This window comes from Eptesicus fuscus, chromosome 15 (assembly GCF_027574615.1).
Source record: "Eptesicus fuscus isolate TK198812 chromosome 15, DD_ASM_mEF_20220401, whole genome shotgun sequence".
In the NCBI taxonomy this organism is placed as follows: Eukaryota; Metazoa; Chordata; class Mammalia; order Chiroptera; family Vespertilionidae; genus Eptesicus; species Eptesicus fuscus.
The window spans coordinates 5,337,064-5,625,421 of record NC_072487.1 but is presented as its reverse complement, the minus strand read 5'-3'; the positions used below and the strand labels follow the sequence as shown (position 1 = coordinate 5,625,421).

At 45.5% G+C, this 288,358-nt stretch overlaps 4 protein-coding genes, 3 long non-coding RNA genes, 2 other non-coding genes and 3 pseudogenes across 9 annotated transcripts in view; 5 read left to right on the top strand and 7 right to left on the bottom strand.

Moving 5' to 3' along the window:
• Positions 1 to 12,077: 12,077 nt before the first annotated feature.
• On the bottom strand, positions 12,078 to 18,521 carry LOC129151728 (NUT family member 2G-like). Its single transcript, XM_054727622.1, has 7 exons — positions 18,506 to 18,521; positions 15,807 to 16,524; positions 15,332 to 15,460; positions 14,731 to 14,870; positions 14,017 to 14,261; positions 13,511 to 13,627; positions 12,078 to 12,990 (listed from the first exon to the last, which is right to left on the bottom strand). The coding sequence occupies exons 1-7, from the start codon at positions 18,519 to 18,521 to the stop codon at positions 12,097 to 12,099; spliced, it is 2,259 nt and encodes a 752-aa protein (XP_054583597.1). The 3' UTR covers positions 12,078 to 12,096.
• Positions 18,522 to 24,903: 6,382 nt separating this feature from the next.
• On the top strand, positions 24,904 to 47,837 carry LOC129151712 (uncharacterized). The gene is made up of 3 exons (XR_008558382.1): positions 24,904 to 24,947; positions 47,443 to 47,548; positions 47,780 to 47,837. It is a non-coding gene; the product is annotated as an uncharacterized LOC129151712 (long non-coding RNA).
• A 30,271-nt stretch (positions 47,838 to 78,108) lies between these two features.
• MIRLET7D (microRNA let-7d) lies at positions 78,109 to 78,204 on the bottom strand. Its single transcript, NR_129086.2, has one exon. It is a non-coding gene; the product is annotated as a microRNA let-7d (primary transcript).
• A 2,168-nt stretch (positions 78,205 to 80,372) lies between these two features.
• Positions 80,373 to 80,470, bottom strand: MIRLET7F (microRNA let-7f). Its single transcript, NR_129087.2, has one exon. It is a non-coding gene; the product is annotated as a microRNA let-7f (primary transcript).
• Positions 80,471 to 122,764: 42,294 nt separating this feature from the next.
• PTPDC1 (protein tyrosine phosphatase domain containing 1) lies at positions 122,765 to 209,718 on the bottom strand. The gene is made up of 10 exons (XM_008154614.3): positions 209,523 to 209,718; positions 177,791 to 177,878; positions 145,668 to 145,839; positions 143,425 to 143,505; positions 143,073 to 143,191; positions 141,682 to 141,819; positions 139,005 to 140,218; positions 128,629 to 128,814; positions 125,777 to 125,887; positions 122,765 to 123,073 (listed from the first exon to the last, which is right to left on the bottom strand). Exons 2-10 carry the CDS (start codon positions 177,870 to 177,872, stop codon positions 122,957 to 122,959), a joined length of 2,220 nt encoding a protein of 739 aa, XP_008152836.2. The 5' UTR covers positions 177,873 to 177,878; positions 209,523 to 209,718; the 3' UTR covers positions 122,765 to 122,956.
• On the bottom strand, positions 132,407 to 132,885 carry LOC129151622 (U6 snRNA-associated Sm-like protein LSm5; annotated as a pseudogene).
• LOC103297897 (diphthine--ammonia ligase-like) lies at positions 134,846 to 135,631 on the bottom strand (annotated as a pseudogene).
• Positions 209,719 to 216,180: 6,462 nt separating the features above from the next.
• Positions 216,181 to 221,730, top strand: LOC103297908 (mortality factor 4-like protein 1; annotated as a pseudogene).
• A 1,336-nt stretch (positions 221,731 to 223,066) lies between these two features.
• On the bottom strand, positions 223,067 to 230,499 carry LOC129151727 (NUT family member 2G-like). The gene is given in 9 exon segments (XM_054727621.1): positions 223,067 to 223,942; positions 224,440 to 224,556; positions 224,976 to 225,220; positions 225,679 to 225,818; positions 226,283 to 226,411; positions 226,760 to 227,477; positions 229,461 to 229,671; positions 229,673 to 229,725; positions 230,493 to 230,499. Coding segments are annotated over 9 exon segments (2,496 nt in total).
• A 648-nt stretch (positions 230,500 to 231,147) lies between these two features.
• LOC129151623 (uncharacterized) lies at positions 231,148 to 256,904 on the top strand. The gene is made up of 3 exons (XR_008558258.1): positions 231,148 to 231,159; positions 231,412 to 231,604; positions 256,764 to 256,904. It is a non-coding gene; the product is annotated as an uncharacterized LOC129151623 (long non-coding RNA).
• Positions 241,855 to 249,526, top strand: LOC114227418 (uncharacterized). The gene is made up of 3 exons (XR_003613454.2): positions 241,855 to 242,046; positions 247,037 to 247,154; positions 249,122 to 249,526. It is a non-coding gene; the product is annotated as an uncharacterized LOC114227418 (long non-coding RNA).
• Positions 256,905 to 286,008: 29,104 nt separating the features above from the next.
• Positions 286,009 to 288,358, top strand: part of BARX1 (BARX homeobox 1) — a 2,767-nt gene continuing 417 nt past the window's right edge. The window contains exons 1-3 of the mRNA XM_054727097.1: positions 286,009 to 286,234; positions 287,912 to 288,203; positions 288,287 to 288,358. The exon at positions 288,287 to 288,358 is cut by the window's right edge and continues 13 nt beyond it. Coding sequence (XP_054583072.1) covers positions 286,009 to 286,234; positions 287,912 to 288,203; positions 288,287 to 288,358 — 590 coding nt within the window. The remainder of the gene's footprint in view (positions 286,235 to 287,911; positions 288,204 to 288,286) is intronic.

Below are 288,358 nucleotides of genomic sequence, written 5' to 3'. Positions count from 1 at the left end.
AGAGGGTTCATAAATGTGCAGTGACCGAGGAGCCTTGAGGTCCCACCGCCATCTACCAGCCTGGGAGGGGGAAGGGCTGCACCCCAGGTCTTCACCTGCTCCAGCTCCCAGACCGCAGATCTAAAGAAGCCACCTCTAGGGCCAAACTCGTAAAAGTGAAACGGAGGGTTAATGTCCTCACAATTGTTAATAAGCTCACACACCCTCAAGCTAGGACGAAGGAATTCGGATGTCACTCCCAGGATGGTAACCACAGAAACACATGAACCAAGCCTGCTCTGTGGGAGAGATGGGGACTCAGAAGGCTGAGACTAGCTGCCATCACATAAGTCTAACCTGGCTCCAGTCTTGCTCACCCCCAGAGCCAGGCAGAGAGGCCATCAGACAGGACTTGGCACACGGGAAGGTGGAAGTGACGTGCCCAGAATGGGGGCTGCTGCCCAGGAGGGGTGGGGTCCCTTTATGTTCTGCTCCTAGGGCAGCTGCCCCTCCCCGCCCCCAGCCATACCTGAAGCAGGAAGACAGCAATTTCTCTGCAGTGACTGTGAGGATGGGCGCATCAGTGACAGCTCAGCCAGGCCCTGTGGGAAGGGTGAGACCCAGGGCAGAGTGCGCCTTGCACCCTCAGAAGCTCAGGACCTTGAGCCTGGCTGATGCTGGGTGCTCCCAGGAGCACAAAGCGGTGAGTTCTTGGGGTGGGGGAAGCTGGACGTGGACCCCACGTTCCTGTCAGAAGTGCCACAGACTGGGACGCTGGTGAAATGAGAAACAGGAAGGAGCAAGTCCCTCTGCCCATCTGCTGCTGCTCAGTCTTCCATAAGGTGCAGGAGGCCAACTATGGAGAGGCCCACACAGGGACCCCTCACACAGAGACACCTCCCAGCAGAGAGAGACAGAGACCTCACAGAGAGACCTCTCCACAGAGACCTCTCTCACGGAGATGACATGCAGAGACACCTCCCAACAGAAAGACACACAGAGACCTCAGAGACACTGTCCAACAGAGAATCATCACAGAGACCTCTCTCACAAGATATTACAGAGATTCTCTCCAGAGACACTGCCCAACAGAAACCAACAAAGACTTCACAGACACCCCCCAAAGGCCACACACAGAGACCTCAGAGATACCGCCCAACAGAGACCTCCCCACAAGATGACTGGCAGATAGTCTCCACAGAGACCTAACAGAGATATCTCCCAACAGACACCTCTCTCAGACACCCTCCACAGAGACCTCATACTAAAACCCCACACAAATGTCTCAGACTTCCCAAAGATCCCTCCAACACAGACCTCACCCAGAGACAATACACAGGGGCCACATGTGGCCTCAGAGATACCTCGCAGAGAGACCTCACAGAGAGACTTCCTGTGGAGACAGGAAGCAGACTCCCACTGCCCCACAGACTTGGCACAGACCTCACATCCATGTGCCAGGATCCTGAGCATCACCGTGAAGACACTGTTAGTATTACACTAAGTGGGGGTGTCTGCTTGGGGGAATGCTTGGGAATTTTTGTTCTTTTGTAGTATTATCACCTCTGAACATGAAATTACAAATTCCCTGTGTAGATTTGTAAAATTAATTGTTCCACGGGTTGTCATTAGAATCGCAAATTTTAAAAACAACTAAAACATTGTCAGTCTCCAATGAGAGAAAATATCTTTCGTCCAGTTTCAGTTACTGTCCAGCCAGATGCTGTCACTGTCACATTTTTACTTTGTTAGGGACAAGACCTGAACTTGACATGACTTGTTTACTTTGGGGCATCACAACAGCGCACAACAGATAGACTCTAGGAATGAAAGAAACCAGGAACGAGTCCTCTGGACGTCACACTCGCCTCCCAGGAGGCTAGCTTGCTAGCACAGCGTCTTGCACGTTAACAGCTAGCACCAGATTGGTGGTGGTGGTTTTATTTTTTAACAAACTTTAACAGTCATGAGCATTTTTCACAAATAAGTCATATTCCTGGTAATGTTCTTATATCATCTGGCAAAATTATACTTGTTGTGCATGTTATTCCTTAAAATGTAGTAATGCCCTGAAATGCGTATTTTCTAAGACAGCATGCATTGTGTAACAATTACAGAGCTGAAAAGGACGCATGCTTAAAACGATGTTGAAATATTACAAAACGTATCACTGAGGCCACGCTGAGACACCTACAGCCTCATGCAGGTGCTGAGGAAGGGCTGCTTACCCTCTGAACGGAAGGCAGTGTCATTCCATCAACCCTGGTGATGTAAGAAATAATAACAGGCCTCACATATGTATCCAGCACTTTCCAAAGGGTGCACTCTGAGGACACTCCATATTTCTCACTGCTAACAGGCAGCCCGGTGCCCTTGCCTTGGTCAAATCTCCCTTAATGACAGTTGTCAAGTGTGTGTCACTGGGTAAGTCTCCCCGGGGCTCCATCGGTAGGAAAGCCTCAGGCCTTTCTCTAAGGGGAAAAGACCCATAAAAAAAAATCAGAAATGAGAGAGAAGTCACCACAGACATCACAGATACACAAAGGATCATACTAGAATATTATGAAAGATTTTATGCCACCAAATTTAATAACCTAGAAAATATGAATAAGTTCCTAGAAATATATAACCTTTCTAGACTAAATCATGAAGAATTGGAAAATCTAGATACTAGTATGCTTGCTGCTCCATCAAGTCTCGAGCATTAGTGAGGTAAGTTAGACATTGCCCTGCCTTTAGGGAGAAAGAAAGTTCACAGACAATTTGAGCATATGACAACTATGGGTGGTATGGGAGCCTGTGAGAAGGGCATCCAACCTGGAGGGGAAGCAAGGGAGGAAGAATGTTGTCAGAAAAGACTTTTTAAAGAGATGATAACTGAACAGGGTCTTGAAAGTTGAACTGGAGGGGACCAAGCGAAGTGTAGGGAATGATAGTACAAAAGTAAGTAAATGGCATAGAGGGTGGCATGTGCATCTGCCAGGCGGGTCTAAAGAGAGAGGAGGTAGGAGAGGACTCAGTTATGCGGTGCCTTGTTATGACGGGTCATTTATGCCAAGCCAAAGAGTTTGCATCCTTTGGCCACTGGTACCCATTCCTTCCTGGCTTTGGGAGGAGTTATCTTACCTTGTATGCAGTCTTGGTTGCATTCTTTTTAAAAATTTTTTTTATTTTATTGTTTAAAATTACAAATAGTAGTACATATGTCTCTTTTTTTCCCCCATTGAACTTCCCCCGACCTCCCCAACCCCCAGGCACATACCCTCACCTTACCCCCGCTCCAGTGTCTTGTGTCCATTGGTGTACCTATATGCATGCATACAAGTCCTTCAGTTGATCTCTTACAGCGCCCCCGCAACACTCCCCAGCCTTCCCATTGAATTTGACAGTCTGTTTGATGCTTTACTGCCTCTGTATCTATCTTTTTGTTCATCAGATTATAATGTTCTTTATTATCCATAAATGAGTGAGATCATGTGGTATTTTTCTACCTGGCTTATTTCATTTATCATAATGCTCTCCAGTTCCATCCATGCTGCTGCAAATGGCAAGAATCCCTTCTTTTATACAGCAGCGTAGTATTCCATTGTGTAGATGTACCATAGTTTTCTAATCCAGTCATCTGCTGATGGGCATTTAGGCTGTTTTCAAATTTTAGCTATTATAAATTGTGCTGCTATGAACACAGGGGTGCATATATCCTTTCTGATTGGTATTTCTGTTTTCTTGGGATATATTCTTAGAAGTGGTATTACTGGGTCAAATGGCAGTTCCATTTTTAAATTTTTGAGGAAACACCATACTGTTTTCCACAATGGCTGCACCAGTCTGCATTCCCACCAGCAATTTTTGGAGAGTTTATTCTAGCTCTTTGAAATATGCCATTGGTATTTTAATAGGTATTGCATTGAATCTATAGATTGCTTTTTCTCCACATCCTCTCCAGCACTTGTCATTTATTGATTTGTTGATGATAGCCATTCTGACAGGTGTGAGGTGGTACCTCATTGTTGTTTTGATTTACATCTCTCGGATGATTAATGACTTTGAGCATGTTTTCATGTGTCTCTTGGCTTTCTGGATGTCCTATTTCGAAAAGTGTCTATTTAGGTCCTTTGCCCATTTTTTGATTGGATTTTTTATCTTCCTCTTGTTAAGTTGTATGAGTTCCCTGTAAATGTTGGAGATTAAACCTTTATTGGAGATAACATTGGCAGATATGTTTTCCCATGCAGTGGGCTTTCTTGTTGTTTTGTTGATGGTTTCTTTTGCTGTGCAGAAGCTTTTTATTTTGATGTAATCCCATTTTTTTTTTTAATTTTCTCCTTAGTCTCTCTTGCCCTAGGAGCTGTGTCTGTAAAGATATTGCTACAACCAAATATATCTGTAATTTTGCTGCCTATGGAGTCTTGTAGGATTTTTATAGTTTCCCGTTTTACATTCCAATCCTTTAACCATTTTGAGTTTGTTTTTGTGTATGGTGTAAGTTGGTGATCTGGTTTCATTTTTTTGCATGTATCTGACCAAATTTCCCAGCACCATTTATTAAAGAGGCTGTTATGACTCCATTGTATGCTCTTGCCTCCTTTGTCAAATATTAATTGAGTATAATGGCTTGGGTCAATTTCTGAGTCCTCTATTCTGTTCCATTGATCTATATGTCTGTTCTTGTGACAGTACAAGGCAGTTTTGAGAACCGTGGCTTGGTAATATAGTTGATGTCTGGTACTGTGATCCCTCTAACTTTGTTCTTCTTTCTCAGGATTGCTGTGGCTATTTGGGGTCTTATTTTATTCCAGATGAATTTTTGGAGAGTTTATTCTAGCTCTTTGAAATATGCCATTGGTATTTTAATAGGTATTGTATTGAATCTATAGATTGCTTTAGGTCGTATGGACATTTTAATGATGTTGATTCTACCAAACCATGAACATGGTATGTTCTTCCATTTGTTTATGTCTTCCTCTATCTCTTTTTTCAAAGTCCTGTAGTTTTCCAAGTACAGGTCTTTTATGTCCTTGGTTAAGTTTATTCCTATGTATCTTAATTTTTTTTGGTGCAGTGGTAAATGGGATTTTTTTTTTTTTTCATTTCTCTGTGAGTTCATTTTTGGTGTATAAGAAAGCTATAGATTTCTGGGTGTTAATTTTGTGTCCTGCTACATTGCCAAATTCATTTATTAGGTCTAGTAGTTTTTTGATGGAGTCTTTGGGGTTTTCTATGTATAGTCATCTGCAAATAAGGACAGTTTTACTTCTTTTTCGATATGGATGCCTTTTATTTCTTCTTCTTGTCTGATTGCTATGGCTAGTACTTCCAGTACTATGTCAAACAGGAGTGGTGAAAGTGAGCATCCTTATCTTGTTCCTGTTCTTAGGAGAAATGGGTTCAGTTTTTGCCTATTGAGTATAATGTTGGCTGTAGGTTTGTCATATAGTGCTTATATTATGTTGAGGTATGATCCCTCTATTCCGACTTTGCTGAGAGTTTTTATGAAGAAAGGGTGTTGGATTTTGTTAAATGCTTTTTCTGCATCAATTGATATGAGTATGTGATTTTGTCTCTCAGTTTGTTTATGTGATGTATCACATTTATTGATTTGCATATATTGTACCATCCTTGGATCCCTGGAATAAATTCCACTTGGTCATGGTGTATGATCTATCTAATGTATTGCTGAATCTGACTTGCTAGAATTTTGTTGAGGATTTTAGCATCTATGTTCATCAAGGATATTGGCCTGTAGTTCTCTTTTTTTGTGGTGTCTTTATCTGGTTTTGGGATTAGGGTAATGCTCGCTTCATAGAAAGAGCTTGGAAGTATGCCTTCCTCTTAAATTTTTTGGAAGTCTGGGGAGGACAGGTTTTAGTTCTTCTTTGAATGCTTGGTAGAACTCCCCTGTAAAGCCGTCCAGACCAGGGCTTTTGTTTGTTGGAAGATTTTTTATCACTGTTTCAATTCCTTCGGTAGTTATCGACCTATTCAGGTTTTTTTATTCTTCTTGGTTGAGTTTTGGGAGCTTGCATTTTTCTAAGAATATGTCCATTTCATCTAGGTTGTCTTTTTGTTGGAATAGAGTTGTTCATAGTATTTTGTTCTTAGTATTTTTTCATAATCATTTGTATTTCTGTGGGATCGGTTATTTCATCTCTTTCATTTCTGATTTTGTTTATTTGGGTCCTCTCTCTTTGCTTCTTGGTGAGCCTGGCTAGAGGTTCATCAATCTTGTTTATCCTTTCAAAGAACCAGCTCTTGGTTTTGTTGATCTTTTGTATTGTTTTTTTTGTTGTTGTTGTTGTTGTTGTTGTTCTCTATTTTGTTTATCTCTGCTCTGATCTTTATTATTTCCTTCCTTCTGCTTACGCTGGGCTTTTCTTGTTGCTCTCTTTCTAACTCTTTGAGTTGTTGGGTTCGGTAATTTATTACCATTGTTTCTTGTTTTTTTGCAGTAGGCTTGTAGAGCTATGAACTTCCCTCTCAAGACTGCTTTCACTGTGCCCCGTAGGTTTGGGATTGTTGTCTTTTTAATTGTCATTTGTTGCCACGATGCTTTTTATTTCTTCTTTGATCTCTCTGGTAACCCAGTCATTGTTTAAGAGCATGCTATTTAGCTCCCAGGTGTTTGATTTTTTTATTGTTTTTATTGTAGTTGATTTCTGATTTTATGCCATTGTGATCTGAGAAGATGCTTGATATGATTTCTATCTTCTTGAATTTGAAGAGACTTTGCCTGTGACCCAATATATGGTCTATCTTTGAAAATGACCAATGTAAACTTGAGAAGAATGTATATTCCGTGGCTTTAGGGTGAAATGTTCTGAAGCACCTCTATGCTATGAAAGTAATATAATATTGAATGTCAACTGTAATCGCATATTTAAAAATTGAATTTTTGGTAGATCTAGGGAGACTCACCGGCTATACAAAGCACTAAGTGAGGAAAACAAAACATAACATCCAAACCCAGTGGCTCAAGTCCGACGTATGATAGCAGAAGTTCTCCAACCTGGCTACATGTTAAAAGTATCTGGGCAGCTTTAAAAAATGAGCAATGCCTGCGTTCCACCTCATACCAATTGAATTGAAATCTGTGGGTTGGTGCTCAGACTTGCCACAATTCCATCCTGGTCTTTCTACACAAAGATATTTTTGGAGCTTTGGAAATGTAAGAAAGGTGGATTTCCATTTTTGTAAGTTATTAAGTTTTCACCATTTCATGGTTGCCTGTTTTTCTGTTCCAGGTATGGCAGCCATGAATATGTGCCACTCAGATCTCCTGTGGTGGGGACTTAATTGATGGAAGGTGGTAAATGCACCACCTGCTTTGCACAGAGACTTCCCACAGGTCTCAGCAGGGATATGAAATAAGTCCATTCTGTGAGGAATGGATTTCCTCTATGGGTGACTTTAGCTCAGACACCCCAACAGCTTTGCAGATACTCTCTTAGAAACACACTGCAACTTAAAATTTTCTTCTCTTTCTCCTTCACAGTAATTAGATCTGCATCCTAGTCTGAGAAATCTCCTAGGCTTTTCCCACTTCCATCCAACTTTTTTAACAGTCATTTTTTTCCAATAAATATTTGTATATCTAATCCCATCTTGGCTGTATCTCAGGGGATGAAACTGAACAAACTAAGCTTGAAACTTTGTATTCAACTTCTTTTAATTATTTTCTTTTATTTAGTCAGTAATCATGTCCAATGATTTTTGTGAGTCATGTCCCCCTAACTCCCAAATATAAATAAATTTGCATCTATATCTTCAAAAAATAAAAATAAGCCCTAACCGGTTTGGCTCAGTTGATAGAGCATTGGCCTGCGGACTGAAGGGTCCCAGGTTCGATTTCCGGTCAAGGGCACAGTTAAAAAATAATAATAATTAAAAATAAATAAATAAATAAAATAAAAATTGAATTTTTAATAAAGAACAAAATAAATAATGTTGTATAAATCATCTAGTCTATGGTATTTTGTATAGCAGCCTGAGCAGATGAAGACATAGAGAATACATAAGAAGTACATATCTTTGCGGTTGTATGAGTAGAGACAAGACAACATTGAAAAGATAATACTATGTCCTTGAATTGATGAAGAATGTATATTATCAATTAATGAATCAAAAGTGATCACAAGGAGGATGGAGAATTTTTTAACCCGAACCTAGTTGCACCTCTTGAAATGGTAGAACTCAAAAGAATAAAAACAATCTTAAAATCAGTTAGCAAAGAAGATGATCGCCTACAAAGAAAGCGCTATTAAAATGATGGTGTAATTTTCAATAGCAACTACATAAAGTATATTAGATGGAAGAACTTTCAAAGCCCTTGAATGGAAAAACTTTAAATAGGGATGAGTTCTATTTTGCTAATGATAAATTGCTCAGACTCTTAGAAATAACATTTTAATTGTTATTTAACTTATCAATAGAAAAAAACCAGAAGCCTTATCTTTAGATAAACAGGAGCAGCGAGACTATATTAGTCAGGGCTTCTTCCAGGGGATTTATTCCTCCTGGAGGAGCAGGAAGTCTCTGCAGCCAAACCTGCCTGGTGCCTCCCAGGCTGTCCCACTTTCTGGAGTGTGACCTGCCCTCAGTCCCCTGACCTCCCCAACCCCACTTTCCCCACAGAAAAAATGGGAGAAAGGAACTTGCTCCCAGGCTCTGTGTGCGCCCGCCCCCTCAGCCCTACCCTCACCCCACCCCCCCGCCCCCCAGAGCTACACGGAAGTGGAGCAGCAGGGAGCACTGAGCACACAGGGACACAGGGAGCCCCTTCTCCGGTTGAGCATCGTGATTTCCCTGGAGGAGTGAAGGGAGGGCATTGCCCTTCCCACAGATTCCACTTCAGTCACTAGGAGCCCGTCCTGCTTCCCGCCTGACGCACTGCCCTCCAGGGTGTCCTGTCAAGTTTATTTTCCGGTGATAAAGAGGGTTGGCTGCAAGGAAATAGGAAACACTTCTTCCCATTGCACCCAGCTTAGTATTTTACAGACGCTAATGTGCCAATCTCTCCAGGATTCCATGTAGCCATGGTCATGGCCTCGCCCACGATTGAAGCAGCGATGGGCCTCCCGTCAGCCCCACTGTACAGGTTCCAGGGAGATTTCGGGGTTCCCAGGGCTCCGAGGTGGGGGCAGCCCAGGCTCTGCCTCCCCCTGGGACCTGTTCATCCAAACAATGACTCAAAGGCAGACACAGCAGGCGAGTGAGGACGGGCGCAGAGACACCCGGGGCCAGGTGTGGACCTGATGATGGGGAAGGCACTCAGGGCGGAGCAAGTGTGTTCCCTTCAAACACACTCAGTGTTCCTGACAACCTGGGAAGGGGGTTGGTAACCTGTTTCATCACCGAGACCCTGAAAGCAGAGAAGTCGCAGGACTAATTCGCACCAGTGAACGAGGGTCCAGGCTCTGTCCCTCAGCCACACATTGGCATCCAGGGCCGGCCACCCCAGCACATCGGGTGCACATGGGGAGGATGCTGACCCGGGAGGGCTGGCAGCTTCTGGACCAGCCCACGACACACACACAGTCTGGCACAACCGCCGAGCCCGTTTCTCTGTGTTGAGGCCCAGCTGGACAGGGAGGGGGCAGCGGCCGGGAAAGACGGGCCCAGGTGAGAAGTCTCCTTCACAAAGTGCCCAGGAGGCCGGGAGAGTGGGTGCTGCCCGCCACACGGGACAAGGGAAGGCAGCGGAGGAGGAGCTGAGGGCTGACCTGCGATTTTGTGGGAGGGGGAGGCCCTGACATGAGTCCATTCCCACCCAAGCTCTGTGTGGGGGCAGCAGAGGGCCAGGCCTCCTTTGGAACTGCACGGCCTCAGCCCTCCCATCGCTGCTGCGGGGCCACCGCCCAGGCCACAGCTCTGCATGCTGGGTGGGCTGGGGCCCTGCTCGGGAGCCTCAGCCTTCCCACCCAACCTGAGCCCGGGACGGAATCAGAACTTTAACATGGGCAAGAGGCATTGGCCGGAGGCAGGGGGTGAGGGCCAGGGCATGGCCACGTGGGAGCAGAGCTGGGACAGGCTGTAGAGGGCCGCCTGGGAAGACACATGGGCAATTTTCCTTAATTATCATCAGCTGAACTCAGGGCGTAGGCCGAGTCATGCCCTGGGAACATGCTTCCCCAATGAGGCTGGACATGTTAATCAGTTCTGACTTCATAGCAGCCCAGGTGTAGGCAGGGGCAGGACTAGATATGTAAATCTAGGCCTTTAAATTAAACGCGCTGCGTGGCTTGGGTCCTCGTTGCAACCTCTCCATCAGAGAGGAAAGATGGCGTCCCACCCAGCCCCAGCTTCATGAATCTATTTCTGTCTCTTGGTCTCTTCCTCTCTTTAATTTCTTAATCCCCAGCTCCTCCACTCAGCAACCGGACCAATACCTTTTCCGTGATGACGCGGAAAAGAGAGAAATACCACTACACAGGCAGTTCTGCAGGCAGGGGTCTCCTCCTGGCTCTGCTCCTTCCCTCACTGCTGCCTCATCTCACTCTTACATCCGGGGTTCGGGTCCCCGCTTTGTCTGTGGGGTCTGTAGCAGTGCCCACAGCAGGTGACTGGGGCCCCTCCCTCAGCCTGGATCTCAGCTCCCACCAGCCCTGCACCCACACACACCTGGGCCCCTGCCGCCCCTGCTGTTGGTGCAGGTGAAAGGGCCCCACAGGTGTGAGGAGGACCTGTTTCCACACGGATGTAAATCTGCGTCAGCATCTGTCACACAAGAGACCAGCCATGGCTGGAGGGAAGGGACAGCAGGCATGGGTGTCCTTGAAACCCCGTTGTCCCTGAGCCCAGTCCCCCAACCACAGCAGCTGGGTCCTGCTCCCCCAGCTGGACAAGATTGTCCCACACAGAAATCCCGCAAGGGACTTGGTATCCTCCCCACCCACTGTCATTCCCCATGTACCCACCTTTAATAGGCGTGTCGCCATTACTCCCTGTCACCCCCTTGTCCCAGCCTCTCCCCCACCCCCCTCCACTGTCAGTCACCCACTGAGACAGAGGATGCTCCTCCTGCAGGAGGCCCAGAGGGGACAGCCTGCCCCTGAGGCCCAGCCTTTCCCTCTCGGGTCAGCCCAGAGTCTGGCCTTGGGAGCAGAAGTGAGGGGAGGGGTCCCTGGGGATTAGAGAGCTGTGTGCTCCCAGGAGCAGTGGGAAGAGGTCCCTGTCAGTCGGGAAGGAGGGACTGAGGGTCCCTGTGGATGCAGAGGGCCCAGGACCTCCCGCTTCTCCCTTCCTCTGAGGTCCCCTCTCCAAGGAGCAGCGCAGACCGAGTATGGACACAGCAGCCCCAGAGCATTTTCAAACAAAATTATCTTTATTCATAACAGACCCACAATGCCCCAAAGGTGCTAGTCCTAACCCCCCAGGCCCACCCCCACCCTAAGGGTCCTGCCCTCCCTCCTACCCCACCCCAGGCCCACCCTCACCCTAAGGGTCCTGCCCTCCCTCCTACCCCACCCCAGGCCCACCCCCTCCCTAAGGGTCCTGCCCTCCCTCCTACCCCACCCCAGGCCCACCCCCTCCCTAAGGGTCCTGCCCTCCCTCCTCCCCCACCCCAGGCCCACCCCCTCCCTAAGGGTCCTGCCCTCCCTCCTACCCCACCCCAGGCCCACCCCCACCCTAAGGGTCCTGCCCTCCCTCCTACCCCACCCCAGGCCCACCCCCACCCTAAGGGTCCTGCCCTCCCTCCTACCCCACCCCAGGCCCACCCCTACCCTAAGGGTCCTGCCCTCCCTCTTACCCCACCCCAGGCCCACCCCCTCCCTAAGGGTCCTGCCCTCCCTCCTACCCCACCCCAGGCCCACCCCCTCCCTAAGGGTCCTGCCCTCCCTCCTACCCCACCCCAGGCCCACCCCTACCCTAAGGGTCCTGCCCTCCCTCTTACCCCACCCCAGGCCCACCCCCACCCTAACGGTCCTGCCCTCCCTCCTACCCCACACCAGGCCCACCCCCACCCTAAGGGTCCTGCCCTCCCTCCTACCCCCACCCCAGGCCCACCCCCACCCTAAAGGTTCTGCCCTCCCTCCTACCCCACCCCAAGCCCACCCCCGCCCTAAGGGTCGTGCCCTCCCTCCCTGCCTCCCATCCTCCCATGTCAGTGGAACAGCAGGATCAGCCCTGCGATGAGAAGGAGCCCTTGGCTCCTCTGGGGGACAGCCAGGTCCCATGGAGTCTGGGCCCCTCGGGGCGCTGGCAGTGGGGGGCACACCCCTCTGCTCCATACTGGCTGCAGTGCCGCTTCCTCCAGCTCCCTGGGTCAGACGGGTCACACTTTCTCTTGTGAGGCTGTGAGGAGGGAACCAGCCCCGGAGCCAGTGCTGGGCTCCCCCAGACCCCGAACTCGGCCCCTAGGCGGGGGGTCTTCTCCGCATGGGCGGGGCCTCCCCCCAGAGCGCGCTTCCCAGACTGGCCAGCTGCAGGGGGAGCGCGGCTGAGGCCTCGTCTCTGCAGGGACCGGGACCGGGCAGCGCCCCGGGGCCCCCGACCTCCAGGGCGGGCCAGGCCCGAGGCAGGGACAGGACTCAGAGAGAGCGCGCAGGGCAGCAGGCGGCCGGGAGAGGCCCAGAGGAAGGCCAGGCTGGCGAGGTCCTCCTCGGCCTCACGGGGCCTGTCCGCTGGCCCGAGCGGCTCCCTGACCAGAGAGGCCTCTCTGGGGACGCAGGCGCCCCTGGGTCCCCGTGCACAGTCAGCAGGCCCGTGGCCCTGGGGAGCAGCGGGGGGGCACCGAGCCCGGAGCGGTGGGTGCTCCTCACGCCCCGAAGAGACAGCAGCAGCCGGGGGCCTGGAGCGGGGGGCGTGTGCTGGGCCGCGCCTCTGCCGGGCCTGGAAGCCAGTCTCTGGCGGGCAGGCTGTGTCACTGACCCCCAGCTGGGGGCCGTGCTCACGCCTCCGGGCATCTGGGCTGCTCGCAGACTCAGAAGGACTGGAGTCCCACAGGGGAGCACCGTGACTCGGGGGGGCCTGCACGCCGCCCTCCTCGGAGGCCAGGAGTCGCTCCTCTGCCAGCTGGAGGAAGAAGAGGACAGTGACTGGTGCTGCACACGTGTGAGAGGAGGAGGAGGTGGGTGATGGGACAGTGGCACTGGGGGGAGGAGGGGAGGAGGGGACACCGTGATTCGAATCCACGACAGTCATGAGGCCCTGCTCCGTCCCCTGTGCCATATTCCCAGCTTTGTGCCCTGCCCTTCTGGGCTCCCATCCCCTCCTCCTCTCTGTTGTCCTCTCCTTCTTGTCCCGAGCTGCTCCCACCCAGGGCCGGCCCCTCGGCATGTGCTGCCTGCAGGCAGGGGTGGCGTGGACACAGGCATGTGTGTCCTGGTTCTGGGTTGCTCCCTGCCCTGGTTTACCTGGGTGCTCCCTCTCCTGGCTCTCTGAGGCCCCTCCCCCTGCCCCCATCTACCTGGATCCCTTCCTCCCTGACTCACTAGGGCCAGTCCCTCCTCTAACTCCCCTGGGGTCCCTGGTCCTATGGCTCACTTGGGGTCCCCCTCCCATCTCCCTAAGGTCCCACCCTCCCCTGGCTCACCTGGGCAGCAGTGAGCCCTTCTTCCTGCTCCAACTTCTCAGCCAGGGCCAAGGGGTCCTGCTGTGCGTCTGGGGAATTCATTTGCTTCAGGAACTGGGGGTCAATGACCTCCTCCACCTGGGACAGAAGGAAGCGGCCATGAGCCCCTTGGCAGGGAGTGAACTGGGAGTCAGCGGGGCCTGGAGGACAAGTGGGAAAGCCAAGACCCACCCCGTCCTCCTGCACAGGTGGGTGTTTCACTCCATCACGGTCATCAGGTGCACACACACACACACACACACACACACACAGAAAAACACACACACACACAGAAACACACACACACACGCGCACACACGCACACACATACACAAGCGCACACATGCATGCACAGACACACATTCTCACGCGCCCAGCTCAGCAGCAAAGAGCAGAGCCCAATCCCATCAGCCTGGGGGAACCCGGGTCTGGGTGCAGCAGTGCCACCCTCTGGGACCTTGTAGGCCCCGAGCTGTGAGCCAGCCCACCTGGGTGACAAAGTCTTCCTGGGAGCACAGCTGGTCCAGGTAGCTCAGGAGACCCTCATCCTGCAGCCACTCCTTCACTTCATCTTCCCATCCTCCACCGGGCGCCCCCATGGGAAGCTCCTCCGTGATGTCCATGTCTTCTTGCTCGGCCTCAGGGGGGATCCCATCACGTGACTCGGTCTCCCAGGGCGGCTGGGGTGTGTGGGCGCACTGGGCGCTGGGTACAGCCTTCCTGGGGGTGGGCGCTGGGCAGAGAGGGAAGAGGAGGGAGCGTGAGGGGATAAAGCTTCCACCTCCAGGGCATGCGATGCTGAGGGCAGTGTTGGGGCATTAATAGGGATGCGGCTGGGTTGGGGCCACTGACGCCTTGTGACTGTGTGAGGGGAGGCCAGAGGGGAGCACCAAAGAGAGTCAGGTGTGAGGACGTGTGGAGCCACCGACTCTCCAAGGGGCCCCGCAGCCAGCCTGCTTCTTAGCAGACTTCATGTGGGGCCTTGACAGGGAGCGGGGTGAGGGGATGAGAGGGTGGACCCGGTCCAGACCCCATGGGGACACAGGGCCGCTGAGGCCCGGCTCTCAGGGCTGTTTCCCTTGAAAGACCAAAGCCCCCCCTGAGGAGAAGGCCCATGTGGGGGGGGGGGGGGCGGTGACAGTGGCCTGCGCTAGGCCTTGTTGCCTTTGGCCATGGGCTCTCGTGGGAACGTGCTGGCTTACCTGGCTGCATGCCCACCACTGGGGCTGGGGGCCCCCGAGGATCAGGTCTCGGTGGGACAGGAGGAGGCTGGGTCTGCGCCCCCTTCTTCAACTGCAACTTCTGAACCTGCATCTGCTCCTCCGCCTCAAACTCCATGAACCTGGGGGTGAGGGGCACAGGCTGTGCTGAGAAGGAGGCCTCCCGGAGCCCCGCAAAGGCAGCAGCGGAAGGAGGGGTGGAGAGCAAGGGCCTTGGGGCTGCCAGGGCCCGGACACTGGGGAGGCAGGAGGCTGGCTGAGCACATTGCTGCACAGCCCCTCTGGCTGGAGTCTGGCCCACTGGGCGGGCACCTCCTCCCCAGCCTGTCCTGAGCCTTCATGTCCCGCCCAGGACGGGTCAGCATCAGAGGAGGGGGAGCTCCCGGGGAGGTGGAACAGGAGCACCCACGCTCTGAAGCCCAGGGAGAGACTCCCCCAGGACAAAGTGCCTCTGGGCTGGGGGGACCCCGTGCTGAGTGACACCCTCCCACCCCCCTCCTCTCTGATGAGCCCTCACAGCTGGACCCTGCCCCGCAGGCAGCCCCCCTGCCCCCCAGGTTGGGGACCCAGGACCCTGACTCACTTTTCTGCCATCTCGAAATAGACCCTCCGGTCACAGGTGCTCTTGCGCTGCCATTCCTGCATGGCCCGCCCTATTCCCTCCTCCAGCGTCATGGTGGGCTTCAGGCGGGACAGGGGCCGGAGCGCTGGCCTGTAATGCCTCAGGGTCAGTCACGGTCCAGCCTGGCCTCCACCCGCCTGGCCACCCCAGCTCAGTGGAGCCAGTCCCACCCCCACCCGGCAGGACTGAGCGCCCACAGGTGAGGGAGGAGGCGTCTGTGTGCAAAGACACACGTTCCAGCTGCTGCTGTCACAGCCTCACATCCACACCAGCCCGGGAACCAGGACTGGAGGTGACCCCACACTTGCACCCATAGCTGGGACCCCACCCTCAGGCCTTCCCGCCAGCGTCCCAGGATCAGCCAGCCTGCAGGCCCTCCCACCTCCTCTGTGATGGGAGAGCTCCGGGCGCCCCCTGCCCTGCCCAGTGCACTCACATGAGGAAGCAGCAAAGAGCTTCCGCATCAGGACTCTGGGGAAGGTGCCCCCGGGCCAGGGCCTTGAAGCGCTGCCAACGATGGAAGTCCTCGTACACACTCTTGGGGTTAGAGGCGTCCTCCAGCGAGGCCCTGGATTGGGAGGCGGCCAGGCCACCCTCCCTGGAAGCCCCGTGTGGCCGTGTTCCAGGGTCCACTCGGGGGACGATGGGGGCCAGCTGGGCAGCTGGTGGTGGAGCTTGAGGAGGAAGACCGGGACACCAACCTCCATTGCTGGCCTGGGTGCCCCCAAAAGCCGAGGCAGGCATAATCGTCTCCACAGCAGTGGCTTCCAAGAAGAGGGGTGCAGGACACACAGCACCCCCACAGATGGCACCTGGAGCACTGCCGTAGAGGGGGGCCTGAGTCAGGACAATGGTCTGAGTCTGGGAGGGCTGTGGTCGTCTCCCTTCTGACCTGACCTGGTCCATGATGTTGTCAGCCCCAGTCCCAACGGGGCCTTGACCAGCATCTCCTGCCACCAGAGGTGTCCTGGGCCAAGCCGGCAGCACCAGGGGGTGACCAGGGGGGAAGGACGGGGTCCCGGGGGGCTGCAGGTGCTGCTCCCCAGGGGGCCGGTGTGCGGGGCCAGAAGAGGGCGGGGGACAGGGCTGGGCCATGAAAGGAGTCATGGAGGCACCGGGCTTCAGGCTCACATCCGCTCCCCGCGCTGCAGATGCTGTTGAGACAAAGGAAAGGGGGGATGGAGGAGGGGAACCAGCACACAGCACTGAGGCGCTCTGGGCCCTTCAGCCGCTGGGGAACCAGGGCCGTGAGTCTCACCAGGGAGGGCCATTTGGATGGGCAAACTGCGGAGGTGGCAAATGTCCTCAGGTCATTGTCACGCTCTGAGCTCCAGTTGGGAATTATTCCACTGGAGAGCTTGCTCCCCGTTCACCAAGGCTCCCTGACCACTGTCTGCGAGAAGCAACAGCCCCAGCCAGCGCTGACCCTGAGAGCCTCCCTAAGGGTTCCCCGGCACCGACCCTGCCAGCCTCAGAGGCATGGCCCTGGGCAGAAGTCTGCTCTGGGGCCACGACCCTAGGCAGACCCACTAGCGGTAGTGACCTTGGAACTTACATCTCCGAGGTAAGTTCTAGGCACCAAAGGGCCTCTGAAAACAGGCCGTGTCTAACATATTAGGGCCCCTCTGCTCCTCAGTCTTCCTCCTCCTCAGTACAAGTCACCCCCTTTCTGTCCTGGGCTTGCACAACAACAAAGAAACACTGAAGTAATGTCTCTCCACAAGAAGGCACAGGAGCCCTGATCTAACCCTTCAACACACCGCCCAGCATGCACATGTGTGTTGGAACCAACAGTGAACACTTAACACGGGCCAGGTCCTGCCACTCGGCCCCAGCGCTCAGACTGATGGCCACCCTCAGGAGCTCTGTCATTTCACAGCCAGCAATGGCTGCAGAGAGTTAGAGGAGGGCCACGGAATGGGGCAAAGTGGGGCTGGCGATAGGGGTTTCCAGAAACTTCCAGAGCTGCTGTCCTGTTAGATGGGTCGTGGGACTGCAGACTGGGTGAGGTCCTTCCCCCTCCAGCTCCCAACAGGGGGAAGTGAAGGCACAGTAGGAAGCAGGTGTGAGCGGTGACAGTGGGACACAGTTGTCTGAACACACCCCCGCTCAGAGGAGCTGGAGCAGACCTCGTCCAGGAGAGCACGCTGCACACCGCGCCCCTCATTACCCAGGACAGGCGGCCTTGGCCGTTTACTACTGACACAGACCATGGTCTTCCTGCCCCTGTGCTCCCTCCCCCTTAAAAAGGAATCCGCCTTCGCACACGTTCCACGGAGCACCACCCACGCTCCACGTCTGTTTTCTGTCCCTGAAGCAGGGACGTGGACTCTCAGCAAAACCCTCATCTCAAAGGTAAAGGGCGGGGCAGAGGGTGCGCCATGAGATGCAGGACAAGAGGGAGTCGGTCTGAAGACCTGGGTGGCACGGGGGGACAATTCGGGACAGCTCAGGGAACGGGGCCCGATCTTGGTGGAAGTTTCCGGGCCGCCCTGCCCGTGTGGATCCCAAGCCAACGAACAGCTCCCTGGGCTGAGGAGCAGTGAGCTCTGGGCTGGCAGCAGGGGAGAAGCTCTGGGCTGCAGCAGGCGGAAGACCTTCCAGCCCAGCCCTCGGGCGGACATTTCATTGTGGACGTGGCCACACACAGCCCCACTGGACAGCTTTCTGGCTGAGACCACCCTCCCACTGCCCCCCTTCGCTCTAGTGCACTCAGCTCAATCCCTTAGAAAGATGCTGCGGGGCCAGCTCCAGGTGCCCGAAGAGCAGCCCACAGGACTGGGCTTTCCCGTGACCACCCTGTGCCACCCCCACGACATCGCCCACTACTCCCCCCACACACGTGGAAGCGGCTCGTCTCCCCTCTGGGAAGAACCCACGTGCCTGCTGCCGTCCTTTCTCCACACCCAGGCATGTCCCTGAGCCACCCTGACCCCCCTCTGAGGAGCCCTCCTGGCCAGTGCCGTCACAGGTTCCCACTGGCTCCCAGCCGCCCCGGGGGACAGGTCCTTGGAGTCCAGTGCTCTCACCCCCCTACTTCACTCAAACCGAGTTTCCCCAGTGTCACATTTCAACCCCAAGTTTTGAGGGACAGCTCAGTGTTTAAACCATCCCCCCTCCAATCTATAGGCTTACCTCCTACTGAAGCCATCCCCGCAGGCTCATTCACTGACCACCGCTGCCTAGTAGCCTCCACAACCAGAAAAGTCAAGTCGAGGATCCAGAGAGTGACCTGCTCCAACAGCTGCTCAGCATCCAGTGGAGGGAAGGTTTGGATTTGAACGGTAGAATGTAGGACTCCTGACATTCTGCAGCGGGGGAGGGGCAGAGGACCTGGGCTGGGGTTGGGTGGGGGGCATTCCATGGAGGGCTCTGATAGGTAGGCAAGAACCAGCAGTTCCTTTCAAATTTAAAGTCACAAATTTAAAGACACACTAGGCACCCAGTCATTGATGTGTCCTTTATCTCCGTTCTTGATCCATCACCCTAGTTCTGGGTCCCTCAGCCTGCTTCCTATCTGGTCTTGGTTTTCTTCAACGCAGGCTACATTTTCTGAACAAAATTCAGAACATGCGGCCTGAAGAAATAATGGGAACTTATGGCTCACGGATCCCAGTGTTTGAAATTAGGATTGACCCAGCCGAGGCGGCATGCTCGGTGGCTGTGTGCACCTCATTCCTTAGGAAGCAGTCCTGTGACCCCAAGTCCCACCCAGTGCTGGGAGCCCTGCAGATGCAGCCGGCCCAGCCTTTCAAACCATCCCCTTTGCTCCAGTCCATCAGGGCAAGGCCCTGCAGCCTACAGGGCAAGGCCAGAAATCACCACTTTTTGTTTCTCAGAGTATTATGTTGTTCAATGTCTAATTTTTTACCTTTTGTAATATTTTTAAAAAGTAATGCCTTTGTGTACTTCAGAGTCAAATTGTGCAAAATGGAAAATGCAGTGATGCGTCTTTCTCCTGCCTCTTTCCCCTCTTGCAAATGATCAGAAAGGGGATCAGATGATTTCAGTTTCTTTGGAAAGTATGACAAACTCAAGTACGTTTACTCTGCTACTATAAATATTGACGACTGGAGTAATTCATTCGTTTTATTGACGACTGAAATTCTGCAATATAATACAAAAATGCAGGGTGGGCAGGGTGACATTGTTCCCATGCTACCTGCCATGTCAACGGAAACTGGCCCAGACAGCCACGTTTTGATCAATGTTTGAACAACCACCTTGCAACGGAAACATCTGTGAAGCAACATTTATTGAAAAGCCTCCACGTAATAAATAAATACAGGAGGAACGGGGTCAGGGGCAAGTGTCTCTTAGGGTGTGTCCGAGGTCTAAAATTCTTGGCCAGAATTGTGCGATGGAACGCCCAGACTTCTAGGAGGAAGGACTGCTCTTCAGAAACCACGGAAATGCACTCCAAGGGCATGGAGGCATTGCCCCTCCGAGGAAAGTGCTTCAGGCCCGCCTCTCCCAACCTCTGTCCCAGGGGCAGCTAAGTGCATGGCCTGCACGTTTGCAGCTTTAAAACCCAAGTGCTCCCTGCACACGCGCTGGGAGGTTCTGAGGAGGAGGACCTGCAGGAGGCTTCCCAGGGGCCCCCTCCCTCCACCTCCTTCCTCTGCTGCAGGGACAGCCTGGGCCTCCTCCCAGGGGGCCTCGCGCCAGGACGCAGGAGCACGCCCACTGGGGGCGGGGCTCTGTCCTGCAACTGCTCCCAGCGTCCGTTGCGGCCTTTGGCTCCCAGAGGCACGCATGCGCTAACGGCAGGGAGGGTCCCCAACTGCTGCCCAGGCTGCGCGTGGGGCCTGGCATGGCGGCCTCCAGAGTCCGTTAGGTAAACAGGGAGGTAAGGGGCGCGCGGCCTCCTCACCCCTCAGGGGTCCCCCTCTTCTCCGCTGTTCACCATGTGGGCTGTTTGCCCCAAGTCTGTGTTCACCCCCACACCGCTCACTTCCGGTGGTGTGTCCCCTGGGAATGGGTTCTAACTGGCTGTGCTGGGCGGGGCGGTCAGGGATGCGGGGCCCCCACTGGGTCCAGGAATGCCTGTGAGCTGTCCCCTCGGGGCCCCTTCCGTGTCCCCCGCTTTCTGAACACGCAGCTCCCGGCAGTTCTTCCGAATTGGAAAGCGTCCTCCGGTTCAGCAGGAAGCCGCCGCCTCATTGAAATGAGAGGACAGGGCGAAGCCTCCCCCCTCCGCACAGTTCACAGGCCTGCCTTCCCCATGGAGCCTCTCAGCCCGCGGTTTCCTTCACCCGCACCCGCCACTGAGGGAGCGGCCTTGCTGACCGACAGTAATGCCTCTGCCCCGAAGCCTGGGGTGGCGGGCAGGCCTGGGGTCTGTGAAGCCTGGGGTGGCGGGCAGGCCTGGGGTGTGTGAAGCCTGGGGTGGCGGGCAGGCCTGGGGTGTGTGAAGCCTGGGGTGGCGGGCAGGCCTGGGGTGTGTGAGGCCTGGGGTGGCGGGCAGGCCTGGGGTGTGTGAGGCCCGGGGTGGCGGGCAGGCCTGGGGTGTGTGAAGCCTGGGGTGGGGGGCAGGCCTGGGGTCTGTGAAGCCTGGGATGGTGGGCAGGCCTGGGGTGCGTGAAGCCTGGGGTGGCGGGCAGGCCTGGGGTGTGTGAGGCCTGGGGTGGAGGGCAGGCCTGGGGTGTGTGAGGCCTGGGGTGGAGGGCAGGCCTGGGGTCTGTGAAGCCCGGGGTGGAGGGCAGGCCTGGGGTGTGTGAGGCCCGGGGTGGCGGGCAGGCCTGGGGTGTGTGAAGCCTGGGGTGGGGGGCAGGCCTGGGGTGTGTGAAGCCTGGGATGGTGGGCAGGTCTGGGGTGTGTGAAGCCTGGGATGGCGGGCAGGCCTGGGGTGTGTGAGGCCTGGGGTGGCGGGCAGGCCTGGGGTGTGTGAGGCCTGGGGTGGGGGGCAGGCCTGGGGTGTGTGAAGCCTGGGATGGTGGGCAGGCCTGGGGTGGCGGGCAGGCCTGGGGTGTGTGAAGCCTGGGGTGGGGGGCAGGCCTGGGGTGTGTGAAGCCTGGGATGGGGGGCAGGCCTGGGGTGTGTGAAGCCTGGGATGGCGGGCAGGCCTGGGGTGTGTGAAGCCTGGGGTGGCGGGCAGGCCTGGGGTGTGTGAAGCCTGGGGTGGCGGGCAGGCCTGGGGTGTGTGAAGCCTGGGGTGGCGGGCAGGCCTGGGGTGTGTGAAGTCTGGGGTGGAGGGCAGGCCCGGGGTCTGTGAATCCTAGGGTGGCGGGCAGGCCTGGGGTCTCTGCCTGTTCACTCGGTGGCGGGAATCTGAGGTGTGGATTCAAATGTGTGCGCTCGCTTTGTCTGCGGATGTCTGTGATCACGGGGAGGTCATGCCTGTTTTTGTGAGTGTGTAGGGTTGAGTGCTGTATTTGGAGGGTGTTGAGATGTAGTGCGTGATACTCAAGCAGTTGGTAGTAATGTGTTTGTCATTTGGTGTTTGCTGAAATTTACTCGTTTTGTTTTTCCCCCTTTGAATTCTGGGTTTTTTCTAATGGCCGATTTGGAAGGATTATCTGCATACACATAGGGCAATGTTAGGACAAGTGCAGGCGTTCATTTGCTTGAGTGTATGATCTGTGTTTTGTACTTGGGGAATGTAGACGGGTCATTGTGTATTCGGGGCATGTTGTAATGTGTGTATTTCTTTTTGTGATTTACGCCTGTTTCAGTGCGCAGAGAGCAGGACTGTGACTAGTTTTAGGACTGGTAGGTCTTGTATATGCAGGTGTGCAGTAGTGTTAGTACGATTTGGTGTGGTGTGTGTGTGTGGCTGTATTCTGCAAGATGGAAGAGTTAATTCTGCGTGGGAATTTGGGAGTGTGGGGTTATGTATACGCAGGTAGTGTGGCATGAAGTGTACTTGGGACATAAGTATAGGGAGATGGGTTTGCATATTTGCAGTGTACTGGGTGTTTGTGGGTATATTTGGGGCTTGTGGAGAGTGTGTGTGTGGAGTTTACGTGTGTATTCCAGGGCCATGGCCATTGGGAAGGATATTTGCTGGAGCTACGTGTTTGTATTTTTCAGTAGGGGCTCTAAGGCTTACATATTTCAGGTACCAAGTATGTGTATATTTGACGGAGAGAGGGGTTTCTGTGCTTATACAGGGGAGTGGAAGGATTGTATCTATGTATCGGAGGTGTGTGATAAGGTTATTTGTTAGTATTTGTGGATGTGAGAACTGACTCATTAGCTAGAGGTAATTTGGAAGTTGTTTCATATGTGGTTTGCTGGAGATATTTCTGCATGTCTTGCCCATGTTTACTGGTATGTGCTTATATCTATCACCAGGTACTTGAATTATCAGTTTGTTCAGGGGTTCTTAGGTGTACTTAAAGTGTATTTCTTTGGAGAATACTAAAGTGTTTCTACAGGTATTTGGTAGTAGTTAGCAAGCAGTGGTCTGTATATTCAGAGTGATGCTAGAGAAAAAATGTGTATAGTGTGCTTTTGTTACATACTGCAGAGGAGAGGTGATGAGGTTGTATTCTGGAGAGGTGGCATAATGTATAGTGTTTAAGGGGTGTATATATTCAGGGATTGGGAATATTTTCGTGTGTGTGTGTGTTTCCATAGGTGTGTGAGAATTGTGTATGCACATTAGTGAGAGTTAAGCGATTGTCAGTGCTTTTGTGTTTTGCATGTATCTATGTGAGCGTGTGGGGTGGATATTCATGAGTGGTTTGAGGTCTGTGTATTTGGGATTTGTGAGTGTGTCTGGAGGCTTAGGGTCCTCTTTGCATCTGTTCCCGAATGTAATGCTTGCAGAATTTGGTGGTGTTGCTTGTATGTGTCCTCTCAGTGTGTGTGAGGTGGACTTATATGTATTTGATAAGTAGTAGTTTGTGACTGTGTATGTATTTGAGTTCCTAGAGCTTATGGATGGGAATGTGAGAGTTCACTTTGCGTGTTTGGAAACAAAGACTCTGTAGGTTGTGTGTGTGTTCAGGAATCATGGAATATGTGCATTTTAGGGCTTGTGGGATTGCATATGGATCTTTATTTGGGTGACATATGAGACAATTGTATACATGATGGTTTTAGAGGGCCTGTGTGTGTAGGTATTCAGTGTGTATATCTGGGTGGTATGTTGGTTTCCCATGTTTGTATACAGGCCCATGTTGTGTGTGTGTGTGTGTATAATTGTAGGTTTAGAATGTGAATATTCAGGATGATTAGAGTTTCGTTGGTAACAATTTAGGTACTAAGAGGTGGCCTATCTGTATATTCAGGGAGAGTGAGGGTAGAAATGTACATGTGAGTTCATATATGTAAATTAATTTTTGTTTATATATCTGGGTGGGAGTGGAGGTTCCTACTCAGGGTGTAAGTGCATTGTACACACAAAATCGTATGACGGGATGGGGTGCGCTGGAACTGGCTCATACTAGTTTTGGGTAGTCAATGGTGCATGTCTCTTCTGGGATCTATGTTCAGTGACATCAGGTGGGTAGCTTGAAATTAGTCATGCTGGGAATATTTGTACCAGGTACGCACCACAAATGAAGTCTTTCCTGCATCCTCCTGAGAGTGCTCTGCATTCACCAGCACCCCACTTGTGTGTCTGGATGCATGTGTGTGTGGAGCAAGAATATTCAGGTATCAGTGGGCATATGCATGGGAGGCTCTCTGTGAATGCAAGTGAGGCATCTGGGCCTGTGGGCCCTCCTATGTGTGCATGAACCCTGGTCATTCTGAATCATCGCATTGCTCTTAATCAGGTTGGTCCATTCTTTAGGGCCAAAGAACCCCATAGGTGTTGGTGATTTCTGGCCCCTCTTCCTACAGATGCATTGGGGGTGTCTGTCCTTTAGGCAGGTGGTCATTTCTTTATTCTTTAGCATTTGTATGGTCCTGGCATCGGGGGCCCTAGATGGGTGGACATGGTAGACAGATAGCCGTGCAGAACAGAACCGTCACAGGTGTACTGCTGGCCTGACAGGCCGCAGTCAGAAAGATGCGGGGAGGGGGCTTCCTGGACAGGAGGTCAGATGGTGAAGTGTTACCGTTGGCAAACTCCCTAAGAGTCAGCTGGGCAGGTACTGGTGTTACTGACTCTTCTGGGCTAAGGTGGGTGGGCAGGGAAAACTTTCACATGGGGTCCAGGTGGTGAGTTTTGTTGCGTATCAGGCTGGTCAGTGATGTCACTAGTTCTTAACCCACTTATCTCCATGGAAAGCTCAATCCTTTTGGATAAGAAGGACTTTAGGAGTCAGTGATGTGACAGGGATGGAGGTGAAAGGCTTTGTCCCTGAGGATGGCTAGGGGCTGACACCTGGAGAGACAGGGGAGTCCCACTCTGTGGACATATATGACTCTGACATTTCCGAACACTTTAGACATGCTCTCTTTTGTTTTCTGAAGGCCCAGGATGATTCTGGCACTGAGATGAATCTCATGTCAGCCTCATGTTTCACAGATAGGATGACATGACCCTCTTTTCTCTATTCCATGTTGATCTGCAAACTGCCAGAGGGAACCACATGATGAGTGTAGCTACCAGCTGACCCCACAGCTGCCTCCTACCTCTCTTAATCCCTCCCAAGAATTTATTGGGTCTTCCTTCCTTATGGTGAGTCTCCCTCTGGTCTTTTCTCTCCCATGGTGAATCCTCCTGCCAACAGAATGTACTCCTCACTTGTTTGAATGTCCCAATAACTGCTTGTGTGAGTATAAGCAGATTCCTAGTAGCTCTCACTGCCCTCTTCATAACCTAGCCCAAATAAAATGACAGTGTTTTGTACTGATCATATTGTGGGTTGTTGCCAGAAAGGAGCCAGGCCTAGTTTTATATTTTAAAATATTATATCTATACATATAAAAGCCTAAGTGTTCGTCTGTTGGACCAGTAGCTATGACATGCACTGACCACCAGGGGGCAGACACTCAATGTACAGGCATGGAAACATGGAACAGACTGATGAATTTCAGAAGGAAGGGAGGGAGGGGATTCGTGCACCGGTGGGGTCCATTGGCTTGGCCTGCACTGGGCCTCCAACATCCTCGGAAGGATCCCGGATTGCGAGAGAGCACAGGCAAAGGGACCCCACCAGTGCACAAATCCGTGCACTGGGTCTTTAGTATTTAAATACACATGCAGTATAATGTATACTAGTTACAAGGTAGATGTTCTTGGGGTTGTTTGTTGAAAATTTTTCTTTTTTGGCTTTGGTTCTGAAATGGGAAGGCACAGCTCTGAGTTTTATGGGTGAGGAACAAGAGTACCTTGGTATCTCGAATCAGCACTGAAAATCCCCCACCTGGTGCAATTAATGCAAAATGCTAGAATGGCTGGGATTGGACAGAGCTGGTCTAGGGTGCAAGATCTGAAGAAGGGGCCACGCACAAATGAAAACACTAGACATGAAATATGAATTTAGAAGGCATGGGGGGCCAGGTGGAAACCTCTCTCTAGTGGAGAAGCTCACCGAAACCCCGGACTTGTCAGCTTTTATTCACTTGAATACACATTTGCCCTTTAGGAATGCATACAGGCATATCAAAGGTAAAGTTTGGTAAACAGTGAAAGCATTATCAGGTTAGGGAATTGCCTTCAGCCATTGAGCCCACAGCAGGCAATATTATGCTGATTTTCAGCCCTGCTAAATATCAAAGTCCATTGGCCTTCCAATGGGTCTTTTCGCAATTATATGCTAACTCATGTTGGTTTTAGCCTCAGGGATTTCCCCCTTTTTGTTTTCTTAACCCTACTAGACCTGAGGCCCTGAACCTACCTGTCCTCTATACCTGGGCTCCTGAGCATTAATAACCTTTTGCACTCGGATGTCGAGTGTGACTCGACACAGTTAGCATTAGAATAAAGGAATCGAAAAAAAGCAAGCGAGTGCAAAGGGTTAAAGAGAAAAAACCAACATGATATAGAAAAATGTTGGTTACATGCAAACAAGTGGTTAGAATAAGATGGAACTTGGAGACATTGTAGAAAATAGGTCTACCTTTCATCTAGCACCAATATTCCACCTTTGTGTGCCAGTCCACCCAGATTACTGAAAAATCGGTACAGCGGTCTGGTAGGGTTAATACTTCTAGAAAGTGTATGCCATCTGCAGGGCTCAAGTTCTTTTAAGACTGCATCTGCATCTGCAAACTAGAAATAAACATATAAGAACAAGAATGGAAAAGCAAATGTAGGGAGAACCAATGAAAAGAATTGAGTTCTTTCATGTCCTTTTAAATTGCTGTCAGGCATTTAAGGAATTAGTTTGTAGTAGTCTCCTTTCCGGGCCATCAGTTCTTTGAGTTCCCCTTCCCAATCACTGTCCCCTGTGACATGACAGCAATGATATTCAAGTTCTTGATGGTGGACAAACGTTGGGCTAAATTCCCAACTTGAAAAACAAAATGAAAAACATAATGAGAATGCAAGTCCGACCTTTGGCTTTGTCCAGGACAACCTGCACCATTGCACAACTGATGACTGCTGGCATGGCAAGGCTTCTTCACCATCCCCCAGGTCATCTCTGGACTATTTCTCCTCTGTCTTGTTCTCCTCCCATTCCTTATCTTCAGCGTGTTGCTTGGGGCTACTGCTATCTGTGGCTGGAGTAGTCGATTGTCTGCAGCCATAGGTACAGGTTGAGGCCTTGCAGAAATCCACATGGGCTTGGAGGAGTTTTCTGGAAATACACAAGCATATCCTCGACCAAAGGTTAACAAGGGGTCTGGGCCCTTCCATAAGCCAGACACGGATCTTTCCATTTAACCAGACAATTTTCCTTTGGCTTATTCTGACACCAGTGTAATTCTATGGGTGTCTTGCCATCAGCATTACAAGTGAAAAATTTAAAGTAATTAAGGCTTGGTGTAGTTTATTAACAGGAGGTTTCTATTCTATTCCCCTTTTTGTTTTTCAAGTTGGGAATTTAGCCACTGATATTGGCGTTCTATGATTGCCTGTCCTTGGGAAGTGTATGGTATTCCCGTAATGTGCTGAATTTTCCACTTTTTACAAAATTGCTGGAAATGACACCTGCTTAAATAGTATAAATAGACTTTGGTCACTGAGCCATTTTATTTTTATTTTTATTTTTTAAATATATTTTATTGATTTTTCACAGAGAGGAAGGGAGAGTGATAGAGAGTTAGAAACATCAATGGGAGAGAAACATCGATCAGCTGCCTCCTACACACCTCCTACAGGGGATGTGCCTGCAACCAAGGTACATGCCCTTGACCGGAATCGAACCTGGGACCTTTCAGTCCACAGGCCGACACTCTATCCACTGAGCCAAAACGGTTAGGGCCACTGAGCCATTTTAATCGAGCAGTCTCAATTCTGTTTACCAGGCCAGAAGCATAGGCAGAATCAGAAATAATATTAAGAGGCTTTTGGAAATTCTGTAGTGCAGCCTTGATAGCTTCCAATTTAATTATTTGCATAGAAGTATGACTGGCCTGGATGACTCGGTCTGAATTCATTGCATGATAAGCAGCTTTACCATTAGATGAACCATCAGTAAAAACAGTTAATGCTTCAGGAATAGGTTCCTGCCTAGATTTTTTGGTATAATAGTAGGGGTGTAATATAAAAATTTTAATAATTTGTTGCTCTTTTTGTGTTGTTTTTTGTTTTGTTTTTTGTAGGTGAAAACTAAGTTTCCCTGAATATCTACTTAGTCCAATTTGCCAATTCAAATCAGTCTGAAATTACATTTCTAATTGCTTCCCAGTGAGGGGAAGATAGATGCATTTGGGTTCTCCTCCTCTAAGCAGTCTGCAGTGCTTTCTGAGTTGAGATATTAACTGAGCCATGAGTTCTATATATATAACCACAGTTTTAGAGAATTCATGCCCTAGGTCAGTGATGGGCAACCTTTTGAGCTTGGTGTGTCAAACTTCACCAAAAAACTGAGCATAACTCGGGTAGTGTGTCACTTTGAGGAAAAAACATTATTTCGCAAATGTTTCATCCTCAGGAGCAGCAAATGTTTCATCCTCGTCATGCGGCCGCCTCAGCGGCAGCGTGTCATCAGAAATGGTTACGCGTGTCAGTGCTGACATGCGTGTCATAGGTTCGCCATCACTGCCCTAGGTGGACCCACTCAATAATAGTAGGAGAGTTTTTATTTTATAAGGTGACTCCAGTGGGACTATTTGCTGTAGGATTAATCTGTCCTAATAAAGGCAATTCAGGCTGTACCCATGCTACTTGGGTTGAGGAGATTGCTATTAAGTTTATCTCTTTACCGCATCCAGCGCAGCTATAGAGCAGACAGTAGTCTTGAGTAGGGGTGGCTGCGGATTGAGAAAATGAAAGCAAGAGGGGGAAAGCTGGGACCAGGTGAGACAGCTGGCCCTCTGATGGAGAGACAGTGACCCAGAGCCGGTGCAGCGTGTTTATTATATACAGCATGATTCCAGGAAGTTTAACTAAAGTTTAAAACAAAGGAAATTATGTGAAATCATGGTTAAAGATCAAGCTGTAATTTTTCATTCTTGTGTCCTCTTTGTAATAGTCACCTGGATAAGCCCAGATAATTGTGTCTGTTCCTTGCGCTTGGATGAACTTAGATAATGAAACCCACCCCCTGGCACCTGAGCTAAGGGTCAGGCTGACAACGTACCTGCCTCTGGCATGGTACCTCTCCAGGATGCTCTGCCAACGCCTCTGGATTCAGCTGATAATAATTAAGAAATGCTCATGTGCCTTCCCAGACACTCTACAGATTACCTGCTCAATTCTTAGTAACTCCTTCCTACCTTCATCTGTTAATGTTCGGGGCAAGGAAAGATTAGAGTCACCCCTAAGTGTATTGAATAAATTTGTCATTTCTCCTGTATAGGTTTTTAGATAAGGTCTTAACCAATTAATGTCCTCTAATAGTTTTTTAAAATCATTGAAGGTTTTAAGGCAATCTTTTCATATTTGTACCTTTTGAGGCCTAATACATTGGTTTGTATTATTTTTTATTATTTTTTAATCTATCCTCTTTCACAAAAGCATTTTTAATGAATATTACTTTACTAATACATGATCAAAGGTAAGGATAAACTCAGTCTTGCTGATATGGAGATGTGAAAAATGAATTCTTGCTTCACTTTGTTTTTTTCATTATACAATGAAAATTTTATTAAGAGGGTAGATTTTTACATTTATTTTTACATTTATTTTTACCACAATTAAATAAAATTAAAAAAGAGAAAGCCTTTGGATAAAATATGGGTATTGGTTCCTCATTTTCAACCAGTTTTTAATAACTTCCTGTGATGGTATAGATGGTACAATTTTATTTTATTAATTAATTAATTTATTTATTTATTTAAAGTTTTCTGATTTTTTAGATTGATTATTTAAAGTATTACATATATTAGTGCATATATATATATATATCCTTTTTTTTCTCCATTGACCTTCCCCCAGCCTCCCCTAACCCCTGTCCCATGCCCTCATCTTACCTCCCACCCCCAGTGTCTTGTGTCCATTGGTGTGCTTATATGCATGCATACAAGTCCTTTGGTTGATCTATTTCCCTCCCTCCCCAACACTCCCCAACCTTCCCGCTGTAATTTGACTGTCTGTTCGGTGCTTTACTGCCCCTCCATCTATCTTTTTACTCATGAGGTTTAATGTTCTATATTTTCCATAAATGAGTGAGATCATGTGGTATTTTTCTTTCAATGCCTGACTTATTTCACTTAACATAATGCTCTCCAGGTCCATCCATGCTGCTGCAAATGGTAAGAATTCCTTCTTTTTATAGCAGCGTAGTATTCCATTGTGTAGATGTACCATAGTTTCCTAATCCACTCATCTGCTGATGGGCATTTAGGCTGTTTTCAAATTTTAGCTATGGTGAAGTGTGCTGCTATAAACATAGGGGAACATATATCCTTTCTGATTGGTGTTTCTAGTTTCTTGGGATATATTCCTAGAAGTGGGATTACTGGTCAAATGGGAATTCCATTTTTAGTTTTTTGAGGAAACTCCATACTGTTCTCCACAGTGGCTGCACCAGTCTGCATTCCCACCAGCAGTGCACGAAGGTTCCTTTTTCTATGCATCCTCGCTAACACTTGTCGTTTGCTGATTTGTTGATGATTGCCATTCTGACAGGGGTGAGATGGTACCGCATTGTCATTTTGATTTGCATCTCTAGGATAATTAGTGACTTTGAGCATGTTTTCATATGTCTCTTGGCCTTCCTTCTGTCTTCATTTGAAAAGATTCTATTTTGATCCGTTGCCCATTTTATTATTGAATCATTTATCTTCCTTTTATTAAGTTAAGTTCCCTGTAGATGTTGGAGATTAAACCTTTATCAGTGATAACATTTGTTCTCCCATCAGTGGGCTTTCTTGTTGTTTTGTTGATTGTTTCTTTTGCTGTAAAAAAGCATTTTATTTTGATGTAGTCCCATTTATTAATTTTCTCTTTAGCTTCCATTGCCCTAGGAGTGGTATCAGTGAAGAAATTGCTTCGGCATATGTCTGAGATTTCTCTGCCTGTGGATTGCTCTAGTATTTTTATGGTTTCCCATCTTATGTTTAAGTCCTGTATCCATTTTGAGTTTATTTTTGTATATGGTGTAAATTGGTGGTCTAGTTTCATTTTTTTTGCATATATCTGTCCAATTTTCCTAACACCATTTATTGAAGAGACTGTCTTGGCTCCATTGTATGTTCATTCTTCCTTTGTCAAATATTAATTGAGCATAGTGGTTTGGGTCGATATCTGGATTCTCTGTTCTATTCCATTGGTTTATATGTCTGTTCTTGTGCCAGTACCAGGCTGTTTTGAGAACAGTGGCTTTGTAATACAGCTTGAAATCTGGTATTGAGATCCCACCTACTTTGTTCTTCTTTCTCAGGATTTCTAGGGCTATACAGGGTCTTTTTTTATTCCAGATGAATTTTTGGAGAGTTCTTTCTAGGTCTGTGAAAAATGCCGTTGGTATTTTAATGGGGTGTGCATTGAATCTATAGATTGCTTTGGGTAGTATGGACATTTTAATGATGTTGATTCTACCAGTCCATGAACATGTTCTTCCATCTGTTTACACCTTCTTCTATCTCTTTTTTCAGTGTTCTGTAGTTTTCTGTGTTTAGGTCTTTTGTCTCCTTAGTTAAGTTTATTCCTAGGTATCTTAATTTTTTTGGTGCAATGATAAATGGAATTGCTTTTTTATTCTCTCTTTCTGTAAGCTCGCTATTGGTGTATAGAAATGCCATAGATTTATTGGCATTAATTTTGTATCCTGCTATCTTGCCAATTCATTTATTAAGTCTGTTAGTTTTTTGATGGAGTATTTTGGGATTTTTATGTACAATATCATGTCATCTATACAGAAGGACAGCTTTACTTCTTTTCCAATTTTTATGCCTTTTATTTCTTCTTCTTGTCTAATTGCAATGGTTAATACTTCCAGTACTATGTTAAACAGGAGTAGTGAGAGTGGGCATCCCTGTCTTGTTCCTGTTCTTAGGGGAAATGGTTTTAGTTTTTGCCCATTGAGTATGATGTTAGCTGTGGGTTTATCATATATGGCTTTTATTATGTTGAGGTATGATCTTTCTATTCCCACCTTGTTGAGAGTTTTTATGAAGAAAGGGTTTTGAATTTTAACAAATGCTTTTTCAGCATCAATTGATATGACTATGTGATTTTTATCTCTCAATTTGTTTATGTGGTGTGTCACGTTTATTGATTTGCGGATATTGTACCATCCTTGCATTCCTTGCAAATCCTACTTGGTCATGGTGTATGATCTTTCCAATGTACTGCTGGATCTGATTTGCTAGAATTTTGTTGTGGATTTTTGGATCTATGTTCATGAGGGATATTGGCCTATAATTCTCTTCATTGTGTTGTCTTTATCTGGTTTTGGTATTAGGGTGATACTGACTTCATAGAAGGAGTTTGGAAGTGTTACTTCCTCTTGAATTTTTTCGAATAGTCTGAGGAGGATAGGTTTTAGTTCTTCCTTAAATGTTTTGTAAAACTCCCCTGTGAAGCCATCTGGCCCTGAGCTTTTGTTTGCTGGAAGATTTTTGATGACTGCTCCAATTTCTCCCATGGTTATTGGCCTATTGAGATGTTTAGATTCTTCCTTATTGAGTTTTTGAAGGTTATATTTTTCTAGGAATATATCCATTTCCTCCAGGTTGTCCAGTTTGTCGGAATAGAGTTGTTCATATTATTTTTTGACAATCCTTTGTATTTTGGTGGGGTCTGTTGTTATTTCATTTCTGATTTTGTTTATTTGGGTCCTCTCTCTACTTCTTGGTGAGCCTGGCTAGAGGTTCATCAGTCTTGTTTATCCTTTCAAAGTACCAGCTCTTGGTTTTGTTTATCTTTTGTATTATTTTTTTGGACTCAATGTCATTTATCTCTGCTCTGATCTTTATTATTTCCTTCCTTCTGCTTACGCTGGGCTTTTCTTGTTGCTCTCTTTCTAACTCTTTGAGTTGTAGGGTTAGGTAATTTATTACCATTGTTTCTTGTTTTTTTGTTTGTTTGTTTGTTTTTGCAGTAGGCTTGTAGAGCTATGAACTTCCCTCTCAAGATTGCTTTCGCTGTGTCCCTTAGATTTTGGATTGTTGTGTTTTCATTGTCATTTGTTGCCATGATGCTTTTTATTTCTTCTTTGATCTCTCTGGTAACCCAGTCATTGTTTAATAGCATGCTGTTAATTCTCCATGTGTTTGATTTGAGGCGTTGCCAGAAAAGGAAGTAAATGAAATGGAGGCAAGCTATATGTCAGAGAGAGAATTCAGAAGAATGGTCATAAGGTGGCTGAAAAGAATGGGAGACAATTCAACAACATCTGTAAGAACCAAAAGGAAGTGAAATGAAAATGACATCGCTGAAATGAAATGAAAGAAGAAATGAAAATGACATCGCTGCTGTAAAGAACTCAATAGAAAGCATCAAGAGTAGACTAGAAGGAGCAGAGGACCGCATCAGTGAGCTAGAAGACAAGGTGGGGAAAAATACCCAAGTAGAGCATCTTCTAGAAAAATAACTCAAAAAGCAGGAGGAGAGCCTAAGGGAACTTTGGGACAACATGAAACAAAAACAACATCTGCATAATAAGGGTTCCAGAAGGAGAGGAAACTGAGCAAGGAATAGAAAATCTGTCTGAAGAAATAATGACAGAAAACTTCCCTGATATAGGGAAGAAAAAGCCCACACAAATCCAAGAAGCTCACAGAGTCCCAAGCAAAATGAACCCCAAAAGACTGACGCCAAGGCACATTATAATTAAATTTGCAAACACCAACGACAAAGTAAAAATCTTAAAAGCGGCCAGAGACAGTTATCTACAAAGGAACCCCCATCAGACTAGCAACTGATTTTTCAACAAAAACTCATCAGGCCAGAAGGGGATGGAATGAAATATACAAAGTCATGCAAAGGAAGGGTTTGAATTCAAGAATACTGTACCCAGCAAGGCTATCAATCAAAATTGAAGGTGAAATCAGGAGCTTCACAGACAAAAAAGGACAAAGGGAATTTATTACCACCAAACCAGCAATGCAAGAAAATGCTAAAGGGTCTGCTTTAAAAAAAAGAAATAGGAAGTGAAGAAGGAACACAGGGGTAAAGAATAAATATGACAAGTACCTATCAATAATAACTTTAAATGTAAATGGTTTAAATGCCCCAATCAAAAGACATAGGGTAAGGGATTGAATAAGAAAACACGACTCATATATCTGCTGTCTATAAGAAACCCACCTCAGAAAAAAAGATGCACACAAACTGAGGGTGAAGGAATGGAAAAAATTTTTTCAGGCTAATGGAAATGAAAAAAAAAAAAGCGGGGGTAGCAATACTTATATCTGACAAAGAAGATCTGAAAGTGAAGGACATAAAAAGAGATAAGGAAGGCCACTTCATAATACTAAAGGAAACAATCCAACAAGAAGAAATAACTCTGGTAAACATATACACACCTAATACAGGAGGACCCAAGTACATTAAAAACTCCTGGAAGATAATACATTGGTTTTTAATTACAGTTCCTAGATATTTCAAGAGCATCTACCTCTGTATTTTTTCACAGAGCAATCTCTAAGCCACATATAAGGAGTTTCTTTTAAAAACTTTTACTTTCTTTTAAACAGAGCAACAAACTTAGTTGCTTTTCAGAAAAACCAGTAGGAGAGATGTATGCTGGCCAATACTGCAATGCATACATTTCAAGTAAAAGGAACTCTTTTTACTTATGGTGTCTCATTAATGGTGAGATTTAATACTTGAATAATAATAACTTTTAGTTTACTTTGTAAATAGTAACGGAAGAGATTTTTAAAATTTCTCATTTTTATTAAGCGTAAATCTTATTTTTAAACAGCATTCTTTTTGACTAGTGCTCATTTGCATATGTATGCAAATTTTACTTTGGACTTTACTAGAACCAATTGCTCATAAAATATTAGCTTCTCATATAACTGAGTTTATATGAGACCTTGATTATATTGTGAAAAGCTAATGAAGTATTCAGAATCCTTGTCCTGCTAAGCTTAGAGGTTGAAACCTTTATAACATTTAAAATATCCTATCTAATAAAAGAGTAATATACAAATTGACCATCACTCCAACACACAAGATGGCTGCCCCCATGTGGACACAAGATGGCTGCCACAAGATGGCCAGCAGGGTAGGAGGGCAGTTGGGAGGGACCAGGCCTGCAAGGGAAGGCAGTTGGGGGCAATCAAGCCTGAAGGGGAGGGCAGTTAGGGGTGACCAGGCCAGCAGAGGAGGGAAGTTGGGGATGACCGGGCCTGCAGGGAAGGGCAGTTGGGGGGACCCAGGCCTGCAGGGGAGAGCAGTTGGGGAGAACCAGGCCTGCAGGGGAGGGCAGTTAGGGGTGACCAGGCCTGCAGGGGAGGGCAGTTAGGGGCAATCAGGCTGGCAGGGGAGTGGTTAGGGGGTAATCAAGCTGGCAGGCAGAAGCGGTTAGGGGCAATCAGGAAGGCAGGCAGGCGAGCAGTTGGGAGCCAGCAGTCCTGGATTGTGAGAGGGATGTCCAACTGCCTGTTTAGGCCCGATCCTATCGGGATCAGACCTAAAGGGCAGTCGGACATCCCTCGAGGGGTCCCAGATTGGAGAGGGTGCAGGCTTGGCTGAGGGACACACACACCCGCATGCATGAATTTCATGCACTGGGCCTCTAGTATTTATATAAATAGAATACAGTTATTAATGTTTATTTAATAAAGCTTCCCACATGATTTCATGTATATTAGATTGGCCTAATTTAGTTCAAAAATATTTCTTTTAAGAAGAGAGAATAAATCCTTGAATCATTCCAGGGCCCTTGAAATGTCCCAAAGCTAACTCTTGGTTAAAGTCTTGAAATTTAACTTGGAAAAACTATCAAATATACATAACCCAATGATTATATTATACACTTTTTGTAATTATTCTAAAAGATATCAATTAAATTTAAACTGGTTTTAATATTAAATATTTGGATCAGACCATAGAATTCTCTTTTTAATGAGGCGAATAAAGTAGTATATCCTAGGTTGAAATTTTACCACACATAGTACACATAAGGACTACAGTATATTTTGAGCTACTAATTTATCCAGAGAAAATATAAGAATTATTTTTCTCAAAAATGAATTTCTATACTTTATGCATTTTGTTATTACAACCATATAATTTCTCCCAACTTAATTTGAACTTTTAACTCTTAGAAGCCTCAAATTGTAGGTGGTAAGTTAAATACTTAGCATTTTCAGATTAGTAATATATTTTTACTAGTAAGGATAAATTTCAAATAAAATATAAGACATATTTAATAGATTCAAATCTATCCTCTAGATTTTTCATATCAGGCAAACTCAGATTAATATTTCAGTATTTTGTCATTTTAAAATACCTAGATATTTAATAATTTTTGTTAGTTAATTCAGCAATGTTCTAAAGTTTTGTTACCAAAGACTTGGGAAAACTATGTTTAGGCACATTAGGCTGGCGAGTAGGCAGGGGGAGGAGGGAGCAGGCCTCTAGCTATTTGCATTTAAAACTGCCACATTCTTCCTTAGAGATAACATCTAAGGTGACTGCTGAGGCTTCTTTGCTTTTACAGGGAGAAAGGCAACTGACCCTTTCCTCTAACAGAGATTGCAGTCAGTATCCTCTTGAGTGACTGGACTTTAATTATTAATATATTTATAATTATTACTGAAAAGCTTTATTACAAATCCTTCATTTTAGATACATCTATTTATTTATGTTTTAATAACTGATATTTTAAAGCTAATTATTATCTAAGTTATTTTCTTTGGCAAATTCTGTAACAGAGATAACTTACTTTCAGTGGCTTTAATGTTAACCTATCTTAGTTTATTTTACTTAATTTTATTTTATAAAAATAGGATTGCCCCCTGGACCTGTGAGGCAACCTTGGAATGCAGTCCATTATTATTCAAGAATGACCCTTAATTATGGAAGCACTAATTTTCTTTTAATATATTTTATTGATTTTTTACAGAGGAAGGGAGAGGGACAGAGAGCTAGAAACATCGATGAGAGAGAAACATCGACCAGCTGCCTCCTGCACACCCCCTACCAGGGATGTGCCCGCAACCAAGGTACATGCCCTTGACTGGAATTGAACCTGGGACCTTTCGGTCAGCAGGCCGATGCTCTATCCACTGAGCCAAACCGGTTTCGGCTGGAAGCACTAATTTTGTTTCCCAAACCCAGTCTGTATATTTTCCTTAGGTCATCTTTCCATCTTTTATTTTTACATTTTTTTATTGAGGTATTATATGTGTACATATCTTACCATTGCCCCCCCCCACCCCACACCCATACATGCCCTCACCCCCCAGAGTTTTGCGTCCATTGTTTATGCTTATATGCATGCATACAAGTCCTTCGTTTGATTTTTTATCTCTCCCACCTCTCCCTAACTTTCCCCCTGTAATTTGAAAGTCTGTTTGATGCTTTACTGTCTCTGTATCTACCTTTTTGTTCATCAGTTTATAATGTTCTTTATTATCCATAAATGAGTGAGATCATGTGGTATTTTTCTTTCATTGTCTGGCTTATTTCACTTAGCATAATGTTCTCCAATTCCATCCAGGTTGCTGCAAATGATAGGAATTCCTTCTTTTTATGGCAGCATAGTATTCCATTGTGTAGATGTACCACAGTTTTCTGATCCAATCATCTGCTGACGGGCACCTAGACTGTTTCTTAAATCTTAGCTATTGTAAATTGTGCTGCTATGAACATAGTGGTGCATATATCCTTTCTGATTGGTGTTTCTAGTTTCTTCGGATATATTCCTAGGAGTGGGATTACTGGTCAAATGGGAGTTCCATTTTCAGTTTTTTGAGGAAACTCCATACTGTCTAAGTGGCTGCACCAGTCTGCATTCCCACCAGCAGTACACGAGGGTTCCTTTTTCTCCGCATCCTCGCGAACACTTGTCGTTTGTTGATTTGTTGATGATAGCCATTCTGACAGGTGTGAGATGGTACCGCATTGTTGTTTTGATTTGCATCTCTCGGATAATTAGTGACGTTGAGCATGTTTTCATGTGTCTCTTGGCCTTCCTTCTGTCTTCTTTTGAAAAGATTCTATTTAGGTCCATTGCCCATTTTTTTATTGGATCATTTACCTTCCTTTTATTAAGTTGCATAAGCTGCCTGTAGATGTTGGAGATTAAACCTTTATCAGTGATAGCATTTGCAAATATGTTCTCCCATGCAGTGGGCTTTCTTGTTGTTTTGTTGATGGTTTCTTTTGCTGTAAAAAAGCTTTCTATTTTGATGTAGTCCCATTTGTTAATTTTCTCTTTAGCTTCCATTGCCCTAGGGGCAGTGTCAGTAAAGAAGTTCTTTTGGCATATGTCTGAGATTTTGTTGCCTGTGGATTCCTCTAGTATTTTTATGGTTTCCCGTCTTATGTTTAAGTCCTGTATCCATTTTGAGTTTATTTTTGTGTATGGTGTAAGTTGGTGATCTAGTTTCATTTTTTTGCATGTATCTGTCCAATTTTCCCAACACCATTTATTGAAGAGACTGTCTTGACTCCATTGTATGTTCATGCCTCCTTTGTCAAATATTAATTGAGCATAGTGGTTTGGGTCGATATCTGGATTCTCTATTCTGTTCCATTGATCTATATGTCTGTTCTTGTGCCAGTACCAGGCTGTTTTGAGAACAGTGGCTTTGTAATACAGCTTGAGGTCTGGTATTGAGATCCCTCCTACTTTATTCTTCTTTCTCAGGATTGCTGTGGCTATTCAGGGTCTTTTTTTATTCCAGATGAATTTTTGGAGAGTTCTTTCTAGGTCTGTGAAATATGCTGTTGGTATTTTGATGGGGAGTGCATTGAATCTGTAGATTGCTTTGGGTAGTATGGACATTTTAATGATGTTGATTCTACCAATCCATGAACATGGCATGTTCTTCCATCTGTTTACGTCTTCCTCTATCTCTTTTTTCAGTGTCCTGTAGTTTTCCACGTATAGGTCTTTTACCTCCTTAGTTAAGTTTATTCCTAGGTATCTTAATTTTTTTGGTGCGATGTTAAATGGGTTTGTTTTTTAGTCTCTCTTTCTGTAAGTTCATTATTGGTGTATAGAAATGCCATAGATTTCTTGGCGTTAATTTTGTATCCCGCTACATTGCCGAATTCATTTGTTAAGTCTATTAGTTTTTTGATGGAATCTTTTGGGTTTTTTATGTACAATATCATGTCATCTGCAAATAAGGACAGCTTCACTTCTTCTTTTCCAATTTGGATGCCTCTTATTTCTTCTTCTTGCCTAATTGTGATAGCTAATACTTCCAGTACTGTGTCAAACAGGAGTGGTGAGAGTGGGCATCCCTGTCTTGTTCCTATTCTTAGGGGAAATGGTTTTAGTTTTTGCCCATTGAGTATGATGTTTGCTGTGGGTTTATCATATATAGCTTTTATTATGTTGAGGTATGATCCTTCTATTCCCACCTTGTTGAGAGTTTTTATCAAGAAACGGTGTTGGATTTTGTCAAATGCTTTTTCTGCATCTATTGATATGACCATGTGATTTTTATCTCTCAGTTTGTTTATGTGATTTGCAGATATTGTACCATCCTTGCATTCCTGGTATAAATCCTACTTGGTCATGATGTATGATCTTTCTGATGTATTGCTGGAGCCGATTTGCTAGGATTTTGTTGAGGATTTTGGCATCTATGTTCATGAGGGATATTGGTCTGTAATTCTCTTTCATTGTGTTGTCTTTATCTGGTATTGGTATTAGGGTGATGCTGGCTTCCCAGAAGGAGCCTGGAAGTGTTCCTTCCTCTTGAATTTTTTGGAATAGTCTGAGGAGGATAGGTTTTAGTTCTTCCTTGAAAGATTGGTAAAACTCTCCTGTGAAGCCGTCTGGCCCCGGGCTTTTGTTTGCCAGAAGCTTTTTGATGACTGCTTCAATTTCTTCCATAGTTACTGGCCTGTTGAGCTGTTTAGATTCTTCCTGATTGAGTTTTGGAAGGTTGTATTTTTCTAGGAATATGTCCATTTCCTCCAGGTTGTCCAGTTTGTTGGAATAGAGTTGTTCGTAGTATTTTGTAACAATCCTTTGTATTTCGTCGAGGTCTGTTGTTCTTTCACCTCTTTCATTTCTGATTTTGTTTATTTGGGTCCTCTCTCTTTGCTTCTTGGTGAGCCTGGCTAGAGGTTCATCAGTCTTGTTTATCCTTTCAAAGAACCAGCTCTTGGTTTTGTTGATCTTTTGTATTGTTTCTTTGGGCTCTATGTCGTTTATCTCCACTCTGATCTTTATTATTTCTTTCCTTCTGCTTACACTGGGCTTTTCTTGTTGCTCTCTTTCTAACTCTTTGAGTTGTTGGGTTAGGTAATTTATTACCATTGTTTCTTGGTTTTTGCAGTAGGCTTGTAGAGCTATGAACTTCCCTCTCAGGACTGCTTTCGCTGTGTCCCGTAGATTTTGGAATGTTGTGTTTTCATTGTCATTTGTTGCCATTATGTTTTTTATTTCTTTCTTGATTTCTTTGGTAACCTAGTCATTGTTTAATAGCATACTGTTTAGTCTCCATGTGTTTGATTTCTTTGGGTTGTTTTTATTGTAGTTGATTTCCAGTTTTATGCCACTGTGATCTGAGAAGATACTTGATATGATTTCTATCTTCTTGAATTTGGAGAGACTTTGCCTATGTCCTAACATATGGTCTATCTTTGAAAATAACCCATGTGCACTTGAGAATAATGTATATTCTGTGGCTGTGGGGTGCAATGTTCTGAAGATGTCAATTAATTGCATCTGGTCTAGTGAGTCATTTAGGATTGAAGTTTCTTTGCTGAATTTTTGTTTAGAGGATTTGTCCAATGGTAATAGTGGGGTATTGAAGTCTCCTACTATGTTTCTATTGCTGTCAATCTCTCCGTTGACATCTTCCAGGAGTTTTTTAATGTATCTTGGTGCTCCTGTATTGGGTGCATATATGTTTACCAGAGTTACTTCTTCTTTTTAGATTTCTCCCTTTAGTATTATGAAGTGGCCTTCATTATCTCTTGTTATGTCCTTCACTTTGAGATCTAATTTGTCAGATATTAGTATTGCTACCCCAGCTTTTTTTTCATTTCCATTCGCCTGGAAAACCGTTTTCCATCCCTTTACTCTCAATCTGTATGCGTCCTTTTTTTTGAGGTGGGTTTCCTGTAGACAGCAGATATATGGGTTTTGTTTTCTTATCCAATCTGTTACCCTGTGTCTTTTGATTGGGGCATTCAATCCATTTACATTTAAAGTTATTATTGATAGGTACTTATTTGTCGCCATTTTTATGCTGTACCCCTGTGTTCCTTCTTTGCTTCCTCTTTCTTTCTTTCTTTCTTTCTTTCTTTCTTTCTTCTTTCTTTCTTTCCTTTTTTTTTTTTTTTACATCAGACCCTTTAGCATTTCTTTCATTGCTGGTTTGCTGGTGATAAACTCCCTTAGTCCTTTTTTGTCTGTGAAGCTCCTGATTTCACCTTCAATTTTGATTGATAGCCTTGCCGGGTACAGTATTCTTGGATTTAGACCCTTCCTTTGCATGACTTTGTATATTTCATTCCATTCCCTTCTGGCCTGATGAGTTTCTGTTGAGAAATCAGTTGCTAGTCTGATGGGGGTCCCTTTGTATGTAACTGTCTGTCTCTCTCTGGCCGCTTTTAAGATTCTTACTTTGTCGTTGGTGTTTGCCAACTTAATTATAATGTGCCTTGGCGTCGGTCTTTTGGGGTTCATTTTGCTTGGGACTCTGTGAGCTTCTTGGATTTGTGTGGGTTTTTTCTTCCCTATATCGGGGAAGTTTTCTGTTGTTATTTCTTCAAACAGATTTTCTATTCCTTGCTCAGTATCCTTTCCTTCTGGTACCCCTATTATCCTGATGTTGTTTTGTTTTGTGTTGTCCCGAAGTTCCCTTAGGCTCTCCTCATGCTTTCTAATTTTTGTTTCTAGAAGCTGTTGTACTTGGGTATTTTTCCCCACCTTGTCTTCTAGCTCACTTATGCGGTCCTCTGCTTCGTCTAGTCTACTCTTGATGCTTTCTATGGAGTTCTTTACAGCAGCGATGTCATTTTTCATTTCTTCTTGGTTCTTCTTCATTTCCTCTTGGTTCTTACTCCTATTGTCAAATTTGTCTTCCATCCTTTTCATTCACCTTATCACCATTTCTCTGAATTCTTTCTCTGATAGGTTGTTTGCCTCTAATTCGTTTACTTCCTTTTCTGGTGATGCCTGCTTTTCTTTCCTATGGGGGCTATTTCTTTGTATCCCCATGGTCTCTCTTCTCCGGATTTCTGGTTATGTAGTTCTCTCTCTCCGGCATTGATTTAAAGGTACAAAATACAACACAACCAGGCACAACACACAAGGCACTGAACAGAATTGTATTCACGATATTAAGAACCTCCAATAAAGGTAACCACCAGAGAAAAACAAATTAGGGAATAGGAGTGGAAGAGGGAGAGTAAAAAGAAAGAAAAAAAAAAAGAGTGTGAATCTGAACTTGGGAAAAGAGCAGAAAAAAAAGAAAAGAAAAAAAAGTAAGAGAGAAAAGGGGAACAAACTATATATATGGGGATTAAACTCCACTAGGACAACCACTAATCAAAGCAAATTCCAGCAACACGAGCCTGGAGATTAATACAAACTGCAACACCAACTAATATCAAGTGAGGGAAGGGAAAACAAAAGTAAAAAACAAAAACAAAGCAAACCAAAGAACCAAACAAACAAAAAGCATAATCAAAATAACTCATAAAAAAGCATAAAAATTCAATCTAATCAACATTCAAGCAAACAACAACAAAAGGCCAGAGAGAAAAATAATTTTTTTAAGGCAGTGTAGAGAGAGGTATGTATGGATTTGGAGCAGGGGGTTGGGAATTAGATATATAAGTAGGGTGAAATTTTAGCAGAGGGTAAACTGAAAAAGTAGGGAAAATCTAAAGCCAGAAAGGGTTAAGATAAATAGGAGACCAAAAGGGGAAAGGTTAGGAGGAGAGTGATGGCATAATGTTAGCGTTGAGGTAGGGTAAAGCAATTGTAAGGGAAAGATGCAAATAGAATGTAGGACACTAATCCCAAAATAAAAGAAAGAGAAAATTGAATGAAAAAAAAAGTAAAATAATAGTAATAATAATGCTGATTGAAAATAAAAATGTAATAATTAATAAGGTGAAAATCGAGTGAGGAAAAAGAAAAAAAATTAGTTTCTTAAGTAAAAGATGCAAAAAATGAAAATAAAAAATTAAAAAATTTGAAAAAAGAATTTAAAATAAAAAATAGGAAGACTAAAATGTGCAGTAGAGGCTGTCATTCACTTCCTCTATTATTCTGTTTGGTATGCCTGTTTCCCAGTCTGGGTGGTATTTCAGTTCAGCTTCGTTCCACTGCTCCTCAGTGTTGTAAGCCAGTCCTGCTTTTTAAGCCGGCCATGTCTTAATTTCTCGTTTTTATTTTTTATTACACCAGAGACAATTAGCGTTTCAGCCCCTGGGTGGCAGTGTTTCTGAATTGACTTCCGGACCTCTCTAGTTTTTTTTTTCCCCCCTCTATGGCACTCACTACCGGTTTGTGGAGGTGTGCGCCTCAGAGCTGCCTCTCCGATGGTCACACCCAGCTCTGCTCCCCAGGTTCTGGAAAAACAACTTCCCCCTGCAGTCTTTCAGGGTTTTTCCCACCTGGGTTTTCCTATGTATTGGGCTTAGTAATCAGAGTCGGAAAGAGCCCAAGTGTGCGGACAGTGGGTCTGTGCACCAGACTAAGGAGCCTGAACTCCTTTGAAAATTCTTAGTCTGACCCTCCTCATCAGATTAAAATGAGTTGCTTTTAAGAGATCACTTCTGTTAGCAGCTCAGAGAACCCCCTTCCACATTCACGGATCACGGCAGCTCCAACTGCCGCCGATTTTTCTAGGCACAGACCTCCCGGGTCCTGCCAGTCCTGCGGCTCGCACGCTTCCCTCTCCCACTGCGGGGATTAGAAACCACACCTTATTTCAGGCGAAATCTGACCTTTCCATGGTGCAGTGAAGAGTTCCTTTGAATCCGAATGTTTGCGCTGATAGGGGACCGGTGTTCTGGTGCTCACAGCTGTTCAGTGTTTGCAGTTGTCGTGGAAAGTCAGGTTTCCAATTAAATCCTTTCCTTGCAAGATGGCGAGGCACCCGGTGAGCCCGCAGCTCCGGGAGGGGACCCAGTTCCTGTGGGTGCTGCACAGTCAGGGGAACCCTGCCCAGCACTCCCCCGCCTTCTCCTGGAGTTTAGCTGACCCTTGACTTGCCAACATACACTCCCCCTGCAAACCTCTGCTGCTCCTACTCTCCGCCCCAGGACCAGACTCCAAACACGACTCTATTCAGCCACCATTTTTTCTCCCCCCTCTCATCTTTCCATCTTTTAAAGAAAAACAGTCTTGAGTTTATTCTATAGCTTCCTCAGGCCAAGAGACCACCCAAAGTCAGGCAGGCCTTCTCTTAAGCTAGCCTTTTTTTCTCTTCATGGGTATAGAAATCCCAGACACATTCCTAAATTGTGAGAAATGTCTCATCTATCCAAATTTCAAATGATGGACTGGGAAATAAAAACATGGTGAAAATGAGACTTTTAATAGCACTCCCAAGAGTGGGAGTCCATTTTACATGATCACCAAGAGACCTAGTAATTAATGGGCTGGGGCCTTTTTTAGTTACCTCCCTTTGTCTAGGGAATTTTCCTAGAACCTGTGTTATTGGCCATGTGTACCGCTCATATTCTTTCTCCCTACCCCCACATTGTTTGCTCTGGGGAAATTTAGTAATGGCTTGTCCATCTACTGTTTCATTTCTATTAAATTAAAGGCATGCTTAATGGACTAACAATAAACAAATTAAACCAAATGACAAAGACATAAAACAACAATCAATAGGCAAGTGCCCATAACACATAGACAAGAATTAATAAATCAGAGTTCTTTTCATGGATCTTTCAGATGTTTTACATTGCCTGGGACTTACACCCTGAATGCAGCCTAGATCTCAGCCTGTTATTCACAGATCTTATCATATTCTGCTCTCCATAGCATTGACTGGCCTCTAAAGTTATTTTAGCTAAAATCTGCCTGTCCCAAGGCATCATATGGTAATTTTCAGACAAAGCTTTAAGGAGTCCTTTGTAAAAGGACTATTAGCCCCATTTTCTCTAGCTGTTGAGCCTTCCCACATTAGAGGCAGAGGATCCAGGGCCTTAGGTGTTACAGACTTTTGGTCCTCAATACGAAGTGGGCATAATGCAATTGGAACAAGAGCCCACTTAAAGATGACAAGGGCACTTGTTTTCCTTGAGCCTTATTTAAGAGACTACCTTCTGACACCTTAATTCCTTTATCCTTGAGCATGCAAGCTAAAAAACTTACAATGATGTTTTTGCCTTTTACTCAAATTCTTCCCCATTGTAACCTGACTGAAATAAAAAATGTTCCTCATCCACTTATGGTTCATGACTCAAAAGCTGGTATGGGCTTTGTGCATGGTGAACTTCCCCATCTTTCCAGTTAATTTCCTTTTTTCTTTGTTTTGTACTCAGACGAATCTTCTTCTCCAGATCCCTATTCGGGTGTCAGAAGCCGCATATATTTACAGCTAGGGTTCAGGATCTGAAGAAGGGGCTGTGCACAAATGAAAACACTAGTCATGAAATATGAATTTAGAAGGCATTGGCGAAGGGGTGGGCAGGCGAAAACCTCTCTCTAGTGGAGAAGCTCACTGAAACCCCGGACCTGTCAGCTTTTATTCACTTGAATACACATTTGCCCTTTAGGAATGCATACAGGCATATCAAAGGTAAAGTTTGGTAAACAGTGAAAGGATTATCAGGCTAGGGAATTGCCTTCAGCCATTGAGCCCACAGCAGGGCAATATTATGCTGATTTTCAGCCCTGCTGAATGTCAAAGTCCATTGGCCTTCCAATGGGTCTTTTTGCATTTATATGCTAACTGTTGGTTTTAGCCTCCAGCATGTAATATTGTGGGTTGTTGCCAGAATGGAGCCAGGCCTAGTTTTATATATTAAAGTGTTACATATTTAAATAAACATGCAGTATAATGTATACAAGGTAGATTTTCTTGGGCTTGTTTGTTGAATTTTTTTTTTTTTTTTTGCTTTGGTTCTGAAATGGAAAGGCACAGTTCTGATTTTTATGAGTGAGGAACAGGAGTACCTTTGTATCTTGAATCAGCACTGAAAATCTCACACCAGGTGCAATTAATGCAAAATGCTAGAATGGCTGGGCTTGGACAGAGCTGGTTTTTCTGGGGCTGATATTTTTTGGAGTGTAGTATTTTCCTGTCTCTTCATGGACAGAGGGAATCTTCTGTTCTTTTTTAAAAAATAATTTAAGAAAATGTTTTATTACAATTGCCATACAATTATTATATTAGTTTCAGGTGTGCAACATGGTGATGAAACATTAATATAACTTACAAATTGATTACCTCGATAAGTCTAGTACCTATTTGACACCATAAGTAGTTTACAATATTATTGACTTTACTAGTATATCCCTGTGGCTGTTTTTATAATTGGCAATTTGTATATATTAATCCCTTCCACTTTTTCAGTCATCCCTCCAGCCTCCCTTCAATTTGACAACCACCAAAATGTTCCCAGCACCTATGAATTTATTCCTGTTTTGTTTGTTGGTTAATTTTGTTCTTTACATTCCACATGTAAATTACATGATACTTGTCCTTCTCCATCTGACATATTTGACTTAGCATAATGCCCTCTCGTTCTACCTATGTTGTTGCAAATGGCAAGATTTCATTCTCTCTTTTGGTTGAGTAAAATTCCATTGTTTGCAGTACCACACCTTCTTTATCCATTCATTTATTGACGGATACTTAGGTTTCTTCCATGTCTTGGCTATCCTATATAACAAAAGCCTAATAAGCTAAGGGTCCAGTTGGCCGTTCAACCAATCTAAGCATAATATGCTAATGATATGCTAAGGCCACTCAACTGCTCCCTATGACGTGCACTGACCACCAGGGGGAAGACAGTCGACCAGTAGCTATGATGTACACTGACCACCAGGGGGCAGATGCTCTGACCTATAGGTTAGCTTGCTGCTGGGGTCTGGCTGATTGGGACTGAGCAAGATGGGCCGGACATGCCCTGGAGCCCTCCCATGGTCCTTCCCCATCTGGCCAACCTCTCATGTCCCTCCCAGGCCCTGATCATGCACCGGTGGGGTCTCTCGGCCTGGCCTGCACCCTCTCGCCATCTGGGACCCCATGGGGGATGGTTGAGAGCTGGTTTTTTGCCCAATTCCACAGGTCAGGCTGAGGGACCCCACTGGTGCATGAATTTGTGCACTGGGCCTCTAGTTGTAAATAATGCTGCAATGGACATAGAGATGCATATATCTTTTAGAATTAGTGTTTTGTGTTTCTTTGAATAAATACTGAGAAGTGGAATTGCTGGATCCTCCTTGTTTCTTGTTATGGCCTTTGATTTAAAGTGTATTTTGTGTGATGTAAGTATTGTGATCCCACTTTTTTAAAATTTCCATTTGCATGAAATAACATTTTCCATCCCTTTATTTTAGATCGGAAGGAGGTCTTTTGTAAGCAACATATGTATGGGTCTTGCTGTCTTACCACTTAGCCATCCTGTGTCTTTTGATTGGAGCATTTAACCCATTTACATTTAAGGTAATTATTGATAGGTACGTAGTTATTGCCATTTTATTATTCATACGTTCACTTCCACCTCTACCTCCAACCACACCCACACCCACACCTATTTCTTCTTTTTCTTGAGTCTTTTTAACATTATTGTAATACTGTTGGGTGGTGATTAATCCTGTTTTTTCTTTTCTGAAAAGCTAATATCTCTTCTATTCTAAGTGATAGCCCTGCTGAGTAGAGTAATCTTGATTATAGGCCCTTGCTGTTCATCACTTTGAATATTTGGTGCCAGTCCCTTCCACCTTGAAAAGTTTCTGCTAAGAAATCAGGATTATGGGAGCTCTGTTGCAGGTTAGTAGTTGTTTTTACTTGTTTGCCTTTGTTTTGTTGAGTTTTTTCTCTGGATTTTTTTCCCCTGCTTTTTATTTTCATTTGGGGCATGTTTCTTTGTTTCCTCATTTCGGCTGCTTCTCTGTGTGTGTTTCTATGTATTTGGTAGATCTGTTCCATCTCCTGATCTTGGTAAAGTGGCATTAGGGTGTAGGTGTTCTCTTGGGCCCAGTGGTGCAGTCTTCCAGGTCACCTGTGCCAGGTACTCCAGAGGTGTCTCTTGTGTGGATTGTGTGTGCCATCCTGTTGCAGATGAGCCTTGATTGCTGTTGGTATGTCAAGTGGAGGTATTGGCTCTTGGGCTGATTAGCTGTGAGGAATGGCTGTGAGTACAGCAGACAAACTGTTGTATAGGGGTTGATGCCACGGAGCAGGATTTGGATAAAGAAGAGGGGGTACAAATATATTATGGAATATTACTCAGCCTTGAGAAAGAATGAAATCTTACTATTTGTGACAACATGGATGGACCTAGATGGTATTATGCAAAATGAAATAAGTTTGAGAAAGTCAAATACCATATAATTTTACTTAAATGTGGAATCCAGAAAACAAAATAAACAAACAAACAAACTTATAGATACAGAGAACAAACTGATGTTTGTCAGGTGGGTGTGGGGCTAGGGTGAAGGGATTAAGAAGTACACCTTGGTCAGGCCGGCATGACTCAGTGGTTGAGCATTGTTCAAGGAACCAAGAGGTCACGGTTCAATTGCTGGTCAGGGCACGTGCTTGGGCTGTGGGCTTGATCTCCATTGGGGGGTATGCAGGAGGCAAACGATCAATGATTCTCTCTCATCATTGATGTTTCTATCTTTTCATCTCCTTTCCCCTCTGAAACCAATAAAAATATATTTGAAAAAAAAGTACAAAATAGGCACAGGGATATAAAGTACAGCATAAGGAATATAGTCAGTAATATTGTAAAAACCATGTACAATGTCAGGGGGGTACTATACCTATGGGAGGGTCACTTCATATGCTATATAAATGTTTAACCACTATGCTCTACACTTGAAACTAACCTAATATTGAATGTCAACTATAAATTGAAAAATAAAAAGATTACCTCCAGAGAGATATCTGAGTTTATATTCTCCTGATAGGGTTATTGCTTGGAAAACACAGGTCATCATGATTTATAAACCAATGTTTGATAGAACATTCCCATAAATCCTTTAGATTGAGAATAAGAAGAGAGAAGAATAAAAGAAAAACACCCCCACCCCCATAGCTGTTGTCATGCAGTAGAGGAACCACAAAATCAGTGGTTGTTCCAAAATAATACACAGCACAGAAGTGTTTCAAGTCACTAAAAATATCCCACTGTAAGGCATGTGGCTTCAACTTGTTCTGGTTCAAGCTACTGCTAAACTTGCTTCTCCTTTAACCAATTGCACAGAAAGTAATGGATTAAGTGTACTTTAACCCAAAACATTTGGGACTTATTTATAGGACATAGCTGTGCCCTGGGTACTATTAGGCTCAAGGACCTACATACACTTACCTAAGTGACTAAAGAAATTTAATGGACATTACTGGTTTTCTTATTAATATCTGAGGTGAGTACTATTGGGATAATCAGTCATACCCTGAATTTTTATTTCAATACTGGATTAAAGACTTAGATTTAAGACTAGAAATCAGAAAACTCTTAGAAGAAAAAATAGGCAGTAAACTCTTTTGACATTTCTTAGAAATAACATTTTGGATATGTCTCCTAAAGCAAAGGCAACAAAAGCAAAAATAAACAAATGGGATTACAAAAAATTAAAAAGAATTTGCGCAGTGAAGGAAACCATTAACAAAACTAAAAGATGACTTGCTGGATGGGAGAAAATATTTGAAAATGACATATCCAATAGGGGGTTAATATCCAAAATACATAAGGAACTCATACAACTCAATATAAAAAATATAAACAAACAATCTAATTAAAAAAATGGATAGAGCATCTGAGTAGATATTTTTCCAAAGTAAACATGCAGATGGCCAAGAGACACATGAAAAGATGCTCAACACCACTAATTATCAGGGAAATGCAAATCAAAACCGCCTCACACCTGTCAGATTGGCTAGTTTCAAAAGGACAATAAACAAATATTGGCAAGAATTTGTAGAAAAGGGAACCTCATGCACTGTTGGTGGGATTACAAACTGGTACAGCCATTACGGAAGCCAATATAGAGGTTCCTTAAAAAGTTTAAAAATAGAACTACCTTATGACCCAGCAATTCCTCTTCTGGGTATCTATCAGATGAAAACTAAAACACTAATTTGGAAAGATATTTGCACACTTATGTTCATTGCAACATCATTTACAATAGCCAAGATATGGAAGCAACCTAAATGTTCATCAATAGATGGATATACAATGGAATATTACTCAGCCATAAAAAAGAATGAAGTGAAATCTTGCCATTGTGACAATATGGATGGACCTAGAAGAGTATTATGCTAAGTAAAATAAGTCATACGGAGAAGGACAAGTACCAGATAATTTCACTTATATGTGGAATCTATAAGATAAATCAACAACAACAAAAAACAGACTCATAGACATGGAGAACAAACTGGTGGTTGACAGAGAGGAAGAAACTAGGGGGAAGGGGGGAAAATGAAGGGGAATACATGGAACACCTTTCCAGTTATTAAACAAGTTATGGTAATATAATGTATAGTATAGGAAATATAGTCAGTAATATCACAGTAACCTTGTATGGTGCCATATGGTTACTAGACTTACTGTGATGATCTCTTCCATGGATATACCAATGTTGAATAACTATGTTATATACCCAAAACTAAAGTAATATTGTATATTAACTATATTTAGATAAAAATGGGAATATATTTATCTTCAATTATATGATAAATGTTCATTAAAAAATAAATTTTAAGAAAGGCAAGCAAGTATGAGGAATATACATAGTGGTTTATATTGTCTAAGACATTTTTATGAATATTTATTTATACATAAGTGTAATTTTAGATAACAAAATTACAACTAAGTCACAGAATAACCATCATTCAGAACCACCTGAAATCTGGCTGAATGGAAGCCCTATAACTAGAGAATTAAAGAAGCCACATTGAGACTGGTAGGAGGGCCAGAGGTAGGGGCCAGCTTTCTCCCAGACAAAAGTGCTGGCAGAGGTCATTGTTTCTCATCAGAGACCTCCCCCACCACAGAATCAACAGACAGGAGCCATATCTGAGCTTCCACCAACCTGCCCCACACTATTCACCCCACCTCCCTGGTGATACCCTGAGACCCTCCCCCACCAATTGGTAGCCCCACCCAAGCTGTTTGCAGTGGGTTTTCCATATGGCTGTCCTGGCTTAGGCTTCAAACTTTACTAAACTCTGAATAAGCAGCAGCTGGCCTCAGCTTCCATACCTCTCAATAAGTGGCCCTAGGCCCTGTAGTAGCAGCTGCCTGCCAAGGTTCATAGCTTGGCCTCTCCTGGACAGCACCAAGCCCAACATAAGTAGCAGCCATCTGCAAGTCACTCTGTAGCTCATTCCAGGTGGCCTCAGGCTGGGCACAAGCAGTGGCTGACATTGCACCCCCTGGGAGGCCCCAGAGCCAGTGCACCTCGTTGTCAGCTTCAGACCAGATTACAACCTTAATACATCCACCAGTGACACACTCAAAGGGTGGACTTGGTGAGCACCAGAGCCCCACTGAAGCAAGTCTTGCTCCATAGGGGCATCTCCTGCATAACAGTTCTTCGACTGTAGTTGCAGCTTGTCCTCACAGCTGATTTGCCTGGGAGTCGATTCCTCCCAGTAACGCCAACAGCAATCAAAGTTCAACTACAACCAGACAGTGCACACAGCCCACATAAGGGAATACCCAGAATGCCCAGCTCAGGTGACTGGGGAGTCTGAGGCGCTGGGCCCTACAGGACACCTACTACACAAGGCTACTCTACCAATTCCAGGAGACATAGTAGTTCTACCTAATACATAGAAACCAACACAGGTAAACAGCCAAAATGCAGAGATAAAAAAACATGTTGCAAATGAAAGAACAGAAGAAATCTCAAGAAAATGAACTAAATGAAATAGAAGGAAGCAAACTACCAGATAGAGTTTAAAACAATGGTTAAAAGGATGCTCAAGGAACTTAATGAGAACTTCAAGGAACTTAGGAAGTACTTTTAAGGAACTTAGAACTTTAAGGAACTTAGTAAAAACATCAATGACATAAAAGAGGATCAGTTATTAAGGATACACTAACTGAAATGAATAATTTAGAGGGTATCAACAATACAGTAGAGGATGCCAAGAATCAAATCAGTGATTTGGAATATGAGGAAGCAGAAACATCCAACCAGAACAGCTAAAAGAAAAACAGAATCCAAAAATATGAAGATAGTCCAGCTGGTTTTGCTCAATGGTTGAGAGTCTACCTATGAACCAAGATGTCCCCAGTTCGATTCCCAGAGTTAGGGCACATGCCTGAATTAAAGAAGCCACATTGAGACTCAGTGTCCAGTAGGGGCATGCAGGAGGCAAATGATTGATGTCTTTTTCACTGATGTTTTGATCTCTCTATTCCTCTTCTTTCCTCTCTAAAATCAATAAACTATGTCTTTAAAACTCAAATAAAACAAAGAAATATGAAGATAGTGTAAGGAGCCTCTGGGACAACTTCAAGCATACCAACATTTGCATTATGGGGATGATGGAAGGAGAAGAGATGGAGCAAGAAATTGAAAACCTATTTGAAAAAATAGTGACAGAAAACTTCCCCTAACTAGTGAAAGAAATATGTAAGTCCAGGAATCGCAGAGAGTCCCAAACAAGAAGAGCCCAAAGTTGCCCACACCAAGACATATTATAATTAAAACGTCAAAATTTAAAGAATTCTAAAAGCAGTTAGTTACCTACAAGAGAGTGCCCATACAACTGTCAGCTGATTTCTCAACAGAAACTTTGCAGGCAAGAAGGGAGTGGCAAGAAATATTCAAAGTGATGAAAAGCAAGGACCTGCAACTAAGACTAGCCTACACAGGAAAGCTATTAGTTAGAATTGAATGTTAGGTAAAGAGCTTCACAGACAAGAAAAACATAAAGGACTTCATTACCATCAAACTAGTGTTACATGAAATGTTGAAGAGTCTTTAAGAAGAAGAAAAAAAATTAAAAATATGAACAATAAAGTGGCAATAAATACATATCTATCCACAATTGAATCTTTAAAAAATATATATATAGAACCAGAGGCATGGAAACATGGAACAGACTGACAAATCTGAGTGAAGGGGGTTGGAGGATGGGAAGAAATTAGCCAAAGAACTTACATGTATACTAGAGGCCCGGTGCATGAAATTCATGCAAGAGTAGGCCTTTCTTCCAGCCACCAGCAGGCACCCAGGACCTGGGCTTCCCTCACAGCCCTTCCTTCATCCAGAAGGACAGAAGGACTTCTGGTCTAATTAGCATATTACACTTTTATTATTATAGACTAGAGGCCCGGTGCACGAAATTCGTGCACAGAGGGGGGGGGGTGTCCCTCAGCCCAGCCTGCACCCTCTCCAATCTGGGACCCCTCGAGGGATGTCCGACTGCCTGGTGGGATCGGGCCTAAACGGGCAGTTGGACACAGTCGGACATCCCTCTCACAATCCAGGACTGCTGGCTCCCAACTGCTCGCCTGCTTGCATTCCTGATTTCCCCTAACCGCTTCTGCCTGCCAGCCTGATTACCCCCTAACCACTCCACTGCCAGCCTGTTTGCCCCTAACTTCCTTCCCCTTCAGGCCTGGTCACTCCTAACTGCCCTCCCCTGCAGGCCTGGTCCCCCCCCCCCCCAACTGCTCTCCCCTTGCAGGCCTGGGTCCCACCCAACTGCCCTTCCCTGCAGGCCCGGTCACCCCCAGCTTCCCTCCTCTGCCAGCCTGGTCACCCCTAACTGCCCCCCCCCACGGGCTTGATTGTCCCCAACTGCCCTCCTTGCAGGCCTGGTCCCTCCCAACTGCCCTCCCCTGCTGGCCTGATCGCCCACAACTGCCCTCCCTTGCAGGCCTGGTCCCTCCCAACTGCCCTCCCCTGCTGGCCATCTTGTGGTGGCCATCTTGTGTCCACATGGGGGCAGGATCTTTGACCACATGGGGCAGCCATCTTGTGTGTTGGAGTGATGGTCAATCTCCATATTACTCTTTTATTAGATAGGATAGAGGCCTGCTGCATGGGTGGGGGCCAGCTGGTTTGCCCTGAAGGGTGTCCCAGATCAGGGTGGAGGTTCCCTTGGGGTATGGGGTGGCCTGGGCTAAGGGCCTGTGGTGGTTTGCAGGTCGGCCACACACCCTGGCGACCCAAGCGGAGGCCCTGGTATCTGGGATTTATGTATCTTCTACAATTGAAACTTTGTAGCCTGGAGTGGAGCCAAGCCTCCTGCTTGCTCGTGGCTGCAGCCATTTCTGTTGGAATTTATTTACCTTCTATAATTTAAACTTTGTAGCATTGAGTGGAGGCCTAGGCTGGCAAGGGCAGGCAGAAAGCTTGGCTTCCTCCATTGTGGGGGAAACCCAAGCCTCCCTCCTCTCTGTGGCCGTAGCCATCTTGGTTGGGTTTATTTGCATAGTTGCTCCTGATTGGCTGGTGGGCGTGGCTGGTGGGTGTAGCGGAGGTATGGTCAATTTGCATTATTACTCTTTTATTAGATAGGATATGCATTACCCATGGACACAGATAATAGGGTATTGAAGGCCTGGGGTGTGGTGCAGGATCCGAGTACATGGGGGCAATGAAGGGGGTTGGGTGGTTAAGAGGGGGCATCTGTAACACTCTCAACAATATCTTTAAAAAAGGAGTAAAATTTTAAACAAGATCATAATTTCATAAACTACTTTTTATTTTAACATAGAGAATTCTGCAATATAAATTACCACAAACTTAGCAGCTTAAAACAACACATATTTATTTCCTAAGCATTTTTGTTGCCAGACTGAAATCCAGTGTTGGCCAGGTTGCAGTCTCATCAGAGTGTTGACTGGGGAAACATTGGCTTTCAAGTTTCCTCAGCTTATTGGCAGGATTCATTTCCTTGCAGCCATAAACTGAGGTTCCTGTGTTCTAGCTGTCAGCAGTGGATTGCTCTCAGCTTTTAGAGGTCCCTTTCATTCCTTGGCATAAATGGGGTCCTCTCGATAGCCCCTCTCACACCATGGCAGTTTCTTCAAAGCTGTCAGTTGGACATCCCCCAAGGGCTCCCAGACTGCAAGAGGGTGCAGGCTGGGCTGAGGGAACCACCCCCCACGAGGGCACAAATTTTCATGAACCGGCCTCTAGTATATGATAAACCCTCAGCCAATATCATACTGTTACTAAGTTTGCTGCTGGTGGGGTAGTCACTATAACAGTTTTGCCAATTAATTTCTTCCTCAGTGAGGTGCCATTCATAAGGCTTTTTACATGATGGCTTAGTGGGGGGGGGGTGTCTTAATAAAGTTACATTTTTGCACCTCTCCCCGGAGCAAGTAGTGATAGTAGATGTATTTGGGCTTTTGCTTCCCCCTCCTTTGGTGTCCATGCTAACCATAAGCCTCTCTTTAATTCTACACACAAAGGAGCAGCGGTATGATTCTGTGTCATGCAAAAGGGAAGCTGGGTGGTGACACCTGTGTAATTATACTTTGCCCAAATGTTTGGTATTATTGGTGATTACATTAGGCGGGGGATCAGCCCATGTAAGGGTTCTTACCCATGGTGGGTCAGGAAATTAAGTCCAAAATACTTCTCCATTTGCCCCTGGTAGTATTACCACACAGCTGATTACTGCTAGCAGGGCAAGAAAGACATTCTCAGACGTTCTTGGGGTGTTGGTCTCCTCACAAATTCACTCAACTTCCTGGACCGTCTTCTTCACCATCCCCCAGGTGACCTCTGGGCTGTTTGTCATCCGCTTTGTCCTCCTCCCACTCCTTATCTTCAGTGGGTTGCTTGGGGCTGCTGCTATCTTCGGCTGGGGTAGTCGACTATTTGCAGCTGCAAGGAACGGCTCCAGTGCCAGGTCCTCATTAGCCTGGCCAGTTCCCCCCTCAGATCCATGTTGAAGTTTAACATTTCTTGGGGGAATCCACATGGGCTTCTAGAAATTTTCTGGAAATATACAAGCGTACCCTCAACCAAATGTTAACAGGGGATCGGGGCCCTTCCATAAACCAGACTCAAGATCTTTCCATTTAACCAGACCATTTTCCTTTGGCTTGTTCTGACACCAGTGTATTTCCATGGATGTCTTGCCATCCGCATCACAAGTGAAAAAAATTTAATTAAGGCTTGGTGTGGTCTACTTATAGGTGATTTCTCCATAATCCCCCTTTTTTGTTTTAAATAATATTAAGAGGTTTTGGAAATCCTGCAGTGTGCTGAATTTTCCACTTTTTACAAAATTGCTGGGAATTATAGCTTATGTCACTGAGACATCTTAATTGAGTAACAAATTTGTCATTTCTTCCATAGAGATTTTTAGATGAAGTCTTAACTAATTAATGTTCCTTAATAACTTCTAAAAAGTCATTTAAGGTTTCAAGGCAATTCTTTTTGTATTTCTACTTTTTAAGGCCTAATATATTGACTTTTAATTACAGTTTCTAAGTATCTTTATTTCCTCCCAGAATGATCTTTAAGCTACTAGGTGTACCAGTTAATAACGCGGATTTTGTAATCAAAGAAAACACAATAATTTCAAGAGAAACATCAAAAATGCTTTATTCAAAGTAATGTTCATCGCTAGCTACACATTTCCCCCATCTTCAGATAATTTGTGGATACCAACCCAATAGAACTTTCCTTTGAGGCAAACCATTCAGAGACCCAATTTTCCACTTCTTCCTACATTTTTTTTTTTAGATTAGACAGGTGGTTTAATTTTAGTATACTTTATAACTTTCAAGTTGAAAGCTTAAAAATGTTGGCTTCATCATTTCTTGCCATCAGAAAGAAAACACACTTTAAACTTATGTATAAAATTTGATGTTTTTTTCCTTTTTTTGGATTTAATTTTTTTTTAATTTAATGAATCTTTATTGTTCAGATTATTATAATTGTTCCTCTTTTTCCCCCAAAAGCTCCCCTCCACCCGGTTCCCACCCCACCCTCTGCCCTTACCGCCCCTCTCCCACATTGTCCTCATCCATAGGTGTACGATTTTTGTCCAGTCTCTTCCCGCACCTCCCTCACCCCTTTCCCCCCAAGAATTGTCAGTCCACTCCCTTTCTATGTCCCTGATTCTATTATATTCACCAGTTTATTCTGTTCATCAGGTTTTTTATTCACTTGATTTTTAGATTCACTTGTTGATAGATATGTATTTGTTGTTCATAATTTCTCTTTACCTTTTTCTTCTTCCTCTTCTTAAAGAATACTTTTCAGCATTTCATATAATACTGGATTGGTGGTGATGAACTCATTTAGCTTTTGCTTATCTGTGAAGCTCTTTATCTGGCCTTCAATTCTGAATGATAGCTTTGCTGGGTAGAGTAATCTTGGTTGTATTTTCTTGCTGTTTATTACTTTGAATATTTCTTGCCACTCCCGTCTGGCCTGCATAGTTTCTGTTGAGAAAACAGTTGACAATTGTATGGGTGCTCCCTTGTAGGTAACTAATTGTTTTTCTCTTGCTTTTAATATTCTCTCTTTGTCTTTTGCTCTTAGCATTTTAATTATGATGTGTCTTGATGTGGTCCTCTTTAGAATCCTCTTCTTTGGGGTTCTCTGCTCTTCTTGGACTTGTAAGTCTATTTCTTTCACCAGGTGGGGGAAGTTTTGAGTCATTATTTCTTCAAATAGGTTTTCATTATCTTGCTCTCTCTCTCTTCTTCTGGCACCTTCATAATTCTGAAATCTGTGCGCTTGAAGTTGTCCCAGAGGCTCCTTACACTATCTTCAATTTTTGGATTCTTTTTTCTTTTCCCATTGAGTGTTTTTTGCTTCTTTGTATTTCAAATCTTTGACTTGATTCTTGCGATCCTCTAGTCTGCTGTTAGATCTCTGCATAATATTTTTTATTTCAATCAGTGTATGTTTAATTTCTAGTTAGTCCTTTTTCATATCCTTGAGGTTCTCGCTAAATTTATCGGCCTTTTCTAGAAAATTCTTGAAAAACCTTATAACCTTGGTTTTGAACTCTATATCCAGTCGTTTTCTTTCCTCCATTTTTTTTTTTCATTTGTGATCTGTTTCTTTGTCTCCGCATTTTGGCTGCTTCCCTGAGTTGATAGAGTGGCTTTGTGTGCTGAGTGTCCTATAGGGCCCAGTGGCTCAGCCTCCCCAGTTAACTGAGGTGGACACTCTTGGTGCACCCATTTGTGGACTGTGTGCACAGACTTGTTGCAGTTAAGTCTTGATTGTTGTTGGTATCACTGGGAGGAATTGACCTCCAGGCCAATTGGCTGTGAGGATCAGCTGTGTCTACGCTGGGAGAATTTCTGTGCTGAAGACACCCTTATGAGATAAGACTTGTAAAAGCCTCTGTGCTCAGCTTTGATGGGGCGGAGTCTCAGGGTGGAGCAGACAACATTGGCTTCCCATCAGTCCTGCCCTAATAGACCCCTGGATCTCAGAGTCCCACGGTAATCGATGCACACACCTCTGAGAGAAAGCCGCCCTCGAGTTTCGTCCACTGTCAGACAGTCCAGTTTCTCCCCGAATGAGTCTGGGTCCCCACAGTCTCGCCTGGAACTGGAGTTCAGTGCAGTCAGGAGCTTTTGTCTCCCTACCCAGTTGAGAAAGCCATCTGCGTACTCAGTTACCAGTCCTCTCCATGCGCTCCCCTCAGTACCTCTGCCTCCTGCAGCTCCTCTGATTCTCAGTGTGCTTTTCTCTTTCCTGACAGTTCAGTTTCTCTCCATATGAGTCTGGGTCCCCAGAGTCTCACCCGGAACTGGAGTTCAGTGCAGTTGGGAGCTTTTGTCTCCCTCCTGCTTGAGAAAGCCAGCCGCGCACTCAGTTATCAGTCCACTGCGCGCACATGCGTGTGTGCGTCTCCATACCTCAGCATTTTGCAGCTCCTCTGAGTCTCACTGTGCTTTTCTCCTTCCTTCTAGTTGTAGAATTTCCACTCAGCCAGCCTTGCTGTGGTTCTGGATGATGTCCATTTTGTCTTTTAGTTGTAGTTTTGAGATTGTTGTGCAAGGCAGTAGTTTAGGTGTTTACCTATGCCACCATCTTGGTTTCTCTTCTTCCTATATTTTGAAGTGATGCTCAGAAAGTGTGTGTGCCATCGATTGGAAGAAGTGGTAATCTGAAGGAGCAAGGTCTGGTGAATACAGCAGGTGTGTTAATACTTCCCAGGCAAGATCTTCTAACATGTCTTTAACTGGTTTTGAAGTGTGTGATGGTGCATTATCATGAAGCAAAAATTACTTTTCCGTGTCTTCTGGCACATTCTGGTTGTTTCACGATCAAAGCATGGTTCAAATTGATTATCTGAAATCAGTAGCGATCAGTATTAACAGTTTCACCTGGTTTGAGAAGCTCATAATATACCACACATTCCTGATCCCACCAAACGCATAGCATTGTCTTCTTTCCAAAGCGATTTGGCCTTGCAGTTGATGTTGATGGTTGACCTGGATCAACCCATGATTTTGTGCATTTGAGATTCTCAAAATAAATCCACTTTTCATAGCCAGTCACAATTCGATGCAAAAAAAGACTTTCTTTCGAATCAACTTTTACTGATGACTTTTCGGTTTTCCATTTGTCTTTCATTCAGTTGATGTGGCACCCATTTTCATTCCTTTAAAATTGTTCCCATTGCTTGTAAAAGATTGGAAATTGTTTGTTGAGCAATGTTTAACCTTTCTGCAAGTTGTTTTTGAGTTTGACACGCATCTTCATCCAATAATGCTTGTAATTGTTCATCTTCAAACTTTTTCAGTTGACCTGGACATTCTTTGTCTTTCACATCAAAACCATCACTTTTAAAGCATTTAAACCAGCGTTCACAAGTATCTTGAGATGAGCATGTTCACCATAAGCTTCTCAAAGTATTCACCAGCATTTTTCTTCAAAATAATGAATTAAAACGTCCCACAAATGCTTTTTTTGGCATGAAATTCAACATTATTAAGCATAAAAATATCTATCATGTTAACACCTTCAAAAAATTTGACATATGAAGTTTTGAAGCAAAACAAAATAGCATACATATCAAATTGCATATATATCAACATATGTGTAACTCCATCTATTGAAAAAAATCCACATTATTAACCATTACACCTAGTACATTTAGAGAGTTTCTTTTAAAACTTTTTTTCATCCTTTTAAACCAAGCAACAAACTTGGTTGCTTCTTGGATCCTTGCCAATGCTGCCATGCATACCATTCCAAGTAAAAGTAACTCTTTTTACTTATGGTGTCTCATTAATGATGAGATTTAATGCTTGAACAATAATTTTTAGTTTACTTTGTAAATAGTAGTGGAAGAGATTTTTAAATTTCTTTTTATTAAGCTTAAAATTTACTTTTAAGCAGCATTCTTTTTTGCTAGTGCTTATTTGCATATGTAACTTGATAAGGGTAGTGATCTAGTCTTTGTTTAAACTTTGCTGAGATTTTATGGCCCTTTTACAATTTTTGCAAATAGTTAACTTTAGAATTTATTTCTCTCTTTCAAGATTCTTTTTTTTCCTTCTCATCATATAAATAACCTTCATAAATGTTATACTTTCAAATTAGTCTTTAAACCTTCTTTTTATGTCCTTCAAAAATGCATTTTTACTCTAATAGTTTTTCTTTCTGTTATTTACTTGTATATACCTTTAGCTCTTTGTATAGAACTTTTTCCTCCTTTTCCTTTAAAATGTATGTCCTACCTTCTATTATTAAAACAATACAATATTTAAACCTTAATTTTCCAATGATAATTAAATGTAAATAGCCAGCATTTCTTTTTTTAAAAGATATATTTTATCGACTTCTTACAGAGAGGAAGGGAGAGGGATAGAGAGCCAGAAACATCAATGAGAGAGAAACATCGACCACCTGCCTCCTGAACACCCCCCACCGGGGATGTGCCCACAACCAAGGTACAAGCCCTTGACCGGAATCGAACGTGGGACCTTTCAGTCCACAGGCCGATGCTCTATCCACTGAGCCAAACCGGTTTCGGCAATAGCCAGCATTTCTTAGATTGACATTAATCAATACACCTTTTGTATTATTCTAAAAGACATTAATTAAATTTAAACTGGTTTTTATACTAAAAAGTTGGTTCAGACTATAGAATTAATCCTCTTTTTTAATTAGACCATATTAAATATTATATCAGAGTTTGAAATTTTACCACACGGAATACAATATATTTTGAACTACTAATTTCTCTAGAGAAAATATAAGAATTATTTTTCTTAAAAATGAATTTCTTAACTTTATGCATTCCATATAATTTCTTCTAACTTAATTTGAACTTTAAACTTTAGAAGTCTCAGATTTTAGGTGGCAAGTTAAATACTTAGCATTTCTCAAATTAGAAATATTTTTATATTTTTAAGGATAATATTTCAAATAAAATACAAGGCATATTTAATTAGTAGATTCAATTCTATACTCTGGATTTTTTATATGAGGTAAACTCAGGTTAATATTTCAGTATTTTTGTCATTTTAAAATACCTATATATTTAGCCTAGCCTAGCCGTTTGAATTTTAAAACTGCCACATTCTTTCTAAGACATAATCATCTAAGGTTACTGCTGCCACCAGCTTCCCTGCTTTTACAGGGAGAAGAGCAACTGGCCCTTTATCATTAATATATTTATGATTATTACTGAAAAGCTTCATAAATTCTTCATTTTAGTTACATTTATTATTTATGTTTTAACAACTTTGAGATTTTAAAGCCAATTACTACCCAAGGCATTTTCTTTTGGCAACTTTGTAACAGATAACTTATTGACTTTCAGTGGCTTTAATGTTAAAGTATTATTTTATTTTAATTTTTAAAAACAGGAGTGCCTCCATGATTTGGGAGGCAACTTTGGAATGCAATACATTTTTATTCAAAAATTACCATTATTATGGAAACATTAATCCTATTGCCTAAATACAGCCTGTATATTTTTCTTCTGTCATTTTTGCCATCTTTTTTTATTCTGTTTGTTCATTTACTTCACTCTTTTATTTTCCACATACAAATGAAATCATATGCTATTTATCTTTTTCTGTCTGACTTATTTCACTTAGCATACCCTCTAAGTCCATCTGTGCTGTTGCAAATAGCAAGGTTTTATTCTTTTTATGGCCAAGTAATATTCCATAGTTTCTCTGTACCACTGCTTTTTTATCCACTCATCTATTTTATTAATTTATTTTTTTATTGATTTCAGAGATGAAGGAAGAGGGAGAGATATAGAAACATCAGTGATGAGAGAGAATCATTGATCAGCTGCCTTCTGCATGCCCCCCACTGGGGATTGAGCCTGCAACCTGGAATCAGACTATGATCTTCTGGTTCATAGGTCGATACTCAACCACTGATCACACCAGCTTGGCAATCCACTCATCTACTTTTTTTTCTTTTGATTTTTCTTTATTATTGTTTAAAGTATTACAAATAGTAGTACATATGTTCATTTTTGCCATATCTTAAAGAAAAAAACTTTCTTGGTTTTATTCTGTAGCATCCATGAATAGATTGGGGCTCCCAAGAGCCACCCAAAATTGGGCGGGGTGCCTTTCTTTTAAGATATCCTTTCTCTTCATGGGTACAGAAATTCCAGACATATCCCCAAATTCTGACAAATGTCTTATTTGTCTAAATTTCAAATGATGGACTTGTAAATAAAAACATGGCAAAATGAGACTTTTAATAACACTCTCGAGAGTGGGCATCCATTTTACAGGATTACCAAAAGACCTAGTAATTTTCTAGTTACTTCCCTTTGTCTAGGGCATTTTCTTAAAACCTGTATTATTGGCCACATGTACCACTCATATTCTCTCTCTCCCCATCCCCACATTTTGTTTGCTCTGAGGAAATCTAGTAATTGCCTGGCCATCTACTGTTTCTTTTCTATTAAATTAAATTAAAGGCATGCTTAATAGACTAACAATAAACAACAAAGACAGATAAAACAATAATTCATAGATAAGCGCCCAATAATTTTCTAATATCTAGGACATAAAAGAGGTTGAATCTGCATTGATTGAATCAGGAGGCAGAATGCTCATGCTTTTTCTTTGAGTGCCACCTTGTGTACTTTTTGGTTGCCTACATTTTTTTTTAATGCCCTGTTTTTTCACAAAGTCTAATTTGTTTATAAACTTTTTGCACATAATTTAACTGATTCTGCACATCACTGCTTATTATTTGATTTGGGAAATATGGGTCAGCTACCTGTATAATAGGAAAAGTAAGTCTCCCCTCCACCATCATGTCCTTTAATCCTTCTCAGATAGCTCTTTGCACAGGTGATTCCATTAATGGCAAATTAAATGTTTTAGGATTAGGACATGGAGGTGGAGGGGCCATGAAGTCCATTCCTCCAATTTTCCTTTTTGCTCCTCTTTAGGAGCAGAGGGTGCAAGGGGAGGAGGTTTATCCTCTTTTGTCTCTCTAAAAGAGTCTAGCAAATGCAATACTGTGTTCCACAAAGAGAAACAATTTGGAGGCCAATTTTTTCCCTGCTACTGATTTTTTGTCAAGTTCTGACCCACTCTTTCCCAACATTCAACATCTAATGTACCCTCTTCAGGAAACCAAGGATTATGTTCCATAATAATATGCAAAAACTGGAAGAGAATACCTTCTGACACTTTAATTCCTTTATCCTTGAGCATGCAAGCCAAAAGTCTACAATAAAGATTCTACCCTTTTGATGAATTCTGCCCCATTAGCCACCCTACTTACAGATCGCAATTTCTGCAGCCGGCCATGAGCTTTGCACACAGTGAATTTCCCCACCTATCCAGTGAATTCTTTTTTCCCACCTTGCTGGTGAAACTTTGTTTTTCCACTCTAGAAAAATCTTCTTCTCAAGATGTCCCTTGTTGAGGCACCAGATGTGAGAAGCCATGTCCTGCATGGCTTAGGGTTCAGGATCTGGAGAAGGGCCACGGGAAAATGAGACAAGACAAGAAATAATAATTTGGAAATTGGGGGCCAGGTGGAAAGTCCAACACTTTGCTGGTGGCCAAGCCCTGACAACCTTTTATTCAATTTTGGATACACATACTGCCCTTCTTCAGGCAGGCAATTCTGGTAGCAGACTATCTTAAAGGTCAGTAAATATTAGTAAAGACTTACTTTGAGACTATTTGGTCATGAAATTGCTTGAGCCACCATTGTCTCAACTAAATAATTGGTGCATAGCTTTGGCCCTTGCCAGAGCTCAAGGTTCACCAGCATTCCAGGCTCCTTGTTTATACTTTTCTGATAGTGAAGACAATGGGTAGCTTCCAACAACAAAAGACCTTAATAGCCAAAGCAATCCTGAGAAAAAAGAACAAATCTGGAAGTATCACACTGCCTGACTTCAATTATACTACAGAGCTATGATAATCAAAACAGCATGGTACTGACAGAGATACAGACACACAGATCAATGAAACAGAAAGCCCAGCTATGAAACCACATGTACATGGACAAAGAATCCAGAAATGCACAATGATATTGGAAAACTGGAAAGCCTCATGCAAACAAATGAAACTGGATTACAGTTTATCTCCATGTACAAAAATTAATTCAAAATATATCAAAGACCTACTAGTAAATATAAGACCCAAAACAGTAAGTTACATAAAAGAAAATATAGGTACCAAACTTATGGACCTGGGTTATAGAGAACATTTTATGAAGTTGATCCCAAAGGCAAGGATTAAAGGTAAAAAAAATGAATGGGACTATATCAAACTAAATAGCTTCCACACAGCAAAAGAAACTGACAATAAAACAAAGAGGCAACCAACCAGATGGGAGGTGATATTTGCAAACAGTAGCTTCAACAAAGGTTTAATTTCCAAAATATATAGAGAACTTGTAAAACTCAACACCAAACAAACAACCCAATCAAAAAGTGGGCAGAGGTCCGAAAATACACCTCTCCCAAGAAGACTTACAAACAGCCGATAGACATATGAAAAGATGTTCAACCTCACTGGCAATTAGGGAACTACAAATCAAAACTACGAGATACCACCCTACATCTGTTAGAGTGGCCATTAGCAACAAGAGAAGCATTAAGTGTTGGAGAGGTTGTGTGGGGAAAGGGAACCCACATTCTTTTTTATTTTTTTTAGGCTGAAAATTGTCAGAGGGTTTATGTTATATCAGATGGATATATGTGTCATAATACAGGGTGGACATGGGAGAAACAGAATTAGGAAAACGTGCCTTCTGTCCATTACAACTTAGAGTCCCACTGCTTCAAAGAACAAATTTTCAGTTAGTGCCTCCTTTGTGTAAGACCGTAATACTGGTACATTTTCATGATACACTAATAGTAGAAAAGAAACATGTACTAAATATGGTACTTGAATGGTTGTGAGACATTTAAAATTTCCCAGAAAACAATTCTTGCTCTTTATGGTTATAAGGAAAAAACGTGTAGATAATTTGGGGCTAGATAAAGAACATTCATGAAGTGATATATCTAACTTGAGAAAGTAGAAAAGAACTCAGTACACATCCTCTTGGCATTTCTCTAACAGAAAATATTGTCGAGGTTCTTTGCAATGTGCACTGACCCCCGTCCTGTGTGGGTCTCCTCTCTCTCTCTCTCTCTCTCACTCACTCACACACACACACACACACACACACACACACACACACACTTCCACACACACAAAAAAACACACTGAAGAAAGGAAATGCTATGTGGCAGGCACTATGCTAGGACCGGGAATACAATGGTGAGTTAAAAGAGAAATAACTTACCCTGACTGGTATGGCTCAATGGATAGAGCATGGGCCCACACAGGGAAGGGTCACCAGTTAGATTCTTGGTTAAGGGCACATACCTGGGTTTCAGGTTAGATGCTCCTTCAGGGTGCAGCGTGAGTGAGGCAACCAATCGATGCGCCTCTTTCACATTAAGGTTTCTCCCTTTCTCTCTCTTACCCCCTTTCCTCCCCCCACCACACCTCCTTTCCACTCTTTCTGAAAATCAATAGAAAAAATAACCTTAGGTGAGAATTAAATAAATAAATACATAAATAAATGAGAAATAATTTTCCTATTCTGGTGAAGATTATAGCCCAAAATGGAAAAAGAGAACACTAAGAGCCATATAAACAGCCATAATAGTTCAACTACAACTAACAACCGTAACCACTGGGCTCAGCTAAGTGAGCCACCAGTGTCAGCCCTCTCTCAACCCTAAGTAAACTGTGTTCCAGGTAAAGCCTCCAGGGGGTCATATTTTGTTGATAATATCAAGGAATCAGTCTCATCTGAAATTATGCAGTTTGGAATGTCAAGAACAAAAAAGGGGAGAAACCATTCAGAAGTGCAACTAACTACCCAGTCTCTCTCCTCGACTGCTGCAATAACTTCTAGTCAATCCAGTTTTCACTCCACTTCCCCGCCCGTTCACAGAGCTGCCAAAATGGTCCCTTAAATGTAAGCCTGATTTGAAACTCCCCACTCAAAATCATCCAGGGATGCTCAGTGCTCACGGCAGATGGACTTTCCGAATAGCCTCTTCTCTTAGGAAGCCTCATGAGTCCCGTGTGACAGGGACCATCTGACAGGAACCTTGGGAGTGTATTGATGCTGTTATGCCCAGTAAAGACAGAAAAGCATTGTCATTTTTTAAAAGAAAAATACTTGTATACAAAGGTTTATACTCTTCTTATCCCCAAATTGACTTTCTTGTGTAATTCCTGGGGCACACTGTACCTCATTGGAGGCCTCTGCATTGGAGGAGTAATCTCACTGTTTATATTTGTTGGGGCAGTAAACAAACAACTCTTGTGCACCAGAATTAAGTTCATGCTTTTCTCTGTCTCCTTTTCTTTCTTTTTTGTGTTTTTTTCAAATGAATGTTTAAAAAGCTCTATCATGATTTCTATTCTTTCAAAAAATTTTTAATATGGTTATTCAAAGAACATTTAAAACATGCATAATTTCAAAATCAAACACAGTGCTTTGTAACTGTATAAAGTTTAAGAGAAACTTAACATGTCACCTTATTGTTTCATTATCCTATGGACCTGGATCTCTGCTGGGCCTTAGGCAAACATTGTGGAACTATCTTACCTAATAATAGACAAACATGTAAAGTGACCGTACCTCTGATACACCCACAGCCAATCAGGAGTGAGTATGCAAATTAATCCACTGGTGGTTGGTTAATTTGCATATGCAGGCACAGAGTGCTGGGAGGTTCAGGACACCTGCTATGAGGGGGAGGGGGCAGTGGAGGAAGCTACAGGAGTGGTGCTCTGGCTGGGAGCGAGGACTTGCAGGCTCCCGGGTGGCTGGGAGCAAGGACTTAACAGCTCCTGGGTGGCCAGGAGCAAAGCCAGGGGAAGGAAGGCCTATTCTTGCATGAATATAGTGCAACGGGCCTCTAGTTGTATAGATAGAACACAGCAAACATAGCCAGGAGCCAGCTGCAAAATTCATCCATGTTGTAGCATGCGACAGAATTGTATTCCTTTTTAAGGCTGAATAATATTCTATTGTAACATATACTAGTACCAGTTTCTTGTCCATTTACCCATCAACTAGAGGCCCAATGCATGAAGATTTGTGCAAGAATAGGCCTTCCTTCCCCTGGCTGCCGGCACTGGCTTCCCTCTGGTACCCAGTACACGGGCCTTCGCTCTGGCCACCACCTTCTGCCTTCACTCCAGCCGGAGCTGCCTTCAGCCTTCACTCTGGCCCTGCTGCCCTCCTGTAGCTCCCTCCACCCCCTGCAGCCCCCCTCATAGCAGGCATCCTGCCCTGCCCCACCCCGCACCTGCATACGTGTGCTGCCCAGAGGCCCAGAGTGGCCAGGGTGGGGTGGAACGCCTGTGTCGTCACCATGGCCATGACGCAAGCATCCTGGCCATCACCATCTTTGTTGGGTCAATTTGCATATTCCTTCCTTATTGGCTGTGGGTGCCGCCATATTTTGTCACAGAGTGATGGTCAATTTGCATATTCCATCTTTTGGAATTTTCCATCTCATCACTATTATAATCCTGCAAATAATAGGAGTATATAAACATCTCTTTAAGATCCTGCTTTAAATTAATTATATTAAGAAGTTGAATTTCGCCGAAACCGGTTTGGCTCAGTGGATAGAGCGTTGGCCTGCGGACTGAGGGGTCCCGGGTTCGATTCCGGTCAAGGGCATGTACCTTGGTTGCGGGCACATCCCCAGTGGGGAGTGTGCAGGAGGCAGCTGAATCAGTGTTTCTCTCTCATCAATGTTTCTAACTATCCCTCTTCCTCTCCCTTCCTCTCTGTAAAAAAATCAATAAAATATATTTAAAAAAAAAAAAAAAAAAAGAAGTTGAATTTGTAATCAGATGGTATTTCTATTTTTAAGTTTTTGAAGAAACTTTATACTGTTTTTATAGCAGTTGCATTCCCACCAACAGTGAACAAGGCCTTCTCTTTCTATACCAATGTCTATTCAAGTCCTTTACCTATTTTTCAATTGGGTTATTTGGTTTTTTGTTGACTTGTATGAGTCCTTTATATATTTTAGATATTAACCCCTTATCAGGTATACAACTTACATATGTTTTCTCCCATTTAATAGGTGCTTTTACACTGCTGTTTTTTTGATGTGCAGACATTTTTCAATTGGATGTGGCCTTACCTATAATAATAAAAGCATAATATGCTAATTAGACTGGACATCCTTCTGTCCTTCCAGACAAAGCCAGGGCTGCAAGGGAAGCCCAGGTCCCGGAAGGAAGCCAGTGCCAGCAGCCGGGGGAAGGAAAGCTACTCTTGCACGAATTTCATGCATCGGGCCTCTAGCTTATCTGAATTTGCTCTTGTTGCCTGTGCTTTTAGTGTCATATTTAGCAAATCACTGCTAAACACAATGTCATGAAGCTTTTCTCCTGTTACCTTTTAGGAGTTATATCATACTAGAGGCCCAGTGCATGATTGAATCATGCACGTGTAGGGTCCCCTACACGCTTTTGCTTTCGATCATGGGGGAGCTGGGTGCCTGTCCGCTAGTGCACCAGGACTTTCACAAGCCTCTGTCGCGGCAGAGGCTTCTGAAAGGCCTGGTGCCTGAGCGGACAGGCACCCAGCTCCCATGCTTTTGCTTTCGATCACAGGGGAGCTGGGTGCTTGTCCGCTGGTGCACCAGGCCTTTCAGAAGCCTCTGGCACGGCGAAGGCTTCTGAAAGGCCGGGTGCCTATCCGCTGGAGGCTTCTAAAAGGCCTGGTGCACCAGCGGATAGGCACCCAGCTCCCCCGCTTTTGGTCCGCGGTGGGACGTGAGCTCGCTGCCCCAGAGGCCCCTTCTGTGCCGCAGCACAGCCATGGCGCAGACGCTGAGCTCGCGCCGCTGCTGGTGACGCCAGCTGAGTGTCCCGCTGGCCCAATTGGCTACCCGACCACCCGGAGTCCCGCCCCCCCCCGCGCCTCCTGGCCAATCGCGGGCATAGCGAAGGTACGGTCAATTTGCATATTTGTCTATTATTAGGAAGGATTAGGTCTTACGATAGATTTTTAATTTATTTTGAGTTCATTTTTGTATATGGTTTAATATAAGAGTCCAAATTCATTCTTTTGCATGTGGATATACAGTTTTCCCATTGCCATTTGTTGAAGAGACTGTCCTTTCCCATTCAGTGGTCTTGACAACCTTGTGGAAGAACATTTGACCATAGAGTCAAGGGTGTATTTGGGGGCTGTTTCAATCTGTCTGTCTTTATGTCAGTACAACACTGTAGTTTACACTGTAGTTTTACACATATCATACAATTCTGTGAAATTGATGTTAACTTTTATTTATACTATATCTTAGATAAAGGTCACCAAATGCTCAATGGATGTAGCTCTTGGATGGTGTTTCAAAATATATTGATTATATTTTCTAATATTGAGAAAAGTGCATCAATGTTTCAAACAACAGAATCCCTTGAAGCATTACTCTTTTACTAATCAATGAATTTGTCTGGATTGGAAATATTATCACAAACATAATTGACTTGGGGAATATAATAAACATGTTGCCTTTTCAGGTAAGATACAAGAGGACAACATCTTTTTATTTTTATTTTTTTTAAATGTATTTTATTGATTTTTTACAGAGAGGAAGGGAGAGGAATAGAGAGCTAGAAACATTGATGAGAGAGAAACATCGATCAGCTGCCTCCTGCACACCCCCTATGGGGATGTGCCCGCAACCAAGGTATATGCCCTTGACCGGAATCGAACCTGGGACCTTTCAGTCCACAGGCCGACGCTCTATCCACTGAGCCAAACTGGTTTTAGCGGACATCTTTTTAAAAAGTCTCACATACTTCTCCAGCCTAAAGGAACAGTTTTCCATCCTTCGTTGCCCAGGACAGTTCACAGGTAGTGTGACAGCACCTAAGATGGTGTGGGATTGATTAAATGGCCATTCTCAAATCTAAAGATGTATACACTCCCAAGGTATATATTATTTTTAACCTTCTTTACTCTCTTTTAAAATAACATTTGCATTTTTCTTTTTATAAACTTTTGCAGTGCTTTTTGAGATAAATGTTATTAGCACTAGATACTGATAATTTTTCTCACATCTTTACCAAAAGATAAAAGTCACATCTTTTTTTATTTTTTATTAAATCTTTATTGTTGAAAATATTACATATGTCCCTCCTTTTCCCATTAACTTCTTCTAGCCCACCCCCGCCCCTCACCCCAGGCCTTCACTATCCTATTGTCTGGGTCCATGGGTTATGCATACAGGGGGGGAAAACTCAGAGTCATTTCAATTGATGCAGGAAAACAATTTCACAAAATACCTGAATACAATACCCTTTTATAATAACTTAAAAATATACCCTTGTATAATCATTAAAACACACACACACACACTCAGAAACCTAGAAATAGTTCCTCAACATGACAAAGGCATTTATGAAATACTGACACTTACCATCATACTAAACCATAAAATATTGAAAGCATTATGTTGCTTGCTAACACCACTGTTATTCATCATTATACTGGGGCTTCTAGCCAGAGCTTTTAGACAAGAAAAGGAAGTAAAAAGTCGTGAAAATTGGAAAAGAAGTAGTAAAGCTAGCTATCTCTATTAACAAATGACATGATCCTTTATATTTAAAAACTAAAGGCCTAATGCATGAAATTCGTGCAAGAGTAGGCCTTTGCAGCCCCGGCTGCCTTGGCCCTCGCAGCCGCGGCTTCGTCCGGAAGGTCATCTGGACTGTTGTTCCGCTGTTCAGTCAATTTGCATATTATGCTTTTATTATTATAGATAACCTATAAGAATACATTTAAACACTACTAGATCTAGGTGTTCACAGCTGTGCCATGGCACAGCTATCACTCTCTAATGCCTGTACTGCCTCTAGCTTGCAGAGCTCCAACTGAAAGAGAAGGGGGTAAGTAAAGAGGTGTTAATGTTGGTGCTGCCAGGGTTCAGGAAGCCCCACATTGGGCACCATTAATGCTGGAGTTCTTGTCCCAGCATTACAATCTGGAGAAAGGTTGTGCGTAGATTAAGTAAGAGTCCAAAGATGAAAGATAATTTTGAAAGGCACTGGAGGTCAGAGGAGCTTCAGCTAAAGGAGTAAAGTTCTAAGTTCTTAGTTGTTCTTCATTCTTACTCCTTCGTTTCCCTTGTCTCAGGACCCCTGCTTTTTATCAACACAATTTGTCCTAAGGCAAGGTGGAGATAATACACTTCAAAGGGTAGGGTTTACAGAAGCATTATCAGATTGGGGAATAGCCTACAGCTGTTCAGGTGTTTGGCCAACAGGAGGCAATAACATGTAGATTAAGATGCCCTGAGCTGTCTGGCAGTAAACAATCATCCTATTCAGGTTTGGGGGAAGTGCCTTCCAGCCGTTCCAATAGGTAATTACATATGAGACTCAGCCCTTGTTGAGCCCCCAAGTTTCATCAACCTTTTGATGAAACTCTTGTAATTATGACATGCTGGAATTGGCTTCCAGCAAGGTGTCTATACCCTGGCTCATACAAAGTTTGACTGCCCCAAAATCAGCTAGTGGTAAAACCCTGTGGAAGCAACTGGCTATCAAAGCTGCTTGCAAGAGTGTACCCTCTACTGGAGGGGTGAAGAAGCCTCATCATCACAGGCCTGGTACTGTGGCACTTCCTAAAATTAGATGTTATCAAAAGTCCACTGAACTTCAGATTTGCAAACTTCCCTTTCAGCACCTGGGTTTGATTTTCATCCATTTCTTCTGCCATCCTAAGTGGCTCCTCAAGATGGGATCTCAAGCTGACTTTGATTCTATTATTTGAAAGGTATCTGACAGGCCATCTAGGCTACCCCTGCAATTTTATACCTGAAGCAGCAAAATCCTAGGGAAACAGGACTGTGTCCACCTGCACACTGCAAAATGGGGACTACTCACATCTCCCCTTCCATGTAGGTGACCACCAAAAACCAGCCTGGCGCTCTGAGGCATGCAGTGAAGGTAATGGCTGGTCATGTTGATAAGACATTTTGATAATATTTCTGTGTAATTTGATGGACATCATAGTTTTATTTTGAGAAGAATCATTTAAAAACCCATTTGTGTGAATTACTGTGTGTTTTTTTTTTAATTAAATAGCTATTACATGTCTTAAAAATTCTTGAGGCACACTCATGTGCCTGCTATGGCACACCAGTTGAAATTCGCTGCCTTAGAAGGTTAAACATCAGCATACCATACAACCCAGGAATTCCACTCCAGGTATTTCTCCTAGAGACATGAAAATGGATATCCACAGAAAAATTTATATGCAAATGTTTATAGCAATATCAAATATAAAAGCCAAATCTAGAAACAATCCAGATGCCCATCAGCCAGTGAAAGAATAAAATGTGATATATCCATAGAACACTATTCAGCAATAAGAGAACAAACTATTCATATATAACATATATGAACTTTTAAAAAGCTGAGTGAAAGAAGCCATGTTCAAAGGATTGCATATTGCATGATTCTCTTAGGGACTAGGTCACCATTCCTTCAATCACAAAATAACTCCATATCAACCAGATACTCTTTTTCAATGGAGTTTTCCCAGTAACTAGAATATATTTTTCCATCATCCAGACATCTGCTCTGCCATTCACCACACTGTCCCCATTGGGGGATGATTTATAAAATCATAAGACTTCTCATTTATAATCTAGGAAGTTGTTAGACCTCAAATATTGTGTATCTTTTCAGATTCTCTCAATCATCTCTTTTCTCATTTTGATTAGTACCCTTCCTCTGATGGTCACTCCTCGACTTTCAGACTTGGTTGAAATACATCTCAGGATTTAGTATTTGGCTTCCTATGCAGCTAACAATGGGCTGGATGATGATGCAACCTAGAGGACTTAGTTCCCCATCAGCACCTGTGACCAATGGGTTCTAGACTAATGGCGGGGGGGAGGGGGGGAGGACGGGCGGAGGGAGAAGGCATGGAAGAGAGCTGGGCACACTTTAAGAAACAAAGGGTCATGTGCTCGCTTCAGCAGCACATATACTAAAGAAACTAAGTGTCCATATATATGTAGGCAGTTTTTGCTTTGCCCAGTACATTCACACTGGAACCTTGTTCTCACTTTGCATGGTTCTCTACCAGGCAAGGCAAAGGAAGAAAACAATTTCATACATTTCTATCAAAAAGGTACCACAAAAAGCAAGAACTGTATAAACATACACCAAATTTATCGAGAGACTCTTTTGTGAAACAGGCTAATACTAAGTACTCTGAATAACATACCTAGGTGTATAAAATGAGATATTACAAGAAACTTAGTCTACATTACCTGTGAGAAATAGATCCACTATACAGTTTGCTTTAAAAAGGTTTCTATATCAGTATTTCATTGCAAACCATCAAATAAGCCCTCTACCTATGAATAAGTTGATTAGGGCAACTGTAGAGGTTCAAAATTTGCAGTTGCACAGAAATGTAACTTCAAAAAAATTTTAATTTCTGAGTATCTTGAGCCACATTTCTGTTAATGGCAGAAAACTGAAATCTCATACATTTTAGGTAATTGTTTTGATTTAAAGCAGTTTTAGCTTTTCAAATTTAGGGTTTTCCACCTACCCTTTTCCTCCCTGAGAGTGATCTAAGTTTCCAAAGGCTAACACAGCACCAGGTAAACGTGTGTGGTTCACACGTCGTCTGAGCTTGGTCCTTGCTGGCTGACTTCTAAGATCCAGGTTTCACAAATGTCCCCACCACAGCCTCCATATGCCAGAGAACCAGTCCCTATGGTTCTTATCCCAACCACTAGCGGATAGCCTCCGCACCTTCACTTCTCCCTCACACTTCAGCACACTTGGGGGAGGGGGGCTTTCCCTGAGCTATATGGAATCTAGTGAGGGGAGCTTTTCTTTGCAAGTAACACACCCTCTCACTGTGGGGTAGTTCATCTTCTGGTCACAGGATGGCGGCTCTGATTATCACACAACCAAATTCAAAGCAGCGTAAGGCTGATTCTCCTCCTGAACCTTCCTCTTCTGAAACCCCGCCCCCTCCACTCCTTAACATCATTGGTCAGATCTGGTCACAATCTACGTCCTAGACCAAGAGCCAGGGCACCTTACCTAAGCCTCCACACCTCAATGAAATCATGGTTCCCTAGCAGGAAGTCTTTGGGGGGGGGGCTCTTCCAGTGTTTCCCATGCCTCCAGGCCTCACTGCTGAGGTACCATGCTGTATGCAGGCTTCACTAGGTTTGTGGTCTTCCCAAATCCAACACCCTGTCCCTGGGCCCCCCCGGGAGTTCACTATGCCCATCCCAGAGCTCAGGAGCACAGGGACCACGTCTCCGGTACTCGGGTAAGTCTACAGGTTTCTTTCCCTATCACTACGGTACTTGCTGGTGTAAGTCTTCAGTAGAGAACACTCACCGTGCATTTCTTATACTCTGCTGGTCTAAAGCAACTCTCTTCAGTCCTCCAGATTTGGCTCTTGACAAGTTTATGCAAAATTCCAAAAAACTTGAAGTACCTGCTTCTGCCACTAATTTTCCAGTCAACGTTGGCACTCAGAACCAAGAAATTATCCTTTGGTCATTGCTGCTGAGTTGTCCTTCCTTCCATGGGACAATAAATCTCTCAGCCTAATTGTAATGGTGAAAGAACTTCAAAGGATAAAACAAAAAATACTTTATTAAAATGTACCACTGTCATCAGGTGGTCCATAGTGGGGAAGCTGGGGGTGGGGGCTAGACACAGAATATGTCAACTATGTACTTTCTGCTGTGAACCTAAACCTGTTCTAAACAATAGTTTAAGGGAAAAAATGCTCCACCAGTTCCAATTATGTACCAGTCTGTGCCAGAGGCAATATACATTATAAATGTCCTGTCAGCTCTCTGCTGTGTCAAGTCCCATACAACCTTCTGACTGTGTGAACCTCTAGTCTCAGCTGAGAATTTCTCACCAAGCCCAGAGGGTTTGGGAAGGGTCCTGCCCAACTGAGGCTGCCCAGGAATTAATGGCCGAGGTAGAACAGAACCTGTCAAAATCTTCATACCTTTTCTCCTAATGCCTGCTGCTGTAATCCCTGTGCAGTTCCCCTTCTGTCTCTTACTAGTAAAGTTGATTATGTCCAGCCTGGCAACTGGCCTAAGCTACTTCCCAGCTTTCCTTTCAGCTAGTGTGTGAAAGATCGTACCAACTGTTGAGACAAAGAAGTCATCAGGTGGCCTTGCTAAGAAAATTCTTTAAAACTGTTTGCTAGTGGCTCAGTGGTTGAGTGTAGACCTATTTATGAACCAGGAGGTCATGATTCAATTCCTGGTCAGGGCACATGCTTGGGTTGCAGTCTCAACCCCTAGGTTGGGGCATGCAGGAAGCAGCCAGTCAATAATTCTGATCATTGATGTTTCTCTCCCTCTCTGAAATCAATCTCTATCTCTATATCTGTATCTATCTATCTATCTATCTATCTATCCATCCATCCTATATATATAAAAGGCTAATATGTAAAGTGTCCCCTCGGGAGTTTGACTAGGAGTACGATCACTCGCTATGCTGTGTGCTGACCACCAGGGGGTGGCGCAGAATGAAGGCAAGCCCTGGCCAGTAGCCGGAAGGCCCAAATTGGCCCTGATCGCCAGCCAGGCCTAGGGACCCTACCCATGCACAAATTTTGTGCACTGGGCCTCTAGTAAACGTATAAAAAGAGGGTGATGTGCAGCCAATTAATAATAACGTTGACACAAAGGTCACCTTGAGAATGGAAACTATGTACTAGCTATGGCATAATAGCTACAAAGAACCTAGGACCATTATTGGTCAGGCTTCCATACTAACATTGGGTAGCCTTCACATTCCTTTGAAACACTAATTTGCCTATCCTATAGTTCTAATATTAATAGTTGATATAATTACTCCACCCCAACACTTTCTCACTTAGGGAAAAAATAGCTTTTAAGTCAAACTAAAGTTTTAAGTTATGAGTTTCAAGCCAGATTTCAGAATCCCAAGGAGTCAGATTATAGATGCTTTCTTTGGGTGGGCCATTCACAACCACCAAACATTGCTGAAGGAATTATGTCCACTTCCCAGAGGATCCCTCAAACCTCCTCTCAATAAGAGTCCAAGTGGGAGGGAAACTAGGAAACACAAAATGGGATGGAGTAAGGAACCTGACTAGTTCAATGAAATGGGGGGTAAAAAAATGCTGGCTAGTATGGTCCAAATACTTAAATAAGAAAAATGATTAGAGAAAATTAGAACATTTTTATAAGAAAAAATCTGAATTAAAATTCCTTAATCCTACTATAGCCATTTTAATTTTCAGTGCACATGAAACTGATTCAATTTTGCCCCTTAGCAATTGAAATTTTTATTTTAAAATCTTTTAAAGGACTACACAGTGTACAAGAATGTCTTAGAAGCCATACCCAACTATCTCAATTTAAGAGGAAATTTAAAGCTGCCATGGGTCAGAGGTGAACATGCCTAGAACCCATCTCAACCTTCCATGGGAACGTTCTCTGAGGCGGGGGACAGGACAGGAAGCCTCACTTAATTTCCTCAACCTTTTCTACCCTTGAGCCTTTAAAATATTACTGTTCAAGTTAGTTTGAAATAAATTGAATCTGCCCTGGGATGCTAATGGGGACACATACCCCAGGTTAAGTATTTTTAAGTTTTTGCAAGGTAGTCTGTGTGTGCAGACTCAAAGAATGAGAATTAAAGAAAGTAGGGTGTCCTCAGCATATGTACTTGTGTGTACAAAGGCATACAAGTGTTTGTAAAAATGGAAGAGTTGGCTATGGCTCAAATTAACTTAATATGCATCTGAAAGTGACAGTACAATCAACAAATCACGGAGAACAAAAATAATGAAATCATTTTCTTTTAAATGTTAAAAAAATGAAATCAAGTAGATCAGCATCATAATAGAAGTCTAAATACTTACAAATAAAAGAATGCATCTAATTCTGCAAGGTTGGAGGTGAAACAATATAAAAAAACAGAGTTTTAAAGAAAGTGTTTTTATTGAAAAGGTGTTTAACAAATTATAGCAACTCCACTGTCCAGCCGTTACACACATTAACAGATTCAATCACAGAGTTACATACCATAATGTTCACTCAACGCAATGATAAATTTCCATAATACACAATACCACCCTAAGAACTGTGCCAAATTTTAAGATCAGAAGACAAATCCAGGAACTTATTAGCAAGATAAATATTTACAAATACAGTGTAGGAAACAAATATTTCAATAGTTTTACCAAATGTCTTTCTTTTAGGTGGAATAGACTAGGGGGAAACATCTGGCACTCTAGATCAGATGGGAACTTGCCCCAAAACAAAAAAGCGAATGCTTTCCAAAATATTCCGGCGACCCCAAAGTGAGACAAATAAGCAGAAGTCTTAAATTCTCATTAGTTGGCTTTTACTAATTGATGTTGATACCATGCTGTTGTTTATAAATTATGAAAGCAGGCTTTGTTTCCTTTGGTATTCCTGCAATATTTTATTTGTAAGAAAACCTGCACAAAGAACTCGGTTTAAACCAAAACAAGGTGGCAAGGAAACAGGTTACCGTGGAATAATAAGGCCCTAAGAAAGGCAGCAGGTCGTATAGTTACCTCCTTGTGGGCAAAATCCCTGCCCTAAAACTATGCAACCTACTACCTCTTCCTAGGAACCCCCCCTTTTTTTTCTTGCCAGTCTTCTACTTGGCAGAGGCACTTCAAAATCACCTGTTAAATTAGGCTTTGGTTTTTTACCCCCAAAGTTAAACCAATTAGAACTTTCATTGATGCTTTAAAAATGTTACTGGTCGGTCATATGATCTTATATGCTTAAAATCAAACCTCTTGTTACAAATAAACAAAAATTCAATTATATCTGAGGAATGCAAACCAGAAGCCTAATATCTAGTCCACCTTATATTGTTGGAGCCACCAACTTTTAAAAACATTTAATATATTACCAAAATTTAAATATAAAATTTCATAAAACTTACCTCTTGATAAGGTGAAAAATTAGGTGACACTATGTATAAATCCTTCCTGTAGCCAACTGGAACAATTTAACTTACTGCCAGTCCTCTTTAGAAGCTACGTTTCCTAGGTTACAGCCAGCCCTGAACCCAGTTATTTTGAGTTTTTAATCTTTTAATTATAATAAACAGAAGCGAATTATGATCACTTTTGTTGCTATCAAAAACAAGCTTTTAGAGACAATCACACTTTACACAAAGATACTTTTAAATGCTTTTACAAAATATAGCAGTTCTCCGTAATTTGATTCACTTACTGGGTAGTAGGTATATGAAATGGGTCCTTATATAATTTAATAAAAGATAGAAATTCATTTTTCTTTAGACCTTAGTTTAAGATAAGGATGAGTTTTCGAAGGCAGAGTGAAGATGATAGCCACAGTGGAGGCAGCACGTGCCAGAAAAGTACAAAACTTCATGACTTTACTTGCCACACAAGCAGGTGTCAAGATTTAAGTCTAAGAGAACTTCTCAAACTTTCCCACTTTTCTTTGGCACCTTTTGGTTCCCCATCCCCTCTATTGCAAAACAAAGAAACACAATATATCCACAATTCTGGACCATGCACTTGCCCATCTATGCTAGGGATGAAACAAAAAGCATTAATTTGGCCCAGATAAATCTCCTGGGTTGGAACCATCAAAGAGAGAATTTGATGTTTTCTCTCATTCGAAGTTCCTGCTGGGAATGGCACAGCACTGTCATCTTAGATCAGCAATTGTCAACCTTTTCACCTCATGGCACACATAAATTAGTTACTAAAATTCTGCGGCACAGCAAAATATATATTTTTTGCTGATCTGACAAAAAAAAAAAAAAAAGAGGTACTGTTTGGCTGTTGTCATTTCTTTATTTGACAAGTTAGGGGAAAAGAAGTCAGTGCCCTGACTAAATAGTCAGATGTTGCATGTTTTAAAAATTCTTGCAGCACACCAGTTGAAAATTGCTGTCTTAGACACCATGATTTAGGATAAATGTAAATATTTGGGAAGAGGTGACCTCTCACTCACCTCCACATTTTCCTTTTTCTTCTCTGAAAACAAAAATAAAAACAGCAAGTACTTAAAACAGGGAGCTTTTAGCCTTGCTTGATTATAAAAGCCCAAGGAAACATAGTTTGGCCATTGGAAAAAAACTAAAACGTGAGCCTCTATGGGTGTTAAAAATCAAGTAGCCCTTTCTAGCATTACCCTCACATTTTCTTTAAAACAACACTATGTATTTCCTTATGTGATGATCCTCAGGGGATCAGGGGACCACCCCCATTGTGAATAAAGGACCATTTCAGATTTGGGGGGCAAAGCTCAGGTCTTTGTGACTTACCAGGGAACAACCCAACTCTCCTCCTCCAGGCTGGAGAGATGAAGCCCTCCAAATCATCACACCAATGGAGCAGTGGTTAACAACATTGCCCAAGGCCACCCCAAACCAAGGAGAATGAATCATAAAAAACCTAACTCCATTTTAGCTCAAACAGTGCCTTTCGATTCTGTATTTACCCTTATCACCCAGGACCTCCCACAGACATGTAAAGCAGTGTGTAGTGTGACAAGCCTATTCATAATTCCTTTGGATAGGTCTGCTCTCCTATTAAGATAGCCTGAAATTTTCTCCACAACTTTCAGATTTTTTATTAGTTTCAAATTTCTGAAACACATATGTGATAAATGTTAAATAAATGTCTATTGTAGGTACACTATAACCAAACAAAGAAAATTAGCAACTGGCATAAAAAAACTGTAAATACAAAACACTGTCAAAATTAATCCTTTTCAGTTTCAATATCATCTACATACAAAAAATGCAGCAAGTCTACTCCGCAGGGAAGGCAATAGATTGTATAGTTATCTCCTGAACAGGGTAAAATAACTACCCCACAACTATACAATCTACTACCTCACTCTGATAGAGCAATCTTTTCTTCTGGAATGGAGAGCACAATCTTTTTCAAAATAAAATGCAACATAAAATTATCAACATCAATCTAAATAAAGCATACAGTTATTCTGATATACAGAAATTAGCAAAAATATCTCCCTCTATACAGTCTACTGGCAAAAGTTTCTAGTCTCTAAAAGAATAAGCAATTTGTACGCCATAAAGAAATGGTGCACTACAGCAATTTTACACAAGTTAATCTTAAATATATTGTACAATTAGCTTTCAACTTTCTATGACGCCGCAAGGATGCAGACTTTTCTATCACGTTAGGAAAGACAGTAGATTGTATAGTTATCTCCCAGTGGTGGGTGTGACCCTAAAACTATACAACCTACTACCTCATCCCACAGTGAAGAGAACAGCCAGGGTGACTGATGAAAAGTGGAGCACCGCAGGAAGGCTTTCTACTCAGTAATCCCGGTTCTCCTGTGATTGAAGGAGGGCAGAAAAAAAGAAGTATTAGATCACTTTCTTTCACTTAATTTGAATATAAATTTAACAAAAAAAAACCTTGCACAAATCAGCTATTTAAATTGTAGCTATGGATGATCTACGTATTACTTTAAGTTCCTGAATTCAGTTAATATTTTTTCTTTTAAAGAAAGAAACATCGATTTGTTGTCCCACTTATTTATGCATTCATTGGCTGCTTTTTGTATGTGCCCTGACCGGGGATTGAATCTGCAACCTTGGCATATCTGAACGATACGCTAACCAACTCACCTACCCAGCCAGGGATTGGTTAATATCATTTTAAATGCTTGGTTATCTAAATCCACTCCTAATACAATATATTTACAAGATCCAGAAATCACCTTTTTACATCACTTATTACCAACTTGTGATCTTATTACCTCTCTAACAAAATCTAATGACTTCAAAACCCAAAAGTCCTATACTTCATGTGTACTCCACGATTAAAACATAATGAACAAAGGGAAATAAAAATATACATACAAAGAGAGCCTAATTCTTAAGTTCTTTTTTTTCAGGTTTGTTTTTTATTTTGTTAATCCTCACCCGAGGATATTTTTCCATTGATTTTTAGGGAGAGTGGAAGACTTAGGGAAAGACAGAAAGAAACATCAATGAGAGAAACACATCAATAGGTTGCCTCCTGCATGAGCCCGACCATGGCCTGGGCCAGGGAGGAGCCTGCAACTAAGCTACGTGCCCTTGACCAGGAAGGAACCCAGGAGCCTTCGGTCCGCAGGCTGACACTATTTTTAATGAGCCAAACTAGGGCATTAAGTTCTTATTTAATATGTTTTTATTGATTTCAGAGAGAGGAAGGGAGGGAGAGAGAGGGGTATGTGCCCTGAACAGGGATCCAAACCACGATCTCTTGGTTTATGGGTGGATGCTCAACCACAGAGCCACAACGGCCAAGAGAGATCCTAATTTTTAAACTAGCCTAACTCATGTTTTCCATACCACCAAAGGTGCTTTGAGGATCAAAGTTAGGGACATCTTGGTCCAATAACCTCTGAACTAAAGCAATATGATCAGTTTGGTTTTGTAATAAAAATCGTAATATCCAAATTAATCTAAACCATATTAGTCTTTAATTTATAGACTTTATATTTAAGAACTGACTACTGTAGATTACTTACTTTATAAGGTATGCACTAAATTTAATACCAAAGAGAGTTACTAAGTAGTAACTTAGTAACCAAAACCTGTAATCAAAAATACTCATGGTTTTCAGTTCAATGCAACAAAATCCAAAGTCCAGAAATAAACTCCATACTTTGGGTTGATTTTCAACAAGGGTGCCAAGACAACTGAATAAGATTTTTCTTATTCAGGGAAAATAAGATTTTTCAACTAATAGTGCTGGACAACTGGATACCCACATGCAAAAGAATGAATTTGGAACACTACCTCACACCATATATAAGAGTAACTTATGACAAATAACCTATTTTAAAAGAAGGGCAAAGGATCTGAATAGACATTTTTTTAAAAATATGGCTCACAAGTACACATGGCCACTGAGCAAATAGGACACTCAATATCATTTATTAGTCATCAGAGGAAAAAAAAACCACAATAGGATACCACTTTCAGGCCTACTAGCATGGCTACAATTAAAAACATAGGCAAAAAGGCAAGTTAAGTACCGGCAGGTAGGAGGTGAAAACAGATCCCTCATATTCTGACAGAAATGTAAAATGGTGCAGGTGTTTTAGACTTCATAAAAAAGTCAAATAGTTTTACCACATGACCAAGAAATTCCACTCATAGGCATACTCCCAAGAGAATTAAACATAAAAATTTATTCAGGAACATTCATAGCAACAATACTCATTTGGAGTCAATAAAAACAAAGGTTCAAATCACTATAATTTAGCTTTTCCAAGCCCCTCAGCTTTCCTAGCTGAAACATCAATACTCTAAACTAAATAATCTGTAAGAATAAGGGGGAAAACTTAACAGGCATCCAACATACAAAAGGGCCCATGTCAAGTCCTTCACTTGAGCCATGTTATTTAATAGCCATCATCTCTTATTTTACAAGTTTAATAAATTGCCCAAATTATAGGAGATATCATTGGATCTCCAAACTTACTATACTTGAGCCAATTTCTATTCTATAAGACCAGATGACTCAAAGTAAGAACATGTAGACAACTGTCCCTAAAAAAAATAAAATAAAAATCAAGCCTTTCTTATTCTAGTATATGGGTTGTATTCTAAACCAACACAGTTCTTTCAGCCAACAGTAAAACTAGCTGGTACCCCTATCCTAGCTCTCAACCCTGACCAATTTTCTTATTTAAAATGTTTGAATCCTCAGCAAATGTAGGTGTCTAAAATTAAATGTAGAATCTAAGAGGTAGTCATTTTTCAATCTTGGCAAGTGTGACATGCTTTACTTTATACTATTTTTCTTGACCCAGCAATATAAATAGGTACCATATTAGTGGTAAGCAATCTGGCAATTTACCTACCAAGGGCTATTAAAATGATCTTCCATTTGGGAGAAATATATACAAATATAATCCAAAAGTTGGGTGCTGATGGGTGAGGAGCAAGAGGAAGATATTATGCAGCATCACTATTCATTAGAGCAGTGGTTTCTACCTTTCCACAATCCACAGCAAGAAAAGTCTTTTCTAAGTAGTACATGTCTATAAATATATACTAATAAAACATTAATTCTGTTAAAAAATCATCACTAATCCTTACTCTTATATTTTATTATATACAATAAACTGATTTTGTGATCCACTGATGGTCTCAGCCTGCAGTTTTTGTTTTTGTAATATATTTTATTGATTTTATTACAGAGAGAAAGGGAGAGGGATAAAGAGCTAGAAACGTCAATCAGCTGCCTCCTGCACACCTCCTACTGTGGATGTGCCCACAACCAAGGTACATCCCCTTGACCGGAATCGAACCTGGGACCCTTCAATCCACAGGCCGATGCTCTATCCACTGAGCGAAACCAGTTAGGGCAGCCTGCAGTTTTTAAGAAAATATATGATTAGAGCAAATTTTTGAAACTAATATCTAACAGCTGAGAGGAGGCACTGTTAATTAAGCAAGCTTTAAGAACCAAAGAACACAATCCTAATACTACTATTTATGGATGATCAGGATGCATGGAAATACTCATTAAGAAATAAAGTAAAAACGCTAACATGTACACTGATCACAACCATATATTTCTTGGCTACTGGGAATGAGAAAGGAGTTGGGTAGTGCATTTTTCGTTCTTGGGATATTTTCCCCTGCAGAATCAGAGAGGTGGCTTGGTGCCTGGCTTATCTACCATGTCTTCAGATCATCTCTGGGGCTTTGTTATTTTAATTTATATATATTTAAAAATCAGACAAATCTTAGAGAGCTGTTAAGAGGAAATAAAATACAAAAAGCACCAAGTACAATGCCAATTACTAGTGGATGGATTCTCAATATCCTGTAGCTGCAAACATTCTTAGACAAGATGCTATTAAGCCAAACCTACCTGAATTTTACCTTTCAGATAATTCTTTTTTAAATAAGTAACATACTTTTATAGCCATTTTCTATCCTTATTCACATAGTACCTCAATCTGTAGCTTGCCCCTCCAAAATTAAAAATTAGATTGCTCTATCCACCAGCAGGCAGGCAGGCTGGCCAACCGCCCATGTTCCCTCCCCCTGGCTGGATATCTCAGTTGATTGGAGCGTCTTACTAACACACTGAGGTTGTGGCTGAATCCCCACTCAGGGCACATACAAGAATCAACCAATGAATGAATGCATAAATAAGTGGTGTCTCTGTCTCTGTCTCTCTCTCTCTCTACACACACACACACACACACACACACACACACACACACACACACACACACTGAGCGGCCATATTATCATGATCTCTGAACGCATAATAATCTGGCCACTCAGTGTATATACATGTATATATATTAGAGGCCCAGTGCATGAATTTGTGCATGGGTGGGGTCCGTCCAGCCAGCCTGGCCAGGGGGAGGGGACATGGGCGGTTGGCCAGCCTGCCTGCTGGTCAATCTCCTGGTGGAGGGGACAATTTGCATATTAGCCTTTTATTATATAGGACAGTGGTCAGCAAACTCATTAGTCAACAGAGCCAAATATCAACAGTAAAACGATTGAAATTTCTTTTGAGAGCCAAATTTTTTAAACTTAAACTATATAGGTAGGTACATTGTTATTAACTTAATTAGGGTACTCCTAAGCTGGCCTTTGCTAAAAACTCAAGAGGCCAAAGAGCCGCATTTGGCTAGCGAGCTGCAGTTTGCTGACCACTGATATAATTTGATTGACTAAAAATCGTAATTCAAATTGGACAAAATATATAAGAAACAGATTTCAGCCCAACAAAGCAATACAAGAAAGGAGCTAAGGGTCAAGCAGCTACTTAGAGGCTGCTTTCTTGTGCAAGTTACTGAATTAGTTCTCTCATCTCCAAATGGGAAACTATAGCAGCCAGACCTCATGGGGTTGCTTTGGGTTATGGGAACACATGCAAAGCACCTTAATAATCCAGAAGTATTCAACAAATGGTTAATTATTCTTCTTAATAAGTTAAATCAGTTTGAGAAACTAAGACAATTTTATCTTCTCAGATATATGTGAGACCACCAAAAATACTTATCTTTGCCCACCTGGTGTGGCTCAGTGGTAACCAAGAGGTTACAGTTCAGATTCCTGGGTCAGGGCACGTGCCTGTGTTGTGGGCTCGATCCCCATTTACTAATACTGTAATAATAACTGTTTGGTGTCAGATGGGTACTAGGACTTATGGGGAGGGATCATTTATTTAATTATATAAATTTCTAATCACTATACTGTATACCGGAAACGAACCTATAATAACAAAAGCGTAATATGCTAATTAGACCAGACAGCCGAACAACCTTCCAGACATCCTTCCAGACGAAGCTGGGGCTGCGAGGGCTAAGGCCCTTACACCAATTTTGTGGATCGGACCTCTAGTATAAAATAATACTGAATGACAGCTGTAATTGATAAAATTTCTATAATTTAAAAGGGGGAGAGAAATCAACAACAAAAAAAGTGCTGTGAAGAAGGAAATCTACTTACAAATTATGAATAAACTTTTTGTAGTAACTGTATCAAGTAAGGTTCTCATAACATTCACATTTTTTCAAGTTTTTATTTTAGAGAGGAAGGGAGAGGGAGTAACATCAATGTGAGAGAAACTTAGATCAATTGCCTCCTGTAAGCATCCCAACCAGGGATGGAACATGCACCTTGGGGGTATGTGGCTTGACTGGGAGTGAAACCTGCTACCTTTCGATGTACTTAATACACAGAACAATGCTCCAATGGAGCCAGCCACACCAGCCAAGGCAATATTCACATTTTAAAATCACCTATATTTTAGTAAATGAAGTGTATGATATATCATAATATTTAACACACTTGTATAGTCAACACTTTAAAGTTAGGGTTCTTAACTTACATCCATAATGGGCCTCAATAAGCCCCCAAAACTGTTTATACAGTACAGGTTTTCTACAAGAATCCATAGCTTTTATCACATTTGCAAAGAAGTCTTGACCAAAAGAAGGTTAAGTGTCATGATCCTAAAATCACATTCTGAAGGCTACATATTGATAAAGTAAAATTTGCATTTACCAAAGCTGTTGTTGTTTTTTATGGGATGCTTCTTGAATTTGTGCCATACTTGCACAGGGGCCATGCTAATCTGTGTATCTAATTGTAGTACATGTGCTGCCAAAGCAAGCACCAAAGGTGGCATTTTAAGCAAACTAGATTCTAAATTCTTAAAACATGCTAAATTCACTTAGTCCAGAAGCAGGCATACTCTATTTTCCAAATACTGAATACCTACTAAGAGCTTAAGCTTCTGAGCTAAAATGTCCTTCCAGAAGTCTGAGCTGCCTACCCTTTACTTCAAGTATGTCAGACTTGCAGCCCACAACAAATATTTTTGCGCTCCAACCAATATAACGGTATGTAAGAAACATTTTATTAAAAATTTCATAACTTAATTTTTACAATATCCTGTTATACATAATTATTAATAATAAACTACAACATTCGCTTATGACTGATTACTATAATAGTGTTGCATTCATTTCCCTTATGCACAGGCCCACCATTTCTCTCCACTAATACTAACAGCGAATATTTTAGCAGCCAATTGCCACGTCATTAGTCTTGTACTGACTTGTTTGGTGTGTGCAACAGGAAATATTTCGCTTTTGGAGAACAAGAAAAATAGGTTTATTTGCGTTAGGCTTATTAATTTGTGCAGTTATTCAGAGTCTGATAAGATAATGTTGAAGAAAAATATTAACTTTTATTAAAATGGTCTATTATTTTATGTTAACGAGGACTCATTTATTTCAGCCCTTTGTATTCAGCATGTCTCTATCGAAATAAACTTTATATGAAAATTGAAGCTTTTGTTTTTTTGCAGTCCACGTAAACTTAAACCTTGTTTATTTGGCCTATGTTAGCCTTTGAATTTGACATGCTTGCTTTACATTAATTTACATACTCATAAACAAAGTAGCTCAGAAAGCTTTATTTTTAAAAGCCTTTATTCACATGCTATCTTATGGTTGTATACATTTCATTTTTGCCAAACTTCCATACAAGTAACAAGAACTATTTCCTTCAGAATCATCATTCAGTTTGACTTATCAATACAAATCAAAATTAGAATACTGGCTACTTTCTAAAGATTTACTTCACTTTCAAATACTCAGGTTCAATATTAATGCAATTAGCTGATGAAGCTGGCTGAATATTACAACATTATCATTCATCAAACTCTGATAGTATTCTGATTCATTGGACAGAGCATCTGCAGTATTTTTAGCAATGGATCGCTCCTGAAATTGACAAGATGTTTTTAGATATAACTAAAGTTAACTAATTCTAATGTAAGATCCCCGTTTTATATCCTACACAAACATTGCACCAAAATTTTATTTTTTAAAAATATATTTTATTGATTTTTTATAGAGAGGAAGGGAGAGGGATAGAGAGCTAGAAACATCGATGAGAGAGAAATATCGACCAGCTGACTCCTGCACACCCCCTACCGGGGATGTGCCCGCAACCAATGTACATGCCCTTGACCGGAATCGAACCTGGGACCGTTCAGTCCGCAGACCGATGCTCTATCCACTGAGCCAAACCAGTTTCGGCGCACCAAAATTTTAAAAAGCCAAATACTAGGCCATCCTTGGCAAAAGGACCATTTTCTTTCTCAGAGCAGGTACATATGATGCTCTTGATTAGTTGAAATTATCTAAATCCTGAATTTTTAAAAAAAGGTAATTAATGTCAAGTGAACTCCAAGTATTCCTTTGCTAAATTTTCAAATGCAAATTGTTAATTTGGGGTCAATTTCCCTGCTAAAACAAGTGCATTGTTACGCCTGTATTCCTAAGTAAACTCTGCTACAAACCCTGTAACAGAGGCAAATATTTAGGGTAAGGAAGACAATTCCACAAGGCTGACTTGTTCTGCTTAATGGTCCTTATCTATATGCCATTATTTCTTAATCCTTTAAAAATCTTCATCCTTCATTATACCAATATGTCCCCAGATTGAAAAATCACTGTATTATCTACACATACCCAAAAGCAAAAGAAAAAAGTGTGGTTTCTAGTTATTAAATCTAGATTCGTTTACTATAATTAACTATATCCTTAACAGATAACTAATAGTTTACACTGTACAAGAGTGAATTCACTAAGAAAAATTTCTTTCCTATGCATTAAACAATTACATAATTGACCAAATAAAAGGGGTAGGGAAAGCTCACAAGAGTAGCTTCCTAACACTGTCACAAAGCAAGAGAAGACCAATAGAACAAAATACTCCCAAATCAAAATCATTAATACCTGCCATTTTAAAAGATCCTCTAAAATCTCTTAAAATATTCCTAGAAAAGCAAAGTAACACTTAAAAGTATAGCTGTCTGCTGCCTCAAAATACTTAAATCTTAGACCTAGAAAAGAGCCTTAAAAAATTACCTGATGCGCCGAAACCGGTTTGGCTCAGTGGATAGAGCATCGGTCTGCGGACTGAAAGGTCCCAGGTTCGATTCCGGTCAAGGGCATGTACATGGGTTGTGGGCACAGCCCCGGTAGGGGGTGTGCAGGAGGCAGCTGGTCGATGTTTCTCTCTCATCGATGTTTCTAGCTCTCTATCCCTCTCTGTAAAAAATCAATAAAATATATTTGAAAAAAAAAAAGAAGAAAGCTCGAAAACTTCTGCTTTAAAAAAAAAAATTACCTGATGCAATTTCCTCATTCGAAAGAGATTGTGAAGGGAACATTTTTGACTAATACGAAACTGCACATACTCATCTGGAAAAAGTTAATTTTTGAGGAGAATTCCCAGTCTGTTCAGTAGCCATTAGCCCCATTAACTATTGAGCACCTGGAAATGCAACTAGCCCAAAGTGAGATGTGCTGAATTGCCAAATACACTCTAGATTTCAAAGACTTAGTATTAAAAAAAAAAAAAAAGTGGTGGTTCTCATTTATCTGGTTATTTAATGAAGTCCAACTCTTAATTACAACACACACACAGGCAAAGAGCATGCAGTTGACTAGACCGCCTTTACTCCAGTCAGGTCACATGAGGCAGTGCTGACAACTCATTACTAGAACTGGGGATCTGGACTCTTCAATTCTCATCTAGCCATGGGAAATAATAATTGGCAATTAATATTCTGGGGTGGAGAACATCCTTTACTATCTAAATAAAAGTTTCTCAGACTATTAAAATATTAAGTGATTACAAAAGCATGCTATGCTGGTCACTGATGGCAAATTTCCCCCATTCCTGAAAACGAACGTGAGGGGAACATAAACATACTCCACCAAATATAAATATAAATATACAGAACTGCTATTAATACTCCTTGAAGACCAGTTCTATGGAGAAAAATACTCTTTAGAATAACTGTTTTTCAGACTTTTTTTGACGCTGTCAGAAAAAGATATTTTGCAGAAATACACGTCTAAAGCTGAATCAACAAATATTTTATATTTTTTAAAAATTCTGATCACCACCCACTAACTTGATTTAATGACTCAATGAATTGGGATATACAGTTTGAAACATTGGTCTTTATTTCTTTCTATTAAGTCTGAACTAAGTGATTTACAAACTTTCTCTTTACTACACTTGCAAAATTCCCGAGCCGAATCTCTCAAATTCAACAGTTTCAATTTTGTGACGAGGAAAATACCCTCTAGCTGTGACTGCAAAATATCTAAAAAGGGTTCATTTCCCACATAAACTATAATTGTCTGTAAACTAGTGACACGTTTTAAAATGCTATTTAATCGTAACTGAATTTAAAAGGGGTCAGGACATTTGTCTATGATCAAAAAGCTCAAAAGTTTAAAAACAGTACTTTCAGCAACTGTGTATACATACCCTGACAAAACCACTCAGAATAACTTACAAGCTTACAAGTACTGTATTTACTTCCTTAATTATACATATTCCCTGAACCTGACATCCATACAGCAAAAAACCTGGATGTAAACAATCGTGTCCTAAAATACTTAATTTTACTATTCCAAGATTTCCAGGTCAATATAAATAAATGCAGGGGACTGCTAAATGAGGTTTTAACTTAGGAATTCAGTGCCAAGAACACAGTACTTATCAGTAAAATTTTAAAAAGTAAACTCATCCAGTCTCCTAATTACTTCAAGAATTTAACACTCACTGTGCCCAATGCTTCCTTCTCGTTTGCCAACCCTCTCGTAAATAAGAAGTTTATTAAAACACACCCTCATCTCTGACACAGAAGGCACGGGTCCAGGCCCTACTGTAAAAGTTGGACAGAAGGCCACTGCTGGCCAAGGACATAAAGGTTACATATTCCTCGCATCGGAGCCTGCCGGGGACGTGTACCAGCCAGCCTGCTTCCAGGAGTGCAGCCACGACGCAGGGCTGGGGCCGCTGGCGGTGGCCCAGGCAGCCAGGCACAAACCTCCCCCGCGATCCCATTTGCTCCTGCCCGACCCTCTCCCGCGCCAAGGACGGCGGCCCCGGCGGCACAGCTGCTCCGGGCTGAGGCTGCGCTCGGCCGAGTGGAATAGGAGCAGGGAGCCAGGGCAGGGGCAGCCGGCCCGCACGCTCGCGTCCGGGCCCCCAGCACTTCCTACCTGCCCTCCCGCATCCCAGCCCCCAAGGCCAAGGTCTCCCCGGCCCACAAACTTGATGGCGGAAGTGACGTTCGGGGACCTGGCGACTCCAGTTGCCAGTCACGCTACAGCGGGAGGAGGCGCCGGCCAATGGGCGACGACCGGGGGCCGGACTTCCCCCCCAAGCTAGACTGCAGCGGGGGAAGGGAGGATTGAAGAATGTGAAGAATGACCCCTCCCCCCGTCCGTGAGGCGCTGGGCGGGAAGCGGAGGGGGCTGGGGCCGGCCGGCCGCGCCACGCGGCGCCCATCCCCCGCCGGCACCGCCGCCACCAGCGGTCTCCCTCGAGGCCAGCGCGCCCGCCCCAGCCCCCAGGCCTCTTCCGGTCGGCCCCAACGCTCCCTTTCTCCCACCGCCCCAGGGAGTCAAGCGAAGGAAAATGGCGACGGGCCCGCGCCCGCCGTTCGTTTACCCTGCTGACCTCGGGCTCGCAGAAAAGGCCACCGCCTGCAGCTTCCCTTCGTGGAGTCGGCCCGGCTTTCGTTCCAGCCGCCACCCGCCGTGCCCCGGGAGCGGCACGCGAGGACGCGAATGGGAGCGAGGGCGGAGGGCCGCCGCGGCCTGAGGGAAAGCAGCGCGGGCGCCGGGAAGGCCGAGGCGGGCGCGGACCTGAGCTCAGCGCGCGAGCCCATTGGCTGGACTGCCTGATTGACGTCCGCCTAGCCCTTTCGCCTGGGCGGAAACGGGCGCCCGGACCCCAGTGGAGGGCGGTGGCTGGGCCCGCCCTGTGCTGGGCGGTCACCGCGGGTAGGGCGCGCGGGCCCGCCCACCCTGTCCGCTCCCGGCTTCCTATTGAACTGCCGGGGAGTGGTGGGCGGTGTTTCTCTCCCCACCCCGAGCGGGACGGGCGGTGCCGTCACGTGGCGGCCGAGAGCGCGCTGGGCGGCAGCGCTGGGGCTCCCCACGAGGGCCGCCCCGCAGCTTCCCCGGCAGTAGGTGAGCTGGGCATTTCAGCCGACTGCCTCAGGTTTTGGTGCTGCTTTTCAAGGCAGTCTTTAATCTTCCTATCTTCAGAATCAATCGAGTGGAAGAACAAATGGGTGATTGTCTCTCCTCCTCTTTCCTCCTCTCTCTTTTTCTCTCTGGAATTAATAAATACATAAAATTTCAATTAACCTAAAGCATAGTTCCTGTGTGCCCATTAGGACTTTCCCAAACTAGAGCCCCAGAGAGCGGAGAGCGCGGGGTAGGTCTGTGTCTGGGGACCCCCGCCCCCTTGGGCTCCCTGTTTTCACTCACTCACTATAACTTTGTGCACAAGATTTTTAAGAGTAAAACATTAGCGTCCTCATGGGTAACACATGTTTTTGACAGCACTTAGAGTGTAATAAATACTTGTAATAAATGCTAAAGGAGTTAGGGTGCGGAGTTACTTTGTGGCTGAAGTGAACAAAAGGAGCTTTTCTCTGAAGAAAAAAAAGGAGCTTGGCCTGAAAGGGGAGGGAGATATAAGGAGGGCTTTTAACTTTAAAAGACAGACAAATGGGAAAAACAACTTTGTAAAGTCTATTATAGCCAAAATATGAATGAAAATGTCTGGTAGTTAAGAGCAAAGATCTGAAACCAGACTGCTGAGTTTGAACCCCAGTTCTGCCTTTTCCGCACTACACAACTATACAACACCAGAAGCCTGGTACACATCACAAACAGCAGTTGAGCGGTCTAAGCATATCATTAGCATATTATGCTTTGATTGGTTGAATGGACGACCAGACACTTAGCATATTAGGTTTTTATTATATAGGATTTGGCAAATTGCTTATTCTTCCAGTGCCTCAGGTTTTCATATATAATAATGGGATTATACCAAACACTTACCTTATAGAATTGTTGCAAGGATTAAATATTGTAAGTACTTAGAACAGTGCTTAGTGCATATAAGCACTACATGAGTATTTGCTAATACTTAAATATATACAGTACATTTTTTCAAATGAGTAGGAAAAGAGTATAGACAAAGGATATAAACTGGCAATTCATAAAATAAATAAAAATGGCCAACAAATACGAAAAGATGTTGATCCTCGTAAGCAAGTAAATGCAAATCACAGCTATCTTCCAGTTTATGACAAATCATCAAACATGCCCTGAAAAAACTATGATGGTGGTGTAAACCTATAGTTGTCAATATGGGAAGATTGTCAGGGTTATATTGTTATTTGAGAAATAAGGTTACAAAGTAATGTGTGTGACATGACCCCATAAATCTTACACAAACAATAGTTAGCTATAGAATTACTCATGATGTTTGCCTTTACACATTTCTGGGTTCTTAGCAAGTATGTATTGCTTTCATAATAAAAAAAAATTATAAATACAAAAGCTATGCCAGAGATAGTTGTTCCTGTCAACCAATTGTTGCCACCTATTCGTCAACAGGAAGAAGGGAGACAGTGAAGAAAACTTGACCTGGTGCAAACAGCTCAATAGTGATACAGTATGGCTGTGAATACAGCACTGCTATGGAGCAGCACAAAAGTGCTACAGCAAAACTGCATGGCTGTGGAACTCTGCCCTAGCGAGCAGGTTTGGGTGGCTCAGCTCTACCAGCTAAACGCTGTTTTCAAGCTCTGGTGGAGAGTGTGCTCCTCCAGCTGCAGGGGAACTGTCTTATATGGACAGAAGCTCCCACCCCTGGTTCCTGATTTGTCTATCCTCATGCAAATGAGGACATCAAATCCTCACAGTTTCATTGGTCGAAAAGGCACTGTCTTGATTGGTCAGAATAGAGCTTTTCTGATTGGTCAGAATAGAGTTGCTCTGATTGGTCAGAGCTGCACAGCTCCCATTGGACGGGGAAAGCCTCAATACTATTGGTTGAAATGGGATTCCAGGAAACCTTTATAAGGACTGGCTCCACTAGCAGTAACACAGTGCAAGGCAGTTTAGCACAGAGGCTCTCTGTAAAGTATGGTCTGCGGAAGAGGCCCTTATGCAGAAATGGCTGCTAGGCTCTGGTTTGTTTATTTTTAATTTGAGCCCAGTTAGCCTTCCGGAACCCTTTTTAGCAGGTGTCCTTTATTTTTCCCCTCAGGGTTCACATTCCCCAATATCTGTTGCCTCCCTTTTCTGTAGTAAATAGAAACCCAGTTTTTAGGTGACAGCAGAACTAGAGTGCCCTCAGGTGTAGCTATGTGGCTTAGTTCTGGCTGCTGAGATGTGAGCAGAAGTATGGATTGGCTTTCTGGGTTCTGCCCTCCAAGGGGAGGGTTTGCCCTTTCTCTCCCCCTTTCTGATTTCCAGCTGCCTGGGTGGGATGGGGTGTGGTAGAAAGACACATGGAGGGGAACCCCAGTCCCCTGCTTTCATCCACTGATGCTTGTACTTTAAGTGAGATAGACATGACTTACCTCATTTTGGAAGGGGGCAGCAATAGAATCTGGGGAACCAGCTAGTATTGGGAGAAATAGGAATCTCTCTGTGAACCATGACTGTTTTATTCTGATTAAAGGAGGCACATTCTACCCTGGCTGGAGCTGACCTGGAGATGCAGCCCTTCCTCCCCATCTGGAGCTGCTGGTTATCATGGAAAGATTGACAACTTTGCTGCAGAAACCGGAATCGCCAGCCCTTTGAAGGTCCCCAGCCCTTTGCACACCTGCAGGCCTTTGCAGACCTCCAGCCTGCTCACCTGTGACCTGCCCACCTGGCACTCCCTTTGGCTATTTCCCCTGTAACCCCAGCCCTTGCCTATCACTCAGCCCTTTGAAGACCCCCAGTCCTTTCGCATATCCGTAAACTGCCCTTCTGCCTACTTTTCCTTTGTGCTTTTATTATTTAAGCACCTGGCTTATGGTGGGGGGCAGAGCAGATTCCTGTGGCTGACCTGCTGCTCTCCAACACTGCAGGCAGTACTGGAATAAACGCTCATACATGATTCAACCCAGTCTCTGCTTCATTGGCTGAGTAGTGACAGGCAGCACAGACCCACTGTTTGTCCAGTTACAATCTAAGCCCCAGAATTTAGGGATACTTCCACCGGAAGCTAGCCTGATCAGTCGGGCATGCCCACACAGTGTGCTCTCCTTTTGCATGTGGGTTCTTAGGAGATGAAGAGGGCATTCCGTGGAAAGAGCACACCGCTTTTGGAATAGAGCAAACATGGAGCAGAGCTGAAAGTCCCAGCTCCTGTTTCCCAGATGCACTCTGGGGCAGACCCTGTGTTCAATGAGATCACAGTAGGGAAGTGACTTGGAACTGCTGAGTGATGCGCAGACCTGGTGTCATTACTGATCATTATTTATAGTGATAGTAAGAGGCAGGAAGAGCATGAATTTGAATCCCTGCTCCTGACTGAGGGGGCAAACTGCTGCCCAGGCAAGCCAGCCCATGGTAATCCTTAGATTCAATCCTTAGATTCTATCCAGAAACCTACCCCTCCACTCCCCATGCTTGTGGGGGCACAGCTCCAAACACTCACTGCTCAAGCCTCCTGGAATGTTAGCCCCATCTTGGCTGGCTGGTCCTGGTCATTCAGATGGCATTTAAATTTAGCCGGCTCAGGAAGAGCTTTCCTGACCACCCAGCCAACCAACCCCCATTCCTATCTCACCACTCTGTTTTTATAACACCCTCAGCATTTCAACACTCTCAGAACCCACCTTGCTTGTTTTATTGTTTGCCCACCAAGAAAGCAAGAGCCTTGTCTGCGTTTTCACAGCCGTGCCTCCATCTCCTAGAACAGGGCTCCGATGCTTAATAAACATCTTTTGAAAGAAGTGTGGAATTAAAAGCCAAGAGACTAGGGCAGTTTGTAGAGGGGGGCTGAGCTCCAAGGATACAAACAGGTGAAGAGGACAGCAAGCAGGAGTCCACTCTTGAAGGTGGTGACCAGCAGGAAGTGTGAAAAAGCAGAGGGAATACCAGCTAGCTAGGCCAGGAAGGGAAGGAGACCCTAAACCCTGAGAAGACGCCAGCCTGCTCTGCTGAGGTTCCAAGAGTAGCCGAGCTCCAAAGGACCCCAGAGACCCAGTGTCCCTGAGGTCGTGCCATCTCAGACCACACTTTGTCCACACCTCTCTGCAGGCATCCTCAGGACAAAACCCTCCCTCCGCCTTTGTTTTCCTGCAGCCCAAATAAGTCAAATAAAGCAAACACACTCCTGGCAACCCCTACCAGGTGAGATTGGGGTTCTTTGCAAGGTTGCTCCCTGAGGTCAGCACTTTGCCCCAGGTGAGCAGTTTGCCCCCAGGCTCCCCGTTCTTCACAGCTCAGACTCCCTGCCCATAATCCTGGGTGTCCACCACGCCTTAGAGCAGAGCATGGATGGGTAAATCAGGATGATGGTGTCTGGGCAGGGACTCCTGAGGTCTCACTCTGAGGGAGGTCCCAGAAAAGGCACACATCCCTACACACCACCGAGGCTGCAAACTGGTGAGGGCCTGGAGCTCCCATCTGGCTCACAGAAGTGCTTTGTTATGTCCTTGCAATGTTGTAAGTCTATTTTTAATTAGCTGACAACTTTCAAAAGAATTAAGACATTTAATATTTTCATAATCTGGGTTTCTTGCTTTTCTAAAAAAAAACAAAAAACAAACCTGGAATCTCTGGCTACACTCAGCCTGTGTTCCAACAGGACAATATTTTCTTTATGCACAGCATGGCATCTGCTAATTGTCACAGCCTCCCTAACCTCCAGCCGGCTTCATTTTTGTTAAGAGCCTGACTCCTACGGTCATCTGAGTTTGTGTCCTCGTGGCCTCCTCGTTGCGGGCTGGGGCCGTGGTTTTGACGTAGGCCAAGCAGGGTCCTTTCGGAAACTAGGAGGAAAGGACCCCTTAGCTTCAGACTAGAAGCTGTAATGACAGGAGAGAAGAGGGCATTCTTCAGGGAAAAAGCAAAACAATCACAGAGAAATAGACAAAAGAGACAAGGGCGCTTCCGACAGGAACTAAGTTTGGGCCCTGTCACCTCTAAGGCCACCCTATCCTTTCCCCGGTGCTTTTCAACAGTCCCTTTCCTTCCTTCCCAGCTGAGCGGGGCAGAGCTGGTGTCAACTACAACCAGTCACCACTGAAAACAAGGTAGCTGGGAGGAGGGACTTGGGAATGACATTCAGAATCCATGCTGCTGACTGTGTGATTTCAGACAAACCACTAATCTTCTCAGTTCTTTCCTCTGCGCAGTGAGGAGCCCATTGTTTCCCTCCGAAGGGGAGTGAAATTCCCATAATGTCACTTACGTGAAGCATCGCATGCAATTCTACTAATTGCAGACCCAGCGGTGCAACTAAGGGTTCCATAGCCTGGACTGAACTTTATGGTCAATGTTTACTAAAAACTGGTGGCTGGAATTAAGAAGAGCGAGCTCCTTCCTGAAGAACAGCAGGCTCCTTTAAGGAAATATTTGCCGGTCAGTATTCTGGGCTAGAGGCTGGAGAAGCCAGGCCTCCAGCCAGATGGACTTGGATTTGTAACCCTTTGCACTCGCTTGCTTTTTTCTCGATTCCTTTATTCTACTCGGGATTTAATTTTTTAAATACCCCAGATTTTACAAAGCGCAGCAGTAGAATAAAAAACTGGAGTTTCTTTTCATACAAACTTATTTATTTGGATTTTTTTATATTTCAAATTATTGATACATTCAAAGAGTAATTTTAATCTCGACATCCGAGTGCAAAAGGTTAAGTCTACTCTTCCAATGTCTGCGTAATCTTGGGCTACACAAGGTTACATTTCAATTCTCGGACCAGGAGTTTCCTTCTATCAAGTGGAGATAATAATTCTTACCTCCCTCAATTATTTTAAGAATGGAATTAACTCATTAACATAAACAGTGTATACTAAGTGAAAGGTTCCGGGTTGGGCCGGGGTCACACCGAACAGACTCAAGGCCCAGTGTAATCAAAGTAATATTTATTCCAGGCACCTGGGTGCGGGTGGTCTGACTCCAGAACGAGTCAGCGAGTCAGCGGTGAGTTGGGGAGGGAGCCGGCTTTTCATGCGCTCAGGGAGCGCTGCAGACGAGCTTCGGCTTGACCCAGGTATCAGGACCGTGGTGCCCTGTCATAGTTTTATGGCCTTGTCCTTTGTCCTTCTGCTGGCACCAGACGTCCTTTCTGGGGAGGGGCGGAGGGGGGGGGCTGTGCAGGGGTGATGGTCTTCAGGGATTTCTCTAAAATAACCACTCAAGGGGAGCATGTTGTGCAAGGCTTAGGCTCACAGAACGAGCTTTCCCTTTGCATTTGTTAGATTTTGTCAGGCTCAAGCCCGTGTTCCCCAGTTAACCCTTTCCCTAAGCAAACAACAAATGTTGTTATTCTGAGAGAAAAAGAACAGCCGCAGTGAGAATGGCCGCGGGCTTCATTTCTGGGAAACCATTGCTATTGTGATTTCTAGCATCTGAAGCTCAGTTGAGCTAACAGTGCACTGTCAGTCTTCAGAGCACAAAGCTTTTCTGTTCAGTTGTGCCAAGGACTCACCTCTTGCACACCCACACCAGGGGCCAAGCCAGTGGCCCCCACCATTCAAGGCTGCCTATGTGAGCCTCAAGAAACAAGTGCTTTTTAAACAGATTCCTGTGTATTTGTTTTTTAAAAGCTTTGGATGATCAATTACCAACGTAAAACCACTTATCAAGAGAGATACCACAATGTGGAAAAATCTTTTTTAAAAGGTGAAATCTAGCAACTTGAACGTTGCAGCCAAAACGATAAAAGTTGTAGACTGCTTCCTAGACCCGACCTCACTTCCCTGTGCAGGTCTCGCTGGTGGAGGAAGGAGAGGAATGAGACGGGTTCTGGGGAAGCTTTGCCTCTTTATTTGACTTTGGCACAGAACCCGGTGCTGCCTTGCACAATATCCTCCAGTGCCTGCTGGGACAGATGGCCCTGCGGGCACGGCCGGAGCCCTGCAGAGCAGGTCAGCATGGGGCGGAGCGGGGGAAGGCAGTGATGCCCATTCTTTTAATGAGCTCTTGAAAGTAGTGCCTGATCACCTGAAACTATACGGTACCTCACCTCTAACTAAAAAATTAAATTAAAAAAAAAAGCAAGCAGTGCCTGATGGGAAGTGTTCTGGGGGGACCTGAGGCACACGCTGCCCTCCTGGAGCCTCTTCGCTCAGCTCAGGGAGGAGTGCATTCGGTGCGCTGCAGGAGCGCCCTCCTCTGCTGGGAGAGCTGTGGGGCTCCCAGTTGCTGGGCCACCAGCTCTAACTTCCCCAGCCTGGAGGCCTGCTCGCACTCCAGCTGCCTTTTCAGAGTGGCAACCGGCGTTGGATGCCACTGAGCAGGCTCTCTCCAATAGCCTGGGTCATGGCCCACGTGTCTGGGCTGGTGGCGAGGTCCCATGAGCTCGTCTGTGTCCTTGGAGGCCGTGTGAACATCTCCTTAGGAAAGATGTGCAGAGGGCAGGTCCAGGTGCCTGGTTCATGGTGTTGCCTCAGCCTCCCAGCTCCACTGAACCAGGGGCACCTTAGGTGTGGCTGGCACTACTGGTCGCCTGCCCATTACCCACTTTTCACCTCTTTCCTACCCAAAGAACCCTGACTCCTCAGGCCAGCAATGGTGGGCAGCTAAGAACACTGTTTTCTGCTTCCCGTGCAGTTAGGGGTGGGTGGCGGGTGTGCCACAGAAACAGAAGTGGGAGCTGTTGGGTGGGGCTTCTGGGGAAGCTGCTTAAAAAGAGGCAGATGCCTCTGGGCCTCGCCCTCTGTCGGTCCCCTTCCTTCCTCCAGGACTCGGGGATGCCCGCGCGGAGCAGCCTCCTCGTGACCACGTGCTGCCCAGCACACAGCCCCGCTGGAAGAAGAAGGAAGAGCATCCGCAGCCACCAAGCCAGTAGCCCTGCCTCCCCACCTCTGGACATTTCATTAAGTACAAAAGCGGAACCCCTAACCTAGCCAATTTGGCTCAATGGATAGAGCATCGTGATGCCTGCGAACTGAAGGGTCCCGGGTTTGATTCCAGTCAAGGGCACGTGTCCGGGCTGTGGGCTCCATCCCAGTGTGGGGCGTGCAGGAAGCAGCCGATCAATGATGCTCTCTCATCATTGATGTTTCTGTCTCTCTTCCCTCTCCCTTCCTCTCTGAAATCCATAAAAATATATTAAAAAAATAAATAAAAACACAGCTTTAAAAAAAAAAAAAAGCAGAGCCCCGAATTTTTTTTTTTCAAATTATAAGAGAAAGCTTATTTAGAAAGTTAATAGAGGTAGAAATGAGTCGGTAGGCCTGCATAGGCTCAGGAAACAAGTGTTAGAAGCAAAAGAAGGGACTTTGGAGCTTAGGAGAGAGAAAGGCGAAAGCAATGCCCCTCCGGAGAAGAAGAGGGGACGGGAAAGGCCCTAAAGGGAGAGCCCTCATGTTTTTAATCAACATAATCAGACATAATCCATCACAATCAAATCTAGATATTTTTTGAAAAAAGTAGCCAATTGGAAGGAATTACCTGAATAATTTTGAGGGGAATGAAATCTCAACCCACCCATTGTGATATTTCTAGGAAGTCCGGATCTTGTTCTCTCGACTGGCCACAGTCCCCAGCGCCCTTCACTGATGGGTCGACTTGTTGGTCTCAGCTCATCCTTAAATCTCAACTGTGATCAGGTCTTCCCCTGGATAGTGAGGTCAGGCAGACCTCGGGCATCATCTAGGTCTTGCATCTCATATTCCTGCCTGTGAAAGGAAGGGCGTGAGTTCTGAAGAGAACCACGGAGATGATGACTATGCGGTGGCCAGCACTGGACCAGGCACACAGGGGACACTGGCCAAACTGATCTTGCCTTTGTTGACACCTCTTCCCCCTCAGGCAATGAGAGACTCTTCCATTCCACAGGATTTCACTGGTCTCAGATATGTCACCATTGTCCACAACACACAAGAACATTCTAGCATTTGTCACCATGAGCTGCCTGCCCAGTATGTGCAAGGGTGGTTTGTTTGACCCACTAGACTAATCTTCTTGAGGATAAAACAACAACAACAACAAAAACCAACCAAACAGACATGATCAACATACAACAGAATCTCAGGTACTGGCAAGTGCTTTAAAGAAAGACAAAGGAAAAGAGAGCCAGGGTCCTGATGGTGGCTGAGGGCTGAGGGCTGAGGAGGAGGCAGCTCTTTGTTTCAGGTGGTCTGGGAAAGCATCTCAGAGAATCTGACCTCTGAGAAGAGCACTGAGTAATGGTCAAGCAAAGGTCATTTCTGAAGGTGATGAGGCCTAGAGACTGAGCCCAGCTGAGAGTGGGGGGCAAGGAGGGCAAAAAGGCAGGTGGGGCCAGGAGGTGGGTTTATTTGAAGAATAATGGACTTCCCACCAACTGGGGATTTTGAACAAGGGAATGGCATGACTTAAACATTGAACAATCACTCTGGCTATTAGTGGGGCAGAGTGGGCAAGAGGAGTCCATGTGGAAGCCACTAGAGTGTCCAGCCAGAGGTGATGAGCATGGCCAGGAGAGATGGGGTGGGGGGCTAGGGACCTGGGAGGTGCGTGGAGGGGATGCATCTGGGAAGGGAAGAGGGCACTGTCATGCCTGAGCAATCATCATGCCTTGTACTGAGACCAGGAGGACCAGGTGGGGTGGAATACTGGAATTCCTTTCCATCTAGGTTATGTTTGGAGGTGCTAGATGTGAGTTTATATAGTTTTCATCAAGTTTGGAAAACTTTTGGCCATTGTTTCTTCAAATACAGTCAAGCCTTGGTTCTTGAACATCTCCCATCTCGAACAATTTGGTTCTCAACCAAGTTGTTCACAGAAAAAAATTCAACCAAAATTTTAGCTTTCGACCTGACAACCCTTTCATGCTGACGCCTCAGCCTGACCAAAAGCGTCCCTGAGACAACAAGCAAAGGAGAGAACGCTTTTGTTGCTGGCAAAATTGATGATTAGCACAATTTTAATCATAAAGAGGCCATCAAGAGTGTTAATGTTGCTAAGGGTGTGAAAGTGCTCACAAAGCAATAGTCACAGGCAATTAAATTGGTAGAAAAATTGTTGATTGGATAAATGAAAAGCAGTTAGCTGGTGACAGCATTTCCCAGGCAGTGATATATGAAAAATTTGTATAAGGCTAGTAGAGGGTGGTTCGATAAATTTAAGAAAAGTGTTTATTTATAAATTAATCAGTACATTAGACATGTACTGTATATAATAAGAAAGGTTATGGAGTCTGGAATGAATTAATTCAACTTACATTATTTCTAATGGGAAAAAATGATTTGGTTTTTGAACAAATTGCTTCTGGAACAGCCTTCCGGAACGAATTAAGTTCGAGAAATGAGGTGCCACTGTACTTTTTCTGCCTCCCCCCCAAACCCTATCATTTCCTTCAGGGACTCCAGTTACCCATATAGCTGGGACACTTGAAGTTGTTTCACAGCTTGCTACTTCTGTTTTTTTTTAAAAATTCGTATTCCTCGGAACCAAGGTGGCAGTGCAGGTAAACGCCTGTACTTGCCCCCTCCCACAACCACATAAAAATTACAACTAAAATACAGAACAACCATCATTCAGAACCGCCTGAAAGCTGGCTGAATGGAAGTCCTACAACTAGCAAGGAAAGGAGAAAGCACATAGAGACTGGTAGGAGGGGTGGAGGTGCAGAACTGGCTGGTCCGACATCCACAGGTGCGTTTTTTTAATTGGGAGGGAGATTATCTGTGGAGGCTGCCCGTGAGGAGCAAGGGGTCCCAGCCCCACACCAGACCCCCAGCCTAGGGTCCCAAAGCTGGGAAGAAAAGTCCCCCAACTATGGGCTATAAAAACTAACAGGGATTGTAGTCGAGTGACATGGAGGCTGCTGGAGATCTAGGTGTTCCTTTTAAAGGGCCAGCGCACTTGGACTCAATACCTTTGAGCTCCAGCACCAGGTAGCTCTGGGGGACCCAGACACATACAGGGAGGAACTGGACTGTCTGACAGGGCAAGAACCCAGGGGCTGCTTTCTCCCAGACAGGTGCATTGTTCCTGTGCTGGGACCACCTCTGTCACAGGTCTGACTGGCAGCCATAGCTGAGTCTCAATCAGCCTGGAGCACACTGTTCGCTTCACTCTGGGGATTCCCTGAGACCCAGCCCCATCCAATTTGCAGCCTCACCCAAGGTGTTTGCAGCAGCTTTTCCATATGAATGGCCTGTCCTGGCTCAGGCTTCAGACTTTGCTAAAACCTCTCAAACAAGCTGCAGCTGGTGATAGCGTGCCCCAAACCTATCAATAAAAGGCCCAAGACTCAGCACTAGCACCAGCCTACTTTGCTTCACAGCTGGGCTTTGCCTCCTGCACAGTAGCTCTCCCACTGTAGTTGCAGCTGGTCCTCACAGCCAATTGGCCTGGAGGTCAACTCCTCCCAGAGACACCAACAGCAATCAAGGCTCAACTATAAGACTGTGCACAGCTCACACAGGAGTGCATATAGAGTGCCCAGCTCAGGTGACTGGGGAGGTTGAGCCACTGGGCTCTACAGGACACCTACTACACAAGGCCAGTTTACCAATTCCAGGAGACATAGCAGCTCTACCTAATACATAGGAACAAAAAACAGGGAAGCAGCCTAACTGTAAAGACAAAGAAACATATCACAAATGAAAAAAATGGAACTCTCTACTGGATAGAGAGTTCAAAACCATGGTTGTAAGGTTACTCAAAGATCTTCATGAGAGCTTCAAGGGACTTAGTGAGACTTTCAAGAAAGAACCAGTCAGAAATTAAGCATACATTAATTGAAATAAAGAACAATTTGCAAGGATTCAACAGTAGAGAAGAGGATTCTGAGAATCAAGTCAACGATTTGGAATATGAGAAAACAAAAAACACCCAATCAGAAGAGCAAAAAGAAGAAAGAATCCAAAAATATGAAGAAAGTGTAAGGAGTTCCTAGGACAACTTCAAGTGTACCAATATACACATTATGAAGGTGCCAGAAGGAGATGAGAGAAAGAAATTGAAAACATATTTGAAGAAATAATGACAGAAAACTTCCCCTACCTGGTGAAAGAAATGTACTTACAAGTCCAGGAAGCACAGAGAGTCCCAAACAAGAGGAACCCAAAGAGGCCCATACCAGGACACATCATAATTAAAATGCCAAGGGCAAAAGACAAAGAGAGAATCTTAAAAACAGCAAGAGAAAAGCAGTTAGTTACCTACAAGGGAGCGCCCATAGGACTGTCAGCTGATTTCTCAACAGAAACTATGCAGGCCAGAAGGGAGTGGCAAGAAATATTCAAAGTGATGAGCAGTAAGGACCTACAACCAAGATTACTCTACCCAGCAAAGTTATCATTCAGAATTGAGGGTCAGATAAAGAGCTTCACAGACAAGAAAAAGCTAAAGGAGTTCATTACCACCAAACCAGTATTATATGAAATGCTGAAAGGTATTATTGAAGAAGAAGAAGAAGAAGAAGAAGAAGAAGAAGAAGAGGAGAAGGAGGAGGAGGAGGTGGAGGAGGAGGAGGAGGAGGAGGGGGAGGAGGAGGAGGAGGGGGAGGAGGAGGAGGAGAAAAGAAGAAAAAGAAGAAGACATAAAAAATATGAACAATAAAACGGTAACAAATACATATCTATCAACAATCGAATCTAAAAATCAAAATAAATGAACAAGAAATCTAATAAAAAAATAAACTAGTGAATAAAACAGAACCAGAGGATGGAAGTATGGAATAGACTGAGGAATGTCGGAGGGAAGACACTTAGGTGTGGTCAGGGTAGGGGCATGGGAGGGGCCAGGGCACGTAGGGCACCAGGGGTCGGGTAAGACCTACTGAAGGAGGTGTTACATGGCATGCAAAGTGCTTTGCATTTTGTCCTAGAAGCAATGGGGAGCAAAAGAAAGGTTTAACCTGGAAAGGATCATAATAGCGTGGGCCTCGAAAGTGCCTCGAAGTGGCCTCGAAAGTGTGAGAAGTCTGCAGCCTCAGTAGTAGAAGGGCCCAAACTTTCTACACACGGGACAGCACAACTGCCCATTGACATGGGTGCAGTGCTGGCACCCCAAGATTAGCTCCAAGCACTGTTTGCAAAACAGGAGAGGAGCAGCACAGGGGTGTGAACAACTACACACACACACACACACACACACACACACACACACACACACACACAGCAGGACAGTGCAGTACTCAGTGCATCCATGGCGGCCACAGGCACCATGCAAGGACAGGCACGGGACGTGGCTACGTGACACAGACCCCAAGGGACACAGCAGGGTTTTGCCCAGAGGATGGAAGAAACACGGAAGCTCCACAGATGCCCAAGGCACCAGGCGTGCTGGGGAAGGTGGCAAGTGTGGCCAGCCGGCCACATCCAGCCCGCAGCTGCTGTTGGTACAGCTTGCAAGCCACACGTGGCTTTTTATATGTTTTGAAGGGATTGTAAGAAAAGAAAAACAAACAACAACACGAGGGAGATATGTAACAGAGACCATACATGGCCTTGCAAAGCCTAAAATACTTTCTTTCCAGCTCTTCAAGAGTTTGCTGTCTTCTTAGCAGATAAACACAGCGGAGTCCAGCCCACCTCCATGCCCGCTCCTCTCCTTTCAGCTCTCAGAGCGGGTGGGGACCGAGTGAGGGGCGGAGGCTCCAGCCTCCAGCCCACAGCCCACAGCACTGCCGCCTCTCTCCTGTTCGCCAGCCGCAATATGTTGAAATCAGTGCTTCTGAGCACCTCTAGTCTTGGAGCCCCTTTCATAAGGGGGGTGACTGCAGCAGCTGGCCCGGCCCTGGGGTTCCTCGGCAGGTCGGCTAGTCTCAATGAGGAGTGCCGATTGAGCACGTAGGCCCAGCACTTGTCACATTCTCTCTCATTTAACCTCCATACCCCTAAGAGGCTCAAGTAATTAGCTTTTGCCTGAGCCAGGGAAACTGAGGCATGGCGGGGTGAAATGACGTGTCCATGGCTGCAGGTCATGAAAACATGGCACATCCCATCCGACTCCCCCTTAGCTCCTAACAGGCTGTGCTGCCTCGTAGATGAGGGCCCTGTTGCTGGAAAAAGGGACAGTTTCCTTACGCTCCTTGATGTGCTAATAACAGGAAGAAATTAGTACAAAACCACGTGCTCTCAGCCTCCATTCACAAACACGGATTGAGAAGTCAGCTGAGACACATGATGGGCTGTGACACGTGAGGGCTGAAGAGGTGCTGGTCATTCCTGACAGCCACAGCCACTCTGCGGCCCTTGACCTCCCACAGCATCACATTCACTCACCACGCGGCTCCGGAGGGACAGGCATCACCTTGTGCAAACAGAAAAGGCAAGTGCCTGCTCGCAGACAGCTGTCAGTCCCCAGGAGAAGAGAGTCAGAAAGAGGGGTGCGAATGTCAGGTGGGCCCACCGGCCCTTCCTTTACGCGATGGAGCCAGGAACCCCAACTTTCCCAGTCAGACTATCTGACATTGGGGGTGGTCTTGTCGTGTGATGTTGGCCAATGAGTGTTGCACTGAAGTGTGCTGGGAGGTTTTGGGAAACTTACTTGCTATCTTGATGAAAGAGATGAATGCATTTCCGCCACACTGCCTTCACCTTTTGCCTTGAGGGAAGACTCAGAACTTGGGGTTGCGGGAGCCACTTTGCAGCCATGACGATCCCCCATGTCAGCTAAGGGCTGTGCCGACGCAGATACTCACCTCCCTCCAGCTCACTGTGAGCAAGCAAAGCCATCGGGGCCCGGGTTTGCAGTCTAACAGATCGAACAAGCCAGGGAGTTACACACCAGGAGAGACGGAAGCGGGAAACATTTAGAGATGACACCATTACTCACAATGGGGAGCAGACAGGACTGTGGGAGGGGGGCAGCTGCTTGCTGCTGACTCCCTAGAGCCGTGGTCGGCAAACTGCGGCTTGCGAGCCACATGCGGCTCTTTGGCCCCTTGAGTGTGGCTCTTCCACAAAATACCACGGCCTGGGCGAGTCTATTTTGAAGAAGTGGCCTTAGAAGAAGTTTAAGTTTAAAAAATTTGGCTCTCAAAAGAAATTTCAGTCGTTGTCCTGTTGATATTTGGCTCTGTGGACTGATGAGTTTGCCGACCACTGCCCTAGAGCTTGGTAACAGCAGCCTGGCTGTGCTCAGAGTTCTGTGTCCCCTCCCGAGGGGCCCCCGCGGGGACAAGACCGTAACAGCGGAGCCATTCCCCACCGGATACCGCCCCAGCACGCAGGGCTGGCGTGGCTGCCTGACCCAGTTCTCTCCCACGAGGCGTCAGGGGGACTTTGCTGGAAGGTTCCTGGGGAAGTTTGATAACAGGGGCATCCCCGCCCCCTTCCTTCCCGCCTGGAGTGCGGTGGTGTGAGGACAGTCTTGGAGCCTCAGCAGCAGCCTTGCGACCAAGAAGGAAAGCCCTGTGAGCTCCGACTCCAGGTGCAGCTGCGCGTCACTCACCCCATGGGGCCCGGAGGTGCTGCGCTCCTTGGCTGACGCGCGGGTGCCTGGAGGACGGGGTGCCTGGAGGAGGGGGTGCCTGGAGGGAGGACGGGGTGCCTGGAGGACGGGGTGCCTGGAGGACGGGGTGCCTGGAGGACGGGGTGCCTGGAGGAGGGGGTGCCTGGAGGACGGGTGCCTGGAGGACGGGGTGCCTGGAGGAGGGGGTGCCTGGAGGACGGGGTGCCTGGAGGAGGGGGTGCCTGGAGGAGGGGGTGCCTGGAGGACGGGGTGCCTGGAGGAGGGGGTGCCTGGAGGACGGGGTGCCTGGAGGAGGGGGTGCCTGGAGGACGGGGTGCCTGGAGGACGGGTGCCTGGAGGACGGGGTGCCTGGAGGACGGGTGCCTGGAGGAGGGGGTGCCTGGAGGAGGGGGTGCCTGGAGGGCGGGTGCCTGGAGGACGGGTGCCTGGAGGAGGGGGTGCCTGGAGGAGGGGGTGCCTGGAGGAGGGGGTGCCTGGAGGAGGGGGTGCCTGGAGGAGGGGGTGCCTGGAGGGCGGGTGCCTGGAGGAGGGGGTGCCGGGGCCGCCTGCGGACGCAGACACAGAACGGAGAGACGCAGTCACGCAGAGGACCCTCGGCGGCCCGTGCGCGGGGCCGGGAAAGGTGGGGTACAGGACGGAGACAGCGGGGCTCGGCTGGAGCGGGATCGCTTTTGTTACCCGTGCCCGTCCGGCGCGGACAGAACGCACGGCGGGCGCTGGGGGGGCCGAGGCGGCGAGCGGGGCGGAGGGAGAGGGAAGGACATTGCGGCCGCTTCTCGGGGACCCGCTTCGGCCGCGCAGCCGGCCTCTCCCAGGCTGTGACCGGGAGGGTCAGCACCGGGTCCGCGGCAACTCCTGCCGAGCCGGGAGCCGTGCCTGGTTCACAGCCGCCAGAACCGGAGGGCGGACGCCGTGGCCTGTCCGCCGTGGCGGTGCCAACCTCGGAGCGGAGCGGACGTTCGGGTCCGGCCCAGCCAGGGGAGAGGGCGGCCGGGCGGGGCCGGGCTGAGGTTCCGACCGTCCGCTGCGGTGGTGGTCACATGACTGTGTGTTCATGCCCAGGACGCGGAAGCGGAGGGTTTGACTACAGGTGAGGTGTAGCCAATGTGCCTGACCTTTAGGGAAGGCCACTGGGGGGCCGCCTTCCCGCTGCCGTCAGCGCTGGGGTGGGGCGGGGTGGGGGGCTGGGCGGTCGGGCGGGGGGAGGGGCTGGCTACCCGAGACCAGCCTGGTCCCTGGAGCTGGGAGGGACAGGTGCTGGAGGTCCCATGTCTTCTTGGTCACTGGGAGACAGCCTCAGCCAAGATGTGCATCTCCTGCTCCGGGGCGCGCTGAGCCCGGCCGGTTCCTTCACCGCCATCTCCGAGGGCTTGGAGAGCTCCTGCGTGAGCAAGGGCCCTAGCCAGGCCAGGACCAAGGGACAGGGACAGGGACTTCCTCACGGTCCAGAGAAGACCCCAAATTAGAAGGCGGGTCTCCGAGTCCTGCAGCCCTGTCCATCAGCATGTCTGTGGGCGCGAACAGTGCACACAGCACCCACTACTTGTCCTGCGGGGAGGGCTCTTTGAAATTTGGCATCAGACTGCCTCTTGGACTTATTTCTCCCCCAACTCTCTCCTCTCCTACAGTCCAGGGACAAGGAATGACCTGGTCTCCCCAGAACAAAAGGCCAGAAGCCCCTCCAGACATTGTTTCTTTATCCAGAATTCCCAGCCCTGTATTTTCTACCAGGAATCTGTAGGCCAAGCCCCTACTGTGGAGCCTTCCCCAGCTTCCCAAAGGAATGTGGCTGCGAGAGCCAGCTCCCTGTGTGTGTGTGTGTGTGTGGGTGGGGGGGGGGGGGGGGGAGGAGGAGCTGTCCTGCCTGGGGCTGCTGTGTGCTCCCAGGGCCACCTCACCTGCTCTTTATTGGTGAGCCAGCCGCATGTCATGTGTCCCTAAGGTAAGGTGACCAGATTTTAACATTGGTAAAGCGGGACACCATTGACCCGGGGGGAGGGGGGGGGGGTGGTGTGTTCTTGATTGAAAATGTGCTCTATATGGAGCAACAAAAATGTTCATAGAACGCAAAAATAGTATTGTAATATATTTTTTTAAATTTCAACATAAGTACAATTTACAAATATAATAAATAAAAAATTATGCATAGTATTATTTTATTCTTTGGCATATTTCTCATTTGAGTGAATTTTTTTTAGTAGATTGCTGTCGTTGTTTAAAAGGTCATGAATTTGCCGTAATGTAAGTCATAAGTGTCACTTTCAAGGCCGGCGCTGGACTTTTTGCCGCCACTATAAAATATAAATAATACGAGTACTGTCTGCTAAATTCAAGAAAATGTATGTATTTATAAAATAAATAAATAAATTACTTACCTAAATTATCTGAATAGCTGATTTGTAATGACATCACTTGTTTAACTAGCTTACTAGCACGCAGTACGATGTGTATCGTCTGAGAGACAGTTACAAAATGTTTTCATCGTTGCCAATCCCAAAAAATGCCATTGTTCATTCAGTCCAAACAATGGTGGTCAAATTCTAACAACTGATCAACAATGCGAACTTTGATAAGCAGTTCTCGGTAATCAGTTCTCAACAATTATTTGTTATTATTAAAGTTTAACATTATAAAATTAACAAAAATAATATAAAACTCATATCCTGGCTAAACAGCCACATGGCCGCCGAAAACCGTATATTCCCTTCCCGTTCTCCCGCCGTTCCCTAGCTTGTCCTGCATTCTTTCCAAAAACCGGGACTTTTTTAAAACGCCGCGGGACACGGGACAAATTGTTAAAAATCGGGACTGTCTCGCCAAAAGCGGGACGTCTGGTCACCTTACCCTAAGGCCAGGGGGCTCCGAAGGTGCCTGAGCGAGGGCTGAGTAAATGGCGCCAGAGGAAATGAATTTAGATGGTCCTCTATTTAACTCAACGTTCTGCTCTGTGGTTCGGACACAGTGCTTTCTGAAGTACCACTTCTCATTTGCCTGAGGTTGACGTTACACACAGGGTCTCTTCCCCACTCACAGTCCTGGGTGGCGGCCAGGAGGTGCTGTCTGTTAGACTTCCCCTGGTGATGACTTCGGGGACACCAGTGGTGCCGTGTGGGGAGGTGACAGGCAAAGACCTTTCTGAGGCCCTTTAATTAAATTGAGTTTTCTGTGCCTTCAAATTGGTTTGTGAACGCTGGTTGTCAACATTTTTAATTGCTGAAAAAATAATAATGCAGCTATAATGGCTAAATCTCCTCTGAAACCTTTAAATATGGAAAGCAGCAAGACGAACATCTGGTAATAGAGGTGCTCTGAATGGGCAGTGGCCCAAAAGTTCATGCGTTAGTCAGAGTCTAGAAAAATAGCATTTTACTTTTAACAGAACTGGAGACGAAATGTAAGACAGCTGTTAAAAAGCAGGTTTTTCCAAACTCAGTTCTTCAGAAATTCTCAAGGAAAGCCTTTTAAATAAGAAATAAATAGCAATTCATTGAAAGATATATTAGATTATAAAAACAAAGCTCAGGGGTTCTCTGAAGATGCAGAGTCAACAAACACCAGAGCCCAGTTATGAGCTAGCCAGTTATTTTAACTTAAAAATAGCACAGTTAATATGTGGGCACATTGTGTTATAAAAATCCAAGTAGTAAGTTACAACTCTAGTCCCCCTTGAACATAAGGGCCCATTTCAGTCCCCTCCCCAGAGGAAACCACTGTGACCATTTTTAACATTGCTTCTTCCAAAACATTTTTTATTCATTTGCAAATATAGTTTACTTTCTTTAACAGTGTTATTGAGTAAAATTAACATACAATATTTATGTATTTTTATTGATTGATTTGAGAGAGAGAGAGAGAGAGAGAGAAATTTGTGCACTCAGGGGGTGTCCCTCAGCCTGATGAGAGAGAGAGAGAGAGAGAGAGAGAGAGAGAGAGAGAGAGAGAGAGAAACATTGATTTGTTGACCACTTATTTATGTACTCATTGGTGATTCTTGTATGTGCCCTGTTTTGTGACTGAACCTGCAACCTTGGCGTATTGGGATAACACTCTGACCAACTGAGCTACCTGGCCAGGGCTAACACACAGTACTTAGTGTACACTTCGGTAAGTTCTGATGTGTAGACACCCATGAAACCAATACCACAATTAAACAGTGACAGTGTCCACCTCCCAACGTCTCCTCCAGGCCCTTTGGGATTCCTCCTCAGCCAGGCAACCACACACCTGCTTTCTGTCACTACCGATTCCTTTGCATTTTGTAGAGTTTTTCATAAATAGAATCATAGTCTGTACTTATTTTTTGGCCTGGCTTTTCCACTCGGCACCATTAGGCTGAGATTCATTCCTGTTGTTGCTAACTGTATTAATAGATCATCATTTTATTGCTGCACAGCATTCTACATTTGCACATACTACTATTAAGTTATCCATTTACCTGTCCCTGGGCATTTGGGTTTCCAGTTTTTGGCTATTCCAAGTAGAGCTGCTATGAACACGTGTGTATACATCTCTGTAGAGCCATCTACCTTTTTCATCTTAAATGCCTACGAGTGGAATGGCTGGATCAGGTGGTAGGTGTCTGTTTAAGTTAAGGTATTGCCAAACTGTTTTCCAGCTGTTCCACTTTACATCCCCACCAGCAGAGTATGAGCACTCCTGTTTCTTTGCATCCTCAGCAACTTTTGGTACAGTCAGTTTTTTTTCATTTTACCATTTTAAAGGGTGTCCAGTGATGCCTTATTGTACTTTTCATTGCATTATTGACTAATAATGCTCAGCATCTTTTCATGTGCTTACTGGTCAACTCTGTATCTCTGGTGGTGTATCAAATATTTTGCATTTTTAAAAGTGTGGGCTATTTTTCTTTTTTGTTATTGTTACATGTATATTTGAGAGACTTTCTATAGTCTGCATACAAGTCCTTTATAAGATACATGCTTTGCAAAGATTCCCTCCGACTCTTTGGCTGCCTTAATTTTCTTAACAGTGTCTTTTGAAGAGCCTATGTTTTTACTTTTGATGTTGTCCTATTTATCAGCTTGTTCTTTTATGGAGGTATTTTTGGTGTCACATCTAACAAATCTCTGACTAGCCCAAGGCCACACATATTTTCTCTTAGAAATTTTATAGTTCAGATTTTACATTTAGATCTATGATACATTTTGAGTTTATTTTGTAGATAATGCAAGCTATGAATCCAAGTTTATTTTTGTCCCATATAAACATGTTTGAACTTGGCATTATGGGTCTTGGGAGAAAGACCATGGAGGTGAAATGCCCTTCTCACACCATATCATGATTCATGCTCTGCACATTACATCACTGGTGATGTTGACCTTGATCATCTGGCTAAGGGTGTGTTTGCCAGGTTTCCCCACTTTAAACTTACTCATCTCCCCATCCCCTTTCATTCTCTACTTTCTAGAAGCCAATTACTAAATGTATCCCACACTGAAGGGGGAAAGACAGGACTATCTGCCTAAATTAATCTGGAATTCTTCTGTATAAGACATCTGTCTCATATTCCCCACTTATAGTAATACTAGAGGCCTGGTGCATGAAACTTCGTGCACTCAGGGAGGTCCCTCAGCCTGGCCTGTGCCCTCTTGTAGCCTGGGACCCCTTGGGGGATGTCCATCTACTGGCTTAGGCCCGCTCCCTGGGGGACTGGGCTTAAGCTGTCAGTCAGACATCCTTAGCACTGCTGAGGAGGTGGGAGAGGCTCCCGCCACCGCTGCTGCACTCACAGCCTTCAGCCCCGCTTGTGGCTAAGCGGAGCTCACCCTGTGGGAGCATACTGACCACCAAGTGTCAGCTCCTGCATTGAGCGTCTGCCCCTGGTGGTCAGTGTGCGTCATATCAACTGGTTGTTCCACAGTTAGGGTCAATTTGCATATTACACTTTTATTATATAGGATGGACTCATGGATGTTTTGCATTTTTTGTATGACTAATGCATTGTAAAAGAAAAAAAAAAAAGTGATGGGCTGAATTTGGCCTGACCTTGAGTCTAGAAGATTCCTCAGGAAGGACTCATGTGAACAATATTCTGAGTTATTTTATGTTCATACAAGTTTGTGGCATTTATATATTAAGGTTGCATTGGTTGGAAATAAAAATCTTTTTCCATTCCTGCAAGAAAAGGCTGTTGGAATTGCATTAAATCTGTAGATGGCTTAGATAATGTTAATATCCTAACAAGGTACTCATGTGAGTACCACTGGCATGGTGCTCCTTTTGAAAAATTTGATATCAATCTGGTTTTATTTCCCTTATAAACAACTTGGTTATTTTGTCTGATTTCCAATGAGTTTTTCTTTTGCTTTTAAAGCCCAATAATTTTACTAGAGTAGATATCATTGTGGGCCAGTCTGGGTTGATTTTCCCATGTAAATATAGGGTGTCCCCCCCCCCCCCCCCCCGCCCAAATTGTATACACACTTTGAATTATTGTCAAGTCAGTGCTTATTAACAAACAGTTCATTTTCAATATTTAAAATAATCTACAGAAATTAATATTTTTTGACAATGCCTGTTTTCAAACTGATGACCATTTTAGTCCAGGCATTGCTGATAACGTGAAGCAATGGAATTATAAACATCAAGAATCATTTCATTCAGTACTAGAGGCCTGGTGCACAAAATTCATGCATGGGGGTGGTGTCCCTCAGCCCAGCCTGCACCCTCTCCAATCTGGGACCCCTCAAGGGATGTCTGACTGCCCGTTTCGGGTCTAAACGGGCAGTTGGACATCCCTCTCACAATCCAGAACTGCTAGCTCCCAACTGCTTGCCTGCCTGCCTGCCTGATTGCCCCTAACCGCTTCTGCCTGCCAGCCTGATCACCCCCTAACCACTCCCCTGCCAGCCTGATTGATGCCTAACTGCTCCCCTGCAAGCCTGTTTGCCCCTAACTTCCTTCCCCTGCAGGCCTGGTCACCCCTAACTGCCCTCCCCTGCAGGCCTGGTCCCTCCCAACTGCTCTCCCCTGCAGGCCTGGGTCCCCCCCAACTGCCCTTCCTTGCAGGCCTGGTCACCCCCAACTTCCCTCCTCTGCTGGCCTGGTCACCCCTAACTGCCCTCCCCTGCAGGCTTGATCACCCTCAACTGCCCTCCCTTGCAGGCCTGGTCCCTCCCAACTGCCTCCCTTGCTGGCCATCTTGTGGCGGCCATCTTGTGTCCACATGGGGGCAGGATCTTTGACCACATGGGGGCAGCCATCTTGTGTGTTGGAGTGATGGTCAATCTGCATATTACTCTTTTATTAGATAGAGGCCTGGTAAATGGGTGGAGGGCAGCTGGTTTGCCCTGAAGGGTGTCCCAGATCAGGGTGGGGGTTCCCTTGGGGCATGGGGCAGCCTGGGAGAGGGGTCTGTGGTGGTTTGCAGGCCAGCTACATCCCCAGGCGACCCAAGAGGAGGCCCTGGTATCTGGGATTTACTTATCTTCTACAATTGAAACTTTGTAGCCTGGAGCAGAGCCAAGCCTCCTTCTTGCCCCATGGCGGCAGCCATTTCTATTGGGATTTATTTATCTTCTATAATTGAAAATTTGTAGCCTTGAGTGGAGGCCTGGGCCCACCAGGGTGTGTGGAAAGCTTGGCTTCCTCCATCGCCGGGGAAACCCAAGCCTCCCGCCTGCTCGCTCCATGGCCGCAGCCATCTTGGTTGGGGTTAATTTGCATACTTGCTCCTGATTGGCTGGTGGGCATGGCTTGTGGGTGTAGTGGAGTGATGGTTAATTTGCATAATACTCTTTTATTAGGTAGGATTGTGTGCCCTCAATTCGTTGATAGTTGCTAGTTTTGTACTGTAAACTTTATCATTTATGTCTCTGTGTTGCCCTAACTGGTTTGGCTCAGTGGATAGAGCATCAGCCTGTGGACTGAAGGGTGCCAGGTTTGATTCTGGTCAAGGGCATGTACCTTGGTTGCAGGCATATCCCCAGTAGGGGGTGTGCAGGAGGCAGCTGATCGATGTTTCTCTCTCATCGATGTTTCTAACTCTCTATCCCTCTCCCTTCTTCTCTGTAAAAATCAATAAATTATATATTTTTAAAAAGCCTGTGTCGCCCCCCAAAGTGTATACACACTTTGAATAATTATAAAGGTAGTGCTTGTACTTCGACTGCATTTTCAAACTTCCAGGAGCATTTTAGGATGAATTTCCTTTGTTCAAAGCTTAGTCTGGCTGAAAAGAAAGAAACATCAATTGAGCTGTCAGCGGTTAAAGTGTGTATATATGTATACATGTTTTTGGGACACCCAGTATGTAGTCATCTTACATTGGGCAATTTGTTTTTGGTGTTAGAGTTTTTTTCCCCCCTCTATGGACGCTGGCGTTATATATATATTTTTAATATTTTTTCCATCACTGTGGTTTTCTTTTTTGGATATTCCTATTATACTTATGTTGAATCTTCTTTGACTGTTCAGTATCTCTCATCTTTTCTCAAATCTTTTAAATCTGTTTCGTTTTGAAAATTGGTTTGTTTTCCTCTTTCTCACCTTTATTTTTCTCAGATTTACTTGCTCTGGTGTTACATCTAGTTTAATCTTCAAATTCTCAAAATGTTTCCTTTTCTTTCTTTCTTGAATTCATCCACTTTTTTCAGAACTTCTTTTTATTCAATCATCTCATTTCAAAGTGTTTCATATTCTAATGTTTTGCTGTTCTCTCACAGCTTCTATACTCTTAACATTTAAAGCTCATTTTGAAATACTAGGTAATAGTCTTATTTTGCAAACATATATTTCTACTACTTTCATTAGTCATAGGGATTTATTTTGCATTTAATCTGTTAGTCTCTTTTATTTTAATAGTTTTAAATGGGAGTGAGCAATGGCCCTCCACTGTTGCTCTTGCTATATGAGATGGGGCAGACCTGCTTTTCCCTCTTCATGGCTCTACAGCTTCTTTCTCGGTGTTTTTTAAAAAAATGCTTTTATTGATTTGAGAGAGAGAGAGGAAGGAAGAGGGATAGATAGAAACATCGATGAGAGACAAACATCTATTGGCTGCCTCCTACACGTCCCCCTCTCCCCCCCCCCCCCGCTCCCCCCCCCCCCCCCCGCCCCGCCGTTACTGGGAAGTCCGAAACCCTGACATGTGCCCTGTCCTGGAATTGAGCCTGTGACCTCTTGGTTCATGAGTTGATGCTCAACCATCTAGCCACACCGACTGGGCATCTCTGTTTTTTGAAAAATGATGAAAAAAATGACCTTATACTTTTTGTTTCTCTCTCTACATAATCTAGACCTGCTCTTTCTTTTTTTTTAATTTAATTTTATTTTATTGATTTTTTGTAGAGAGGAAGAGAGAGGGATAGAGAGTTAGAAACATGGATGAGAGAGAAACATCCATCAGCTGCCTCTTGCACGCCCCCTACTGGGGATGTGCCCGCAACCAAGGTACATGCCCTTGACCGGGAATCGAACCCGGGACCCTTCAGTCCGCAGGCCGACGCTCTATCCACTGAGCCACACCGGTCAGGGCTAGACCTGCTCTTTCATTTGCCCCTGATTTCTCCCTCCTCATCAAATTGAACTCTGCTTCCAGCAGCACCTTCTTCGTGGGAGGCTTTGCTGGAAAGAGCTCTGGGTGATCAGTTTTGAGTTGATAGAGGCCACATACCAACAAGGATACCTGGGGGACCTGAGACTTTTTCAGGTTTCTGCAAACTTCTCACATTTTCATAATACTAAGGTGTGAGGTGCATTTCTCCCTCATGAATGTACAGTGGGACTCTCCAGAGATTACATGATATGTGAAGCAGAGGCAGAGAAGAGCATCCAACTGTCTTTTAAGTCAGACATTAGATTTGCAAAACTTTAAACAATACCACTCTTACTTTGGTTTAGGAAAATATACTTAAGTAGTGAATAGGTTTATGTTATTTTAAAATGGATTATTTTAGAAAATTTTATTAATTTCTAATCTATAATAATAAGGGGTAATATGCTAGTTAGACCTGACATCTTCTGGACGTCATTTCCTACGTCCTTCCTGACAAAGCTGGGACCAGAGGGAAGCCAGCCCAGGTCCCGGGTGCCTGTGGGAGCCCCAAGGGAAGCCAACCCGGGGCCTGGGTGCCTGCCCTTGGCCGGAGGAGGGAAGCCCTGGTCCTGGGTGCCAGAAGGAAGCCGGTGCCGACAGCCCAGGTCCCGGGTGCCAGAGGGAAGCTGGTGCCAGCAGCTGGGGGAAGGAAGGCCTACTCTTGCATGAATTTACATGTATCGGGCCTCTAGTATAGATATAATGCACATAAGCAAAAGCTCTTTGAAGAACTTAATGGTTTTTAGGAGAGCACACATGTCCTGAGACACATCAGTCAGAACTACTGCATAGGAGCCAGTGTTGTGTGTGTCCATGTGTGTGTGTCTTGTGTAGGAGCCAGTGTCCTGTGTGCCTGTGTACAGGAGCCACTGTCATGTGTGTACATTAGTGTTACATGTGTGCAGAAGCCAGGGTCATGTGTGTGTGCATGTACGTGTGTTTCAGTCCTTCCCCTCCCTTGCTTTCTAGCAGTTCTGTTGCTGAAAATGGGGTGAAGTCCAGCCCTAACTGTCTATTTCTCCTTTCAGCTTTTCAGTTTTGCTTCATGTTATTGTGCTTAGTATGTACATATTCAGGATTGTGTTCCCAGTGTATTGATCCTTTACCATTGTGTAATGCAGACATCCTCAAACTACGGCCCGCGGGCCATATGCAGGTGTTTTTGCCGTTTTGTTTTTTAACTTCAAAATAAGATATGTGCAGTGTGCATAGGAATTTGTTCATAGTTTTTTTAAACTATAGTCCAGCCCTCCAACGGTCTGAGGGACAGTGAACTGGCCCCGTTTAAAAAGTTTGAGGACCCCTGGTATAATGTTTCCAGTAATTTTCTTTGCCCTAAACTTTACTTTACCTGATACTAATAAAATCATTCCCGCTTTAAAAATGTAATGTCTGCATATCTTTTTCTGTTTTTACTTTAACCTATCTATAACATACTTTGGCGAGTTTCTTGTAGATATCATTTATTAGTCATGTTTTTAATCCATTCTGCCAACCTAACTGTGTCTCATATTATCCTCCACTTGTATTGGAACTCTACTGTGAGCATACAAGATAGTCTCAGAAAATAATTGATCATCTAATCTAATTAACTTTGCCAAAATCATTTAGGAAACGTCATCTACTGGTCCCAGAAATACTGCATTTAGTATTCGGTTGAACCATATGAAATGGCCAATATTTGGTCTTTTTCACCTGCAGCAATGGCCATTCCACCATGCATAGACCTAATTCAATGTCTGGTTTACATTTTTCTTTTTAAGAGAAAGTAAATGACAAAGCAATCCACTAAATCAAAACCAAGTAGTATTTGCAGACTGATCAAATGGTCACGTAAGGAGGAACCTATTCCAAAATCGTAACTACTTCTCCAAATAGGCAATCTTAAGAGCAAAAGATCCTGTTTCATTATAACCAAGAAAGGTAGGCAGCAAGGGCATAAAGCCTTCTGTTGTGATAGAAGTTGCAGTGGATATATGAAACTCTTTTTAAAGATTTTTTTCAGAGAGAAAGGAAGAGAGAGAGAGAGACAAAGAGAAACATCGATGCAAAAGTGAAACATTGATCTGCCTCCTTCAGGCCCCTCACTGGGGATTGAGCCAGCAACCCAGGATTGTGCCCTGACCAGGAATTGAACTGGCAACCTTGTGCTGCACGGGATGACGCCCAACCCACCAAGCCACACCAGCCAGAGCTGAAACTTTCATTTTCAGTGCAAAAGGGCTTATGATATTAAAGTGTTATTGCGACACTAGAGGCCCAGTGCACAGATTCATGCATCGGTGGGGTCCCTCAGCCTGGCCTGTGCCCTCTTGCAATCTGGGACCCCTCAGGGGATGTCGGAGAGCCAGTTTTGGCCTGATCCCCGCAGGCCAGGCCGAGGGACCCCCATTGGTGCACGAATTCGTATGCATATAAGTATGCATATAAGGTCTTTAGTTAATCTCTTCCTGCCCTCCCCGCTTCCCTTCCCTATGAGATTCATCAGTCTGTTCCATGTTTCCATGCCTGTGCGTTGAGCGTCTGCCCCCTGGTGGTCATTGTGCATCATAGCTTCCAGCCGGTTGGCTGGTCGCTTAGGCTTTTATATATATATATATAATTTTCAGGGATTGCATGTTTTATTGGCTGGCTTGCAACGAAGGTTCCCCACAGCTCCACTAGTAAATGGCCCCATTGTGATTACTCATAAATCAGTTCTATTGTCAGTGCTGGGCTAATCAAAGATCAGCTCATGTCTAAAAGCATGGCTAAAAAATAATGCACCATTGCATAATAGGATTTGTGGAACTTTTGTCATGCCATTTTTATCCATACACAATATTCAATCATCTCACACTGAAAAGAACAACTTAAAATAAGGTGCTAATCCTGGGCCACATTTACACAAACAAAAAGCATCAAAGGGAATGCTGTTCTTGATTTATTTGCACTGAAAACACATCAATGCTCATTAACTTGGAACAAAGATCCTATGAGTAAACAGTCACTTTTAAACAAGCCCCCAAATTATTTGTAGCCCTTCAAATATCAAGAACTTGAGGCATGCACTCTGTCTATAAGACACTGTTTCTGGAACATTTTTCAGACATCTAGAGAACAGTCTGAAATAGCAGCAGGCATAGAAGCATTCTCCACTTAAGAGAAAATAGGAACTTTCTCTCTATTAACTCTGACATATTGCTATTTTCATGGAACCTAGAGTGATGAAAGCACATACTCTTTCTCAGATAATACCGGGAGGCTGGTTAAAGATATGACTAAGCTGATCAGCACAGTACTTTTGAGTTATGCAAACACACAAAGCAATCTCTGAAGCAGCATTACTTTATCTCAAAGAGCATCAGCCAATGCTATAATGTAGCAAAACCCAGAAGTGGCAGAAATCATTCACTTCCTAAGTGTGCTGTGCTAGAGATCCTATGAGAGTAGCACAGCCAGTTCAGCCTTTTCCAGAGGACCAGAGATGTGGGGTATTTTCACTGCACTTATGGACCAGATGAGGCTCTATCATGCCGTCATGGAGTTGAATGCTAAGAGGGCCTCAGGGTCCCTGATGGGGCCCTCCATGCTGGGCAGCTCTACCTGGTTCGAAGTTCCATAGGCAAGTGGTTTCAGGAGGAGAGCATGGTTCAAAGGCACTCAGACTGGGTGGGATTTTTTCCTTGGGCAAGTATGAATAACACTTCTCTCTAGGTCTGGTAAGAGAAATAAGCCAGACAATGCATGTGCTCCCTGGGGTAGGAACTTCTGAATGCCGGCTCTTGGCCCTTCCCACTTCTGCTGAGCTGAATTTTGCAACCCCGTAACTTCTTCCTAGAGGTAGATTTCTATTCTCTGGGCAACAAAGAATTCCTCGTCCATTCAAATACAGGAAGTCAGGAATCTTGTCAGCCTTATTTTCCTTGCCCATTCCTCTTAGAATTCTCCAATCCGGGTCCCCCGACACCCTTGGTCATTCTGAACCAACAGATTCGGAACTGAGGAGAGCTTGGCTAGCTGCCTGTTCAGCCTACAACTCAGTCTGCCCATCAGGATAGTCTAACCACCAACTGCATCAGGATGTGCATGACTCTCAAGCTAAAGAAGTACAAGATGAGGGTTTGGGTTGTTATTTTCACTTTTATTCAAATAAATCCAATAACTGTACGCAGCCTAATGAATTCTCCCACCAGCTCTCCTTTGCGGGTGGGTGTACTTAGATTTTAGAGGTGCCCTGGGGGTCACACTATCAGATAAGCCGCGGTGCCACTTGCCCACATGAGACTGAATGAGAAGAGAACAGACATCTTTTTGGGTACAAAACATTTTAATAATGTATCTTTGGATAAAATGCAATTGTCTTCTCCCCTAATTTCCTAGATCAGGCACTTGAAAATGAGAAATATCAGGAATGGACAACCCGGTTTATTAAAATTCATTGGATTTGCTTTCCTAAGAAAATGCAAACAGTGTGGGAGAAAATGGCATTTAGTGTTTGCCAGCAGAGTTAGGAAGACTGATAATGACTAAAATATCTTTAATGTGCTAGAGCTTGATTCACAGATGCAGAAGTTAGAGAAATTTCATTTGTTGTAAATTAGCTTTTCCTGATATTCTGTCTTTATGATTAAGTAGTATCTTTAGTTTGAAAATGGTTTGATTAATATCACCTTTATTGGGGAAAACTTCGATAGTCTCTGGCCTGGCCTAGGTACCCCACCTGTTCATTTGAATATTAGTTATGGCTTCAATAGCTGACTGATAGTTTGGTTCTACAAGGAACCAGTTTAGGTTCTTACCTAAAGCCCAGTAGGGCGAATATAACCTAAGTGGGTCAAATTCAACTTAAAAATCTTACTTGTTCTAGTCAAAAGGCAGTCAAAGGCAACTTGGTCTATAGAATGGCAGACTGGGAGGTATGGGCCAGATCTCACGCTATCACACCAATGGCATGAACAGACATGGCACTGGGGAGGGCTACAGTGCCTGGAGACAGCAGGGCTGCAGAGCCCGCCCCATGAGGCCGGCCTTTCTGTGGAGTCCTGAGCAGCTTCCCACAGTGCCCACCACTGATCCCAATTCCTCTGTAAAGATGCTATTTGACTCAGCAGCAGCCCAGGGGAGTGGGAATAAGGCGTGATGTGTAGAACCACTCCTGTCTCCTGTGACAGCAAAGGTTGGCAATATCATCTAGAAGCCTGAGCAAGTCTACTTTCTACAAGTAAAAAAACCCCAACCATCTCACAGTCATTCCTTTAACAGTAAAACTAAACTACTCTGAAAAAGAATACACTTTGAAATCCTTTGCCACATCTAAAAAAAAAAAAAAAAAAGATTTCAACAATTGAAAAAAATCCTTTAAAAACATTGTATCAACAACCTTCTTATTGAGAAATAAGAAACACTTGGTTTAAGACACTTGGTGACTTCCTTACATCATGCATCAGGGATGGATACACACTGACATTTTACTACTGACATCTACTTGATAAAAACGGTAGAAAGAGTTCTGTCAACAAGGTAATTGTTCTGGAAAGAAGAGTTACAACTTTTTCCAAAATGTCAAAAAGAATAAGGATGTAAACATACATTACTTGAAATAGTAATACAACAATATTAATTCAGTTAAATAAATAAAGTGGCAACAACTTTATGGCAATTTTTCAACACAAAAATGTAGCTCAACGATATCTTAAAATATATAATTGCTCCAAACAGAAGCAGTCATTCTTAGCACAAACCAAGAGCATGAAGCAAAGTGCTGGGAGACGAAGCAGCTCCACACCTGACCTTGTTCATCTATGAACAGGAATGCCGACTAGGTCTTCTGGTCTGAAATAGTCGCCATGAAGGGAAAGTCAGCTGCACTAAACACCAGGCTTAGGGCTGTCTTTTGTCATTTTTCTTTTTTCTTCAAGTGTGTGCTTAAATATTTTCTTTAGGGTGTTGTAAACTATTGGTCCATTTTCAGAATCAAAATTAACCTGGTGACAAAGAAAATTTATATTCAGGACACTGTAACAAGAATTTTAACCAGTCTATTTTTTGGAGAAAAGAAATGGGATGAGGAAAAAAAATAACACTTATGAGCAAAATCAAATATAAAAATTTTAAAATTAATTTTTTAAAATCCTCACCCGAAGATATTTTTCCACTGATTTTTAGAGAGAGTGGAAGAGAGAGGGAAAGACAGAGAGAAATATCAATGTGAGAGAAACACATCGATTAGTTGCCTCCTGTATGTGCCCTGACCAGGGCGTGGGCCAGGGAGGAGCCTGCAACCCAGGCATGTGGCTTTGACTGGAATTGAACCCGGGACCTTTCAGTACGCAGGCCACACACTATCCACCAAGCCAAACTGGTTAGGGAAAAATTATACATAAATTTAAAAGCATACACAATATGCCAGGCCAGTGTGGCTCAGTGGTTGAACAGCGACCTATGAACCAGGAGGTCACAGTTCAATTCCCAGTCAGGGCACATGACTAAGTTGAGGTCTCAATCCCCAGTGTGGGGCGTGCAGGTGGTAGCTGATCAATGATCTCTCTCATCATTGATGTTTCTTCTCTCTCTCCCTCTCCCTTCCCCTCTGAAATCAATAAAAAATATTTTTTAAAAGTACACACAATACATTTCACACATTAATTTTAATTACATATTAGAATTGCCAATTACATCAATGACAAATTGATCAATGAAAACCCAAAGACTTAAATCTAGTGCCTGTATATGTAGTCTACTCATACACTGAGTGTGCAGTGCGTTTTGGAACCAGAAGCTGATCAATGACATGTATAAGGGCAAGGTCTCCTCATGAAAACAACATGCACTAGCTACCAGTGTTGCACAGGGTGACCTGAACAGCAGCCTGGCCTTCCACCTGCCAGCCATGCAGCCTCGGGTCATCCCTGACCTCCTGTAAGAGGGAGGCCGCAATGCCCATCTCCTTAGGGTTTCCGTGAATACTAAATATGAGAGCCTGACATGGGTGTGACACACATAAAAACCTATGTAGCGGTTTCCTTGGTGGGAAGGTACCATGTACACATATGCAAACTGTCTGCCCAAGTTCCCTGTACTGCAGGGTTAGGAGTGATGCAGGATGGAGAACAAGAGCAATGACCATGCTTCCACCCCACCCCCAAAGAAACATGTGACTCCTGTGACAGGATCAGATCCCTTGGCCAGGGACCCCCTCCTCCTGCACCTGGAGGGAGGGAGGGCTATCCCCTTGTGAAGGGCTGGGAAGCGTCTGGGATTTCACTCTGCTCATATGCTAATATCTGCTGGCTTGGGGACACTGGAAGGAGACACTAGACTGCTGGGCCAGAGACTAACAACCTTGTAACTTGAACAACATAATCACATGTGGGTTCCTTTGCCCTCCAGGTCACATGGGGGCGATGCGGAGGGCACAGGTGGATGCTGCACAAGCAGGGCATTTGCACCATAGCCGAGGATCCCAACGCGGGGCTGCAGCAAGCCCTCTGAGCTGTGCGTGAAGGGAGACGTGGCCTTTTCTACATGGGAAGCCCAGGACAAGAGCTGCCACAGACTGCTGCTGTGATTGTGCACGGGGGGAGAGACCCAAGGACTCTCCTAACATTTTTATAGACAGATTTGGAACAACTGGTGTAGTTAACTCTTCACTAGTATCCCCCTAAAAGGCCAAAAGAAGTTGTAAAGAATTTTGGAGAGACCAATATTAAGTATTATTTTCAGTTAAGTCAGACACTTATTTTTATCTTTACCATTCATTATATTGTCTACCATATTTGCAGAAACTTACTAACATTAATAAGTCTGCACTGTTTACTTTGGTAAGCACCAAACACAACCTTCCCCACACAGCAAGTAGCTTCTTGGTCTATGAAGGCCTATGAAAATGTAATAAAACATAGACGTAAAGGACCATGTGACTGGGGTTTGCGCTGCTGACTCTGGGAACCTAGTGCCATAAAGCTCCGGATGGGGAACAAGAAAGCCTGCTGGAATAACATCACTTTGGAAAGAGCAGAGGCGGAGGAGACTGGTGAATGGTACAGATAATGACTGATATCATCATTAGTGTTTACACAGACACCATCATTGGAAAGCTGGGTTCTTTGTTTAATGACATTTTCATATCATAAGTGAGAGGTACCACAAAATTAGCTGAATGGGTAAGGGAAACCTTTTCACTTGGCCGGCACCTGACTCTTCTTCAGCCAGGAAAGACGGCTATAAGCCAGAAGGATGTGCAGAGAAAGGAACCGTTTTTTACTCTGTGAGGATTTGCCACCTAGGACATACCACCGAATAGTCAATGCTGGGCACTGAATTCTCACTAGATGATTTCTTGTTTAGACCCAAGGTAGAACTGGCTCAACAACAAGATTCTCTGACTCCTACTAGCACATCATTTAAAATACTTTCTCAATACCCAACTGTTTCTCTTTATAAAGGCTCTTTGTTTCAATGTTCTCCTACAAAAAAACCCCCATAGGTCAGCTTTTTCTAATATCACTGTTAGAAAATGGGTAATTTTAGCCAAAAGTCTGCAATTACTTTCAAGAAATGTCAAACACATTTCCCTGAAGAGGAGACATAGCTAACAGTTTTATTTTAGAGGAGGCAGCTGACCTCTGGGTTCTAACTTGCAAAGATCATGCTGCTGTGGTCTGAAGGAGAGGGAGAGCGCCACCCACCTTGGTGAAAGCTTGGATGGCATGGGCCAGGACAGCTTCCTCCACATCCACGGGAACTGGCTGCAGGCTCACTAGGCAGTGCAACACGCAAAGGATAGTCTGGTGCTGGCCCTGTTTTTTGCAGAAATTGAAATCAAACATTTTTTTTTTTTGAAAAATGCCTCAAGAAATAAACTCAAAGCAAGTGGAGAGCCAGGAACTGGCATGTGACCAAGTGCTTTTAACCTCCACCACCACACCCTCTACCAAGGGATCTACCAGTGTTTACTGCTATGTGTCTGAATGCTTTCAGAGCTGCTTCGTTATTACATGAAGCACAATTTCAAATGAAATGTTTTCCTTGAAGTGAACTGAAGGGATGATCCACTCTGTTTCTGGACACAATGGTCAGTTGGGCTGTGTATGCTGACATGTCACGATGTCACAGCAAAGAGGGACCTGCTCGCCCTGCTGCCTGCAGACACTACGGAGGACGGAGGGGTGTCAGGAGAGACGGGCAGCCCTCGGAAAGCATGGGAACTTGAGGAGAAGGTAGGTCTCTGACAAAGTGTCCAGACTTGATGCCTGGGGCTGTGCACTTAGAGAAACAGAGGAGAAGCCCCACCCTGCACAGTGAGATCCAGTGCACATGGCCCTCAGAGCCACTGACTGCACCTGGACATCTGCTCAAACACAGAAACACCCCAAGCTCACACGATCACAACAGTGACGCTGACAGAAGTAAGCCCCTGAAATGATGCCAACGCCTACCCGTGGGCATGGAGTGAGTGACGATGGAAGCACATGACATGCCAGGACCGTGAGCTTGAATCCTGCTCCGACACAGGCTGCGTGCCTGGGGCAGTTATGTCACCTTCCCTTTTCAGTAAAACGTATCCTCTGTCTTTCAAGGCCAGGGGCATGAACAAGGGTGAACACAGAATCTACATCTCAGCAAGGGCCTGGCCCGCCACCACCCAAGAAGGGTAACTGCCTCCCTCAACCCCGCTCCAGCCTCATCTCTGTAATTTCCCTGCTGAGAAACCAGCCTAAGAGGACTCCCAATACAGGAAACATCTCATCTTAAAGCCGTGCGTCACACCACTGTGTGTCTGCGTTCACCAGCAGTAGTGCAGATGTGGAAACGAGACACACGGCAGCACAATAGGTAATGCAAGGCTGACTATGAGATAGCAGTTTCCTAAAATAAAAACGAAGCCTATTTTTAAATGAAAATGTAATATTTCTCTATGGTTAAAAATATTAAATTGTAAGAAGGATCTACAATGACAAGTCAGTCTCCTTCCCTCCCTCCCTAGATCTACTCTCTCCTAGTACGTTCCCTAAGGCAATCACCATTACTCTCTATTGGGGGTCTTGTTTTCCTTCATAGTCTTCTACCTTTTATACAAGGACTACATACATATGTATGTGACACACTTCCCTTTCACAGAAAATACAAATGAGTGCATATTCCAACCTACCTCACGGCTCTTCACATTGTACACTTATGGTAAATAAGTAGAATACTTGAAAAGTGAAAATGGTTAATTATAACATATCCCCACAGTATTAGAGTATTACCTGTCCATCAAGTTAACATTTATGAAAATGTTACACTAAACATGGAAATATACCTGTTATAATTTTGAGCAAAAATAAAGCATAAAGTTGTATATGAAATTATTTTTACCAAGTTAACATATGTGGTGATAAGTCTAAAAGACGTGAAAATGTTTAAAGTGGCTCTCTTGGGATTATGGGCATTTCTCTTTTTATTTTTGTATCTTCTAAATGTTAATACTGGGTATTTCTTGGAAAAACTTAAACACAGAAACTTAAATTAGACCCACATATGGGGTTCCCTATGAATTCCCTTTATATATATATATTTTAGTGTGTGAACTTAAATATATAATTAACTAGAGGCCCGGTGCATGAAATTTGTGCACTGGGGAGGGGGGTGGTCCCTCAGCCCAGCCTGCCCCCTCTCACAGTCTGGGAGCCCTCAGGGGATGTCCTACTCACAGCTTAAGCCCACTCCCTGCGGGGAGCAGGCCTAAGCTGCAGTCTGGCCTCCCTCTGCAGGAGGCGACTGGGCTGATCAGGGGAAGGCACCACCCCCATCACCCTGCTGCTGCTGCCACTGCTGGCAGTCCCTTCACCATGAAAAAATGACAACTTTCTTTAGGCATTTTCAAGATGTCTCTTTCACAGGATATGACATTTCTTTCTTTCTTTTTTATCCTCACCTGAGGATATTTTTCCATTATTTTTAGAGAGCACGGAAGAGAGAGGGAAAGACAGAGAGAAACATCAATGTGAGAAGGACACTTCGATTGGTTGCCTCCTGCATGAGCACTGACCTGGGCCCCGGCCAGGGAGGAGCCTGCAACCTACGTACATGCCCTTAATCAGAATCGAACCCGGACCCTGCAGTCTGCAGGCTGAGGCTCTATCCACTGAGCCAAACCGGCTAGGGCAGGATATGACATTTCTTAGCTCCTCCAGCAGTGGACCTTCGCGTTTTCCTCCACAAGTGTGGTGGAAAAACCCTAGATCACCTTCTTGGATCCTTATTACCCAAGTTACCAAGAACACTGCAAGTGGTGTACTGGGAGCTTAGCCAATGAGCAGTCAGAAAAGGTGTTTCCTCTGCAGCTCATGTGCAGAGGCGGGCCCTGTCTCTGCTCTGGGCCTGCTCAGGCCGCCGCGGCATCTGTGGCTTGCCTCACCTCTCACGCAGTCCCCTCCTGCCCACCTGCGCATGCAGCCTCCTCCTGAGTGGTTGTGACATTAGGGCATCCCGGACAATTTGCATATTACCTCTTTATATAAATAGATTGCATCACCTGGTCCAGCAGCTACTTTACCTTCTCTAATAGAAACAGTGCATCTGCAGCATCCGCACATCTGTCAGCCAACATGCTCACATCCTCTTGGGTTATCACAGGCTCCTTCAGCTGCTCCACCCACGACCACATCAAACTGCACAGGATGAAAGGATCCCTCTCATGACATATTCTTTCCCAAGCTCCGTCTCGGGAATTTAACTCTTTCTAAAAAGAAAGGAAGGAAAAAAGAGAAAGAGTGAGGAGAGATAAGGAAGAGAGAAGGGAGAAAGGGAGAAAGGGAGAGGAAGCAGGCACCATTTGACATCTGATGAACCTCAAGCTATCCAGGAGAAAGTCTCTGGGGAAGGACTGGGGCCCCTCGCAGCACCCCCACTTCCAGGAGGCACATTGGGTTGAGATATTGAACCTCTCTAAGCCTCAATTTCCCTCTATGAAGTGCATCCCTGCCCCACAGGTGTTGAGCAGACGGAGGTCTGCTAACGCTCCTAGTGCAGAGAACGGCTTAGTTAACCTAAGCTTTCCACTTCACGCAGAAACCGCAGGAACAGTTCAGGAAGGGAGCCTGCCTTTTCAGGGTCTTGTCGAACAAGTCAGAAATATTTGCTGCAATGAAGTAGAATGGTAGATTAAAAATTATAAATAAGAGGACATTTGCAAATTAACCTGGGATAAGGAAAAGCTTCTGACTGAATCTCTAAAGTGTATCGCCCAAAAGTGCCTAAAAGTTGATAAATGTACTTCAAATTCTTTTTTTAGAATCCTATGTAGAACTTAACGAACAATAAGCCCTGTACCCTGAAATTTGATAGGGTGTAAACAACTAGGAAGCCTTGCCAGTACTCCACATGCCTGGAGGTAATTTAGGCAGGTGATTTTAAAACTTTGCCTCACAGAGAATAGGGGAAAAGTGAGATAAGAATTTTAATTTCTGACAGGACATTTAATTTCAGATTTATGTTTCAGTAAATGAAATATGCTTGCAATAGTATTAAGCAAGTAATTGCTACCATTCATTCATTCACCCATTCTGTAATTATAGAACACTTTCCTTATGACAGGAACTCTGATACATGACTTACCTCTGATTCTACAGCAACCCAATTCCCTCTAACGACAAATGTACTGGGGCTCAGGAAAGATAAAATAACTTGCCCAGGAGCCCAAATCGAGAAAGGTGCAAAACAGGCATTCCCACCGGGGCTGCTCCACCCAGTCTGTGATGTTTCTTCATGTCACCAGGGTCCTCTGGCATAAATAAGTCAACTTGAGAAAACAGGCTGGGCAGAAACGACAAACTCAAAGACCCTCTTATTAAATGACTGTTACATCAATATGTTTTCTGAAATCTTCAGTGGGATTAGGAAAGACATAAGAATGATGAAAAATATTAAACACATGAGCTGTATTCTGGCTCTGGGGCATTCGGACCATGTGACCGCAAGCATGTCATGTGACCCTTGGGACCCATAGTTCCCCCATCTGTGATACTTAATTCATAAGGACTGTATAGATTAACAAGGAACCTGTGAATAATATCATCTGCTTCAAAGTATTACTATGAAAATCACAAGATAAAAGACATGAAAGGGCCTAGTATAGGGACAAGGCAGCATTATGCCATTTAAATCATGTTCATTTTATTTTTTAAATGATTTATTTTTCATTATAGTTAATGTATAATATTATATTAGTTTCAAGTGTACAGTCCAGATTAGACCTTTGTATAACTTACAAAGTGATCGCCTGATAAATCTAGTACCCATCATACACCAAACAGTATTGACTATACTACCTATGCTGTACTTTACATCCCTGTGACTACTTGTAACTACCAATTTTTACTTGTTAATCCTCTCACCTTTTCCACCCAGTCCCCCAAGTCCCCCACCCTCTGGCAAGCATCAATATTCCCTGTATCAGTGAATCTGTTTCTGTTCTGCCTGTTCTCTTTTTCTGATTTCACATACAAGAAATCATCTGATATTTGTCTTTCTCTGGTTTATTTCACTCAGCACAACACCCTCTAGGTCCATCCATATTGCTGCAGACGGTAAGATTTCATTCTTTTTTATGGCTTAGTCATATTCCATTGTATGTATGCACCACTTATCCATTCATCTGTTGGACACTTACGTTGCTCCCATATCTTGGCTACTGTAAATGCTGCTGCAATGAACCTATGGATGTATACATCTTTTTGATTTAGTGCTTTGTGTTACTTTGGATAAATACCCAGAAGTGTAATTGCTGAGTTCTTCCTTGTCTCTTATTATAGCCTTTGTTTAAAGTCTATTTTGTCTGGTATAAGTTTTGCTATCCAAGCTTTTTTTCCCCTCCATTTCCATTTTCATGAACTATCTTTTCCACCCCTTTACATTCAGTCTGTGTCTGTCTTTTTATTTGAAATGAGTCTCCTGTGGACAGCATATGTATGGGTCTTGTTTTGTTATCCTTTCAGCCACCTGATGTCTTTTGATTGAAGCATTTAAACCATTTACATTTAAAGTAATGGACAGATATATGTTTATTTCCATTTTATTATTCATATTTTTTATCTTTTTCCCCCCTTCTTCTTAAAGAAGACCATTTAACATTTCTTATAATACTGGTTTGCTGGTGATGAAATTCTTTTGTTTTTTTCTTGTATGGGAAGAAGCTCTTTGTATCTGTCCTTCAATTCTAAATGATAGCTTTGCTGGGTGGAATAACCTTGGCTGCAGGTCCTTGCTCTTCATCACTTTGAACGCTTCATGCCAATCCCTTCTGATCTACAAAGATTCTGTTGAGAAATTAGCTGACAGTCTTACGGGAGCTCCTTGTAAGTAACTAATTGCTTCTCTCTCTCTCGCTCTCTCTTTTGACTACATAAAATATATTTTTTAATTTCGTCAAAAAATGTACCTCTAACAGGCAAACTACAAACTGGGGAATTTACCTGCAAAGTACATGACTAAGATGAACCTATTAAGAATTCTTACAAATTAGTAAGAAACAAGACAAGCATCTCAATGGCAAAAGCCTCATAGACATAATCCACAAAATACAAAATTAATAAAGAAAATTTTAAACATACCAAGTTTTGCCCATCACAATGACAAAGAGGAACATAGCCAATGGTGGTATGTAAAGTATGAAAAACCGATTATAAACTTTTTGTTAGCAACATGACAATATATACCTTTGGACAGTACACACTTCTGAATTTTTTCTAAGAAAAATAAAAATGTTAGACTACTGTGGCCAATAATAATAGGTTAAATAAATTATGGCAAACCCATTTAATGAAATACTGTGCACACATTAAGGTTGCTGAAATATGACAGGGAAAGACATTCACCACTTAAAGTTTCAAAAAGTCTTCAATGGAGGACACAAAACAGTGTAAGCAGGGCGAACAAGTTTTTTTAAATATAAAATGTGTACTGAGAAAGTCTAAGAGGATAGACAGCAAAGTATGATGTTTTCTTTTGTCTGCATTTCTACAATGTACACAGATTACCTGTCTATTTTGCTTGTTTGTTTTTAAGAGAAGTTACTGAAATTTGAGTGCAGTGAAAAAAATCCTAATTTCAAAGCATCACAGTTTGAACTGAATTGAATACTTTCAGGTTAAATGCACCTGTTCAAAATCCAAAGTTCACCATTTTGTTTCGAACAATTTTTGAGAATCAAATGGTCCTGTAAATAAGGAAACAGATGTAAAATGATAAGAGAGCAACTGACAAAATTACTACAAGCTTTGTTCCAATGGCTATTGTTGTATAATAAATAAAATGACAATTAACCAAAACCACCTTTATTTTAGTCTTCAATGTTCTTTTTTCCCCCAAGATAAACATGATTAACTTAAAAAATGGAATTTACAATGCCTCTTCCAAGCATTCCCCTTTAATGGGAAACGTGGCTTCACAGAATCCAGATAGTGAAAGGTTTAAAAAAATGGTATTTTGTTGTCAGTATAAGACAAAACAGAATCTAGCGTGAGTCAAGGAAATCCATTCATACTTCAGGTCCTTCTTCTCCAGGAACCAGCATTGTTACATTATTTCCATTTAGCAAAATCTGGCCTACTTTAGTGACTCTTCTTCCTTATGGTGTGATTTCAAACTCAGTGACATCTTCTAGTACCATACCGACAAAGTCATCAAATCCTAGAAGTGTGCCAACAATTTCCTTATCACTCTTCATCATGATGTGAATTCCTGATCCTATACACTTGTCCACAAGCTCTAGAGGCATCAGCTGCGACGGGTTAGTGGTAGTGTTAGCCTCCATGGCAACGCTGGAAGTGCATCCTAATTGCTTTTCTCTTGCTGCTTTTAAGATCATCTCTTTGTCTTTAATCTTTAACATTTTATTTATTTTGTTTTATAGCAGCTTTATTCATAATTGCAAAAACTTGGAAGCAACCAAGATGTCCTTCAGTAGGTGAATGCATAAATAAACTTTGGTATATCCAGTTAATGAAATATTATTTACCACTTAAACTCATGAAAAGCTATTAAGGAACTTTAAATGAGCATTACTAAGTGAAAGAAGTCAATCTAAAATGCCAACATACTATATTATCCCAAATATATGACATTCTGGAAAAGGCAAAACTATGGAGACAATAAAAAGGTCAATGGTTGCCAGAAGCAGCGGGGATAAGCAATGAATAGGTGGAGCATGGAAGATTTTTAGGGCAGTGAGAATATTCTGTATAATACATAATGATGAATATATGTCATTATGTATCTGCTCAATGTACAATAAACACCAAGAGTGAATCATAATGTAAACTATGAACAATGGGTGACCATGATATGTCAATGTACCATCATAATCCCACATAGTTCACAGTTTACACCATAATTCATCAATTGTAACAAAGGAACCACACTGGTGGGAGATGTTGATTATGAGGAAACTATATTTGTGTTGGGGGAAGTGGGTATGTGGGAACACTTTATGTTCTGCTCAACTTTTGCTATTTTAAAAAAAAAGTTGTCTGAAGTCAGCATGAGTAATACTGAAAAGTTGCTGCTCAGTGGTCGAGTGTCAATCTATGAACCAGGTCAGGGCACATGCCCCAGTTGTGGGCTCAATCCCAAGTAGAGGGTGTCCAGGAGACAGCCGATCAATGATTTTCTTTCAATCATTGATGTTTCTATCTCTCTCCCTTCCTCGCTGAAATATAGTCTAATAATGTTGAAATAATGAATGTATTGAAAACAAAAATGATAGAGCGCTTTGGCGACACGCAATAGAATAAATTTGATTGGCTAAATAAAGTGGTTGTCTTTTCATCCTTATTTTCAGATGCCTCTGCAACATGATATTACTGGCAGAGATGAGAGCAGGAAAGAGATAAAGAAGAAAATAAACCTGTGTGATGAAAGAAAAGATGTCATAGAAATGAGCATTGTATATGAAGCAAAAGTAAAAAAAATAAAAGGCACATATAAAAAAAAAAGACATGAATAGGATATATTAACAAAAGTCAGAGTGAATCCAGAGTATCTTGACAACATAATGAAGAAGGCATTCACATTTCCCCAATTAATAAATGGTTCTATTGCCCTAGCCAGCATGGTTAAGTGGTTAGAGCATTGGCCCGTGCATCAAAGGGTCGCAGGTTCGATCCCCATGTACCTCGAATGCAGGTGATCCCAGCTGGGTCAGGGTGCGCACAGGAGGAACCAATCAATGTGTCTCTTTCACATTGATGTTTCTCTCTCTCTCTCTCTCTCTCTCTCTCTCTCTCTCTCTCTCTCTCTCTCTCTCCCTCCCTCCCTCCCTCCCTCCCTCCCTCACCTCCTTCCACTCTCCCTAAAAACACAATGGAAAAAATATCCTTGGGTGAGGATTAACAATAACAAAATGGTTCTATTAACTTTTTCTGATGGGAATCCTCACCCAAGGATATCTTTCCATTGATTTTTAGAGAGAGTGGAAGGAAGGGGGAGAGAGAGAGAGAGAGGGAGAAACATCGATGTGAGAGAGCCACATCGATTGGTTGCCTCCCCATATGTGCCTGACCAGGGCTGGGGATTGAACCTGCAACCATGATATGTGCCCTTGACCAGAACTGAACCCGGGACCCTTCAGTCTGTGGGCTGATGCTCTATCCACTGAGCTAAACCAGATAGGGCTGATGATCTATATTTTTTAGAATCAAAAACTGTAATGAGGAAAAGCTGGACATAATAATTGAGAAAACGCTATGTAACTTTTTTCATATAAAAATGGCAGCTCAGTAAACTATCAGAAATGCTTTTTCAGACGTCCTATAGTTGTCAGGCACTGGGAACACCCTGTCCTCCAAGTGCAATTCTGAAAAGGGTAGTTAAGCCACAGGTGCAAATGCATCAGCTGAATGTATGACTACTTCGGATGAATCTACAATATTTTCTTCTTAAACAGAGGGCAATCCAATGTGAAATTTTCACATTCTCCACAAACATGGACTCCATATTTCTTAGAAAGCTCTGAGATAAGGCTCCATTTGATGTAGGGTTTTTCCTAAATGCTTATCTGGGTCTAAACCCAAAGCTGCTACTTTTATGATGATTGCCTGAATGTTAAGAGCCTGTCATCTCTCCGAGCAAATTTTGGTTTCTCTGCCAAAGGTAAGCTAAAGGCTGAAAATTAAGCCTTTACACATATTTTTCTACTCAAACATACTGATAACCACAAAGTATGAAACCTACTGACATTCCTTCCACTTCTTTTTCCTGAAGTTTCAAAGCTCATGGAGATCTTCAGCCTCATCACCTTCACACTTGGTGTACACTCGTCCTTACCCACACTCCTTCCTCTTATGGTACGGCAGCAGAGGGGAAAGAGCCATTGCTTCCTCATACAAACCAATGGTATGAGGACCCACTGTCTGATACATGTAGCTATCCAGTTCATCTGACCCCACTTGGTTTTCAGCTGGTTTTAGACTTTCTAAAACAATCTGATGCCCAGCAGTAATGCACTGCATCGTATTGTAACAGCTGTCCTTCCCACCACTGATCAGAGCTACAATCCTCATGCTGGGCACAGTGCACAGGCATGTAGTGGGCCTAACCTTCAGCATTTAAATTATGATGGGTCTTGGAGTGGGCCTATTTAGGTTCATCTTGCTTGGGACTCTCTGTACTTCCTGGACTTGCATGTCTTTTTCCTCTACCAGGTTAGGGACGTTTTCCATCATTATTTTCTGAAACAGATTCTTAAACCCTTGGTCTCTCTCATCTCCTTTCAGCACCCCCAGGATGTGAATGTTGGTATGCTTGAAGTTGTCCCAGAGGCTCCTTATACTATCCTCACTTTTTTGGATTCTCCTTTTTGCTGTTCTGATTGGGTGTTTTCTGCTTCCTTATCTTCCAAATTGCTGATTTGATCCTCTGCTCATACTCTACTGATTACAGATAATGTATTCTTCATTTCTGACTGGTTCTTTCACATTTTCTCTCTCCATTTTTATGCTTATCTCTTTGTTGAAGTTCTCATTGAGATCACTGAGCATCCTTATAACCAATATTTTGAACTCTGCATCTGGTGGATTGCTTGTATCCATTTGGTTTAGTTCTTTTTTCAGGCGTTTTGTTCTTTCACTTGAGATATGTTTCCTAGTCTCATTTTAACTGCTTCCCTGTGTTTGTTCCTATGTATTAGGCAGAGCTGCTATGTCTCCTAGTCTTGGTGCAGTGGCATTGTGTAATAGGTGTCCTAAAGAAGTGGCCCAGCCTCTCTGGTGTGCCCATGTGAACTGTGTGCACCCTCCTGATGTAATTTATTGCTATTGGTATGTCAATGGGAAAAATTTACCAACAGGCCATTTTGCCATGAAGACTGGCCACGACCACTATGGAGGATCTGCTGTGCAGGGGCTGACCCCATGGAGCAGGACTTGCTTCAGTGGGGCTCTGATGCCCACTGAGACCACACCTTGTGTGTGGTTGAGTGTGTCACTTATGGAGGTGGTTGGGTGGTGTTTTGGCATGTTCTGAAGCTGTCCACCAGGTGTGCTGGCTCTGGGGCCTCCAGAAGGTGCAGGACAAGGTCAGCTGCTGCCTGTGCCCTGCCCAGGGCCACGGGACATGAGCTACAAAGCGATCTGCAGATGGCTGCTACTTATGCTAGGCTTGGAGGGGATCAGGAGAGGCTAAGCTGCCTACCAAGGCTGGCTGCCAATAGTGTCAAGCTAGGGGCCACTTAGCAAGAGGTACAGGTCATTCTGAGACCAGATGCTGCTTGTTTGAGATTTTGGGAAAGTCTGCAGCATGAGCCAATACAGGCTGTTAGATGGAAAAGCCACTGGAAACAGCTTGGGTGGGCCTGAAATTTAGGTGGAGGAGGGTCTCAAGGAATCACCAGGGAAGAGCGAACAGTGTTAGCCAGGTTGATGGAGACTCAGATATGGTGCCCACCTGCAGGCTCTATGGGGGAGGACTCAGCAAAGGAAATATGGTCTTTGACAGCACTTCTGTCTGGGAGAAAGCTGCCTCTCCAGCCCTTGCTGGACAGCTTAGTTCCTCCTTGTATGTTCCTGGCACATTTCAAGCTGCTGTGAGTCTAAGTGTGTGCACAGGCCCTTTAAGTGGAATACCTGGAACTCCAGGAGCCCTCCGTCTCAGTTAGTCACCATCTATGCTGGTTTTAACAGCCAGAAGTTATGGGAACTCCTCCTCCTAGACTGGAAGATAGGACTGGTGGAATGTGGTGTGGGGCTGGGCCCTTGCTCCTCAGGGGGAACCTCTGCAGTGGAGATATCCCTCCTTATTTAAAACTGTCACACTATGGTTGTAGGACCAACCTGTTCTGAGTTCTGCCCCTGCTACCAGTCTTCACATGGCTTCTTCCTTATATCCTTAGTTATAGGAGTTCTGTTCAGCTAGGTTTCAGGCGATTTTGAATGATGGTTCTTCAGTAGTTCAGTTGTAATTTTGATGTGGTTGTGGGAGAAGGCAATTACCTTCCGCCATCTTGACCGGAAGCCCTCTTATTTTACTCTTTCCAGAATTCAATTAATTTGTTCTTATTACTGAAAGACTTATAATAAACTCTAAAAGAGAAAAAAAAAGGCAACCCTATCCAAACAAAACAGTTGTAGTTACCTCTAGAAAATGCTTTCATATATGTTACATGTTGAAACAATGTGGCCCATGTACCACACTAAGCAGTGTGGGCACAGAGGGGGCTGGCCCACGAGGGGCACGAGCTATCACACCTAAAGCTAAAGGGTCTGCTGTTAGCTACCGTGACACACAGCAACGCAGCAGCAAGACCTGCCCACTGGGTGGAAGGCTTGTTCAGGTATGAGCAGAAAATAAAGAATACGCTTCATGTTGAAAAAAAAAACCCCAAAAAAACCCCCACCACATTTAACTATTCACTGAGCAAACCAATTCTGATGGAGAAAGTGTGTGAGGTGCTCTCCTCCCGTTACAGTTATAAGCTGACATGAGGCTCCACGTCTATGTTCCTTCCTCTGCAGCAGGAAGGTTCTGGTCCTCCTAGAAAGTGCACACACTTTGCTTAATTAATGGCAGGATATAGAAGAGCAGCCATACAAATAACTTGTAGTTGATTATGGGCTAACAAGTCAAGATTTCACTAAGCCAGGCCTCCCTGGGTCAGCCCCCACTGGGCAGTTTACCTGTTTCTGAAAACTAAGCTTATAAGGCCGGCCTTTCCTCTAGATCAGCTGCTCATTCAGGGCAGAGAGTGTGGTTGATTGAAGACTGTCTTTCTAGTGAAAGTACTACTCAAAAAAGGGTTAAAATTTTAAATTTCAAGTAAAAGCCAAGAAAGGGACCCAAAAGACCTAACCTCAGAAACCAATGGCACACAGGTACTCTGTAGTTGCTTCCATTTGCTTTTCCAGATCTGACAGGTGCCTCACTGGGGCAGGACCGGGGAGTCTGCAGAGGGAATGCTGAGCAGATAGCATCTGTCATGCTCCCTCCAGACCTCACTCAACACTTGTGTGGATGACCTTTGGAAAAGAATTTGCTCTGATTTCATTTATATGTCAGTGTTCTCAAAATGTGGCTCCCTGCTAGGCCTTGGGTTGGCCTAGAGATCCTTCAGGTCAGTTTACAGCTGTCTGCTATGGCCTGTACATCTGTCTGTCAGTCTATCCCACAAACCCAGCAAGAAAGAAGGAAACTACTAATATCAGTCCTATCCATGCCTCTCTCACTCAGGCACCCTGCCAAGTGCTTCTTTCACAGGAGACTGAAGACAGTCTGTCATTTCCATGACAACGGGCTCCTATTACAGCCCAGAAACCTGAAGTTTGAAAGTATTATAACAAACATGTCTTCCTAATTCTACAAGTAAGTCTGGGAAAATATATGATGTTTTTGCTCTGACATAAGTATTTCCCAAGCACATATAATTAATTGAAATGCAAATACCTGCCACATTTCTACCTTCCTTTTCACTTCCTCCTTTTCTGCAAACTCACTTAAGTTTGCCAGGGCTTTGGCTGCCAGTATTCTCCTTTCTTCAACACTCAATTCAGACTGTAGAGCAGTGTGTGGAGTGACTTCAGGCACATCTTTGCTGCTCTGTGTTTTAGGTCCAACCGAGGACTGTGCTTTGGGGCTGGAGCCATAGTACACAGGACTGCTGTAGCCACCATGAACTTCACAATGACATGGGGTCCCTTGCTGGGGAGAACAGTGTGGTTTCTTGGGGATATCTGCAACATTGGGTGTAACTGGTTCCCCAGGGTTGGATGAACCTGAAGAGAAGGTTCTACTCCGCTGTACTTCCTTTGGAATATTCTTCCTTTGGAAAATTGGTGACCCGTCATCTTTGAGTCGTTCTAAGCCTCCCAATTTAGTTGGATTCCAGAAAGAAAATGTATTGTGGACCAGCATTTCCTTATTGAAATCCAGCTGTGGAGTCTGTGGGGTGTCACAGTGGCCTATAGGCGTCCTCTGCCTAGGGATGTGGCAGAATGAGATCTGAGCAGATGCTGTCCATGGGGACCCTGACTGCTCCAGAAGTGACTCGGCTCTCTGTAAATCTGAGTCGCTGTAGCTGAGTTGCCTTTTCAGGTGAGTCAGGGGCTGAAGGCACTCTACATTCCGTCTCTTCCAAAGAGGGTCAAACTCTTGCTCACTGGAAAGAATCCTATCCTGATTCTCAACATCCACCGCCACTGCAGTGGGAGTGAAGGAGTCCGACGCCTCACTGTCGTGCCTCAGTAACTCTCTATCCAGCTGCATTGTGACCACCTCAGAAACGGTCTTTTCAATTTCCGCTGAGAGGCCAGGTGCCTCTACTGCTTCTTCTGTCACTATGGGCCTGTTCTCAGCTAAGTCGAGCAGCAATTTGCACACAAGGTGGATAATTTTTGGCACGTGTTTCAGAAGTCGCGCCTCATAACCATGAAGTAGATGCCGCTGGCGAGTCAGATATTGTGTTAAGGTGACAGCATGTGCTTTGGGGTCACAGCAAGAGAATATGTTGCGAAGAGGAATCAGAAACTGAGTAAATTCCCTCACACACAGTAGTTGTCCTCGAGTCTGAATGGAATTCGGACGCTTTGCCCGAACAAATATAATGGCTTGATCAGCAGTCATTCTTGTTGCAAAAACTAAGTAACAAGCTATTAAAACACCTACGTAGTGAAGAAGAAAAAACTGGATGAGAAAGCTTATATATATTTTTATTTATCACTCTCAGATGATTTAAATTTTATATGTGTTAGAAACCATATAAATAGGGAAACGTTTTAAGGATAATATAACTTTGTAGCTTTTTGCAAAGGTGTTTATATATTTATTTGTCTATATGGTACCCCTTGTCTTGACTGAGAACACTCAGTACCCACTGTACCCAGAGGAAGCACAGAAACTGTGGCAGTGAAGCTAAGTGTGGAGTAAGGGGGGATGATGGAGTAATGGCGGAGTGAGTGGGGGATGACTAAGTGTGGAGTAAGGGGGATGAAGGAGTAATTGTGGAGTGAGTGGGGGATGACTAAGTGTGGAGTAAGGGGGATGACGGAGTAATGGCGGAGTGAGTGGGGGATGAGTAAGTGTGGAGTAAGGGGGATGACGGAGTAATTGTGGAGTGAGTGGGGGATGACTAAGTGTGGAGTAAGGGGGATGATGGAGTAATTGTGGAGTGAGTGGGGGATGACTAAGTGTGGAGTAAGGGGAGTCAGCATGGAGTTGGGGCGAATCACTGAGTGAAATAGGGGAATGACTGAGTAATTGGGGAGTATGGGGAGGTGATCTAGCATGTTTATCCTCTTATGCCCAACTCTAACATGGGAGAAATAAAATCCTGCTTCTATTTCCCATTTAACAGTTTCTGAAAATTTCCATCCAATGGATCCATATACTACACTTGGAAGTTCCCACTCCTGCCTTTGCATCAGTTGCTGGAATATTCCTGCCTGGCATTCTACCAACTTGGACATTTTTAAATTTGGGAAGTATTCACATTCACAATCTATTTTCCCCCGACAATTCTTCTTGTAGACTTGTCTCTACATGAATATGTGTTTTTTTCCATACCATGACATAATTCTATATTGCTATAAGCACTTTACATTAGGAAAACAGCCTTAACAGTATTCCCCTAACAAAGCATTCCCCTAACAAAGCTCCTGAGCAGGTGGGAGACTCCATGGCAGGTACACAGGTACACTATGGCCAGAGTCAAGCTCAGGTGTCTGGTTGAACCAAATGGTAATGAAGATTCCAACTCATCAGTCTTTATTTCTGCCCCAATATCAGCAAGACACTGAGATTCTGCTGCCTGTTTAAGTAAAATAACTGATTTTTATATAGAATTCCAGGCATGGATAGACTCTCCTTCACAAACAAAATTCTGACAGTCATGAATTTAAATCTTGGCCCTTCCACTAACTTGATGTAGCAAATTGCTTAGTCTGTTTCAAAACCCACTATGTTGCTAAAGATTTATTAATAAGACAGTGTAAAATGCTTAGAACAGTAGGTAAAACAATGCTTGCTGTTTTCATTACTATTTTTAAAGACATTAGATATTAAAAAATATTATTCTTTATATGTTTAAATATACTACAAGGCAATAAAACAACCTTCTAGAATTTACCTGTTCGACCAAGCCCTGCATGACAATGGATAGCTACTTTTCCTTCTTGTAAGGCAAATGTCATCACCTTCACCATATCTAAGATGGTGGTAAGCGACGCTACACCATAATCCTTCCATCCGAAATTGTAGAAATAAACTGGGCAATGAAAAAGAGAACAGGAAAAAAAACATCAACATATAGGAAAATACTTGCAAGAATATGTGAAGAAAGTGAGTGAATTCATGAAGAGTAAAAGCTGTAAGGCACGCAGATCTCACTAGATGTGTAGGCCTAGAATAATAGGCTTTTTACATTTCCAGTAAGTTTATTGTTAACAATTCTTACAAAGCACATTCCCTATTACTTAAGGCATTTCCTGCTGAAACTCGGCCAGAAAGAATTATGGAAAAGCAGGACTGCAAGTTAATAAAGTCAGTAATCTACATCCAGATACCTCAGCTCTGAAGAGAAAGCATAATCCTGGTGAAGCATAGCCTAAATGACTGATAAACAGCAGAAGATGGTGCAGATTTTTTCACCCAGTGGGGAAAAAAGAGCTAGGTAAAAGCTTCTTTAAAAAAGTTCCAAAATCGCACTGGTTGATCCTTTCTAACCTGGTGGGATCCCACTCCTAAGTTCTTGTGACTAAGGAGCTTCTGAAAGTGTCACATAAGGAATCCTAGGATCCTACCCAGGGGCAGAACTGCTGTGCAGCAGCAAAAGCATCAGCGAGTCCTGAGTTCCAATCCTGCTAACACAGTTAGGCTGTGTGACTGTGGGCAAAGCAGAACTTGCTAAGCCTGTGTGGCCTCATGTGAAGCAGAAACAACTGTTACTTGACTGCTGTAAGGGTAAAATGAGATGACAGGTCTGACATACTGTTAATGTTAATGCAATCACTAATCAAATGTTACCATTATTTCTACAGGGTCTCCTCCCAAGGTCCCTCTCACAGAAAAAGAAAGCCTGCCCTTTCAACAGCAATACCACAGAAGAATGGTAGCGTTCTTTAAAGTTAAAGTGAGCTCCTCTTCATGTTTAGGAGCTCTACTACTACACAGTTATTTCCATCGCCTTTCATCTTTTATTATTATTATTTTATTTTTTTAAATATATTTTATTGATTTTTTACAGAGAGGAAGGGAGAGGGATAGAGAGTTAGAAACATCGATGAGAGAGAAACATCGATCAGCTGCCTCTTGCACACCCCCTACTGGGGATGTGCCCACAACCAAGGTACATGCCCTTGACCGGGATCGAACCTGGGACCCTTGAGTCCGCAGGCCGACGCTCTATCCACTGAGCCACACCGTTTCGGCTCCATCGCCTTTTAAAGCTAAGAGCTGAGCAGACCAAAGTCTCTGGGTACGGTCTCGGTAACTCATGGAGAGAGGCGTGGAAGGACTTACTGCCAGCCTCCATGAAGGCCTCAGGAAGGTACGTGAAGCCACTTTCTTGTTCCAAAGGGTTCCCACAGCTGGCGTGCTCACCAGGCCGCTGCAGGTTAATGACTGTTTTTAAGCCACGGCTTAAAAGAAAAAGAAAAGAATGAGTCATACTGAGAATTAGCTAGCATTAAAAAAAAAAAAGTAATCACTTTTAGCATTAATAAACATTACCAATTATTCTCAAATATCTTATTCGAAATAGGTTCTTTACACCTATTGTTAAAATGAAAACCCTTTCCCATCGATGTCAAAAGCAATGGAAGAGAAAACATGAGCTGGCTTATTCTACTGTATGAACAATGGGACATTTTACCTACGAAACTGCTCGATGATGCAGTATTTCTCAAGGAGCTCAGTGGACGGGCGAGCCATGGCCAGGATGTTATCAGTGATCCTACAGATGGGAGAAAGGACTGGTGAAATCACAAAACCTAGAACATTCCAGCTCCATGGACTGAGAGCAGGGTATTAAGCCACTACTTTTTCTAGGATTTCAATAACTCTGTAAGATAAAAATCTCCTTATCCAAATCTGGCCTAAATTTTGCATTATGATTAGGGCCCTAAAAAAACCCTACCTAGCTGCTTAAATCTCTGGGAAAATTCCAGGGCCTAAGTATGTACTGCAATAAAACATTTTCAAGGACACTCAAGAGATTCTAGTGGACATGATGGAGAAACCTCAACTGGCAGCAAAGGTGACAGTCTAGGTTCGTTATCCAAAGGTTTTTAACCATGAGGAGGACAAGCAGGAGGCATTTTTAGTTCTTGAGCTATTTTCAGTTTAGCTACCTGTGTGTTAAATAGAATAAAAACACCTGCCTTGGACGGCTGGTGTGAGAAGTCAACATGATACAGATGTAAAGTCTTCAGCAAAAATCCCCACACGTGGTTATTAATAAATGCTGAGTTATTGCAATTTAGCAAAAAACAAAATCTTTGGAATCAGTTGGGCCTGGTTTCAAATGCTGGCTTTTCTACTTTCTAAACGCTGTGTAGCACATTACTTAAGTTTCTCTGGCCCTCAATCTCTTCATCAATAAAATGACTTTACCAATGCCTACTTCACAATACTTTGATGAAGAAGAGGTAATAACTTGAAAGTGTCTAGCACAGTGCCTGGCCTGTAGCCAAATGCATGTTTATTGACTGCACGAATGGACAGAGACCAAACAAATGGCTGCGTGAAAGGTACATCATGCAGTCTACCAAAAGATGTGGGTCATATGAACCCGAGAGGAGTTAAATAAACAGGGCAGGATCCAAAAAGATACCAATCCCTCACCTTGGGGTAATGCCTGAAATTCAACAGGGCCCCCCAAAACATTAGAAGATCCAAGATTTAACAATACTTGGTATGAGATGAGGAGAGATGTAACTTAATATCAGCAGAGGCAAAAAAAGATTCAGATGGTTCAGTAAAAAACAAATAAAAAATATTAATGTGGCCTTAAGCTGCATTATTAGAAATTTACATCAGGAATAGTGTTGGCTTTCTCACAAGATTCTTTAAGAAAGACAGTGACGCACTAGAATATGATCTGTGCAGAACAGTGACACTGGACCCCCAACATTATCCAAATCCATGTCCCCAGCAAATCCAGTATGAAAAAGTGTGGGTTGCAATTTAGAGACTCTGGTCAACAAATTATCTAATCTGTAAATGGATTCTTGCTATATAAATTGATTCATCACCAGAATTCTTTAAACAGTGATTTTCAAATAAGATTTGGTCTGATTATCAAAACTTTTCAGGTATCACTACATTGAAAAGATCTACTTAACAGTTTACTATTAATAAACCATAAAAAATGCAAGCATCTCATACTGTCCACTGAACTGACAACTTGTACCACTCTATTGAGGCAGACTGAAGATGTGTTTGTGTGAAAGTGGGTCCTTTCACACAGAGAACAGGACCAAAATTAAAGCAAGGTTAAAGCTTACCTGTATGAAATTGGAAACTACCTCATAATTTTTAAAATTTATAGCTCAGCATTTTTTAAAAAATACATTATATTGATTTTTTACAGAGAGGAAGGGAGAGGGATAGAGAGTCAGAAACATCGATGAGAGAGAAACATTGATCAGCTGCCTCCTGCACACCTCCTACTGGGGATGTGCCTGCAACCAAGGTACATGCCCTTGACCGGAATCAAACCTGGGACCTTTCAGTCCACAGGCCGATGCTCTATCCACTGAGCCAAACTGGTTAGGGCAGCATTTTTATTATTTCTAGCAAATTCCGAAATTTAAGAGCTATCTAGTTATCATTTCTTTAAGATATTTACATACATTATTTCACTTAATTAAAAAAAGACCCTATGGCATTGGTTATATTATTTCCATTTCACAGATGAGAAAACTGAGGTTCAGAGTGCCTATGTGAGCAGGCCACAGCTTGTCAGGCAGCAAGAGATGGGAGACAAGGTTCTGACTTCAAAACCCCATACATCCTCTTCCACGGCCTCCTGCCATCCAGCACCACATACATCTTCACTACCTTTTTCAACTTAGCCGCAGGGAAGAGCTACAACAGACTGACAGAATCACTCACCAGGATGAGTAGATCCCCTTAATGGCCTGCTCCTGCTCACTCCAGCGGGCTGGATTTTCATATTTGCAAGCTTTGCCCCCACAGGCCATGGAGCAGGCCATGTGTCCAGGAATGACATGCCGTAAACGCTCTCCAACTTTTGTATACTTCGGTGTTGGACGTCCTGAATTGCCTAGAACATGCAGGAAGGGATTTGAAATTCCACTCTCCAAACAGAACAGTGACTGGGAAACGGCTTCCATTTTATCTCAGGTTGCAGATGAGGAGCTGGTGCTAACCACCCTTTATTGTGTCAAGATTAAATCCATATTCATTGCATGTAAGTTCACTATCTCTTAATGTAGGAAACTCTTTTGTACACAATCTCCACATGTCATATTGGTCACAAAGAGAAGAAACCATAAAAGCAGATCTTTTATAAGGGAGTGAGGTTTGTTCAGAACTACGTTTTTAAACAAAAAACACACAACAGTCAATCATTTTATCTATTATATATCCACTGAAACTCTCAGCATAACAGACAGTAAAAAGTATAATGCAGAATGGTCAAAAATTAATAAGGTATAAGCACAGCACAGCCTTTTCACATTCCTTAAATTTAAACTCAAAGTTGAGGCAATCTTTAAGAAGAAAAGGAGTTTTACTTTTTCTCTCGGGACAAGTTGGATTTCTCTTGGCGCAGCTGAGAGAGGACACAGCTAGCATCACCTGGAGAGAGGATGAGGAGAGCATCTTGGTGGCGGAGCCGGAGCCGTGCTGCCCCTGCGGCAGCCTCAGTACTGTGTCTGAGGCCGAGTGCCGGCGGCCCTGTAAGAAGGAGCTGAGGAAGGGCATGGCCGAGAGCCGCCGGGGCGGGTCCTGCATGGCGCTGGGCCCCCAGGAGGAGAGCTGGAGGCCAGGAGATGTCAGTGCCAGCTTGCTCCCTGATGAAGTTACACTGAGATAAGAGCATCACTCTGCATGATCTAACAGCCATTCAGGATAGGCTGACTTGTTTCCATAGTGACGAACAAAGAAAGTACTGATTCCCACTCAGAGTTGCACAGGCAAAGTCCCACATGAATGAGCTGTGTTTTGGACAGATTGTTCAAATATGTGGAGGAAACATGTATTTTAAATGAATTATTCCTAAATTATGACTATTCTATTTTGTTTTTCAAACATTTAAAAGATCTGACTGCCCAAAATATTACATCTAAAATACTGTAATGATAGAAAGTTAACTGTAATGAAGTGGGACATGCTGGATATCTTATAACATTATTAAAACACCACTCCATTTTTTTAAAACCAAAAAAATCTTGTTTTCTTGGCAGAACTACTAAATACTTGGATGGAACAAATAAAGACTTCTGTAAGGTTGACATATTAATCAGAAGACATTTACTTTTATGTTTTTATTTTTAGAATGTGAAAACCCAATTCTTGGTGATGCCTTTATTGAATAGTTATAATAGTCAGGCTTCTCAAAAACTCAAAACACAATTCTGTGCCTTTTGTTGGTGACTGGGAAGAAAGAAGCTTGGGTAATGTCTTGGCAGAGGCCTACAAACAAACCTCACTAAATATCACATTTTTTAAAAAGGAACTGGGTGAGGGGGTGTTGTAACTTGACGATAAAGAATATAAAGGGAACAGAAACTCTAACAACCACCAATTGTCCTCCTCTTTCTTGGTTAATGTCAGGCTGTACCGCCCCCCACCCCAACACTCCACCCCTCATCCTTTTGTCTGTCTCCAAAATGGTATTTTAGCCATGTGCACATGGAAACAATCTACTGCCACAGATAGGACTCTTTTTTGTTTTGTCCTTTTTTATTTTAACAATTAACAATGCTTTAAGCAAGCATGTTTTAAAATGAACCCATCTCCCCAACAGGATGCACTCTGTCAAATAAGACAATTTGGTGCTCAAATTCCTACTCAAAGTGTAACACCATGCCCTTGCTATTTTGTGTACAGCAACAGAGAATAATTGTTTTTAATGTAACCAATCCAGAAGCACAGCTTCCAGAACTTTACAGGAGAGAAGAGTTGGTGCTGTGTGGAAGGCAAGTTGGAACCTGATGGCAGAAGGCCCCCGACTAAGGGGCGCACATCTGCTACCTGGGGATCAGGGAGTCAGACTCAAGTTCTGAACAAGTCTCTGTGCAGAGGTTCACGCTGCCCTGCAGAGACAGGGCCGGAATCACAAAACCAGGGACCTACGGACAGTAACTGGAGCAAAGCACGGGTGTGAGACAGTGCAGAGGCAGACAGATGGCAGCTGGAGGACGGGCTGGAGACAGTGCCGGGACTCCCTCCCTAAGTGAGCAGCAGAGAGACACTGACGCTACTGCTGAACACAGGAGCCAGTGAGGAGGTGTGTGACAACCTGGCAAGCAAGCTCCATTTGAGATACAAGGCATGCGAGGTGGCAAAGGAAGTCTCAGCCAGCGAATGGGAGATCCCTATGTCTGCAACTCTAAGGACATCTACAGAGGAGAGTCCAGGGGACTCTGCTCTCAATGGTTCTGAAGCAGAAAATAAGTTTGATGAGGGGGACTAATCTTGATGAAGCTAAGGAAGGGATAGTTAACGTATCATCTCAGGAGTAAGTTTTGCTGTGATATCTTAAGCACTGGGCTGACCTCAAATAGTAAACACGTAACCATTTAAGCATACTCAGTTACTAGACATTCAGGGACCCTGAGTAGGAATATTTAGGGAAGTGGAGCCAAAGCAGCCCTCTTTCTTGGCATGTCCTCAACATCACCCGGGGCTCCGATGGGTGCTGGCATGTGCCTGCAACTAGACTGGTGCTGAGGTGGAGCGCAGCTGACCTGTGGGCCTGGTAGGCGGGGGCAGAGGCCTGCGCTTCCCCTAGACACAACAGAACTGTCACTCCACAACTCATGCTCCAAACTATTCCTTGGCAAAACTCCCAGCCATATCCATTTTTAAAAACTAGATTTATTTATGCCAAATGGCTTTATAGGGAAGTGTACTGCCAATCACACCCTGAACATTCCAGACTCATCTCCCTCCAGTCTTTGTCCCTAGGCATGTGGATTTTCTGCATGTTTATAATCATATTGTAAATACACTTTTTGCTTTAGTTTTATCATTTGATTTTTATTAAATGGAAACACAATAATTATGACACATTTAGCTGATGCAACATAATTTACCTATTCATTCCTTAGCTCTTGGATATTTATGTTATTATCCATGATTTTATTTAAAAATAAGACAAACATTTTCAGGACTAGAACCTTTCTGATTCTATGCTTTCTTATTTAGTAAACTAGAGGCCCGTTACATGATATTCGTGCAAGAATAGGCCTTCCTTCCCCTGGCTTCTCTCCCGGCCGCCTGGGAGCCGGCGAGTTCCCGCTCTTGGGCCGCCTGGGAGCCACCAAGTCCTCGCTCCCAGCTGGAGCACCACTCCTGTAGCTCCCTCTGCCCCCCTCCCTCCCCCTCATAGCAGGCGTCTGCACCTGCATATGCAAATTAACCTTCCAGCTTTGTAAGGTTAATTTGCATACTCACTCCTGATTGGCTGTGGGCGTAGTGAAGGTACGGTCAATTTACACGTTTGTCTATTATTAGGTAAGAGATTCCTAGGGATGGTATGACTGGTGAGCAAAATTAATTTTCAAAGCTTGTATTTTTACTAGAGACCCAGTGCACGAAATTCATGCACTCGGGGGGGGGGGGGGCGGTCCCTCAGCCCGGCCTGTGCCCTCTTGCAGTCCGGGAGCCATCAGTCAGACATCCTTAGTACTGCCGTAGAAGTGGGAGAGGCTCCCGCCACCGCCGCTGTGCTTACCAGCCGTGAGCCCAGCTCAGGGCTTCTGGCTGAGCAGCACTCATCCTGTGGGAACTCACTGACCACCAGGGGGCAGCTCCTGCATTGAGCGTCTGCCCCCTGGTGGTCAGGGCACATCATAGCAACTGGTCGTTCCGCCGTTTGGTCTATTTGCATATTAGCATTTTATTATATAGGATTCACATATTTCAACAACTAAGTATGAAGATGCTGAAAGAGGGAATATGTTTAGCAACTCAACACAGGTTTTATTTCTGAGATCAGAGAGAAATACAGAACTAAAATACAGATCAAAAGATGCTGTCTCTGATAGGGTTTTGTGCCAACCTCCTGGACCCCAGAAATCTCCTATGGTTAATTTTGTGGATCAATTTCGTTATATATACCCACGTTTTTGTTTCACAAATCTATAAGAAAGCATATTTGTGCCACAACCTAAAAATCAATTAAAAATTAAATAGGGATCAGTTCTAGTTTGCTAATGATAAATCGTTCAGACTCTTAGAAATAACATTTTAATTTTTATTTAAATTATCAATAGAAAAAACCCAGAAGCCTTATCTTTAGATAAATGGAGCAGCAAGACTATACTAGTTTCTATTTCATATTTTATAGAGCATGGAATTTTTTAGTGATTTTTATTAAGGGCCATGCTTTCAGCAGACACTTAAAAGGCACAGAACCCTTTTCCTGGCAGCCACAGAGAGCTTCTGTAGAAGCTCGTTATCCTCAGCCGCATTCGCCTCTCTCTGCTTTCCTTTCCTCCATCCTGCACAATCGTTACTCATTTGTAGGCCACAAGAACCAGCACTACTGTTGTTTTCCCACATACCTCCTAACAACTGATCTATTTTTTCTCCTTTGATGCCATATTTTTCTAAATATATAAGAAAATGTCAGTTTTCTATATTTCACAAATATAAAATCATAGGGGACCCTTGCCTCATTACTGTCCCTAACCTTCTCACTTCTAAATGTGCTGTCTCTAAAAAAAAAAAAAGTCAGCCTTCAAGAAAAAGTAGGAAAACAACACAGAATATAATCGCTACAAGCAATCCTACACTCTCCTGAGCTGCTGTGATCATCTTACCTTATAATAGACAAATATGCAAATTGACCGCACCTTTGCTATGCCCAAGCCACGCCCACTAACCAAGCCACGCCCACCAACCACGCCCACCAGGAAACCGTTGCAGGGACGTTGGGGTGTGGCGGAACACAAGGCCGGGAAAGCCTCGGGTGGAGGCTTTCCCGGCCTTGGGCTCGGCTTTCCCGGCCTTGAGCACCAGCGGGGAGCCTGCACGGATCACAGGAAACCACTGGGGGCCGGCTCCTTCGATCCTTAGCAGGGATGTTGGGTGTGGCCGAGCCCAAGGCCACCGCCCGGGGCCAAGCCCCGACCCTGAAAGAAGGCAGAAGGCGGTGGCCACAGCCAAGGCCTGGGTCCCCGGTGCCAGCAGAAAACTGGTGCAGGCAGCCAGGTGAATGAAGGTCTATTGCACGAATCTTCGTGCAAACGGATACTAGTCAATGTATAAAAGACCCCTCTCCCAGCATAATGGACACGGCGCTGCCACTGGCCTGCTTGCACGTGTGTGTGTCCCACCAGATACTGTTGTAATTAGCTAGTTATTAACAACAGAAAAGGAATAAAGAGAAGGCCAGACATTACAGGCTGGTCATTTGGGCAGCTTCTCCAGGAGCTGCAATTGCAACCCCCAGGGAACCACCTGCCCATTCTCTGTAGATCACTGGGGGGAGGGGTCCAACAAAGGACAGACACATGTGCAGTGAAGCTGGGGTGACCAGGGAAAATACCTGTCAGTCAAACCTGGGGAACCACACATTTGTCAGAATGGATGGAACCAATGCAAGCCTGCAAAAATTTGGGAATACATAATCTCATAATAAAGGAGTTCTCTCTCTTGTTGCTCTTGACTCGTGGCTTCCTTGCATTCGCCGACCCCACATGCAATGGACTAATGGACTGATGCTGGTCTGGACTTGGCTCCAACATGGAAAGAAAATTCTGGACACTGGCTCTGATTTTAGCTTTGCCGAAGCCCCAGCTATACTTCTTCTATGACTGGACTAAGAGAAATGGGATCTTGGAATCTCAGGGGTATAATCCCACAGAAATAAAGCTTTCTACAATATCTCATCCTCCCTCGCAAGTCTCAGAAAATTCTTTTTCTTGGGATATTGCAAGAAATCCACCCCCACGAGCAACAGGTGGGGATGAGGACCTCTCTCCACCAGTAACACACCAACAGTTTTACTCAGAATCATCCAGAGTAATATCTAAGGAATAAAATGAGATACTGGTCACTGCAATGTGAAATTATCTACACTTGTAATAAGCACAATAAACAAAATTAAAGATGAACTTCAAAAACTGGTAATTTCCTGTTACACTCAAGATTTCAGAAAGGGCTAAGAATTCCTGCTAAAATACTTGTGCAACAATAGGCCAGAGAATGGGGTGGGAGCAGGAGGTCCATCTAACCTCATCCCTAAATCAATAAAGGAGTCACGTCCAGGAACTGGGCTAGAACACCTACTTTCCAACCTCTCGTTTTCCACTTTTTGTGATAGGAGCTCACTTTTCACATGGCAACTAATTATTCAACTGCTGGATAGCTCAAGGTTTTCTAATGTTGAGTCAAAATCCATTTTCTCTGTAAGCACTTGTTGTAAGTTCATCCCTCTAAAACAAACAAACAAAAACAACACAAAGTACCTGACTTGCAAGGTTTTCAAATATCTGAAGACAAAACTTCTACAAGATCTCCCCTATTTAGGATAACTTAATTTTTTCAGACATCCCTAGTATATCATTGCTTCCAGATCCTTCACTATGATTCTCCTTCTAAGGGCCCCTCTTCTCCCTCCACAGCTAAACTCCAAAAAAAGCTGCCCATGTCTATCATTTCCATTTGTCACCAGTCTCATCCTCACCTTCTATTTAACTTTGGTCTCTGCCTGCCCTGAAACGGCTCTGCTTAAGGTCTCCGATGGCCTCTGCTTCAAGATGGACTGGTTCTGACTGCTCAGCAGCATGCAAACTAGCTGAACAACTTAACTTTAATTTTAAAAACTCTTTGGAGAGGATTTTATTTTTAATCAATCTCAAATTTACAGAAAAGTTATAACGAAGAATATTTTCTCCAGAACCATTTGAGAAGCAGCTCCAGATATGCTGTCCCATTCCTCCAAATAACAGCATTTATTTCCCATAAATAAAGAGGTTCTTCTCTATAATTTTCCTAAAGTATGACTGACACATTACTAGTGGCCCTTTATTCCACAGACTTCACTCAAGCTTCACTGATTATATCTCAATTCTAGAGGCCCGATGCACGAAATTTGTGCAAGGGACTTGGCCCCCCGCTGTGGCTTCGTCCGGAAGGTCGTCGGTTTAATTAGCATATTACACTTTTATTATTATAGACTAGAGGCCCGGTGCATGAAATTTGTGCACGGGGGAGGGGAGGTCCCCTCAGCTCAGTCTGCATCCTCTCCAATCTGGGACCCTTTGGGGGATGTCCGACTGCCGGTTTAGGCCTGACCCCAGGGGTCGGGCCTAAACCAGCAGTCAGACATCCCTCTCACAATCCTGGACCGCTGGCTCCTAATCGCTCACCTGCCTGCTTGCCTGTTCGCCCCTAAATGCGCCCCCCGCCAGCCTGATTGCCCCTCACTGCCCCCTCCCTGCCGACCTGGTGGCCCCCAACTGCACCCCACCCCCCACGCTGGCCTGGTCACCCCTAATTGCCCCCCCTGCTGGCCTGGTCACCCCCAACTGCCCCCCCCCCCTGCTGGCCCAGTTACCCCCAACTTCCCCCTCCTCCCCCTGCTGGCATAGTTTCCCCATGCAGTCTGCTGTTCAGTCGTTTGGTTGTCCCTCACTAACTCCCTTGCCAGCCTGGTCATAGGCAGACATCTTGTAAGGGCATGAGGGTCAATTTGCATATTACCTCTTTATTATATAGGTTTCCTTATAGAACATCGGCCCATACAATATTTATACAATGCTGTACTTAGTCATCCTGTCTCTTTCATTTATTTCACTCTAGAAAAAGTTCCTCAATCTTTCCTTGACTTGGATGCCCTTGACTTTTGAAGAGTGCAGGCCAGTTATATTGTAGAACATCTCTCAATTTGGATGTGTCTGTTTCCTCATGATTATATCTAAGAAGCCCTGGTGTTTACTGGTGAAGAACAGTATTTAGAAACCAAGTCTGAGTGCTAGGCATGCTCAGTGCTACTAGTGTTGTCACCACCAGGCCCTCTCAGTTGTCAGAGCTAAGGAATAGGTGCACTACATACATGCAAACACACAAATCACACATTTACATATGTACTTGTTTCCACATGGATGCATGTATACTGAAATCCAAGAGTTCACCCTGAAATTACCAATTCCAATCAAACAACACAGACTTCCTTCCAATCTCCCCCTTTTTCTGTAACTATAACTCCCTTTTCTGAAGGTGAGAACACTGCTACCATTATCCTTAACACTAGAGGCCCGGTGCACAAAATTTGTGCCCGGGGGTGTGTGTCCCTCAGCCCAGCCTGCACCCTCTCCAATCTGGGACTCCTCGAGGGAAGCTGGACATCACTCTCACAATCCAGAACTGCTGGCTCCCAACCGCTCACCTACCTGCCTGCCTGATTGCCCCTAACCACTTCTGCCTGCCTGCCTGATCACCCCCTAACCACTCCCCTGCCAGCCTGATTGACGCCTAACTGCTCCCCTGCCGGCCCGAGTGCCCCTAACTGCCCTCCCCTGCAGGCCTGGGTTTCCCCCAACTGCCCTCCCCTGCAGGCCTGGGTTCCCCCCAAATCCCCTCCCCTGCAGGCCTGGGTTCCCCCCAACTCCCCTCCCCTGCAGGCCTGGGTTCCCCCCAACTCCCCTCCCCTGCAGGCTTGGTCCCCTCCAACTGCCCTCCCCTGCTGGCCTGATCACCCACAACTGCCCTCCCCTGCTGGCCATCTTGTGGCAGCCATCTCGTGTCCACATGGGGGCGACCATCTTTGACCGCATGGGGGCGGCCATCTTGTGTGTTGGAGTGATGATCAATTTGCATATTACCTCTTTATTAAATAGGATATTTAGTTACCTAACCAGGCTCCCTCAATTCTAATGCTCCCTCCTCAACATGGATGCCTCCCTTTCCCCATTTGGACTCTAATACCCAAAGTGAGGCTGCTGTTGCCACCTACCTGTGTGGATGACTCCTCTCACTGCCTGTGTTTTGATACTCTATGCAGGGCTACCCTGCCATGCAGGAGAGACCTCCCAACCTTACCCAAGCTCTGACACCTTGGGTGTTCTAACACAATGAGTCAGGCCAGCCTCTCACATGGACATCATCCTGCTCAGGTATCATGACTGCTAGGCTGCCGCCATATGGATCCTCCTCACCCTGCATGGCTTATAGCACTGCAGCCTGACCCACTGTCTGGTGTAGATGCTACTTTTCATGGCCTTGCCCATTGGCTTTTGGACTGAATTGTTCAGGAAGGGAAGAGAAAAGAAGAAAAAGTTCCTTACTTGTTTTCTCTAATTGTGGTAAAATATACATTAACATAAAATTCACCATTTTTAAGCATACAGCTCTAAGGCATTAAGTACACTCACATTGTTGTGCAACTATCACCACCATCCATCTCCAGATTATCTTCCCAGACTGAATGGGAAACTTTGTATCCACTAAACACCAACTCCCCACTTCACCCTCGCCCAGCCCCTGGCAACCACTATTCTACTTTCTATCTCTTTGAATTTGATTATTTTAGGTACCTCATATAAGAGGACTCATATAATTACTTTTGTCTTTTTGAGACTGGCTTATTTCATTTGGCATATCATCTTCAAGGTTCATCCATGTTGTAGCATGTGTCAGAATTTCTTTACTTTTTCTCCCTAGGGCTAAATATCCCATTGTATATACATGCTGTATTTTGTTTATCCATTCAAATGTTGATAAACATTCAGTTGTTTCTAACATTTGGTGGTGTGAATGCTGCTATGACTATGGGTATACAAACATCTGCTAGTATCACTATTTTCAATTCTTTTGGTATATACCCAGAAGTGGAATTGTTGGATCACATGGTACTTCTATTTTTAATTTTTTGAGAAACTGCCATCCTGTTTTCCCTAGTGGCTGTACCATGTACACAACAGCAATATACTAGTATTCTAATTTTTCCACATTGTCACCAACATTTGTTATTTCTGTGTTGTTTGTTTTAAATAACAGCCATACTGAAGCATCCATCTTATATAAAAACTGCTGTTTGAAATTTTAACCCTGCTATTTTGGCTTCTGTAAATGTTTGCTTAAATAATAAGGAAATAAGACTACTCCCATTCCAGAGGGGCCATAAACCTTCCCCGGACAAAATTATCAGTGCTGGTGCCAGGCCAGGCCTTTGGTTGAGGTCTCAAAGTCCCAGCAAATAGGGCTCTTTAAGAACTTGCAAAGGGGACTGGAAAACCCCATATTTGGTAGACAAAGAGGGTAAAAAGGTATAAATACAGGAAACTTCCTATGTGACTTGGCCCAGAATTTGAGAGACATTTTTCTCTGGGCCTGCGCGTAATAATAATAAATGTAACTCCATTGCTCTAAGCATTGCTTGGTTCTTCTCTGGTTTTCTGTAACATTAATGGTTCCCTGAAACACCGGGAACTCAACCGCGCTTGGCCTTTATGGCCTCTGGTGCGTGGGCCAGGTTTGGGGCCTAGAGGTGCCAGATAGGCCTCTGGGAGGTGTGCCCTGCTGATTTAGCAGAATTGAACTAGGGAACTCTGGGCGCTCCCGGACCTCAGCCCAGGACCCGGCCGGCATATGGAGAGAGTGGATGGACACTTCTGGGCCCCTATCAGGCCCACTCCGAGTGAGTGGAAGGGGGAGCTTGTTCACCTCCCTGGAAGTCAACGACTTCCTCAGGCAATTAATCAGGAATCAGGTGGACTGTTTAAACTCTGAGTAAATATCTGGTAGAAGTAAAAAACGTGGATTGTCTGGTGTATAAATGTGGGTGTGAGAGTCTGTATGAAGTAAAAGCTACTTTGTGCCGTCTGGCTGTACACATGAGAGTATTTGTTATCTCTTTCTGTTGTTTAATTTGTTTATAGGGCAAACCTCGCTTTAGGGGGAAGCCTAATTGTGTATAATAAGGCTGAACGCTGTGACAAACTGCAAAAGTCTCTAGCAGCTGCGAGATTTATTTTTCTCAGAGTCTTTTGCTCTCCATCAAGGAGGGAATCAGCTCGCTTAAATTTCTATGTTTGTGTACTAGGGGCTTAGAGTAAAGAGGAAAATCTGCGAGGGAAAGCAACTGTTACAGGAAAAAAATGTATCCTTAAATGTAAAAAGCCTAAATATACAGGATCTCAGACCATTTGCCTTGTTTCAGGACAGAGTAAATGGTTAATGCAGAAGGGGGGGGGGGGGGTTGGTGTCAGCAGTTAATTATGAAGCAGAGAGAGATAGGTTTTTGTTGATTTTTACTGGCTGCAGACTGCTCTGCTGGCGTAGGGGTCTGGTCCATAGCCTACCAGGTGTCTTATTTGAACTGCACTAGACTTAAGGTGGCAAGTTGCAAGGTGCAGTAAATCTTTCTCTGCCCCATTTTGTTCTCTTTAACCTTTCCAATACTAAATTAGACCGATACAATATCCTTGAAATTACATAAGGAAGAATATAGCAGTTTTTACTAGACAAGTTTTAATTTACCTGCTCTTAGTTTTATCACAGAAGGTATAGGTATACACTGAGTGGCCAGATTATTATGATCTCTGAATGCATAATATCTGGCCACTCAGTGTATTTTCTTGAAAGTAAAAGTACATTTAAAGTATGTTCATAAATGTCAATCTAAAAAATGCTGACTGTTCACTTTTGGTAATCATTAAAGGATTGAGGTTTCTAAGAATAAAGAATTCTAATACATTTTAAAGAAAAAAAAAATATAAGAACTCAGAACAACTCAGAGCAGCTGTGCCCTTGCTGCTCTGACACTCGGCTTTGCTGGCAGGATCTAGAAGATGTGCGGGTCCCAGCAGGAGCCAGTGCTCCCAACACTTGGTGTCAGGACAGGACGTTAGGGGTAACTCCACCCCTTGAGGACTTTGAACCAGATCCCCAAAGAGCAGCAGGGAGCAGGAGGCTTGGGAAAGACCTTCGCCAGAGAAGCAAGAGCAGGCAAAAGAAGGTAGAGGGGCCAAATATCTAAGCTGCAGCCAGGCAATCCAGAGATCCCTCAACCCCAGAAGAAACTCTTGCCTAGAGTGAGAATGGGTAGGTAAGGGGGGAGGTAAGAAAAGCGAGCGGAAGGGAAGGTCAGAAACCCAGAGCCAAACAGCAGCAACAGTGACAAGCAGGGGACAGCAGGCATTTACCTGACATTAGAGCTGCCCAGCTGCTGCCCAGTGAGTAATGAGCCTTGAGGCCTTTGGCTTGCTGGCTGCAGCAGTTAAACCAGAAGCCAGTGACTGCTACTAGCCTCCCGGCAGCCCCAGGAATGGAGCAGGGAGCCCGGGATCTGTGAAAGCAGCAGATAGAGCTAGTGAAAGCTCCCTGTTTGCAAATGTGCTGAAAGGGTTCAGGACTATAAGAACAACTGCCAATACCTGCCGCTGCTGGGAGCGGAGGGGCTGAGATCCCCTTCCAGTGCACTCCCTTGGGAGAGGCCTGGTCGCTGCTCTGCCACAAAGGGGACGACGGGTGGGAAGGCAGGGGCCTAATACCCAAGCCATTGCCACAGGAGGGCTTTGCAATATGCAAAGCTGTTTCTAACTGCAACTCTGGCTGTTTTGGACTGGCAGCTTAAAATGCAAGGGCAATAAGAGACAAGGATGGCAGGGTCCTGTAACTAGTAAACAGGGTTAACAAAAAAGGCAAAGGAAAGGCGCTTTCCCTGGACCCAGGAGCCTTCAGGACTTTGAGATTCTCCAAGAGAGGAGGAGCCTGACTGAGGGATGGCAGAGACCCTGTTGGGTTGGAAGGACCTAAAGCTGCATGTTAAGCTTATAGATTACGGCTTTCTAGGCAGAGGTCCAAGCCCAGCTATGTAGGGGTTAAGCTGCCTGTGTACAACAAAACAACCTTCTCCCGTGCCAGAATGCATTTTAGGGAAATTGGACAGACTGTGTTTGTGGCTAGAAAGAGAAACTGGCCACCATACACAGCTCTGACAGTGGCCTACAGAAAACTGTATAATAGACTTAGATAATGCCTGCGTCCTCATGGACATGACTCCAGAGAGACAAGGACAGTTTTGCTTTGTGTGGGAAGGTAAAAAATGGACTTTAGTCACCTCCCTAAAATGTTTGTATTGCCCTACCATGTGTCATGTTTGGTAGCAGAAGATTTAGCTGTCAGAAACGGCCACAGTGCCAATGCTATACTTCATTATGTAAATATGTTAACCTTTACTTCTCTTGCAGATTTGAATGCAGTTGCCAAAAGGGCAGGTGCCCAAATGGGCAAAGAAAAATACCCATCAGGTTTCGGTCTCTATTGAGAAACAGTTGGCAGCCTGTGTATTGCCTTGCAGGCCTGTGTGACCATGCCCATGTCAGGGGGAGCAAAAACCTCAACTTTAGGAAAGTGGGGGAGGCCTATATGGAACAGAGGGGAGTGGTAAACATCAGCCCTCTGTCACAGGAATTACAGGTCCTGTGAAGTTCTGTGACATGTGAGACCCTGAAAGGGATAAAGCTCATGTGGAAGAGCTGCTCCCTTAGTCCGTTCTGAGAGTGCGTGTCACCCCTCCCAGAGACTATATGTAGTTTAAGGACAAGTCAACTAGGGGGAACCCTACTACAGGGACAGCTGTAACTGTCTATTTGAATATAGCCACATTTTGAATTTCTTTTTGCCATTTGAAGACAGTTATATTACTCTGAAGAGTCCATGAAAAGGACTGACAAGGAAAATCAAAAGATCTTAAAGCTCAGAAGATCTTAAAGCAGGTCAGTATATTTTTCTCCTTATATAATTCCTCCAAAATTTGGCAACACTTAATAAATAAATCATGGCAATACATTTCTTTGCATAAATTCAATAAGACCGGTTTCCAACAGTGGTTTTATTAACTGAAAACTTTGACTGGAATATCATGTTTTAAAAAGACCTGTCTGGACTCTGAAGACTTGAAGCCAATAAGAGTGCCAAGGAAAAGCCTGGTATCCTGCTTGGGAGCCCTGAAAATAGCTGGTGCTGGAGCATCAGGCCCATACCCTACCATCACTGGTGGTTGGTCAGAGTAGAAGGGGATCAATAAGGACGCCTCTGCGTCCCTGCGGAACCCCCACGCACTCTAGGCCACAATGAGTAGGAGGGCTGCTGAAATAGGCCTTGAAGCCTATGGCCCGGGCCCGAGTGAAGTCACTGCAGGTGAGGAATTCACCCAACTCAGCAGATACTGCAGGCAGGCCTGATGGCAGCTGGATGGTTTGGCTTCCTGGCCCTTTGGGGCACATTAAGATTCAATCATGAAATTAGGGCAAAGATAGTCAGTTACCATTCTTGTTGTGTTTATGCAAACAATCAGGCCAAATTAAACATAAGGGTAATTTTAAGGAGAAAAATTTTATTTCAATAGAAGTTATTAAAACTGAAATGTTTTCTTTCCCTTCTACCAGACCATTTGTTGTAACTTTTGCTATTCTAATTGCTCTATAATACTAAATTTTATAATACAGTTTTTCTCCACCAGGTCACAAGCCCACCTCCTTCTATGCCCAGGCCTCATCATCCCTCTGACAGACAGCAAGGATCTCTTGGCTCTGAGAGAACCTCTGACACGCCCCAGCAAGAAGTAATTACAGAAGAAATTCAACGTCCATTTTCCCTAAAAGAATTCAGAGCCAGGATCCTTGAGGTAATATATTAGTCAGTAAGACAGACATGAGCAGAACAAAGACGATGGGCCAACTAGCGCTACCAGATGTAACTAAGTCTTTCCACCTCTATGTATGTGAGACAAGGGGCATAGCCAAAGAGGTACTCACCCAAAGTCTCAGACCCTAGAAAAGGCCAGTCGCCTATTTGTCCAAAAGACTTGACCCCTTTGCAGTTGGGTGACCTACTTACCTCTGGGCGATAGCAGCCACAGCTATGCTTATCAAAGAAGCAAATAAGTTAACTCTAGGGCAGGAACTAATCCTAACTGCCCCACATGTGATCGAGACTCTACTCTGGAGCACACCAGAGCGCTGGATGTCAAACACTCGAGTCACCCAGTTTCAGGCTCTTCTACTCGACCAGCCCCGCATCAGGTTCCATAAGACTCTTGTCAGCAACCCTACCAGCCTCCTCTCAGACGATGACTCTGAACAACCTCTACATGACTGTTCAGAGGTCGCTGACTTAGTACAGGCAGCCCGCCCAGACTTCACTGACACCCCACTGGCAACACATGACAAGGTACTGTTCATGGATGGGAGGAGTTTTGTCCAGGAAGAAATCAGGTATGTGGGGGCTTAGACCGAACCATCTGATCTCAGGCACTCACTCACGGGAACTCGGCACAGAAGGCCAAGTTAATTGCCCTTATTCAGGCTCTCTGGTGGGCAAAAGAAAAATCAGTAACAACTTATACTGATAGCAGGTACGCATTTGCAACGGCTCACATACATAGTGTTATTTACAAGGTAAGGGGACTCCACAGAAGCAAGAGAGAACCGGGCCACAGACGAAGTGGCCCAGGAGGCTGTCCTAAAACCAGTGGGGCCTCTACAGTTTCTAGTGACTCTTCCAGACCCTGACCTACCCACCTCACCAGCTTACACAGAACCATACTAAACTTGCAGAGCTTTTAAGAGATAAGTACTATATACCCAATCTAGAAAAGCTGAAATCCATAACCAATCTTTACTCAAGTTCTTACAGGCTTTACAGTCTACCCAGAAAGCAATCCAGAAGCATGTTCGAGATGCTCTGCCTGTACCAACTTCTGATCCGGTCCATCCCTTCCAACCTGGTGACTCTGTTTGGGTAAAGAAATTTACCACCCAAGGACTGACCCCTACCTGGAAAGGACCACCGCCACGGCAGTCAAGGTCGACAAGATCCCAACATGGCTTAAGGCAGCACAGGCAGAAGGATTCTCTAAAGATAAAACTTTCACATACACCGTATTATTAATTCTCTTTATAGGACTTAGTAAAGGAAACCTCAAAACTGAGTAGGTTAACAATGTTAAAGACTGCCAAGAGTCAATGATTTGACTCATGTACATAAAACCAGTGGGGGATGAAGCATCCATCTTATATAAAAAACTGCTGTTTGAAATTTTAACCCTGCTATTTTGGCTTCTGTAAATGCTTGCTTGCTTAAATACTAAGGAAAATAAGGACTACTCCCATTCCAGAGAGGCCATAAACCTTCCCCAGACGAAGTTATCAGTGCTAGGGCCAGGCCAAGCCTTTGAGAGCTTGTTTGGAGGTTCTAGCAGGGGAGCGCAACTACTCGTATACCCTTGACCGAAGACTGGTCCTCTCCTCTGGGGGGAGGTCGTCCTCTTCGATCGAGCGCGCAGCTTCGGGAGAAACGCACATGGATCGGTGAGGGAGGAGGAGGACACCCGCCTAGCCAACCAGATCAGCCGAATCAACCCTGGCGATCAATGGGGTGACAGATGTCGCAGCCAGATCGCCCTGACATCCCAGGCCAAGCCTTTGGTTGAGGTCTCAAAGCCTCAGCACATAGGGCTCTTTAAGAACTTGCAAAGGGGACCGGAAAACCCCTTATTTGGGAGACAAAGAAGGTAAAAAGATATAAACAGGGAAACTTCCTCCATGTTGGGGCCCAGAATTTGAAATACAGTTTCCTCTCGGCCTGCGCATAATAATAATAATAATAATGTGTAACTCCATCTCTTTAAGCGTTGCTTGGTTCTTCTCGTCTTCTGTAACAAAAGGAACCTTAGATAGGATACAAGCAAAGAAATCTATGCCAAGATGTATTCTAATAAGACTTCTGAAAACTGAAGACAAAAAAAATCTTGAAAGGAACCAAAGAGAAATGACAGTTACAGGAAAAAAGCCCAATCTGAATGACAGCCATTTCTCACCTAAAAGAATGAAGGCTAGAGGAAGTGGCATAACATTTTTCAAGTTTTTTGATAGAAAAGGACTGTCATATGCAAAAATATTCTTCAAGAATAAGAGAGAGAAGTGACACTAACAGGACAGAGGAGTAGGCATCTCCAAACACACCCATCCTACCAACAGAAACATCTAAAACAATCAGAAGCTGTCAGAACCAACTTTGCCAGAACTCTGGGAAATACTGAGAGATGTACAGCAACCAAGCAAATGCTGAATCAAGAGAAAGGCAACATTTTCACTTGTCCTTGCCCCACCCACTCCCCACCCCCTACTCCCCTGCTTGGCAGCACTCTTTGAAAATTATTTTGTGTTTGTTCTAACCTGTCTGGGGATACCTGAAGGAATCATACAAGTTACTCACTCAGGGCACACAAATAATGGTCGTTACTTGAAAATACTGAGTAATGAACAAAAAATCTGTAGCCTCTCAGGGCAAAAGACTGCTGCTGAGATATTGGAAAATGCTACCCAATATTTAAAGAATTTAACCAATTTCACACAATATCCTTAATAAAACGGAAGAGGACAGAACATTTCCAACCCTTTTTATGAGGCTAGGATCACTCTTTCACCTAAAGCAGACAAAGACAGTACAAAAAAATAATAAAACTATAATTCAATGTCTTTTTAGAACTTAAGAACAAAATTCTCATCAAAATATTAGCAAACCAAATTCAGCAATTCATAAAGATAATTATACACCATTATCAGATGGGATTTACTGTAGGCCTGTAAGAATAGATGGATATTCAAAAATCAATCAATATAATCCAATATATAGATATATCTCAATAGGCTAAAGAAAAAAAAATCATATGAGTAGATTTTTCAACTGACAGAAAAGGCATCTGATAAATTCCAACACCTATTCAAGTTAACAAGAAAGGGCAATTAATTCAACTTGTTATAGAGCATCTATTGAAAACAATATCATACTGAAAGGTATGAATCAGGATGGAGGCAGGATGTCTACTCTCATGACTCTTATTCTGCTCAGTAGAAGTTCTAGGCCACTACAATAAGGAAAGGGGAAAAATAAAAATCATGTCTGTATTTACAGACATGATTGTTTATACAGGAAATTCCAAGGACTCTCCAAAACCTCCTAGACCTAATAAGTGAGTTCAGCAGACTACAATGAGATACCACAAGAAACCTACTAGAATGCCTAAAATAAATAGTGACAACACCTAATGCTGGTGAGGCTGCAGAGAAAATTAATCACTTACATTGCTGGTAGGGATGTAAAATTGTATTACCATTCTGGAAAATAGTTTGGCAGTTTCAATATGAAACTAAATATGCAACAACCATATGACCTAGGAAGTACACTCTTGGCCATTTATCACAGAGTAATGACACAATTCATGTTAATTCACACAATAATCTGTATGTGCATGTTCTCAACAGCTTTATTCATAATAACCCAAAACTGGAAACAACCCAGATGCCTTCAATGAGCGAATAGATAAACTCCATACCAGGGAATACTACTCAGAAAAAAAAAATACACTGCAGATATGCACAACAACCTGGATGAAATTCAAGGGAATCAAGACAAGTGAAAAAGGTCAAACCTAAAAGGTTGCATGTTGTAAGATTTCATTTATATAACATTCTTTTTTGTTTGTTTGTTTGTTAGGCCTCATCCAAGGATATTTTTTCCATTGATTTTTAGAGAGAGTGGAAGGGAGAGGGAGAGACACATTGATTGGTTTCCTCCTACACACACTCCGAACAGGGCCAGGGAACCTGCAACAAAGGTACATGCCCTTGACCGGAATGGGACCTGGGACCCTTCAGTCTGTGGGCTGATGCTCTATCCATTGAGTCAAACCTGCTAGGGCTATAACATTCTTAAAATAAGTTATAGAAATGGGAAGCTGGTTAATGGTCATCAGGGGCCAGAGTCATGGATGTAAGTGGGTTTGACTATACAAGACAACAGGAGGGATTCTTGTAGTGATAGAAGTGACCTTATCTTGACTGTAACAATGTCAATATCCTGGCTGTGATATTGTATAGTTTTAGTTTAGTGTAAGATGTTACTATTGGTAGAAACTGAATAAAGGGTAAGTAGGATCTTTCTGTATTATTTCTTACATTTACATGTGACTGTATCATTATTTCAATATTTTAATTAAAAGTGTATATATAGTCAAAGAAAAAACAGCCATTAGGCCGGTCTAAGTAAAGGTCATTTAGCAGAGGTCTGGGCTAAGACAGGGAGGCAACTAGTACAGTATATGGCATGTGACCTGGCAGGGTGTGAGCCCTGTGTGGAAAAAAAGACCTGAGTTGGATGATGGCCAGGTAGGGCTTGAAGACTGGTTGTGAAAAGGAGGATTGGGTAAATAAGTAAACACCTTGGGGATAATAAAAGCCAGGTTTCTCATTTGTGGAGAAGAGAATTATAAACATAAAAAATGAGGAAAGCTAGAATGATGGTATATGATTACCAATACAACCTCATGGTTTTCAATATAAACACATAAAACAGAAATAAATATGCATGTAAAAGTGGATAGACATACATGTGCATATACTAACATATATTTCCTAGCTTTTGTCTTCTAGGGAGCTTGGGAATGATGACATTCTAGTAGTAGTGTGCACATCCATTAGTGAGCCCATCTTGATTTTTAAATTCATTTCCCACAAGGCCCTATGGAGAAATGGCTGATTTCAGAGCTGGGACAGGAAAAGTACAAGATGAGACTAAAAGAGCTTGGTGTGCCAGAAAGCAAGGAATGCAGGAATGGTGGGGAAATGTCAAAAGATATAGCTAGCAGCTTGAGGGAGCTCTTACTGGCCAAATATGGGACAACATGAGCATCAAAACAAATTGTGGTAAAGAATTACACTGAGAGAAAAAATGGCGACGGAATAGAGTCTGTTCCTTTTTGGAGTCTGTTCCTGGGGCGGAGTGAAGGAGAAGCAGAGGCTCGCAGAGGGAGTGTATGTGGGCAAGCCAAGGGACAGCTAAACTCCAGGAGAAGGCGGGGGAGTGCTGGGCAGTGTTCCCCTGACCGTGCAGCACCCACAGGGGCTGGGTCCCCTCCTGGAGCTGCGTGCTCACCGGGCGCCTCGCCATCTTGCAAGGAAAGGAGGATTTTATTGGAAATCTGACTTTCCGCGACAACTGCAAACACTGAACTGCTGCGATCACCAGACCACCGGTCCCCTATCAGCGCAAACATTCGGATTCAAAGGAACTCTTCACTGCACCACGGAAAGGTCAGATTTCGCCTGAAATAAGGTGTGGTTTCTAATCCCCGCGGTGGGTGAGGGAAGCGCGGCAGCCTCAGGACCTGCAGGAGCCGGAAGGTCTGTGCCTAGAAAAATCGGCGGCAGTTGGAACTGCCGTGATCCGTGAGTGTGGAGGGGGGTCTCCTGAGCTGCTAACAGAAGTGACCTCTTGAAAGCAACTCATTTTAATCTGACGAGGAGGGTCAGACTAAGAATTTTCAAAGGAGTGCAGGATCCTTAGTCTGGCGCACAGACCCACGGTCCGCACACTTGGGCTCTTTCCGACTCTGATTGCTAAGCCCAATACATAGAAAAACCCAGGTGGAGGGGCCCTGAAAGACTGCAGGGGGAAGGTGTTTTTTCGGAACCTGGGGACCAGAGCTGGGTGTGACCATCAGAGAGGCAGCTCTGAGGCACACACCTCCACAAGCTCTGAGGCGCACACCTCCACAAACCGGTAGTGAGTGCCATAGAGGGGGAAAAAAAAAAAGAAAAAAGCTAGAGAGGCCCGGAAGTCAATTCAGAAACACCGCCACCCAGGGGCTGAAACGCTAATTGTCTCTGGTGTAATCAAAAATAAATACGAGAAATTAAGACGTGGCCGGCTTAAAAAGCAGGACTGGCTTCCAACACTGAGGAGCCCTGGAATGAAGCTGAACTGAAATACCACCCAGACTGGGAAACAGGCGTACCAAACAGAATAATAGAGGAAGTGAATGACAGCCGCTACTGCACATTTTAGTCTTCCTATTTTTTAATTTTCAATTCTCTTTTCAATTTTTTATTCTCATATTTTTTATTTTCATTTTTTGCATCTTTTACTTAAGAAACTAAATTTTTTTTTCTTTTTCCTCACTCGATTTTCACCTTTTTAATTATTACATTTTTATTTTCAATCAGCATTATTATTACTATTATTTTACTTTTTTTTTTAATGTCATTTGATTTTCTCTTTCTTTTATTTTTGGATTAGTGTCCTACATTCGATTTGCATCTTTCCCTTACAATCGTTTTACCCTATCACAAAGCTAACATTATGCCATCACTCTCCTCCTAACCTTTCCCCTTTTAGTCCCCAGTTTATCTTAACCCTTTCTGGCTTTAGATTTTCCCTACTTTTTCAGTTTACTCTCTGCTGAAACTTCACCCTACTTATATATCTAATTCCCAACCCCCTGCTCCAAATCCATACAAACCTCTCTCTACGCTACCTTAAAAAAAATTATTTTTCTCTCTGGCCTTTTGTTGTTGTTTGCTTGAATGTTGATTAGATTGAATTTTTATGTTTTTTTATGAGATTGTTTTGATTATTCTTTTTGTTGGTTTGGTTGGTTCTTTTGTTTGCTTTGTTTTTGTTTGTTTTTTACTTTTGTTTTCCCTTGCCTCACTTGATATTAGCTGGTGTTGCAGTGTGTATTAATCTCCAGGCTCGTGTTGTTGGAATTTGCTGGGAATAGTGGTTGTTCTAGTGGAGTTTACTCCCCAAAATATAGTTTGTTCCCCTTTTCTCTCTTAGTATCGTTCTTGTCTCTCTTACTTTTTTTTCTTTTCTTTTTCTTTTCTTTTCTTTTTTTTTCTTTTTCTTTTCTTTCTTTCTGCTCTTTTCCCAAATTCAGATTCACACTCTTTGGTTTTTTTTTGTTGTTGTTCTTTCTTTTTACTCTCCCTCTTCCACTCCTATTCCCTAATTTGTCTTTCTCTGGTGGTTACCTTTATTGGAGGTTATTAATATCGTGAATACAATTCTGTTCAGTGCCTTGTCTGTTGTGCCTTGTTGTGTTGTATTTTATACCTTTAAATCAACGCCGGAGAGAGAAATCTATATAACCAGATATCCGGAGAAGAGAGACCATGAGGAGACAAAGAAATAGCCCCCATAGGAAAGAGAAGCAGGCATCACCAGAAAAGGAAGTAAACGATTTAGAGGCAAACAACCTATCAGAGAAAAAATTCAGAGAAATGGTCATAAAGTGGCTGAAAAGGATGGAAGACAAATTCGACAATATTTGAGTAAGAACCAAGAAGAAATGAAGAAGAACCAAGAAGAAATGAAAAATGACATCGCTGCTGTAAAGAACTCAATAGAAAGCATCAAGAGTAGACTAGACGAAGCAGAGGACCGCATAAGTGAGCTAGAAGACAAGATGGAAAAAAATACACAATTACAACAGCTTCTAGAAACAAAAATTATAAAGATTGAGGAGAGCCTAAGGGAACTTCGGGACAACAAAAAACAAAACAACATCAGGATAATAGGGGTACCAGAAGGAAAGGAAACTGAGCAAGGAATAGAAAACCTGTTTGAAGAAATAATAACAGAAAACTTCCCTGATATAGGGAAGAAAAAACCCACACAAATCCAAGAAGCTCACAGAGTTCCAAGCAAAATGAACCCCAAAAGACCGACGCCAAGGCACATTATAATTAAGTTGGCAAACACCAACGACAAAGTAAGAATCTTAAAAGCGGCCAGAGAGAGACAGACAGTTACATACAAAGGAACCCCCATCAGACTAGCAACTGATTTCTCAACAGAAACTCATCAGGCCAGAAGGGAATGGAATGAAATATACAAAGTCATGCAAAGGAAGGGTCTAAATCCAAGAATACTGTACCCAGCAAGGCTATCAATCAAAATTGAAGGTGAAATCAGGAGCTTCACAGACAAAAAAGGACTAAGGGAGTTTATCACCACCAAACCAGCAATGAAAGAAATGCTAAAGGGTCTACTGTAAAAAAAAAAAGAAAGAAATAGGAAGCAAAGAAGGAACACGGGTATAGAATAAAAATGGCATCAAATAAGTACCTATCAATAATAACTTTAAATGTAAGTGGATTGAATGCCCCAATCAAAAGACACAGGGTAACAGACTGGATAAGAAAACAAAACCCAGATATCTGCCATCTACAGGAAACCCACCTCAAAAAAAAGGATGCATACAGACTGAGAGTAAAGGGATAGAAAAAGGTTTTCCAGGCGAATGGAAATGAAAAAAAAGCTGGGGTAGCAATACTTATATCTGACAAATTAGATCTCAAAGTGAAGGACATAACAAGAGATAATGAAGGCCACTTCATAATACTAAAGGGAGAAATCCAACAAGAAGAAATAACTCTGGTAAACATATATGCACCCAATACAGGAGCACCAAGGTACATTAAAAAATTCCTGGAAGATATCAAAGGAGAGATTGACAGCAATACAATCATAGTAGGAGACTTCAATACCCCACTATCACCATTGGACAAATCCTCTAACCAAAAAATCAGCAAAGAAACATCAATCCTAAATGACTCACTAGAACAGATGGAATTCATCGACATCTTCAGAACATTTCACCCCAAAGCCACAGAATATACATTCTTCTCAAGTGCACATGGGTCATTTTCAAAGATAGACCATATGTTAGGACATAGGCAAAGTCTCTCCAAATTCAAGAAGATAGAAATCATATCAAGTATCTTCTCAGATCACAGTGGCATAAAACTGGAAATCAACTACAATAAAAACAACCCAAAGAAATCAAAGACTTGGAGACTAAACAGCATGCTATTAAACCATGACTGGGTTACCAAAGACATCAAGGAAGAAATAAAAAACATCATGGCAACAAATGACAATGAAAACACAACAATCCAAAATCTATGGGACACAGCGAAAGCAGTCCTGAGAGGGAAGTTCATAGCTCTACAAGCCTACTGCAAAAAACAAGAAACAATGGTAATAAATTACCTAACCCAACAACTCAAAGAGTTAGGGAGAGAGCAACAAGATAAGCCCAGTGTAAGCAGAAGGAAAGAAATAATAAAGATCAGAGCGGAGATAAACGACATTGAGACCAAAGAAACAATACAAAAGATCAACAAAACCAAGAGCTGGTTCTTTGAAAGGATAAACAAGATTGATGAACCTCTAGCCAGGCTCACCAAGAAGCAAAGAGAGAGGACCCAAATAAACAAAAACAGAAATGAAAGAGGTGAAATAACAACAGACCCCAACGAAATACAAAGGATTGTTACAAAATACTATGAACAACTCTATTCCAACAAACTGGACAACCTAGAGGAAATCGACATATTCCTAGAAAAATACAACCTTCTAAAACTCAGTCAGGAAGAATCTAAACAGCTCAACATGCCAGTAACTATGGAAGAAATAGAAGCAGTCATCAAAAAGCTTCCGGCAAACAAAAGCCCGGGGCCAGACGGCTTCACAGGAGAGTTTTACCAAACTTTCAAGGAAGAACTAAAACCTATCTTCCTCAGACTATTCCAAAAAATTCAAGAGGAAGGAACACTTCCAGGCTCCTTCTATGAAGCCAGCATCACCCTAATACCAAAACCAGATAAAGACAACTCAATGAAAGAGAATTACAGGCCAATATCCCTCATGAACATAGATGCCAAAATCCTCAACAAAATTCTAGCAAATCGGCTCCAGAAGTACATCAGAAAGATCATACACCATGACCAAGTAGGATTTATCCCAGGAATGCAAGGATGGTACAATATCCGCAAATCAATAAACGTGATACATCACATAAACAAACTGAGAGATAAAAATCACATAGTCATATCAATAGATGCAGAAAAAGCATTTGACAAAATCCAACACCCTTTCTTGATAAAAACTCTCAACAAGGTGGGAATAGAAGGATCATACCTCAACATAATAAAAGCTATATATGATAAACCCACAGCAAACATCATACTCAATGGGCAAAAACTAAAACCATTTCCCCTAAGAACAGGAACAAGACAGGGATGCCCACTCTCACCACTCCTGTTTGACATAGTACTGGAAGTATTAGCTATCGCAATTAGGAAGAAGAAATAAGAGGCATCCAAATTGGAAAAGAAGAGGTGAAGCTGTCCTTATTTGCAGATGACATGATATTGTACATAAAAAACCCAAAAGATTCCATCAAAAAACTAATAGACTTAATAAATGAATTCGGCAATGTAGCGGGATACAAAATTAACGCCAAGAAGTCTATGGCTTTTCTATACACCAATAATGAACTCACAGAAAGAGAGACTAAAAAAGCAATTCCATTTACCATCGCACCAAAAAAATTAAGATACCTAGGAATAAACTTAACTAAGGAGGTAAAAGACCTATACGCAGAAAACTACAGGACACTGAAAAAAGAGATAGAGGAAGACGTAAACAGATGGAAGAACATACCATGTTCATGGATTGGTAGAATCAACATCATTAAAATGTCTATACTACCCAAAGCAATATACAGATTCAATGCACTCCCCATCAAAATACCAACAGCATATTTCACAGACCTAGAAAGAACTCTCCAAAAATTCATCTGGAATAAAAAAAGACCCCGAATAGCCACAGCAATCCTCAGAAAGAAGAATAAAGTAGGTGGGATCTCAATACCAGATTTCAAGCTATATTACAAAGCCACTGTTCTCAAAACAGCCTGGTACTGGCACAAGAACAGACATATTGATCAATGGAACAGAATAGAGAACCCAGATATCGACGCAAACCACTATGCTCAATTAATATTTGACAAAGGAGGCATGAACATACAATGGAGTCAAGACAGTCTCTTCAATAAATGGTGTTGGGAAAATTGGACAGATACATGCAAAAAAATGAAACTAGATCACCAACTTACACCATACACAACAATAAACTCAAAATGGATACAGGACTTAAACATAAGACGGGAAACCATAAAAATACTAGAGGAATCCACAGGCAACAAAATCTCAGACATATGCCAAAAGAACTTTTTCACTGACACTGCCCCCAGGGCAATGGAAGCTAAAGAGAAAATTAACAAATGGGACTACATCAAAATAAAAAGCTTTTTTACAGCAAAAGAAACAATCAACAAAACAACAAGAAAGCCCACTGCATGGGAGAACATATTTGCAAATGCTATCACTGATAAAGGTTTAATCTCCAACATCTACAGGCAGCTTATGCAACTTAATAAAAGGAAGATAAATGATCCAATAAAAAAATGGGCAACAGACCTAAACAGAATATTTTCAAAAGAAGACAGAAGGAAGGCCAAGAGACACATGAAAACATGTTCAAAGTCACTTATTATCCGAGAGATGCAAATCAAAACAACAATGAGGTACCATCTCACACCTGTCAGAATGGCTATCATCAACAAATCAACAAACGACAAGTGTTGGTATGGATGCGGAGAAAAAGGAACCCTCGTGCACTGCTGGTGGGAATGCAGACTGGTGCAGCCACTGTGGAGAACAGTATGGAGTTTCCTCAAAAAACTGAAAATGGAACTCCCATTTGACCCAGTAATCCCACTCCTGGGAATATATCCGAAGAAACTAGAAACACCAATCAGAAAGGATATATGCACCACTATGTTCATAGCAGCACAATTTATAATAGCTAAGATTTGGAAACAGCCTAGGTGCCCATCAACAGATGACTGGATCAGAAAACTGTGGTACATCTACACAATGGAATACTATGCTGCCATAAAAAAGAAGGAATTCTCATCATTTGCAGCAACCTGGATGGAATTGGAGAACATAATGCTAAGTGAAATAAGCCAGTCAATGAAAGAAAAATACCACATGATCTCACTCATTTATGGATAGTAAAGAACATTATAAAGTGATGAACAAAAAGATAGATACAGAGACAGTAAAGCATCAAACAGACTTTCAAACTACAGGGGGAAAGTTAGGGGGAGGTGGGGGAGTTATGAAATCAAACGAAGGACTTGTATGCATGCATATAAGCATAAACAATGTACGCAAAACTCTGGGGGGTGAGGGCATGAATGGGTGTGGGGTGGGGGAGGGTAATGGTAAGATATGTACACATATAATACCTCAATAAAAAAAAAAAAGAAAAAAAGAATTACACTGAGTGGCCAGATTATTATGATCTCTAAACGCATAATAATCTGGCCACTCAGTGTGTATCCTATATAATAAAAGGCTAATATGCAAATTGTCCCCTTGAACAGGAGTTCGACCAGCAGGCAGGCTGGCCAACTGGCCATGTCCTCTCCCCCTGGCCAGGCTGGCCGGACCCCATCCATGCACAAATTCATGCACTGGGCCTCTAATATATACACTGAGTGGCCAGATTATTATGATCTCTGAATGCATAATAATCTGGCCACTCAGTGTATATTCCACTAAGCAGAATAGGAATCTACAGTGAAATAATAAAAAAAACCTAAACAAATAAATGGATAGAGTTCTTTCATATAGTAGAATGGCAATTAAGAAATGCAGAAGGAGCCCTAGCTGGTTTGGCTCAGTGGATAGAGTGTCAGCCTGTGTACTGAAGGGTCCTGGGTTCGATTCCAGTCAGGGCGCATGCCTGGATTGCAGGCTTGATCCCCAGTGGGGGGTGTGGAGGAGGCAGCCAACCAATGATTCTCTCTCATCATTGATGTTCCTATCTCTCTCTCCCTCTCCCTTCCTCTCTGAAATAAATAAAAATATATTTAAAAAACACAGAAGGAATGATATAATTAGAAAACTGCTATTTAGTTATCTATCATAGTAATAATTAATTCAGCCAAGAAACACCAATAGATGATAAAACTACTGGGTAAAAGTTGAATGAGGACCAGGGCATTTACATTAGTCTCAAAGCATCACTCCATAAAACATTAGTTATGAAGGGAGAAGGAATAATTTACAATGGATTAATCTCGGCAGGCACCACTTTGCTGACATAATCAAACTTATCATTTCCAGTGATGGGGCACAATGACATCTTCTATCCCATGATGGATGTAGTGAGAAAAGCACAGAATCACTTCTGTGATGTTTCTGCCCAAAATGCATAACCTCAATCCTATCATTACTAAATAGGAGATAAAACTGAATTGAGAAACATGCTGCAAATAATGGCCTGTCATCTTCATAAAGGTCACAAAAGAACAAACTATGGTCATTGGAAGAATCTACAAAACCATGACAAGTATCCTTTTACTATTAAATTTTGGTATATCATATACCAAAGAATATTATTGGGCCAGTTGACGAAACTTGAATGGTGATCTCTGGGTGAATAGTATACAGAATTTTTTTGTGTGCTTTTCTGTAAGTCTATAATTATTTCAAAATAAAATAACTAACATCACAAGAAAGACAACCGAACATCATGGGTATCTTGATAAAAGAGAACAGCACCATCCATGAAATATTGTTGCCAAAAAGAAACCAACCTGACTATAGACTCTACTTCCCTCTACCAATTCGGTTTATAGAAAACACCATCTGTAATAATGAAAGTGTAATATGCTAAATTAGACTGGACGCCCTTCCAGATGACCTTCAGGATGAAGCCGGGGCTGCTAGGGCCGAGCCCCTTGCAAGAATTTCGTGCATCGGACCTCCAGTGTGGATATAATCAGCAAAATATAGATCGTGGCAAACTCTATTGGGCAAAAAACCTGGTTTCTTCAACAAATAAACTATAAAGAAAAAAGAGATAGAGGGAATAGGGGGAACCCCAAGTTAAAAAAGATGTAAGATACATATCTTTACTAATAAAAGGGTAATATGCTAATTAGACTGGACATCTTCTGGACGTCCTTCCAGACAAAGCCACGGTGGCGGGGGGCCGAGCCAGAGGTGGTTCGGGGTGATCAGGCCGGCAGGCAGAGGCAGTTAGGGGCGATCAGTCTGGCAGGGGAGCAGTTAGGGGCATCAGATCGGTAGAGGCGGTTTGGGTGATCAGGTAGGCAGGCAGGCGAGCAGTTAGGAGCCAGCGGTCCTGGATGCAAGAGGGATGTCCCAGATTGGAGAGGGTGCAGGCTGGGCTGAGGGACCCGCCCCCCTGTGCACAAATTTCATGCACTGGGCCTCTAGTCTGTAATAATAAAAGCATAATATGCTAATTAGACTGGATGTCCTTCCAGACAACCTTCTGGACGAAGCTGGGGCTGCGAGGGAAGCCCAGGTCCCGAGTGCCAAAGGGAAGCCGGTGCCAGCAGCCAGGTGAAGGAAGGCCTACTCTTGCACAAATTTTGTGCATTAGGCCTCTAGTTGAATTATAAAATATTGACCTTTATTGGATCTCAATTCACACATACATCTATGCGGTAATTAGAAATTTGAGCAGTGTTTAGATATTTGCTAACATACAGCACTTATTAATTTTTTTAGTTATGGTTATGATGACATGTTTAATGAATAAAATGAAGTAAATGGAAACACAAGAAAGGAGTGGAGAAAGTGAGTGAGCTGAAGTCGTTAAAGCTGGGTGATGGTACCTCCATGGGGATAGGTGGTACCTCCATGAGTATCTTTACTGTATTCTGTATACTTTTGTAAATTTTTGAAATTTCCCAAAATAAATGTTTGATATTTTTTCCCCAAAAGTAGCAGATCTAAGATTTAAATCTGTCTGTTTCATTCCAAAGCTAGTTCTTGATAAGTCTTTATTTCTTTAATAATAAGTATTTTATGTATCCCCTAATTAATTTTTTCCATGATTCACTAACGAATATTTAAAAAAAGAGTTCCCATCCCAATGTTAACTCAATAAAGAATAACTGACTACTGTTATAGATGAGATTCACTTTGAAAAAGTTAGATGTAGCCCCAGACAGTTGCTCAATGGTTAGAGCATTGGCGCATGGACTGAAGGGTCTCAGGTTTGACCCTGGTTAAGGACATGTACCTTAGTGGCAGGGTCAATCCCGGCCCCAGTCAGGGTGCGTGCGGGAGGCAACCAATCAATGTTTCTCTCTCACATCAATGTTTCTCTTTTTTCTGTCTCAACCCCTCCCTTCAATGCTCTCTAAAATAAATAAATAAATAAATAAATAAATAAATAAAGGAAAAAATATCCTTAGGTGAAGATTAGCAACAACAAAAATATATAAATTAATTTTTCCAGGTTTTCCCCCCAAATTTAAAATGAGCTTCATTTACATAATGAAGACAATTTTAATTAAAAAGATGGTTTTGGGCCCTAGCCTGTTTGGCTTAGTGGACAGAGTGTCCGCCTATGGACTGAAGGGTCCCAGGTTCAATTTTGGTCAAGGGTATGTACCTCAATTGCAGGTTTCTCCCTGGCCCCAGCCCTGGTCAGGGCATATGCAGGAGGCAACCAATTGATGTGTCTCTCTCTCATTGATATTTCTCTTTGTCTTTCCCTCTGTCTTCCACTCTCTCTAAAAATCAATGGAAAAATATCCTTGGGTGAGGATAAATAAATAAGTAAATAAAAAGATGGTTTTGGGAAAGGTAAAAATCAGCTTACCTGTAGGGAGCGGCTATAGGGTTAAGCCTCAGACTGACCTGTGGCAGGGCCACAAACAAGTCCCAGCTTGGAGGGCAGAGCCCTCTTAGCATAATTAAGCTTGATCTTATATCCCTCCCTAGTTCCTTCCTAGGTAGCTAATGGCCTGTGGGAGGTGCAGTAAGTGCTGCCAAAACAAGTTGAAACTCACAAGAACATTGTAAACATGTTGACCACTACCCTTGTTTTGATCTCACTATAAAATGAAGCCTCGGTTTGCAGGCTGGGCCTTTCTGTGTCCCCATCCAGGCACGGGAGATCCACCGAGCCCCAGCTGTATTCTCTTGCCTGTCTTTTCTTTAATCTTTCACCACCCCTCCTCAGGCTCACTGAACTCTTGGCTGTGCTGGCACGGCACACTTACCTAGTGAATCACAATAGAAGTGTTTGGAGAAGTCTAGAGTGTTTTGATTGTCATTGTAATTTGGGGACATTGATGGACTTAGTTGGGGAGGACGCAGGGATCAGTGCTGGGGCGCTCCTGCACAATAGAAGTGCCTCACCTCTAAAGCCAACAGAATCCCCAAGGAGAAACACCAACTAAAAAGTAACACTGCAACAAAAGAAAGGACAGGGAAAAAGGTTCATCTGACTTTTACACTTGTTAGCTGAAGAGTTAATAAACAACCTATTATTCTACAATGGAAGCAGTAAGTATACACTATTGTTGCATTTGTTTTAGAAAGCATTTCTTTCTAAGTCAGTGACACTAACATACAGTAAGGGTGTCACACAGATGCTGTCCACAAATGATAGTAACCAGTAGTATTGGTCCCTCTATAGTCAGATATAATATAGACAGACCAAGAAGGATCTAAGAGGGTCATTAAGTGGGAAACACTGGTTTTCTTGGTGAAAGAGAGCTCCCCCTGGTGGAGGAGATTCCAACAAGTGCACAAACAACTGAGAACCACTCTCAGCAAGCGTTGAACTCCATCCAATAACTTAAGATCCATATTCCCTTACTTTTCCTTATATTATCTAATCCATATTTTGGGGAAAATCCTGAAAAGTTCCCTATACAGAAGAAATAAAGTGAACTTGGGTAAAACCGAGAGTGGGCACTAAAAAAATCATGCAATGGGTACTGTAAAAAAAACACACCAAATTACCCAACATCTCTTGGCTGACTGAAGTGCCAAAGAGGCACAAAATCAAGGCATGCTCCCAGCTTACAACTTGTGACAGTAAGAAAAAGTGAGGGGCAAGCGGCAGTGAGAGTCCAAGTTACAGCACCCTTCCTTCCTGGTAACACGTGAAGGCAACCAAGGAGAGCCAAAAACTGGGAGGAGCAGGGCTAGCGTGCTTCTGAATGTGCTTTACAAGTGATACTGCAAGTAACCAAAGAAGAAAAGAAATGAAAGTTTGGTTCACAAGGAGGCGTTTGCTGAGAGGAACAAACGGATAATTTCAGTCTAAGAATTATTAAGGAGACAAACATTGTTTTCAACATTTTTTCTTAACAGGCCAAGGATTTAGAAAAGGAATTTTAACAGGCAAAATAAACAAAAGGCCACAAGTAGTACCTGTAACATGGAATTTCAATATGAATGAAGAATCATGCCTTTTCTTTCATGTCCATTCATATAGTTTTATTAAACTCTAGTTTGCACAGAGACAAAAAGAGCATATTAAAGAATGATTACCTTTCATGTTTGCAGCATGCCCACTGTTATTCACCAAAGTGGAATATGGTGGTTCATTCTGAGGCAAGACTCCTGCAGCCATGGTCTTCTGTTGAGAGAAAAAAAAAATGTTATTTTTTGAAAGATTTCCCATTGGTTATTCATTTACTAATTAACTGTGATATGCTAGACCTCTACAGTAGTCATTAGCTAAGTGGCTGCTGTGTACTTGAAATGTGGCTAGTACAGATTTAAGATGTGCTGTAGGAGTCAAGTACAAGATTTTGAAGACTTAGTACAAAAACAAAGAATGTACAATATCTCACAAATGTTTTCTTACATTCATTCTACATTGAAATATTTTTATATACTGTGTCATTTTAATTTTTAATGTTGCTACTAGAAAATCTAAAACTGAACACATGGGTCACATGATAGTCTACTGGATGGTTCTGTGCTAGATACTAAGGACATTATAGAAGAAACCAGACATGTTCTCCCTTATGCATTTACTAGAGGCCCAGTGTACAAAATTCGTGCACAGGGGCGGGGGAGGGGGGTGTCCCTCAGCCCATCCTGCACCCTCTCCAATCTGGGACCCCTCGAGGAATGTCCGAATGCCCGGTGGGATCAGGCCTAAACGGGCAGTCGGACATCCTCTAAACGGGCAGTCGGACATCCCTCTCACAATCCAGGACTGCTGGCTCCCATCTGCTCTCTTGCCTGCCTTCCTGATTGCCCCTAACCACTTCTGCCTGCTAGCCTGATCACCCCCTAACCACTCCCCTGCCAGCCTGATTGATGTCTAACTGCTCCCCTGCCAGCCTGTTTGTCCCCAACTTCCCTCCTCTGCCGGACTGGTCACCCCTAACTGTCCTCCCCTTCAGGGTTGATCGCCTCCAACTGTTCTTCCTTGCAGGTCTGGTCCCTCCCAACTGCTCTCCCCTGCTGACCATCTTGTGGTGGCCATCTTGTGTTTACATAGGGGCAGGATCTTTGACCACATGGGGGCAGCCATATTGTGTGTTGGAGTGATGGTCAATCTGCATATTACTCTTTTATTAGATAGAATAGAGGCCTGGTGCATGGGTGGGGGCCAGCTGGTTTGCCCTGAAGGGTGTCCCAGATCAGGGTGGGGGTTCCCTTGGGGCGTGGGGCAGCCTGAGCGAGGGGCTTGTGGTGGTTTGCAGGCCAGCCACACCCCCTGGCGACCCAAGTGGAGGCCCTGGTATCTGGAATTTATTTACCTTCTACAATTGAAACTTCGTAGCCTGGAGCAGAGCCAAGCCTCTTGCTCGCTCCCGTGGTGGCAGCCATTTCTGTTGGGACTTATGTATCTTCTATAATTGAAACTTTGTAGCCTTGAGCGGAGGCCTGGGCAGGCCAGGATGTTCAGAAAGCTTAGCTTCCTCCATTGCCGGGGGCAACCCTAGCCCCCGCTCTTTCCAACTCCGTGGCTGCCGCCATTTCTGTTTGGATTTGTTTACCTTCTATAATTGAAACTTTGTAGCCTTGAGTGGAGGCTTAGGCCAGCAAGGGCAGGCGGAAAGCTTGGCTTCCTCCATTGCCTGGGAAACCCAAGCCTCCTTCCTGCTCTCTGTGGCTGTAGCCATCTTGGTTGGGTTTATTTGCATACTCACTCTGATTGGCTGGTGGGCGTGGCTTGTGGGTGTAGTAGAGTGATGGTATATTTGCAATCACTCTTTTATTAGGTAGGATAATCTGTCAGGAAGATGAAAAGTAGACACAAATAATGCTACTATGTGCTTAGTGTCGCAAGACAGGCTTACACAAGCATGAGGGCTGTCCACTTCAGGGTGGCTGCAAGGCATCAAGGAGAAATTAGAATGTGAACTGGGCTAAAGGAGTAACATTTATTGTGGACTTGACAGTATACTAGGCAATTGAACAGAACCATTCATTCTTTACTAATTCAGTTAAGTGAGGTTTTACAAAATTTATGTGACTTTCATCTGTAGTTAAATTTTATGACTAAGTGAATGTTGTGTCACTATAGTTTCCACTGAAAAAAGTAAAGTAAATCATTTTATATGTCTAAAAGCAAAAACCGTCACATTTCCTAAGCTCTTACCATATGTAAGACTGTGAAATGAGAAACTTACATAGTGTTCTCTTCTTCTGATTCCTGACCCAGAGCAACTACCAAACCCCTATGGCCCTAGCCGATTTGCTCAGTGGATAGAGTGTTAGACTGCGGACCAGAGGGTTCAGGGTTCAATTCCGGTAAAGGGCACATACCTCAGTTGTAGGGTCCTCCCAGGCTGGGCCCTGGTCAAGGTGCATGCAGGAGGCAACCAATGGATGTGTTTCTCTCACATCGCTGTTTCTGTCTTTCCCTCTCTCTAAAAATCAATGGAAAAATATCATCAGGTGAGGATTAAAAATAATAATAAACCCTTATAAATTCCTAAGCGAGAAGAGCACTAGGAGCATCTTTTGTTCTAATAAGGAGGTCATGATTAGAAGTCCCCTAGGGAGGTGGGAGTGGGGGGTGGGCAGATGTCCTCTAGCAGAACCCTACCCAACATGAGCATGACCTCCACAATATCTTTGAACAGGAACAGTGATGTCATCACACAGCTCTGGTAGTTAGAAAGCTCTTCATAACGCGGGTGATCTGTGATTTCTGCCCATTGATCCTACCTCTGCCCTTTGAGCCCACACAGAACAATAAACCCTTTCTTCCATGTGTCTAAAGTTGGTGATCATGCTCCCCTTACTTCCAAATTACATCTTCCCAGACTATACACCAGCAGTTCCTGTCACCACTCTTCATATGTAATGGTTCTAGACCTCACGACCCTGAATATCCCTTTCTAGTCACACTCTAGTTATTCACATTCTTGTGCTCAGAGCTGAAGTCTATCCCCCAGAAGTGGTGTGATCATCAAAAGTTAGAACAAAAACAGCTCCCTGGTCTGGACAGTATATGTGGCTTACTATCACATTAGTATTTTCAGCAGGCTCAAAACACATCAGGATACATCAGCAGTCAAAGAAAAAACTGGCTAGAAATAATTTGTAATACATTTTGAGGTTAAAATATAGACATTCAATATGGATGGTTAAAAATATATCAAATTTTAAAGTGAGATAAAAGGTAGAGAATAAACTCTCCACTCCTATCACTCTGCTCAGGTTTTACTCCTTAGAGGTAACAATGTACTGACTGGCTTATACTATTCTTCTGGGGTGTAGGAGGTCACTATACTTATACCTCTGGTTATTAATTCATCATAATTAAACTGTATTATAAAATCGTGGCATAAAAGATGAGGAAATTGGCTCAATATAATATCTAATACACACATACATAGTCTAGGTACACACATCTTTTTAGAAAAATATTTATCAAGTACTGTGCTTGGGCCCATACGAAAGAAGATAATCTTGCTAACACCATACCTGTGCTGCTCAGAGTTAAACATTCCAGGCATCAGTGTCCAATGGACTATATTTTCTTTCATTTCATTAACTGCTTTAAACAAGGGCATACTTGTGTGTTTTGCTGCAAATTTGGACTATGTGTTTCTTATAGACTCATCCCTGATTTTTAATCACCTTTTTCTTATTGACCAAAGAAATGTAAATCTTCATCATATTGCTGAGATCTTTCAAATTCTTAATCATGCTATGGTTATCTACCATTTAGCTGCTTTTTAAAGAGATTTTTCCTGAGTCCTCTAAATTACAATTCAATGTGGATGAGAATCTTCCCAGCTATCTACCTAGCTATCAACCTGGGATGTCTCTTATTATACCCTTGAGCCAAGGCCTCTGGTCCTTAGATGCTGCTTGGCTTTGATTTATTGTTAAGTAGTTTTGTTTTCTTTTAATAAAAGGTGAATGGAAGGTAAACTTTCCTTTTGTTATTGGAAAATCAAATCCCACCCTGGCTTGAGGGAGTGGGGTGGCTCTTGGGGTACCACTGAACTAAGTCTTTTCAGAAGCCCCCATGGGAGAATGAGGTGTGGCAAAAAGACTATTTGCATGGGGATATAAATAATCCTTGGGTTGGAAAGTCCCATGTCCTTTAACCCAGTTCTGAAAGAGGGGCAGCTCCAGTTCCAGTAAAGCCAAAAGCAAGGCCAGTGTCCAGAGCTTTCCTTTCCTGTTGCAGCCGGGTCCAGTCCAAACATTTAGGTTAATTAAAGTCCATTAATCCATGGTGTAAAGTCCCACAAGGCCGTGAGCCACGTGGGTGTAGAGGAGTGTGCCCCCTGCAACAGGAGAGCCAGGAACCCTGTGCATGAGAAAGAGATTACTTTATGTAGTTTATGAATTCAGGTTTCACGCCCTTGCAGTGGCCACACCTATTCTGGCCACTAATTTGTTCTCAGGTGTGACTGACAGACATCTTCCCACATTGCTCAGACCTTACTGGGCATGTGTTTAAACTGCCTTTGTCCAGTCCCTTCTCTCATTGATTAGCAGGGAACAGTCTTGGAGAGTGTTAAATTAGTAAAGCTACATAAATGGCAAGCCTATATTATCTAGTCTTCCCTTTACTCCTTTCCTGTTAAATAATAACCAGGTTATTAGAATGGTATCACCTATAATCTGAAAGTATCTTTATTTTATCCTTGTACTCAGCTAATAATCTGGCTACTTACAGAATTCTAGGTTGAAAACCATGCCAGAATTTTGAAGGTATTTTCTACTGTATTTTAGCTAACAACGCTGCTGATGACACTAACCTGAGACTTGTAACAGATCTATTGCAGTATCTGTATCTTTGGTTTCTAAAATTTCACAAGGATATGTATTGGGAACAGACCCTTGTCATTTACCTCAGTTGGTTCCTGCTGGGCCCTTATAATATGCAGCTCGATGGCTCATTCAGCAGTTAAAACTGACTGGACTCCAGGTACCATGAGGAGGTGTGTACTATCCTTATCTTCTTTTTCTCAGGTGGGAAACCTTGTCTGAGCTCACATATTTCTAGCTGCATCTTTTCTTTCTTCATTAAAGCTGGGAATTTCAAATATTTTAAACAGAATCATCGTTTTACTTTGCATAACTTTATTTAGTAAGGCAAAGTAGTTGTTCAGAGGTTTTTAAAAAATGAATTTATTTAATAATTAATTATTAATTAATTAATTTATTTTGTTGTTAATCCTCATCTGAGGATATTTTTCCATTGATTTTTAGAGTGTGGAAGGGAGAGGGAGAGAGAAACATCAATTGGTTGCCTCCAACCAGGGCAGGGCAGTGAGCCTGCAACCAAGGTACATGCCCTGGACTGGAATCAAACCTTCAATCTGTGGGCTGATGCTCTACCCACTGAGACGAACTGACTAGGGCAAAAAAATAAAATAAAATTCTTATTAATAAACTCGAGGCCCGGTGCACGAAATTCTTGCACGGGGTGTGTGTCCTTCAGCCCAGCCTGTGCCCTCTCCAATCTGGGACCCCTCGAGGGATGTCCGACTGCCTGTTTAGGCCCGATCCCTAAATGGGCAGTCGGACATCCCTCTCACAATCCAGGACTGCTGGCTCCCAACCACTCGCCTGCCTGCCTGATTGCCCCTAACCACCTCTGCCTGCCAGCCAGATCACCCCCTAATCACTCCCCTGCCAGCCTGATCGACGCCTAACTGCTCCCCTGCTGGCCCGATTGCCTCTAACTGCCCTCCCCTGCTGGCCTGGTCGCCCCTAACTATCCTCGCCTGCAGGGATGGTTGCCCTCAACTGCCCCCCCTGCTGGCCCAGTCACCCCTAACTGCCCTCCCTTGCTGGCCTGGTCACCCCTAACTGCCCTCCCCTGCTGGCCTGATTGCCCCTAATTGCCCTCCCCTGCAGGTCTGGTCACCCCTAACTGCCCTCCCCTGCAGGCCTGGTCACCCCTAACTGCCCTCCCCTGCCGGCCCAGTCACCCCTAACTGCCCTCCCTTGACAGCCTGGTTGCCCCTAACTGCCCTCCCCTGCTGGCCTGGTCGCCCCCAACAGCCCTCCCCTACAGACCTGGTCGCCTCTAACTGTCCTCCCCTGCAGGCCTGGTCACCTCCAACTGCCCCCGCCCCCCGCCAGCCTGGTCCCTCCAAACTGCCCTCCCCTGCCGGCCTGATTGTCCACAACTGCCCTCCCCTGCAGGCCATCTTGTGGCAGCCATCTTGTGTCCACATGGGGGCAGCCATCTTTGACCACATGGGGGCGGCCATCTTGTGTGTTGGAGTGATGGTTAATTTGCGTATCACTTCTATATTATATAGGATTGCCTGCTGCAGAGCTTAGCCCCATTTCCTACTGGACATTTGCCCCTTTCTTACTGACTTGCAACATGTTCTTCTATATTAAGAATATCAATTCTTCACCATATATGTGAAGTATCTTTTTAACAGATTATATGAATGGTGGGTTCTGCCTAGTATTCTCATTGTTTGTGTAGTCTGTTTCCTTGGACTTTTCTGGCTCTATGGCCCCAATAAGAAATGCTTTCTTCAATACGAGATGTCAGTTCCATTTTAATGCCTCCCATTCCGATGGCTAGATGCCATCCCTTGTTGAGGTTGACAGCACTACTGCTAAAATGCAACAGTCTACAGAATTAAAGATGGTCCATCTTCGATGAACATCATATGTATACTAATGTGACTATGAAAAAGTAAAAATTATCTTTATTTGTAAATTATCTACATTTGTAAAGCTTAAATACTATATTTTTACAAACCAACATGAAGACATGCTTTCTATGAAAAAGTAATTCTTTTAATCTAGGAAAAACAGTGGAGGAATGGAAAATTTTAAAGGTATAATTCCTGAGACTTACTACATATTACTGTCTCCATAGTTTTGCCTTCTACAGAATGTCACAGAGATGGAATCATATCGTATGTAGCCTTTTGAGATTGGCTTTTGTCACTTATTAATATACATTTAAGACTCCTCCATGTATTTTTATGGTTTGACAGCCCACTTCTTTTTAGTTCCATTGTCTGAAGATGTCACAGAAGGATAAAATGTAACCTTCAGTTTATTCATAAATTCACCTACTGAAAGATACATTTGTTGCTTCCAAGTTTTGGCAAGTATGGATAAAACTGCTATAAACATCTGTGTGCAGGTTTTTGTGTCGACATACATTTTTCAACTTTTTCAGGTAATCACCAAGGAGCATGACTACTGGGTCACATGGTATGAACACATTTGGTTTTATATATTACTAGTGGCCCAGTGCATGAAAATCATGCACAGGGGTGGAGGGATGTCCCCTCAGCCCAGCCTGCACCCTCTCCAATCTGGGACCCCTCGGAGGATGTCCAACTGCCGGTTTAGGCCCGATCCCACAGGTCTCACAATCTGGGACCTCTGGCTCCTAACTGCTCACCTGCCTGCCTGCCTGATTGCCCCTAAACACTCTGCTTGCCAGCCTGATCAACCCCAACTGCCCCCCCCCACTGGCCATCGCACCCCCAACTGCCACCCCTCACCAGCCTGTTTGCCCCCAACTGCCCCCCCCCGCCAGCCTGCTCACCCCCAACTGCCCCCCTTGCTGGCCTGCTTGCCCCCAAATGCCATCCCCTGCTGGCCTGCTCACCCCCAACTGCCCCCTGCTTGCCTGCTCGCCCCCAACTGCCATCCCCTGCTGGCCTGCTCATCCTCACCTGCCCCCCCCACCAGCCTGCTCATCCCCATCTGCCCCCCCCTGCTGGCCTGCTCACCCCCAACTGCCCCCCTGCTGGCCTGCTTGCCCCCACCTGGCCCCCCTGTCGGCCTGCTCACCCCCAACTGCCCCCCTGCTGGCCTGCTTGCCCCCACCTGGCCCCCCTGTCGGCCTGCTCACCCCCAACTGCCCTCCGCTGCTGGCCTGATCGCCCCTAACCGCCTCTGCTTCAGCCCCACCACCATGGCTTTGTCTGGAAGGTCTCCCAGTCTAATTAGCATATTACCCTTTTATTAGTATAGATTCCTATTTTACAGATTAAGAAACTAAGGCAAAGACAAGTCAAATAACTTGCCTGAAATAGTAGATCTGGGATTTGAAAACCCACAGTTCAGCTCCAGAGTTTGTGCTCTGAACCATTACACATACAGCTTCTCAACAATAAAGACCTCACACTAAACAAAAGCTTATTAATCTATGCATTCTAACTCAGCTACACTGGATTCTGCACCATTTATAATTCCTTTGCTTGCAAGAAACTTTTCAGATCTCCCACAGTGAGATTTTCAAATTTGTTTTGCTTTGTGCAGGTAATTGGCTGATCCTTCATCCAAATCTTCATTCAGTGCTATCCAAGAACACAGCTCCTTACATTTCAGTCTCCTTCCTTCCAACAGAAACACAAATACAGCTTGCCTGAACATCCTGTCTAATAAAAGAGTAATATGCAAATTGACCATCACTCTAATACACAAGATGGCCACCCCCATGTGGTCAAAGATGGCTGCCCCCATGTGGACACAAAATGGCCAGCAGGGGAGGGCAGTTGTGGGCGATCAGGCCAGCAGAGGAGGGCAGTTGGGAGGGACCAGGCCAGCAGGGGAGGACAGTTGGGGGTGACCAGGCTGCAGGCGAGGGCAGATGGGAGAGACTAGGCCTGCAGGGGAGGGCAGTTGGGGGCGACCAGGCCAGCAGGGGAGGGCAGTTGGGGGCGATCAGGCCTGCAGGGGAGGACAGTTAGGGATGACCAGGCCAGCAGGGGAGGGCAGTTAGGGGCACTCGGGCCGGCAGGGGAGCAGTTAGGCGTCAATCAGGCTGGCAGGGGAGTGGTTAGGGGGTGATCAGGCTGGCAGGCAGAAGTGGTTAGGGGCAATCAGGCAGGCAAGCAGGTGAGTGGTTGGGAGCCAGCAGTCCTGGATTGAGAGAGGGATCCCAGATTAGAGAGGGTGCAGGCTGGGCTGAGGGACACACACACACACACACACACACACACACACACACACACACCCCTCCCCCATGCACGAATTTCATGCACAGGGCCTCTAGTAAAGTCATAAAATCCAAACACATTTTCAATACACCTGCTGTCACTTACTAGCTGTGTGAACTTAGGCATATTTATTAACATCTAGACCCACTCTCTGTCCGGTAGTTGTTGAAAGATTACCTGAGAGCCTGTATACCAAGCATGTCCAACTCATGGCCTGCGGGTCGCATGCCTCATTTATTTGGCCCATGTTAGACTTTGAGTTTGACATGTTTGCTATATACAGGCTTAATTTATGGCTAATCCATATTCAGTTTGTTCTCAACACAGTAGTCAGAGTGATCTTATTAACTTCAGCTGGCTCATGTCATCCCTCTTCAAAATCCTCCTAGCTACCCTATTTGCAATTTAAATCAGCTCTCCTTCCCTGTTTCACTTTTGTCCTCAGGACTTAGGAAGAAAACCTAACACACATATTATTTACTTACTTATTTCGTGTATTGTCTGCCTCCCCCTGCTAAAATGTAAGCTCCATGAAGACACAGATTTCTGTCTGCTTTGTCAACTGTTCTGTCTCCAAAGCCTACAATAGGGCCTGACACATAGTAGGGGCACAATAAAGGTCTGTTGAATGAATAAATGAATAAAGATAAACGCTCAATAAAAGGTAGCTGCCACCACAACCATCATTTAATCTCTCTGAAACTCACTTTTTCATCTGTAAAGTAGTGTAATCATGCCTTAGCTAACTCAAGGTAATTGCTAAGAACATATCAATGACATGACAGCGCCACTATGCAAATACAAGACTTTACTTAGTTTTCCTTATCACATCTATATCTTTAACTTGTTGCTGATCTTCAACCTGACAGATTTGTGTTTCTTCTAATTCCCTGAAGATTGAATCTGTTTTCTTTTCCAACAAATATGCATGGTGACAATAACTCCAACCCTCAGTCCATTTTTTCTCTCCTTTAGGATGCCTTTGCCTGATAACAGTTACACATTTTGTTCACATCCCCTCCTCCTGAAGGACTGACTGAATGAAGATTTATTCAGTGGCTCAAATGTTAAAACATAGTTTTCTAATATTATAGTAGTACTAGTGGCCTGGTACACCGATTCGTGCACATTGAAATGAAATTAATTAGGAGAAATATTTTAATATCACTATTTGCCCTTTTTCTATAATAGAAGTGTCAGAGATGAAAGAAAATTAGTAAAATGTATATAAAAATAATATATAAATTGATTAATAAACAATAACATGATATAACAACAAAGACATGATATAAAAACAACATTGAAAAATTGACTAAACTTATTCTAATATCCCCCTGTATACCACATTAAGAGTAAAAATACTCTAAGAGTGCTTGACTAATTTCCCTTGTGATGAAGTATTTACAACTTTAACCTTAAAAGTCACACGCTCTTCGAACTTGAGAGAAAGCAACATATAACTGACCATGAAAACGGGTTCAGGTAGGAATATTCCTATTCTGTCTAGAGTTTGTCCTTGTGATTTATTAATAGTCAACACAAATGCTGCATCATGGAAAACTGTCTTCGAATTTAAATGGGAGGCCAGTGTCAGATGGGGCAAATCAATCCTTGGAATCAGAACAACCTCTCCTTCCACAGATCCTGTCAATACTCAAGCTTCAGTTATGTTAGGTTGTAATCTTTTGATAATAAATCTAGTACCGTTACAAAGACCCCATTTACTATTAGGATTTCTCAGTAGCATGATGATTGTGTCTACTTTCATTTTTAATTTATGACACAGTATTCCCGAAGGAGTAATACTATTAAGAAGTTCGATGGGAACATTTTCCTTTTTGGCATCAACCATTGAATTGATGGAATCATCACTCAAATGTCAACAAAAACAACCAAATTCACGATCGACAATGATAGGTCAAAACACACACGTGCAATTGGCGCCAGTGAGAGCTTTATATGTATCGCACATGCATGAATCAATGTTTATTTTTAAATTGCCAGTGTGCTTCATATGTACCAGCCAGTTGGTTGGTCGGATGAATAGATGGCTCGTCACTTAGCCTTTTATATATATACTAGAGGCCCGGTGCATGAAATTCGTGCATGGGGGGGGGGTGTCCCTCAGCCCAGCCTGCACCCTCTCCAATCTGGGACCCCTCAAGGGATTGGGCCTAAACGGGCAGTCGGACATCCCTCTCACAATCCAGGACTGCTAGCTTCCAACTGCTCGCCTGCCTGCCTGCCTGATCACCCCTAACCGCTTCTGCCTGCCAGCCTGATCACCCCCTAACCACTCCCCTGCCAGCCTGATTGATGCCTAACTGTTCCCCTGCCAGCCTGTTTGCCCCTAACTGCCCTCCCCTGCAGGCCTGGTCACCCCTAACTGCCCACCCCTGCAGGCCTGGTACCCACCAACTGCCCTTCCCTGCAGGACTGGTCCTCCCCAACTGCTCTCCCCTGCAGGCCTGGGTCTCCCCCAACTGCCCTTCCCTGCAGGCCTGGTTGCCCCCAACTTCCCTCCTCTGCTGCCCTGGTCACCACTAACTTCCCTCCCCTGCAGGCTTGATCACCCCCCAACTGCCCTCCCTTGCAGACCTGGTCCCTCCCAACTGCCCTCCCCTACTGGCCTGATAGCCCACAACTGCCCTCCCTTGCAGTCCTGATCCCTCCCAACTGCCCTCCCCTGCTGGCCATCTTGTGTCCACATGGAGGCATCCATCTTGTGTGTTGGAGTGATGGTCAATTTGCATATTACCCTTTTATTAGATAGGATAGAGGCCTGGTGCACGGGTTGGGACCGGCTGGTTTTCCCTGAAGGGTGTCCTGGATCAAGGTGGGGGTTCCTTGGGGCATGGGATGGTCTGGGCGAGGGGCCTGTGGTGGTTTGCAGGCCGGCCCCGCCCCCCAGCGACCCAAGTGGAGGCCCTGGTATCTGGGATTTATTTATCTTCTATAATTAAAACTTTGTAGCCTTGAGTGGAGCCAAGCCTCCTGCTTGCTCTGTGGCGTGGCCGCAGCCATTTTTGTTGGGATTTATTTATCTTCTATAATTGAAACTTTGTAGCCTTGAGTGGAGGCCTCGGTCGGCCAGGGTGTGCGGAAAGCTTGGCTTCCTCCATTGCTGGTGAAACCCAAGCCTCTTGCTTGCTCCATGGCCGCAGCCATCTTGATTGGGTTAATTTGCATACTTGCTCCTGATTGGCTGGTGGGCATGGCCTGTGTGTAGCAGAGTGATGGTTAATTTGCCTATTACTCTTTTATTAGATAGGACTGAGGCCCGGTGCATGAAATTTGTGCACTGGGGGGGGGAGGTCCCCTCAGCCCAGCCTGCACCCTCTCCAATCTGGGTCATCCCTCTCACAATCCGGGACCACTGGCTCCCAACTGCTCACCTGCCTGCCTGCCTGATAACCCTAACTGCCCCCCCTGCTGGCCTGGACAGTGTCCCCCCTGCCAGCCTTGTCACCCCCAACTGCCTCCCCCCACCGGCCTGGTTGCCAGTGCCCCCCCTGCCTATCTGGTTGCCCCCAACTCTCCCCTCTGCGGGCCTGGTCACCCCACGCAGCCTGCTGTTCGGTCATTTGGTCCGCCCCCCACTAATCCCCCTGCCGGCCTGGTTGCCCCACACAGCCTGTTTGGTCATTCGATCGGTTGTGATGGTCACTTAGGCTTTTATTATTATAGATACTAGAGGGAATGGGGAAGGGTCCCTCACCCTGGCTTGTGCCCTCTCACAGTCTGGGACCCCTCGCTCATTACCACCTGCCTGCTCGCTGCTCCTTACCACTCAGCTGCTGGCACTGCTGCTGACGCGGAGGCAGGAGAGGCTCCCGCCACCACTGCTGCACTCGCCAGCCTTGAGCCTGGATTCTGGCTGAGCGGTGTTCCCCCTGTGGGAGCACACTGACCACCAGGGGGCAGCTCCTGCATTGAGCATATGCCACCTGGTGGTCAGTGCGTGTCATAGTGACCGGTCATTTTGCCAGTCATTCCACCGTTCAGTCAATTTGCATAGCAGAGTTTTATTATATAGGATATTTTTGTCCTTAAAGAATTAAAGTACTCCTTATAATTCTTTATGTAGTAAAACAAAACAGACTTATTTTAAACTGAAATGTCCTCACTTCTGAATCTGCAACCTCAAATAAATGACAGAACTATATAAAATCCCCTTTTTCCTCAAGTCACCCCTGGGGTAACATTTTAAAAACACCTTTTCTTTTTATAGCCTTCCCTCCCCCCAAGCCTTTCTAACATGGTAAGTCCCCATAAGTCCACAGGGAAAGCACTAAGGGCTGCCTTGAATATATGTCTGGCAGTTCACTATGGACTTTACTGGCTTTTGTGATCTCTCATACCTTAAATACACCTTAGGGAGAGTCCTCACTCTCAGAAGACTTGTCACAGGTCAGGGAAAAACAACACTACAACAAGATCCTCAAGATTTCATCATTTAAAGAAATATGCTGTTTAGTTCAGGTTCTTCAGGAAACACATTATGATAAAACAGATAGATAAATGAAGCTGGTTTTCACAAACAAGATTTCCATATTCCCTTGCATTTTCTCACAAACAGCCAAATCTGATTAGTTATTCCTATAGTTTAAATTTATTTTATTTTACTTTTTTTTTAGAGAGAGTGGAAAGGTGAGAGGGAGGGGCAAGAGAGAGAGAAACATTGATGTGAGAGAGAAACATCGATTGGGTGCTCCCACACATGTCCTGACCAGGGCCAGGGATCGAACCTGCAATCCAGGTACATGTCCTTGATCCAGAATCGAACCTGTAACCCTTCGGTGCACTAGCCAACACTCTAACTACTTAGTTTGCATTTACCTAACAGTAGGTAATTCATACAGATTATTGTGAAGGTGTGTCTCCTGGGTTCTGTTTATGTTGCCAAATCACAAAGCCTTTTAACAGTTCCTGAGCCAATTTTCACAAAATCTTGAAATATAATACAATCTCAGCCAATATCCCAGCAAGTGATTTCATGGACATCAACAAACTGATTCTAAAGTTTATATGTAGAAGCAAAAGACCCAGAATAGCCAGCACAATATTGAAGGAAAAGAACAAAGCTGAATGACTGACACTAACTTCATGACTTACGAGAAAAAGTAATCAAGACAATGTGGTATTGGTAAGAGAACAGACACTCAGATCAATGGAACACAACAGAGAGCTCAGAAACAAAGCCACATAAATATAGTCAACTGATGTTTAACAAAGGAGAAAAGACAATACAATGGAGCAAAGACAGTCTCTTCAACAAAGGATGCTGGGACAACTGGATATCTACCATGCAAAAAAAATGAATCAAGACACAGACCTTATACTCTTCACAAAAATTAGCTCAAATGGACAACAGACATAAATGTGAAATGTAAAACTATAAAAGATAACATAGGAGAAAACCTCGATGACATTGGGTATGGTGATGCCATTTTATTTATTTATTTTTTTAAAATAAATTTTATTGATTTTTTACAGAGAGGAAGAGAGAGGGATAGAGAGTTAGAAACATCGATGAGAGAGAAACATCGATCAGCTGCCTCTTGCACACCCCCTACTGGGGATGTGCCCGCAACCAAGGTACGTGCCCTTGACCGGAATCGAACCTGGGACCCTTGAGTCCGCAGGCCGACGCTCTATCCACTGAGCCAAACCGGTTTCGGCATGGTGATGCCATTTTAGATACAACAAAGACACAATCCATGAAAGAAATAATAAATTGGACTTAATTAAAATCTTCTGATTTGCTAAAGACAAGAATGAGAAGATAAGTCACAGACTGGGAAAAAATATTTGCAAAAAACACATGATTGTTATCCAAAATTTACAAAAACTCTTGAAATTCAACAATTAGAGAACAAACAACCTGATTAAGAAATGGGCCAAACACCTTAACAGACACCTCTTCAAAGAAGATATACAGATGCAAATAACATATGAAAAGATACTTCATGTTATATGTCATCAAGGAAATGCAATTAAAACAATAATGAACCCTGACCAGGGTTGTTCAGTGGGTTGGCACGTCATCCTGAACACCAAAGGGTTGAGGGTTTAATTCCTAGTCAGGACACACACCCAGGTTGCAGGATTGATCCCAGATTGGGGCACATGCGGGAGGCAACTGATCGATGTTTCTCTCTCACATGGATGTCCTCTCTCTCTTTCCTCCTCTCCATTCCTCTCTCTCTCAAATGAATAAAAACATATCCTTGGGTAAGGATTTTAAAACAACAACAACATGATACTAATATATATCTATTAGAATGGCAAAAATCTGGAACACCAAATGCTGATTAAGATATGGAGCAATAGGAACTCACATACATGGCATACAGAAATGCAAAATAGTACAGGCAGTTTGGTGATTTCTTACAAAACTAAACATTCTCTTACTATATAAATCAGCAATTACACTCCTTGTTATTTTCCCAAAGGAACTAAAAACTATGTCCATGCAAAAACGTGCACATGGATATGTACAGCAGTTTTATTCATAAAACTTGGAAGCAACTAAGACGCCCTTCAATAGGTGAATGCATAAATAAGCTGGGATACATCCCAATAATGGAATATTATTCAGCATTAAAAAGAAATGAGCTACCAAGCCATTAAAAAACATGGAGGAATCTTAAATGCATATCACTATGAAAAAAGAATTTAATTGTATTACAAATGTATGACATAACCTCACTGGAGGGAATAGAGAGGAAAGGATCTAAGAAACTTTGGAAATGACTGGAAACTGTAAGACAAAAGGAACTGTACATGAGCACTGTGGGTGGTAATGCTGCTTCCCATGGAGGTAGTGGTTAGAGGTCCTGATGCTGCCATCGTATACACTGGGACTGAAAAAGGAAGTAAAAAGATAGTGAATGGTCGGAGCTAGGTTTCTCACTGTTGGAATGAAAGATGACAGATATGTAAGGGGAAAAGTCTAGAATGAACCATGGTAGTTCTGAATTAGTGTCTAAGTCATCAGTGGGAATTCCTGTTTAGCTTAATATAGAAACTGATGAGTAAAAGGAGAAATAATACAGATATGTATGTATACTAGTATACAGGTTAATATGCATACATTTATTTCCTAGCTCTGGTCACTGACAGGGTCTAAAAGCAATGACACCCCTATACTGATGAGCACATCAGAGCAAATGCTGGTTTCTAACATCATTCTCCAACAAAAGGATCCAGGGATCCTTGCTGAAATGGCTGGCTTAGGGCTGGAACAGAATATACACTGAGTAGCCAGATTATTATGATCTCTGAACGCATAATCGCATATAATCCGGCAACTCAGTATACGTGCACACGCGCGCGCGCACACACACACACACACACACACACATTAGAGGCCCGGTGCATGAATTCGTGCATGGGTGGGGTCCGGCCAGCCTGGCCCGGGGTAGGGGACATGGGCGGTTGGCCAGCCTGCCTGCTGGTTGAACTCGTGGTTGAGGGGACAATTTGCATATTAGCCTTTTATTATATAGGAGAGTATACAGTGAGTGGCCAGATGATTATGTGTTCTGAGATCATAATGATCTGGTCACTCAGTGTTTAAGAGTAGAGGTCCAATGCATGAAAATTCGTGCAAGGGTAGGTAGGCCCTGGCAGCCCTGGCTGCCTTGGCTTTGTCTGGAAGGTCGTCCAGAAGGTTGTTCTGCTGTTCGGCCATCCGGTCTAATTAGCATATTACCCTTTTATTATTATAGATGAGCCTAGAGCATCCATCCTGTAGTGCCAGAAAGTAGGGAGGTACTCAAAACACAAACTGCTGGGAATATGTCAAAGGGTACAGAAGGCAACTGAAAGAGCCCCAGTGGCAAATGATGGAACACTTAGAGCAACAAAAATAAATAATGCAGTTTTTAGTTAAGTCTGGTAACAGAAAACTTTGACATGTCCAATGATAATAAAATTAGGTAAGCTTTGATATTTTTCCAACTTTAAATCATATAAAATTGTGTTCTTGTGCAGGTATATTTTTTCAAAGTAGGAAGACAGAATAAACCAGGAACATAGCTTAAACGGGACAGGCACACTGGAGTATGTTTATAGGGGAAGAGGCCAGGAGAGTTAGAGATTCACATGAACAACAGCCCAATTCAATGTAATAAATACGTGAGCCCCTACTAGGTACCAAGAACTATGAGAGGTATGGGAGAAGACAAGGACAAATAAAATAGTCCCTGACCTTTAAAAGGCAACTGTCTGGCCCTGCTGGTGTGCTCAGTGGTTAGAGCGTCTGCATGCACACTGCAGGGTCCCGGGTTTGATTCCTGGTCAAGGGCACATATCTGAGTTGTCTGGTAGGAAGAATGAAAGCATACATCAAGGGAGTAATGAATCCAAATATTAAAAGGACTATTGTATGGAAAGGAGTCAGATGTGTTCAGCATGCCCTGACGGACAGGCTTAGGAATGAAGGATAGACAGAGTAACAGGCTGACTTGGGCTCAATGTCTGGCACAAAATTAGTGATTAATGTATGTTAAGATCTCTTCCCCAAATGCCCAATAAAACAGGATTCATTCTGCTGAAACCAATAAATTCCACCATTTATGTGAAAAAATGATATGACTTTCATACTGTGCTTTTATAATTATCTAGAAAAGTTAGTTTTTAAAGAAGTCTAAAATTTAAAAGTCTAAAGTTTAGTATAAAGAAACATATTTCAGTTTTATTTCCATCTTCACAAATGTGAAGAATTTTAAAGTTTGATTTATCTATCAAGAAGGTCTAGCCCTGGCTTATTTGGCTCAGTGGATTGAGCGTCGGCCTGCAGACTGAAGGGTCCCGGGTTTAATTCGGGTCAAGGGCACATGCCTGGATTGTGGGCTCAATCCCCAGTGGGGGGTGTGCAGGAGGCAGCCAATCAACGATTCTCTCTCATCATTGATGTTTCTATTTCTCTCCCTCTCCATTCCTCTCTGAAATCAATAAAAATACGTATATTTTTTTAAAAGGTCTAGCCCTAGCTGGTTTGGCTCAGCATCGGCCAGAAGACTGAAGGGACCCAGAATCCCATCAAGGCACAACCTAGGTTGCAGGCTCCATCCCCAGCCCCGGATGGAGGGCATGCCAGAGGCAACCAATCAATGTGTCTCTCTCACATCTATGTTATTCTCTTTGTCTCTCCCCCTCCCTTCCATTCTCTCTAAAAATCAATGGAAAAATATCCTAGGGTGAGAATTAACAAAACAAAAACAACAAAAAAAGAAGGTCTACCACTGATTCAAGTAATAATTACGAAATAAGACCCTGGAACATACACGCTAAAAGCATAATTATTCTATGATCTCTTTATAACAATTTAGACCATTAAGGGCATTCACCCTTTAAAAATTCACAATGCCCATTAGAAATATCTAATCATTTGCATCAGATGGAAGAGAAGAAAATTATCTAAATGAGAATACTTTTCCCATGTGCACCAGGAAACACACACAACTAATCAAAGAGAGAAGAAAACCTCCCCTGTGGTCCTGCTTCTCGTCTGTTTTCAATAAGCTTTTGCTCAAAGGAAAGAAAACACTGAACTAGAGTCAGCTAATTGTGTAAAGCCTTTTACTGATAAAATTAGGCATGCTAAGTTAGATGCATGCTAGGTCCTTTGCAAAACAGACTAAAAGAATAGAGGAAATGTGGAGATTAGTCAGCACTGGAGCAGATAAAATGAACTCAGCTATAAGGAAGAAAGGGATGGCAGTCCAGTCCAATAACAGTGCTCACTAGGACATGGTGAAGGTAAGCCTGTCCCGGTAAGCTGCTAATACAAAGTACAGCGATATAAGGCAGGTTCAAGAAATGAGAGCAATGATGACAGTGAATACTATAAAGTATCCAGGTCAGGATGGTCAGCATCTAGGAAGAATCTGGCCTGCAGAACTCAGGTGGGGGAGCTGGGAAAGACAGACATTGGCATTAGCTGCAGCACATTATTTCAGCAACGTATTAAAATATTAAAAATTGACTTAGAATGATAAAACATTTCTCTTAAAGAAAGTCAAATACAAAAATTGTGCACATAGCATGTAAAAAAATAAATAGGCAGAGAAAAATCTCTTTTATAGACTTGAGATTGACCAAAATACTGATAATGGGAGTATGACTGACTTTCATTCTTTTACTAGAGGCCCAGTGCACGAATCTGTGGAGTGGGGTCCCAAGGGGTGGGGGAGGCGGGACATGATCGGCCCTCTGGGCAGGTCGTGGGACACCCCTGCTGGCCTGGGATCCAGGTCAGTCCCACTGACTTTTGCGCTGGTTGTCGGGAGCCACCTGGTGGCTGCTTTTATATTGTTTCTTCCTTGCGGAGCATCTAAGGAGGGGAAGAGGCTGCAGTGCCCGAGGTTGACTTCTAGGAGGCCGGCAGCACTGTCAGAATTGTGTCGGCGGCGCTACTCCATCAGTGACTGGCCCTTTCTCTGGAGATTGGACCTACAGGCCTACGGAGGAAGTGAATGGCTGCTGCTGGGCTGGTGGGCCACGGGGATGGTTGGTCAGCTGAGCGGCACTCCCACTGTGGGAGAGCACTGACTACCAGGGGGCAGCTTCTGCATTCAGCGTCTGCCTCCTGGTGGTCAGTGAGTGTCATAATGGCTGGTCATTCTGGTCATTTGGTCACTTAGGCCTGTGGTCGGCAAACTGCGGCTCGTGAGCCACATGTGGCTCTTTGGCCCCTTGAGTGTGGCTCTTCCACAAAATACCACGGCCTGGGCGAGTCTATTTTGAAGACGTGGCGTTAGAAGAAGTTTAAGTTTAAAAAATTTGGCTCTCAAAAGAAATTTCAATCATTGTACTGTTGATATTTGGCTCTGTTGACTAATGAGTTTGCAGACCACTGGCTTAGGCTTTTATATATATAGATAATGTTTCTGTATATTCCATTTTTATTTATATTATTTATTTTGTTATTGCTCAGATACTAAAACAAACTTAAAAATCTAGTTTATTCATGCCTTTCCCTAAATAGATCCAAGGGAAGTAAAAATCTACTGTGGTTTATAAATAGGGTGGATAAGAGTTTGACCTTAAAATAGGAATAAGCCCGTCCATGCATGGAACAGGTTCAAAATTTCAATTGAAATGAAGAGGGCCAAAGTCCTCATAGCAGAGCTGGCACTTTATATGACCATTCTAGATAGAATCCACTATAGATTAAGAAAGGCAAATTAGGTTAGTAAACTAATGGAATATTAACAGTGGTGGGATTGTGGTTTTTTTGTTTGTGTTTTTGGCTTACCGGTATTTTCCAAGTATACTCAATGTTTGACTTCAATAGGAATAAAAATGCTATTTCCAAAAAATCCTGTAGTTGCACTGATTACTAGTACATACATTTTTAGGTACTTACTTTAATGCTTCATTTTAAAACACATTTCAATCGCTGTTTTAATTTGTGGCCTAAGTCATCTCCCCTAGTAATAGACAAATATGCAAATTGACCGTACCTTTGCTATGCCCATGATTGGCCAGGAGGCGCCGGGGGGCGGGACTCGGGGTAGCCAGGGTAGCTGATTAGGCCGGCGGGACGCTGAGCTGCGTCGCCAGCTGTGGCACGAGCTCAGCGACTGCGCCATGTCTGTGCTGCGGCACAGAAGGGGCCTCTGAGGCAGCGAGCTGACGTCCGGCAGCACGGACATCAAAAGCGGGGGAGCTGAGTGCCTGTCTGCTCAGGCAGCAGGCCTTTCAGAAGCCTCCACCACGCCGGAGGCTTCTGAAAGGCCTGGTGCACCAGCGATCGAAAGGAAAGTGTGGGAGCTGGGTGCCTGTCCGCTCAGGCACCAGGCCTTTCAGAAGCCTCCGGCGCCTGGTGCACCAGTGGACAGGCACCCAGCTCCCCGTGATCGAAAGGGAAAGCGTGTAGGGGACCCTACACGTGCATGATTCAATCATGCACCGGGCCTCTAGTTTATATATAATTTCTCACAGACTATCAGGCATTAAGAATGTGGACAAAAATATTGTGTAATTCAAAGCAGGAATAACTTAATAGTCAAATTAGCAATAGATGTAATAAAACTGCTAGAGAGTTTGAGGTAATATACAAAAGGCAAAATGGAGTTTAAACGTTGGGCCATTTTCTTTGGAACAGAAAAATTTTTAACTTGAATATATGTCACTCAACTCTAAACACATTTTTATTCAGGTACCTCCCCCTTCCCTACAATCTAAGAATCCCAGCATATGTTTTTATTTTCCCATGTTACTCTAAGCTCCTCAATGCTTTGTCTTGAGCAAATAAAGTAAAAAATAAAAATGCCGAAGGATTGGCTGAAAAGGTTTGACAAGAATGTAAAATGTTAATTATATGTAACTGACTAGATAAACCTTCCTTCAGAGATTCCCCCAAGAAAACCCTCCTGTGGGTGGGGGTGGATTGGTGGCTGGTGGGGGGAATAGGGAATCAGAATTCAGGAAGGAAAGAATTGGATTTTCTTCCCCCGGTGGGTGGTTTGAGTGTCTTAATTTATCTTGCAGAGCAATTTAATAAATGGATTCTTTGGTCCCTAGTCTAACAATAAGATAACAGCTTTAAAAGAACTGGAATCATGTGACTGAGAAGCAGAGTATGATCTCATTTTTATAAAAATATAAATAAAATATGTACTTAGACAAAAGATTCAAAGAATATTTATCAAACTATAAACAGGGTATATTTTATTTTCTGAGTAGCAATATTTGACACTGAACACATATTACCTTTATAAGAAAAAACTAGAGGCCCGATGCACGAAATTCATGCATGGGAGGGGGGGAAGATTCCCTCAGTTCAGCCTGCACCCTCTCCAACTGGGGACCCCTTGGGGGATGTCCAACTGCCGGTTTAGGCTGGATTGGGACTAAACCGGCAGTCGGACATCCCTCTCACAATCTGAAAGCACTGGCTCCTAACTGCTCACCTGCCTGCCTGCCTGATTGCCCCTGCCTCTGCCTACCAGCCTGATCACCCCTAAATGCCCTCTCCTGCCGGTCTGATTGACCCTAACGGCCTCTGCCTGCCAGCCTGATCACCCCTAACTGCCCTCCCCTGCCGGCCTGGTTGCCCCTAACTGCCTCTGCCTGCCTGCCTGGTTGCCCCTAACTGCCCTCCCCTGCCGACCTAGTTGCCCCCAACTGCCCTCCCTTGCTGGCCTGATCTTGCCCCCAATGGACCTCCCCTGCTGGCCTGATCTCGCCCCCAAATGCCCTCCCCTGCTGGCCAATTTGGTTCTGATTGGTCGGTGTCTATGCCAGTCAGCGTCAGAAGCTCCACCTCCTAGGCAGCCATTGGTTCTTCACAGCACCCACGTTGGGTTCTGATTGGTCGGTTCCTTTTCCAGGCAGCGTCTCTGGGCCTATCCATGGGGCCTTATCAGAAAGGCAGGGCTGATCAGCAGCCCAGTGGATGTCTGGAGAGAAATGGAAGCGCGGCTGCTGGCCAGACTGGGAGAGAAAGAGAGAGGCAAGTGCTGATCAAAAGCTGCCACAGAGGCAACGGATCAGTCACTGCTTCACTCTTCAGGCCTCTCTCTGGCCCTGATTTGCAGCCCCCTCAGTAGTCAGTGCTGGGCACCACACCTGCAGCAGAAGCAATCAGTGCTGACTGCAGGACTGATTTTTATATATATTAGGATGTTATTATATATATTAGGGTTTTTATATATATTAGGATGTTATTTTTAAAAGACCATATATATTACTTGTAAACTTCTTGGGAAACAGTCACAACACTAATTAAACTACTGGGCAATTTAATTCCTAAAACAGACTTCTAAAAATGAAGAAAATGTCATTCTCTACAATCTTAATATTTATAAACTATAAAAATAACTTATCAAAGATGACTTTGCAAAGGCATGATTCTAAATGAAAAAATGCTTCCATGAGTAGCACTTGGCCTTTTTAAACCTATACAAATTTGCCAATGAATCTATTAAAATAGACCCATTTAATCCATTACAATCCCTGGCACAAAGTGCTCAAAATTTTGATGAAATAAAGCCCCAAGATTACATAATATATATCCAGACAACTTTCCTTTTGAAGGGTAGGATGCCACGATTATTAGATCAAACGTGCTAGAGAAGAAATGGTGAATAGAAATGATGCAGAGACCAAAAGGGCATGCCTTTTTTTCCCTCATGGGCCTTCTTCTAACTATTCCCCACCTGCAATGGCCAACTCCTTGTGCTATAAACACTGCAGCATCCACACAAAAAGTCTGATCCAGAGACTGATACTTATTCATGCCCATACAGAAAGAACAATGAAGGGATGTTCTTTCACAGCAGCCATCATGAGTCTAGGTCAGTGGTCGGCAAACCGCAGCTCGAGAACCACATGCGGCTCTTTGGCCCCTTGAGTGTTCTAATGCCACTTCTTCAAAATAGACTCGCCCAGGCCGAAAACCTATTTCTGCGCATGGGCCACGAAGTTTCAATCGCACTGTATGTGCGCACCCGCATGTGGTATTTTGTGGAAGAGCCACACTCAAGGGGCTAAAGAGCCGCATGTGGCTCGCGAGCCGTGGTTTGCTGACCACTGGTCTAGGTGATCACCTTGCTGTAGAAACTGTCACTTGAAAGGTTGTGAATTAAAATCATAAGGTTTACCACCAAAAGGACAAATGTTAGATTTTTAAACCTTGACAAAAAAGTAATGTCCAAATATGTAACTAGATAGCTGACAATCAAAATTAGTAAACTGATAAAATGCAGAATCATATTAATATTTGTAAGTTATTTTTTCATGCAAGTGTAAATAGTTAGGGAGTTTTAAATCTTCATCATCACAACAAGTCACTTGCAAAGTTCAGTTCTTTAAAAACCCAATCTATTCAGGTTACTGTGATCATTGTTTGATCAATGAGAAAAATTAAGATATGTAACTTCTAAATTATGTGTAAGGTTACTGGGTTAGTTGATCTCTCTCACACCTGTCTTAATGCTCAGTCCATACTCATTGTTGGTGTTAAATATTCCCACGGGCTTAAGAATCAATAAATTTTACAGAAATCGCTGAGAAAAATATTTTTGGACATAATTTTCTACCAAACTAGGTGCCCATGCTAATTACTACTAAAGGCAGTAATTTCCAAGAAAGATAAAATTAGAACTTCCTAGAAGTTAAGCCAAAGAACTATCAAAGTACTAACATTTTTATGGGACAAACAAAAACTACATCTGTTGGATCAATTATAAACAGTATTTCAGACCTGGGAAATCTTTAACTGCGCTAATTTATTTTCCTTAAGTTCCCCATTTTCTGACACACAACCTACTTGCACAATCTTTTTTTTTTTTTTTTTAAATATATTTTATTGATTTTTTACAGAGAGGAAGGGAGAGGGATAGAGAGCTAGAAACATCGATCAGCTGCCTCCTGCACACCTCCTACTGGGAATGTGCCCGCAACCAAGGTACATGCCCTTTCCCGGAATCGAACCTGGGACCTTTCAGTCTGCAGGCCGACGCTCTATCCACTGAGCCAAACCGGTCTCGGCTACTACTTGCACAATCTTAATTGAGATTTGAATTTAAGAGAATTTTCTAATCAATATTTTGTTACAAATGACACTCAGTGAGAAACACACTTCCTCATCATATTAACAGAGACTATATAGTTTTATTGTTCAAGCATTTATCACAATCAGTAATTACCTTGTTTTGTTTGCTTATTGCCTTTTTCCTTCATAATTTCCGTAGGACCAGAGTCCCTATCTTCTTCACTGGTATCCCCCCTACATCTAACATAGGTACCTGGCACTAACAAGTATTCATATTTACTGAATTAACAAATGGATGATTTTGGCCATAGCAAAATATGATAAAAGCTAAGCAATATGCCCTTAGATTTCTCAAAAATATTTCTTAAAGATGGATTGTTATTTTTATGGATTTTTAAAAAAATGCTTCACACATAGATCCTGAAAAAAGTTTCATCATTTTGGAAATGAAAATAACCTCAAATATCACAGCAGAGTTGAAACCCACAAAATTATTCTAAAGAGAGTGAAGGTGAAAGAAAACTAATGGTAGAAAACAAATTGTTACTCTACCAGGGTTTTATACATGCTATCTTAGATAAAACCTTGGAGGCACTATAAATATGAGCAAAGTGAGAATCAGAGGGGAAGTCATTGGCCCAAGGTCAAGAAAGTGCTGAAACTGGAATTAGAATATCACGTCTTTCATATATATATATATATATATATATATATATATATATATCCTATATAATAAAAGGATAATATGCAAATTAACCATCACTCCATCACAAAGATGGCAGCGCCCATAGCCACAAGATGGCAGCACCCAGTCCTCTCAGCCCCGCCGGAGTCCCCCAGTCCCTGGGGGCAGCTGCTGAGAGCGGGCCGCATGAGCAGCCTGGCAGAATGCTTGCTTCATCGCCACGGTGACAAGGCAAGCGTTCTGTGCCCAGCCAAGGATGGGCCTCTGGGCCATGGAGAGCTTCTGGGCAGTGGGCACAGAGCAGCCAGGCCCCGCAGAGCTACTGGCGCAATGATTCATGCGCAGGGCTACTAGTATACATACACACACACACACACACACACACACACACACACACACGCACACACACACACGCACATATATATATATATATATAACTTTATATATATATTTATATATAATTTTATTTTCGGAGAGAGGAAGGGAGGAGAGAGAGATAGAAACATCAATGCTGAGAGAGAATCACTGATTGGCTGCCTACTGCACTCCCCACACCGGGGATCAAGCCCACAACCTGGGCATGTGCCCTGACCGGGAATCGGACCATGACCTCCTGGTTCATAGGTCGATGCTCAACCACTTAGCCACGCAAGCTGGGCTATCACGTCTTTCTTTTTTTATTTTTTTTATTTTATTTTTTTTTTTATTTTAATGAATCTTTATTGTTCAGATTACAATTGTTTCTCCTTTTCCCCCACATATCTCCCCACCACCCAGTTCCTACCCCCCCTCTTTCCTTACCTCCCCCCGCGCTGTCCTTATCCATAGGTGTATGATTTTTGTCCAGTCTCTTCCCATACTCCCCACACAGACATCCCTTTCCCCCTGAGAATTATCAATCCACTCCCATTCTATGCCTCTGATTCTATTAAGTTCACCAGTTTATTCTGTTCCTCAGATTTTTAATTCACTTGACTTTTAGATTCACTTGTTGATAGGTATGTATTTGTTGTTCATAATTTTTATCTTTCTTCTTCTTTTTCCTCTTTTTAAAGAATACCTTTCAGCATTTCATATAATGCTGGTTTGGTGGTGATGAACTCCTTTAGCTTTTTCTTATCTGTGAAGCTCTTTATCTGCCCTTCAATTCTGAATGATAACTTTGCTGGGTAGAGTAGTCTTGGTTGTAGGTTCTTGCTATTCATCACTTTGAATATTTCTTGCCACTCCCGTCTGGCCTGCATGGTTTCTGTTGAGAAATTAGCTGATAATCGTATGGGAGCTCCCTTGTAGGTAACTAACTGTTTTTCTCTTGCTGCTCGTAAGATTCTCTCTTTGTCTTTTGCTCTTGGCATTTTAATTATGATGTGTCTTGGTGTGGTCCTCTTTGGATCCCTTTTGTTTGGGGTTCTGTGCGCTTCTTGGACTCGTAAGTCTATTTCTTTCATCAGGTGGGGGAAGTTTTCGTTCATTATTTCTTCAAATAGGTTTTCAGCACCTTGCTCTCTCTCTTCTTCTGGTACCCCCATAATTCTGATGTTGGTTCGCTTGAAGTTGTCCCAGAGACTTCTTACACTATCTTCAACTTTCTGAATTCTCTTCTCTTCATGCTTCTCTGGAGGAGTGTCCTTGGCCTCTTTGTATTCCAAATCTTTGAGTTGATTCTTGCAATCCTCTAGTCTGCTTTTGGGTCTCTGTATAATATTTTTTATCTCAGTCAGTGTATGTTTAATTTCTAGTTGGTCCTTTTTCATATCCTCAAGGGTCTCATTGAATTTATCGGCCTTTTCCATGAAATTCTTGAAAAACCTTATAACCGTGGTTTTGAACTCTATGTCCAGTCGCTTATTCTCCTCCATTTCTTTGGTTTGTGATCTGTTTCCTTGCCTTCTCATATTCTCTGCTTCCCTGAGTTGGTAGGGTAGTTTTGTCTACTAGGTGTCCTATTGGTTCAACGGGTCAGCCTCCCAGTTACTTGAGGTGGACACTCTTGGTGTACCCTTGTGTACTGTGTGTCCCCCAGCAGGAGCTACAGCAAGGGCTAGTTTTCTCCTCCTTTGCTTGGGCGGTTTTGGAGCAGTCTGACTGGAGCTGCAGTTGGTTAAGCTGCCACAGAACAGGCCATTTATATGCAAAAGCCGCTGTGTGGAGCCTGGGCGGGTTTGTAGAATGTGCGGGGCGGGGCCTCAGGACGGGGCTGGGTCTCAGGGCGTCACTAAGCTGGGGCGTGGCCAACGGCAATGGCTGCCATCAGCCGTCTCTGCCTTTCCCGTTTCCAAGCCCCTGCGCCCCGCGCACCAGCGCAGTAAACAATGATTGCTGGGCGCACCTCTGCAAAAAAGTCACTCTCACTTTCCGACCCGATGGCCGAGAGTCCAGCTTCTCCCCGTAGGCGTCTGGGTCCCCCGAGTGTCCCCAGAAACTGGATTTCAGAGTGATCGGGAGCTTGTCTCCCTGCGGGTTGAAGAAAAGCCGCGCACCCAGCCGCCCGCCGCCGCTGGCCCGATTCGTGTGCCTCCGTACCTCAGCTTTTCAGCTATTGTGCTCCTTTCTCTTCTCAGCTGTAAATCTTCCACTGAGCCAGCTTTCCCGTGGTTCTGGGTGATAGACGTTTTTGTCTTTTAGTTGTGTTTTTGAAATTGTTGTGTGAGGCAGCAGATTAGTTGTTTAACTATGCCGCCATCTTGGTTCTATCTATCACGTCTTTCTTAAACCAAAGCCCATTTTATCTCTTTTACTCCATGTTGTCTCTACAGGAACCAGAAAAAATAAGTAACTTTTTCCAGTAACACACACTAAGTTCATTAAATGATACAGTTACTGTTTGCAAAGAAATGTTTACATTATTCAATTTCTATAATCTTTACAACTAGAAATATATAAGCAAATTAAGTAATTAAATTAAATACATCCTTTGATGAGGTTGAAGTGAGATGGGAAAGAACAGAAAAAGTCACTAGAAAAGAAACATTCCAATGTACACATTCTCAAACCCACTATACCCGTGGTTGGCAAACTGTGGCTCGCGAGCCACATGCAGCTCTTTGGCCCCTTGTGTGTGGCTCTTTCACAAAATACCACAGCCTGGGCGAATCTATTTTGAAGAAGTGGCGTTAGAAGAAGTTTAAAAAATTTGGCTCTCAAAAGAAATTTCAATCGTTGTACTGTTGATATTTGGCTCTGTTGACTAATGAGTTTGCCGACCACTGCACTATACCATTTATTTTAGAGCTAAAGATCTTCAGACTTTGAGGCATTTTTAGTTTGGAAAAAGGAAGATATCAGTGGATAGAGCGCCAGCCTGCGGACTGAAGGGTCCCAGGTTTGATTCTGGTCAAGGGCATGTACCTTGGTTGAGGGCACATCCCCAGTAGGGGGTGTGCAGGAGGCAGCTGATCGATGTTTCTCTCTCATCGATATTTCTAACTATCCCTTTCCCTTCCTCTATGTAAAAAATCAATAAAATATTTTTTTAAAAAAGGAAGATATGCCTTTAACAGAATTGTGATCTAAGATTAATCTTCAGGGTAACTGTCAGGTTTCCAATTGGAATTTATAGTTCAAGCCCATCTCTCAGAAGAATTTCCTAAATTTTGTGAACCTGAACCTGTGATTAACAACAGGAAGATGGTTAATTAATTGGACAATACAACAGAACATGAAAATAATTCTGTTAGATCATCAACACTTATGGGTGAATTGTCATTTTTAAACTTTTTCATGGTATTTTACAGTTTGTTTAATATTAACTTTAAAATTAATGCCTTGACCTGACTTTTTAGGAAAGTCAGAATAGGATTGAAGGAAACTCTACAAAAGTAAAAGGCAAAGCAAATTGTCAGCACATTCCCAAACTGAGAGCTGTTCAGCAGTGCAACGTGCTATCTCATCATAAACCTTGGCTTCTCCCAACAAAGGATTTCCTCCTGAAGCTTGTCAGTCACCTGTCTGGAGGAGGAGTTGGAATCTCTGCTCAGGAAGGGACATTTTGAGTCCCTTGGGTATAACCCCATGAAAATGGGTGGGAAATTAGACAACAGTAGTTGTCCTCAAAATGCTTCCTAGCTGGTTTGGCTCAGTGGGTAGAGCTTTGGCCTGTGGACTGAAGTGTCCCCGCTTGGATTCCCGTCAAGGGCACATGCCTGGGTTGCGGGCTTGATCCCCAGTAGGGGGTGTGCAGCAGGCTATCAATGATTCTCTCATCATTGATATTTCTCTCTCTTCCTCTCCCTTCCTCTCTGACATAAATAAAAATATATTGTTTTTAAAAAAATGCTCCCTGGATCACCAAATGAAATCACCTAGGAAAGTGGTTAAAATGCAGATCCCCAGGCCCGGTTCCAGACATTCAATCCACATTTCTGAAGTGGGGTTGGGAATTTGCACCTGTTAAAAGTCACAAGATGGAATTCTTTTTTTCTTTTTTTAATCTCACCCGAGAATATTTTTTCCATTGATTTTTAGAGAGAGTGAAGAGAGAAGGGGAGATAGAAATATTAATTGGTTGCCACCCACATGAGCCCCAACCAGGGCTGGGGATCAAACCTGCAACCGATGTATGTGCTCTTGGCTGGAATCTAACCTGGGAACCTTCAGACCTCAGGCCGACACTCTACCCACTGAGCCAAACCGGCTAGGGCCACAAGGTGGAATTCTGGTGCACAAGGAGGTGGGGACAGGTCTGGACTGGAGGCTGAGACAGGATGAGCAGGTAGGTTTGGAGCCAAACTGACTCTGTTTAAATCTTAGTTCTTCCATTAACAGCTCTGACTGCGGCAAGTCACCCAAACCCTCTGAGCCTCCGTTTCTCATACAGAAAGTGGGATGAGGCTTACCTTGTTGTGAAGACCAAGTAAACTACGTGTGTAGTACGTGTGTGAATGCTAGTTTGCTTTACCCCTTAATGTACTAGGTGTACCAGTTAATAATGCGGATTTTTTTCAATAGATGGAGTTACACTTATGTTAATATATATGCAATTTGATATGTATGCTATTTTGTTGTATTGACAGCAAGCTTCAAAACTTCATATGTCAAATTTTCTGAAGGTGTTAACATCATACATATTTTTATGCTTAAAAAATGTTGAATTTAGTGCCAAAACAAAGAGCATTTGTGGGAAGTTTTAATTCATTACTTTATTTTGAAGAAAAGTGCTGCTGAATACTTCGGGAAGCTTATGGTGAACATGCTCCATCTCAAGATACTTGTAAACGCTGGTTTAAATGCTTTAAAAGTGATGATTTCGATGTGAAAGACAAACAACGTCCAGGTCAACTGAAAAAGTTTGAAGACCAACAATTACAAGCATTATTGAATGAAGATGCGTGTCAAACTCAAAAACAACTTGCAGAAAGATTAAACGTTGCTCAGTGAACAATTTCCGATCGTTTACAAGCATTTTAAAGGAAGATTTTAAAGGAAGGAAAATGGGTGCCACATCAACTGAATTTAAGACAAATGGAAAACTGAAAAGTCATCAGTAAAACGTTGCTTCAACGGCAGGAAAGAAAGTCTTTTTTGCATTGTGACTGGCGATGAAAAATGGATTTATTTTGAGAATCCCAAATGCACAAAATCATGGGTTGATCCAGGTCAACCATCAACTTCGACTACAAGGCCAAATCGCTTCGGAAAGAAGACAATGCTCTGCGTTTGGTGGGATCAGGAAGGTGTGGTGTATTATAAGATTCTAAAACCAGGTGAAACCGTTAATACTGATTGCTACCAACAACAAATAATCAATTTGAACCACGCTTTGATAACGAAACGACCAGAATGTGCCAGAAGACACGGCAAAGTAATTTTTGCTTCATGATAGCGCACCATCACACACTTCAAAACCAGTTAAAGACACATTAAAAGACCTTGCCTGGGAAGTATTAACCCACCCGCCGTATTCACCAGACCTTGCTCCTTCGGATGACCACTTGTTCCGATCGATGGCACACGCACTTTCTGAGCAGCAGTTAAAAACATACGAACAAGTGGAAAATTGGGTCTCTGAACGGTTTGCCTCAAAACAAGAGAAGTTCTATTGGGACGTTATCCGCAAATTACCTGAAAGATAATGTGTAGCTAGCGATGGACATTACTTTGAATAAAGCACTTTTGATGTTTCTCTTGAAATTATTGTGTTTTCTTTGATTACAAAATCTGCCAATATTAACCGGTACACCTAGTACAGACAACTATTCAGGAACGCCTGCGTCTCTTCCCCTAAAGCAGTGCTTCGCACTTTTTTCTCATTATCCTCGTCCCCCCGAGCCTTTCTAGACATTTTCTCTCCCAATGCCCCTGCCTCCGGACATTAAAACGCACAGTGACTGTCCAGCTGCTTCTGTTCTGCAGCCTTTGGGAGGCGCGAGGCACTGAACCGCCGGAGTCCTCTTTGCCCCAAGATGAGCTGGGACCGCGGTGCTGGCGGGGACTCCGTACCCCACACAGAGGGAGAGGCGCGAACACCAGTCTCAGGGTCTCCGCTGGCTCCCCAGCGCGTGGTGACTTACTTTTAACTAGTTGCCGACATCGGAAAGCCGGGCGCTTCCACGCGAGAACCGACAGCCAGCTTCTCGAGACCAGGTCGGTCCGGGCGGCGCGGGCCGGCAGCCCCGAACCTGCAGCCCGAGACCCCCCTCCCCCGCACAAACAGCCCAGGCTCACCGCGTAGGAGCCGGACGTCTGGACGCCCGGGAGCCGCCGGTGCCGCTGTCCCTGCGGAGGTCGGCCTCCTCCCCGGCTCCGCCGCCTCGGCCCCCGCCCGGCGGGGCTCTCCCAGGCGGCGCTGCGAGCCCTCCGCAGCGGGTCCCGGCCGGCAGGCAGGACGGGCAGCACCTCCCCCGTCACGGCCTCACCCACCCGCCACACAACCGCCGGGCGCGCGGACACTCCCCCGGGCCTGTAGCCCCAGCCGAGGAGCCCCGCCTCCACCACCCCGTCCGCCCAATCGCCTCCGCGCGCCGCCGCACGTGATGCGTGCCAGCCAATGGCAGCCCGTGTCGGCCGTGACGCAGCCGGAGGCGCTGGGCGCTCTCCAGCGGGCGGCGCACGGTGCGGCCCCAGGGCGTCGGGAGCGCGAAGGGTCGGGGGCGCGGGCCTGGAGAACTTGGGGGCCGCGCGGAGGAGGGCGAGAGCGTGAGGGTCAGGCCGCCCGGCGCAGGGCGGAGTGGGTGGGGGCCGCGGGCGGGCGGGCGGGCGTGGGCAGCCCAGGTCTGGCTCTGCCTCCAGCTGTGCTCTGAGACCAGCCTGGAAGGTCTGGGGAGAAGGAAGGGAAGAATCCAGGGTGTGGGCCGCCTCCCCCTTCTCCCCCCACACCCCCTCCCTCCCCCAGACTCGGAGCTACTCCAGTTTCCCGCCTTTGTACTGCTGATGCCATCCTGGCTGACACTGGCCACCAGCTTCCAGCTGTTGCAGAAAACCAGAGAAGAACCAAGCAATGCTTAGAGAGATGGAGTTACGTTTATTACGAGCGGGTCCAGAGGAAAATGTCTCTCAAATTCTGGCCCCCAAACGTGGAGGAACTTTCCCTATTTATATGTTTTTACCTTCTTTGTCTCCCATATATGGGGTGATTCCGGCCCCCTTTGCAAGTTCTTAAAGAGCCCCTATATGCTGGGGCCTTGAGACCTCAACCAAAGGCCTGGCCTGGTGCCAGCACTGATAATTTCGGGTGGGGAAGGTTTAATGGCCTCTCTGAAGTGGGAGTCGTCTTATTTTCCTTATTATTTAAGCAAGCAAGCGTTTACAGAAGCCAAAGAGCAGGGTTAAAATTTCAAACAGCAGTCCTAGCTAATAATAGGCAAATATGCAAATTGACCATACCTCCGACACACCCACAAGCCACACCCACCATCCAATCAGAGCGAGTATGCAAATTAACCCAAACCAAGATGGCTACAGCCACAGAGAGCAAGGCTTCCTAGGTAACAGAGGAAGCCAAGCTTTCCGCCTGCCCTTGCCAGGCCAAGCCTCGACTCAAGCTACAAAGTTTCAATTATAGAAGGTAAACAAATTCAAACAAATGGCGGCAGAATGGAGCTTGAGAGAGCAGGCCAGGGTTGCCGGTGGCAACAGGGGAAGCAGAGCTTTCCGAACACCCTGGCCGGGCCCACCCGCTTAAGGCAACAAAGTTTCAATTATAACCCCAACACAAATGGCTGCCGGCCTCGGAGGGAGCCCCAGGCTTGGCTCCACTCCAGGCTACAAAGTTTCAATTGTAGAAGGAAAATAAATTCCAGATACCAGGGCCTCCACTTGGGTTGCCAGCGGGCGTGGCCGGCCTGCAAACCACCACAGGCCCCTCGCTCAGGCCGCCCCACACCCCAAGGGAACCCCCACCTGATCCGGGACACCCTTCAGGGAAATCCAGCTGGCCTCCACCCCTGTACCAAGCCTCTATCCTATCTAATAAAAGAGTAATTTGCAGATTGATCATCACTGCAACACACAATATAGCTGCCCCCATGTGGTCAAAGATCCTGCCCCCATGTGGACACAAGATGGCCACCACAAGATGGCCAGCAGGAGAGGGCAGTTGGGAGGCACCCGGCCTGCAATGGAGGGCAGTTGAGAGGGACCAAGCCTGTAAGGGAGGGCAGTTGGAGGTGATCAACCCTGCAGGAGAGGGCAGTTAGGGGTGACCAGGGCGGCAGAGGAGGGAAGTTGGGGACAAACAGGCTGGCAGCAGAGTGGTTAGGGGGTGATCAGGCTGGCAGGCAGAAGCAGTTAGGGGCAATCAGGAAGGCAGGCAGGCAAGCAGTTGGGAGCCAGCAGTCCTGGATTGTGAGAGGGCAGTCGGACATCCCTCGAGGGGTCTCATATTGGAGAGGGTACAGGCTGGGCTGAGGGACAACCCCCCTCCGTGCACGAATTTCATGCACCGGGCCTCTAGTTTTTATATAAGATGGGTGCTTCACAGCCATCCCAGAATGTCCCCAAGGACTCTACTGGGGCGGGAAATGCTGGGATGAGAGCACGGCCCAGCAGGCACCCAGACCTGCTATGCCACAAATGAGCTGCTGGAGTTCATGGACATGTAACAGAAACCCCCAGAATTTTGATATTCTAAACCCATAAGGTTTTAAAGACTCTATCATGGAAGAAAGTGTTAGGTAGGTACCCCAGGGATCCAGCCTCTCCTGATATTTCATCTTCACATATTGGCTTCCACCTCAAATTTACCTCGTGACCCAAAATGGTTGTTGGAGCTCCAGCCATCACATCCTTATTTTCCAAAGGGCCTCTCCAGAAGCCTTGCCCAACAACTTCTACCCACACCTTATAGGTGTGAGCCTAACCACATGGCCTCTCCCAGCTGGGAGATGTAGTCTAAGCACATTTCTGCCCTCAATAAAAATCTCCTACCAAAAAAAGGGAAGGATGCATTTGAATAAGACAACTAGCAGGCCCTATTACATCCCATTGTTTTTTAACCTTTGCAGGAGCAGGGAGGATGTCCTGTATCACACAACTCAGTAGAAATAAGTCCTTCCCCTGGTTGTGCTCAACAACTTACTAGGAAAAACATAGTCTATGACTCACTGTGCTAGATGCTTTACATATATGTTCCTATTTAATTAACTCTGCAAGGCAGGCAATCCTAGCCCCATGATGCAGATGAACACTAGACAGAATAATGGTAACAAACTAGAATGCAGAGGAGCTTTTAGATAACAATCTGATGGGACTTACTGCACAGTATTGCAAGCACATGGGCCTAAAGAATATAATTTTGTGCAAAACAAAGGGCACTATACTCTGTCTAAGGCTGACAAGAATCAACAAACAAGATGAGGATAAGACCACTGCCCTGTAGCTCAGGAAGCAGGCCTCACATGTTATACCAAAGTAAAAATATTGTCATGTCAAAATACCAATATGGTGATGTAAAAACAAACATTTTTGGTAAACAGTCTAAAAGAATTGAAATGTTTGAACTTCATATTTCCCAGCATAGGCTATGGGTTAATAAACAACGAAACTCACTTTATGCATTCAATAAGCTTTAATGCCCATTGTATACTTACTACTCCATCAAGCATCGAGCATTAGTGAGGTTAAGTTAGACATTGCCCTGCCTTTAGGGAGAAAGAAAGTTCACAGACAACTTGAACATATGACAACTATGGGTGGTATGGGAGCCTGTGAGAAGGGCATCCAACCTGGAGGGGAAGCAAGGGAGGAAGAATGTTGTCAGAAAAGACTTTTTAAAGAGATGATAACTGAACAGGGTCTTGAAAGTTGAACTGGAGGGAACCAAGCTAAGTGTAGGGAATGATAGTACAAAAGTAAGTAAATGGCATAGAGGGTGGCATGTGCACCTGCCGGGCGGGTCTAAAGAGAGAGGAGGTAGGAGAGGACTCAGTTATGCGGTGCCTTGTTATGATGGGTCATTTATGCCAAGCCAAAGAGTCTGCATCCTTTGGCCACTGGTACCCATTCCTTCCTGGCTTTGGGAGGAGTTATTTTACCTTGTGTGCAGTCTTGGAGGCATCCTTAATTTAAACACCCTCTGCTACCCCAGCGGATGGATGGGCAGTTGACTCAAGCTAAGCCAATTGAAACATCACCAAGTGTGAGAGGGAAAGTAGGTAAGGAGAATATGGAAACATCTTCATTAGAGAGAAAGTGATGGGGGTTTCTCTGGGTCATGAAAAGATTAGGAGATTGGATGGAAAGCCAAACGCAGGGAAGAGACGATGTGTGATGCTTTCCTATAGCCTGGATTCTTGGTACTTCATTTTCACATCTCATAACTGGATATAAATACTGTGTTTTATTGCCCAGCTGGCGTGACTCAGTGGTTGAGTGTTGACCTATGAACCAGGAGATCGTGGTTCGATTCCTGGTCAGGGCACATGCCCAGGTTTTGGGCTCGGTCCCCAGTGTGGGGCATGCAGGAGGCAGGGGATTGATGATTCTCTCTCATCATTGATGTGTCTATCTCTCTCACCCTCTCCTTTCCTCTCAATAAAAATATTTTTTTAAAAAAATTAAGTAACTAAATACTGTATTTTATTCACTGGAAATATGTACCCTATAGTTATTGTAATCATATTTTAAAAATATGTTTATTGATTTCAGAGAGGAAGGGAGAGGTAGAGGTAGATAGAAACATTAATGATGAGAGAGAATCATTGATCAGCTGCCTCTAGCACCAGGGACTGAACCCAGTACTGGGGATGTGCCCTGACTGGGAATCAAACTGTGACCTCCTGGTTCATAAGTCAATGCCCAATCATTGAGCCACACGGTCTGGTCTGTAATCAGATTTTCTAATCAAAATTTAAATACTTAGTGTTTTAAATCAGCACTGTTATGGAAAATTCAGACTAGGTAGACATCATTTCTCTATGACAGTTTGGATGAGGTGTTCTATTAAAAATATTTTTGAGTAATATGTGCAAAAACCCTGTCCAATTTTACTCTTATCCCATGTTCACCTAACAACCTTTGTGAAGTTTCAACCCAAGAACAAAAAAGTTTCCAGTAGAAAAATGATTTCTGTGTTATTTATGTTATATGAGAATTCTACATACCTGGTGGATATCTTGAGACCACACCAAAGCACCACCCAACTAGTGCCAGAAAGAAAGCACCAAAAGGGTGAAATTGGCAGGCACCAGCCATGCTAAAACAAACCCCACTCAGAAGGTCAGGCTCCGCGCAACAGCTGACTGCTGTAGTGATGACCAGTCTTTATAACCAGTAAACCTGAGGGTCAGTCTCACCGACTGACGTGCCAATGGCAATCAGAGCAGGAAAGCACACAAAATCCACAATGGTACATTGTTGGGGCACCTGCTTGGAAAATCAGGGAGACTGTGCCACTGGACCTCACAGGACACCTACCACATAAGGCCATTCTGCCAAGACTGGGAAACATAGCAGATCTACCCAATACATAGAAACAAACACAGGGAGGCAACCAAAATGAGGAGACAAAGAAATATGTCCCAAATGAAAGAACAGGACAAATTTCCAGAAGAGAACTCAATAAAATGAAGGCAAGCAACTTATGGGATTCAGAGTTAAAAACACTGGTTATAAGGATGCTGAATGAACTTAGGGGAAGAACAGATGATCTCAGTGAGAACTTTAACAAAGAGATAGGAAATATACAAAAAGGAGATAGAAAATATAATAAAGAACCAGTCAGAAATGAAGGGTACATACACTGAAATGAAGAATACTGGAGTCAATCAAGAGCAGATTAGATGAAATGGAAGATCAAATCCACAATTTAGAAGTCAAGGTAGTAAAAAACACCCAATCAGAACAGCAAGAAAAAGGAATCCAAAATATTAAAAAAAAAAAAAAGGCAAAAAAAGCAAAAAACCGGTTTGGCTCAGTGGATAGAGCATCGGCCTGCGGACTGAAAGGTCCCAGGTTCGATTCTGGTCAAGGGCATGTACCTTGGTTGCGGGCACATCCCCAGTAGGGAATGTGCAAGAGGCAGCTGATTGATGTTTCTCTCTCATCGATGTTTCTAACTCTCTATCCCTCTCTCTTCCTCTCTGTAAAAAATCAATAAAATATATTTTAAAAATAATAAATAAATAAAAATGGGTAATTTCACGGACGTCTGGGACAACATCAAGTGTTGTCCAAAAATAGGAGAGGGAGAAGAGACAGAGAAAGTGATTGAAATGTACTTGCTGTAATAGTGATGGAAAACTTCCCTAACCTGGTGAAGGAAATAGACATACAAGCCCAGGAAGCACAGAGAGTCCTAAACAAGATGAACCCGCACTAGCTGGTTTGCTTCAGTGGATAGAGCATCGGCCTGTGGACTGAAGGGTCCTGGGTTTGATTCAGGTCAAGGGCACATGCCCAGGTTGCAGGATGATCACCAGCAGGGGGCATGCAGGATGCAGCCAATCAATGATTCTCTCTCATCATTGATGTTTCTATCTCTCTCTTCCTCTCCCCTCCTCTCTGAAATATATATATATATAAAGATGAACCCAGGAGGTGTTTAGGCTCCGGCAAATTGTGCCCAGGATGTAGAGCTGGTGCTGCCCTCGGCATCTGACGTGCAGCTGGGTGGGGTTGCGAGTGGGGGGCAGTAGTCTGGGTGGTGGGAGAAGGAGGAGGAGGAGGAGGAGCAGCAGGAGGAGGAGGAGGAGGAGGAGGCGGCGGCGGGAGAATCCTTATAAATGGCGCCGAAGCAGGACCCAAAGCCTAAATTCCAGGCGGGTGAGAGAGTACAATGCTTTCATGGGCCTCTTCTTTATGAAGCAAAGTGTGTAAAGGTTGCCATAAAGGACAAACAAGTGAAATACTTTATACATTACAGTGGTTGGAATAAAAATTGGGATGAATGGGTCCCAGAGAGCAGAGTACTCAAATACGTGGACACCCATCTGCAGAAACAGGGAGAACTTCAAAAAGCCAATCAGGAGCAGTTTGCAGAGGGGAAGATGAGAGGGGCGGCCCCAGGGAAGACCTCGGGACTGCAGCAGAAGAGCATGGAAGTGAAAACAAGAAAAGAACAAACAGAAAACACCTGGGAATGGAGACGGTGGCAGCACCAGCGAGACCCCTCAGCCTCCTCGCAAGAAGAGAGCGCGAATAGATCCGATTGTGGAAAACGAGGAAACATTCACGAACAGAGTTGAAGTCAAAGTAAAGATTCTTGAAGAGCTAAAACCATGGCTTGTTGATGACTGGGACTTAATTACCCGCCAGAAACAGCTCTTTCATCTTCCTGCCAAGAAGAATGTGGATTCCATCCTGGAGGATTATGCAAATTATAAGAAATCTCGTGGGAACACGGATAATAAGGAGTATGCTGTGAATGAAGTGGTGGCCGGGATCAAGGAGTACTTCAATGTCAGTTGGGCACTCCGCTGCTCTGCAAGTTTGAGAGGCCGCAGGACGCGGAAATCCTTGCGGACCACCTGATGCGCCCATGCCCAGGCGTAGGAGCGCCGCATCTACGGAGACTATTTGTCCGCATTGGCGCGATGCTGGCCTCTACGCCGCTGGACGAGAAGAGCCTTGCTTTGTTACTGAATCACCTGCGCGATTTCCTCAAGTACCTGGCTAAGAACTCCGCGACTCTGAAGTGGCCCCTCCCCAGTACCACCCGAAACCACCTGAGGCGCGCGCTTCCCTTGCGTTCGGATCTCTGCAACACTTTTCTGTTCTTAGTCCTCTTGTACAAATGCTGTACTTTGAAAATGTTAGTGTATAACAGAATCGATGTTTGTTTTCTGTTGGATTTTAAACAGAGAAAATAAAAGGGGTTCGAGCTCCTTTGTTCTTTTTCATTTTGAAGTTGCTACCAGTGTATCGATGGACAACAGAGAGACATACTCAAGTATGCTATGCCTAGTTGACAAAGCTGCTTTTAATGCTGGTGGTTCTCCTCCTCTGACACTGCGCACTTTTATAACATGTGTTTCTGCTCTATGACAAAACGCTGACTCTTGGCGCCAAAGGTTCACTTCCGTGTTATATAACTGACCCCATTCATCCGTTTGTACTCCTTTTATTTTTTTTACTGGTGCTGACAGTAAAGAGCTTCTTTGCAAGTCGTCCACATGGTTCCTTGGCCCTTTATCTTTGCTCAGATTGCTGAAGATGGTGGCTTGTTTATGGTTTTTGTATTTGTGTCTAATGCATGTTTTAACATGATGGACACAACTCATTGTGTAGCTGCAGTTTTCTGGAAAAGCCAATCTTTTAGGAACTGTTTTTCAGATCTTCATTAAATTTTTTTTTAATTAAAAAAAAAAAAGAAAAAAAAAAAAAAAGATGAACCCAAAGAGGCCCACACCAAGAAACCTGATAAATAGGATGTGAGGGCGATCTGGCTGCGACATCTGTCACCCCATTGATCGCCAGGGTTGATTCGGCTGATCTGGCTGGCTAGGCGGATGTCATCCTCCTCCCTCACTGATCCATGTGCGTCCCTCCCAAAGCTGCGTGCTCGGTCGAAGAGGACGACCTTCCCCCCAGAGGAGAGGACCGGTCTTCGGTCAAGGGTATACGAGTAGCTGGCTCCCCTGCTAGAACCTCCAAACAAGCTCTCAAGAAACCTGATAAATAAAATGGCAAAAGTTAAAGACAAAGAGAGAACAGGAAAAGCAGCAAGAGAAAAACAGTTTGTTATGTAAAAGGGAGCTCCCTCCCATAAGACTGTTAGCTGATTTCCCAACAGAAACTTTGCAGGTCAGAAGGCATTGGCACCAAATGTTCAAAGTGATGAAAAGTAAGAACCTTCAACCAAGGTTACTATACTCAGTAAGGCTACCATTTATAATCAAATGAAAGATAAAGAGTATGCCGGCCAAGAAAATACTGAAGGAGTTACAAGAAATGTTAAAGGGACTTCTTTAAGAAGAAGGAGGAAAATAAAAAATATGAATAAGAAATTATCGCAAAGAAAATATTCTCATTGACAAAGGAAAACACATAATAAAAGCAGTGAATTAACCAACATTAAAGTTTGTACAAAGGTTAAAATGTAAGAGTAGGAAGATCATATGTAAATACAGCAGTAAATTAAGGGATACACACACACACCATATGAACATGGAGAGGGTGAATAAAAAATGATAGTGATTTTAGAATGTGTTCAAATTTAAGTGACCATAGGCTGCTATAAACACAGCTTGATATATTTGAAGCATGTGATAACCACAAACCGGAAATATATAAGAGATATGTAAGAAACAAAAAGGGATTGAAGCACGACACTACAGAAAGTCAACAACATTCAACAGAAGAGAGAAAGAGGATAACAAAGGAACAAGAGAACTACAAGAACAATCAGAAAATAACTAATAAAATGGCAATAACTATATACCTATCATTAATTACTTTAAATGTAAATGGATTAAATGCTCCAATCAGAAGACAAATGGATAAAGAAGTGGTACATATATACAATGGAATATTGCTTGGCCATAAAATAGCGAAATCTTACTATTTGCGACAACATGAATGGGCCTATAGTATATTATGCTAAGTGAAATAATTCAGACAGAGAAAGACAAATGCCATATGATTTAACTTATATGTGAAATCTAAAAAACAAAATAAATAAACAAACAAAACAGAAATAAATTTATGGATACAGAGAACAAATAGTTGCCAGATGGGAGGGGGATTTTGGAAGTAGGTGAAAAAGGTGAATGGATTAAGAAGTACAAATTGACATTTAAAAATCAGTCATGGTGATATACAGTGCAGCTCAGGGAATATAGCCAATAATCTATACTAATAAATACATACTATGCTAATTAGACCAGATGTCCTTATGGACGAAGCCAGGGCTGCAAGGGAAGCCCGGATCCCGGGTGTCAGAGGGAAGTCAGTGCTGGCAGCCAGGGGAAGGAAGGCCTATTCTTTCATGAATTTCATGCATTGGGCCTCTAGTATCATAATAACTAAATATGGTGTCAGGTGAATGCAAGACTTCCCAGGAGAATCACTTTGTAAGTTATATAAGTGTCTAACCTCTATGCTATGAAAAGTAATATAATATTGAATGTCAAGTGTAATTGCATATTTAAAAATTGAATTTTTAAAAAAGAACATATTTAAAAATTGAATTAAAAAAAAGAACAAAATTTTAAAAAAGAACAAAATAAATAAGTAATATTGTCTAAACCACCTAGTCTATGGTATTTTGTATAGCAGCCTGAGCAGATGAAGATATAGAGAATACATAAGTCGTACATATCTTTGGGGTTGTAAGAGTAGAGACAAGAGAAGATGAGCAAATGCAACATTGAAAAGATAATACTATGTCCTTGAGTTGATGAAGAATGTGTATTATCAATTAATGAATCAAAAGTGATCACAAGGAGGATAGAGAATTTTTTAACCTGAACCTAGTTGAACCTCTTGAAATGGTAGAACTCAAAAGAAAAAAGACAATCTTAAAATCACTTAGCAAGGAAGATGATCACCTACAAAGAAAGCGCTATTAAAATGATGGCATAATTTTCAATAGCAACTACATAAAGTATATTAGATGAAAGAACTTTCAAAGCCCTTGAATGAAAAAATTTTGCATCTGCAATTGATTATCCTGTAACATTATAATTTTAAAAAGTCCAACAACAAATATTATGTTTTTTTATATACACACAATGCAAAATTATAAATAATTCAAAAATTAAATGAGATTTAATATATAAATTTTATTACCCTGAACTCAGCATGTTGAAAGAAGACCAAGGTAAAATGATACATACCATATGATACTATATATAACCCCCTAATTATCATCTATACTAATAAAAGGTTAATATGCTAATTAGACTGGACATCTTCTGGACACCCTTCCGGATGTCCTTCCAGACAAAACCACGGTGGCAGGGCCAAGGCAGAGGCAGGTAGGGGCAATCATGCCAGCAAGGGAAAGCACTTAGGGGGATCAGGCCGGCAGAGGAGAGAAGTTAGAGCAAGCAGTTAGGGCAATCAGGCTGGCAGGGGAGATCAGTTAGGGTGATCAGGCAGGCAGGCAGGCAGGCGAGCGGTTAGGAGCCAGCAGTCCTGGATTGTGAGAGGGATGTCCAACTGCAGGTTTAGTGGGATTGGGCCTAAACCGTCAGTCAGACATCCCCCAAGGGGTCTCAGATTGGAGAGGGTGCAGGCTGGGCTGAGGGACACCCCTCTCCCGTGCACGAATTTTGTGCACCGGGCCTCTAGTTATATATAAATTTGGTTACACATAGCTATAATAAAACTATAAAATCTTTTATAAGATTGACATACACCACACCAAGTTGGAATATTCTCAAAATTAAAAATATAATTAGCATGTGATTCCACAATCCTCTCTTCCAAACAATTCAAAGAAGGATCTCAAAGAAATATTTGCTCACTCACATTCATTGCTCCTTTTTTTTTTTCACAATAGCGAAGAGAAACCTAAGTCCATTAACAGATGAACAGATAAAGAAAATGTGGTCTGTACATACCATGAGCCTTGAAAACAAGGAAACTGTGTCACATGTTACCAGGTGAATGAACCGTTGGGACATTATGTTAAGTGAAATAAGCACACTTGGCCAGAAGCATACGAAAAGATGCTTAACATCAGGGAAACGCAATCTCCATCCACAATGAGATGCTGCTCCCGGGCCACGAGAGTGACAAGACCTGTGACAAGAGTCCCCTGTGATTTTGTGGGAGGTGTGAGGGCCCTGACATGAGTTCATTTTTGCCCAAGCTCTTTGTGGGGGCAGCTCCTATGTCACTGGCATTTCCCCAGGATGCCAGGGCTTCCTCGAGGGGATTTATTCCTCCTGGAGGAGGAGCAAGTCTCTGCAGCCAAACCTGCCTGGTGCCTCCCAGGCTGTCTCAGTTCCTGCTGTGTGACCTGCCCTCAGTCCCCTGACCTCCCCAACCCCACTTTCCCCACAGAAAAAGGGGGGAAAGGAACGCACTCCCAGGCTCTCTATGCCCCCCACCCCCACCCCCCGGGAGCGACAAGGAAGTGGAGCAGCAGGGAGCACTGAGCACACAGGGACACAGGCAGACCCTTCTCCGGTTGAGCATCGTGATTTCCCTGGAGGAGTGAAGGGAGGGCATTGCCCTTCCCACAGATTCCACTTCAGTCACTAGGAGCCCGTCCTGCTTCCCGCCTGACGCACTGCCCTCCAGGGTGTCCTGTCAAGTTTATTTTCTGGTGATAAAGAGGGTTGGCTGCAGGGGAATATGAAACACTTCTTCCCTCTTCTTCCCATTGCACCCAGCTTAGTATTTTACAGACGCTAATGTGCCAATCTCTCCAGGATTCCACGTAGCCGTGGACATGGCCTCGCCCACGATTGAAGCAGCGATGGGCCTCCCGTCAGCCCCACTGTACAGGTTCCAGGGAGATTTCGGGGTTCCCAGGGCTCCGAGGTAGGGGCAGCCCAGGCTCTGACTCCCCCTGGGACCTGTTCATCCAAACAATGACTCAAAGGCAGACACAGCAGGCGAGTGAGGACGGGCGCAGAGACACCCGGGGCCAGGTGTGAACCTGATGATGGGGAAGGCACACAGGGCGGAGCGAGTGTGTTCCCTTCAAACACACTCAGTGTTCCTGACAACCCTGGGGGCTGAGGGAGGAGGGGGGAGGGGTGTAACCTGTTTCATCACCGAGACCCTGAAAGCAGAGAAGTCGCAGGACTAATTCGCACCAGTGAACGAGGGTCCAGGCTCTGTCCCTCAGCCACACATTGGCATCCAGGGCCGGCCACCCCAGCACATCGGGTGCACATGGGGAGGATGCTGACCCGGGAGGGCTGGCAGCTTCTGGACCAGCCCACGACACACACACAGTCTGGCACAACCGCCGAGCCCGTTTCTCTGTGTTGAGGCCCAGCTGGACAGGGAGGGGGCAGTGGCCGGGAAAGACGGGCCCAGGTGAGAAGTCTCCTTCACAAAGTGCCCAGGAGGCCGGGAGAGTGGGTGCTGCCCGCCGCATGGGACAAGGGAAGGCAGCGGAGAGGAGCTGAGGGCTGACCTGCGATTTTGTGGGAGGGGGAGGCCCTGACATGAGTCCATTCCTGCCTGAGCTCTGTGTGGGGGCAGCAGAGGGCCAGGCCTCCTTTGGAACTGCATGGCTTCAGCCCTCCCATCGCTGCTGCAGGGCCACCGCCCGGGCCACAGCTCTGCATGCTGGGTGGGCTGGGGCCCTGCTCGGGAGCCTCAGCCTTCCCACCCAACCTGAGCCCGGGACGGAATCAGAACTTTAACATGGGGAAGAGGCATTGGCCGGAGGCAGGGGTGAGGGCCAGGGCTTGCATCCTCCCTTCCTCTCAGGTCCCCTCTCCAAGGAGCAGCGCAGACCCGAGTATGGACACAGCAGCCCCAGAGCATTTTCAAACAAAATTATCTTTATTCATAACTGACCCACAATGCCCCAAAGGTGCTAGTCCTAACCCCCCAGGCCCACCCCCACCCTAAGGGTCCTGCCCTCCCTCCTACCCCCCCAGGCCCACCCCCACCCTAAGGGTCCTGTCCTCCCTCCTACCCCACCCCAGGCCCACCCCCTCCCTAAGGGTCCTGCCCTCCCTCCTACCCCACCCCAGGCCCACCCCCACCCTAAGGGTCGTGCCCTCCCTCCTACCCCCACCCAGGCCCACCCCCACCCTAAGGGTCCTGCCCTCCCTCCTACCCCACCCCAGGCCCACCCCCGCCATAACAGTCCTGCCCTCCCTCCCTGCCTCCCATCCTCCCATGTCAGTGGAACCGCAGGATCAGCCCTGCGATGAGAAGGAGCCCTTGGCTCCTCTGGGGGACAGCCAGGTCCCATGGAGTCTGGGCCCCTCGGGGCGCTGGCAGTGGGGGGCACACCCCTCTGCTGCATACTGGCTGCAGTGCCGCTTCCTCCAGCTCCCTGGGTCAGACGGGTCACACTTTCTCTTGTGAGGCTGTGAGGAGGGAACCAGCCCCGGAGCCAGTGCTGGGCTCCCCCAGACCCCGAGCTCGGCCCCTGGGCAGGGGGTCTTCTCCGCATGGGCGGGGTCTCCCCCCAGAGCGCGCTTCCCAGACTGGCCAGCTGCAGGGGGAGCGCGGCTGAGGCCTCTTCTCTGCAGGGACCGGGACTGGGCAGCGCCCCGGGGCCCCCGACCTCCAGGGCGGGCCAGGCCCGAGGCAGGGACAGGACTCAGAGAGAGCGCGCAGGGCAGCAGGCGGCCGGGAGAGGCCCAGAGGAAGGCCAGGCTGGCGAGGTCCTCCTCGGCCTCACGGGGCCTGTCCGCTGGCCCGAGCGGCTCCCTGACCAGAGAGGCCTCTCTGGGGACGCAGGCGCCCCTGGGTCCCCGTGCACCCTGGGGAGCAGCGGGGGGGCACCGAGCCCGGAGCGGTGGGGGCTCCTCACGCCCCGAAGAGACAGCAGCAGCCGGGGGCCTGGAGCGGGGGGCGTGTGCTGGGCCGCGCCTCTGCCGGTCCTGGAAGCCAGTCTCTGGCGGGCAGGCTGTGTCACTGACCCCCAGCTGGGGGCCGTGCTCACGCCTCCGGGCATCTGGGCTGCTCGCAGACTCAGAAGGACTGGAGTCCCACAGGGGAGCACCGTGACTCGGGGGGGCCTGCACGCCCCCCTCCTCGGAGGCCAGGAGTCGCTCCTCTGCCAGCTGGAGGAAGAAGGGGACAGTGACTGGCGCTGCACACGTGTGAGAGGAGGAGGAGGTGGGTGATGGGACAGTGGCACTGGGGGGAGGAGGGAGGAGGGGACACCGTGACTCGAATGCAGGACAGTCATGTGGCTCTGCTCCGTCCCCTGGGCCATATTCCCAGCTTTGTGCCCCTGCCCTTCTGGGCTCCCATCCCCTCCTCCTCTCTGTTGTCCTCTCCTTCTTGTCCCGCGCTGCTCCCACCCAGGGCTGGCCCCTCGGCATGCGCTGCCTGCAGGCAGGAGTCCAGGTTGCTTCCTACCCTGGTTTACCTAGTGGCTCCGTCCTCTGGCTCCCTGAGGTCCCCCTGGCCCCCCGCCACCCCATCCACCTGGAGTTCCTCCCTCCCTGACTCACTAGGGCCTGTCCCTCCTCTAACTCCCCTGGGGTCCCTGGTCCTATGGCTCACTTGGGGTCCCCCTCCCATCTCCCTAAGGTCCCACCCTGCCCTGGCTCACCTGGGCAGCAGTGAGCCCTTCTTCCTGCTCCAGCTCCTCAGCCAGGGCCAAGGGGTCCTGCTGTGCGTCTGGGGAATTCATTTGCTTCAGGAACTGGGGGTCAATGACCTCCTCCACCTGGGACAGAAGGAAGCGGCCGTGAGCCCCTTGGCATGGGAGTGAACTGGGAGTCAGCGGGGCCTGGAGGACAAGTGGGAAAGCCAAGACCCACCCCGTCCTCCTGCACAGGTGGGTGTTTCACTCCATCACGGTCACACACACACACACACACACACACAGAAACACAAACACACACACAGAAACACATACATGCACACACACTGAAACACATATACACACAGAAACACACACACACGCGCACACACGCACACACATACACAAGCGCACACATGCATGCACAGACACACACACTCTCACGCGCCCAGCTCAACAGCAAAGAGCAGTGCCCAATCCCATCAGCCTGGGGGAACCCGGGTCTGGGTGCAGCAGCGCCACCCTCTGGGACCTTGTGGGCCCCGAGCTGTGAGCCAGCCCACCTGGGTGACAAAGTCTTCCTGGGAGCACAGCTGGTCCAGGTAGCTCAGGAGACCCTCATCCTGCAGCCACTCCTTCACTTCATCTTCCCATCCTCCACCGGGCGCCCCCATGGGCAGCTCCTCCGTGATGTCCATGTCCTCTTGCTCGGCCTCAGGGGGGATCCCATCGCGTGACTCGGTCTCCCAGGGCGGCTGGGGTGTGTGGGCGCACTGGGCGCTGGGTACAGCCTTCCTGGGGGTGGGCGCTGGGCAGAGAGGGAAGAGGAGGGAGCGTGAGGGGATAAAGCTCCCACCTCCAGGGCATGCGATGCTGAGGGCAGTGTTGGGGCATTAATACGGGTGCGGCAGGGTCGGGGCCACTGACGCCTTGTGACTGTGTGAGGGGAGGCCAGAGGGGAGCACCCAAGAGAGTCAGCTGTGAGGACGTGTGGAGCCACCGACTCTCCAAGGGGCCCCGCAGCCAGCCCGCTTCTCAGCAGACTTCATGTGGGGCCTTGACAGGGAGCGGGGCGAGGGGATGAGAGGGTGGACCTGGTCCAGACCCCATGGGGACACAGGGCCGCTGAGGCCCGGCTCTCAAGGCTGTTTCCCTTGAAAGACCAAAGCCCCCCTGAAGGAAATGGGCCGATGTGGGGGGGACAGTGGCCTGTGCTAGGCCCTGTTGCCTTTGACCATGGGCTCCTGTGGGAACGTGCTGGCTTACCTGGCTGCATGCCCACCACTGGGGCTGGGGGCCCCCGAGGATCAGGTCTCGGTGGGGCAGGAGGAGGCTGGGTCTGCGCCCCCTTCTTCAACTGCAACTTCTGAACCTGCATCTGCTCCTCCGCCTCAAACTCCATGAACCTGGGGGTGAGGGGCACAGGCTGTGCTGAGAAGGAGGCCTCCCGGAGCCCCGCAAAGGCAGCAGCGGATGGAGGGATGGAGAGCAAGGGCCTTGGGGCTGCCAGGGCCCGGACACTGGGGAGGCAGGAGGCTGGCTGAGCACATTGCTGCACAGCCCCTCTGGCTGGAGTCTGGCCCACTGGGCGGGCACCTCCTCCCCAGCCTGTCCTGAGCCTTCATGTCCCGCCCAGGACGGGTCAGCATCAGAGGAGGGGGAGCTCCCGGGGAGGTGGGACAGGAGCACCCACGCTCTGAAGCTGAGGGAGAGACTCCCCCAGGACAAAGTGCCTCTGGGCTGCGGGGACCCCGTGCTGACACCCTCCCACCCCCCTCCTTCTGATGAGCCCTCACAGCTGGACCCTGCCCCGCAGGCAGCCCCTCTTTCCTCCCCCCCCCAGGTGTGGGGACCCAGGACCCTGACTCACTTTTCTGCCATCTCGAAATAGACCCTCCGGTCACAGGTGCTCTTGCGCTGCCATTCCTGCATGGCCCGCCCTATTCCCTCCTCCAGCGTCATGGTGGGCTTCAGGCGGGACAGGGGCCGGAGCGCTGGCCTGTAATGCCTCAGGGTCAGTCACGGCCCAGCCTGGCCTCCACCCACCTGGCCACCCCAGCTCGGTGGAGCCAGTCCCACCCCCACCCAGCAGGACTGAGCGCCCACAGGTGAGGGAGGAGGCGTCTGTGTGCAAAGACACGCCTTCCAGCTGCTGCTGTCACAGCCTCACATCCACACCAGCCCGGGAACCAGGACTGGAGGTGACCCCACACTTGCACCCATAGCTGGGACCCCACCCTCAGGCCTTCCCGCCAGCGTCCCAGGATCAGCCAGCCTGCAGGCCCTCCCACCTCCTCTGTGATGGGAGAGCTCCGGGCGCACCCCCTGCCCTGCCCAGTGCACTCACATGAGGAAGCAGCAAAGAGCTTCCGCATCAGGACTCTGGGGAAGGTGCCCCCGGGCCAGGGCCTTGAAGCGCTGCCAACGACGGAAGTCCTCGTACACACTCTTGGGGTTAGAGGCGTCCTCCAGCGAGGCCCTGGACTGGGAGGCGGCCAGGCCACCCTCCCTGGAAGCCCCGTGTGGCCGTGTTCCAGGGTCCACTCGGGGGACGATGGGGGCCAGCTGGGCAGCTGGCGGTGGAGCTTGAGGAGGAAGGCTGGGACACCAGCCTCCATTGCCGGCCTGGGTGCCCCCAAAAGCCAAGGCGGGCATAATCGTCTCCACAGCAGTGGCTTCCAAGAAGAGGGGTGCAGGACACACAGCACCCCCACAGATGGCACCTGGAGCACTGCCGTAGATGGGGGCCTGAGTCAGGACAATGGTCTGAGTCTGGGAGGGCTGTGGTCGTCTCCCTTCTGACCTGACCTGGTCCATGATGTTCTCAGGCCCAGTCCCAACGGGGCCTTGACCAGCATCTCCTGCCACCAGAGGTGTCCTGGGCCAAGCCGGCAGCACCAGGGGGCGGCCAGGAGGGAATGACGGGGTCCTGGGGGGCGGCAGGTGCTGCTCCCCAGGGGGCCGGTGTGCGGGGCCAGAAGAGGGCGGGGGACAGGGCTGGGCCATGAAAGGAGTCATGGAGGCACCGGGCTTCAGGCTCACATCCGCTCCCCGCGCTGCAGATGCTGTTGAGACAAAGGAAAGGGGGATGGAGGAGGGGAACCAGCACACAGCACTGAGGCGCTCTGGGCCCCTTTAGCCGCTGGGGAACCAGGGCCGTGAGTCTCACCAGGGAGGGCCATTTGGATGGGCAAACTGCGGAGGTGGCAAATGTCCTCAGGTCATTGTCACGCTCTGACCTCCAGTTGGGAATTATTCCACTGGAGAGCTTGCTCCCCGTTCACCAAGGCTCCCTGACCACTGTCTGCGAGAAGCAACAGCCCCAGCCAGCGCTGACCCTGAGAGCCTCCCTAAGGGTTCCCCGGCACCGACCCTGCCAGCCTCAGAGGCATGGCCCTGGGCAGAAGTCTGCTCTGGGGCAACGACCCTAGGCAGACCCACTAGCGGTAGTGACCTTGGAACTTACATCTCCGAGGTAAGTTCTAGGCACCAAAGGGCCTCTGAGAACAGGCCGTGTCTAACATATTAGGCCCCAGCTGCTCCTCAGTCTTCCTCCTCCTCAGTACAAATCACCCCCTTTCTGTCCCGGGCTTGCACAACAACACAGAAACACTGGAGTAATGTCTCTCCACAAGAAGGCACAGGAGCCCTGATCTAACCCTTCAACACACCGCCCAGCATGCACATGTGTGTCAGAACCGACGGTGAACACTTAACACGGGCCAGGTCCTGCCACTCGGCCCCAGCGCTCAGACTGATGGCCACCCTCAGGAGCTCTGTCATTTCACAGCCAGCAATGGCTGCAGAGCGTTAGAGGAGGGCCACGGAATGGGGCAAAGTGGGGCTGGCAGTAGGGGTTTCCAGAAACTTCCAGAGCTGCTGTCCTGTTAGATGGGTCATGGGACTGCAGACTGGGTGAGGTCCTTCCCCCTCCAGCTCCCAACAGGGGGAAGTGAAGGCACAGTAGGAAGCAGGTGTGAGCGGTGACAGTGGGACACAGTTGTCTGAACACATCCCCACTCAGAGGAGCTGGAGCAGACCTCGTCCAGGAGAGCACGCTGCACACCGCGCCCCTCATTACTCAGGACAGGCGGCCTTGGCCGTTTACTACTGACACCGACCATGGTCTTCCTGCCCCTGTGCTCCCTCCCCCTTAAAAAGGAACCCGCCTTCGCACATGTTCCATGGAACACCACCCACGCTCCACGTCTGTTTTCTGTCCCTGAAGCAGGGACGTGGACTCTCAGCAAAACCCTCATCTCAAAGGTAAAGGGCGGGGCAGAGGGTGCGCCATGAGATGCAGGACAAGAGGGAGTCGGTCTGAAGACCTGGGTGGCACGGAGGGAACAATTTGGGACAGCTCAGGGAACCGGGCCCGATCTTGGTGGAAGTTTCCGGGCCGCCCTGCCCGTGTGGATTCCAAGCCAACAAGCAGCTCCCTGGGCTGAGGAGCAGTGAGCTCTGGGCTGGCAGCAGGGGAGAAGCTCTGGGCTGCAGCAGGCGGAGGACCTTCCAGCCCAGCCCTCGGGCGGACATTTCATTGTGGACGTGGCCACACACAGCCCCACTGGACAGCTTTCTGGCTGAGACCACCCTCCCACTGCCCCCCTTCGCTCTAGTGCACTCAGCTCAATCCCTTAGAAAGATGCTGCGGGGCCAGCTCCAGGTGCCCGAAGAACAGCCCACAGGACTGGGCTTTCCCGTGACCACCCTGTGCCACCCCCACGACATCGCCCACTACTCCCCCCACACACGTGGAAGTGGCTCGTCTCCCCTCTGGGAAGAGCCCACGTGCCTGCTGCCGTCCTTTCTCCACACCCAGGCATGTCCCTGAGCCACCCTGACCCCCCTCTGAGGAGCCCTCCTGGCCAGTGCCGTCACAGGTTCCCACTGGCTCCCAGCCGCCCCGGGGGACAGGTCCTTGGAGGTCCAGTGCTCTCTCCCCCCTACTTCAGTCAAACCGAGTTTCCCCAGTGTCACATTTCAATCCCAAGTTTTGAGGGACAGCTCAGTGTTTAAACCATCCCCCCTCCAATCTATAGGCTTACCTCCTACTGAAGCCATCCCCGCAGGCTCATTCACTGACCACCGCTGCCTAGTAGCCTCCACAACCAGAAAAGTCAAGTCGAGGATCCAGAGAGTGACCTGCTCCAACAGCTGCTCAGCATCCAGTGGAGGGAAGGTTTGGATTTGAACGGTAGAATGTAGGACCCCTGACATTCTGCAGCGGGGGAGGGGCAGAGGACCTGGGCTGGGGTTGGGTGGGGGGCATTCCATGGAGGGCTCTGATAGGTAGGCAAGAACCAGCAGTTCCTTTCAAATTTAAAGTCACAAATTTAAAGACACACTAGCAGTAATGACCTCCAAGGTTAATTCTAGGCACCCAAAGTCACTTGATGTGCCCTTTATGTCCGTTCTTGATCCATCACCCTAGTTCTGGGTCCCTCAGCCTGCTTCCTATCTGGTCTTGGTTTACTTCAACGCAGGCTACACTTTCTGAAAATTCAGAACATGCGGCCTGAAGAAATAATGGGAACTTATGGCTCATGGATCCCAGTGTTTGAAATTAGGATTGACCCTGCCGAGGCGGCATGCTCGGTGGCTGTGTGCACCTCATTCCTTAGGAAGCAGTCCTGTGGCCCCAAGTCCCGCCCAGTGCCAGGAGCCCTGCAGATGCAGCCGGCCCAGCCTTACAAACCATCCCCTTTGCTCCAGTCCATCAGGGCAAGGCCCTGCAGCCTACAGGGCAAGGCCAGAAATCACCACTTTTTGTTTCTCAGAGTATTATGTTGTTCAATGTCTAATTTTTTACCTTTGTAATATTTGTAAAAAGTAATGCCTTTGCGTAGTTCAGAGTCAAATTGTGCAAAATGGAAAATGCAGTGATGCGTCTTTCTCCTGCCTCTTTCCCCTCTTGCAAATGACCGGAAAGGGGATCAGATGATTTCAGTTTCTTTGGAAAGTATGACAAACTCAAGTACGTTGATTCTGCTACTATAACTATGTTTTATTGACGACTGATATTCTGCAATATAATACAAAAATGCAGGGTGGGCAGGGTGACATTGTTCCCATGCTACCTGCCATGTCAACGGAAACTGGCCCGGATAGCCACGTTTTGATCAATGTTTGAACAACCACCTTGCAACGGAAACATCTGTGAAGCAACAGTTATTGAAAAGCCTCCACGTAATAAATAAATACAGGAGGAACGGGGTCAGGGGCAAGTGTCTCTTAGGGTGTGTCCGAGGTCTAAAATTCTTGGCCAGAATTGTGCGATGGAACGCCCAGACTTCTAGGAGGAAGGACTGCTCTTCAGAAACCACGGAAATGCACTCCAAGGGCATGGAGGCATTGCCCCTCCGAGGAAAGTGCTTCAGGCCCGCCTCTCCCAACCTCTGTCCCAGGGGCAGCTAAGTGCACGGCCTTAAAACCCAAGTGCTCCCTGCACACGCGCTGGGAGGTTCTGAGGAGGAGGACCTGCAGGAGGCTTCCCAGGGCGCCCCCTCCCTCCACCTCCTTCCTCTGCTGCAGGGACAGCCTGGGCCTCCTCCCAGGGGGCCTCGCGCCAGGACGCAGGAGCACGCCCACTGGGGGCGGGGCTCTGTCCTGCAACTGCTCCCAGCGTCCGTTGAGGCGGTTGGCTCCCAGAGGGCGCATGCGCTAACGGCAGGGGGGGGGGGTCCCCAACTGCTGCGCGTGGGGCCTGGCATGGCGGCCTCCAGAGTCCGTTAGGTAAACAGGGAGGTAAGGGGCGCGCGGCCTCCTCACCCCTCAGGGGTCCCCCTCTTCTCCGCTGTTCACACGTGGGCTGTTTGCCCCCAGGTCTGTGTTCACCCCCACACCGCTCACTTCCGGTGGTGTGTCCCCTGGGAATGGATTCTAACTGGCTGTGCTGGGCGGGGCGGTCAGGGATGCGGGGCCTCCACTGGGTCCAGGAATGCCTGTGAGCTGTCCCCTCGGGGCCCCTTCCGTGTCCCCCGCTTTCTGAACACGCAGCTCCCGGCAGTTCTTCCGAATTGGAAAGCGTCCTCCGGTTCAGCAGGAAGCCGCCGCCTCATTGAAATGAGTGGACAGGGCGAAGCCTCCCCCCTCCGCACAGTTCACAGGCCTGCCTTCCCCATGGAGCCTCTCAGCCCGCGGTTTCCTTCACCCGCACCCGCCACTGAGGGAGCGGCCTTGCTGACCGACAGTAATGCCTCTGCCCCGAAGCCTGGGGTGGCGGGCAGGCCTGGGGTCTGTGAGGCCTGGGGTGGCGGGCAGGCCTGGGGTGTGTGAGGCCTGGGGTGTGTGAAGCCTGGGGTGGCGGGCAGGCCTGGGGTGTGTGAGGCCTGGGGTGGCGGGCAGGCCTGGGGTGTGTGAAGCCTGGGGTGGCGGGCAGGCCTGGGGTGTGTGAAGCCTGGGGTGGAGGGCAGGCCTGGGGTGTGTGAAGCCTGGGGTGGCGGGCAGGCCTGGGGTCTGTGAAGCCTGGGGTGGCGGGCAGGCCTGGGGTGTGTGAAGCCTGGGGTGGCGGGCAGGCCTGGGGTGGCAGGCAGGCCTGGGGTCTGTGAAGCCCGGGGTGGCGGGCAGGCCTGGGGTGTGTGAAGCCTGGGGTGGCGGGCAGGCCTGGGGTGTGTGAGGCCTGGGGTGGCGGGCAGGCCTGGGGTCTGTGAAGCCTGGGGTGGCGGGCAGGCCTGGGGTGTGTGAAGCCTGGGGTGGCGGGCAGGCCCGGTGTCTGTGAAGCCTGGGGTGGCGGGCAGGCCTGGGGGGTGTGAGGCCTGGGGTGTGTGAGGCCTGGGGTGGCGGGCAGGCCTGGGGTGTGTGAGGCCTGGGGTGGGGGGCAGGCCTGGGGTGTGTGAGGCCTGGGGTGGCGGGCAGGCCTGGGGTGTGTGAAGCCTGGGGTGGCGGGCAGGCCTGGGGTGTGTGAAGCCTGGGGTGGCGGGCAGGCCTGGGGTGTGTGAAGCCTGGGGTGGCGGGCAGGCCTGGGGTGTGTGAAGCCTGGGGTGGCGGGCAGGCCTGGGGTGGCGGGCAGGCCTGGGGTGGCGGGCAGGCCTGGGGTGTGTGAAGCCTGGGGTGGCGGGCAGGCCTGGGGTCTCTGCCTGTTCACTCGGTGGGGAATCTGAGGTGTGTATTCAAATGTGTGCTCGCTTTGTCTGCGGATGTCTGTGATCACGGGGAGGTCATGCCTGTTTTTGTGGGTGTGTAGGGTTGAGTGCTGTATTTGGAGGGTGTTGAGATGTAGTGCGTGATACTCAAGCAGTTGGTAGTAATGTGTTTGTCATTTGGTGTTTGCTGAAATTTACTCGTTTTGTTTTTCCCCCTTTGAATTCTGGGTTTTTTCTAATGGCCGATTTGGAAGGATTATCTGCATACACATAGGGCAATGTTAGGACAAGTGCAGGCGTTCATTTGCTTGGGTGTATGATCTGTGTTTTGTATTTGGGGAATGTAGACAGGTCATTGTGTATTCGGGGCATGTTGTAAAGTTATGTGTATTTTTGTGATCTACGCCTGTTTCAGTGTGCAGAGGGCAGGACTGTGACTCTTTTTAGGACTGATGGGTCTTGTATATGCGGGTGTAGTAGTGTTAGTACGATTTGATGTGGGTTGTGTGTGGCTGTATTCTGTAGGATGGAAGAGTTAATTCTGCGTGGGAATTTGGGAGTGTGGGGTTATGTATACGCAGGTAGTGTGGCATGAAGTGTACTTGGGACATAAGTATAGGGAGATGGGTTTGCATATTTGCAGTGTACTGGGTGTTTGTGGGTATATTTGGGGCTTGTGGAGAGTGTGTGTGTGGAGTTTACGTGTGTATTCCAGGGCCATGGCCGTTGGGAAGGATATTTGCTGGAGCTACGTGTTTGTATTTTTCAGTAGGGGCTCTAAGGCTTACATATTTTGGGTACCGAGTATGTGTGTATTTGACGGAGAGTGGGGTTTCTGTGCTTATACAGAGGAGTGGGAGGCTTGTATCTATGTATCAGAGGTGTGTGATAAGGTTATTTGTTAGTATTTGTGGATGTGAGAGCTAGGGGTAATTTGGAATTTGTTTCATATGTGGTTTGCTGGAGATATTTCTGCATGTCTTGGCCATGTATACTGGTATGTGCTTATATCTATCACCAGGTATTTGAATTATCAGTTTGTTCAGGGGTTCTCAGGTGTACTTAAAGTGTATTTCTTTGGAGAATACTAAAGTGTTTCTACAGGTATTTGGTAGTAGTTAGCAAGCAGTGGTCTGTATATTCAGAGTGATGCTAGAGAAAAAATGTGTATAGTGTGCTTTTGTTACATATTGCACAGGAGAGGTGATGAGGTTGTATTCTGGAGAGGTGGCATAATGTATAGTGTTTGAGGGGTCTATATATTCAGGGATTGGGAATATTTGCATGTGTGTGTGTGTTTCCATAGGTGTGTGAGTATTGTGTATGCACATTAATGAGAGTTAAGGAATTGTCAGTGCTTTTGTGTTTTGCATGTATCTATCTGAGTGTGTGGGGTGTATATTCATGAGTGGTTTGAGGTCTGTGTGTTTGGGATTTGTGAATGTGTCCAGAGGCTTGGGGTCCTCTTTGCATCTGTTCCAGAATGTAATGCTTGCAGAATTTGGTGGTGTTGCTTGTATGTGTCCTCTCAGTGTGTGTGAGGTGGACTTATATGTATTTGATAAGAAGAGGTTGTCAATGACTCTGTATGTATTTGAGTTCCTGGAGCTTATGGATGGGCTGTGTATTCTAGGGAATGTGAGAGTTCACTTTGTGTGTTTGGAGACAAAGAGATTGTCTAGGTTGTGTGTGTGTGTGTGTGTGTGTGTGTTTGTGTGTGTTTTCAGGAATCTTGGAGTGTGTGCATTTTAGGGCTGTGGAGTTGCATATGGATCCTTTTTGGGGTGACATACAAGACAGTTGTGTACTTGGTATTTTTAGAGAGTCTGAAGTACTCAGTATTCAGTGTGTATATCTGGGTGGTATGTTGGTTACTCATGTTTGCATACAGGCCCATATTGTGTGTGTATATAATTGTAGGTGTAGAATGTGAATATTCAGGATGATTAGGGTTTCCTTGGTAACAATTTAGGTACTAAGAGGTGGTCTATCTGTATATTCAGGGAGAGTGAAGGTAGAAATGTACATGTGTGTTCATATATGTAAATAAATTTTTGTTTATATATCTGGGTGGGAGTGGAGCTTTCTACTCCGGTTGTAAGTGCATTGTACACACATAATCATACGATGGGATGAGGTGCGCTGGAACTGGCTCATTCCAGCTTGGGATAGTTGATGTTGCATATCTCTCTGGGGCTCTGTTCATCAGGTGGGTAGCTTGAAATTAGTCATGCTGGGAATATTTGTACCAGGTACGCACCACAAATGAAGTCTTTCCTGCATCCTCCTGAGAGTGGTCAGCACCCCACTTGTGTGTGTGTGTGTGTCTGGATGCATGTGTGTGTGGAGCAAGAATATTCAGGTATCAGTGGGCATATGCATGGGAGGCTCTCTGTGAATGCAAGTGAGGCATCTGGGGCTGTGGGCCCTCCTATGTGTGCATGGACCCTGGTCATTCTGAATCATCGCATTGCTCTTAATCAGGTTGTTCCATTCTTTAGGGCCAAAGAACCCCATAGGTGTTGGTGATTTCTGGCCCCTCTTCCTACAGATGCATTGGGGTGTCTGTCCTTTAGGCTGGTGGACATTTCTTTATTCTTTAGCATTCGTATGGTCCTGGCATCGGGGGCCCTAGATGGGTGGACATGGTGGACAGATAGCCGTGCAGAACAGAACCGTCACAGGTGTACTGCTGGCCTGACAGGCCGCAGTCAGAAAGATGCGGGGAGGGGGCTTCCTGGACAGGAGGTCAGATGGTGAAGTGTTACCATTGGCAAACTCCCTAAGAGTCAGCTGGGCAGGTACTGGTGTTACTGACTCTTCTGGGCTAAGGTGGGTGGGCAGGGACAACTTTCACATGGGGTCCAGGTGGTGAGTTGTGTTGCGTATCAGGCTGGTCAGTGATGTCACTAGTTCTTAACCCACTTATCTCCATGGAAAGCTCGACCCTTTTGGATAAGAAGGACTTTAGGGGTCAGTGATATGACAGGGATGGAGGTGAAGAGGCTTTGTCCCTGAGGATGGCCAGGGGCTGACACCTGGAGAGACGGGGAGTCCCATTCTGAGGACATATATGACTCTGACATTTCCAAACACTTTAGACATGCTCTCCTTTGTTTTCTGAAGGCCCAGGATGATTCTGGCACTGAGATGAATCTCTTCTCAGCCTCATGTTTCACAGATAGGATGACATGACCCTCTTTTCTCTATTCCGTGTTGATTTGCAAACAACCAGAGGGAACCACATGATGAGTGTAGCCACCAGCTGACCCACCAGCTGCCTCCTACCTCTCTTAATCCCTCCCAAGAATTTATTGGGTCTTCCTTCCTTATGGTGAGTCTCCTTCTGGTCTTTTCTCTCCCATGGTGAATCCTCCTGCCAACAGAATGTACCCCTAACTTGCTTGAATGCCCCCAATAATTGCTTGTCTGAGTATAAGCAGATTCCTAGTAGCTTTCACTGTCTTCTTCATAACCTAGCCCCAATAAAATGACATTGTGTTGTACTGATCACATTGTGGGTTGTTACCAGAAGGGAGCCAGGCCTAGTTTTATATTTTGAAACATTACATATTTAAATAAACATGCAGTATAATGTATACAAGGTAGATGTTCTTGGCGGCAGGGTGTGGGGACATTTGTTGAAAATTTTTTTTGCTTTGGTTCTGAAATGGGAAGGCACGGCTCTGAGTTTTATGGGTGAGGAACAGGAGTACCTTTATATCTTGAATCAGCACTGAAAATTCCCCACCAGGTGCAATTAATGCAAAATGCTAGAATGGCTGGGCTTAGACAGAGCTGTTTTTTCTGGGGTTGATATTTTTTGGAGTGTAGTCATTCCCCTGTCTCTCCATTGACAGAAGGAATCTTCTGTTCTTTTTTAAAAAATAATTTAAGAAAATGTTTTATTACAGTTGCCATACAATTATTATATTAGTTTCAGGTGTACAACATGGCGATGAAACATTTATATAACTTACAAATTGATTACCTCGATAGGTCTAGTACCCATTTGACACCATAAGTAGTTCTTACAATATTATTGACTTTATATCCCCGTGGCTGTTTTTATAACTGGCAATTTGTAGATATTAATCCCTTCCACTTTTTTACCCATCCCTCCAACCTCCCTTCAAAATGTTCCCAGCACCTATGAATTTACTCCTGTTTTGTTTGTTGGTTAATTTTGTACTTTACATTCCACATGTAAATGAAATCACATGGTACTTGTCCTTCTCCATCTGACCTATTTGGCTTAGCATAATGCCCTCTAGTTCTACCTATGTTGTTGCAAATGGCAAGATTTCATTCTCTCTTTTGGTTGAGTAAAATTCCATTGTTTGCAGTACCACACCTTCTTTATCCATTCATTTATTGATGGAAACTTAGGTTTCTTCCATGTCTTGGCTATCCTGTATAATAAAAACCTAATATGCTAATTGTCCAGTTGTCTGGTTGAACGTTCAACCAATCAAAGTCTAATCCTATATAATAAAAGGCTAATATGCAAGTAGACCGAACTGCGGAACAACTGAGCTACCAGTTGCTATGATGTGCGCTGACCACCAGGGGGTGTTTACGGAACATGGTGGGCATCGGCCTTGGTGGGATGGTGGGGCAGGTGAGAAGGGGTGCCAGACCAAGGCAGGGCACTGGTTGCTGTCACTGAGGCAAGACTCTGGTGGTTACTGAAAATTCTTTGCTCCCCCACGCTGTGGTCCCATCTGGCGCTCACATCTGCTGCTGGCGCTGACCCTGCTCGCACCTGCTGATGGCGCCTGGCACCGGCCCTGATTGCTTGGCGCCATCAGCAGGTGCGAGTGGTGGCTGCTGGCCCCAATCGCCCCCAGCGCTTCTCCACTCCCCCACTCTCCCCTGCTCCTGAGGGGCAATCAGAGCAGTAGCCACCACTTGCACCTGCTGCTGGTGCCGGCCCCAATTGCTCCACACCATCAGCGGTTGTGAGTGGGTCTGGCGCTGTCAGTACATGGGAGTGGCGTTAGCGGGAGCGGGGCTGCTGGCAGATAGGAGACCAGGGCCGTTGCAGGATGGGCCGTGCCGGGGCACGGAGGATGGGCTGAGACCTCCCCCTGTGTCCACTGCAGCTTTGTGGCCCACAGTTCCTTTCAAGGTGCATGAATTCGTGCACTTGGCCCCTAGTATACTAATGATATGCTAAGACTACTCAACTGCTCACAATGACGTGCACTGACCATCAAGGGGCAGTTGACCAGTTACTATGATGTGCACTGACCACCACGGGGCAGACGCTCCGACTGGTAGGTTAGCTTGCTGCCGGGGTCCAGCTGATCAGGATTGAGTGAGACAGGCCAAACATGCCCTGGAGCCCTCCCTCAGTCCCTTCCTGGATGGCCAACCTCCCCCATCCCTCCCTGGCCCTGATCATGCAATGGTGGGGTCCCTTGGCCTGGACTGTGCCCTCTTGCAATCTGGAACCCTTGGGGGATGTCGGAGAGCTGGTTTCAGCCCCATCCCGCAGGCTAGCCCGAGGGACCCCACTGGTGTATGAATTTGTGCACTGGGCCTCTAGTTGTAAATAAAGCTGCAATGGACATAGAGATGCATATATCTTTTAGAATTAGTGTTTTGTGTTCCTTAGAATAAATACTGAGAAGTGGAATTGCTGGGTCCTCCTTGTTTCTTGTTATAGCTGTTGATTTAAAGTGTATTTTGTGAGATATAAGTATTGTGATCCCACTTTCTTAAAATTACCATTTGCATGAAATATCATTTTTCATTTCTTTACTTTAGATCTGAAGGAGGTGTCTTATAAGCAGCATATGTATGGGTCTTGCTGTCTTATCCATTTAGCCATCCTTTGTCTTTTTATTGGAGCATTTAACACATTTACATTTAAAGTAATTATTGATAGGTATGTAGTTGTTGCCATTTCATTATTCATACTAGAGGCCCGGTGCATGAAATTCATGCATGGGGGAGGGGTGTCCCTCAACCCGACCTGCACCCTCTCCAATCCAGGAGTCCTCAGGGGATGTCCTACTGACGGCTTAGGCCTGCTCCCCATGAGGTGTGGGCCTGAGCCGCAGTCTGGCCTCCCTCTGTAGGAGGCGACTGGCTGATCAGGGGAAGGTGTTGCCCCCATCACCCTGCTGCTGCTGCCACTGCTGGCCACTGCAGCCGCCAAGGTGTTTTCATCAACAAGGACTCCAGTCCCTTCACCACAAAAAAATGACCACTTTGTTGAGGCATTTTCAAGATGTCTCTTCATAGGATATGACATTTCTTTCTTTTTTTATCCTCATCTGAGGATATTTTTCAATTGATTTTTAGAGAGCGTGGAAGAGAGAGGAAAAGACAGAGAGAAACATCAATGTGAGAGGGACACTTTGATTGGTTGCCTCCTGCATGAGCCCTGACGTGGGCCCTGGCCAGGGTGGAGCCTGCAACCTAGGTACATGCCCTTGACCAGAATTGAACCTGGACCCTGCAGTTGGCAGGCTGAGGCTCTATCCACTGAGCCCAACCAGCTAGGGCAGGATATGACATTTCTTAGCCCCTCCAGCAGTGGACCTTTGTTTTTTCCTCCAGGAATTAGGTGGAAAAACCCTAGATCACCTTCTTGGATTCTTATTACCCAAGTTACCAAGAACACTGAGAGTGGCATATGGGGACCTTACCCAATGAGCGGTCAGAAAAGGTGTTTCTTCTGCAGCTCACACACAGAGGCAGGACTGCCAGCATGCGTGGCTGGCAGCCCCTGTTCTCTCTGGGCCTGCGCCATCCGTGGCTTGCCTCACTGCGCACACAGTCCCCTCACGCCCACCTGCGCGCGCAGCATCCTCCTGAGCAGTCGTGACCTTACGGCGTCCTGGCTAATTTGCATATTACATATATATATATATATATATATATATATATATATATATATATTCACCTCCACCCACACCCACACCTTTTTTTTCTTGACTCTTTTTAACATTTATAATACTGTTGGGTGATGATTAACTCCTGCTTTTTCTTTTCTGAAAAGCTCATATCTCTCCTTCTATTCTAAGTGATAGCCCTGCTGAGTAATCTGGATATAGGCCCTTGCTTTTCATCACTTTGAATATTTGGTGCCAGTCCCTTCTACTTTGCAAAGTTTCTGCTAAGGAATCAGATGATTATGGTAGCTCTGTTGCAGGTAAGTAGTTGTTTTTATCTTGCTGCATTTCAGATTCTCTCCTTGTTTTAACTTTTGCCATTTTACTTATGATGTATCTTGGTGTGGGCCTCTTTGGGCTCATCTTCCTAGGGACTGTGCACTTCCTTGTCTTGTGTATCTATTTCCTTCACCAGGTTAGAGAAATTTTCCATTTGTACTTCTGTAAATAGTTTTTTAATTCCTTATACTCTTTCTTCTTCTTCTGGTACCACTGTGATCTGAATGTTGTTATGCTTGATATTGTCCCAGAGGTCTCTTAAGCTATCAGCATTTTAAAAAAATTATATCCTTATTGCTGTTTTAATTGGGTATTTTCAGCTACCTTGTCTTCCAAATTGCTGATTTGATCCTCTGCTTCATCTAATCTACTCTAGATTCACTCTAACGTATTCTTCCCTCGCAGCCCCCGCTTCGTCTGGAAGGACTTCTGGTCTAATTAGCATATTACACTTTTATTATTATAGATATGCATTACCCATGGACACAGATAATAGGGTGTTGAAGGCCTGGGGTGGGGTGCAGGATCCGGGTAGATGGGAGTAATGAAGGAGAGGGGGTGGTTAAGAGGGGGCATCAGTAATACTCTCAACAATATCTTTAAAAAAGAAGTAAAATTTTAAACAAGATCATAATTGCATAGACTGCTTATTTAACATAGAGAATTCTGCAATATAAATTACCACAAACTTAGCATCTTAAAACAATACATATTTATTACCTAAGCATTCAGTTGCCAGACTGAAATCCAGTGTTGCAAGGTTGCAGTCTCATCAAAGGGTTGACTGGGGAAACATGCTTTCAAGCTCCCTCAGGTTATTGGCAGAATTCATTTCCTTGCAGCCATAAACTGAGGTTCCTGTGTTCTAGCTGTCAGCAGTGGGTTCTCTCAGCTCTTAGAGGCCCCTTTCATTCCTTGCCATGGGGTCCTCTCGATAGCCCCTCTCACACCATGGCAGCTTCTTCAAAGCCAGCATGGGAGAATTATTATCATGTTTAATGGTAGCATATTATACATATATACTCTGTGGATATAATTTTACTATCCTCTGTAGATGGGTTTTCTAATTTTCTTTATTATAATACATATTTGGGACTTCTCCAAAATTGCTGAGTCAAATGGTATGCACTTTTAAAAGTTTTTTTCATATTGCAAAATAGAAATCTAATCTCATGATACTTTTAGGAAGAATGTATGAGAGTGCCAGTTTGTGTATATACTGTCAAACACTGGCATTATCCATAAATTTAAGTTTTGCTAATTTAATGGTGAAAAAAAAATCTCATTATTTTATTATTTTTAAAAATATATTTTATTGATTTTTTACGGAGAGGAAGGGAGAGGGATAGAGTTAGAAACATTGATGAGAGAGAAACATCGATCAGCTGCCTCCTGCACACCTCCTACTGGGGATGTGCCCGCAACCAAGGTACATGCCCTTGACCGGAATCGAACCTGGGACCCTTTAATCTGCAGGCCGATGCTCTATCCACTGAGCCAAACTGGTTAGGGCTATCTCACTATTTTAATTTGTATTTATTTGGTGAGGTCAAATATTTTTATATAGTACTGAACATTGTGTTTGTGAATTGTCTTTTCATGACTTTTGCTCATTTTGCAATTGCAGAAGTACTTCATATGCTAAGTACTCTGTGGATTGCAAATATTTCTTCTGATTTGCTTGCTAATACTAGTATTTTGGGGAATTGTTGATCATATAAAAGTTTATAATTTTTAAAAAAATATATTTTATTGACTTTTTACAGAGAGGGATAGAGAGTTAGAAACATCAATGAAAGGGAAACATCGATCAGCTGCCTCCTGCACACCCCCCACTGGGGATGCGCCCGCAACCAAGGTACATGCCCTTGACCGGAATCGAACCCGGGACCCTTGAGTCCGCAGGCCGACGCTCTATCCACTGAGCCAAACCGGTTTCGGCAAAGTTTATAATTTTTTATAAGTCACTTCTATTGGTCTCTTTCTTAATACTTTTTGCCTTTGAGGTCATGCTTAGAAATATCTTCCCATCTAAGAGATATACAAAGTTTCCTGCATTTGTGCTTCGAAAATATAGTGTCATTTTACATTTAAGTGTTAATTGTTCAGGAATTATTGTACTAAAAGATTTGTTGATTGGTTTAGTGAAGACCATGACAAGTGTTTTGTGGCTCTCTGAGTGCTTTTATTTCCAGTAATATCCACTTTTTTCCTGAAATTTTATGGAAACGTGTCACTAGTCCTGTGACTTATGAGATGACTTACAGATGAAATTGACAACATGAATAAATGAACATGATTGACCAGGAGGACTTGAGACAAGAATCAAACCACAAAAGCCCTTAAAAGGAGATTCCAAAATGGTGGTAAGTGGAAACTAAACTGATATGCTCCCAGGACCAAACTGGAATTACAGCTAAAATACAGAAAAATCATCCTGAATAATCAACTGAAGACTAGCTGTAGAGAACCCTGATAACCAAGGACAGAAAGTGGAAACAGCATAGAGAATAGTAGGAAGTGCTGAGGTACAAAAGGGCTGGCCAGGCTCCCTCAGACATCAGCTGAAGTTCTGGAGGGATAGCTTAGTGGTGCAGAGTTTCCACTAACAAGTCTGGGATCTAAACCCCAAGCTGGGCCCCCCAGCCCAGAGCACCAGAACTGAGAAAGGTGCCCACATATAACACCTGTCAGTGAAAAGCAGCAGGGTTGAAGCAGCTGGAAATGCAGGTACCCTCTTAAAAGGCCAATGCAGAAAATTTCCGGTGCAGCCACTCATCTTGGGCTCTGGCAGAGGGAGGGCAGAGAGGACAGGAGCTATGTGAGCAAAAGCCAGTGTTGGGGGCTCTGGAATTAGAGCTCAGAAGGTAGACACCCTGGTTTCCTGTGCTGACTCATTCCCTCATACTGCAGAGGACATCTTTCTGCAGCAGACCTTTACCACCCTTGCAGCTTTTGCCTGGGGAGGGGTAGAGTAATTGCCCCACTCTATTAGAAAACCTCTCACCACACCCTGTGGTCCATAGCCTGAAGTTAATCAAGATTGAATAACAATCAGACTGCAGGCAGAGGTGGGTCTCTGGAGGCTTTGAATCTTTGCCTGATCTAATTCAGGGTCCAAGGCTAGGAAAAGCAGACCTTGGTGCACATCTTGGTTCTTTCCAAAGGCACCCATCCTAAGTAGAGGGAGCCAAAAGCTGTGGAATGCTGGTAGCTCCAAAGAGGGGTACTCATGGGCAGTCAGAAACAGTGTCTGACACTGTCATGCACTAGAGATTGGGAGTCGTAGCAGATCTACCTAAAATATAGATACAAACACAAATAGGCAGCCAAACAGGGAGACAAAAAACAAAAAAAAAAACCCAAATGAAAGAATAAGAGAATTCTCCAGAAGAAGAGCTAAATAAAATGGAGATAAGAAATTTATCAGACATACAGTTCCGAATAACGATGGCAAGGATGCTCAACAGCATGAGAAAAGATATGGTAACTATGAAAAAAAACACCAGTTGAAAATGAAGAATGGCATAGCACTAACAAAGAACATAGCAAAAGGAACACACGGCAGATTAGGAGAAGCTGTGGATTGGATCTGTGAATTAGAAGACAGGGTAGAAAAAAATCACTCAAGCAGAGAACCAAAAAGAAAAAAACAATTAATTGGTCAGGATGCATGCAGGAGGCAACCAATAGGTGTGTTTCCCTTGCATTGATATTTCTCTCTGTTTATCCCTCTCTTTTCCACTCTCTCTAAAAATCAATGGAAAAATATCCTTGGGTGAGGATGAAGAAAAGAAAAAATAAACAGGACAGCTTAAAGAGCTGTGGAACATGAACATAACAGTATTTGCATCATAGGAGTGCCAGAAGGTGGAGTAAGTGAGCAAGGGATACTGAATGTGTTTGAAGAAACAATGGCAGAAAACTTCCCTAACCTGCTGAAGGAAAAAGTCATACAAGTTCAGGAGACACAAAGAGTCCCAAGCAAGAAGAACCAAAAAAGGCCCATGTCCAGAGACATCATAATTAAAATGCCCAAATTTAAAGACAAAAAGAGAATCTTAAAGGCAGCAAGAGAAAAGCAAACTGTTACCCTCAAAGGAGCTCTCATAAGGCTGACACCTGATTTCTCATCAGAAACTCTACAGCCCAGAAGGAAATGGCATGAAGTACTCAAGGTAATGGAAAGCAAGGATCTGAAACCAAGATTACTATGTCCAGCAAGGCTATCATTTAAAATAGAGAAATAAAGTGCTTCCCAGACAAAAAAAAAAAAAAAAAAGGCTAAAGGAGTACATCACCACCAAGCCAGCATTACAAGAAATGCTATAATGAGAAGAAGAAATAGAGAGAGAAACTTAGGCATACAGAATTAAAATGGCAATAAAGAAGTACCTATCAATAATAACCTTAAGTGTAAATAGATTAAATGCTCCAATCAAAAGACATAGGGTAGGTCAGTGGATAAGAAAACATGACCCAAATATGTGCTGTCTACAAGAGACCCACCTCAGAACAAAGACTCACACAGAATGAGAGTGAAGGGATGGAAAAAAAATTTTTTGAAGCAAATGGAAAAAAAAAAAAAAGCTTGGGTAGCAATACTCATATCTGACAAAATAGACTTCAAAATGAAGGCTATAACAAGAGACAATAAAGGTGACTTCATAGTCCTAAAGGAATCAATATTACAAGAGGATATAACCCTGGTAAACATATGTATCCAATGTAGAAGCACATAAATATATTTTTAAAAACCTTCCAAAAGACTTTAAGGGAATGATCAACAGCAATACAGTCATAGTAGAGGACTTTAACACCCTGCTGACTTCACTGGGTAGATCTTCCAGACAAAAAGTTAACAAGGAAATAGTGACTCGAAATGACACGCTGGATCACATGGATTTAATTGATAATTATAGAATATTTCACCCCAGAGCTGCAGATTATACATTCTTCTCCAGTACACATGGGTCGTTCACCAAGATAGACCACATATTAGAACAAAAAACAAGTCCTACAAGTTCAAGAAGATTAAAATCATATCAAGCATCTCAGATCACAGTGGAATGAAATTAGAAATCAACCACAGTAAAAACATTCAAACACATGGAGGCTAAATAGCATGTTATTAAACAGTGAATGGGTTACCAATGAGATCAAGAAAGAAAAATAAAACTTCCTGGAAACAAATAAAAATGAACACACAATAACTCTAAATCCCTGGGACACAGCAAAAGCAGTTCTGAGAGGGAAGTTCATACCACTAGAGGCCTACCTCAAAAAAAACAAGAAAAAGTAATAATAAACTATTTAACCCTACAACTTAAACAACTTAAGGAATTAGAAAGAGAACAACAAAAAGAGCCCAGAGTAAGTAGAAGGAAGGAAATAAATATTAGAGCAAAAATAAATGGCATAGAGACAAAAAGTAAAATAAAAATAAATGAAACCAATGCTGGTTCTTTGAAAAAATAAAAATAAACAAGATTGATGAACTTTTAGCCAGACTCATCAAGAAACAAAGAAAGAGGACCCAAATAAAGTCAGAAACAAAAGTGGTGAAGTAACAGTTGACATCAGAGAAATACAAAGGATTGTAAGACAATACTATGAGCCAACAAGCTGGACAATGTGAGTGAAATGGACAAATTCCTAGAAAAATACAATCTTCCAAAACTGAATCAGCATGAATAAAAAAAACCCGAATAGCCCAATAATAATGGATGAAATTGAAGCAGTAATAATAATTTAAAAAAAAACTGCTAGCAAACAATAGCCCTGGTCCAGATGACTTCACAGAGGAGTTTTAACGAACATTCAAAGAACTAATACTTGTCCTCCTCAAACTACTCCCAAAAATCCAAGAGGAAGGAACACTTCCAAGCTCTTTTTATGAGGTCGGCATTATCTTAATTCCAAAACCAGATAAAGACACTACAGAGAAAGAATTACAGGCCAATATCCCTGATGAACATAGATGCAAAAAACCTCAACAAAATATTAGCAAATCGGATACAGCAATATATTTAATAGATCATACACCATGATCAAATGGGATTTATTCCAGGGATGCAAGGCTGGCACAATATTCTCAAATCAGTAAACGTAATGCATCACATAAACAAATTGAAAGACAAAAATCACATGACCATATCAATAGACGCAGAAAAAGCATTTGACAAAACCCAATACCCATTTTTGTTAAAAACTCTCAGCAAAGTGGGAATAGAGGGATCATACCTCAACACAATAAAGGCTACGTATGACAAACCTACAGCCAACATTATACTCCATGGGCAAAAACTAAAATCATTTCTCCTAGGAACAGGAACAAGAGAGGGATGTCTGCTTTCACCACTCTTAATCAACATAGCACTGGAAGTACTAGCCACAGTGATCCAACAAGCAGAAAACATAAAAGGCATTCAAATTGGAAAGGAGGAAGTAAAACTGCCATTATTCGCAGATGACATGATATTGTACATAGAAAATCCTAAAGACTCCACCAAAAAACTAGATTTAATAAATGAATTCAGCAATGTAGCAGGTACAAAGTTAATACCCAGAAATCAATGGTATTTTTATATACCAATAATAAATTCTCAGAGAAACTAAATAAACAATTCCATTTACCATTGCAACAAAGAAATGAAGATACTTAGGAATAAACTTAGCCAAGGAGGTAAAAGACTTGTACTCAGGAAACTACAGGACATTGAAAAAAGCGATAGAGGAAGATATAAACAAGTGGAGGAATATACCATGTTCATGGATTGGTAGAATTAACATAATTAAAATGTCCATACTACCCAAATCAATCTATAGATTAAATGCAATCCCTGTTAAATTACCAATGTCATATTTCACAGATATAGAACAAATACTCCAAAAATTTATATGGAACCAAGAAAGACCATGAATAGTCAAAGCAAACCTGTCTGAAGGATGGCAGGGGTGAGTGGGTGGTGGGTGGGAAGAAATCAACCAAAGAATTTGTATGCATATGCATAACCCATGGACATAGACAATATGTTGGTGAATGCCTGAGGAGGGAGGGCGGGGCAGGCTAGAAGAGATCAATAGGGGAATAAAGGGGTATATGTAATACTTCCAACAATAAAGATTAAAACAAAAAAGCCCTTAAGAGGGCAGGGTGATCTTGCTACAACACAATTCCTGTAGAAAGCAATCATGTTGTGTTCAAGGGCACCGAGGTTTCTGTTGAGAAAGCAGTTGTTCATGCTGCAAGTGGGAAACCAAAGATGGCTAGGGAGTAGTGGCAGCTGAGACTGAACTTGAGCCTGGCTGGATTGTAAGGCAAGCTTCTCAGGTTTCCTCACTCTTTTTCCACAGTGAAATTCAGAGAAGACCCGTTCAATGGAAATTCTGGTCACCAGACAACCAAAGGAGCTTTTGTGAGCTTTGATGTCTCTTAAGTGAAGGAAAGTGTGAAATGAAGAAGCAAAAGCAGGTGAATTAGAATGCTTTGACTTGTTTTCTTGAGATTCCTAGCTCTTAGCACAGAGCAGGCTTAAGTAAATGCTAATTCCCAACCTCTTCCCCTGACCCATCCTACTTGTTTCAACCCCATCACTTTGCACAGTGACTGGCAAAGTTAGGCACTTAGTGAATGTTTATGGAATAAATGATTGGATGGTTTGAAGAAATAAACACATGGGCATTCAAGAGGAAGGTTAGTTACCTACATGCCAGCAATCACAGTAGCCCCTTTAATGGGTGCCCATTTCTACATTAAATGTTGTGCACACTTAGTTCATTTAATACTTATGATATCCCCACAAGATACAAATATTAGTATTCTCATTTTGCACATGAAGAAACAGAAGCTCAGAGAGGAACTAAAGTTATTCAATTAAGTGGAGAAATCAAGGTTTCAAACCCTGCACTGTCTGATTACAATGCCCAAGTAGTTTTCCTGTATCCCTTCATAGCCTCTAAAATATTCACAGATCACTATGGCAAGAAAACTCTAATCATTGTATAGGCATGTGTATACTCAAGGCATTTCAGATGGATGTTTATCTTCCCAAATGGACAAGGCCTACACCCACAGATTGTGCAAGTCACATGAGCTAGGGAGAACTCCTCAACCTTCCCAATTCCTTTGACTCAGCTCCCCTGAGAAGAAAGATGACAGATGGTCAGTGAGCTGCTCACTTCCTCAGCTGCACAGCTCTTTCCAGACCGGCTTGGAATTTGCTAGTGGCTCTAGGAGCTGTCATGTTCCAGCTCAGCTAGAGCCTTAATACCTGTTTATGAAATCTGTTCAAAAGGCAGCCACCACGTCAGTATAGTGGAAATCAGAGTGTACTGGAAAGACTGGTGGATGAAGGATAGGAGAACTGGGTTCCGGCTCACTGTTTTATTTGTTCACTCAGCGACTGCATTTTTGAAATATCTGTTATGTGTCAAGTGTGCTCTATTCTATGTATTTAGCAAGAAAGGGTTGAGGATATCATCACATAATGATTTCTCCTGCTGACATGCAAAGTAGGATTATTGTATGTAACTATCATCCTAAGCAAGTTAAATGAATGTCTGTGTGCTCCTGTCTCAGGAAATAAGCCACCCTGAAGGAAGAGAGAATGGGGCTCCCACAGATCTGTCTGCTGGCTGGCTTTCAGTGTTTCTTTTAGACAATGGAGAAGTTCCCCCTTGGTATTTTCAATTAAGAGAGTTATGATTTGTTATTATAACTCACAATTTCTGCCCTAGGGAATGTTCAAGAACAGGGTAGGGTAGCCAGGCTGTCTTTCCTGCCAAAACACTTGCCTGGTAATCTCCACTGTTCCTGCTCCAGTCAGTAGACTGTCCTCTGAGTTAAGCCCAACTCTAACGAGTGAACCATCTCTGTTTGGGGGTCCAGGGCTGTCTGGTCACTCCAGCCGAGGCAGTCAGCATTCTTGGTAGGAAGGAAGGGCTTTGTGGCTGCTATTCATTTCTTGGTGCCCTAAATTCCATCTCATTGTGACTAAAAGTATGGCTCACACTGCAGGAGAGGAAGCCCCTGGTCTGGCAGGTTGGAAGAGACAAATTTTCCTCTAACTTTAAGTACTTTGAGTGTAGTGGTGTCACACCTGTACATACTACTTCAACTAAACCCTGCCAGGTAGTATCTTATACCTGAAAACCACTTTTATGTTCATCTTGTCATTACCCCTTACAAAACCCCTGTCGCGTGTCTACTGTTCTTATTCTACAGATGAAGAAACAGGGGCTCAAATGTAATGATACTGTGAAATGCAGAGATGGAATGAGGTGGAGCTGGTGTCAGCCCCATGTCTGTGTGATGCCCAGGTCCTTGTGTATAGGCAGGATTCTAACTTCTCTTAAGAACTCCCCTCCCATTCCACCTCCATGCACACACCCTGTATAGTCCTTGGAACTGAATCTGATGGATTTTACTCTTATAATTAGGTTATATTACTTGGTACAGTTGATGTTAAGAAAAAGAGAGAACCCTACTGGGCCTAACCTAATTACGCCAGACCGGAGAGGTGAAGAATTTCCTCTAGCTGGTAGCAGCAGCAGAAGTCCGAGATTTGAAGTACGGGAAGGATCTGATGCCCTGTTTTTGGCTTGAAGGTGGAGGAAGCCATGTGGAAAGGACAGAGTGGCTTCCAGCAGCCAAGAGCCAGCAGTCAGCAAGGAAAGATGTCTTTGGTCCAGCAAGTGAGAGAACTGAGCTTGGGAGTGGGTCTTCCCCAGTGCCTCTAGGTGGGAATGCAGCCCGACTGATGCCTGAATTTCAGCCTTTTGAGACCCTGAGCAGGCAGCCAGGCACATAGGGCCAGGCTTCTGACCTGCGGAACCGTGAGCTAATAAATGGGTATTAAGTTAATGAGTCTGTGGTAATTTGCTCTGCTGCAGTAGAAAACTATTTTTCTTGTTAAATCTCAGGACTAGGAGCAAATATTTTAACTTTTGTTCTTCATTTTTGTTTGAAAGAGTTACATATGATCTTTAGGGTTCCTTCTAGCTCAGATGATTCTAAGGTTCTTAAATCAGTGTTTTTGTAAGGACTGAAATAAAATAATGCATATGAACGCACTTCAATCTTGAGAAAGTGTACCAATGAAAGAGAATAGTACTCAGTCTAATAATGTTTCTAGTCATCTGATGTCCTCCTGGAATCTTCTAGGTCAGTTTCCCATGAAAGTAATCTGTAGTTTAGGGCCACATCAGTGGACATACAGGGAAGAGAAAGAATTTCTGACTGCGGAGGACCCCCTCTTCTCTATGGCAGACGCCAGGGAGCACATGGAGGCAGAATGCCCTCCAGCATCCTACAGCTCCGGGAGGGGCTGTGGGAATGAGGTGCAGCGGAGTGTGGTGTCCTCCTGAAAGAGCTGTGACGGCAAAGTGATCTGGAGCTCCTGAGGAGGAGGGAGGCTCTGTCAGAGGCATCTATGAGCCTGGACTGCATTTTGAAGGTAAGTAGTTTCCCAGGCAGGTGGGGCTGGAGCAGTGCAAACAGAGGCCACAGCATGTGCAGAAGGTAGGTCACACTTGTGAAACTAAATCCCAGGTGGTATTGATTCAGAGGAACTTTTATTTGGCAGATTGTTGCTGGAGCACTTGGTGTGGAGAAGCAGGAAGGGTTAGGGTGCCTCTGTGTTCTGATCTGATATCACTTCTCTAACTTTCAGCCCACATCATCACTGCTCATTCATTCTGATTCTCGTGCACATGCCTTCTGGAGGATAGTTTTGTTGAACTTTACCTTTGCTGGTTAGAATTATCAGTTCAATAAGCACACACTGAATCTACCCTCATCTACAGGGCTGGAATCAGAATTGCTGGATTGCAAACTCCGCCAGGGCCAGAGTTCAGCCTTTCACATCTTGACATCACAAATTACTCAGCACAGTTTCTTGCACACAACAGATGCTCAGTGTCGGATTAAACTTAATTTGAGGTAAATTGAATTAACACATAAAAAAGGAGCAGAGATTATATCATATCTCTCTGATGGGTTGTGCTCAAGCTTTGTGCACACACCATACCTGAGTGGCCTCAAAGCACAGAGCCTGTTGGTTTGAGAGCACTTCTCCTGCTGCATTTGCATTGCAAGCCTTTGTTCCTGGCGCAAGTCCTTCAGTTGCCAGATGAGCTTGGAGGAAATCCCCTCTCCACACTAGATGCAAGCCATTCTCGTCAGTCCGGAGGCTGACTATGACTCCAGACAACTGCTCTGGGAGTTGGTAGTTAAATTACACAACAATTATGGGTTATAGTGTGAGACTAACTGAAGAATTATTAAGGTGGTTGCTAAGCATTGATAATTTCCTCTCACCATTATTTAGAATTAAAGATCAGACAAGATGAAAACTTGGTTGGTTGATCTTTTGTTTCTTTCTGGTGGGAAGATATTTCCCCTCTGAAATCTTTTAAGTTTCAATCTGGAAGAAACCTTATAGGTTATATATTTCTCTACTATGTAGTTTACTGTTAATTTATTGATTGAACAAATGTTAATTTTTGAGTGACTATTATGACTCAGAAACTGGACTGGCTTCTAGGTTTGAGCTGCAAATGGATCAGTGTGGTTCCTTACCTTATATGAGGCTTAAAATCTATAATTTAGACATTTCAAGAGTGTAAAGTATTCTGATTGCCAAGGGCAAGATTGTCTAGAAGTGTGGTCTCAGGAAACTAACCTAGTCCAGGGAGGTGAGATTCTCTAAGGAAGCAATATTTAGGTGATAACTAAAGGTAAATGTGAGTTACCCAGTGAAGGGAGGTGGGAGGGACTTCAGGCCAAATAAATAAACACATTCATGTAATACAGTACTATAAATATAAATAAATTTTAAAAGTCAAGGTTACGTCTTCCTCTATCTCTTTTTTCAGTGTCCTGTAGTTTTCCGAGTATATGTCTTTTACCTCCTTAGTTAAGTTTATTCCTAGGTATTTTAATTTTTTTGGTGCGATGGTAAATGGGATTGCTTTTTTAGTCTCTCTTTCTGTAAGTTCACTATTGGTGTATAGAAATGCCATAGATTTCTTGGCGTTAATTTTGTATCCTGCTACATTGCCAAATTCATTTATTACGTCTATTAGTTTTTTGATGGAATCTTTCAGGTTTTTTATGTACAATATCATGTCATCTGCAAATAAGGGCAGCTTCACTTCTTCTTTTCCAATTTGGATACCTTTTATTTCTTCTTCTTGTCTGATTGCAATGGCTAATACTTCCAGTACTATGTCAAACAAGAGTGGTGAGAGTGGGCATCTCTGTCTTGTTCCTGTTCTTAGGGGAAATGGTTTTAGTTTTTGCCCATTGAGTATGATATTAGCTGTGGGTTTATCATATATGGCTTTTATTATGTTGAGGTATGATCTTTCTATTCCCACCTTGTTGAGAGTTTTTATCAAGAAAGGGTGTTGGATTTTGTCAAATGCTTTTTCTGCATCAATTGATATGACTATGTGATTTTTATCTCTCAATTTGTTTATGCGATGAATCACGTTTATTGATTTGCGGATATTGTACCATCCTTGCATTCCTGGGACAAATCCTACTTGGTCATGTTGTATGATCTTTCTGATATACTGCTGGATCCTATTTGCTAGAATTTTGTTGAGGATTTTGGCATCTATGTTCATGAGGGATATTGGTCTGTAATTCTCTTTCATTGTGTTGTCTTTATCTGGTTTTGGTATTAGGGTGATGCTGGCTTCATAGAAGGAGCTTGGAAGTGTTCCTTCCTCTTGAATTTTTTGGAATAGTCTGAGGAGGATAGGTTTTAGTTCTTCCTTGAATGTTTGTTAAAACTCCCCTGTGAAGCCGTCTGGCCCCGGGCTTTTGTTTGCCGGAAGCTTTTTGATGACTGCTTCAATTTCTTCCATAATTATTGGCCTATTGAGATGTTTAGATTCTTCCTGATTGAGTTTTGGAAGGTTATGTTTTTCTAGGAATATGTCCATTTCCTCCAGGTTTAAATTTCTAAAGGAAAAAGCATGCTCTAAGTGGAGAAGGCAAGGGTTGAGATTTCAGACATGGACTGACCTCATTTATTTTACTGTGAATTGCGCCACCTTGTGGTAGTTAATTATCAATGCACATATTGTGTGTGAACAGGTTTTCTAAAAGTCCTAGTAGGTATTTTTTAAGCTGGAAGATCCCTTCTTTAAAATACAACTGTAACATAGGTTCCCAACTTTATTGAGAAAGATACATATGGTAATCTGCCTCCCCCTATGGGTCATGTTTTGGAAGGTATCTGTCAATCAAAATACAATTATTTGTCCTTCCCCACGCACACTCCATTATCTGGATAATCTTGGTTGCATTATTAAGTTGATATAGTACTATTTAAAACCAAAAACAAACAGTAACAGATAACCACTAGACTAAGTATGGTGATCACATTGTAAGGCATATATATCATATACCAACTATATTAAATTTTTTTAAAAAAATTTAAAAATACAAGCAAAAAAAGGGGGGAGATATTTTGTTTGTTTTATTTAGCCTTGTAAAACCACAGCTCTGCCTTAAAAAAAATCATCTCACTTCTCCGTGGACTATTTCCTTCTCAGAAAATGGAAATGGTAAAATTAGTATAGTAGCACCTACTTAAGTAACTGTGAGAAAGCATGAACTTCATATGTGGGCACTTAATAAATGTTTATTCTATAGCCCTTTTGTGAGCAAAAGTTCCATTTTATCATCTTACTGATCCCCATTCATATCACGGAGGGTCCCTGGGATCTCATTCTTGGAGTCTAACCCTGATTGAGTTCAACCTTCTTATTTTACAGATGAAGAAACCAAGACCCCAAAGAGAGGAAATGACCCCGTTATATTTCAATTTATTTGCAGTCATTATAAAGAAGCAGTTAGTGAAAAAAGGGCCTGGTGCCTCCTAAATATGCCCAATATGGCAGATGAGGAGTGGGCACTGGGCAAAGGCATACACTGCACTACAGAAGGAGGTGGAGACCAGACTAGGCAGGGCCTCCTGGGCCTTTTTACTTGTTTTGGTCTCTGTTCTGAGGTGTGGGGAACCAGTAATGTTCATTGTTGGTTATATTTGGAACATCTTGATAACTACATTTTTTACTTTTCATCTATATGTTTGGAATAGTCTAATCACAGGTTTGAAGTTAAAAAGTGTTATTGTGTAAGCTGATGTCAAGAAATTAAACTTTCTAATGAGGATAATTGCCAAAAGCAGTGAGGGTACATGGCGAGAGAGGTAGGTTGGGTGTGGACGGATACTCTTGACTGCAAGTGTTGTGACACTGGGCACACCACTGAGGAGTCCCAATCCTGGAAAAGTGTCTCACAGCAGTATTCTTAGCATAGATCATTATGGATCTCATCATTTTCAAACTAGCTGTGCCAGATGAAAATTTAATCTGTTTAAAGAACTTTAGAAATATGTTCTTAATGGGATTTCTTATTTGGTTTTCTTTTATTAAAAATCCTGAGGAATGAAGAGGGAGAATTTGAAGAACCCTGGGTCTAGAACCAGCTATAAAGCTGTGACCTCAGTATCACACTAAGAGTATCTTCCATTTATCTCCATCCCACACCTCTCTCCTATGTTCCGAACACTATATTAAAAGTCTATTAGACGCCTGTACTTGCCTTATCCCACAGGTACCTCCAACTCAACATTCTAAAACTGGTTTCTCGCGCTTTCCCCAAACTGCTTCTAGCTGAGTCCATAGAACTACCTTTGATCCATCAGCCAGGATTAGAAACCAGGATGCATCCTCTATCCTTCCTTTTCCTCCCTGCTCATTGGCCAGCCATCTTGTGGACTCCACCTCCTCAGAACCACCTGGGTTAACATGCCCTCTTCCACTTATGGTATGGCTGCCCTAATCTGAGTCCTCCACATTTGGCCCAGTGACTACACCTGCCTCCTGAGTGATTGCTCAGCCTCATCCGACTGCTTCAGTCCTCTGTACTGTCCTCCCAGGGAGCTTTCCACACTACACATCTGATCATTCCACTCCCTCTTCAAATGCCTTCTTTGCTTCCACATTCTTCAAAAATCCATACTCCTTAGGGTGACATGCAAAGTGCTTCATGATATTGCCCTGCCTGTGTTCCTAGCATCATGTCTCCCACCCTCTTCCCTCAATCCTGAAATGTATTTATGCAATCTTTGGGCAGCTTTTCAGATATACCCAGCCCTCCCAAGAAGCCTTCTCCCTCCACTCCATCCTTAGGAATATATAATCGCATTATGTTATATACACAATGTGCTTTTACACACATAATCATGTAACTCTTTTCAAAAGCTATGTCAGGTAGATTTGTACTCATGGTATAGACAAGGCTCAGGGAGTTGCCTTGTCCAAGGTCACACAGCTAGTTAGTAACAACTGGGACCGTACCCAGCTGTTGCCCTCTTAAGCTGTGACAGGCTGTCATCAAGAAAGTGGGGCCAGAAGAGAAATCTTCCTGCTGGCCACCGCACCGGCTCATTCTGATCTGGCCTAGCGGGAAACCTGTGTAGTCCAGCATTTCAGGCTGGGGAATTCATATTAAGCTCTGAAAAATGTCATTTCTCCTGACATTTCTGGAAGACATGAAAGCCAATTATAACCAGTGGCTTTGTTGGTTAATTCATTACCTAATTAATGTTAATGGTCAATGAAAGAAGTTGGCTAAGGAAAGTGGGAACAGAGCTTTTTCCTGATGCTTTCAGGGACTGTGGCTTGGAGCTTGGGGCAAAGAGTATGTTCAGAACAAAAAACTTTTCTCTCAAAACAGATATTGGAGTCCTGATTGAGTCAGTGATGTGAAATGAAAGCCTGTGGGTGAATGAAGACAGGGCAGGACTCAATCTCTCTCTGGGATTTCCATGACTATTGTGATTTGGCACACAGAAAACAGATGGTTCAGGGTCAGACTCCAGTGGGAAAGCTGGGTGGATTTCTGCCTCCCTGTGCTCTCTGTCACATTTAGGGAAAGGGAAGGAGGATTTAAGGTCTTCTCTGCTGGTGGGTGTCCTGTTTACTTGCTTTGTCTTCTTACACTTGTCGTATCTAGTTAATGAACAACTATATATTGCATAATAATGTATCAGGTGCAGTTCTAAACACCTTACAAACTACTCCATTTAGTTTGTATGCTCAGGGACAGGGCATATCTCACCCTTGTGCTCCTAGTAATGTAGTAGACTCCAGGTAGTATGGATTTGCCTCGATTGTCAAACGTGTTTTAGAGAACTTAAGAAGAGAAGGAAGCCTAGTGTACTTACCCATACTTTTACTCTTTCTATTTTTTTCTTCCTTCTTGATGTTCCAACATTCCTTCTTTTACTATTTCAGTCTCAAAGCCTTCTTTTAGGATTATATCTGCTGCTGACAATTTTAATGGTCTTTCCTCTAAGAATGTATTGATTTCTCCTTTAAAAATATATATTTTATTCATATTTTAACAGAGGAAGGGAGAGGGATAGAGAGTTAGAAACATCAATGAGAGAGAAACATCGATCAGCTGCCTCCTGCACAACTCCACTGGGGATGTGCCCGCAACCGAGGTACATGCCCTTGACCGGAATCGAACCTGGGACCCTTCAGTCCGCAGGCCGATGCTCTATCCATGAGCCAAACCGGTTAGGGCTTGATTTCTCCTTTATTCCTGGAGGATATTTCACTGGATGTTCACCATTTTTTCCTTACAGTACTTGAAGCGTGCATGTGTCCTTGGGTTTTGCTTGTCTAATAGTATCCTTACCATCTGACCATAACCCCATAGGACAGAGCTACACTTGGCTGTCTATGGGTGTCCCCAGTACCGCACTTCCTACAGGTCTAGCACCCCAGGTAGTTTCTGAGTGAATGTGTTTGCAGATGAGCAATGTGAGGTTTAGAGAGGTGAAGTCATATGGTCAAGGCTATATAGTGCTTGTTATGGGCTGAGTTTGCAAAAAATATAAGCTGAAGGCCTAAGCTCTGGTACTCTTGAATGTGACCTTATTTGGAAATAAGGTATTTGCAAGTGATCAAGTTAAAATGAGGACATTAGAGTGGACCCTATCCAGTATGACTGCTGCCTTTAAGAAGAGAAACACAATATAGGCTCTCTCAGATACACAGAGACCGTTTGACCACAGAGGCGGAGATTGGAGTTACACTGCTGCAAGCAAAGGGATGTCAAGAACTGCCATACACCACCAAGAGCTCAGAGAAAAGCCTGGAACAGATTCTCCCCTGGATCTTCAGGAGTGCAGTCCTGCCCCCACTTTGATTTCAGACTTCTGGCTTCCAAAACTCCAGGAGAATAAATCTCTATTGTCTTAAACCACCCAGCTGTTGTCCTTTGTTGTAGCAGCCCCAGGGCACTGCTACAGTGGTTAAGTTAATAAGTGGTAGAGTCAGGATTAAAACACAGGCTAGCTTGGCTGTAAATTTTCTGAAATGCCACTTTCTGTTTGGATGATTTCCAACAAATTATACCACATCTCTGTGTCTGTTTCCTTGTGTGTAAAATGGTCTTACTAATAAAACATGCTTCATGGAATTGCCCCGAAGCTTCAACGACATTTGATGTTTGCTGGTATGGGCCATCCCACAGAGCTCTGGTCGGGGTGAGGAAGTGTGACCTCCTGGCACCTGGAAGAGCCATGAGGAAATGCCAACGAGAAGGGCAAAGGCCATCTGAAGTTAGAGGACAGAACTGCTGGTGCAGCTAGAGGCAATGCCGAGAGAGAATTATGTCCCAGAGCATCAGATCACTGGGTTGGAGTCTCAAGGTGAGAATGCAAGCAAACCCATGCAGGTATCTGAGGATGCAACTCTGTAAGCACCAGGACATGCCAACCTGAGTGAGAGTGAGTGATGGTAGGGCAACAAAGCTCCCTTGGAGTGCTGTGTCCTGGGAAAAGGCAGCCATGCTGGTGGCCCATGTCCCTGCTCTGACTGTTGGACATCACAGAGGGGGCCATGGTGTTGCCAGGCAGCGAGGCAAGAAGCTTGCAGAGTATCCATGCTGGGCATCTGGCTGCCTTGGCAGCTCCTGGACCTGGATCTGCCAGGTGCTGCTGTATTCCCCACAGGGGACTGCATGAGCCATCAAGAATGTTCTGCTACTCGGACAGAGGCAGTGGCCATCAGAGCTCCCCCAGAGCCCAGAGTGCTGTGATAAAAGGAAGGACTTCAGTGGGATAGATTCATTGTCTAAGTGCTTCCCAGAGGCAGAATGGAGCCTGTGGGCTTGGGATACAGGGACAGGCCTTGACTTGAAATAAGAATGAGTTTTTGATGACCAAGCCTAATAGAGGTTAGTGAGCCCTTGTCACCAGAAGGATGCAGGCAGGGCTCTGTGGCTCCATGGTGCTGCTGGGAGGCATCCAGCAGAGTAGTGCAGGTCAGTGTTCAGACCTGCGTGTGTGCCAGATCACCACGGCTAGGAAGACATGGGTGCTGGGTGTTTGGGGACGCACAGTGTCTCAGGCAGCGTGGGCTGCTGTAACAAAGTACCACACACTGAGGGGCTTAAGCAACAGAAACTTATTTCTCCCAGCTCTGGAGGCTGGAAGTCTGAGGCCAGAGTTCTGGCGTGGTTGGGTTGCAGACCACCATCTTCTCACTGTGTCCTCACATGGTGGAAGAGGTGAGAGAGCACTGTTTTATAATGGCACTAATGCCATTCATGAGCGCTCCACCCTCATAACCTAATCTCTTCCCCAAAGCTCCACCTCCATCATATTGGGGTTAGGGCTTCAAATACGAATTTTGCAGACACAGACTCTCAGTCTATAATGCTTAGGTCCAGAGAGGGGCCTGAGGATTTGCATGTCTAACAAGTTTATACTTTAAGAACCTCTGGTACAGATAATCCTTATATTTGATAAATCCTGCAGTAACTATCCCTCCAGTGACCAAATATCACTCAAGAAATTAATTCTGAAACTGGATTGATTCCTTAATCTCTTTGCATTTCACATTTTCTATGGCAACACCTGCAACTCTGCTCACTGAAAATGAGTAGGGCAGTCTGAGCCCTCTGTCCTTCACTGGCATGTAGAGAAACATGAGAAGGTAGTCACAGACAAGACACCACTGCAGACCTTACTCAGCCCTAAGACTTCCATGAGTTGGGAGGACCACAACACCTCCTCCTGCTCTCATTCTGGTTGGCAAGTGTGTGCCTGGCAGGTTTTTGGTCACTTTCACATTGAGAAAGATCATTTGCAGGTGTAACAGTGACCTTCAAAGGTATTTCTGGGTTAGGAGGAGACATCTGATCACCATGATAAGCCTGTGGACTAGTACAGATTTTTGAACATTCAGGCATGTTGTTGTTGACTGAATTTGGCAGACATTCACTGACTTTTTCAAAGATACCAATATGATGGAGCTATGACTTCAGAAAATGGGCAATTGCCCCTTTAGCAAACAATAGGGAAGATGGTGCTTCCCCTGTGCTAGTTTCCTATTGTTAGTAACAGATTACCAGAAACTTACAGACTTAAACAACACACAGTTATCTTATTCTGAAGGTGTGAGATCGGGTTCAAGGGGCTAACATCAAGTTGTCAGCAGGATTGGCTCCTGCCGGGGGCTCCAGGGGAGAATCCATTTTCTTGCCTTTTCCAGCTTCTAGAGGAAAGAATCACCCCAACCTTTGCTTTCATCATCACATCTGCTTCTCTGACTCTCCTGCCTCCATAGTATAAGGACCCTTGGAATTACATTGGATCCATTTGGGTAATCCAGGAAAATCCCCATCTCAAGAACCTCAACTCAACCACATCTGCAAAATCCCTTTGCCACATAAAGTAACTAGTCACAAGTTCTGGAGATTCAGATGTGACATGTTTGGGGGCAATTATTCTGTATTCCACGCCCTGAAGAATGCTGACCCGGCCAGGTTGCAGAACCACAGAGCAGGTAACCCCAGGCTGTATGCTGAAGGCTGAGCAAGGAGCTGCGTAGAGGGCACTTTCGGCACCCAGGGAGGACTGGGGGCAGAACTGCAGTGTCAGCAGCTGTGCGTGGCATCTTGATACCCCTTTCTCTTTTACTCCTCCCAAATAACTCCATGAAATGCTCTCTCTGGAAGAGAAAACTGAACCTCAAAGCTGGTAAGTCATCTTCCAGAACTGAATCCAGGTCCGTAAAATTCCAAAACTTGTGTTATTTTTTATGACACCATAGTGAGAAACCACTATGGGAAGAGGCATTGGGCTTGAAAGTGGGTTATAAGAAGAATAAAGAGTGTAAGAAAAGCAAAGGGATGGTGTTGTGGGCCACCCTTAGGCTAGGGCCACACGGGGCACTGTCACAGTTTTGTCTTTAGTGGTCAAATAACTGACCAGTGAGCACGACCACTGTCCCTCATCTGGCGAGAAGCTCAGGGAGGGTGAGAAACAAGCAGACTTGGCAGGTGAGGGGCCTGGGTCCATCTGGTTGGCTGCCCCTGGGTCCTGAGGTGTTTCTGTTTCATGCCAAAGATTTGGGACTTCTTCCTGGACCAGTGCTGCTCTGATGCTTGGCTGTGGGTCAGAGAATGAGAGTAGGAGAGGAGCAGGACTGCCGTGGGGAGGGAAGGCTGGAAGGCCTGGGAGCAGCTTCAGCAGTCATTCTGCATTCATGCCTGGTGGGGAGTTGAAAGGGGGTCTGGTACCAGAGGGACTGGGAGGGGTGGGAACTGGCATCAGGAGGGCTAAAGGCCTGAGAGGGAACTGGGAGAGACAAGTTGGTTTTATTTTAAGGGTGATACCCATTCCGGTTTACATTTTTTTCAAGAGCATGGAGTAAAACATAAAAAGCAAAAGCTGTCTCCTGACTCTGTTCCTTTCAAATTCCACAGGTAAACTCCACAGATGTAGCCCCTGTTAAAGTACTTTCATCTGTGTCATTTCAGAACATTTTCTTTGAAAAGCAGGGATATTGGGGGAAGACAGGAAATTTAGCCTGGACCCTTGAGTCTGAGATGTTGTTCAACATCCAGGGGGAGAATGCCGGAGGCAGTGGAGAAGGATCTGGACTGGAGATTTTTATGATGTATCCTCAGAAAACGCAATCTATGGAGCCTGGATTTATCAGCAACAGCTATTATAGTGATCTTAGTTTCATAACCATTGTTGCTAAGCACATGCACCGTAGGTGACCAAAATTTTTTATAAGGTATTTGCACGTCATGGTAGTACATCTTTTCTGCTTGAAATTATTTTAGTTAAGGATCCTGCTTCCTGGCTTCATTAAGGCTATACCCATCTTGGCTCTTGAGGGAGAGTTCCGTCATGTTTGTGACCTCAGTGTTCAGGAAATAGTTAACATTGACTACAGGGAAGTTTTTAGTTGAGTAGATTTCATCATTGGGCACAACTTCTGCCCTATCAGGCTAAAAAATATTACTAGAAAGAAATGTGTAAGTTTCATTTCCTGTAAAGGCAGACAGCTTGTTTCAAACTAACCCTCACACTAAGAGCAACTAGAAAAGCTGAACAAGATCTAAATACAGGTCTTTTGATTGAGAGCCCAGAGAGGAAAGCCCTCTGTTTGGTCTATTTTCTCCTCAAGACATTTACCCCTGCTGCTGCAGAGGCTGAGAAGCTCAGCAATACTGTTGGTGCTTCCGTGGACCTGGGGGCAATTGTTGGCCAAGGAGGAGAGGCCTGTCAGACACCACAACACTCAGCTGTGTCTCTGAAAGATTATATCCTAAGAGAAGGGGCAAACAGGAAGCAGCCCAGCTCTCCCAAGGACCAAAGCCCGCTTTAAATCAGCACACTCTTTTTTGAATAAGGCGATTTGTCCCTTACTGCCTGCCAGAAGCAGAAGTAAATCTCTCTGTATAAGGAGTCCAAAGTATCAAGTTATCTCACAATTTTTAAACCACAATATTTGGCACTTAACCAAACAGGCAGGCATGCAAAAAGACAATAACTGGCCAAAATTAAGGGGGAAAGGATTTAAACCCCACAGAAGGTCCAGATATTAGGTTATAAACATGGACTTTAAAATAATTATGTTTCATACTTTATATCTTCAATATATCCAATGAGAAAATGGAGAATTTATTCAGAAAACTGGAAACTATTAAAAACAATCAAATGGAAATTCCAGGATTGAAAACTATAAAAACTATAATTAAGATCTCAAAGGGTGACATTTTAAAAAATATATACTTTTTATTGATTTTTTTACAGAGAGGAAGGGAGAGAGATAGAGAGTTAGAAACATCGATGAAAGAGAAACATCGATCAGCTGCCTCCGGCACACCCCCTACTGGGGATGTGCCTGCAACCAAGGTACATGCCCTTGACCGGAATCGAACCTGGGACCCTCCAGTCCGCAGGCTGATGCTCTATCCACTGAGCCAACCTGGTTAGGGCGCAATGGATGACTTTTAATTTTGTCCATGAAAGACTACATGCTATAGGAATTGCCCTCTAGCTGTAAAAATATGAAAAACTGGATAAGATAGCTGGCACAACAGTTTGTAGGCATTGTACAGGTAGCACAGGACTGGGAAGCTGCAGGGAAAGTGAGCCCTGAAGTTGCTCCAACTTTCTGCCTGGAGTTAACTTCTCTTCCATACTTTCATCTGCGTCCTTCCAGTACAGGAAGGACAGGGAAATCCTCCAGGGCTCATAAGCCTTGCTGAGTTGAGGAGACAGACACTGTGTTCTGGAATGTCAAGATTAGAGATTTCAGGACAGAATACAGAAGAGGGTGGTTGTAGAGAGAGTTCCAGAAATCTGTAGAGGGATCCCCTTGAATCTTTGTCAGAGTACTTGTGCCTTTTTGTGATGAAACTCTCTAAGACCAAGGAATGAAATCCCAGAAATGAGTAGACAGAGCAATTCCTGGATTTTATTTATTTATTTATTTATTTATTTATTTATTTATTTTTAATTTCTTTATTGATTAACGTGTTACATATTTGTCCTCATCCCCCCATTCCCATCCCACACCCCTCCCCATGGATGCCCCAACCCCCTGTTGAACTTAACCAATGGTTAGGCTCATATGCATGCACACAAGTCCTTTGGTTGATCTCTCCCCCCTCCCCCCACCCTCCCCTATCCTCCCTCTGAGGCCTGATAGTCCGATCGATGCCTCCTTGTTTCTGGTTCTGTTCTTGTTCATCAGTCTATGTTGTTCATCATTTCCCCTAGATGAGCGAGATCATGTGTCACTAGAGATATACTTATAAGAACTGAATGTGAGACGAGCAATAATAGTTATGCTGACAGGCAAATGAATCAGTCTGTAGTGAGTTTCTTTCTGGACCAACAGTTCTTTTGAGACCCAATTTCAATGTCCACCAGTTCCTTATGTGTACATGTCGGCACTGACCCCTCAGCTCTGGATGGTGGACAAATGGTGGTAATGCAGGTCTGACTCCCTCTGGTTTGGTCTCGGCTGGACCCAGGGGCACAGCTTCACCCGGACTCAGGGGCACGTGGCCTCACCCGGATCCAGGGGCACATGGCCTCACCTGGACCCAGGTGCGCGTGGCCTCACCCAGACCCGGGACCCAGCCTCACCCGGATCCAGGGGCACACGGCCTCACCCGGACCCGGGATCCAGCTTCACCCGGACCCAGGGGCGCGCAGCCTCACCCGGACCCGGGACCCAGCCTCACCCAGATCCAGGGACACATGGCCTCACCCGGACCCGGGATCCAGCTTTTACCCGGACCCAGGGGTGCGAGGCCTCTCCCAGACCCAGGGGCGCATAGCCTCACCCGGACTTAGGTGTGTGTGGCCTCACCTGGACCCGGGACCCAGTCTCACCCGGATCCAGGGGCACACGGCCTCACCTGGACCCGGGATCCAGCTTCACCCGGACCCAGGGGCGCGTGGCCTCACCCGGACCCAGGGGCGCGTGGCCTCTCCCAGACCCAGGGGCGCGTGGCCTCACCCGGACCTCGGTGCGCGCGGCCTCACCCGGACCTGGGACCCAGCCTCACCCGGATCCAGGGGCACATGGCCTCACCCGGACCCGGGATCCAGCTTCACCCAGACTCAGGGGTGCGTGGCCTCACCCGGACCCAGGGGCGCGTGGCCTCACCCAGGCCCGGGACCCAGCCTTACCTGGATCCAGGGGCACATGGCTTCACCCGGACCCGGGATCCAGCTTCACCCGGACCCAGGGATGCGTGGCCTCTCCCAGACCCAGGGGCGCGTGGCCTCACCCGGATCTAGGTGTGCGCGGCCTCACCCAGACCTGGGACCCAGCCTCACCTGGATCCAGGGGCACATGGCCTCACCCGGACCCGGGATCCAGCTTCACCCAGACCCAGGGGTGCGTGGCCTCACCCGGACCCAGGGGCGCGTTGCCTCACCCAGGCCCGGGACCCAGCCTCACCCGGATCCAGGGGCACACGGCCTCACCCGGACCCGGGATCCGGCTTCACCCGGACCCAGAGGCGCGTGGCCTCACCCGGACCCAGGGGCGAGTGGCCTCACCTGGATCCAGGGGCACATGGCCTCACCTGGACCCAGGGGCGCGTGGCCTCACCCGGGCCCGGGACCCAGCCTCACCCAGATCCAGGGGCACACGGCCTCACCTGGACCCGGGTTCCAGCTTCACCCGGACCCAGGGGCGCGTGGCCTCTCCCAGACCCAGGGGCGCGTGGGCTCACCCGGACCTCGGTGCGTGCGGCCTCACCCGGACCCGGGATCCAGCTTCACCCAGACCCAGGGGCGAGTGGCCTCATCCGGACCCAGGGGCACGTGGCCTCACCCAGGCCCGGGACCCAGCCTCACCCGGATCCAGGGGCACACGGCCTCACCCGGACCCAGGACCTAGCTTCACCCGGACCCAGGGGCGTGTGGCCTCACCCGGACCCAGGGGCGCATGGCCTCTCCCAGACCCAGGGTCACGTGGCCTCACCCGGGTCCAGGGGCGCACGGCCCCACCCGGACCCAGGATCCAGCCTCACCCGGACCTAGGGGCTCATAGCCTCACCCGGACCCAGGGGGGCGGCCCCACCTGGGCCCTGGACCCAGCCTCACCTGGACCCAGGAGCGTGCGGCCATACCCGGATCCAGGGGCATGTGGCCTTGCCCGGACCCGGAACCCAGTCTCACCCTGACCCAGTTCCCAGCCTCACCCGGACCCAGGGGCGCGCGGCCTCACCTGGACCCGGGTCCCAGCGGGGTTTTGTCTTCTTGATCCCAATTCCTGTTGGTCAATTCCCTCTCAGCAATTCCTTCGGCCATTTTATCAGAGCTCCAGGGCGGCTGCCGCAGAACTTGTTGGGCGGCGGGCTCGGCGAAGCTCCGGTGTGCCCGGTGCGTGGTGGCGGGCTGGTCTGGTGTCGCTGCGTCGGCCCTTGGGTCTGCAGCGGTGGCCGGTCACCGAGCGTGCGCACCTGGCTGCTTCCGGGGCGTTGAGATTCTTGAAGGACTCGGAGGTCAGCAAGCGCGGAGTCTCCCACCCCATGTCTCCCAGGGGCTCGTCTGTCTGTGCTCGGCAGCGAGTGGAGCCGTCCCCTCAGCTGGAGACCGCCGGGGGAACTGCGCCGAGCACGTTCCAGGCCGCCATTGTGTCGCCTGAGCCGTAGTTCTTAAAGTGTGGACTTTGGGTCACCGGCATCAGCATCATCCCGCATACCCCTCTCTTTTATTCTAGTTGTAGAGCATCTGCTCAGCCAGCCCTCTGGTGGTTCTGGATGGTGTCTGCTCTGCTCTCCCGTCGTAGTCTCAAAATTGTTGTGGTAGGCAATGATCAGGCTTCCGCCCTATGCTTCCATCTTGGTCCTCCTTTGTATAGTTAAGTCTTGATTGTTATTGGTGTCACTGGGAGGAATTGTCCTCCAGTCCAATTGGCCGTGAGGACCCTCTTTGTCTATAAAGGAAGAGTTGCTGTGCAGGAGACACGTTTATGGGCCGGGTCTTGGTGCAGCAATGCTTTGGCGCTCACTGAGTCTGCCTCTTGGATGTATCCCTTATGCGAGTGGTTGAAATCTGGTGTCATCTCACACCGACCACTAGATGCCCTCGTTTCTGGGTCTCCAATGGAGTGTAGGTCAGCTACTGCCTGAGGCCACTCAGCAGGGAAAAACCTCTGTGCTCAGCTTGGATGGGGAGGAGTTACAGGGTGGAGCCTACAACCTTGGCTTCCCATCAGCCCCGCCCTATGAGGTTCCTGTGTCTCAGTGTCCCTCTGTACTCCCTGCAAACACCTCTGAGAGAAAAGCGCCCTGGAGTTTCGCCCGCTGCCAAACAGTCTAGTCTCTCCCCTAATGAATCTGGATTCCCAGATTCTTGCCTGGAACTGGGTTTCAGTGTAGTTGGAACTGGGTCTCAGCACAGTCTGGCACTTTTGTCTCCTTCCCCCCAGGGCAATTCATCGGCACAGGCAACAGTCCCTCCTCTGCGCACCTTCCCGTGCTCGCCTCTGGAGCTCTGCCTTTCGCAGCTCCTCTGTGCCTCCGCCCCACAGCCCAGATTCATTCCCCCAGCGTGCGCCTGGCTTCCCAGGGTTTTGCCTGGAACTGGGGTTCAGTGTAGTCGGAACTGGGGCTCAGTGCAGTCTGGCGCTTTTGTCTCCTTCCCACTAGGGCAATTCAGTGGCACAGGCAACAGTCCCTCCTCTGCGCACCTTCCCGTGCGCGCCTCTGGAGCTCTGCCTTTCGCAGCTCCTCTGTGCCTCCGCCCCACAGCCCAGATTCATTCCCCCAGCATGCGCCTGGCTTCCCAGGGTTTCGCCTGGAACTGGGGTTCAGTGCAGTCGGAGCTGGGGTTCAGCGCAATCTGGAGCTTTTATCTCCTTCCTGCTAGTGAACGCCGGCCAGGCCGTCAGCCGCCCCTTCCTCTCCGGCTCCGTTCTCCCTTCACGCGTGTGCTTGTGTCTCCGCCTGTGTCTCCATACCTCAGGCTTTTACGGCTCCTCTGATTTTCCTTGTGGTTTTCTCTTTCCTTCTAGTTGTGGGCATTTCAGTCTGCCAGCTTTCCTGTGGTTCTGGATGATGTCCGTTTTGTCTTTCAGTTGTATTTTTGAAATTGTTGTGCCAGGCTGTAGGTTAGGTGTTTAACCTATGCCGCCATCTTGGTTTCTCTCAAATGGCAATTCCTGGATTTAGATAAGGCTGGGAATACTTTGTGTTCCCACAGGCCTCATAATGCCTGGGGTATTGGGTTGCATGTTCATAAGGGCCATGCCAAATAGTAGACTAAATTATCCCCAGAATAAGATTTGTTCTGAAATTCCTATAAGAAATCTTAAAATTACACCTCAAAAGGATAAAACAACTGCAAGTGACTTAACTGCAGCCAGAATAAAATGCAACACTCTTTAAAATAACACAACAGAATCCAGCACTATATAGCACTGTAAAGCTTATAATATTCAGCATTCAGTCACAAATTACCAGGCATGTAGAGAAGCAAAAATATATGACCTGTGACCAGGAGAAAAGCCAATCACTAGAAATAGACTGAGAAATGACAGCAATAGTGGAGTTCATAGACAAATATATTAAAATAGCTATTAAAAATCTTTTAATTCTGCTCAAGTCTATACAGGAAAATGTGACCACAATGTGGAAAGAAATTGAAGGTATAACCTGGGCCCACCGGAGCCAGTGGTTCTGCACGTACCCAGCATCTGGTGAGAGGCATTCACACAGTTGGAGAGAACATGGGCAGAGTGATGGTAGCCAGGCTGGGATGCTCCTACCAAACAGATTAATCAAAATCAAACCTACCCAGGAACACCACATCCTACAGACCTCAAGCTACTGAATATGAATAAAGATTCCTTTTTGTTTCATATCTAAATGTTGTGCATCTATTATGGATTATATTTTGTGTTGGTGCATTTATGCTTTGATTCATGGTAACTTCTCATGTTATCGAATTAATTTGCATTGAACATAAATAAAAAGAAATGACTGAGCCCAGCCAGCATGGCTCAGTGGTTGAGTGCCAACCTATGAACCAGGAGGACGCAGTTAGATTCTTGGTCAGGGCACATGCCCAGGTTGCAAGCTTGATCCCCACTGTGGGGCATGCAGGAGGCAGCCAATCAATGATTCTCATCATTGATGTTTCTATCTCTCGCTCCCTCTCCCTCCCTCTCAGAAATCAATACAATTATATATTTTTTTAAAAGAAATGACTGAAAGAGAAAAAAAGACCAAAGTGAAAGTGTAGAGTTGAAAAATATGATACCAAAAAATACACTGGGTGATATGAAAAGCAGATTAGAAAAAATGGCAGTGGAGTAAGTGGATGCTACACAGACACACTCCCAGGACCAAACTGGAATTACAACTAAAATACAAAAAATTAAAACAAAACAAAACCCCCCACCCCAAATAATCAACTGAAGACTAGCTGGAGAGAACCCTGATAACCAAGAACAGAAAGTGGAGACTGCATAGAGACTGATAGGAAGGGTGGGGGCATGAAAGGGCTGGCTGGGCTCCCACAGACAGCAGCTGAAGTTAAGGAGAGATATCTCAGCGGTGAGGGGTTGCCACTGAGAACTCTGGGGTCTAATCCTCAAGCTGGGCCCCCAGCAGAGAGCATCAGAACTGAGAAGTGTGCCCACATAACCTCTGGCTATGAAAAGCAGCAGGGTTGCTGTCTGCCAGCCAGAGATATCTGGAAATGCGGGCACCCTCTTAAAGGGCCAACACACACAGGGAATTTTGTGTGTTGGCCCTTTAAGAGGGTGCCTGCATTTCCACTCACCATAGGGTCTGGTAGAGGGAGGGCAGAGTGGACTATAGCTCTGTGAGCAGAAGCTAGAGTTGGAGGCTCTGGGGTTAGAGCTCAGAAGGCAGACAACCTGGTTTCCTGTGCTGAGTCATTCCCTCACACTGCAGAGGTGATCTTTCTCAGACATTTGCTATCCAGGCAATTTTTGTCTTGGGGGGAAGACAGTTGCCCCACCCTATTGGAAAACCCCTTGCCACATTAACAGACCGAGAGTATAGGCCTAACCAATGGGCACAGACAACAGGGAGGTGAGGGCATGAGTGGAGGGTATGGGGGGGTAATGGGGGGATAAGGACACATATGTAATAACTTAATAAAGAAATTTAAAACAAATAAAAAGAGACCGAGAGTAACAGCCCATTCTAAGGTCCATTAACCTTTTGCACTCAGATGTCGAGTGTGACTCGACACGGTTAGCATCGGTAGCAGCTCGTATGTCGAATTGTATTGAATGTATCAATAATTTGAAATATAAAAAAATCCAAATAAATGAGTTTGTATGAAAAGAAACTCCAGTTTTTTATTCTACTGCCACGCTTTGTAAAATCTGGGGTATTTAAAAAATTAAATCCCGAGTAGAATAAAGGAATCGAGAAAAAAGCAAGCGAGTGCAAAGGGTTAAGAGACTGAGAATAACAATTAGCCTCCAAGCAGAAACAATTGCCCCACCTGTTGGAAAACATCTCCCCATGCCTGTGGATGATTGCTGGAGGGCTACTCAAGACTGAATCCAGTCTGCTGGCAGAGGCAGGTCTCTGGAGGCTTTGAGTCTTTGCCTGATCTAATTAGTCAGAAACAGTGTTTGACACTGTCCTGCACTTGAGATTGGGAGGCATAGCAGATCTACCTAATACATAGTCACAAAGCCAGACTGGTAGTCAAAGTGAGGAGATAACCAAAACAACCCCCAAATGAAAGAAAAGGAGAATTCTCCAGAAGAAGAGATAAGTGGAGATAAAAATTTTATTATATACAGCTCAGATTAATGATGGCAAAGATACTCAACAACGTAAGAAAAGATATAGTAACTATGAAAAAAAGGACAGTTGGAAATAAAAAATGACCTAGCATTAGTAAAGAACACATTGGAAGGAAAACACATAAGATTAGGGGAAGCTGAGGATCAGATCAGTGACTTAGAAGACAGGGTAGAAAAAAATCAATCATATAATCAAAAAGAAAAAAAACAGGAGGACAGCTAAGGAAGCTGTGGGACAACATGAAACATAACAATATTCACACAATATGTGTGCCAGAAGGGGAAGAAAACCAGCAAGAGAGAGAGAACATTTTGAAGAAATAATGGCAAAAAACTTCGCTAATGGTGAAGGAAAATGTCACACAAGTTCAAGAAGCGCAGAGAGTCCCAAGCAAGAAGAACCCAAACAGGCCCATGCCCAGACACATCATAATTAAAATGCCAAAATTAAAGACAAAGTGGGAATCTTAAAGGCAGCAAGAGAAAAGCAATTTGTTACCTACAAAGGAGCTCCTTTAAGGCTGTCAACTGATTTCTCATCAGAAACTCTACAGGCCAGAAGGGAATGGCATGAAGTATTCAAGGTAATGAATAGCAAGGATCTGAAACCAAGATTACTATATCCAGCAAGGCTATCACTCAAAATAAATGGTAAAATAAAGAGGTTCCCAGACAAAAAGGCTAAAGTAGTTTATCAGCCCCAAATCAGCAATACAAGAAATGCTAAAGGGACTACTGTAATGAGAAGAAGAATTAGAGAGAGAAACCTAGGCATACAGAATTAAAATGGCAATAAATAAGTACCCACCAATAATTTCCATAAGTATAAATTGATTAAATTCTCCAATCAAAAGATATAGGGTAGCTCAATGGATACAAAAACATGACCCAATTATATGCTATCTACAAGAGACCCACCTCAGAACAATAGTTCACACAGGATGAGAGTGAAGGGATGGAAAAAATTTTCAAGGCAAGTGGAAATGAAAAAAGCTGTGGTAGTAATACTCATATCTGACAAAATAGACTTCAAAAGTCAGCAAAGGTCACAACATAATACTAAAGGGATCAAAAATACACCTCAAAATACATACAATAAGATGATATAACCTTGGTAAACATATATGCACCCAATATAGGAGAACCTAGCTATAAAACAAAACTTCTAGAGGACTTTAAGGCAGAGATCGACAGCAATTCAGTCATAGTAGATGACTTTAACACCCTGCTGACTTCGCTGGATAGATCTTCCAGACAAAAAATTAACAAGGAAAGAGTCACTCTAAATGGCACAATGGATCAGATGAATTTAATTGACATTTATAGAACATTTCACCCCAAAGCTGCAGATTATACATTCTCAAGTGTACATAGGTCATTCACCAAGATAGGCCACATGTTAGGACACAAAACAAGTCCTACAAGTTCAAGAAGATTGAAATCATATCAAGCATTTTCTCAGATCACAGTGGAATGAAATTAGAAATTAACTACAGTAAAAACAATAAAAAACATTTGAACACATGAAGGCAACAAGTTATTAAACAATGAAAGGGTTACCAATGAGATCAAGAAAGAAATAAAAAACTTCCTAGAAACAAATGAAAATGAACACACAATAACCCCAAATCTCTGGGACACAGCAAAAGCAGTCTAAGAGGGAAGTTCATACCACTAGAGGCCTACCTTGAAAAACAAGAAAAAGTAATAATAAACTATTTAACCCTACAACTTAAAGAATTAGAAAGAGATCAACAAAAAAACACCCAGACACCCAGAGTAAGTAGTTGGAAGGAAATAATAAAGATTAGAGCAGAAATAAATGACATAGAGACAAAACATCATCAACAACAACAAAACAAAACAAAACAAAAAATAAAAAAGACTGATGAAACCAAAGCAGGTTCTTTGAAAAGATAAAAAGATTGATGAACCATTAGCCAGACTTATCAAGAAACAAAGAAAGAGGACCCAAATAAAATCAGAAATAAAAGTGGAGAAGTAACAACTGACACCACACAAATACAAAGGATTATTAGAGAATACTGTATGACAACAAGCTGGACAATGTGGATGAAACGGACAAATTCTTGCAAAAATATAATCTCCCAAAACTGAATCAGGAAAATCAGAAAACCTGAATAGGCCAATAACAACTGATAAAATAGAAGCAGTAATAAAAAAAAACTCCCAGCAAACAATAGCCCTGGTCCAGATGGCTTCACAGAGGAGTTTTAACAAACATTCAAACAAGAACTAAAACCTGTCCTCCTCAAAATATTTCAAAAATCCAAAAGGAATGAACACTTCCAAGCTCTTGTTATGAGGCCAGCATTATCCTAATTCCAAAACCAGATAAAGACACTACAGAGAAAGAGAATTACAGGCCAATATCCCTGATGAACATAGATGCTAAAATACTCAACAAAATATTACCAAATTGGAAACAGCAATATTTTTAAAAGATTACACACCAAGACCAAGTGGGATTTATTCCAGGGATGCAAGGCTGGTACGATGTTCGTAAATCAGTAGATGTAATACATCACATAAACAAATCTAAAGACAAATATCACATGATCATCTGTATAAATGCAGAAAAAGCATTTGACAAAATCCAACACCATTTTTTGATAAAAACTCTCAGCAAATTGAGAATAGAGGGAGCATATCTCAACATAATAAAGGCCTAATATGACAAACCTACAGCAAACATCATACTCAATGGGCAAAATCTAAAATCATTTCCCCTAAAACAGGAACAGGACAGAAATGTCTGCTTTCACCACTCTTATTCAACATAGTACTGTCAGTCCTAGCCACGGTGGTCAGACAAGAAGAAGAAATGAAAGGAATCCAAATTGGAAAGGAGGAAGTAAAACTCTATTTGCAGATGACATGATATCATACATAGAAAACCCTAAAGACTTCACCAAAAAAACTTCTAGATTTAATAAATGAATTTGGTAATATAGCCAGATACCAAATTAACACCCAGAAATCAATGGCATTTTCATATTTCAATAATGAATTCTCAGAAGGAGGAACTAAACAAATAATCCTATTTACCATTGCAACAAAAAAATTAAGATACTTAGGAATAAACTTAACCAAGGAGGTAAAAGACTTGTACTTGGAAAACTATAGGATGTTGAAAAAAAGAGATAGAGGAAGATAAAAATAAGTGGAAGAATATATCATGCTCATGGATTGGTAGAATTAACATCATTAAAATGTCCATACTACCCAAAGCAGTCTACAGATTCAATGCAATCCCTATTAAAATACCAACAGCATATTTCACAGATCTAGAAAAAAATACTCCAAACATTTACATGGAACCAAAAAAGACCATGAATAGCAACAACAATCTTGAGAAAGAAGAACAAAGTTGGAGGGATCACAATACCAGATAACACGTTATACTACAAAGCCACTGTAATCAAAACAGACTGGTACTGGCACAAGAACTGGCATATAGACCAATGGAACAGAACAGAGACTCTAGAAATTGACTCAAGCCATTACGTTCAATTAATTGACAAAGGAGGCAAGAGCATACAATGGAGTCAAGATAGTCTCTTCAATAAATGGCGGGGGCGGGCTAGAAGGAATCAATGGGGGGGGGGGAGGCATTTGTAATACTTTCCACAATAAAGATTTAATTTTTTTTTTTTAAAAGATAACCCAGCAAAGCTATCATTTAGAATTGAAGGTAAGATAAAGAGCCTCACGGACAAGAAAAAGCTAAAGGAGTTCATCAACACCAAACCATCATTACATGAAATGTTGAAGGGTATTCTTTAAGAAGAGGAGGAGGAGCCGAAACCGGTTTGGCTCAGTGGATAGAGCGTCAGCCTGCGGACTGAAAGGTCCCAGGTTCGATTCCAGTCAAGGGCATGTACCTTGGTTGCGGGCACATCCCCAGTGGGGGGTGTGCAGGAGGCAGGTGATCGATGTTTCTAACTCTCTATCTCTCTCCCTTCCTCTCTGTAAAAAATCAATAAAATATATTTAAAAAAAAAAAAGAAGAGGAGGAGGAGGAGGAGAAAGAGATGATGAACAATAAAATGTCAATAAATACATATCTATCAACAATTGAATCTAAAAATCAAAATAAATGAACAAGGAATCTAATGAACAAAATAAACAGATGAATATAATGGATCCAGATGCATGGAAACATGGATCAGACTGACAAATCTCAGAGGGAAAGGAGGAGAAGGGGGGAAGAGAGATTAACCAAAGATCTTATATGCATATATATATTACCTATGGACATAGACTATAGGGTGGTGAGGGCCTGGGGTGAGGTGGGAACTGGGTGAAAGAGGGTAATGGGGAGAAAAAGGAGGACATCTATAATATACTCAACAATAAAGATTAACAAAAAAAAGTCTCAGGGTATACCAAGGCCAGCCTCCATCATGGACCTTTGTGGTGGGGTGGGGTTTCAAGGAGTTGTCAATGTGAGGACAGCAGAGCTTATGAGGCCCAAACAGACCAAGATTTAGCTGTGTGAAGGAATGGTAGCACTGGTTGGATGTGGGAGGGGAAAATGGACCCTGCCTTAGAGCCACACAACTCAGTCTCTCCCAGAGTCTGCCCAGACTTCCTTAAGAGAGTCTGCACCAAGGGCCCAGGCTGGCCATAGCCAGCTGACTCCTATGCAGGGGCCAAGTTCAGCAGGGCAAGGCCACCGGGAGTTTGGAGGGTGGGGCTAGTGCATCATGGAGGGGAGTGCTCAACCCAAGAAAGATGGCATCTGTGGGTGGTGTGAGAGAGGGACTCAGCACAGGGACCCTGGTGGCTGTCCCTTCAGTTCTCTCCTCAGAGCCACACAGCCCATTCTGTCCACACACAACTGCAGTCTGCTTCCATCCGTCCTTTCAGAGCCCAGGGTGAGTGGCCGAGAATGAGATGTTTTGTGCCTGTGTTTCTAGGTGACTACTGTCTCTCCCTAGCTGACAGAATCCCTGTTGTTTTTCACAGCCAGATGTTATGTGGGGCTGTGGTCTCTGAGCCCCCATGATGGCGTGCCTGACTCCCAGCACTGTCAATTTTCAAGAACAACCACAGCCTCCTTGCTGCAGTCTCACCCCCCAGCACTGCCCTCCCCCACCCAGCACACCTCACACATCACACCTGCCCAGGTCAGCTCTCAGGAGGGGGTCAGCCTCTGAAGCCCCAAGCCTCCTGCGCCCATCACAGTGCTCCGTCTGGCCAATGGCCATCTGGCTGCCACCTGACAGGCAGGTTCACTTTGCTTCTGCCTGATGTCGGACAGTCTCCAGGGCTTGGGACCCGTTGTCTCACCCTGTTGCAGGGCTCCTCCCAGGGGATTGTGTTCAGCTAGATTTGGGTGACACTCTGTCAGACTGGCCCGCACTTCCCGCCCCCAAGGGCTCAGGGCTCTTTCCACGGCAAGCACATCGAGATAGCTGCATGGCCAGGGCACCGTTTGGAGCGTTCCGGTGCGTCATTTGTTCACACTCACTGATTGGGTGAAGCCCCCCACCAGGTACTGCTGTGCCAGTCACTTCCCCCAACCAGAAGCTAAGAGTCCTGTCGAGGAACAAGAGAAGCAAGTGGCAGAGGGAAGTCGGGCTGTGGGTCACGGTCCTGGGGCGGCCCCTCTGAGGCAGGCCCACCAGCAGCATCGGAAGGGCGAGGTGAGCTCAGCTGGGAGGCCCCTGCCAGCCGGTGCTCAGAGGGTGCACTGTGCAGGTTCTGACCCAGACGTCAGTTTTACTGAACAAACACAATTCTATTTAAAGTGCTGGCTGAGGGCCCTGTGAATACCCTCCCTTCTCAGTAGGAGAAACTGAGGCACATCGAAGGCCAGTGCCCGAGGTCACTCACTTGCCCCACCTCCATGATCATGCCGTTTCCTTATGAACCACCTGGGCTGCTATTCTTCGGTTTCTTTTTTTCTTTTAAATGAAAATGGTTTTCGTACTAAATGAATGTGTTTAAAGTTATCCGATCCTAAGTAATAAAAACACCCGATATCACCAAGAGCGCAAAGTAGTTCATTATTACGATGAATCCAGTTACAACACAGCACTGTCCGGTATCCATGGGCCCTGCCCCCTGCCTAGTGCCATGGGGCCAAGGCAGGACTCATCCACTCAGAAGAGAGTGAAGCCACCCCAGTGGCAAGTTGAGACAGGAATTGTGATAATCGGGTAAATTTTTAAAAATAACAGGAAAGGGGGCACTTCCCACTGTGATGCGATGTTATTAGCGCTGTGCTTGCTGATCGTTCACAGTCTGCAGTTGTACCCTGGTAGAGACTAGCCCGGGTCTGCCACTCACCCAGTGTGGCCCTGCTTTCCCTAACTTGGGGCATGAGAAGAGGACAGTGAGGGCCAGAGCAGGGCCAGCTGTGTATCAAAGCCATGCTGACCAGGCGGCAGGAAGGTCCTACCACACAAGCCACACCGGGCACCCGCTGGGAGCCCAGACCCAGGGGCAACAGGCAGAGACTGGGACCCCAGGTACAGCAGGCAGAGACTGGGACCCCACTAAAGTGTGTCATTGGAGGGAGCAGAGGCCTCCCAGGGCTGTTCATTTGCCATGAGAAGGTGAAGGTGAAGGGTAAGGTGAAGTCTGAGAGCTGGCTGCCGAGCAAACTCCAGATGTGGGGTTTGGAGTGGTGGGGGTGGGGAGAGCAGGCTGACCCCAGTGCATCAGACCCAGAGTCTGAGAATGAGATCAAATTCCATTTGCTATCCTGTCCTGTCTCCCAGAGCCCAGGAGAGCTAATGGGGGCTGGGAAGGGAGAAAGAGGAGCCAGACGCCCCTCCTCCTGGGTCTGTGTTACCACCGGCTAGCTCTGCAGCCTCAGGAAAGATTGGGGACAGCCACCCCCCTCTGGGTGGGGTCTTCCTTGGGTTCACTCTTAATCACAGCAAGACAGCAGCTGCAGGACAGGAGGACACAGCGTAACCAGAATTAACCTTCCCCCGTCTATCCCTCGGCGAGGAAGCAGCACGTAGGACCTGCCCACAGTGCGGCTGGTTTCCTGCCAAAGGGGCCTCCCCGGGCATCAGCAGGCACGCGCTGAGGGGACAAAGGCACGTCCTAGTCCCTCAGCAGGCGCACTCCCAGCTCTGCCCCTGGTCACAGTAAAGGGCAAAGGTGCCCGAAGTGGAGTCCTGTTCTCCTGCAGGCAGAAGTCAGGTTCGGCCGATGCACAACCCCCTTATTGGGGCAAAACATCCCCACGAGTGTCTGGCCTGAAACAGCACACGCTTGTTATCTCAGCTGCCTGTGGGCCAGGAGTCCAGGCAGCGCTTAGCTGGGTGCTCCGCTCTGGGTCTCACAGAGTGGCAGTCAGGGCACTGGCTGGGGGCCCAGGGAGGACCGGCCCACGTGGAAAGTCACTTGGGCTGCCAGTAGAATGTTCCTTGCTCTCAGCTCCTGGAGGCTACCCAGGCATCCTGGCCCTGGGTTTCTCCAACGTGGCCGCTTTCACGGAAGCCTGCGGAGAACCCGCTGACGCCAGGGAGGGCCCTGGTCCCTCTGAAAGGATCCTCTCCTCAGGTCAGGTCCAGAATAATCTCTCTTCGGATCAATTCAGCACCAACCCGTTAGGGACCTCAATTACATCAGCGAAAACTTTTTCTTTTCTTTTTCTTTTTTTTTCTCCCAGCTGAGGTAACAGGATCAGGGCAGGGATAACCTATCACAGGATAGGTCGGCCCGCATTCCAGGGGAGGGAGTACACAGGGCTGACACCAGGGGGCAGTCTTAGAATTTGACCTGCCACACTTCCCTTCCCAGAACTCCCAGAGACGAGTTTTGCTCTCCTCTGCAATAGAGGCACAGAACAGCAAGGCGCTGGATTTCCAAATTAAGGTAGGTTTTTAACATGAAGTGCACACATTGGGATATGTTTTCCTCCCTTGTTTCGACATGTGGCTTATCATCTGGGGAAGGGGCATGCAGAATGTCCTAGAACCCCCATTTGGTTCTACAAGAACAGAGGGAAACAAATGATTGGCCGGACACAGTGTGTAGGTTGTGTACTGCACAACCAGGAAGTGCCACCCACACAGTTGATGACACTCTCGGGAGTTATGTGGTTACAGCCGAGGTCTCCAGACCTTTCCCAGGACCCTGACAGCGATCTCTAGGCACCAGGAGGGTCTACAATTATAACTCCCTGGCAGACAGCAAGCTGCAGTGGCACCATCGAATGCCAAGCCATTTGGGAACAACCTTGCTTCTGGGACATAAGCCTTTCAACCTCAAAGTGGTTGACTGTCCAGACCTCCCAGAAGGTCTTGGACCCCACTCTGAGCTCAGTGTTCCCAGCCCTGGCAAATGGCGCTCCCCAGCCTCCTTGTGCCTACCTGCCATACCAGGATGGACACTCAGCTGCCTCCGCCCTGCCTTCCCTGACTCCTCCTTGGGTTCCCAGGTCGGCCTGTCCTCAAAGCCAGCACCTTTCGTCACCCGCTATCCTGGACAATCTGCTCTCCTACACGGCTGAGATGGGCCTGGGTTGGGGCCAGCCTATGCAAGGGACTGTGTGGCCTGGCTGCCCTGCCCTCCCAGTGGGGATGCCCTGCCTACTGTGCGTGCTCTGGTAGGAACAGGCCCTGCCTCCCAGGGCCCTCCCTGGTCAGTGGTCCGTGAGGCTTGTCCGCACCGATGGCTGTTTCAGCTGCTCTTTTCCACCCAGCCCAGGCATGCAGAGCAGGAACAACAGCCTTTGGACACAGTAAGTGTGGCGGGCCCATGGACACTGGCCGGAACTGGCTTTTGGCAGCTATCAGTCTGAACCTCAGTAGCAATCAAAGCTGGGGAGAAGATGCGGAGGGACCCCAAAAGCCCACTGTGGTGCTATGGAGGGAGCATCAGCTCAAATCCTGGCTCTGCCACTTGGGCAAATCGGTTGCCCCTGTCTTCTTGCTTATAAATTAAGGGTAAAGTGTCTTCTCACAAACCCGAGGTGAAAGGAGACACTTATACGGGGAGGTACAACGAACGCACAGGGATGTGCTCCACAGGTGGTTCTGGGCTGTACCAGGGCGAGGAGCGCACCTGCAGCCCGGACCTGACTGACGGACTCCCCTTCTCAGCAGCAGGAGCCAGCAAACTTCGCCACGGACCTTGAGGAAAAGCTTGGGGCATGGAACCGGTATGCCTCTGCAGGCCAGCTGTGGCCGCCATAAAAGTATCCAAACATTTAACAACTGACACGAGCAGCCCGCTCACCATGGACATTCCCCTCCAGAAGCCCTGAGCTCCGCGTGTCTGCGTCTGCCATCGCACAGCCTTCCTGTCAGTTGTGAGTACATCTGTCTGTCTCACTTCTTGAGGACATACAAAATGCCTTTTTTCTTGAATCCTCACATCCTACAGGTGTCTGGTACATAAAGGGGAGAGAAAGTCCTGGGTGGGTTTTCCTTTTAAAGAGGAAAATAGTCTGAGTGAGCCTGGTTAGGACTCAATCTGGCCAGCAGAGGGCACAAGAACCTTAGAGGATGCAGATAGGGGTGAAGTATCCAATAAGCAATATTTCCTGGAAACTCTTTAGCAAGTAGCACATTTATAATACCAATTTTTCTGTCATATTCTCTCCCCTTGCTTATTCCTTGCAAGATTTGTCACTTGGCAGCTCCAAAGGCCTGCAGAGGCTTGGGAAACTCCCAGAAAACCAAGGCATGGCTCCTTGGTCCATCCACATTTCACCAGCTGGAGAGGATGTAGATGGAATTGAGAAGAGATAGGGAGGACTGGCCCAGAGGGAGTACACACATTCATAGCGGCCTTCGCCTCTCAGGGCTGCGGGGCAGTCACGAGGCTATCAGCAGCCTCAGAGTCTATGAGGACTGCCTTTGAAGGGAGTGAGCACCATGTCACCTGGAGTGTGCAAGGAGCTAGAAACTGGGGTGAGCAATCTCTACTCCAAAGACTATTGTGTAAAGCACGCAGCCCAGTGTCTAGGTATATTAGTATCAGGATGATATTCAATTGTTGAGAATTCATATATGGGAGTAGGGAATGTACCTGATGATTCATGTTTCTAAAGCCCCAATACTGTGAAAAAAAATTAATTCTAACAATTTTAGATAAGGCAACACTTGTGATATGTAAGTGCATTCATTTATGCAATCAGAAAAAGTAAATCTAGACCAGGATTTGGCAAATTATGACCCACTGCCTGTTTTTTTTTTTTTAAATATGTTTTTATTGATTTCAGAGAGAGGAAAGGAGAGGGAGAGACAGAAACAATGATGAGAGAGAATGGCCCATTAGCTGCCTCTTGCACGCCCTCTACTAGGGATTGAGCCAGCAACACAGCATGTGCCCTGGCCTGGAATCAAACCGTGACCTCCCGGTTCATGGGTCCATGCTCAACCACTGAGCAACACTAGCTGGGTCCCATTGCCTCTTTTTATATGGCTGTGATCTGAGAATGGTTTTTATATTTTTAATGGTTGAAATAAATAAAAATAAGAACAAAATTTCATGAGGTGAAAATTACATGAAATTAAGTTATATTGTACATAAGTGAAGTCTGATGGAGACAGCCACACTCACCATTTACACATTACCTCTGGCTACTTTCACACCAACAGCGGAGTGCAGCTGCTGCAACAGAAATGCACGGCCAACAGAGCCTGAAATATTTCTGGCCCTTTACAGAAAAAGTTTTGTGACCCCTGAACTAGTCTGTTTAAATTGGCAAGGAGGGTTCATTCAGTCCACCCCCTGTCGTCTTTCCATATGGAGAAACTGAGGCTTGGTCAGGGAATGGCCTGCTCAAGGCCCGTAGCAGAAGAGACCCTGGGCTCCTTGTGGGTCCCCTGTGTGCTCTGCATGGCACTTGGGCATTTGTGAGCAGGGCCTCTGAGCCCCTTCTGGCACCCTGGCACCGAGAAGCAAGTACAGGAAGTGCAGAAAGCACAGGTGTGATGGGGAGGAGGCGGCAGGAAAGACCAGTAACTCTGGATGGGGCACCAGGCTCCTGGCTCATTCCTCTGGCTCAGACCAGCAGGAGGACTGGCGGGGAGCCCAGGAACCAGAGGCTGGTCCTGGCCTGGCTTGGGAGGGACAGAGCGGCTGTGGCCTCTCTCTCTGTTTCCTGTGACAGCCCTCCCACCCCCGAACCCCAGCCACCACCCCCACCCCCATTCTCAGATGGAGAAGGAACTTCTGTGTCAGGGAGGAGATGCAAGTGTGAGTCTCTGCTGGAACAGGCAAGGTGATTTGGCCTCCCCTGCTTCTGGAAGATCCTGGGAGAAGGTGTAGTGCAGGCCCCCCCCCCCCCCCCCGCCCCGTTTCCCCTGGCTGGGAGGCGGGCTAGGACCCCTTATTTAACTGGGGCCTGGCCCCCAGGCTACCCTGCTGGTTGGGAGGATGTCCTGGCCCAAGTAAACAGACCACAGAACCCTTCAAGGGTTCTGGCACCTGGGAGGTGGGGAGGAGGGTGATTGTAAGTGCGAGGCCCCTCCCTTTATTATTAGGAGACACACTATGGCTTGGCTGTCCTTCTGATCAAAAAGGAACAACAGGGAAAGGGAAAGAGGGGGAGCAGAAGGGAAGGGGAGTGACGGGCAGAAGGAGATGCAGGCAGAGGAGGCGAGTTAATAGAAGAAGAAAGAAAGGGAGTAAGTGGAGGGAGGGAGGGAGAAGGGAGTGCAAACAAGTAAGGAAAGGAAAAAAGGCAAGAGGTCTAGCCGCTTTCACAAGCCTCGCGCCTCTGTCCGCGGAGACCGGCCTCCCTCAGGGCGCTCTCCTCGTACTTGGCGGAGGCTCCTCGCACAGGCTGCCCGCGGATTCAGGTCCGCAGCGACCCGACCCGGGCGCGCTGACGGCCTGGCACCTGCCAGGATGGAGTCGCCAAAGGATCCTCGCTCTCCCCAGGCGGCCTGAACGCTCCCAGCCCGGGTGGGAGTCAGACCCGGCGTCCCGGCCTCGGCACCTTCTTCTCGGGCGCGGGGCGCTCACCGCGCAGGCAGGGCGCGTTCTGGGGGGGGCAGCGGCGCGCGCTGCGGGAGGAACTCACACCAGAGCGCGGGAGGCACGACCTCCTCGCCCCGGAACGTGGCCTCCAGGACTCCGATCCGACGTCGCAGCGAAAGCCTCCGGGCCCACGGAGGTGTGGGCGCGAAATAGAGGCGGGAGCCGCCCAGGGAGAGGCCGGGTGCTGCGCCACGTCCAGCAGATCCGCCCTGGGTCCCGGGGGCACCAAGAGCCGGTTTTCTATGGGTCAAAGCAGTTGTCTACCTATGCACCTTTTTAAACGCACACTTCTAAGTAAAGTCTCACATTTAAAAATAGTAATAAGGCAAAAAAAAAAGTTATAAAGCAAAGTCACCAGTTCCAAAGGAACAGACTTATAAATTCCTTGACGAGGGAGGCGAGGGGCGTGTCTTAGGACGCTGTCCGAAAACGCGCTGCGAGCCTGGAACTCAGGGCCTGAAAAGATTCAAAACGAAAAGTCCACACCTGACCGGAAACTCACACGGGAAGGCGCCGCCGGGACCCCTTTCCCAGCGGGAGGTCCCCGTGCGCCGGGCTGCGACCTGCGGGCGGAGGAGGGCGGCTGACCCCGAGCATCCCGCGTGGAGGGCAGGACGGTGTTGCCAATCGCAGGTCCCCGCGCTCGAGTCCCCGCGCGGCTCTCCGCGTCCCCGAGGCGGCCCTGGAGGCGGCCCCACGGGGCCGGGCGGCCGGGGCGAGGGGAACCGAAGGCTGCCGGAAAGGAGGGAAAGGAGGGCGCTCCCTTCCAGGCGCGGACGCCACCGCCGGGCACGGGACTGCGGGAGCCGGGCCGGCGGGGCCCAGCGGGCTCGACTTCCCCGTCCATCCACGGGGGCGGGGGGCTCCCCGCGGGCAGCTGCTGGGCGGTCGCAGCCAAACGATCCAGAAGAAACCGCTCCCCCCACTCCCCCCAATTCCAGCCCCGACTAAGCGCGGCCGAGTAAAGGGTAAACCCGCGGCAGCCGGGCGGGGACGCAGGAACCGGGCGAGGGTCGGAGGGGACTGGAAGGAGCCGTGACCCCGAGGGCCAAGCACAAGCACCCAGACCCAGGCCCCCACCTGGCCTCCCTCTCCCGGACTCCCGCCCCCACCCTCAGGGCCTCGCCCCCTCCCCTAGACTTCAGAACCGCACCCGAGGCGCCGGAGGAGGAGGAGGAGGAGGAGGAGGGGGAGGAAGAGGAGGAGGAGGAGGAGGAGGAGGAGGAGGAGGAGGAGGAGGAGGAGGAGGAGGAGGAGGAGGAGGGTTCGATTAGGGAGGGGGCTACCCCTCCTCGCGGCTCCAGGTGCGGGAGGCTGAGAGGCCGCGGTGACGGAGCCCACCGGCGTCCGGGTGGCGCCGAGCCCTGCTGCCCAAGCCCCGCGTCGCCGCCGCGGGAGAGGGCGGCTGGCCTCGGGCGCTGAGGTCACCTTTTCCACGGCGCCCGCCGGGAGCGGACGTTTCCGGGATTTCTGCAGCGGCGGCGGCGGGAGGCCCGGAGGGTCCCAGCGTCGGGAGAGGTGGCTTCGCTCTGGGACGGCCTGCTGGGCTGGGGCCGCGTGGGGGCCGGAGGCCGCCCTGCCCGGGGGTCCCTCCTCGGCGCTTCTGTTCCCGGCGGAGTGGATGGACCCCACTCTTCGGGGAAACCCTTCGCCGGCGCCAACGCGTCAATCCCTGGGGAAAAGGAGGCTGTTTGTGCGCACTTTTTTCGCCTAAAAGGGGTTTATTTGCGTCCCGAGGAGGTGGTCATAGATCTACTCGCGGCGCGGAAGCTGGGCTGGGGCGGGGGCCGGGTCCAGGGTGGAGGCCCGGCTGTCTCAGCCCTTGGGGCCTGCCAAGGCTCACGGGGCATCCCCGCAAGGAGCCCCCAAGGGCAAGGCCCCATTCCCGAAGGCCGCCCTCCCGCCCCGGATTCTCCCGGCCACCGGAAAAGCCCTGGCGCGAGCTGGGGGCGGGGAGACTCTGTAGTCTGGGCGCTGGGAAATGGGGTGCGGGCTGGACTGCGCTGGCCTTCTGACTCTCCTAAAGCTGGAGGTGAGCCCTCCATTATGAAAATGACTTCCTACTCCAGGAGCAAGTAGGTTTGGTGAGGGCTGATCAATGTGATCCCCAAGTCCTCTGACCCGGGACCCAAGCTCCCTCCACGGGATCTGAGCCCCTGCAGGGGGCAGAGATGGTTCAAAGCGGGTGGCTTCAGTCAGGGGCCTAAAGAGGAGGTGAAGGGGTGGAGTGGGGAGGCTGGGCCTGACCCTCCACCCTCAGGACTATCCCGGCTTTTCCCTTGGGAAGATGTGGAAGCAAGAAGAGGAGGGGACCGTGAGTGGGCCCTGCTGGGAAGGAGGGGCGGGGAGAGAGAATGAGCTCCATGCTACATTTACGGGAGCAAGAGAAAACCAGCCCTACTCACTGTGGTCCTTAGGCCAATGCCTTGCCCCTGCTGGTCCTCAATTTCCCCATCGGAGAAAGTAGGTGGTTGTCATGGCCGACACCCCAGAACCATCTAGAGAAGGGCTCTCTGCGCCTACACGTGTGGAGGGGTCCCACGGGGCTGCCCAGGCTCCAGGAGACACTGGCTTTTCTGTTGCCTGGCGGCTTCTGGGCCAACCAGGGCGGCAGGGCCCTGCCCACTGGCCCTCCACCTCTCACTAGGAGGGAGGCCTGTCCCCTGTGGGACACCAGCGCCCATCCCCTTCGGAGGAGCCCTTCCCAGCCAAGGGTGGAGCACCTGGAGGCCACCTTCCCGTCCTGACGGTGGCTGGGTGGGTCAGAAAGGGGCGGCCCCAGCGAAGCCACTTAACAACTGGGGGGAGAGGCAGCTGGGCTCTTGGGGTCCTAGTCTTACCAGAGCCTCTGGTAAGACGTTTTCTTTGTCCCCAGGGACGAGAAATCCTGGCCATTTCCTAATCTACGCGAAGACTGGGGCTGATGCCAGGGCCTGGGGCTAGCCTCATGGCTCACTCATGGCCAGCAGCTAGAGTTAGAAACGGCATCACCCTGGGGGGGGGGGGCAGGGCCCTGGGAAAGGTAGGCTCTATTTCCTGCATTGACCCCTGAGGCCCCAGGCCAAGCGCACATGGGAAGGAGAAGTGGTCCAGGACCCCAGGCGGGGGACTCCCGAAGGGTGTCAGCACCCTCCTTTAGCCCCCAGGGACGCCCATCCCCATCCACCTTCACCATTCCTTCCCCTCCTTGCCCTGATGAATGGACGATGTCCTTCTCTCCAACAGACCCTGTGGGGCCAGCCGGTGCCGGACCCCCACGCACTCCTCACAGCCGGACTAGAGCCAAGTGTCAGCATCTTCTTGGGACAGGTCAGGGCACCGAGGCCCCAGGATGGGGCAGTGGCCAGACCTGGAGTGGCAGGGGCAGAGAGAGGAGTTCGGAGAGGAGAGGTTTGGTCCTGTTTCCCCTCCCCCCTCCTCCTCCCCCCTTGCATGGCTCTAGCTTATATTCCTGCAATGGTGAGGGGGAGCTAGAGAAGGCTAGGGCCTTCCTCAGTCACGTTGGGGACTTTAAGGCTCACAGATGAGACACCCCACTCCAGAATCTGTCCCCAAACTCCCATCGCACACTGTAGTCCTTCACCCAGCTCCGCCCAGTAACGGTTTTTCTGAGGCTCCAAGGCTGGCGACAGGAAGAGTGCAGCCTTCCCTTCTCCTCTCATCCATCCTGCCTCTGCCTGCGGGTGTGATACAACCACCCACAGTTCCCTGGGGTTGCCAAGGAGGACGTGTCCACGTATCACTTAGCGATATAAGCAGACGGCAGGAGGAGAAGGCTTTCCTCTCCGGCAGTGGCGGGGAGGGGGCCGAGCCTGGTAAACTGAGTCGGGAGTGCACAGGTACAGCCTGGGCTCTAGGCGTTGCCCGCCTGCCTGTGGGCACCCCTGCCGGGTGGGCGTCTGTGCCCCGGCCGGGCGGCTGCGCACCGCCACCCCTTTCCCAGCCGAGCCGCGTGGCCTTTGCCTCTCCCCCTCCCGACCTGCCCGGCTCCTTAACCCTTGCCCAGGCCGCCCCCTTCCTATCTGTCCCCTCTCTTTCTGCACTGGCCCGGCTTTCTGCCCCGCCTGCCTCTGTGCCCGCCCGCACGTCACTGCCCCGTTGGCTCCCGCGCCCCTGTCGGTCTCTTTCTGCGCACGGTTTGACGTCCCTGGCACCCTCTCACCTCTGTCTCGCAACCAGGGTGGCCTTTGCTGTCTCGCTTTGGCCCCTCTCTCACCTCTCTGGGTCCCTCTGCTCCCTTCTCTGGGGGTCTGCTCTCCCGTTCTCTCCTGCTCTCTCCTTCCTGAGCGTGCGCTCCGCTGGGTCTCCCTCGGTCTGGGTCCGCCGACCCTTCTCGAGGCCCCCCTCTCTCCCGCCTTCCTCCCTTCTCCGGCCCTCCCTCGGGCTCAGCCTGGGGTGGGGTAGGGGGCGGCGGGCGGCGCGGGGCGGGGCGGGCCGGCGGGGCGGGGCGGTGACGCGGAGCCGGCCGTGCTAGAGGCGCGGCGGCGCGGGGCGGGGGCGCAGTCCCGGGTCCGACCGGCCGAACCCCGCGAGCCCCGCCCGCGCCCTGCACCTCCGCCCGGCCGGCCGGCGGGGGAGGGGGCATGAGCCGGCGCCCGCGCGCCGCCCGGAGCTGCGGGCCGGCCTAGAGCCCCGCGCGGGCCCTGTGCCCGAGCCACAGCTGCCGCTGAGCTGCGGGCGCCGCGATGCAGCGGCCGGGGGAGCCGGGCGCTGTGCGCTTCGGGCCGCCCGAGGGCTGCGTCGACCACAGGCCGCACCGCTACCGCAGCTTCATGATCGAGGAGATCCTCACTGAGCCGCCGGGGCCCAAGGGCGCCGCGCCCGCCGCCGCTGCCGCCGCCGCCGCGGGCGAGCTGCTCAAGTTCGGCGTGCAGGCGCTGCTGGCCGCGCGGCCCTTCCACAGCCACCTGGGTACGTGCGGAGCCTGGGCACCCGCGGCCGGGAGGGAGGGGTGAGCCCTGCCGTCGTGAGGACGCAGCTCTGGGCGCGTGGGCCCCGGGCCGTTCCCTCGCCCCGGCCGGGAAGAGGAGGGGCAAGCGCCCGGGCGCTCTGGAGCCAGGCCTCGTGCCCGCGGGTCGGGTCCGCGGGGAGGGTGTTCGCTCGCTCCTTCACGGATGCCCTGCGGGCTCTGGCCCGGGGACCGAGCCCATATTCTAATCGCGGGCGCAGGTCCGTGCTGCTAACCTCAGACTGCGGGTCAGAGCGACCTCAGGCCACGGGCGCCTGGGCCTTCGCCGCAAAGAACTGGCCCGGAGTGGCCAGGACTGCCCTAGCGGGAAGCCGGACCTTGGGGAAGAGGCCTGCGCCTCCAGTGCTGAGCGGGGTGCTGCCGCAGGCCCCAGCCGGCCCGAAGCCTCCGGGAGCCTCCGGAGGCAGGCACACCGGCCTCTGCGGAAGCACCCACACCCCTTGCCTGGCCTGGGGACAAGGGGCTGACTGTGAGCCCGCCAGCCCGACTGGCCCTTCTGCTTCCAGGTCTGCTGCGCCCGCCTCCGTGGAGCTTGAGCTGCCCACTGGGCCTTTCCTGCCTTTGGCTTCTTTTTCTCCCTTGGCCGGGCCAAAGTCGCCACCGCACCCCTTGTTCTTCTGATTTCCCCCAGTTCTCTTCACCCTACTTTGGCCTCTCTTGGCCTGTCTCGATAGGGTGGGCCTGTCTTCCCTCTCTCTCACCTTCCCCCAAGTATCTTGCTTCCCTCTGGCCCTCTCCTCACACTTACCCCAATCTTGGCCAGCCCTCGCTGACTTCATGGGCGCACCTGCCCATACTGAGATGCCCGTGGGGAAGGGAGGCCTGCACAGTGGGACCCCGGCCCTGCCAGCCATCTTTCTGGCCCCGTGACCCTCCAGCCTGTGCTCCGCCCCCGCGCTGGGCGCCTCAGCCAGTTTGTTCGTTTTGAGTCCAACTTTGATGCAGACTCGCGCTGTGTATTGCTCCAGCTGCACTGCGGTTAATAATTCGTTTGAAGCGGGCAAAAAAAATCACTTACGGCCGATGACAATGGAAACATCGTCACGGGGTCCAGTCTAAACAGAGAGAACGGGAAGACCAATTTCAGGATTCATGGGGTGTTTTGAAATCTTCGGAAAGTGTTCCAACCAACCCCTGCTCAGACCCACTGCCTGCTGCCTGGCTGCTGTGCCCACACCGAGGAGCGAGGAGCGGATCTGTCCACTCCGTCGTATTCTTTCCCAAAGCAGCAATGCGGACTTGGTTGCGCAAAGCTCATCTTCCTGTCTCGCTCCTTCCTTTTCTGCTTGGTTTCCCTTTCCCGTGAAACGCACTGTGCACCTCTGAGCTTCAAACCTTTTCATTGAGAACCCCGAAATCTCAAAGCGGGCACAGGCCTGAGGAGCGCCAGGGCAGCGCCCAGGGTGGGGGAGATCCCTGTTCCCAGACAGGGGGACACTGGCGCTGGAGGGGTCACCCCAGGCGTGGCTTCGTCTCTCCCTCCTCGGCCGGCGGGAGGGTTTTGTGCCGGGTGGCACGGCCAGGCGCTAGTCCTCTGCGGGAGCCGGATGCCCGGGCGGGCGTCTCCCAGAGAAGAAGCCGGGCCTACGCTCACGAGGCTCCCCGTTCTCTCCCCGCAGCCGTGTTGAAGGCCGAGCAGGCGGCGGTGTTTAAATTCCCGCTGGCGCCGCTCGGCTGTTCCGGGCTGGGCTCCGCGCTGCTGGCCGCGGGGCCCGGGCTGCCCAGTGTGGCGGGCGCGCCGCACCTGCCCCTGGAGCTGCAGCTCCGCGGGAAGCTGGAGGCCCCGGGCGGCGGGGAGCCGGGCACCAAGGCCAAGAAGGGGCGTCGGAGCCGCACGGTGTTCACCGAGCTGCAGCTGATGGGCCTAGAGAAACGCTTCGAGAAGCAGAAGTACCTCTCCACCCCGGACAGGTAGCGCGCGGCCAGGCCTGGCTCGGCGGGCAGTTGGGAGGGGCGCTGCTCGCCCTGCTGAGGGTGCACCCCGCTCTTTCCAGAATAGATCTCGCCGAGTCCCTGGGCCTGAGTCAGTTGCAGGTGAAGACTTGGTACCAGAATCGGAGGATGAA

Excerpts from the sequence above, each read along its gene's own strand:
- LOC129151728 (XM_054727622.1), bottom strand. Across the intron at positions 15,461-15,806 it reads GCTCTTTGCTGCTTCCTCAT|GCCAGCGCTCCGGCCCCTGT; the intron begins GTGAGTGCACTG and ends GAGGCATTACAG. Across the intron at positions 12,991-13,510 it reads AAGGGCTCACTGCTGCCCAG|CTGGCAGAGGAGCGACTCCT; the intron begins GTGAGCCAGGGG and ends TTCTTCCTCCAG.
- PTPDC1 (XM_008154614.3), bottom strand. The coding sequence starts at position 177,872 with ATGGCTGCAGGAGTCTTGCCTCAGAATGAACCACCATATTCCACTTTG. Across the intron at positions 140,219-141,681 it reads TGCAGGGCTTGGTCGAACAG|GTGTTTTAATAGCTTGTTAC; the intron begins GTAAATTCTAGA and ends TTCACTACGTAG. Across the intron at positions 125,888-128,628 it reads CACTGTTTCTATTAGAGAAG|GGCCAGCACCAGACTATCCT; the intron begins GTAAAGTAGCTG and ends TGCAAAAAACAG.